The sequence below is a fragment of the Manacus candei genome, unplaced genomic scaffold (assembly GCF_025592945.1).
Source record: "Manacus candei isolate 608988 ecotype Guabito, Panama unplaced genomic scaffold, ASM2559294v1 h1tg000024l, whole genome shotgun sequence".
Lineage (NCBI taxonomy): Eukaryota > Metazoa > Chordata > Aves > Passeriformes > Pipridae > Manacus > Manacus candei.
In genome coordinates this window covers 8,331,586-8,605,916 of record NW_026138072.1, presented here as the reverse complement: position 1 = coordinate 8,605,916, position 274,331 = coordinate 8,331,586, and the positions used below count along the sequence as shown (strand labels likewise).

The 274,331-nt window shown below is 38.2% G+C and overlaps 4 protein-coding genes across 10 annotated transcripts; 3 read left to right on the top strand and 1 right to left on the bottom strand.

Moving 5' to 3' along the window:
- Window positions 1-86,879: 86,879 nt before the first annotated feature.
- Window positions 86,880-139,754, top strand: KIF2A (kinesin family member 2A). Of its 4 annotated transcripts, none has more exons than XM_051788288.1 (21): window positions 86,880-87,201; window positions 106,187-106,281; window positions 106,887-107,006; window positions 107,400-107,454; window positions 108,714-108,836; window positions 109,361-109,461; window positions 111,894-111,989; window positions 112,764-112,818; window positions 115,827-115,989; window positions 119,267-119,357; window positions 119,493-119,556; window positions 119,963-120,054; window positions 120,296-120,438; window positions 121,122-121,326; window positions 124,504-124,614; window positions 129,227-129,294; window positions 130,937-131,050; window positions 132,189-132,339; window positions 133,950-134,051; window positions 136,048-136,183; window positions 137,584-138,196. In XM_051788288.1, the coding sequence occupies exons 1-21, from the start codon at window positions 87,138-87,140 to the stop codon at window positions 137,598-137,600; spliced, it is 2,166 nt and encodes a 721-aa protein (XP_051644248.1). In that variant the 5' UTR covers window positions 86,880-87,137; the 3' UTR covers window positions 137,601-138,196. The 4 variants fall into 4 exon arrangements, with proteins under 4 accessions (XP_051644248.1, XP_051644247.1, XP_051644251.1 ...); XM_051788287.1 differs by having other exon boundaries at window positions 86,885-87,201; window positions 138,006-139,754; XM_051788291.1 differs by lacking the exon at window positions 130,937-131,050 and having other exon boundaries at window positions 86,894-87,201; window positions 108,714-108,779; window positions 138,006-139,754.
- A 1,721-nt stretch (window positions 139,755-141,475) lies between these two features.
- On the bottom strand, window positions 141,476-146,967 carry DIMT1 (DIM1 rRNA methyltransferase and ribosome maturation factor). Of its 2 annotated transcripts, XM_051788318.1 has the most exons (12): window positions 146,809-146,948; window positions 146,641-146,714; window positions 146,154-146,240; window positions 145,719-145,780; window positions 145,516-145,609; window positions 145,377-145,426; window positions 144,444-144,567; window positions 144,237-144,329; window positions 143,484-143,548; window positions 143,224-143,287; window positions 142,635-142,741; window positions 141,476-141,951 (listed from the first exon to the last, which is right to left on the bottom strand). In XM_051788318.1, exons 1-12 carry the CDS (start codon window positions 146,861-146,863, stop codon window positions 141,909-141,911), a joined length of 918 nt encoding a protein of 305 aa, XP_051644278.1. In that variant the 5' UTR covers window positions 146,864-146,948; the 3' UTR covers window positions 141,476-141,908. The 2 variants fall into 2 exon arrangements, with proteins under 2 accessions (XP_051644278.1, XP_051644277.1); XM_051788317.1 differs by lacking the exon at window positions 146,641-146,714 and having other exon boundaries at window positions 146,809-146,967.
- Window positions 146,968-148,708: 1,741 nt separating this feature from the next.
- On the top strand, window positions 148,709-235,013 carry IPO11 (importin 11). 2 transcript variants are annotated; one of them, XM_051788279.1, is made up of 32 exons: window positions 148,709-148,825; window positions 149,298-149,367; window positions 156,807-156,889; window positions 157,180-157,323; window positions 157,788-157,888; window positions 162,624-162,696; window positions 166,037-166,240; window positions 167,791-167,923; window positions 168,840-168,898; window positions 169,734-169,782; window positions 171,659-171,729; window positions 172,988-173,180; window positions 174,519-174,671; window positions 174,937-174,980; window positions 175,852-175,942; window positions 177,470-177,517; window positions 178,153-178,258; window positions 182,165-182,291; window positions 184,323-184,356; window positions 184,538-184,578; window positions 185,640-185,756; window positions 187,190-187,303; window positions 188,667-188,782; window positions 190,246-190,322; window positions 195,032-195,111; window positions 195,641-195,721; window positions 198,007-198,102; window positions 199,563-199,676; window positions 200,561-200,682; window positions 219,934-220,029; window positions 224,291-224,375; window positions 230,086-235,013. In XM_051788279.1, the coding sequence occupies exons 4-32, from the start codon at window positions 157,186-157,188 to the stop codon at window positions 230,248-230,250; spliced, it is 2,928 nt and encodes a 975-aa protein (XP_051644239.1). In that variant the 5' UTR covers window positions 148,709-148,825; window positions 149,298-149,367; window positions 156,807-156,889; window positions 157,180-157,185; the 3' UTR covers window positions 230,251-235,013. The 2 variants fall into 2 exon arrangements, with proteins under 2 accessions (XP_051644239.1, XP_051644240.1); XM_051788280.1 differs by lacking the exon at window positions 148,709-148,825 and adding an exon at window positions 148,995-149,083.
- On the top strand, window positions 202,390-213,492 carry LRRC70 (leucine rich repeat containing 70). Of its 2 annotated transcripts, XM_051788292.1 has the most exons (3): window positions 208,617-209,088; window positions 209,956-210,118; window positions 210,631-213,492. In XM_051788292.1, exons 2-3 carry the CDS (start codon window positions 210,007-210,009, stop codon window positions 212,562-212,564), a joined length of 2,046 nt encoding a protein of 681 aa, XP_051644252.1. In that variant the 5' UTR covers window positions 208,617-209,088; window positions 209,956-210,006; the 3' UTR covers window positions 212,565-213,492. The 2 variants fall into 2 exon arrangements, with proteins under 2 accessions (XP_051644253.1, XP_051644252.1); XM_051788293.1 differs by lacking the exons at window positions 208,617-209,088; window positions 209,956-210,118 and adding an exon at window positions 202,390-202,489.
- Window positions 235,014-274,331: the final 39,318 nt, after the last annotated feature.

The window sequence follows — 274,331 nt, the reverse complement described above, 5'->3', positions numbered from 1 at the left end:
TGGTTGAAAACTGAAGAGCTTTCTGCTTTACTACCATTTTTGTCATCTTAGGAATGTTACCTGATATTTGACTACATGACCTAAACACTTTCAATTTCTTTTTTTTTTTTTTTTAATATCTTCAGCTGAAAAGAGAATTAGTATGCAGCAAGCAGCTATCAGAGATGCCAATGTAACCATGAATTCAGACAGTGAGGCTTGTGTCACTGGAAGATTAAGAAGGAAAATGTCCGAATCTTTGTACAACTTGTCATGTAAAATATGAGTCTTTTACAAAGCCTTGCTAACAGCTGAGATGTCCTGACCTAATAGTACTATCATTCCATATCTTCTGTGACTTCAATTCCAAGTATTAAATTCTCATTACATTTTTGCTCTGTTATTTTGTCCTAGATGAATTATAGGCAGTGGCACAGTAAGGAAATATCACTCCATTGTGCAATAGGGTTTGCATGGTTGCTTTTTGTTGTTGGTGGTGGTAGTTTGGGTTTTTTTCATTTTACAAATAATTCAGTATTAAGGATATTGTGGATTATGTGGGTTGCAAAACTGAAGCCTATTTGAAGACCAGGCTTTAGAATTAAATACAGTCCTGGTGGTTGCCACCTGGTTTTGATGGGCACAGTGGCTTTTTCTTTCAGAACTGATAGAAGTTTATTTGGCTTGTTTTCATGACTGAGTAAAGTCTGTGCCTGCACTGGTGCTGCACAGTGCCGTTCACACCATGCTAAAAGCCCTCAAGGACTAACAGAGGCTTGGCCAATCTTTCTAGTAAACTTGTCTCAATATGTACTGCTTTTGGTTTGTGGAGGTAGGAGGAATCCAGGAATGGGATTCCACAAAAAAAAAAAAAAAAAAAAAAAACAACACAAAAAAACCCAAAAACAAAACCACAAAAAAACCCTGAGGGATCTTTTGGTGAAAACCAATCAAATATTTCTATAATTCCTGACAGTGCATATGAATTTGGAAGCATAAGGAATCCTAACCAGAATACGTCTCAAATTCTTTATCTTCTCTTTAGAGCCATATATTTGAGATACACAACTGAATACCTCTGCTGTCATTGCTTCCAAGTGTTTGAGTGGTTTTCAGCTTTAAATGAGAACTTCTTTTAAATCCAGGTTTGCTATTCACTAGTGATGGGATCTGAATATTATTATTGCATATCATAGGCTACCTTTCAGTCTTCATTCTTCTGGCGAGTCAAGTGAAGTCCTGAAGTAGATGATATCATTTCTGTATTATGAGACTGTCTTGCAGCCCAAGAAAGCGACTTTTACCCATAAGTTTGTTTTCAGGTATCCTTTACTGATTCTGTCAGAACAGAAACCAAAGAGATTTTCCTTACCTAAATTACCTTATCTTTGTTTAACTCTTTAGTATTTCAACTCTTCTTCGTTTCAGCTTCCATTTTCTTCCTGTGAGAGAGAACTGCATAGCTTTTCAGCATGAAAAAGAGAAGGGCACATATGGGAGTCTCACAAGGTGAAATCCAAAACCACTTCACCTGAAGTGCTTCATGTCTTATTCTCAAAATCCTTCATTTTTGTTACAGCAGTGGAGCTAAATCTGGATTGCGTGTACATGACAAGGAATTTTTTGAATTGTATGAGTGCAAGTAATATTTTGAGGCTGGGGCTGCAATGCAAGACTGGTACTATATTTCATTGTGGTTGTCCAGTAGAACAGATAGAAGTCTTTCAAGAATAGTGCATCTGCTAATAGGTGCAATGAGTGCTTTGAATGACTAATCGACAGCTCTCGCAGTACAATTGAAATTTTGGAGGACTGTTTTTACTATCAAAGGTAAATTTTGCTTCCTTGTATTTTTAAGGATAGAAGATATTGAGTACTTTGTATTATTTAATTTCTCTTCAATAGAAATCCATGTTCCTTCATTTTATTTGTATAGCCAAACGAAGTTTCTTGCTACAGGCTTTCAAAGGCCTGTGAAAGTCACTCTGTAATATTCTGTCCAATTAGTTTGAGCTTTTAATTTTCTTTAGTAGCAATTCAGATTTTCATATAACTGGGCGCAAGTAACAAGTGCAGCAAAACTGGGCTGCTGCTTACACAGAGGGGAAGTGTTGCTTTCTGAGGTGTAGTTAGAGTGAATTTACACTAAAATATATTTTTCTTACTGAGATGCCTTCAATTTGATTAAAATGTAGATTTTTTTACTGAAAAATCATACAGCCTTCTATTTCTGCTTTAAAAATGAAAGTCTTAGGAGTTCATCTAGTTTTAATGAAGGATATAATTTGGAAAAATGGCGATACCAAAAGCTGATACCTTTACAGAATTGGGAAGTTGTTACACTCTGGATTTTAAACCATTAACTGCCCAGAACAGTTACATTTTATTTAAGACTTTTTAAAATCCTTATAGTTCCTTATAACATCGAGTTAGCATCCGGAGAAGGAGTCACACACTCTTCTCTAAGAGGAATTCTTTTAATTTGGTGAGAAAAATAAGATATTTTGGGAAGAGGTTTTACAGGAGTAAAATACAACCAAGAAAAACTATTTCACTAAAACACTCTGCATAAAAACTCATTCCACAGAAAATACTCACTACAAACACTCAATATACTAATTTCAGTAAAACACAATTCATAGATTTTAAGTTACTCACAAGAGAAGGAAAAGAGTAAAAGAAGAAAACAGATTAAAGTGTGAAGAAAGAGAGAAGAAAGAGAGAAGGAGAGAGAGGAAAGGAAAAATGGTTACTGACAAGATCTGATGGTTCACATGGTGCAGATTGCAGGAGAGAGGAGAGAGAGCATTTACATGGAGTCTCATGAATTTATACAGTTCGGTTTTCCCTCCAAGGCAGGATGTCCAATCAGTGCCTTCCAGGCCAGAGTGAGCTGTGCTGTAGCAGTCACAGGCTCCAGGGGTGTGGTGTGGTCGGGCTACCAGGCAGGTCTGCTTTGACCAACAGCCCGGCTGCAGGGCCTTCAGCTCTGCCGTGTGCCCTGCATGGGCTGCAGGCCTTGCCTTCTGGCTCTGCCATGTGCCCTCAGGGGGACCGGACCTCTTAGCTGCAGGCTATGTGTTCTGAGCAAGCCTTAGGTAATAAGCATGCCCTTGTAACCTGCCATGTAACCTGCAGGTCTAGGCCCAGTCCTTCCCCACACACACACAGTCACAGTGAGTTGGTTCCGACCCATATCAATAATTCAGTGAGGTTCGGATCCAGTATCTCACAGAAGTATGATACCCTCAGGTATCCTCTTGCTCTGCAGTTTTGGTTAAAGTGTTCAGAGACAAACATTTTTCCATCCTTTTAAGTGTTTTCCCCCTTGAAAGTATGTATTTTTTGCAAGGATAAGTGAGGAAACTAGGAGCGCAAACCACAAAGTGTTTTGCTTGACCTTTGCCTTGCAACAGTGCAACAGGCAGACTACGCTGAATATGAAACAAAAAGTTTTGTAAGATTCTAATTGGAGAGATAGCAAAGTGTCAGAGATAGCTTTATTTCTGGGAAGAGGTTGGTATGATTTGCCTTCCATGCAGAAGTGTGCACTCTGTACTGCACAGGCTAAATGAGTCTTGCCTTCACCGACGCCCTGGGCAGTCGGCATCAAGTAGCATCCAATAGCATCCAATTGAAATGTTTTCCTTCCATCATTACAGGTAGTATCAGTATCCCTACAGTTAGTAAAAGCAGGGAATTGTATTCTCTGAGAAAAAGAACCTCTTTTAAAAAGAAAATTACTGCAGATGCTGATTTGCAGACAATTCCAAGGTCATAGGATGAAGCTATTAATATATATTGACTACAAAGCATAAGTTATTTCTAAAATCAACCCTGACTAATTCTTACAGCTCTTTGAGCTCTAAGTTATGACTAGGAGATACCAGAATCATGAACTGCCCCAGGAGACACCAAGTGAGTAATCTTTTACTGAGTTTTGTACCAAATGCATTTCATTGTTTTAACTTTCCTTTTCTTCCTCTTTAACCTTTGTCTTTTTGCATTTAAAGGGCTTTGTATTTGGAAAAATGTTTACCTGAAAGATGATGTTCTTTGGTCTGATGATGTAAAAAGTGCAGTGAAGCTGTTCTTGGTAACCATGGTCCACAGTGTTGGAAGTAGCTGTGGAGCAGTGAATGAGAACGGTGAGCTGTTCAGTCATGCTTACACCGGAGCTGGTGAGCTCAGTGAGACCTAAGGCAGCAGCCACAGCTGGCCTGCAAAAACAGCACTGTCTGCCTTTCCATCACTCTGACCTTGGAGTTGTTTGTCTGACCACCGAGAAGTCTTGGTTTGGCATCTCAGGCATCAAAGGCAAATCACTGTTCATATAAGGATTCTGGAAAGTCGAAAAATAAATGAGGGTGATTAAGGACAGAGTAAATGCTCCTCTGGTGAAGCTGCTGGAGTTACATCATGGCTAACCTTGGCAGACACTTTTGGGAAGCCTATTAGTTATAAGAACAACAGAGGCAAGAGAAGGACTGCCAAATTCTGCCTGGTAAATGGGCAGGAAAAATCATTTGGGGTTTGTGGCCTTCATTTCCAGATGATGTACATTGCATTAAACAGCACAATAACTATTTGTAATGCTCTTTATTGCTTGGCTTTTCCAATGCACAGGGAAGAGTCAGGCAGATTGTAACTCATTTCTTGTCAGAGGCATTGTTACAAATGGTATCCCTGAAGCCTCTATCCCCTCTGAAAATGCAGGGGGACAAAGCTTGGCCTTGCCTGGGCCATCTTGCCTACACAGAATCATAGAATCAGCTGGGTTGGAAAAGACCTCTTGAGATCATCAAGTCCAAGCCTTGATCCACTACCAGCGTGGTTACTAGACCATGGCACTAAGTGCCACATCCAGTCTCATCTTAAAAACCTTCAGAGACAGAGAATCCGCCATCCTAAGGAATTCTCAGCAGCACAACCAAACCAATTCAGAAGGCTAAGGCTGCAACAGGGAAAATTTCATTAAATGCTTTCCCAGCAAAATGCTATTTGTAAAACTTAACAGCCATTGGTCACTTAGATGAATGGAGATTGTGGTTTCTGAACAAAACATGATGTCTTTTCTGCCTCTAATTGACACTTTGAATGTGTTCAGTAGATCAGTAGGTTAATTAAAAATATCCCAAAATAAACACCAAAGTGGAAGACATGCTAACCTGTTGCTGAAAGGAGCAAATGTACTTGAAAAAGAATTTTTTCACAGTTATGCTCTACCTGCTGCACTGTGAAGATGGAGGTGTGAAAGGCAGCTCTTACTAACAGCATTGTGACAACCATCACCCCTCTCCAGCTGGTTTTGGTGGGAGAGAGGGTGAGGAGACGTTTTTGGATGATGTTTCTTGAGTTTTAAAAGCCTTTTTTCTCTAGCCACCTGATGACTGAGTTCCAGGTATGGTTTGAATGTAGCGTGGGAAGACAGCCTGGTTACTCAGGATGCTTTTGCTCCACCACCCCTGTGTCAATACAGATGTCTGACCCAGTGCACACCATATTCTCCAGCACCTTGCAATTTTTACCTCATTGAGGATGCTATCTCCAATTCTGTCATGCTTTCAGTTTTGAAAGATGTGCCTCTCCAACCATCCTCAAAAATCCAGATCTAATTTAAAAACATTATGTGCTAAAAGACCTTTGATGCTCTGTTGGGAGCAGTATAGCTTGACCACTACTTAGTCATTTAGGAGTTCTTTCCTGTTCTTTGACTAAATCATATAATGAGAAACTGAGAAGCCTAATAGGCATGTTGGAAAATTTTAGTGTGAGATGATACCAAAATACTGAAAAAAGAAACTTAAGCACTGCCTTATGGAGTGGCAATTGTAGAGGTAGACTATACTCCGAGAGTTTTCAGGCTACTCTGAATCTCTCAATCCTTTATGGGAAGGCTAGCCCAATTGAGAAAGACTTATTATTGCACAGTGGCTTTGATTTCACAGCCTGCTTTTTCCCAGCTATCACTGTATTCTCCAGCTGGAACTACCCATATGTCAGCAATTCTCTTTTTGCATTTTGCTACTTGCATGGTGTATATGGTGTTATACCATGTTCCTCATGCTGCACTGCATTACCTTAATGAACAAATAGAGTTTGTCCAGGTTGGGTTCAGTTTTGCTTTGTCTGGAAACTGTGGTAAGTTCCTGTCTCCCAGAGATAATTAGGGGCTACGGGTGCTGTTCTCAGTTAAGGAATAAGTGGCCACAGCTCGAGAAAGCAACACAGTTCTACTCCGACTTTGATGTCACTCATTTTATGAGCATTTTGACTTCCTTACAGAGCAAATGCAGGCCATAAAAGCCAGAAGCTAACAAGAAGCAACTTTTTTTTTTTTTGTAAAAGGCAACAATTTTCCAACATTTGATCTTACATCAGAAAGAATAAAATCAAGAAAACAGTAATTACTGACAAGATTTTTGAGTGCATCACTAAACATATACACTACCAAGGCACAAGTTCTCCACTCCTAGAAAAGTTCAGACAAACCAGATAGGATGATTTGATCTTTTAGTTGCTTAGTACCCAGATGGTCTGTGTATAGATTGGGTGTGTGTGAGGGAGATAAAACTGGATTCACTAAAATGGCACTGACTGTGTTTAGAGTATGAGAACACTAGTTTATGCACCTGTTCATCCTGCTGAAATGGAGAACAACAGGTATTTCTGCCACACTTGTCACGTTTGCAATCTCCCTGGGCTATCTCGTTGCTCATCCTGCATTACTTTATATTTAGGTTATCTGGTACCAGCAGCAGTCTCTGTTTACTGTTTTCTTGTTACCCATATCTCTGTCTCCTAGTGAAGGGAAATAAAATTGTGAGGAATATCTCTAATTAAAATTTCGGAGACGGCTAAATAAAGTGAAACAAAGAACTTTATTAACAGCGCGCCGAGTGTGATGGACTCGTGACCAGGTCCAGGCACACTCAGAATGGGAGGGACAAGCCTTTTTAAGGTCTCTTGGTTTACATAACCACTCCCTCGGTCCTCCCATGCCAGGCCTCTCTTTTCTTCTTTAAAAGGTGACCTTTGCCTTTTGGTGCAGTTCACTGGTTGTTCCCATCCACCTCTCAGATTGTTTCCCTACCCCGGCCGCATGGTCCCTTGCCACTGAGCCCAAATTGGTCTTACTGCCTTACATGCTTTCCAATCTGCCTCCACAAGCAGCAATAGGTAACATTAAGCAAAACAGCAAGAAGAGTAAGCAAAACAGTAAGCAGCAGTAGGTAACAGTGAACAGAACAGCGTGCAAACCCCCAGCTCCTGACCACAAAATGGTTCCTCAGTCTCTCCAAACAAAATGACCTCCAGGTATCTCAACATGAGGTAACCATGGAAATCCCTCCTTGTAATAAAACCACCTTATTTATTTCCCACAAAATGAATAATATTTCTAGCATTTAGACTGGTGCTTGAGAAGTGCAGCTGCACTGATAGCTCTGAGCAGAAACCTGAGCTTTAGCAACTCCTGAGTTCAAGACCTAAATTAGCCAGTAATTTCACAGTGTTTTTGTCTTTGCTGCCATCCAAGTGGGTGTTTACAGGGGAGCATGTTCATCAGGGGTAAATGTAGACTCAGCTCGTGAGTCTACAACCAGTAAACATATTTGTTTCTGTCCATAACTACATATACCCTGAAGAAATTGCTCGTTTCCCCTTTTTGTTAGTACTAAATGCTTCTCTACTGGATTAAGGCAGTAGGTTGAGCCCTTTGCAGGGCACGTGACTGAGATGGCAGATATTCCTTACAGCCTCTCTGTTTTGTGTCATCCCATCCCATCCATGAGCCTGAGCGACTGCTGCCTTTATGCCTTTGTTTGAAGTGAATGGTCTTTTGTGCAGCTGTTGGCTTTCTGCAGATGTTTCAAATTGCCAGCAATTCTGGTGATTTTCTGTATGTAAGAATTGTGAGGAATTAAACTGCATATTGAACTGCAACACCATGGATTTGTGATTAAAATCAGAAATTATATTTTTGGAATTTTTCTATAAAAAAATATTTCTCGGATAGTTCAGTGCATCCTTGATGTCTGGCTTTTCCAAACAATGATGATTTTCAGCTTGTTGTATTTATTTAACATTCAGCAGCATAGCTGAAGAGCCCTCTTTATGTTTCAGAAAGACACAGGTCTCTGGAAGCTGTAATTCCAAAAGATGTTTGGATTTGGGGGTTTTTTTCCTACAAATTCTTATCCTATATACTGAATGAGCAGCAGTTCCTATGGCAGATCTTACATATCCCTAATGTGAAGATGAGATGTAAGTCTGAACTGTCTTTTGATTTAGGTCTCTGGATCAGCAAGATATGGGATCAGACAGCTGAGTCTGTGTGTGTGAATAGTCACTGTGAGGTCAATGGTTAACTTCCATGAAGTACTTCACTAAAAAGAGGGTTTAGAAGCCCAGTGGAGTGCACAGTGTGCTCCTTCAGCAACTGGTGGCAGCTGGGTCATCTGTGCAAAGTGTATCATCCTATGGGACATCTGCCCAGAGCTGCTGAGGTGACTCCCCACTTCCACCCCTTGATGCAAAGCTCCTCCAACAGATCCTGTGAAGAACCTGTTCTACTCTGCCTAGAGGGATTCATGGGAGACACAGTCTTCTCAGAGATTCAGAAATGGACATGAAGGAATATGCTGTGGAAGCTGTAGAGGGAATTTCCAATCTTTCTTAAATGGAGAAGCTTTTAATCTAATTTCCTTTGTTGTCTTTTTAACAGCTTAAAATAAAAAGCAGAACAAGAGTGAAAAATAAAACTTAAATTGCTTCTTGGCAGCTCTGTTTCACTCACTGATGTTCTGCAAATTTGTCAAAGCTCTTTGCAGCCTAGCATTTAAAAAATCCTCCTATTTAATGACAGCTGTTTTAAGTGCCTGCTAAAGTAGGTTTTCGGACTGCTATTTGTTTACCGAGTGTCTCGTTACAGGCCTGCTGCAGAAACGTGTTTGGGGAGGATAAGAGAGTCTCTCTCCTTAGGTGAAGCTCTCTGGCAGTAACATAACCCTCAGAAGAAGTGGATATGGTCTCACAGTAATTGCTCCTAGGGTTTGTAAAACAAATTATGGCTCGCTACAACACGAGAGCAGTGAAAGCTATGATGTCAGAGGCTGAAGACAAATCATTCCTTTGATGTAGATAATTTTTGGCTACAGAATTGCATTCAAGACTAGGATGCCACCATTGCTTTTATATATGCGTTTGTGCATGCACACTTTTAAAGTCCTGGTATAGAAAGAGATTGTGGCTGTCCCTGCCGTATCTTTACAGCTGAGTTATAAAACACTTTAAAATAGGGGTTTATAATGGAAACACTGACCGATCCTTAAATATGTTTCTGCTAATAGGCACCACTATAATAAATCCCATAAAGGTTTTAAAACATACATGTTTTTTTTCTGGGAGAGGATAGACTGGCTGCTGCCTGAAGTGAAGCTTGTCATTTCTGTTCTTCAGACCATTTGAATCTTCAATGGCATCTAAGAAGTCCGGGGTTTTATTTAACACTTCAGATGGTGCTGGTATGTATCAAAACAATGTTTGATATCTAAAAGCTTTTAAAATTGCAATATAGGAATGACAGCTCTTTTCAGAGCGTGTAATTTTGCCTATGTATGTGTGATACAGTGCATAAAGTCTTTCCAGCTTCTTCATTAATTTTTTTTCCTGAAATAAATCCCAGTATGGAGCAACTGTTCTAGTTTTTTGTGTTCTAGGTACAATCACTACATCTGCTTTTGTTAAAATTGCTCCCATGATAAAACTACCTTCTTGTCATTATCTTTAGTCTTACTCATTTTCTTACAGATTTTAATAGGTTTCTGACTTTCCTATTGACAACAGTGGACAGAAGCACACTGCACCATTTAGCACTGGCTGTAGCTAAAAGTTCTCACCCAAGCTCTTGGGAGCACTTTTTGAGTGATCCTTCCTTTTGCTAGCAAGAGGCAGCCAACTTGAGATGGGAGCAGGGAAGCTGTGCAGCACAGCTGTGCAGCATCTCACAGTTGCTCTGGGGTGTTGAGTTTGTCTTTCACACTCAAGAAGGCAAAGCAGATTTGTAGTCTGAGTGCAGTGATATGGTTTGGACTTGAACTGTGGTCCCAGGGTGTGACATACTCGCTCTGGAAAGCAGCACAAAGAGCAAATAGCAGCATTAAACACAGGAGTGCTATTATTCTGTTAGACATTGCTGAGCCTTTCCTGGTGCTCACCACAGCAATCTTTCCTTTTTCTTGCCTAAGGTCTAGAAACAACATATTTTTTTCAGTGCTTGGTTGTTGCTGTTGTTGTGTTTCTTTTTTGTTCCCCACGGAACATATAGTTCCCTTGCACAGAGTCTCCTGGTATGTGCCAGCAGCCCACTGCAGCCTGGTGCCCCAAGTGAACCATGCAGGGGGAAAAATTGTGCAGTATGCCTGAGAAGGCTCAAAGACAAGGCAGGGAATGTTGCATGGGACTCTGGGACCACACCTTCACAAGGAAGTGAAAAGGGACGAGGTTGCTTTGTGGTGAAGTGCTCAACTGGCTGCTGGTAGGGAGATGCTGAAAAGATGCTTTCAAATCGAAAGAGAAATAGGTTTAGATAAGTTACTAGGAAAAAACTGTGAGAGTGGTCAGGCACTGGAGCAGGTTGTCCATGGAAGTTGTGGATGCACCATCCTTGGAAAAGTTCAAGGCCAGAGCACCTCTAGTTGAAGGTGTCCCTGCCCATTGCTGGGGGGTTGGAACTATGTGATCTTCAAGGTTCCCTTCCAAACCAAACCACTTAAAATAATAATAATTATAATTCCTGAGACAGAGAAAATGAGATGACTTGCATTGTTTGTGTCTTCTGAGCTGTGGTGTGACCAAAGCTTATTATAACTTGGCAGTAGTAAGTCTGATTGAAGTAGAAGATTGCTTTCTGCTCTGACAGATGCAGTATCACACAATTCCTTTCATATCTTAAACAAGTACCTCCTGTCAATCTCCAAGGATCTTCCTAATTTCCAGCATGCACAAGAAGGCTCAGGAAAGGTAGGTGCTGTGTCAGGTGATGGGCAGCAGAGTAGGGAGCAGAGCAGCCTTCAAAACCTCAGGCCAGAGACATGAACTGCAGGCTGGAATGGAACAGTGCAGGGTGACACAAACACAGGTGCCCTCAGCTCATGATGGTGTCAGCTCTGTCCTTTCAATAAGCTAGACAGGGGCTCAGCTGCAGTATTTCCAGTTATGATTTCACATCTATATGCATGAGGAATTCCTTGGTGCAAATATTAGATGAGAACATGTAGTCTGGGAGATAACCTAGACAGCCACTGCAAAGTCATCAGCTTCCTGAAAAGCTGCTGTTTGTGCATGGGCATCTAATATTGTGTGTTCTCCAAAAGAGTACCAGAACATGAAATTCAATATCCTGAAGCTCCATGATCTTATTTATTAGGGTTTTTTATTTTTCCCTCTAACCTGCCTTCCTTCTCCATCTGTCCAAGAAAGAGATGACTTTCTCAGTTTAGAGCCCTATTCTTCACTATAATGTGAGGTTCCCAAAGGGGACTCATAGCATGTGATTCAGGTGGCAACAAAAAGCAAAACCCGTGCAATGAATCTGCTCTTTACACGAGGCTGTACTTTTGTGAATGGTGGGAGTTTTCTTCTGTAAACTTCAGAACTGCAAATGACATTGAGAAACCTCCTGTTTGTGTCAGACTAATAAAAAATACAGCAGTGGTATATTACTTGAATAAATCACTCACTGTGAGCTGCTTTGTGGCTTCATGTGACAATTAATAATACCTGTACTGATGTTGTCAGGTAAATGTTTGTATTACGCTGGTATGTAAAAACCACAGCATGCGTCCAGGTCTCCTTGTGTCACCTGTGCCTCCAGAGTAGGCATGGGATTTGGCACAGTAAGAATCCTTCCATGCAAAGCTATGTGACACTTCCCTGGTGGCTGCTTTCCTTTCTGAGTCTGATACCTTTCCAAGAAAGGATAATGGCTGCTACTGTGCAGTATATTCTGGTTAGTCAATCTATGTCTCCATTGCTCAGATAGTATCAGTGTGGTAGCATATGAACCTAAGATAAAAATTGCAAAAAATATAATCTATGTAGTAGCTGGAAGGAAAATTGTTATGAGTTTGTAATAGTTGTGGGTTTCTTTACTGTCTTCCACAGAGCAGAAAAAAATTGGAGGGATCAGGAGCAGTAAGATGCTTAGCCTTCTGACACAGCTGGATAAAATCAGCTTTATCTGAACAGCATTTCTGTTAGCACTAGGTTTGTCATCCATGCATTTTGGTTCCCCAACCCTGGGACAATGGATGAGTTGGATGCTTTTATTAACTTGTCTCAAAGTACCATGTAAAATTAATAAGCATAGAGAAAGAGTGCTTTCAATTCTTGAGAGAATTAAAGGGTCAGAGACAACATGGACTTAAATATGTAATGGGAAGTAAGCTGCATTCAGGGATTTCTGTAATAAAGATAATGGAATCTAGAAATGCAAGAGGGTCAGTAAGCTTTTGTTTTCATGTTATCTGCTCTAATGATGATACAAAACATTGGTATTCTATCGTGTTTGCAACATGACTCAGGTATATTGATAGGAATGACCTCTGTCATGACCATATTCCCAGACTGTGTCCCTCTGAGATCTGTTGTTAAAATGCAGATTGGGAATTCAGTTTAAACACAGTCAGCTAAGTAAAACTAAGTGATACTTCTAATGAAGCTGTTCTGAGTGACTAGTTGGTCTTCTACACTGTTTCTAAGGGGGATCATATTAAAATCAATTGCCTCAAATATGGCTCATTTAGCTGAGGTAATTTCTTCAGCTGATCTTGACCAGTCTTTTCTCTCCTTACTGCCTTTCCAGAAAGACCAAGTTTAATCTCTTATTCCTAAACTATGGCAAGTTGTGTGGTCCTCTTGCCTCATACCAGAACTGACTATAAGCATTAACTGCTATTGAGCAGAATTTTCTGAAAATGATGGCAAAAAAGCACTATGGTTTGCTTGGTGGAGACTTTTAAATTAGCACAAGTTAATTGTTTATTTTTGATTTTTCATAGCAGCCATCTGTAATCTACACAGCAAAAGGCAGCTAGCCAGAGCAGTGACCTGTTCAGGTTTAAGCTTTGCGAATTTCCCTGGCTTGAGTGCCGCCAGGTGCCTTCCAAGTGGCAGTAAAATTGCGACATAAGAAAAGCACCTTGACATGGCTGCTAAAGAGCTTGTCTGGAAAGGAAATTTTCCCTCATCATAGGCTCTCTTGGAAAATATTTTACAGGTAAAGCTGGTTATATTCAGTACTAAATATAGCATTGTAAACAAGAAACCTAAGGGGAGCTGAGGAATCTTATCTGTACACTCAAAATATTTTGAAGTCTGTCATCCTGAAACATGTATTGTCATTCTGGATCCAAAAGTTTTCTGGTCAAGTCATGTGCAGAAGAAACTGTTCCCAGCAGTTATTGTCACAGGTGCCTCAACTCTTTCCCAAAGGGCAACACAAGGGTGATGCTACAAGTCTCTCCTCAGCAAGCAGAGGCTGCCTTTAGTGATGCCTACTGAACCAGGTAATGACAGATTGGAGGATTCCTACTGGTTATTTCATGCCTTTTTTTGCTGAAGTGAGTTCAGTTCTTAGGTGATCCCCCAGGAGTACTTTTTAAAATAGAGAACAGTCAGCCCAACATTCAGCTCATAAGAGTTTCTAGGATGGGACAGAGATGTGACTCTGTCACTCGCAGTTGTTATGCCCACTCCATACATGAAACAACAGGCAGGATTCTTACAGGGAAAGGAGGTTGATTTCACCCAAAAGATTTCCCTCACAGTAGGAAGTCAACAAAAGAGCCAGTTCCAAAGACCCCTCGGCTGTGTGACTGGAAGAACATGTAGCTGTGCTTATTACGCTAATTCATGAGTGATATAAATTGTGCCCAGAAAGACCAAAGTCAACACAGACTGCTGAAACTTGTATTTAGGACTGGGGAAGTCTAACTGGCTTCATAAGTCATTGTTGCATGATAGCCACCGATGAGTGCAAGAGAATGAATAGCTCCTCTCTTTGACTCTGTAGATATATGTCTGTTATGACCTGCCCCAGGAAAAAGGGGGGGGTAACCCAGGTTTTATCAATAATTCCCTTGGGGTGGATTACAGTGAAACGACACTAAATAATCGGTGTCTGAAAACATATATTGACAAGGTTTATTTTAACAATTTTGTATCAACAGGTATGCTAGCATTTTGAGTGCTGTCATATAACAAGGTGAACCTTTCGGGGTAGGAGAAAAATACATAGGGGAGAGAAAGACAGGGCAAGAAGTCAGGGAGAGCAAGAAAAAAGAAAAGATGAGAGTGGTAAAAACGTATATAGTCACCGCCCACTGGATCCACGATGTAAAAAGCAATGGTCTTGATCCGCAGGCGGTGGGGGGAGAAGAAGAAAAGATACCCCCCAAACCCCCAAAGTCACCAGTCAATATCTATATCCTTTGCACCTCCCCCAAGGTGGGGAGTTGTTTTCATAGGGTGGTGTCCCCCTCTTTGGCACGGAGTTCATGTGGAAGGCGTGGTAAACTCGGCTCTTCCCGCCTTTTCGGGGCTTGACATCTTCTGCACTGGAGGAGGGGGAATGGGCCCAGTTGCCCATCAGAAAGTAGAGGTCTCTTAGAATGCATAAATCATTAACCGTTTCAGTCTCTGACAATGTCTCCGGTTATTCCAGCCAGACATCCCTGCAAGCACCTCCTCCACTGATATTCTTTTGGAGAGTGAGCAAAAAATATTTCATTTATAGCTAGCACAAACATTGGTTGTAACTTTTTTGCATGTGTGATTGCAGCTTTTAAAAGTGTATTTGCAGTAGCTTTTTTTGGTTGGAGAGCAAGAGTGAAGTCATGCTCTTCAGCACAAACTACACAAAGTTGGCTTACTCTGTGCATGCTCACATGATTACTTTGGTGCCTAAGTTCAACAGAGTAATGAATAATTATTTCCATATAATGTTTCCTTTATTTTCACATATTTCTATATGATCAAATGGGAAGGAAGAAACACTAAATTCACACTTACAGTAAATGAGCTGAACACAATACCTACGTATGTGTAGCATTGAAAGAGAATGATCTTCATACATGAAATCTGAAAGATTTATCATCATTGTGCAGGACACATGCACAAAAGCAGATCAAATGCAACAGCTGGAGTCACTGGAGAGCTAGATAGGAATTTGGTCTGGGGAAAAAAAGTCAACAATGTGTATTATTCATCATTTGCCGTTTGCAGTTGAGGAAATGGAATACCCTCTGACACATCTGAAGAAATTTATGATTTATTGGAAGTAGTGAAAGAAGTATAAAGCCAAATAGTAATGACATCCCCTGGGGATGTCTTGCCACAGTCTTTTACATACCATTAGAGCCACTATAAATAGTTGTACTAAGATAAAAATCCCGGCAAATATTTGGCATTTAATGCTTGAGATATGAGACTATTCATTCTTTGAAGTCAAGAGATTTTAGTCTTGTCCAGCACCATAACACTAAAAACTACTACCTTTATTTAAAAATCATTCAAATTCTCTTTCACCTTATACCCAGTCTCTTTTTGCTGGAGGTGCCCCGGGGATGAATAGCATTAACCACATCACCTTGGCTTTGTGGACTTGTTTTGTAGCAGGAGAGCCCCGTTAATTTACAGTGAGCATTGTGTGGGATTTGCTTTTGACCTGGAAGAATATTGCTTTCATTCACTTTCAGTGGCCACTACAAACAAAACCATTTCATAGAAATTGGCCAGATGGAATGAAATACTCGCTTAAAATATACTGGTTAAAAAAACCCAGTTATTATGACTATATATGGAAAAGCCATTATGGAAATGTAGTGAGCCAATCTGAGTAGCTGTTTTCCAAATATTACCTACACATTTAATTTTTGCATGCTAGTGTTGCCGGTGTATTTTGGTGCTGAAAAAAATCTCGGGAGCAGTTAATTAGGGGTGAGATAAGAAAGGGTTTATTTGCCAAGGCAATAGGTGATATAGACGCGCGCCGGCCGTGCCTGAGAGGTTACATTTTATAACATTATCCATCCAATCCCAGATGTGTCCACCCTTTGGCCCTTCCCCTCGTCCGCCCCGGGGCCCTCCCCCTGAGAATTGGGTCTGGGGTCTTTTTGGGACCCCCTACTTCATCATCTTCAGCTTCATCAGAGTACAAAGGACACATAGCTACCCAATTTTTGACCGTATTCTGTGGTTTAGGCCCTGATATGCTGTTCTCCAAACAGTCTGGGCCTTTACCTTGACAAAAGACTAAACACTGCTACTGAATTCAGGGGTAGGTTTGATATGGGAGGCACAGAATGGGGTAAGAGGGTTAGGGAATGTGTAAACAAGGGAAAGGAACAAGGCAAGAAGGGGTTTCTGCTTCTAAAACCTACCTATAAAATTTACAAGTTTTACAAATATTAGAAAAATAAAAAATCATTAGGGGCTTAAGGCATCACTAGCCTAAATGAGAAATTGTGTAACTTCCTAAACTGGAAATGGCAAATGCTCCTGAGAGCATCGTTTTAACAAATGATAACTATGCAGCCATTCATGCCTGGACTTGTTCCTGCACAACCTGACATTTGTGGCATGAACACTCACTGGTTTCTTCCTGCTGTTGCATTGCAGGTTCCTTGCTTTGCTTTGTAAACCAGGAATTCCACGTGTTAGAGCATGGGTGAAAAAAAGAGGAAGAGGGTTTAGAGAACACTAAACCAAGAATTCACCTGCCATGGGTCTAAACCCCAGAAAGCACAAGCACTCAAACTATGTTTGCTATGGTCTATAAAATAGCACTCAAGACATTGGGGAATAGTTGGGCTCAGACAAAAATCAGTGGTATTGCAGAGGTAGTTTGGGTCTTGTGTTTTGTCCTTGGACAGTATTTTTGCTTTAAATTACCACAAATGAGAATGCTTGCAAATTGTCAAAAATTCATGCATAAAGGACATTTAAATTAGACTTTGTGCATGGTAACCAGGGGTCAAATGTAAAGCTGCTAAGTTACAAGTGCAAGTGAGTTCAGTCAAGAAACTGCATATAGCAAGTAATACAGAATAGTGCTCTAAAAAGAACAAGAACTACATGTCAGTGTGAAGTAGCTCCCTACAGTCGTAAAATGGTTGGGTCAAACAGACCAGAGATAAACTCAGCTTTTATGAGTTGAATTGTCATCCTCTCGCAGTTTAAACATGAAGTTCCTATATTTTTTAAATGCCTCTTTTCCAAATGTACAAGAACATGTACCTTATATTATTAATTAACATTAATATTATTAATATTAGACCTTACCATCACACCCCATCATTATTTTTTTCTCTATTCCATATGATTTTAGCAGCCATCTTCAAGAGTGAGGGTGCACACTTCAGCTGGCTTTAAAAACAAGGATTCCAAATTCCTGCACAGGACACAGTGCTGGGTTCCCATCATGGCAGTTTGGCCATAGCATTCATCAGCCATTTAAGCAAAGTTCAAATGCAGCTGGACAATGCTGCTTATAGCCCAGAGTAGGCACAGCTGAAGATCAGACATTCCTAGTTAGTTATTCCTAAGCATGCTGCAGGGCAGGCACCTCTGTGTTTTGAATATGTGCAGCTGACTAGCCGAAATGATTGAAAAATGCTCCTTTTTTACCCATTGCCACTGAAGTTTCCGCCACCTTCACATATGCCTCAAAACCTACTGACATCTCTGTCCTTTCAGAAGGGTATAACAAATTGGCATGTCTTGTCTACTCCCTTCTTTATTTTTTTCCTCCAAAAATTATAGGTACTTGTAATACACTGTGATGATTTCCCAGCTGCATGTCCCCTTTGCATAGTCTTGAAGTTATGTTGTCCATTATGTTCCTCATAGCCTTTCAACAGTTGAGATAACTTTCATTATGTGTTCCTGACAGCAGGATAACCCTTAATCTTCCTTGTAAAAGAGTTAATGTTTCTGAATGAGCCCAAGCTTCCATTTTCTTGCCCAGCTGGTTTTTCTGCTGTTGTACTGAGTTAGCAATTGCGATGAAGTTGCCTGTAGATTCCATTACCCCAGTCCCTTATGGGCTATATGCCACATACATTGTCATGTATGCTAAAGATTTTCTAGGACAGAAAAGCATTAGAAGGTTTCTGCAGAGACTGTAAGTGAAAACATAGATGAAAGTGTAAAAGCAAGGTTGAAAGCACTCATTTAATCTCATCAAAATAAACATTTACAGCTTTTCTGACCTTTTCCTATAGGTCACCTCCAGCCCTTCATCAAGGTCACTGTGATTTAAAATTTAGACCAACATTCCTTTTAGGCTGTTACATTAAAGTCCAGATGGGAGTGAATGTTCAGGTTCAATCTCAAATTTTCCACCAACTTCCAAATTCTTAAGCTGCAGACAATTGCAAGAAAGTTGGCTGCACATGACTATTTATGGATCCCATACAGGAACACTTTGTATGCAGTGGCTCTTGGTTACATAAGCTGTTAAATATTCAACAGGTGACAGGTATTTTACCTTAAAAGGTAATTTTTCGAACTCAGGAGGGGGTGTTACCCTCCCTCCTGACTGATTGATCACGTACCCCTCTGTACATGCACAAATGTACATGTACATTTCTGCAACAAAGGCCGGCCATGTGGCCAGGAGTATATTTTTCCATTTTTATATTTTTCCTACCTCGACCGCAACGTTTCCCCGGTGCCAGGCCGAGATGGGGCCTTTCACTTTACAGCCTCCACGAGGCACCTAAAGAAACTCTGGAATTAAATGAAAGAAAAGAAAATTCCACCCCCTTCTGTTTTCCACTAAATTCATTTTGCTTATAATAAAACCAGACTATTTATTTCTCATACTCAGGTCACAGAGTTTAGTGACCATCTTAGTCTGCGGTGAGCAGATCTTGCTGCTTGGAAGGTGTTTTCCAACCGTGCCAACGCTACCCTCTGCCACTGTCCTTTCTGTAGCTCAGAGGGTTTCTCCACAACAGGGCCTCGGGTCAAGTCTCCCACCAACCAGGCTACAAGCTTACAAAATCAGATTTTCTTGAGTTTTGGTTGTTTTGGTCATTTTGTTTCTTTGTTGTTGGGGGGGATGTTGATGTATTTTTGGTTTGTTTCTGTTTGGGCTGGTTTTTTGTGGTGTTGGGTTTCTTGGTTTTGTTTGTTTGTTTTGTTTGTTCCCTGCCTCCAACTTCAGGAAACCCATAATTCTGATCCGAAAGGGAAACTTTCAAACGGAAGGGAAGTCCTCCCTACCTGGAGGACTCACCTGGGGAAGGATGGACCCATAGGGGCTGCAGGGACTTGACTGCATGCCTTCAAGCTGAGAAGGAAGCTGAACAGAAATTTCCCATTTCCTATATAAGTAGTCTGCTGTCATAGGTTTACTTGTTGTAAAAAAAAAAAATCCTTGAAATTTTTTTTCCCATGCACTACTGTGAAAGTGAGCTGTTGAACGAGGGAGGGGGATGCTGGTTGTCTAGAGTGATTCACACACACAAAAGAACTGGCCGGCAGCCTCACACTGCAAGCTAATGGGCCTCAGAAAACTTGTCGGGGGGAGGTAAGTTGTTGGGGTTTTTTCTCCTCAGGAAACAGCATCCTTCCTCGCTTTACTTTTGCCCTGACTAAGGGAAGGGGTGTGTGTGGAGGGGCTCTGAGGTTCATTTTGTTTTCGGCCAGGCCATCAGGCTGCCTTTGACCCCAGTCTTCCTCTGTTCTCCTGTGCCCTATTCTGTCCATGGTCTGGACTCGCTCAGATTTCACAAGGGAAGCCAGGGCCATCTGCGGAGGAACCTTTGAGGGAAGAGGCCTCCCCTTCCCTCCTCCATTCCCATGTTGGCAGCAGCTTGTACCTATTGAAGAAGGGAGGGGAATCCCCGCTGTCAGAGCCAGCCACTGACAGCGTGAGTCCATAGGAAGAGCCCCCTTTTCCCCTTCGATCTTTCCCCTTCTGGCGGGGTGGGAATCTCCATTTCGGCTCCTCCCACGCTCCGGGGCCCTCATGGGGCAACTGCCAGAGCCCGACAGCGCCCCCTGCCGGCCACACAGAGCACTGCAGGTGCTGCTCCTCCAGTGACCCGACAGCGCCCCCTGCCGGCCAGCACAGAACTGCAGGCCCTGCTCCTCCAGTGACCCGACAGCGCCCCCTGCCGGCCACACAGAGCGCTGCAGGCGCTGCTCCTCCAGTGACCCAACAGCGCCCTCTCCTGAGCGTGGTTGGAACTGCGCCAAAAGGTGGAAAGTACGGAACTCTTTTTCTGGCGGGAACCTTGGGTGCAGGATTGTTGTTTGGGGTCTTCTTTTGGTGTTCTTTTGTTGTTCTGCCTACACACATATATCCTTCAATAAAGGGCTGTTATTTTTTCTTTCTCCATACTTCCTCGATTGGAGCCTCTTAATTTCGGATTTACAATTGCTTAGAGGGAGTAGCTTAGTCTTCCTCATAACTTGTTCCCTTTAGTGACCATTTCAGTCTCATTAAACTGAGACATCTACCCACTAGGCTAAGAGCTGATTTATTTATTCATCTACAATTGCGGGGTTTTTTCATTGATGGCAGATATGAACACACAAAATTTATTCTCTTAAGAGTGTGCAAAGGAATTGGAAATGTTAAGGGTATTGGTGAGAAAAGAATATGACTGATTATTCTGTTTTTTAAAACATGCAACTTGAAAATGCTTCTTGGTGTGGGGAGAAAATATTCTGTTTGACTTTGGTGACCAATCACATAGTGCAGCTAGTGAAAAAGCAATAGCTGTGGCACGGTGTTCTCAAGTAAGTACACAGTCTGCAAGATGTTCCCATGCATTATTCAGTGAATAACTCTAAATAATGAAAACACTGAAATCTCTGTGTAGATGTAATACGGGGGACCAAATTAAGTGCATCGTTCAATAGGAAAGCTGACTCAGCTCTAGTGAAGAACAGAACCAGCTGTTCAGAAACCTGTGGGTCTATGTAACATGAATTTGCTGTGTGCTAGGAAGAGTAATCCAAGCCCAGCAATCAGAAGTGGATGGCAGGTACCTTTCAAAATGACAAGGCCATTTCCAGAATACAGTCTTCACCCATAGGCTACACCTTCACTGTAAAGTCACCTTCTGAGTCACTTCCATTTTCCATGTTGGCTTCTTGGGAACTGACTGCGGTTGGCTGAGAACTATTGTCATGTACCCCCTTGGTGTCTGCAGCAGGCAGTGACCCCAGCTGTGGCTGCTGAGCTATGGGTACTCAGACTTTAACCTATTCCCCCTGCTTCATACCACCTTTGTGTGTAGACTAACCTTGATAATTCATAGCCTTGATAATGGCAACACACAGTTGCAACACAATCCTTACATGCACTACAGGTACTTGTTTGTATCAGTCTGGAGATGTTACAGATGGTTTTTGATGTTTTTATTCTGAGCTGTAGCACATATTCAAATACAGCAGAACAGTAACTCTTTCTTGCCTTAACGTACCCATCAAAGCAATCATAGGGATAAAAACCCTGAACAATTGAGATAAAAAATAACTCATGACCAATGCCTTCTTGGAATTTTATTTCCCATTTTATGATCTAGAGGAGAGGGACTAAAGCTCACAGGTGGTGTAGCAAATTTCCCTGTTGTTTTCAAAGCGTTCCTACTGGATGCAAGGCAAGACTTTACAAAAGTTACTGAAGGGCAGTGGGGAATAACAGCAGATTTATATTTAAAAAAGAAAAACTAGACTATGGTAAGATGTTTGCCAAGCTATGACTCATCATAAAGCCAAACAGAGGTAAGTGAATTGCAGTAAAAAGTTGCATATATTTTATTATTTTGATGCATTGCTAATTTTGTCCATGCAGCCAATGTGTTGCTGGCTTGCAGTGGATGAAAGAACAATAACAAGAAATTGAATCAATCCTTTGTTTGAAAGTAAGATAAAAACAACAGTATGGAGAGAAAAGAAGGAACTTATGAAAGACCTAGTTACTGTTTTATTTTCAACATTCAGCTACTTAACTTTAATAGAGCTTAAAATACCAGTCAAAAGTTGTGGCTGGGAAGGAAAATACACAAGGAAAATGTTTTCTGATGATTGAGAGGTTTATTCTAAAGGCACCATGGGAGAAGAATGTCTTGGGGCTTCAGCAAATGTGAAATGTTGTACAAGAACTCAGAAAGAAATTGATCTAAAACAAGCAGTAAATGTATTTATAAGTCTTATTGACTACCCTGGTGAGTTACTGCTTCTAAAAAGCTCTAAAGTGCAGGTCTGTAATACAGGTTTTCCATTCAGACACATGAATGCCACAATCTGCTGGGATTCAGCATAGATAGGGGTTTTGTTTTTACTGGAAAAGTGCATTGATGCAGTTTTCCTTTTCTCAGGTTTTAGTGATCTGAAATAAAAAGTGTCTTAAATAATCCATAGTTTCTTTGTGCAAACACAAACTTTTGGGATGTGGTGATGTAGCATGAATCACATTTTATTTCACTTCCATGTTACAGAGTTCCAAAATACTGTGGCAGCACAGCTGCTAGATTTTATTCAAAACACTTCAGAAATCTGGATAAGGTTGTGCTTGTACTAGAACTACAAATTTGGATGGGACAATATGGATGATTTTGCTTCATCCTCCTCAAACCTCTATCTTTTTCCTGCTGTGAGAGAGGATGGCTGTTATCTGCATATGTGTTGTCACAGGCTGCAATGTCATGCAGTCACCATGTGATCTTTTATGTCCATACTTGTAAATGACATGTCAAAATGAAGAATTGTCTGCCAGGTGGTTTGATGTCTGCCAGCTGTGTGTGTAAATTGTATTCCAATTTGGCATTGTAGAGTAGGTTGTGACCGTCACCTTGAGGTTTGCTACTGAAACTGTTCTGGTCAGTAATGCCTCATTTAAGGAGCTATAGCTGAGGGAAGGGAGTTTGGATTTTTATTGAGGGAGAAAGGGGTGAGAGTGGAATAGCTTGGCTTTTGGAAAAACCTATAATACTAAGGATACTGTTGTCACGGGATTTTAGGCCAGAGACCCCACGACCAGTTCTGGAAAGTTCTCAGCTGCTCTGTCACTAAAAATTTGAACAGTAGGTCCTCTTGGAAAATAAGGTATCCTGAGCAGCTCTAGCAGTTGGTCTTGCTTGGAGCAATTCGGTCTGGGACTTAACAGAAATAAAACAGCAAACTGAGGAAGCCACAGAAAAAGAGGAGCCATGAATCCACTAGAAAGGTGAAGAAAAATGTCCCATACCTCTACCCCCAAGGTTTGTTCCCTAACCAAACCCATTCCTTTGCAATGTCTCTCCATGGGAGAGATGAATAATTTTAAGGTTGAGAACAAAAAAATTAAAGTTATTCCAGTTTATTTATGGCAAATTATTAAGACATGGTCTATTGTTTCTTTGTACCTTCAGCATGGAGAGAGACTGGCAGAGTTCAAGGCATATCAGAATTTTGCGTGCATTTTAGCTTGTTGAAGGACAGCCATTATTAAAACTATGAAGGTCATTCTGCCATGGTTAACAACCACGGAAATGTGAGACTCGGTATGGAACCCTTAATATCAACCCTCTGAAAGTCTATTTTCATTTTTAAAAGCATGCTTTTTAATCAAACTGACAAGAAAACAAGATGTATAAAGAACATAGAAATGTCTGTTTTCTAAAAGGCAAAATTTGTGAAGAAAAATTTTCTCCCTTTTGTAGCTCTTTTCTATCTTCTTTTTCAAAATCACTTTGATATCTTGGAAAGAGAAAACAAGAGCAAAACTTCAAATAATGCAGTATCTCATTGTGGGGGTTTTAAGCTCTATTTTTCTTAGCACAGTTCTTTTTTCTCACCAGAAAATTACCACTGTCAAATTTGGAACAGGCTTGCTTCCTTCCTAAGGGTATCCTTCAGTGCATCTCAAGCTTTGATTATATCTGTGATGACTTTGAAAAATTTCCACTAAATTGGACAAAACAAGCAGAGTGACTGCAAACCCCATGAGCTCTAAGCAGATTAGCTGTGAACCTCACCCTTCACACAGGGCTTTCTGCCTGTTGAGCTTCATTTTGCTGTGACATCCCTCTGGCTGTACCCAGGGCAAACTGCTCTCAAACTGCCTTGCCCATATGTTGCTGCAGGAGCAGCCAGTCTCAGCAGTGATTGCAACAGTTAGGTCCCCACTTCTAAGCTAAGATCTTTCCAAATTAGGGCTGCAGTTTGGAGCGGGAAATCTGCAAAGCACTTACTGTAGAGTACTAGTTTCCAAAGATTTGTTATCAGCAGTGTGGGAACAACATCTTGAGCAAATTTAGATGGCGATTAGAAAAATATTTCCTTCCTATGAAAGTAGAATAATATACCAAAAGAGTGTGAGAAGCCCATAATTTAGTGTTTTTCATCTCCAAACTGTAAGGAACAGTCCTGTAATGTCAGGTAAGGATATAAGTTCTTTAAGTTGTTTATCTTAATCTCTGCTTTTTAAACTCTGTATTGTGTGTACAAGATACCAAATGATATGGTGGTGTTAATGTAACTCTGTACCTGAATAGATTGTGAAGGTGTGTGGGCTGATGCAAGCACACCTTGTTTTGAATTCTATACTATACCCTCACATGATGGCTCACGTGAGGTAAAAGGCTGGAGGCACACATCTTCAGCCAGAAAGAAACATCAGTACCTTCCCTTTCAGTCCCTTTCTCCCCAGTAACTGCATAGGCCTCATACGTTCCCAGTACTGTGCTTACCTTCCATGAATGTTTGAAACTGGGGGATTGTATACAGTCTCATACTGTGGAGTGCAGGGGGAAGGGTCAAGAGATAGGGAAGAAAAGGAGTAATTAAATCCCCTGTGGCACCAGGGCAAATCTTTCCCTGGAATATAGTCCTAGTAAAAAGTTCTTCTGGAGTAACTTTGGGCATGCAGATAGACCATGTCAGCTGTTCCTTGATTGCAGGCTGTGAGCATGCTATTGCCTACAGTCTATGTCGAGCAACTCTTTCCCTGGTAGGGAGACAGATTTTGGTGTATATCTGCCCTGCAGTAAGAGCACCCTCGTGGGTGGTTACCCAGAACAGCCAACAGCACCCTGTTTGAGCACATCTCACCCTGTGGTAAGTTCTGTGTGAGCTCTTCGTGAAGAACTCAGGAAGAAAACATCTTGCGTCTGAATTAAATATCAGCTTTCTTTTTCTAGAGGAAAGAGCATTTCCTGGTATATTTTAATTTGTAGTTTGTTCACAGATTGCATTGCAAGCACTGCAACAGGTGCCTGGGTCTAAACTTGAGCAGTCCTTTGCTACTGTTAGGCAGCGGACTCAGGAAATTTATGTGGACTTTTTGCATTGCTTGCAAAACACAATTGAGCAGCAAGTGGAATCTGAGGTGTCTAAACGTTTAATCTTACTGCAATTGGCAGTTGAGAATACAAATTCAGATTTTTCAAAGGGTTTTACATCCCTTACAATCTGCCAATCCATCCATAACTGACATGATTCAGGCGTCTCAGAAAGTTGGGACTGATACACATTGAGTGGATCTATTAGCTGCAGCTTTAACAAACAGATGGTGGTGGCTGCTGCACAATAGGCACCCTGTTACAATTGTGGTCAGAAGGGGCATTTTAAAAAAGACTGTAAAGATGGCAAAAAAGCCGGACCCTCTGTGAAACAGACAAAGCTGTGCCCTCGTTGCCAAAAGGATCTTCACCGAGTGCAAATCTAAGTTTCATAAAACGGCACCCCTCTTCCACCACTGCAGAGTGGGAAGAGGAGCGGGAAGCCGTCACCTCCAACAAGGAATACGACAATGATGCCAGAACAAATGCAGGAATTTCATGGCAACTGGCTTGCATCCTGCGACCAGCCACCTCAGAGAGCACCTCAGAGAGCACTGGAGTGGACCTGGCTGTCTCCTGGTCAGTCTTGTTAACCAATACATCTGTGCAGTTACTCCCCATGAGGGTCTGGGGACTGCTAGGGAATGGTTACAGTGTGTTCTTATTAGAATGCTCATCCTCAACACATGCAGGCTTTTTTGTGCTCCCTGGAATCATTGACGCTGATTATACTGGGGAGGTTCACATCGTAGCTGAGACACCTCACCCTCCTTGTCATGTTAAGGCTGGGGAAAAGGTTACGCAGCTTTTTTATTTTACTGCACAAGGTCCGAAGGAAAAGGGATGTCGTAATGAAAATTTTGGCAGTACAAACATATCATGTATTATGGGGGAACAGCAAATCTCTCACAATCACCCAATGCTGACTTGTTATATTAAAGGGCAACCATTTACGGGTTTGGTGGACACTGGTGCAGATGCTACTATCATATTGAACACTGGTTGGCCCACCAATTGGCCCCTAAAGACTCCTATTGCTGCAGTCCTGGGTATTGGTGGGACCCAGCTCCACAGACAAAGAGCACAGCCGCTTGAAGTTCCAGGATCAAAAGGACGAAAAGGCCAAATTACACTTCATGTGATAAGTGCTTCTTGTACATTATGAGGGAGAGATTTATTGAATCAATAGGGTGTTTTTATATAGACAAATTTATCCTAGGGGCCACTGTAATGCAACCCTACCTAAAACTCAACTGGAAGACAAATGTGCCAGTTTGAGTAGAACAGTGTTCCCTGAAACGGGAGTGGCTGCAAGAACTCCAAAAATTAGGGCGTAAACACTTACAGGCAAGATATCTTGTTTCTTCTGCTAGTCCGTGGAATACACCTGTGTTTGTTATTCCTAAGAAGAATGGTAAATGGAGACTTTTTACACAATTTGTGAGCAATTAACTCTCAGCCCTTTAGCCCGATCTTCCTTCACCCGCTATTTTACCTGACTCTTGGCCACTGATAGTTATTGACCTTAAAGACTGTTCTTCTACCATTCCTTTGCATCGAGAGGATATGCCACATTTTTCTCTTACAGTACCGGCAGTTAATAATCAGGAAGCTGTAGAATGTTATCATTCAACTGTTTTACTCCAGGAAATTATGAACGGTCCTATAATGTGTCAAATATTTTTTGCATAAATTCTTACACCTGTTCAAGTCTCTTTCCCACAGGTTTTGCTGTATCGTTATATGGATGACATTCCCGTCGCAGCACCAACAGACAAACTGCTCCGAGTGCTTTCTCTTCTACAGAGACAATTGCAGCAAGCAGGGCTGTGTATTGTTAAGGACAAAGTCCAAAACCATTCTCTGTGGAAATATTTGGGGTGGAAAATAACAGAAACAGGTATTTTCCCGCAGTCACTACATTTAGGCCTTGACATACAGACACTTAATGATTTGCAGAAACTGTAAGGCACAATCAATTGTGTGTGACCGCAATTAGGGATATTTACACAAGAATTGACCCCATTGTTTGAGTTGTTAAAAGGTAATCCTGACCTATCTTCACCTCATTCATTAACTAATGAAGCAAAACATGCTTTGTCGTGTGTGCTTCAAGCTATTCAGGATCAATACAGCTATCGCATAGTGTTAGAATTACTGTTTTTTTTAATTTTGATTTATAACACCCTTCAGGCTTATGCCCTCTTGTGCCAGTGAGATGTTGCTTATACTGACCCCTTATGGGTTCTGGACTGGGTTTTTTTACCTCATGCCTTTCCTAAAATGATAACCGTGGGTATTGAGATGTTAACTATGCTCATAACAGCGAGGTTGACATCGTTTGCAGCAGTTACTGGCATGTGATCCTGCAGGAATTTAGGTACCAGTTGCCAAACAAGATTTTGCTTTTTGTTTCAACAGCACATGCCACTACAAATTGCTTTAACAACATTTACTGGGGAAGTAAAATTTTCCCTTCTTCATCACAAGTTCTTACATGCGCCGCCAGCCTTGCCGTTGCACCTAAAGACTCACCTTTCTCATGCCCCCATCCCAAATGGTTTAACTGTTTTTATAGGCAGGTCTGGAGCAACAGGAAAAGCTGTGGTAACATGGAAGATGGACAATGATAAATGGGACTCAGACATTACATTTGTTACAGGTTCTACACAGATAGTAGAATTGGCAGCAGCTGTTCGTGCCTTTACTCTTTTTTCACAACATTCTTTTGACTTGCTTAGTAAGTATTCCTCTAGACCTACAGGAATTATTCACTCTTTGTAACCAATCACTGCATACACCATCTCCCTGCCAGAATCTTACGAGAAATGACACTTATGACCCTTGGGATGGGTGGTGGTCTCACGTAGGTCAGCCATGTACTAATCCCCCTCAAGAATTGGAGTTGTTAGGATCCCTGGGTGCACATAGATGCATAATATTTAGGAACAATTGTAACACCCCATGGAATGTCATCAGTACTGGACAATTTAGTAATACATCTCTATGGTGTTCACATGTAGATAATAGTACCCTATCCTTTTTGAGTCATATGACCTTGCCATCTTGTCTTTTCCTCTTTTGTGGAGATCAAGCCTGGGTTTTGGTACCAGCAAGAATCATCGGAGGGCCTCGTATGGTAGGGAAATTAACTTTGTTCACTCCTAATACAACAATGATCCTAAACCACCATAATAGATCCAGGAGACACGTACACACCTTTACTAGTGAGTGTAGGGATGACATAAAATTTTGGAATCAGGAGACAAGAATTGCTGCCTCTTTCCTAATAGGTGGAGTGGCAGCTGCAAAGGCTTTAAATACATTAAATAAATTAAGATATTGGTTAGTGAAAGAGACAAATGCTACTAGTCAGGCTATTGACTGATGTCCAATCAGTGAGACATGCTACTTTGCAAAACAGAGCTGCTATTGATTTTTTGCTTTTAGCACAGGGACATAGATGTGAAGAATTTGATGGAATCTGTTGTATGAATTTGAGTGACAAATCAACCTCCATTCATAAAAACTTACAACAGTTACAAAATCTAACGAAAAAGCTGACAGTGAACGACAGATAGAACCCTTTTGAAGGATGGGATTGCACTTTGGGATTAGGGCCATTGGTGAAAAAGATTCTAATGTGTGGCTTGGTTATAGTGTTAGGTTTATTGGGGATGACTCTGTTTACCATGCTTGATTGGAATTGTACCGTCTGTGATACAAAGGGCAATATATCAAGCCTTATGGTACAAGTCCAACAACTTGAAGTGCCCTAGAAAATAAAGACAGGGAGATGTAGGGAACCGGGACTATGTGACCTTCGGAGAAACTCAGAAAGGGAAGTCGGCAAGATAACAGCAGACATGGTGAAATGTGTCCTTGTGTGGGTGAGGCCGCAGGAGCGATATTCTAGTGAACAAAAAGTGCTTGACTAGCAATAGATGTAGAAGAAAGTTACTAACAGGAATTTACTACAAACGTAACAGGGTGTATAAACCATGATAGAACTGTAATAAATGATCTCATTATTCCACTTGGTGTCCATGCCCTCATATGCCACACCCTCCCTCTTTCTGCTCTGCTCTGAGCAGGCAGGATCATCCACTGACACAGGATGGATGAGAAATAGCACCCTTTCTAAGCAAAATCCTAACCTTGTCTTTTCCAGGACCAGTTCTTTCCTAGTGAGCTCATAAATTTTTGGGAACTTCACTTCCCATCTGAGTGTGCCTTCACATCTTTCTCCTATGAAGCAGAAAGAAAAATGCCAAAAATCTGTATCCAGCCTCTGTGCCTCTTCAGATTTATATTGCAAACATATATTTAGAAAAATAAAATGAAAAAAACATACCAACCTCCTCAAAAACAGGAAACTGGATCTCAAACTACCTTTTAGGGGAGAGGAGCCTAGAAGCAGATACTTTGGAAGTTTAGACAAAATTAGAAAAATTAGAAAACTAGAAAGTGCAAACAGTATTTCTCAAGCTCATCTCTATTTGATGTGGTTTAGAAAAGCTTTATTTGTCTTCAAAGGATTAGTAATTTGCTCCCTACTTTCTCATTAATGAGCCCTTTAGAAATGCAACATACTTCATGGTGACTCCACCACAGACATATCCTAAAACAGTGACCATACATCACTGCAGTGATTCCAAATGTATCAACCTCCCCCGTTGCTGTGCTGGTGGGCATGGGGATGGATTGAAGTCAGGCAGGACCCCAAGTTCATCAAGCATGTGGTGCTTCCCGCAGTATATCAGAGCCTTTCACCATCCACATGTGGCTGGTGCACTGAGCACATGGGTAGAGACCTTTACTTTGTTTCTTATCCTCAATATATACCTGTTTTCCTCCAGATTGCTAATGACCTCTTGAAGAGCAACCCTGTCTGCACAAAAGGCAACTTCAGGCAGTTACCGAAACCCGCCTGCCCACTCCACCCCCTGTTCCACTGTTTTCTTCTCCACCAATGTTCTTCTATTCCAAAGCAGGCATCCTCACATTTCAGTGTTTTCATCTCACAATTTCAGTGTCTTTCTTTATACTTTGTCTTATCTAGCAGTTCATCAAGCTCCACCTTGCAGAATGCAGTGATAAGGAAAGAATTAAGAGCCTGAAATTCACCTCTATGAGTTGATAAAAACCTCCCCCTCTGGTCTCTGGACATACTCAGGGACTGGGGAGCAAATTCCAGAGCATATATAGAAAAGGATTATGTAAAAATAAAACTGAAAAAATGAAAGGAAAATGTTTATTAAAAAGTCCCAGCATACCTTTTAACATAATAGTGTGAAGATATTTAATATCAGCAAACTATCAAAGCAAGCTGAGGTCTGGGAATCTATGGCTGTATTACTTCTCTCTGTGTTCTTGCCCAGCCTTCAAAGACTGTGTTCACAGCACAAGTGATAATCAGACCAGGCAAAATTAGAAAAGACACTAATCAGCCCAATGTACTGACTAGTGTGATGCCACTTTAGCCCACGGCTACAACAGAATTGGTGGGAGAGAGAGATAAAGGCTGACTTTTCTAAACTGTGACATGTATGTGAATGAGCAACAGAGTAAGAAGACGTGCAACTAGACACACAGAGTCTCCAGATGTGGGAAAAAACCTGTTGTCTCCATGCCCACTGTCTACACCTCCCATCTCTGTGGAGCCACCTGTGCAGACTTTGCCTTCTACCTCTTTCTAACAGGTGATACCAGAGTTCAGTGGTTACATCCTGAAAAATGCAAGAACATTACTGAAAAGGAACTGAAATTATCCACTCAGTATTTCAACTTCCCCAGCATAGTAATGCAGAGGGATATCTGTGTTGAAATGTCCTTTCAGTTCCTGACATAAACAGTCAGCCATGGTGTGTGATCACCGTATCAGATCTTTTGCCTGGTGAAGTTAATGAGCCTTTGTTAACTTAAACTTTAGAGCAGCTGCAGAAAAACAGGTTTTACTTGGTCTTGCATCCAGATCACTTCCATCACTTACCTGAAGAGAAGTTTAGAATTTGAGAGAACACCTTACTTCTTGCTTTAGCTATTTTTGAAGCATTTCAGATTTTGCTTTCATCCTCCTATGCCCATGAAAATCAAAATTAAAAACAACAAAGCAGGCACTAACAAATGAAAACTTTCATATGCAATTAGATGCACTATGCATGAGGTATTTTCTCCGTAGTAAGATTTTAAACAATGGAAGCTTGCCAAATTCCAGTGTGTATTGAAATATTTTCTCAAACTAGAAGGGTAATAACAAATTTTTGACAAACCATCAATGCAATACATAAATCTCAGGAAAGCTATAATTTATTTGTCTGTATAAATTTTTCTGCTATTAAAGTTGGAGCTGTTCTGATAACATAAGCACATAGGATTGAGAAATACTTGATGTGCCATCACATTCAGTTCTTTATGTGTGAAAGTAACTGTACCCTAAGTAGTACACTAACAATAGCTTAATCCTCTACTTTCACTTTTCTTCTTTTCCCTGTGCTGTTGGAAAGACATGGACTGTGGATTCACAAAAGATGTAGTGGGGTTAGATTTGTTAAGTACCTATTTCTTGCAGCCAATTTGAGAATACCTACTAAAGACTCAATGAAATGCTGCCTGGGCAAACACTGTTCTTAAGACAAGAGCAGTCTGAGGTTCTACTACTCAGAGATACAACCACCCTAAAATTGTGGTGCTTATGACGAGGTCCTAAATCATAGAGCCTTTATAACACTATTGAAGATAATGTACAGAATCATAGAATTATTTAAATTGGAAAAGATCTCCAAGATCTTTAATTTCAACCTTTGGCCTATCACCAGCCCAGACAACAGTAATAACTTCCACATCCAGTCACTTCTTGAACACTTCCAGGAACACTCCACCACCTTCTTGAGCAGCCTGTTCCCATACTTAACAATCCTTTCCATGAGTAAATTCCTGATGTCCAACCTGAACAACCCTTGGCAAAGCTTGAGGCTATTTCCCCTGGTCCTGTTACTAGTTGCCTGGGACAAGGGTTGATCATCACCTGGCTACAACCTCTTTTCAGAGAGTGATAAGGTCACCCCGAGCCTCTTTTTTCCCAGGCTAAAAAATCCCTCAGTTGCGGCTCACTCAGCTGCTCTTCATCTTGTTCTCCAGATCCTTCATTAACTCTGCTGCCCTTCTTTGGACACCCTCCAGCGCCTCAATGTCTTTCATGAAGTGAAAGTCCCAAAACTGAACACAGGACTAGAGGTGTGTCCTCACCAGTGCTGAGTATAGGGGAAGAATCACTGGCCTGGTCATGATGGCCACACTATTGCTGATACAAGCCAGGATGCCCTTGGTCTTCTTGGCCACCTGGGCACACTGCTGGCTCGTGTTCAGCTGCTGTGAAAAAGCACTCCCAGGTCCTTTTCCGCTGAGCAGTTTTCCAGCCACTCTTTCCCCAGCTCGTCAAGGACGAGTCAAGGAGAAAAAGAAGAGGAGGCTGTAACAAACACCAACCCATAATGGGAGACCTCCGATGTACACTGTGCAAGTGCATGGGGATTTCCACTTACATAACATGGGGGAGGGACTGGAGTCCTCTAGATAGGTCTGTTCTGGCCACATATATCCAAATAGATGTCAGAGACTGACTGCATGAAAGACAGACAGTTCCTGCTCCAGGCTGGGGTGTGGTAACAAAGAGGACTAAGCGTGTTAAGCCTACTGAAGTCCAGGAATGCAGTGGCTAGTCCTACTGGGAATTTTGAACATATTGGGGTTGTTATGTAGAGAAACTGTGTGAATAGCACAGAGTGAGTGGGAGTTGACCATGGACTTTGTTTTTCTTCTTTGGCTTCTCTTTTCAGTTGCTAATTTTTTGCAATAAGGAGTTGGTTTCTTGAATTTTATACAGTGTCATCGTTTCACCTCAGAATCCTCCTGGTAATACTCCTTATCTAGATCATTAAAAAAGTTATTAAACAGAACTATCCCTGGGGAACAGCACTGGTGATTGGCTGCCAACTAGATGTAACTGCATTCACAAGCACATTCTAAGCCTGTCTAGCCAGTCAGTTTTTAGCTCAGTGAAGACTTCACTTGTCCAAGCCGTGGGCTGCCAGATTTTCCAGAAGAATGCTGTGGAAGGTAGTATCAAAAGGTTTGCTAACACAGGTAGGCAACATGCACTGCCTATGAACGTGTTGACAGTGACTAACATACTTCCTCCTGGAGGGCTGTGTGCACAGGTGTTTAGTGTGATGAAAAGACAGACTGAGCCTAGGAGACAAAACATTTCTTGGTGCTTACAGAGCCGCAGGACCAAGCTCCACATCTTGCTCTTCTTTGCTCCTATCATACTACACCTTTCATAAGCTGAAGAGGTATATAACAGAGGTTAAATCCTTGTCTGAGAACCACAAAAAAGCACCATATCTTTTAGAGAAAGGACTCTCATTGAGAATGCAAACTTACAGGAAATGTCACGAAAGAGGAAGCAAATTTCCAAAATACCATGTCTACAAAGAATCCCTACCATTGGAGCATACTTGCTCCTGTCCGTTGCATCCCAACATCCTTGGTGATATTTGAGGCATTGTACTAACCTATATTTGATCATGTTGCAGACAAAAGAGGATTTTGCTCAAAATGTGTGGAAGTGTCAATGTTGACCTCAAAAGACAACAGAGTACCTCAGCTCTTTTCCTCTTCCTTCTTGTTTTTTCTCCTTCAGAGCACTCTGAACTCTGTATTCATTCAAAGGAAAAGGTGGGAACCGAAGCAGATAAAAACTCTGGGGGGCACTTGCAGATCTCTCAGCTCCATGACTATGCTGCTCAGGAGGGACCACCCAGGGCTACAAGACCCCCTAGCAGACCAGCACCTGCAAACAGAAATGTTACTACAGAACAAGTTATCTTTCTTACTGGGTTCATAGAAAATTTAAACAATACAAAAAATTACCACGGGGCCAGCCAAAATACAGTTAACAGTTCACACAGCAGGCTTGGGCTCCAACTTTTGGGCTTATCATGGCCAGTCTTTGCGAACGAAGATTTGGGGAAGGTCTTTTACCCTTCGGGCCTGCACAATGGATTTTCTAGGTGAGACACAGTGTGCGCTGAACTGAGCCCACCTTTAATCCTGAGGTTCATCTGCCGGGGCCGAGTGAGCTCGGACAGTGGCAGTGAGGTCCTCAGGACGTAGGTTTGTTTAGAGTGACCTTCTCTTAGATGGATGGCCTTACAGGGCTGACGAGCTCCATCTGCCCGGAGGAGTTCCCTGACCGGGAATCGAACCTGGGCCTTGGTGGTGAGAGGCCGCATCCTAATCACTAGACTACCAGGGGGTCCCTTTGGGCTTATACTGGTAATGGAAAGTGATAAATTTGGTTTTGTGGTTCTTTCAGTATGTTAAGTAAATGGTGGCTGGGAAATACGAGGTAGAGGTAAAAAAAACAGAACAAAACAAAACAAAACAAAACAACCTAATTTTTCTGATTAGTGAAATATGTAGATCTGTCTCTATTCACTAAAAAAAAAAAAAAACAAAAAAAAAAAAAAAAAACAAAAAAAACCCTCAAACTAAAACCAATAGATAGATGTTCATATGTTATTCCAGGGAGTTGTAAATTAGGGAATGGAGGAAAGGAAATATGTAAAGGTTTGGTGTCTTAATTCTTGAAAGTACCACAATTTCTCTTCAGTGTTCAGTGACTCTTCTCAGCTCCTTAGCTTATGATAAGGATAAATTCCAGACGTGGTATGTATTACAGCACAGAAGCAAATGGTAATTTTGAAGGAATATTTGTGTAAACTGTTGTGTTCTGGGGGGACTTAATATAAAGAAATATATTCAGTAGCTCAGTTTGCTATATTGGAAATGGGAATTGGGAGCATTGCTGAAAGGAGCTGCCTCTTATTCATTTGTCGGGTTTAATTTTATTAACCAATGCAAATTATTTGTTAAACATATATAAAATAAATTGAAAAGGAGAATGAACTCTGCATCATCACTGAGACCTTTAGTCTAAATATCCCAATAAAAATAACTACAAAACCCTGGGTACCAGGTGCTTTTTATCCTGAGTTTACACTACACTGTAGTGAAAGGCCTTGGAAGGGAATGGTTGAAGTTTCCCCCCTAAAACTGCAGCATTTTCCTATCAGTATCACATTTCCTTGAAGGCCAGGTTTAGACCTGTTTAAGATCTAATGTGTTTGGACAGCAAAAATGCTGTATGTTATAAGGTAGAATCCCTTTTATACAGAAGGAATTGGATCAATGTGACCCAAATTTTCTCTCTCTCCATTTTTTTGACGTGCTATTTCAAACCCTTGGCATTATCTTAAGGAAGGGGCTGATCAAACTGTAGGTCTGGCACTTGTCAGTTGTGGATAACTTTGGCTTCAGTCAGTCGTGTTCACACACAAATGAGTCGTGACAGAAATAGACTGGTGAATAGAAGAAGCAAGTTTACTGCGGGTAACTTTTATAAATGTAACAAATAATAAAGTCTGCTCAGTAGGAAAACAACCTGAAATAGTTAACAGATTTATATATTCTCTCTTTTGCTATCAGGAACTGCTCCTTTAAAAATAAGTACCTTGTGGGGAGAAACAACAAAAGGGCTATAATCATAAACTCTTCTTCTGCTCTGTAAAGTGAGATAATGAATGAGTGTCCTGCTCATGAACAGAAGACATTGCTATGTACAGAGAACAGCAGAAGTCTCATAGTGACATCAATTCTGCCTTAGGGAAAGGTGATGCATATCTTGAGTGAAACAGCAGAAATAGAAATCCCACTCCTCTCTGCTTTTTCAGGACTTTTTTTCTGCTTGTCTAGAATTCAGAAATCTAAATATATATATATTCCATTCAAGTCAGAGAGAGAAAAACAAAATTCTACTGCAGAGTCCCCTAACTGGAAAAGAAGTAAAACCAGTGTGGTCTTATTTTTATCCATGCGATGTCACTCTGCTATGTACAGTGTGGAAAGAAATTAAAAAGAGAAAGGCGGGACGAGGGGAAATAAGGAAGGGGTTTTTCCTAAAGCAAATACAACTCAAACACATTTTCAAAGCAATTTAACAAGCTGAGGTTCCTCTTGACAAACAAGACTAAATTATTCCCATAATATTCTCCTTATTGCAGAAAAGGAGATTTAAACTTAATAAAAATTATCCTCAATAAATTTAAAGCATTCTCATTGCAATTTTACAAGATAGAAATAGGTTTTTTATTTGGTTTATAATATATGGAGTTGTATAAAGTAGCCATTAATAAAATTTACATATTCATTTGTACTGCTTCTGTAGCCCTGGGTGCTTATTATTTAACTTTTGCTGTATTTATGAAAATAATTAATGGTCTGACCAGATAAGGGACTCCAATACTCACTAGAATGAGATAATTAAGGGCATAAATAACTTTTAAGTTTTGTATTTTGCTTTTTTAATTGATTATTTTTTTCTAGCTAAACCTCATAAAGAGGAAATCAGTTTACCTGGGGATTATAATGAGTTTGCATGAAGCAGTTTGACAATGCTAGAGTTGTCTGGGAGGCTGTGCCAGGAGCTGCTGGGCTCTGCCCAGTGGAGAGGGGTGCAGCACCAGAAATCCCAAGTGCGTCCATGCCATCAGGGCCAGTCTCTCCCCAGGGAGCCCAAATCCCACTCTCTTCCCTCCCATCTGTGCTGAGAGGGAAGCAGAGACAAGATTTCTCATTGCCCAAGAAAGCATCCCTGCCATGCAGACAAAGAGGAGGGAAGCACCAAGTTTGTCTGTAATGAGGATATTCGTAATGAAGGGATGTGGGAATCCCTCTGACACACAGTCTACTGGGCTCCCAGAGGACATGGGATTTTTTGAGCTGCAGTCCTTCTGCTATTCGATTTCCACAGACATGAAGAATTGAAACAGGTTGGCAGGCTGCACTTCATTTCATTTCTTCCTAGAGCTCCTTTCTTCCCCTGGTTCATTTTCATAAATGTATTTTTATATTTATAATTTATTCCAATTTCATTAACAAGGAATTTCCCATCATTCTACCTGCATGTTTCTTAAACAACATGTATAAACCATACAAAAATAACAGGAATGTTGTTATTTGATTGGGAAAGCAGAGCCACCCATTCATAGCACCCAGTTACTCTTTACTCCCACACATTCCCGAGCAGGGGCATAAGGGAGCAGCCTCAGGTGGCAGCAAGGACCTTGGGACAAAATACGCTTCTGAGAGGAGGAGGTGTGGATAAGATGGTCAGCATTCATTGTTGCATCTGAGAAATCAATCAAGTGATACTTCAGGGGAAAAAAATCCCATCATGGCCTGATAAATTGAAGTGACTGCACCTAGAGAAAATTTGCATACCTAAATAGCTTTTGAGATCAGATAATAATCACTAATTTTACTATCTATGAGGATAGTCCCTCTTTAGGTAAATAAAGGCCACCTTTCAGGGCTTTTTTGTCACCAGTGACCTGTGTAACATGACCCAGCAAAGCTAATCAATATGATTATCTTTTCATCAATATTTGACGAATACTGGAAGCAAATGGCTCTTTCTAACTGCAGACTCTCAGGACATAAAATGTAAAAGTATGTGGCAGGTTAAAATTAAAAGCCAATGACAGCCGTCTCTGTAAAAATTATTCAATGGCCTGTAATACTGAAGCATTTTTTCTGAGGTAAGTCAGCTTTGCCATGTACTCATTGAGGGCCTCCTCTTTCTTCTCCTCACTATTCCCTAGTGAAGATGGTGATGGCAGAGTGCTGTGCAGGTAGAGGTCAATCTTGACAGGACACTCCACTCAAAGGCCTTCTCCTGGCTTGATTTAAGAATTTAGTAATGAGTGCAGAATCTGGGCTAAAACCAGGTTAAATAAGTATGTCTCCTTGATTCCTACTATTAAATAAATCAAAACATATTATTCTTCAGATATGAAGAAAACACAGAAAAAGAGCAGTGAGAAAGAATAAGTCAGCCCTTTGCAGGATCTTTATGTCATAATGAATGCTTGCCAGCCCCCCCAGCTGCAGTAGAGGGCACATTGGTGGCTATGTAAATCAGACAAAGCACTCCACCTTCTGCATACCAGAGTGGAAGATTTCCATCCTCTCCATCTGGCTCATGGGGTCTCTGGAAAGACATTTCCCGTCACAGTTCGTCCCTCTATGAAGTTTGTGCCTTGCTATGGCAGCAAGGGAGCTTGAGGGACCTTCACCAGTCTGTAGTCCATTCCAAACCTTGAAGTTCAGTGCCAAAATTGTGGGTAAGAAACAGTTCAAGGATTTTGAACCCATTTCTCTATCCCCCTCTTTGTAAACCCATTTCTCTATCCCCCTCTTTGTAAAAAGGTGTGACAATCTCCTTTAGCCTTCATATGATAAGACATTGAGCACCTTTCTGCCATATTTCACAGAGGCACCTTGCTATGTTTAAATTCAACCTTTGCTTTTCTGATACCAAATAACCTTCCTTTTTTGCTGGTGTGTTGTTCCCTTCTATCCAAAATTCCTGTAATTGACATCTCAACAGATGACATTCTTTCTGACCACACATTTAATTCTAATTGTATAGCAATGATCCCCAAGATCCTGGTCCCCGCAGTGGTCCCAGGTTGCTTGGTCTGGCCAGCACAGGGAGGTCATGTCAGGACCATGGCAGGGGTACAAAGCCGTAAAGAAAGAAAAACCTCTTCACATTCTGACTTCTGTCATCTCCATCTGCGGATATGGCTTGAGAACCTCACTCCTCCATCACAAGCACGGTCATACAGGGACATGGGGCTGAACAGGATGACCCTAGATTGTTGGCTAATGCAGCTACAGCGATCAGCTCTTGGAGGGTAGAGTGCAGGGGTCTGGCAGCAAGGAGAGGACCCTGACTTTTGCACTAACCAGTGCAACACGCTGTTGCAAGACTCTGTAAACCAACATCAATTTTTAAGCAAATTCTAATTCTAGGACATGGTTCTAAAACCACCCATACACCTTTTTATCTCTCTGATATTTGTGTCCTGTGTTCCAATTTGTAGCCTGAAAAGAGGCTTGGGTATATGCACTTCTTTCTTCCTGCCTCTGCCCACCTTCTCTGCTGTTCCCACATGCCACGACAGCTCTCTGCAAATTCTTGCCTTCCCCTTGCATGTGAATTCCTGGAGTTCTGTTCTGCAGCCTAGGGAGCAACAAACAGAGATATCAAGGGGTAAAACCAGCACCCAGCCCTTCTCTGATTTCCCTGTCTCACCCTGTGACCTCCATCTCCTACAGCAGCTCTGAAGCCGGTAGAGCAGCAGGCTGATACTCAGGTCTGACTGGTAGGGCAGATCTCTTCAGCCTGAATGAGTGAGGGAAGCAGAAACGAGGACATTTGTAGGAGGTTTTGCTCAGAGTCAGCTTGAAGTTCATCTTTGTGCTTTCCTGGTTCTGCTGGCTGTGGGGGAGAGAGCCCGACTGGCATGAATCAGGCAGACGAGCTAGAGAAGACAGCGTATTCTAGTTTTTTCTCTGTCCTGGATCATGGCTAAAATGCCAACTCGTAACTACTGTTCAGAATTTTCCCTTTTGATGTTAATACCCGTGTTAATTACTAAAGATAACAACAATTAATTTAGCTGAGCCAAGATGGCCAGTCATTTTGGAAATAAAATATGCACACTCACTTTCTGTTTATACAGTTTGCATTCACTTGCACACTACTTTTATTGGGTCCTCTGCTTCTTAAAAATACCATTTCAGGAGAGAAGAAAATTTTGTTTAGCATATTACCCCTGTGAGTCACCCTTTAATAGGAAAAGCCAGGCATACATATACCTTTCTGGACTCCTCTGTTATGAGATGATGCATGAAATAATGCATTAACTAATTTGATCCAGCAACACAAAGGAGGTCATGAATTACTGTAACAACTATCATGGACAGGAAATTAATATTCTCATAGCTACACTGATCCTGTAAATGAAGTATCAGAGGTGATTAAAACCTCATTTTGACACGGCAAACTGTCTCAGAAAATCATGAGAATTTTATAAATATGCTGACAAACACAATTTGTCACAAACACACCACAGGTGTGAATGACCTGAGACCTTACAGCACAGTTTAACCTGCGGTCATTGGAAGCATCAGTGGGGGATTACAGAACCACCGTGTGAGCAGACTGCTTTATGTGTCACCAGCAACTTCCTGTTAGCTTTTAAGAGCCTCCTAAAATGTGATACTTCATAGCAGCACTTAATATTCTTTATCACTTCTGAGGGCAATGGTGAGGAGAAACTCTTCAAGTTAACAAGTGTGGAACCTCATTTCTGAAGTTAAACCCTAATCACAACAGACAGCATTTATATCAATTTTGACTTTATTTGACACTCAGAAAAAATACCAAAAAAGATGAAAAAACAAATTATATGTTTTCCCCTCAAAGATTCCAAAGTTAATTTTTTTAACTGGCTGTAATAGCGCTCAGTGACTTTTTTTTTTCCTAACTTCAAAACACTGGATGGGAGAGGGCAGTACCAGTCATCAAGGACAGCCTAATGCTATCACAGATAATCACATCACTGAATCCACTTCATTAACTCACAGAGAATACAAGAACAACATTTACTAGGAAGCTTTACTGGAGGGTGGCGAATGAAAAGATAATGAGGCCAAATTCATAATTCCCATATGTATAGTGGAACAGAAACAGACCAGCCTTTAGGATCATGATCTTGTCATGCAATGTGTGAGTCCAACAGGTCTATCAGGAATGCTGTGAAAATCTCCCAGCCATTTACACATTGCTGCCATAAAAGTAGGTTTATGGTGTATACAATAAACAGTGTCTTGAGAAAGTAGTTTTGAGAGCTCTGAAGTCAATCTTCACATGAAGCAGAAAGGTTAGGGTTAGATGGTCAATCAAATCTGACCATCCTGGTCATACTGGCACAGCAGGTCTGATAGTTCTGATTAAACCTAATTAGGATAAGTTGGTTTTGTGGACCAAGTGGCTTAGTTGGATGCCAAGCTGAGACCAGGATTGGGCTCTGTCAGCATGCTGAGTGACAGCATTCTGACTAGCAACATGGAACATCAAGGGCAATATTTTTGGTGGAAATGCACTTAATGGAAAAGATTTGAAGAAAAATGTAAAGTTCCTCTAGCTCATTAAAATTAAACTGATACTTCAGAAAAAAAATTCTAGAAGAGCTGGTCTAATTTTCACAGGTTTGCAGAAGAGGAAGTATTTGTCACCCTGAATAAGCTGTGAAAATAGTTTTAACTTGTTTAATTACAACTGGCATTCCTTTAGCACAGCCAAATGCTAGAGGTGGCCAGCTCTCTGAAAAATTACTGTTACAACAATAATGTTGCTGTGGGAGCCCTGTGGAGGAAACTGTAAGCCAGCTTCAAACTCTCTTTTTTCATTAAGCCATCTCTAAAACCTGAGCTATCTGCTTCTTTTCAAGTTGCTGAACATTAGGAATTTTACTCAAATCAGCACTATAAGCAGGAACCACTTGGTTTTTACTGTCAGACAGATTGGCTTTTCACTTAGTGATGAAGAACATGGATACCTTTAACATGAAGTGGTTATCACCATCAAGTTCCAGTTATAGATGCTCATTTACAAATTCTGCTTGTCTGATTTAGGCTGAGAAGAACTTCTTGTCTTCCAAACTCTTAGACTGATCTACTGGCAACAATTTTAATTCCTTTTCTCTTCATGGACTGTGCATGCTCTGTGGGGTGTTTAAGACTGTGTTGGTTTCATAAATTGACATGGAAATGGAGCTTTTTGGGATTCAACTCTATATGCATTATGATTCTAGGACCTCCCTCCCAACACCAACAAGCAAGTGTCAGAGTCTCTTTTGTCTTCATGTCTTCTTTGTCCTTATCATGGTGTTATTTTCCTCCCTCCTTTGGTGAAATATGATTCACAACAGAAATTAAGAAATTAAGAGCTGTGTATTACTATCCCAGGCAGAGATTCCTCAGCACATATAAGTGGGTCACTGTCACAATTGCAAGCCTGCTCAAAGGCTGGGAACTGTGCATATGTTCATGCATCATGGTGATGCTGTGTTTGGGTTAAGTCACTATGCTTGGCCAGAAGTTTCCTTTGTTGCTGTCAGAGGTGCAACTTGAGTCACGCTCTGCTGAATCAGAGGTGAAGTATCTTGAAGACTCTTGCCTAGATCTGTTCTCACTGGGGATGCCATGAAAGTGGAAGGAGGGTGTTGGGTATCTCTCACTGGAGAGTTAGGAAAACAGCTTACTGAACCCACTAAAAAACTGAACTTTTCCCTCTGCCAATCCTACATTTCAGTGGGGTGTAAGCCATCTGGTAGCCTACCCCAGGTAAAAGAATGTTAGCCCTATCTGCCACAAGCCATGGTGAATTTTTTTCCTTCAATCTGGGGCATTTCCTGGTGCCTGCAGTTTCATCAAAGTCTGTCTGGCAATCCCACTCACTTCCTCTTTCCCAGGCTTGGTGCTTTCTCTACTGGAATCCATCATTATAGACTTTAGATGGACTTAGTATTTTTTTGGCTTTTGCAAGATTGTAAAGCGTTAAAATTACCAAACATTTGACCACATTAATATTTCTTTAACATCTATTAATCCACTCCCTCTCTAAAAAGGGAACTATTACACTAAAATAACATGACCACATCAGTCATGATCTTGTAATACCTCTACAGCAGCTTTCATACCATACTTCTTTTCTACAGAAATGCTATCTGTCTTAGGCCCGGGGATAACAGAGAGAGGGAACAACCAGAGAAAAATAAGAAGGCATTTTCAAGGTCGGCAATGCACTGCTAACCCTTTCTGTGACTGCCCAACCTATCCCTGACACAGCCCCATCCCCAAGAATACACGTGCTATCTAGGGCACCCCTGTGGCCAGCTCTGGCAGCCCAAGGCACACTTAGAGTAGACAGAGATTTTCAGTATAGGCCTTTTTTCCCTAGGATACAAGGTGCTACCTCTGCTGAGCTGAGCTGCAATTGTGAGCCTGAGGCTTTTCTGGAACAGAATTTCATCATCGCAACTGGATGGGAAAATGTTTTAACAGAGCAAATATGCTTCATTTGGGCTTGGATGCTTCTTTGGTAGAAATTTTTCTGATATTCTCAGGAGTGTTGCCGGTGTATTTTGGTTCTGAAAAAATCTCCGGAGCAGTTAATTAGGGGTAAGATAAGAAAGGGTTTATTTGCCAAGGCAATAGGTGATATAGAAGCGCGCGCCGGCCGTGCCCGAGAGGTTACATTTTATAGCATTATGCATCCAATCCCAGATGTGTCCACCCTTTGGCCCTTCCTCTGGACCGCCCCGGGCCCTCCCCTGAGAATTGCGTCTGGGGTCTTTTTGGGACCACCTACTTCATCATCTTCAGCTTCATCAGAGTACAAAGGGTATATTGTCACCTAGTTTTTGACCGTACTCTGTGGTTTAGGCCCTGATACGCTGTTCTCCAAACAGTCTAGGCCTTTACCTTGACAAAAGACTAAACACTGCTACTGGATTCAGGGGTAGGTTGATATAGAAGGCATAGAATGGGGTAAAAGGGTTAGGGAATGCATAAACAAGGGAAAGGAACAAGGGACAGAGGGGTTTCTGCTTTTAAAACCTACCTATAAAAGTTACAAATCTTACAAATATTAGAAAAATAAAAAAAAAACATTAGGGCCTTAAGGCATCAGGAGGAATTGTGTGTCATCACTCAATTTACAAAGAACAAATGTCAGATGAAAACGTTGCTGAAGATGATCCTGTTTGAACTACAAACACAAGCTAACACACTACCTGTCTGGCAGTTCTGGACTCTGCAAAGGTTGCTGCACCCGGGCAGTACCTCCAACCATATGAGCCCATACATGAGCATAGGTGTTGGTATTGCTGCTTCTCCTTTTCTGCAGTATTCTGTTCAGCTGATTGTTAAGTATGGTTTGGTTTTTAGTAAACATTTAAAATTAAACCTAGATAATAGACTTCCTTGAATGTGACACTGATAGCAATTACGAGAAAACCAAATATCCCTTCAAACCATTTGTGAAGCTAATAGATCCTAAGAGAGGAGCAAAGCTTCCACTCAAAGTGAGAACTGTGAATGTTCAGTTAGTCAGGTTAAAAAAAAAATAAAACCTTGTCAATCTCTCTACCCTGTAGATTCATAGACAGGAAGAAAGCGGCAAAGCCTACCTTACTTCGTTAACTGAATCCATGTTCTGCACCGTGTTTGTACTGATACCAGCAACTCTTTTCTTTCAATATATGTGATTACGGTTGCCAAAATGCATTTTCACAAATAGACTGTTTGTCTGCAGTCTTACTTCCAATTGATATTTCATACCAAAATTTTCAAAGACAGTTCAATGCATAATTTTCATTTATATTTTACATATTTTTCCAAGTTATTATTGCTTATTTCAGTCTCTAAAAGCTCACTAGTTCTTTTTGAATTGCAAAAGTCTTGCCTAAAATGAACTCTGAGCGATCAATTAGTTGGATTACAGAATCAAACCTATATGCTAACTATTGTGTACTTTCATAGATTCCCTTATATTCTCTCTACTCATATTTTAATGAAGTTTTTTTTAGTGACAAGATCTTTCTCTATCTCCAGCTTTAATTTCAGCCCCAGATATTCCTGGAACACGAGGTGCAGTTTTCATAGAAAACTAGAAAGTCAGATATGTCTGTGTCTGCCAGATGTGCAAATGCAGTCATGTGGTGTGATTGACAAACCAGATCACGTTCCTCATCATTACAAAGCGGTGGAGTTGCCCAGTATTGCTGAAAAGACACTGGCATTTGGGAGAAAATTTTTTCAAAGTGTGTGACTCTGAATGTCTTTGGGCAGATGGGTCTCTCCTTGCAGGGTCCGACTGGTACACCTAATACGAGAGTTTTATTACAGGGCTTGTAATTAGCAACTAATAAAATCCCCCCCATCCTCAGCCTCCTTGTAGACCAGCAGCAGGTTCTCCTATTTTCAGACATATGCGAAAAATGTGCCAAATCACTTGGCATATCTCAGCAAGAAATGTGCCAAATTGCGTCACAGCTAAACTGCCTTTTTAAAAAAAAAATACAAATGCTGCCGCGGCTCGGTTTGTGTGGAATGAGATTACCCTCCCCTGGAGCCGGGATGTGATGGGGATCCCCCTGAGGACAGCTTCACCGCTCCTGCCAGCTTGCTTGCCTTGCTTCCATAAGTTAAATCTTTTCATTTTAAGTGCTTTTGGAAAACTCCACTTGAAGAAAAGCACCAAGATCAGTGTTTACAGAGCCATAGTGCTGTCTACTCTCTTATATGGATCCGAATCATGGTCACCTACCACCACCACCTGCGTCTCCTAGAACGCTTCCATCAACGCTGTCTCCGTACAATCCTAAACATCCACTGGTCAGATTATGTGACCAATGCATCTGTTCTAGAACAAGCAGCAGTCACAAGTATTGAGGCCATGTTGCTGAGAACACAGCTGCGATGGGCAGGGCACGTCTCCAGGATGAAGGACCACTGCCTCCCTAAGATCCTGCTTTATGGTGAACTTGCCACTGGCTGCCGCATGAGAGGAGCCCCGAAGAAAAGATACAAGGACTCCCTGAAAAAACATCTCAGCCTTGGCCATATTGATCACCATAACTGGTCTACTCTGGCCTCAGATCGGGAGGCCTGGAGACACACCATCTATAATGCAGCTGTGTCCTTTGAGAACACACGCAGGATCACTCTTGAGGAGAAAAGGCAACGCAGAAAGAACCGTGTCTTGCAGAATATACCATCTAAGGAGTCTTTCTGCTGTGCCTTTTGCAATCGGATATGTCTGTCACGTATTGGCCTCATAAGCCACCAGCGTGCCTGTAACAAATGTGGATAGAGCCTTCCCAAATCTTCATTCACGAAGCCTAGCCATGAAGTCCTTCTTCCATATTATGATAAGGATGTGCTCTCTGCTTCTCCAAAATCATTACCAGTAACCAGTTCCGCAGGTCCAGCTCTTAGAATCCCCACAGTGAAATAACAAAGCACAGCTCACCCAAATCTTTTGCAATTCCTCTGGTTCTAAATTAGGTTTTCTCTCCTTTTTCTGTCTTCTGTTGTCCCTCCTCCAATACTTAATGACAGATAAATTAAGAAAAGTTATAATTGTAACTCTGGTCCAGCACAAAAAACCCTATCTTTACATTTTCCTGAAGTTCTGGTCTGCTTGCAGGGGCCAGGTGATATTCTCAGGTTTCATGGAGTGATTTTAGAGTAGCTTAATCAACACCAGTGAATTTACAGTGTTGTGTTATAAAACATTATTAAAGTGAGAGACCAAGATTTGTCAAGCATCCTCTGCTGGATTTTATCCTCTTTCCATTTCCAATCAGTTCTGTCAATATTCTGTCTTATACATTTTATCCAGCTGGAAGTCATTCAACTGAACATGCAAGAGAAGAGAAGAAATAGATGAAAGAGAAGACAACATGGAAAAATTTGAAAAGTTTTCCAGAGAAAATGGAGAGGAGAGTTTCGAACATTATTTGATGCAACAGAATGTAGAGCCATGATTACAAAATAGCTGCAGTGGCTAAACCTCAGACTATCAACACTTTGTAAAGACAGTATAACTACTTTTTCCCCTGTGAATTTTTAAATCTAGTAATCAAAAAAAAGCAGTGGCAAACAAGCACTATTGGTGGCAATTTTGTATCTGCCCATTGGTACTCACCAGAATAATTTGAATATACTGGAATGCTAAACATTGAGTAGGGAGAGATGTACAGAATTTCACCTGAAAATCCTAAGAAAAAAAATTGCTTGATACTGTGGAAAATATTTTTTAATACTCTTGAGAATTCATAACCACATTTCAAGCCACATTTGAAGTGACTGAAACAAAAAAGAACTGAAAGCTTTTGTTTTAAAGAGCTGTAAAATAAATTGAAGCATAAGATATACACTCCTTTAGCTGGACTGAGTCTCCAGGCTGTAAAGCTATATTAAGGACTAGCAACTTTTATTGCGGTTGGAGCCATGTTCCGCTGAGGAATTCTCCGTGAACACACAGAGCCAGGCAGCACAACTCACTCCAGACAAGGTTCTGTGCCAGAGGAGTCAGCAACAGTTCACATCTGGCAAGAAAAGGATTTTGTGTCCTTTTTTTATATTTTTTTTTTTTTTTTTTAAGAATAATTGCAAGGGCTTCTTTTCTAGACAAGGAAAGCATGTTTGAGCAAAAGATTTTGAAGGTGGTGTTAAAAGGAGAAGAAAAATATTGACTTCTCCCTTTCTGGATTGTCCTTTCAAAGCATCTTCGTTATAGTTCTCAGTCAGCAAAGTAGCTACAGCACTAAAGCAAAGAATATTTTTTGTTGTAAAGAGAGCACAAATGAGACCACAGTATGTATTTATGACTTAGGATTCTTAGGATTTTTAGTTTTTCATATATTTTAAAGTAGCCACGCAGTAGATCTAGATTTTTGGTTTAGTGGTATAGTCTCTCACGCTATAGAATAGTAGCGAACACCAAACACGCTTCCCCACTTCATATCGAATTTTCTGAATACTTTAACTTGTTTAGACTCCAATCAAGGAAGGACTATAGCAAATACTTCTTGTGCAAAAACATATGCATTCGGGGCCCAAACAACAAGATACTGTCATAGTCAAAGCAACCTTCAAACCCGGCACCTTGGGGAAGCTGAAGAGAGATTACGTGCCATGAAAAAGAGGAAGATGAAGAAACATCTTGGGACCTTTGACTCAATTCCAGAGAGGCGGCTGGAAAGGCACCAGCTGCTGTGTATCTCTGAGCTTACATTGCAAGACCCTCCTGGCCCATCTCAGCTATTTGACTCAACTTTTATTAGCGTTCACAAACACAAAAAAACTATTCTGTTTTTGATAGAGTTGATCATCTCTTCACATCCAAAGAGGTAACTGGTATCATGGAGAGGGTAACAATGATAGAAAGTACAGCACTAATTCACATGTGTGGGAGAAATTGTCTAACACTGACAGCAGTAACATGTTCCGTCAGCTTGTACACCTTATGGAGAGAGTTTGCCCTCTGACTGGTGTTGTTTGTGTGCATGGCCTGTAGTTGTCCTCACTTGAAAAAGAAGTCATGGAATCTTATTCAGCAATTGAGTTAAAAATACCAGAAATTACAGGAAAGGAGTGGGGAACAAATTGCAGGAATTCAGGTAGTTGCCCAATATCTAAGGTGAAGGAAGAGGGGAAATTCTAAATGTAACTTTTTCTTGCATGTTCAGTGAAAAACTAATAGAATTATTTCACTTTCAAGTGATCTCTCTTTAAAGATACATGTGTTAATTTGGACTAATGAGGGGAAAACTTACTGGGAATTACAGAATCTGTAAATAACATGACAGCAAAAGAAACATGACAGCAAAAGAAACAAACAGATTTGGGTTGTCTTTTTTTTTTAGAACCTTAAACGCTAGAGAAAGATAATACTTATGTACCGTAATCTAACTGTGAAGGTGGGATTGTTCCTTACTGAAAGGATGATAGTAACAGACTAGTTTACACTGAGCTTCCAGTGTATCCTGATGCAGATTGCTGAGTAATGTTGCACATTTGTAAGTGCAGGGATATTTCTGACCATGCGAGTCCTAGCAATGTTAAATCTCTGTACTGCCTCTGGCTTTTGTAGATTGAGAAATATTGTTTCAATTAATTTCTTTATGTGTACAGTGTAGAGCCAAGGCCTTCACAGAAGGGAAGGATTACTTAATATATTTGATATTGTTCTGGTTTTATATATCCCACTGTGACGTTTGCTTTTTTACAGCATCATGACAGTCTTAATTTTTGTTTGTCCCACCCCTCCCCCAGCACTGCACTTCATTATCTTTGTCAGCGGGTACAGACTTCCACTTATCCTCATTGAATTGCAGGGTATTTATTTCAGTCCATTTACCTCTATTTATTGAGGTCCTTTCAAACACTAGTCCCATTATCTAAAACATTTGCAAGCCTTCCTGGCCTACACTTGTATGAAAATAGAACAGGCATCCTCTCTGATTTTTCAACCAGCAGTAGGTAACACATGATTGAAGCCCATACAATGCCATTTAATATATGTGACTAAACTCTAGGTGAACAGATGATTTCTGTTCCCCAAAGATGATTTTCTCAAGACATGTGGCATGTTTCTTTGTTGTTTCCCCTGGACCCTGTTGCACTAGTCTGCCTATGAACATGCCATGGGAGACAATGTAAAAAAACACTCTAATGCTTGGATATATTACATCTTCATCTTCTCTCCTTACCACAAGTCCACTTATGCTGCCATTGAAAGAAATTAGAGTGGTTTGATATGATCTATTTCTGGCTATCCATTTTAATTACCACTTCATGAACCTCTTGGCACTGTACTAGAATGCGTACATTAGCAATATGCTGATAGTACAGTTTGGCTGGATCTCAGCGGTAGTGAGTCAAGGGAGAACATCCAGCATAATTGTTTTTCCAACATTTGTCATGTCTATCAACATCATTACTCAAAAAACCCCTTTACTGCACCCCTTCTGTTTGAAGAGGAACAGAAAGAGTGATGTGACCAAAAATTTTAGTATGATTCCTAGTTTCTCTTGTCTGAATATGCTCACTCACACGAGGGCATTTGTACTGCTAAGGACATCAGTATTCTGTTTGGTGGGACCTTTGTGTGTCACTGCTTCAGAAAAATCACAGCCCACACACTGATGCTTTATAATATTAGTAGTTTCACTGACAATTTTATTTCACTTCATATAGGTTGGAATTGAACCAGATATACAAATTCTTCCCTGATATTCTAGAGATACAAATAGGAAAGAGAGAATATGAAAAGAAAGGACAGGGTAATAAAATGTTTAGGCACATAAATGTGACAGTGAAACACCTGGGTAATGTGCTTCATTAACAGAGATATCTCAAATGCCTTTGGAGGGCACAAGAGATGACAAAAATACACATATCTCCTCTTGAATCACAAAAGTGCAGTAACTGAACACAGCCATAATTCAATACTCATGTTCATTTCATTGTTAATCCAAAGAAGTTGGCTCCAAATGACTGGTCTTTATGTTTCTGAAGAGAAAAGAAAATATTCCAGGTGAATCCATGTGGTCTTGTGCTTTAACTCTAATGGTAGAGAAGTGAAAGTGGGTCTGGAAATGCCTTCTCCATTAAACAGAATTCTGGTACCAACAGAGGAAATGCCAAAAACAACAGCGTCTTCTCTTTATGCTGCAACCACTCAGTGAGAGACCATGGACACACTTGCTAGGTTGTGAGCTTCTCAGACACATCTTGTTTTCTTCCAACTAAGACATTGCAGGTACGAGCACACCAACAAGAATAAAACCAGCGTGAGTCCTCCCCGCTGTCATTACTCTCATAAAAATTTTGCACAGAGGTGGTATAAACATGATCCTACTCCCTTAAATTTTTGGGGGTTTTTTGTCTTTCCAATTCTCATCAATAAGCAGTAAATGATTAATGTGGCTTTTTCCACTAAACTGCTTCAGGAAATGTTGAACCTTACGGGTGGGAATCTTTTGAATAATTCAATCTCCTTGTTTTAATTAAAACTAAGTTCTGAATGTAGTACCTATTTTCCCTCGAGATATTCATCAAAATGTCAAGTGTTCCTTCTAGTGGAAAGGCAATCCCACAGTACAAACAAATGTATTTATCCACTGTTGCTTGCAAACAGGAGACCTTTGCCTCTATTTTTTGTCACTTCATTTTTTAACATGAGTAAATAGACCGTGAAATATTAAACAGTCTTTATGCACAGAATGACAGGCTATTATATATCAGAAGAGCTTGAAGAAAAAAACGAACTACCAGAGGTAAAAATAGTTAGAAGTCTTTTCTTGTATTTTACTAATTATTCAAGTGTGACTCTTAAAAATGCTTATTTAAAAATGGAACAGATATTATGAAACAAAATATTTCCTTCACCTAGCTTTCTCAAGGCGATGTTTTTGCCTTAGAGAAAAGCAGGGCTGGGGTGCCACCATCCGGTGAGCTGCAGCAATATCATTAGCAGATTGCAATTTTTGACAGTTGCTGGAACTAAATTTACAATTACATCTGTGTCTTGATCAACACTCCAGTTAAATTATGAAAAATCTTTTCAAGTTCCTTTTGAGAAATTACAGTAGTAGGAAGATGCGTTTTAAAAATCATACACATATATTCAGCACAAAAAATCCTGACAGAGTGCACTGTATGCCCAGCAGGTCAATGCATTCACATGCTCTCTCCTCTTGCATGGCTGAGACACTCTGAAAGTGGAGACTGGCCTTTTGCTGTAAAGCACAGCTCTGAGCCATGTTACTATAATAACGTGTTCTGAAATCAGGAAGTACATGGTGCTGTACCAGAGAGAATATAAGTTCACAGCCACATTACTTTGCACTATCAACCAGATTTTACAGAATGTATTTTAGATTCTTTGTCCCATTTTTATTTGTTCACCTTAATTTAAAGGAAAACCCAGGTAGACAGTATGGTAGGGTATGCTTTTAGAAAACTGAATACATTTCAGGTAAACTCCCCATTATATATGATGGACTGGCATCTATCCAGAATTAATTTTTTATTACAAATTATTATTTATAAATCATTAGTCTAAAATATAGTTATAAATTACTTATAATGGCTCTTATTAAATTTGGATGTACAGTAAAGTGTTAGTTAAAGGCAAGACAGTTGAAATCTGTCTTAAGAATCTGTTGTTCATTAGCTTCCTCCCACTAAATTTGTCATATATAAGTTCCTGAAGTTATAAGAAACAGTGTATATTTGTGCAATAGGCAAAATAAGTCCAAAGCTTAATATTGTTGCACCTAAGTTAGGCCATTTGGGAATCAGGCATCTAGTCTATCTAAGCTTGTCAGGTAAGATCATAGAAGTACTCACATAAGCCTAGAGGAAGCAATTTCTCCCTCATACATTGCTCAACAAAATCTAAGTGAATGAGATACAGCTTTCAGATACATCTTTGGAGGAAAACAGTTCTCTAACCAAATCTGTAAAATGTTGCCTTTATTCCCAGTCATGGAATTTACATACCTATGACATTAGTCGTAAATCCTGTGCACTTCCTGTAGTTAATCCTCCTGTTTATCACTTCATTTGCAGTGCTCCTATTATAATATGACCAGACACAAGGGGAATGACTGCGTCATTGGCAGTCCCAGTTCATAGTTTGCAAATATTTCAAATCTAGCACGTCAATGCCATACAAAGTTAGTTACTCTTACTAATCCTCTAGTGGAAGGCTATTGCTTGTGTTTATAGTGGAAAAACAAAATAAATTTCTTTTATTTTTTGGTCTTCCTTATCTAGCATGAATAGTCTTCAATCTGCTAAGAAAATTTGAAGCTGAATCTCCTTAAAACCTGAATGCTCTTACATGTATGTGCCTGTTACCTATTAAGTCTAAAAATCATAGCATTCATCAGTTGCCTATATACAGGCAGACAGGTATTAATGCAGCTGCCCAGTTGTCACAAAGATGGGTTTGGGAAGTTGTGCCACCAATACATGAACTTTCTGTGTTTTGGTAATGCCAAAATTGTCAAGGATCATTTTGCTGGGAATTTTTTACCCTTCATCAAGAAAATGAATTTCTCTAATTTTAATTGTTTAAGTAATCCTGAGGGTATCAGTCATGCATTGTTTTGATGTCCAAGTGCCTTTAGATGAGACTATCCTGAAGGGTGAATTACATGGATTCAAAAGTACCCCAAAAAATCCCTAAAGATGGTTCCCAAATCATGGTCATGTGCAGTGATTAGCTATTAGAGTCTCAACAGTGCTTCTGTTCTAGACCTGCCTGCACTCTCCTAGAGGTCTCTTCGAGCAAGTTCAGCAGTGCCTGATGCTACCCTGCTGAGACCCTCAACTGGTCCTGGCCCCTACACCTGCTTTGCATATCACTTCCCACCCAGAGTGTAGGAGGTGTCTTTAGCTGGCATGGTCCTTCAGGACCAATCAAGCCAACCTGACACCATAAGCAGATCACAAGTCAACAGCCCAAGCAGAGTCATCCTCTGAAGTACAGATTGAAGGGCAGGCTCTTAATAATCGATTGCTTTCACTATTCAGCTTCATAAGCAGGGTAATTCAAACATTGGATGGCGTTTTTTTTCATCTCTAGGATGAAGATTAGAGTATGTCCTACTTGGCTAATGTGGAGACCCAAGATGATATAAAGGTATATATCATGATTTTACCCCAGCCAAGCAACTAAATACCATGCAGTCACTCAATCCCCAGAAGTGGAATGGGGGAGAGAATCAGAAGAGAAAAAGCTAGAAAACATGTGGGCTGAGATAATGACACGTGTAGATGTGTTCAGCTGGGGAAGGATTCCTTTTCCCAAGGAGGAAGCCATGGTAGAAACAAGATGCGATAAACTGACCTTACCCATCTCCCTGTGCTACTGGTACGGAGGAGGTAGATGAATCTGATCTCTGTACTAGGGAACTAGCTATGAAGGGGAACAATTTAGTCTTTTTATCTTTCAGCAATTTGGCAATAGCTGCCAGGAATACTAATCTATAACAGGAAGGCTGAAATTCCCATGTCCTCCTTTCATATGAGTCTTAAATGTAGAAAAGCCCAATATAATAACAACACTGCCATCCAAATTCAGAAGGATGTCACAGAATGTGGTGATTTATCTGCGATGGGAAATAGTCTTTTTCAGTGGGTACGCATGGAAACATCATTCACCTGCAATAGTTACGCTGTTTTCTGAAGCAGAGAAAACCTACTTGTTTAAGATACACCTGCCACACTAATGCAAATTACGTCATCCTTTGGTCTGTGGTGGAGTTTGTAACAGCTGATTCTGCCTATTTTTTTTTTTACAGGACAGTACAAAAGTTGTTTAGACTTCTCAGTAAGTCGCACATACAGGCCTGCTCTATGAAAAAATAGGCTCAATTTGCAAAATTAATACCAAAAGATCAAGAGAGAGGACATACCACAAGAAACAATCATTAATTTAATAGATGGACAGCATATAAAGGACTCTTGGATGTTCTTAGAGATATTGCTGATATGTATTTATAATCACTGAATTTACAACATAAAATGAGGAATAATACAGAAACAGAAGGAGTTTTAATGAAAAAATGTTAAAGGTAAAAATTACTGCAGGAATTATGGCCAACATACATTTAGTTTTTGTAGTATTATCAACAAGTATGATGTAATAATGTACCTCAGAAATTACAGAGGGAAAGAGTCCTGACCTTTTAATTTCATGGAAAATAAAAAGAAGTATGAATATTTTTATTAGCAGCACTGAAATATATTTCATCTAGAATGAGGTGTACCTATTCAGTTTTATGCAAAATTAATTTTCATATTTTAAAATATGCTTAGTTGGCAGCTCTTGTTTTTTGTTTCTTTTCTTTTGTTTTGTTCTACTGGTATTTTAATTTCTAAACTTTTAATCTTCTGAGACTACTTAAAGGCCGATCTCACACTCTGTCATAATTAGCCACGCTGGGGAGCAGCAGGATGATGGCAGTGCTCTTGCTGTTGGGAAAGAGGAATGTCAGGATGGATATAACCCCATCCCTAGCCAGAGCAGGGAACTGGATTATCACAAAATCTGTACTGGTCAGTTAGAGATTCAATTTTTATAGACATTTCTTCACCATTTTGGCATTCTAGATTACACTGGTTAGAGGGAAGCAAACACTTTTACCTCAAAGAAGTTCACCCATGTAATATGAAATAGCATTGTAATTTTACAGCATTTTTTCCTCTGATATCTCTTCCTGACTGCTTTTTCCTTTCCCATCACAGCAATATCTGCCATGCTGTTTCCTCAGCCCCAACAGCTGCCTTGACTTATTGTTTGAGTATGGGAAACAAGTTCAGTATCCCCTGTCCAGAGGGTGCTAACTCAGCCTCCTCAAATCCTTCTCTCCACCCTGGCACTTGAACATTGCTTGGTCTGCCCAGACCTCTTCTTGCTCTCCTCCCCGCCCTTGGCTTCTTCCACCTGCTCTGAGTCACCAGCACAAATAGACTTTCACCTGCTCAGAGTCCAGAACAGATTTATATGGGAAGAGCAGGCAGCTAATGCCAAGCGGCTCGGTTCCTGCACCAAACACAGGCAGGGTTGCATACATGCTTTTTTTTTAAGTCAGTATTTGCCTTTATGTGCATTCAACAGTCTTCCTGTGCTGCCTTAGTCTCCAGGGAAGACTGCAGCCTTCCTGTGTTATTAAGTTCTGCCTAAGGGTGGTCGTACAGCTTTGGTTTGTGCAGAAAAAAAATTTATTGATGTTCCATATGGTATAAATCAGTGTTGAGATATCGTGGGGATGAATACCATGAAAAATTTGGCTTAATTTTTTTTTCTCATGACCTGTTGGAAACTCAAAGCTTAAATCTATTTATTCACTAAAGTAAGCCCCTGCAGCATGTTAAAATGCTGGTTTATTATAGCACTGCTCATGAGTGTTTATATTACAAACATTAAATTTTTTTAAAATTTATTTTACAAAACATTATGAAATTTGAAAAATTAGCCACTGAAAATTAAATTAATTTTGCAGAAATGCCTTCACATAAATAAAGGTTTGACTTTAATGAATTTAGTTTAACAGAGGCATATATTATTGGGTCATATATTGAGAAAAGAAAGATGAATTACTTAATTGGCCTCTAAAACTCAGTAAGTTGTAAGTAAAGTCCTGAAATACTTAAGTTCCCATTGTAATGCTTTTTTGAGATATAGCTAAACAAATGCTCAGAACTGTCTGTAATTCTAACCTTCTAGACATTGAATTCAGCTGTGAAAAATGGCTTATCCTAAAAGATTCTGAGATCTGAAATTGGTACTTCTCTCAGTTCCAGTATAGACTATCACACTCAAGCACATGCTTTCACAGCCACCTCTTTCCAAATACAAAGCTGAAGCAAGAGAGGTCTGACGCACGCTTTGACACAGGTGTGTACAAAGGTCTGTATGAAGCAGCTGATACCGCTCTGAAACACACCTATTTCCACTCACAGGAATTTTCACTGTTTTGTCACGGCTGTGCACCAGGATAACCAAAAATAGATCTTGTCCCCATTAAATCAATTTTGACTGCAAGTACCTGCTAGTAAGAGGAAACAACTTGAAGCACCTTTTGCTCTACTTTTGAAAAGATCATCAGATCTAGAGTTTAATTGGTGTCACTCAATGTCGCTATGGCCCTATATGTCTTTGGCTTAGAATTTTTATTGACTGGGAGGGGAAATGACCCAGTCATATAATGGTTTATACAACTAGTTCCTGGAAAATGTACTTGAAGAAATACAAAACTGCTTAACTTCTCAAGTTTGAACTTGCATGATAGGATTGAATTGTAAAGTAACACAGGCTTAAAAAACTGAAAAACGTTAATTTTTTAATATTTTCTTTTTAAAGATAAATAGGGATTATACTAATAAAAACTAATACATTCCATGAGAAAATTATTAACAGTGTTAAAAACAAGACATACAAGTAAATTCTGACAAATACATTTAGCTTGCACCAGATAATGTCTTACTCCTCACAAAGAGGAATCTACATGGTGGGTGACACTATAAACCTGGTGCCAGCAATTCTGACAGATCAAATTTATTAATTCATTCAAGAACATGAAAAAATTGACCATTTCTGGCCTACACCAAGAGACAGGGTTTCTCATCCCTGAGCTGCTGTGATCTTTGCAGAGCATGGGATGGCAGTAGAGCATGCCTGGCACAGCAACAGTCTGGGAGGCTTATATACTGAACGCTTAATAAGTAATGGTTTTTCTAAATCCCTTTCTAATCTGTCTCTGATACTGAGCAATAAAAATTCTAGCTTGACCTAGTCAGACTTATAGTTACTTTCTTAATGCTGAGCACAGAACATTCCTAACGAGTTTGCTCCTATGTCTTTTATTTAAGCAAATTCCTATAAACCCATTTCAGCTGACAACTGCAAAGTGAGTGATAAGTCTAATAATAAGTGACATTTCAATGATTTTTTTTGTTGTTGTTGTGATCACCAGATTATTTAAAAGAGTACTTCATTAGTGTTTTTCTGCTGGAAGGATCTTTCCTTGTTTATTGTAAATAAATAAATGCAAAGATTTTAAAATAAATGATTTCAGGATTTTTAAAGATCAGCAGTCTCTACTACAAGTCCTATTAAAATACCTTAAAAAACAACAAGAAAGATAGTTGTATTATCATCTCATTGAAATTATTAATGATTCCATGTGAAAATTAAAGCAATCACAGAATATTCTGAGTTGGAAGGGACCCACAAGGATCATCAAGTCCAACTGTTAAGGTGAGAGGGGCCCATATAGGAATCAAACCCACAACCACTACTGAGCTAATTTCAGGGTCAATACAAATCTAGTAACAGAGTCAATTATTTCCTGGTAGTAGGATTGTTCAAACACATTAGCCTGAAAGTATCACTGAAAGGAGATAGTGCTGCAGGAGTGATGGTCTCCTTCACAAGCTAGTTTTACACCACTGACTACAACTTTGCTCAAACAAAGCAACTTCTATATTGACCTAAACAGAGAAATAATCTCAGGTTCTAGGTTTTGCTAGACTTACACCCTTCGGATAAGTGATTTCCAATCTCTTCCAACTACGTAGAACTGCCAATACTCAACACTTCCCAAGAAGCTTAAAGATATTGAGGGGAGTCCTGCAAATTGAAATACAGTTGTAGTTTGTTTTCTATGGCCTCCTGCCTGTCACCCTGCAGCAACCAATTGAGCCTTGGTAGCTGTCACAGGAGTGGCCAAGAGGAGGGAATTTTCTTTCAAGCTAACCAAGGTGACATCAGTCTCTAAAGTGGTTTAAAAAGAACAAGGTACATGGGTAAACTAAAAGGCATTCTCATAAATGTATGAAAGGATAACATATGCTGGCTGAGTCCTGATGAGTTGAGATAACGTCTTCTGAAAAAACTTCTTGCTCTCATTGATGCACACACATCTGGGACTCATCTCAGAGAGAGTAGCACAATATTTCATTTATTTTTAAAAAATCAGTTTAATTACAAAAAAAAAAGCACATGGTTATGGATCTGTATCTCCCTCAGTGAGTGCATAGGTAAATGATGGGCACTTTTGAAAGCGATGAAGAGAAAACTGGGCTTGTAAGATTTTCCTGTTAGTCATGCATCTGTTTTTACCAATCCCTGATGTTTCCAGGTATTTGGATGAGTAATTTGCTTGGCCAAGTAACTTACTTGGCCATACAATGCTAAATATATGTCAAGTGACCCGATCATGCTTCTTCAAGGAATCTTGCTTGCAGAGCTGCAGTTCCTCATGCCTTGCTCCTGCTGCTGCTGCATGGGATTACAGAGAGCTCTTTATTATCCATGACTCACATCATGATGGGCTAATTGTACAAACGCAGCCACTGTATTTTGCAGCGCATGTGGATCCAGCTCCTTTTTTTTTGCGCTCACTGCCAGGGCTGTTGTCCCATCTTTTTGGTTGTCAGTGTGGCATACAAATACCTTGCTTTTTGCCACAAACTCTGCAGCTGAATTGCTAAATATGAGTGCTGAAACCTCAGTTCCTGACAAGAGGCTTTTGTGGGGCTTTTGTGACCACATTCAATGGTTCAGATGTTTCTGCACTGCTGGGTGCTTGTTCCCTCTCGGGCAATTGCTGCTGTTTGTCAGTTCTTGTTTTCTGGATGTATCAGTCTTCGTATTTTCTGTTGTTTTCACCTTACACATCATTTCTCTATTTCAAAGAGCTGCAAATTAGTCACTGAGACTTCAGGGCATTTGAGAGAATAGGAATGAATTCTTTCTAGCTGCAGAGCACCTGAGGGGCTTGGGAGGGGAAACATGGCCACAGGAAACAGGAATAGGTTTGATTTATTAATGGGTAATATGCTTTGTCCATAGCCTGGTGGCCTTTAACAGACTTTCTGGAGTCACAGACAGTCCTTGGAATAAGTTATTTTTCAGAAAGGCACAGTTTATTTTCAGTAAAGCTACAAAGTGTTGCTGTAGGGCCTCTTGAGTTCTTCTTTCCCAGTGACAGTACTCATCCTCTCTGGTAAAAGTGGGCAAATAGAGCACTTAAAATTCAAGCCCCTGAGTCTTGTTATTTTCAAATAAACCTTATGTTTTATATATAAAAAGCTGCAGCAACCCTCTGTGGATATTGACCTGTCCCCAGGCAGATACCCAAGGCCCACAGACAGGGTTACCCTTGTCCTGCCCAGCTCTTTGGCTGGGGAGTAGCAGTAAATGGTCAGAATTGTACAATGTCACTTCAAGACAGTGAAGAGCTGATGAGATTGGTTGAGAAAAGCATGATCTGTGCCCCTTGCACCTGGCTTGAGTGAGGACTATCAGCTGAATGATGTTTGAACTGAAGCTGAGGTTTCACAGCCTGGTGTTTCAGGGAGGCACAGAAGACCACCTATGACTCTGTATCAGCCAATAGCCACACGCCCTTTACCGTTAAATACAAACCTTGTTGTAAGTCTAGTTCATTAAGAAGAAAATGATAGGTGATGAGACTCTGATGAGACAAGCCTTTATTGCCACCTCAGTATGTGGAGGAGGCCAATGGTGTTTATACTACCTCTTTTGTCAACTATAAATCCTGACTGGAAGTAAATGAGTTGCTCATTAAGTCCCATTTACATATTAACTTCCATACCCCTCAGGATACAAATGAAGGAGACCATGGCATGTGTAATGACATTCATGACTAAGGTCACCAAATGCTACCTCTAACAGGGGATTGTTCCATTCCCTTGGGATAGGCCAAAATCTATAGTATAAAAAGGAAGTTTCAGGGTAGAAAGAGTTGGAGGGAGAAAATGCTTCTGGGGGATTTAAACATCTTTGCCTGCTTGGGATCTGTCAACATACTATGTCTCTCCTCCCCTCCTGAATGGACTCCTTTAGGTGAGCTTTTTGCCTTCAACTGTGTCCATGTAAACCCATGAATTTTCATTTATATATGTGTATATAAAGTGCTAACACACCTCTCTTACTATACTTTCTGTTGCAAAATGTGTTAACAGTCTTTACTTTTATCACCAGCAATCTTGAATCTGCTTTCCTCTTGCTTCGACTGTTCGTGAGCCTGGATTGTGCAAGTCCTTATTGAATGTGATCAGATCTACAGTAGTGAACTGGCTGATTGCATTATTTGTGCGTCTGTGCTCATGCAAGTTCTTCTTTTGAACTGAACCAGACTTAGAGTGCTAAGCTGGCTATAATCAGAAATCAACCCAGCCACACTCTCTGAAGACCAGTAGGAACACAAGGAGGTTTATTTTCTCCCCAATTCCTATACCCCTCCTATACAGGAGTGAGACAGCCCTGGCTGTGAGGTCCTGTCCTGCTGCCCAGGTAAATTCTCATGGTCCTTGCCCTTAGGAAGCTGTCCATCGTTAGCCCATGTCCAGCATCTCCACACAAGGTTTCTATCAGCTGAGGTATGAGGAGGCCCACATGCAGCTCAGTGAGGTCAAGCAAAGCACTCTAAAAGGAGGGGAGGACACCCTCCAAAACAGCCAATGTACAATACAAAACACCATGTTTCCAGCACTGTTGCTCACTCCTGAAGGGCGACTAGATCCCCACTAGATACATTTAGGAAATGGTCATGGGGAAAATGTCACTCAAGACATAGCAAAAGGGGTTGGAGTCACCTCCTGTCTGAGGCAGGAGGTGGCATGTACCCTTATATCAGTGGTGTCCAAACCCTCCCATGCATGCCTACCTCATTACCCACTCGAGGACAACAGCAGGATCCCAGACACAGGCCAGTGTCACACTTCAACAAGGATGGTTAAGGGTAGCCTACCCAAACTGGCTGAGCCATCCAGAGAAGTGCTACAGAGCCAGAGGATGAGGGGAAAACCCTTCGGCTCCAGCCAAATCTCAACATTATCACAGCACCCAGGGATAGCCCATGTTGGTATTTCTGCCATGGTTGATGATCTGCAATGGGTTATCTAGTGCCAGGTGGTATTTACAGATGAATTAAGAAATTTATGTACTAGTGAAATCCCCTTACTCAACTCTTCTCTTTCTCCTTTCATGTCTTAGAAAACAAGTGAACAGAAAAGACTTACTCTTTGTCCTTCATTATAGCTTATCTTTAGCAAAGTCTTTTGCAAGGGATTCAGAAGGATATTCACACATCTTTCAGATATAGGACTATTAAATAATACTGTCTAATTTAGTGACACGTTTTAAACCTTGATTTAAATGGCTGTAGCACTCTGACAAATTTTCTGTGAATGCCATAAAATGTGATTGTGTTAGTCAGCAAAATAAAATATTTAACATTCCTTTGCTTTTACTAACGAATGACAAGAAGGAAAACCCAAACATTCCACATGATAACTTACATTATCAAAGTTCTGACAAAAATAAACCTCCCTGAGGAAAATCTCAGAAAACTTAAAAAATATTCCACCTGGGGCATTAAAAATTCTGACAACATACTGGGACCCGCAGCGTACATTGTGTTTTTATGGACTGTCTGTGAAGCGGTGTTACCCAGCACACCAGTAAGGGCAGGGTTAGACATCAGTATGAAGGAATAAAAAGAGATTGATTCCAGTCACTGGTCCTCAAGACTTACACCTTACAATATGAAAATTATAAATTAGAGTATGACAAAGCAGCAGAGTCTCACTATGTCTTGTCACATGGAATCTACTCTGGGGAGTGATGCAGGGGAACAGCCTTCTCTCTCAACTCCTCATGGCAGTTCAAGGAAGATGGATGTGATCCTTCCTACAGCTGCTGAACTCTGGTGCTGACCAGTGGTGATCAAGGTATGGTCATGCTCTCACATCTTCCCTCATTAGGAAGTAGATATGTGAGATAATAAACAATCCTATTCTGCTCTTTCCTGTAGCTATTTTAGACCCTCACAAGAAAGCATAACCCAACAGGCAAAACTTTCCTCCTTATTTCCCCCCACCCAAAGACCACTTCAGTTAAGAAAGAAGATTTCTGCTGATTATAGGGAGTGCTGAATCACAGGGAGGTGTGCTCAGGCACTAGGACTTCACCTCTTCTGGCTAGGGCTGAAACTGGGAAAGGGAAGCTGGACACCAACCTTTTTAGTGACTGGTTCTCTCCCAATGAACATACAGAACCATGCAGCAGCCTTACATTGTTACTGTCAACAGAGGGAATACCTCAATGAACTGACAAATAAAGTATTAAATCTTTTTACCCACATAGGACTAAAAAGTCAATTGGCAAAGTCATAGGTTAATCTTCCCTCTACAGTAAGACCAGTCGGTCTGCAACAATTTTGGAGTCCTTTTACTTCTGTAATGAAAGAGCAGTTGTATTTTTTGGCATTTGCTAAAAAGGTATCGCTATGGTGTCATAGGTTTACTTGTTCTAAAAATCCAAGCAGAAATTTTCCTTTCCCCTGTTCCACTATAAGAGAAGGAGGTTGAAGGAGGAGGAGGAAGGGGTAATTGACTATACAAAAGAACTAGCTGGCAGACCTGCATTTCTGGCTAAAAAACTGCAGGAAGCGGGGAGGAGTTTTTCTCCTCCTCTCCTTACAAATGGGGGATACTTAACTTTCTGCCTTAACGGAGGCAAGGGGTGTGTGTGTTTTGGAAAAGTTTTGAGGCCGTTTTGCTCTCAACCTGGTCATCCGGCTGCTCTCTGGCCTCAGCTTGCCTGTGCACTGCCCTGTCTTCAGCTCGAATCTGCTCAGATTTCATCATAGCGTTTGTGCTCACCAACGAACAAGCGGGGAGTCCTGTCTACAGCCAGCCGCAGACTGTGTGAGTTTAGCGGGAAAGAAACCACCTTTCTTTCCCCTTTTTTCCCCTTCCCCTCCTCTGTGGGGGGCGGAAAATCTCCATTTTTTGGCTTCTCCTGTGATCCGGGGCCCCCACACGGCGACCCCCAGATCCCAACAGCTCCCCTGCTGACCAACACAGCACACTGCAGGCTCTGCTCCTCCAGTGACCCAACAGTGCTTCTGCCAAAAGTGATTAGAACCGTGCTAGAGGACAGAGAAGTAACAAACTGTTTCCTTTTTTTTGAAAGGGACTTCTGGGTACAGGATTATTGTTTAGTTGTTTTTGTGTTCTGTTGCTGGTTTTGCCAATATACATACATCCTTTAATAAAGGGTTGTTATTTCCTCCTTTTTCCATACTTCCTCGATTGAAGCCTCTTAATTTCAGATTTACAATTGCTGAGAGAGAAGAATTTGGTCTACCTCATAACTCATTCTCCTTAGCAAAATACTCCAGTCTCCTTAAATTGAGACATATGGTCTACCTTCTCTATAATGGTTTTAAGTATTAGGCCCACCAGGAAGGAAGGAAGGAAGTATTCCATCCTATTCCTTTATGTAACCCAAACATATAAATAGACGGAGAGAGAAGCCTCTTCCGCTCTTCCCTTCCAGTGAGGTTTGGAGACAGCAGACCCCTGCAGTCGGTCTCGCTTCTGTGGGGGAGCTGGGGCCTGGCTTGGCCTATGGAGCCTGTTGTTTTCTGATTCAGAGTCCAGTGGTGTGGCGGTGGAGTTTGGGCAATTGTGCTGTCCCGAGAAGAGTAGTGAGATATTCTTTTGCTAATTCCTTAGTTTACTAGATCCTGAGGTTTTTGATTGTGTATATATCTATTTTGTTTTTTGGGGTTTTGTTGGTTTTTTTTTCCCTTTCCCCTTCCCTTTCCCTTTTCCTTTTGGAATTGTGCATAGTATTTCAACTGTATGTAACTGTAATATACGTAAATACATTTATTTTAATATAGTTCAGCTAGTTTGGATTTTTCATAGTTTGTTTCTTAGCTCTCTGCTGGAGGTTTTTTTGTGTGCTGGGTCTGGGGACTTGGTGAGGAGCCAAGTAAAAACTTAGACAGTTTTATCTGGTGCGCTGGCCAGGAAAGCTGCCAAGAGCCATTTTGTTTTGTAAACATTGACCATTGTTTGGGGACACTACCGGGAGAGCTGCCAAGTACAATTTTGCTTATATAAACATACTTATTGTTTGGAAACAAAGAGAAAGAATGTACAAACATGGCCTTTTTATTCATTTTTTTACACGTTTTTATATGTTTCTGGATGTCCTGTGAGAAGTCACCCAGGAGGCATATACCAATTCCTACCTTTCCTTAATCGCGACATCAAGGGCCTAGGAACGGAGGTCCCTAGGATTAGAATTGGCCCCAATCCTTACCTAAACTGTTTAGCAACGGTGCTGTTATTGATAAAGGCCATGGAACTGTTATATAACATTGGAAAGGTGGTGTTGTACTGCTTTCCTTTTTGTAGAAAAGGCCAAACCTCGAGAGGATTCGCTGGAACTTTGGGAAGGGCCTTGAAAAAGCCAGTTTCTGGACGTCAAGGAATATGGGCGAACTTTGGCAAATTGGTAGGACATGTGACACCTCCCATTAGTTGGGACTTCATGCCAGAACAATTGTTTGATCCTGATGAGATGGCACGTCATTTAGCAGAAGGGTGTTTTTCTTATGAGGATTCACATATACAGTTTTTTGCTTTGTACTGGAGCCTGGCAAGTGCCTATAGAGATGCCGTTGACTACTCTTGGAAGGCTAAGGCTCAGGCAGAAACTCCACCTATGCCACCTAAGACCAGCGCCACCTCTACATCCACTGAAAGTGGGACTCAAACTACGCCACCTGAGATACCTCTTGCCCCTGTAGTGACAAGGAAGTCATGGATATTGAAGCCCAACAGCATAAGTCTATGACCAATGGGAGATCAAAGCAAGTCAGATGATAACGAGGAGGGGCCTGATACTGATAGCAGTGCCAGAACTCTACTAAACCCCCCGAAAATGGAAAGTGAAGTTTTGCAATCAATGACCCCAGCAGAACTCCAAGACTTGAGAAAAGACTACACTCGTCAGCCTGGTGAACAAATTCTATCGTGGCTGCTCCGATGCCGAGACACTGGGGCTAGAGCTCACATGTTAGTAGGTCATGAAGCACAACAACTAGGATCCATCACTAGAGATCACGAACTTGATCAATTACTTGCAGAAAGGAAACCTGAAATCAGTCTTTGGGTGCGGCTTGTCACAAGTGTGATCTAAAAGTATCCATTCAAAGAATATTTAACATGCCCCCTGAGAAAGTGGACTAAGGTAGAAGAAGCCACCCAGTACTTAAGAGAATTGACATTTTTGGAACTTATGTATGATGACTCTCAATACAATTGCATCGTTGATGAACCAGAGGGTGTCACCTGTACAATGCTTATGTAGAGAAAGGTAATTCAAGGTGCTCCTGCATCATATGTTCATGTCTTGGCAGCAGTGATGCTTCCAAACACAGAAGCAACCCTTGTGGGCACGCTGTGTACTGTGTTAGGACATATGGAAGAAACAGTAGAATCCAGGAATGCATTTTCTAGAGACAATTTTGATTCCAGTTACCAACGAACACCTGCGAGAGAGGGGCCTTATGAGCATTCTGAATATGAGGATGACTACAGATACTACAGAGACAGACACTACAGAAAGAGATCAGCAGAACAGTCTTGACCACAATCTCTATTTTGGTCCCGGTCCCACTTGTGATCTCCTTCTATCACACACAGAAAGAGAGAAAGTCCTAAACGTAGATCATGTAGTGAACTGTGGTCTTATTTGCATGCCCAGGGAGAAAACATGAGGAAGTGGGATTGTGAATCTACTTCCAAACTTGAAGCCAGAATGAGAGACCTAAGATGCAAGAACGCCGATAAGAAAGTCATCTGCATGGTAGATGCAGAGATGCAGAGGTCCTAGAAGGAGAACTGCAATCTCCAAGACTCAGGAAGACTGAGGTCCATTTCCGGGATGACAAGAAAGCCTCTGATAAGCCCAAGCAAAGATCTGATGGTGAATGCTCCAACCAGAACCAACAGAGGGGCCCTGCCTTCTGCCAGGAGAAGGAGAGGGATGAGAAAGATAACAGAGTTTACTGGGCTGCGTGGGTTCGATGGCCTGGCACATCGGATCCCCAGAGATACCAAGCTTTAATAGATACTGGTGTACAGTGTATGTTAATGCCCTCAGGACATGTGGGCACAGAGACTGTTTCCATTTCTGGGGTGACAGGAGGGTCTCAAGAACTACCAGTGTTAGAGGCCGAAATAAGCTTGATGGGAGACCAATGGGAAAAGCATCCCATTGTGATGGGGCCAGAAGCCCCTTGCATTCTTGGCAAAAGAAGTATCAGATGAGGATACTTCAAGGACCTGAAGGGGTACCAATGGGCTTTTGGTGTAGCCACGGTGACCAAAGAGGAATCCAAATGATTATCTGCCCTGCCTGGCCTCTCAGAAGATCCTTCTGTTGTAGGATTATTGTGAGTCGAAGACCAGGGAGTGCCGACAGCCACTATGACAGTGCATAGGCGACAGTACCAGACGAGTCAAAATGCTGTGATTCCCATCCATAAGATGATGGGGAAACTGGAAAGCCAAGGGGTGGTCAGTAGAACACACTTGCCCTTCAAAAGCCCCATTTGGTCTGTACGTAAATCTGATGGGAAATGCAGATTGACTGTGGACTATCATGGCTTAAATGAAGCCACTGAGTGCCACTGTGCCAGACATGCTGGAGCTCCAGTATGAGCTGGAGTCCAAGACAGTGAAGTGGTATGCCACTATTGACATTGCAAATGCGTTTTTCTCCATTCCCTTAACAGCAGAGTGCCGGCTGCAGTCTGCTTTCGCGTGGAGGGGCGTGCAGTACACATGGAACCGACTGCCCCAGGGGTGGAAGCACAGTCCCAGCATTTGCCATGGACTGATTCAAGCCACACTAGAGAATGGCAAGGCCCCAGAACACCTCCAGTACATTGATGACATCATTGTATGGGGGGACACAGTGGAAGAAATTTTCGAGAAAGGAGAGAAAATCATCCAGATTCTCCTCAAAGCCAGTTTTGCAATCAAGAAGAGTAAGATCAAGGGACCTGCCAGAGAGATCCAATTCCTAGGGGTGAAATGGCAAGATGGATGATGACAGATACCAACAGACATCATCAATAAGATTGTAGCCATGGCACTGCTGACCAACAAGAAAGAGACACAAACTTTCCTGGAGGCCATAGGCTTTTGGAGAATGCACATCCCTGAGTATAGCCAGATTGTGAGCCCTCTTTACTTCGTGACACGTAAAAAGAATAGCTTTCAATGGGGTCCTGAACAGCAGCAAGTGTTCAAACAGATCAAGCAAGAGATTGCACATGCTGTGGCTCTTGGACCAGTTTGGACGGGACCAGACGTGAAGAACGTACTTTATTCTGCAGCTGGAGATAAAGGTCCCTCCTGGAGCCTCTGGCAAAAAAGGCCTGGTGAGACATGAGGGCGACCACTTGGTTTCTGGAGCTGAAGCTACAGGGGTTCTGAAGCCAACTACACCCCTATGGAGAAGGAAATTCTGGCAGCCTATGAAGGCATACAAGCAGCCTCAGAGGTGGTTGGCACTGAAACACAGCTCTTCCTAGCACCCCAACTACCAGTCCTGAGTTGGATGTTCAAAGGGAAGGTGCCCCCTACCCATCATGCCACAGATGCTACGTGGAGCAAGTGGATTGCTTTGATTATGCAGCGTGTATGAATGGGAAGCTCGAATCGCCCTGGAATTCTGGAGATTATAACAAATTGGCCTGAAGGTGGGAACTTCAGTCTGGCAGACAAGGAAGAAGACGAAGAGCCAATGAGTTGAGCTGAAGAAGCTCCGCCATATAATCAGCTGCCAGACGAAAAGACGCGTTATGCCCTTTCCACTTGTGGTTCTTGCTGTATTGTAGGAAGGGACCGGAAGTGGAAAGCAACCGTTTGGAGTCTCACCCGATGAGTGGCAGAAGCTGCCGAAGGTAAAGGCGAATTGAGTCAGTTTGTGGAACTCAAAGCCGTCCAATTGGCCCTGGACATTGCTGAACAAGAAGGATGGCCAAGGCTCTACCTCTACACTGACTCATGGATGATAGCCAATGCTCTGTGGGGATGGTTAGATCGATGGAAGAAGATGAACTGGAGGTATAGAGGAAAACCCATCTGGGCTGCTGACTTGTGGCAGGACATCGCTGCCAGAGTGAAGAAACTGAGTGTGAGAGTCTGCCATGTAGATGCCCATGTACCCAAGAGTCGAGCTAATGAAGAACATGATAACAACATACAAGCAGACCGAGCTGCAGAGGTCAAAGTGTCACAAGTAGACGTAGACTGGCAGCAGAAGGGAGAATTGTTCCTAGCTTGATGGGCCCATGATGCTTCAGGCCATCAGGGCCGAGATGCCATCTATAGATGGGAACACGACTGAGGGGTGGATTTAACCATGGACATTATTTCTCAAATTATCCATGACTGTGAAACCTGTGCTGTTATTAAGCAGGTGAAAAGACTGAAGCCCCTGTGGTATGGTAGACACTGGGACAAGTATAAGTACGGGGAGGTATGGCAGGTTGACTATATAACATTGCCACAGACTCATCAAGGTAAATGTTATGTGCTTACCATGGTGGAAGCAACCACTGGATGGCTAGAGACTTATTCAGTGCCCCATGCAACGGCCCAAAATACCATTCTGGGCCTTGAAAAGCAAGTCCTATGGCGACATGGGACTCCAGAACGCATTGAGTTGGACAATGGGACTCATTTAAAAAATGATTTAGTTACTACTTGGGCAAGGGAACGTAGTATTGAATGGGTATACCACATTCCATATCCCAGCACCAGCTGCTGGGAAGGTTGAGAGGTGTAATGGACTGTTAAAAACTACTTTGAAAGCACTAGGTGGGGGAACTTTCAAGAATTGTGATCAAAACCTAGCAAAAGCCACATGGTTAGTGAACACTAGGGGTTCTGTCAATCAAGCTGGCCCTGCACAAGCAGAATCCCTCCACATTATAGATGGAGACAAAGTTCTATCGATCCACTTGAGAGGTATGCTAGGGAAAGCTGTTTGGGTTACCCCTGCCTCAGGCCAAAACAAACCCATTCGTGGGATTGTCTTTGCTCAAGGGCCAGGATATACCTGGTGGGTAGTGAGGAAGGATGGAGAGATCCAGTGTGTGCCTCAAGGAAATTTAACCTTGGGGAAAAACTAATTCTGTGCCTTGAGTTGTGTTTTACAGGAAGCCAGTCACCAGATGAGAAAGACCTGAACTAAGCTGATGTCAGTATCCAATGAGGAGACAGCCCAGAATGATGAACCAGCCCTAAAACCAGAACTGTGATTGTGACCGAGGAGGCCACAGATCCTAATTGAACTGATGCTGGTGTTGATTTTCAACGACAAGACAGCTGCTCCAAAAGACAAACAAGGACTATATATATATTTATATCTGTATATATATGCATGGGATATAGGTGAATGCAAGATACAGGTGTTAATAGTATGGAATAAGGGGTGGAGAATGTAATGGTTTTAAGTATTAGGCCTTCCTTCCTGGTCACCAGGAAGGAAGGAAGAAAGTATTCCATCCTGTTCCTTTACATAACCCAAACATATAAACAGACGGAGAGAGAAGCCTCTTCCGCTCTTCCCTTCCAGTGAGGTTTGGAGACAGCATATCCCCGCAGTCGGTCCCGCTTCTGTGGGGGAGCTGGGGCCTGGTTTGGCCTATGGGGCCTGTTGTTTTCTGCTGATTCGGAGTCCAGTGGTGTGGCGGTGGAGTTTGGGCAATTGTGCTGTCCCAAGGAGAGTAGTGAGATATTCTTTTGCTAATTCCTTAGTTTGCTAGATCCTGAGGTTTTTGATTGTGTGTATATCTATTTTATTTTTGGGTGGTTTTTTTTTCCCCCTTTCCCCTTCCCTTTCCCTTTTCCTTTTGGAATTGTACATAGTATTTCAACTGTATGTAACTGTAATATACATAAATACATTTATTTTAATATAGTTCAGCTAGTTTGGATTTTTCATAGTTTGTTTCTTAGCTCTCTGCTGTGTGCTGGGTCTGGGAACTTGGTGGGGAGCTAAGTGAAAAGTTAAGTCTCCATTTACCAAAAAAATTCTGACTCTCCCTGTGGTAGTAAATGGAGTTTCCTGCATCATTAATGTCTCCTGGCAGATTGCCTCAACTATCAGGTAACAGCTCAGGCCAAGAGAGGCAACAATAGTATACTCCACATACACATTAAGCACTGTAGATTTCTTCTTCATATGCCTATACTTATTCATGATTGTGGAGTTTTTCTGTATTAATCCGAAAGCTATATACATTTTCCTTCTAACTATGAAGGAAAGATACAGTGCACCAGAAAAAGAGAATGAAAGGCATAGGCAAATAATCAGACTCATTAAATATATTAAAAAATAGAACAGAGGCAAGTTGGAAATAAAATTGTGTGGCAAACAATGTTATTTTTAAAGTCCTATGAGAACAAAAACTGTTAATTTTTCAGCAAATTTCAATTGGTCTAAATAGTAAATAAGCTGTAGATAACACTAATTATGAAGATGCTTCAAATGCTACTGCTGCAGTTGCCAAAACATCTTCTATCACTTCATTCTATATGTTTTTATCAAGAAGGATAAATGATAAAAGGATCATCATTTCAACAGACTGAATTCCATGTTTACAAGGCTACATTTAAACAGATATTGTCAAGCTTCATTCCTACAGAAATTCAGGAATGCTACAGACCCAACAAAAAATCACTATCACAGCAGAAAATAAAGGCTTTTTAATTAGAAGCTTCTTGATCAATAAAAATGTACTGGTGTATGAGCACAGAGACATATTTTTGTAATTCTTAGCCTAAAGAACACCTGCCATGTTTAAATATTCTAACCGAATGAACGTGAAACAGAAAAGTCACTGCAAAAATCCATCTGGGTAAATGGGGCCAGTTCTATACTTCATCCGTCTCTTTATGCAGGTGCTTAACAGGAAACATGTGTGCAAATCTTATTCAGAATTTAGTGCCCCTTTAGTTAGTTGTTGAACACTAACAACTGTGGTTTATTCCAGTACTCTTTTTTCTTGCCTTGCACCAGTTGATTCAGAAATCACATGTATCAAGAAAGATGAAAGTGAAATCCAGGTTCTTCCTGACACAACAGTGTTTCAGCAGCTATAGGGAGGTCCTATTTCTTCTGTGCATGAGGTTTGAAGGTTTTATAGCTGATATTTTTGAATAATAAATTACGTTTTTCAAAGTTGAAAGGGATAAAGAAGTGTTTTTCAAAAAATGAATGAATTATCAAAAGTGATGCATTATGCATTACTGACATTACTCTGTCACTGTGACGTCTTTCACTTGTATCAAAACACACTGGAATAACTCAGTGGTGTCTACTATGTACTGTGTGGTTATAAGAGAACGCTCTCACCCTAAAAAGCTCTAGAATTCTGCAGTACTTCCATCTTTCTCCAGACACTTATCCCCGCACGTTTCAAAATCTATGGACCAACATTGTGTAATTCCTAAGCTGAAAAGGGTAAATATTAATTTTTTTTTCATATCCTACAAAAAGATTAGGTTTTGACTAATTGTAAAGGGAAAGTTCAGAAAGATGCTGAAACTGAAACCATAAACCGTTGAAAGCTCAACAAAACCCAGTATTTATTACCAAGAGGTGACCAACAAAACAAAAAAAAAACAAGAGAGAGGATGGAGGAGAAAAATAAGCCCTCAGTACGACTCCCCCACTCACCCAGAAGTTGCTTATGAATTTATCTTACCAACCCAGAATGCCTAGAATTCCCCATAGCAGAAGCTGCATTCTCGGAGAGTCGGCAGACTCACAAGATAGCGGGTGTCCCCGCAAAAAGCAACGTTGTCCTTTGATGTGAATCTTGCACCACCCAGCATGAGCTATCTGCTTTTTATACAATTAATTGGTGACGTCTACCTGGGCAGGTGTAGCCAGCACCACCCAGCTAGAGGCCTTCAGTCCCTCCCTCCATTATACAAGTGGTGCCCCTTATGTGCATGCATGTGTACTTTGGAATTCCCCCCGCGCTTGCGCGCTATACCTCAGGGGGTCTTTTCTAAATGAATCTGGGGGCGTACTTCATCACCCTCCTCTTCACTTTCTTCTTCTTCATGTGCCCTTGAAAGGCTGTCAACCAATAGAGAGGTACCAATTAAGTATGGTTTATACAAGATGCTCCCTTCAAGAATGAAGTTCTAGTTTAACAGTGCTTGTTTTCTCATAACTTGGGAGGAAAAGAATAAACTCTCACAGGTGGCTGGACCAACCACAGACCAAAGAATAGCGGCATCTAACTGAGCAGGAATACACTAATATTAGACCTATTGTAACACAGGAAATCCAACTCATTCACAGATACTTGGTTTGCGTACTTTTTCAATTGTTATGAAATTGTTGTGTCAACTGAGCTTTAGAAAAAGAAGGGATGGGGAAACTTTCAAAGTGTTCTTTTTCTGCTTTTATAGGCTCCTTGTTTAATTTTCTTTCTTTAATCTAAGCAAAGACAGTAATAGAAGCAAGCTTCTCAGAAAATTCTTTATTATGCCTCAATAAGCTATAATTTCTGATAAATAAATTTATGGTATATTGGGGAGATATTTATTTATCTGCAAGTATTTTTGCTTATTATTATGGGACATCTAACCAAGGGCAGAAAGCAGGAAATGTAACTTTCAAGGCTCTACTTTGAAGATTTTTCTCCTAATATTGTAGAAAACCAATTAGATTCATTCTAAGAGAAACAAAAATACACTCTTGACTGTAGCAACCTCATTGTGCTGTGTTTTTGGGGGAGTTTGTCAGCATCTGTCTGATCCACTCTGATCTTTATTCCCACTGTAAACATCAAAGACACTTTTTGTTGCTTCTCATAAAAATAAGCATCAGACTTCAACATGTGCTCTTTTGGTTGTTGTCTTCTGGGGACAACAAACTGCTAAAATTCAGTCTGCAGAAGTGGTAGAAGAGATCCAAACAATTTCTGCATTTCTGCTTTCCCTGTTTCAGCAACCTTTCATACCTCTCTTTTTTCTCTTATCAAAGTTGCACCATTTAGTCTTTTACACAAGCAACTTTATCTCAAAACCTGTATAGTGTCTTGAGCGCCAAACTTGAAATATTTGATATTAGGCACATCAACATCATTTACTTACAGTAAACCTGATCTTCAACAGAACCCAGCAATGCAATGGCTCTATGGATTTTGTGTCAGGTTCTGTACTTGGTTACACCGGTAAAGATCATGATGTTCATCTATCAATGCAACCAAGTAAGATCTGTTCTGATGAGATGAGAATATAATACTTTCCACAACAAAACACCACTTTTAGTATTTCTGAAGGCCCCATAGCTTCCTTGGACTTCTCTTCAGCAAAGAATAATCTATGCTTGATTTAGGCAATAGTGACAGCCCCTACAGTTGACGTGATTCCTCAGAGAAAGCAATTAGAAACCTACTTTAGCTACAGTAGAATTGTATCTCTGCTGAAAGGTTTATCTGCAAAAAAAATTGTCTAGGATGTGACATGCCTTCTTGCAGGCACCATGAAGACACCAAGGCCCATTACAGGGCTGTTAGAAAAACACATAATTTAGCAATAGAAAACCTGTCGGTATCACAGCACATCAAAAGCCTTTTTAAAACTTTAATGATAAGTGTACTCCAAGGGCCTGCTCCAAATCTGTTAAAAGTCAGTAAAAAGAAATTTAGAAAGGGAATACCTTTTTTTTAATGTACCCTTATGTGTAATCCATTTATTATTGTGACATAATTGTCACTTGATTTAAAGAATCACATTCTATGTTAAACAAATAAAACGTTTACTTAATCTATTATGCATTTTTATGCAACTTTGTTGGAAAAGTAGTGACTGGCCCTTGGCTGGTATTTGGTAAGTTGTGACAGTGACGTACAAATATGACTGCATTTTACACACACAGTGAATTTCCAAGTTTGTTTGTATTTTTATAAAACATATAAAAATAACATCCATTAGTGAATGGCATAGATTTCAGGTACTAGTGAGCATAAAGACCTTTAAAATAGATGGGATTCATACATAAAATGGACAGGCTAGTCAGTTCTGGTTTGCATGGATTAAAAGTGAATACACCTTTCTGTTACAGTGATCATTTTATTTAACAAGATTCTCATGACATCCCAAAAATGTAGATGTCCTGAGGAACTCTATGAAAAAGCTAGCCTTGATACCAATCTTGGCCTCCAGCAAGGGAGCAGTTTAAGCACACTCCCTCTGTCTCAGTGAGGGTGGCTATGAGCCAAGTTCACCACTAAACCCTGGAATAAAAGGGGTTTCTCTCTGGGGTACTCACCAAGGTGCTCTGCAGAGTGCCTGCCAGAAACACCACTGGCATAACCACCCAGCCCAGGAGGCTCCCTGCTCAGCATGAGCTGAAAACCTTATGTTGACTTTCTGGGGGAGGCAGGAAAAATGGGTGGCTGACACAGGATTCTAGGTGTCATTGTAGGGACAAGTCCCACAAAGACTGTTACAGCAATAATTAATTCCCAGATACAAATAATTATGTTTTGTATACACATACAATTCTGTAGAGAAGTAAACAAAACAAAGCCTGTGCAGCCCATTGTTAGGCAAAATACAAAGTGAAGAAAGGCATCTTTGCATGTACTTTTCATGGCATTTTTAAATTTTTTTTTATTGTTTCTGATGTTTAGAGTTCCAAAGTACTGCCAAAACTAGTCCAATTACATTGCATGAAGCTACTGCAGATACATTCATTATTTCTGATTATCAAAAAGAACAACTTTAATCTCAAAACATGTACCAAGTGTTGAGAAAAAATCTAGGGCACAAGAGTGAGTTTAAGCTATGAGGAAATGACAGTTTCTTCTCTATCTATGAAAGAGGATTTCTTTTCATGTATCTAAGATGATACCCTACTTTTCAGCTTTAAAACTCAACAGCTTTCTCTTATAAAAAAAGAATAAAACTCTCAAATACTTCTCTAATATATTAACTAGTAAGTGGACTGTCTTAAGGTTCTCTGAATCATCTGTTGGGAGGTGCCATGTCTTACAAAATTACACTGCTTCCAAATATTTTTGCTAAATGAAAGGAGAACTAGCATCCACACTTAGGAGTGGCATTTTGTCAAAATTTATCACATCAGTCATAAATGTTATCACTTCGGTCAAGTGAATATATTGCAATTTAAACATTTTAAACTTTTAAAATATTAAAGATCAATAATTTTTGAAGATCCTGAATTTTTATTTATTTCCTTAGACTACTTAGAAATACATTCTGTAAACTCTTTTTCTATGTCTCTCACCTGTTTATGCCTTTTATATTAGTCGTCACTATATCACCTCTCTATTAGACAAAATTATTGCCATAGACTGTATAACAAGGGCCCTACTTCTGCTGTACTTGCTGTGAATTATTTTTGTTCCTCTTCCAGCCCCTGTCACCATCCTTCCATGATTTTTGTCTGTTAGTGACAGAAAAATGGTATGTAACACAGAGATAAACTGTCCTCAATGACTGTGATTTCAGATTTTATAGTATTCTGAAGTCAAATCTAAACACTTCTTTCCAGAAAGAAAAAAACTGATGTTTTAAGGAATGTTTAATTATGAACATGTTACTGGTTTAAAGTGGGGAATGGCAACAATTCCTCCTTCATGCCTCTTTATGCATGGAATTCACTGTTGTTTTTAAACATGAAACTATTGGTATGGATTGAGGGTAACTCTATTCTGGAGTGAAAATATGCTATTCAGTTTGCCAAAATTCCTGTTTATTTTTATATTAAGAGATGCATGTTCTTTTTTTTTAATTCTGATAGTTGCTAGCTTTAATAGTTCTTAGAGGTTGCCTGCAAATACTATCGAATTCCTGAAAAGATGGAATTAGCACACTTCAAGGATTAAGTCTGAATTTAAATATTTAGCACTTCACATAAAAGTGACCCAGTTTCAAAAATATTATCAGGAAAATTCCACGTATGGCAGCAAATCTTGCATTGCTTTCTATGCATGCTTACTTATATTATGACTATTTTCCAATCTAATTCAAGAGAATTCATGAGAAATACCAGAAATACATCAGCACCTGCCTCTCCACTTCCTCTTGTGAGGAATTGTCATATGCTATTTTAAAGTTATTTTTTGTTTAAATACATAAGTCCAGGAAATGAGCTTATAAGGAAAATCCTATGTATGACAGTCACAATTAAAATAAAGTCAAAAAGTTAATAGCCCTGAAGTTAATTTAGTTTTGAGACTATTTCACAGAAAATATAAAGGAGGATGTAAAAATAAAGCTAGTTTCTTAAGGGCTGTTTTAGAATATTTCCTAGAAAAGGATACAGTTTGTTTTAGGAATAAACCAGGTGTATGTATAAAGAGAGAATAGTGGCAAAGATACCATTCTGGTAAGTCACTTATTTTTCATTGGGAAAAAAAAAATCCAGTTTGTGATTCTTTAATCTTCAGACAACAATAGCTCTTTCCATCATCTTCCCTGAAGTGCTTTTACATCATTTCCTCAGTGATTTTGAAAAATCTGTTCCTGAGCCAGTTGTGCAGACAAGTTACTGTCCTCTTCAGGTCACCTGTTTTGTTACTAACTGAGTTTTGGGCTAAAGGAGCTATGGCTAAGACCAGAGTTTCTTGGGAGGGAGAAATCCTATTATTTTTCTTTCTGGTAGAAATCTACATCTTCAGCAGAGAAGTGACATAATTTAAAAATGCATTCCTGTCAATGTACTCCAGAAGTGGTGAGAAAAATGAAATCCACAAAGAAAAAGCTCAGACGAGGATCAAGCTGAAGATTTATATCCACGAAAACTGAGAAAGAACGTCAGAAATAGCAATCTGACAGAAATACATTTTTTAGAGAAATCTTTGAAATGTTGGTAGAATTTCATTAAAAGGAAGGATCTTATCTTACCTCAGTTATATAATATGGCAATACTCAGTACCAACTGCTGAACTTTGTAAATGGCATAAAGAAAAGATAAAAATGTGGAAAACCTCACAGGTAATATATTACAGCCTTGGACCAACACAGGTACCATGTTTCTCCACTAGAATTAGTGAAATTCCTTGCGAAAGCCCTACACTATGATACATGAGTATTTTTGTCAGCAAACAGCACTGCACTGTAGTATTTCTGTTATTGACTGAGCAACAATACTAGCTTATATGGTCACTAGGATCATCAGTCTTTAATACACAGCTTTATATGTAACAACAATTCCACACCAAAAGACATATCGACTGGTAGATGAATTTCTATGGTTGTTCAATGTCACAGGTTTGAAAAGAGATGTTGGAATTTTTTCCCAAGGTCGCGCCCCCCTCCAGCTTTTTTTCCGGGACGGGGGTGGGGGCGGAGCGAAGCCGCACACGCTGGGCAGTGCGGGGAGGCCTGGCAGTCCTTTTTTTTCTTTTCCATAGTTCCACCTGAAGCCTCTTAATTTTCAAGTTGTAATCTTGTTAAACTAAGACATTCAGTCCTCGGGACAACCCCCCATAGAATACAGAATATGTGAAACACTGGCCTTCTGCATGTACTTGTATTTTTTTCTTATTTGAGGATTTAGATTGGAGAACTTATGCCTCAGGTTTCATGGGATACAAGAATTAAATTTGGACCACAGAAACAAATTCAATAATTTGTTTTGTTTTTCCAAATACTGATTTAGGCTAGAAAGGCGAGTTTTTTCTAGCAGAAATAGGGCAGCAGAGACAACACTAATGTTAATGGTCTTGCGTTTGTCTTCATGGAGGTCTGCTGAATGTTGATGGTTTAAGAGGGAACTCTGAACAGTCCTGATGTCCTAACACCACTGAGGGTGTCTAAAATCAACTTTATAGAGGATATTTTAATACTGAGAATATCTTAATATCGTATTTTAGCCATGCCTGGTGAACACACTGTTTCCACACAGCAATAATATTCAGGCTTATCTACCAGGCAGCTTCTTGGACATGGTGGTGCTGAGCCACCCTTTTGACAAAATTTTCTTCAATCTGTCATTTTGCTGCTTATTCAAAGTAAGCTTTTCCCATAGTCTTACATTGTCATTATCACAGTGTTCCTGTGTGGCATGTATTTTGCAGTGATGCAAGTTTTCTTTACAAATTATTCTAATGCGAGTACTTTACACTTGCATGTGCAGGGACAGGTCACTATAAATGATTATTACAATTAAAATAGATTTCTTTGAACACACTAAAACTTCGTTCAAAAAAAGCTGTTCATTGTTTACCAGGAGTCTGCTAAGTGCTGTGATCACAGAGTCATTCTGTTTGACTCTTGCTTGCTCAACACTGGAACATCGTGGGAAGATGGTTTAATAAATATGTGACAGTCTATCAGATATTAACACAATGAAGTTATGCTATGATCTTTTAACTCTGGGGCACACATATTGAATACACATTCTCAGAGTGACCACAGTTGCCTTCCTAAGACACACAAAATTAAATTCTTCGAAGATATTTACTTAAGTAATGACAGCTGAGAACAAAAAAATTACAATTCCTATAAGCTAACTACTGGGAATTAAACACCATTCTCTAAAATGTGTGGCAGCTTCACGAGTTGGATGTAGAATGAAAACCTGGATGTCCTCCATTTCATCATTTCTCAATGTGTTGGGTTATTTCACTAATTTATTTTACTCTGAGGATGAACAATTTGCGTAAATTCACTCTTTATGTAAACTTATTTTAGAAGGATGTTAATATAAAGAATTTGTTAAGTTATGAAGGCAGGAAAGTTACAGGATAGGGATCTTCTTTTCACTATAACTGGGTTCTGTTGCCTTTCTATTTGTTTTGGTTTTGATAATAGTTGACCTCTGAGCAAGAGAAAACAACTTGTCAGGACAGTTTCTGATATAGGGATACATGTGCTGCATATCCTAGAATTGTCTGGGTTTGCCTGATTTTCTCTGTTGTTTCTCATTTTCTTAAATGAGGTTATAACCTCAGAATTAGAAATGAAAAATGATAGTAACTGTAACAACCTCTAAGTAACTTCATTTCGATGCCCCTTAAAGGCACTTCAGTGGTTTTATACATAATTATTCAGAAAAAAAGCTTCCACCTCTTCTGCCAGCATATGGAAAGTCAGGGATTCTTTCTTCAGGTTCCTTTGTACAGGCATGCCCATGTAACCAGGAAAATCATTTAGGTGGTGGTTGAATACACAGCATTAAACTCATTGCTAAAACAGACATGAAGTTCAAATGAAATCTGTTAATCCAGGTGGGGGAGAAGGTTTAAGCAGGCAAAAACCGATTTGTCATGATTACAACAGAAATGTAAGGTAAAGATCTGAAAGAGGTCATCTAGCCCATCCTCTTGCTTGGAGACTGGGTGTATACCATCTCTAAGAGGTACTTAATCTCTTCTTGAATCACCTTCACTGGAGAATTATGACAAACACCCCATACAATCTGATCCAGGGCTTAACTGTGCTTAAACAGAAAGGTCTTTCTTTTTTCTACAGTGTACTCCAGCCTCTAGTGTACTCCAGCCTGAACCAACTGCTGCTTCTGCAATAGCAGTTTGACACGGCTTGTCTTAAGCATGGTTATTGTATAAATCAAAACACTATTGATTTCTCATTTGTGGATTTAACATTTTCATTTTCACATTTAGTCTTGTATATATAATAATTTTTGGGAATTGTAACTTTCTTCCACATGCCCACTATATCAACAGGCTGCTTGTGCTGGACCAGTGTGCCTGCCAGGCCAGCTTACACCATTTGCAAGCATATAAAAGTTGATAAATTTTTTCAAATTTATTTTTTTCTCTGACATTAATGAAGATAAAAACATACATGAATCCATTTGCACACAAATTTATTAATTTTTCCAATGAATCTGTTCTCAGCTCGGGTAAGAAGTTGTGTTTGACAAAGCTGCTCTTTGAGGTTCCTTTTTTGAGTTCATCACAATACTATCTACATTTGTATGACTCTCTGAATCATTTCCTCTTTTCTTACAGCATGTTAAGAAGAAGAAAAATGATTTCTTTTAAAATGAAACTTGGCAAAAAAATATCTCTTGGGTGGGCTCTTTTGGGAACTCTACACAGTACCATTGTCAGCAAGTCCAAGGGGGAAAAAAATGAAACTTGCTTATCTTTCATATGCCTTTCTGCCATATGCCTGAATTTCCATCAGTGCTGCACTAAAAAGGAGAAATTCAGTCATATTTTTGCCAGAGGAGATAAGAAAAATAAGAAATAGTCTTTCTTAGGGAAGATGCTGGGACTCAGATGATACTTTACAGCGTTCCACAGGTATAGATCCAGAAGTTTAGTAAGCAGAAATTAATATGAATACATTTCTTTAAGCTGGAAGAAGAGAACAGCTTCAAAACATTTCCTACCTACTTTCAGAGCAAAACATAAAAAAGTTTCTTCCCCAATATACTTTCACTATCTGTGTAGTACTTAGTACAAGTATAAAAAGCTTAAATGTATTTAAATCTATTCCAGTAGGTGGATCCAAAATATTCTAAGTATTTCTTCCTTCATGATTTTGATCTATTGAGCTTGAAAACATTTGAATTCAATTATGAACATTCAAGTGAAAAAACTTTACGCTAGATTCAGTGTATTGAATCATGCTGGTATTTCCAAATAACTCCACTCCTTTGCTCCACAGCAGCTGTCTGTGACCGTAGCCATGCCATGCCTTTCAGCCAGACACTTTATCTTCTTCAGAGGTGTCTCTGTCCACAACTCAGCATGACAGATTTTATGCCTCCAGTTCAGAGAGACCAGACTTCCTGCCACCTTCTCTGAACAGAAAAAGGCTTGCCCAATCACTGATGCCTGCCAGAGCCCTTCCACACCAAAGTGCAACCTCACCCCCTTTACACAGAGATGTCTATGCCACAGAATCTATTCCAGTACAGTTAATTTCTTAAAACTGTGTAGGATTTTTTATCCACGTCACTTGCCATAGAATGCCTGTGGTCTTTCAGTGATTTGCCCTCCTACACACTGAATGTAAAGGAATCCTTGCTTTCAAATAATCTCAAAGTAGCAGTTCAGCTGAAACTGAGCCAAGTTAACATCTTTGACTGGGAAGTTACTGCAGTAATTTCTTCCAAATGTAATACTTCGTTATTGTTGCTTTGGGAAACTAAGAAGCAGTAAGACATATTTCTAGGGACTGAAGACAGTAGGGTTGTTCAATTTTGTTTCACCATTTCTGAAACCCAGGAAAGAGAAACATAGTTTGACTATACCCCTTTAATACTGGAAAATACCATAATGGCTGTTTTACAAAAAAGGGGAATTAATAACTTTTAGCTTTTCTGGTTATTACAGTAAGTGGTTACAATGTCTAAAATTTATTTTTTTTTTACTTATGGACAAAAAATTATGTTTGTTATGCTTATAACTGATAAGAGCTCGCTAAACATAAATAGCCTTTGTTAAAATACCTTTAAAAATCTTCATTCTGATAAATACATGCAACTTAATTTGTCAAATGCACAACTGATCTGAATAGTCTGCATATATAATTTCTGTCTAGTTTCCAAGGTGAAAGAGTAGGAAATACAGTGAGATTTGCAAGCATATAAAAGTTGATAAATCTTTTCAAATTTATTTTTTTCTCTGACATTAATGAAGATAAAAACATACATGAATCCATTTGCACACAAATTTATTAATTTTTCCAATGAATCTGTCAAATTATTAGACAACAAATGTGTTTTAAGAAAATAATTTTATTTAGCAGTGATTTTTTAATAAAGGATCTTTTGCTTTATTAGATATCTAAATAGCTAAAAGAGATTTTTTTTTTCTAATATTTGATGCAAGTTTGTTCTATGGAAAAACATAGAAATAAAATGCACCTGACTGCACCAAATTCTGTCTTGTAGGAGGGTGGGGATCAACAGAACAGTTTTAATTATTTTGATTTAAAAAAAAAAAGTTGTCTCATGATTTTTAGTTCCAAAAAGTATTCATTGTTATAGTTACAAATGTGCTCCAGATGCACAATCAGGGTACTATCGGAAACATATCTACTGTCAGAAATCTGTGCTAGTCCTTAGAAGGAACCTTGGGATTGCTGTATCATCATACTCACTTCAGTGTTTTCTATTTGCCAGGATTTGTGCAACCAAATCCACTGCATGTCTTCCTTTAGAAGAAATATCCTTTTAGCTTGAATTCAAGTCCTGACTATCTCATGACTGAGGAACTGCAAGTAACTCTTTTTGTACTTTTTTCACCTCTGTGCTGTATGTTGAGGAACAGGCATATTCAGGACTGAGTTCCATGTCCTCTGGGCATATTATCAAGCCCAGTGTCTGTTTGGGTGTTGCCACAGTATTATGCAATGCAGTTCCAACTAGTTGTTCAAATGTTACACTGGATATATGAAAGGGGATTAAAAAGGGGTGAAACCACAAAACAAGCATGCTGACAATCTACATATATTCAAATTTCAACATAAAAATGTTCTGAAGAACTATGTATTTAGACAAAAATACTTCACATGTGAATACCTGGTTTTGCTAATACCGTGTGCTAGTAATGCAGACATCTACAGACAGCTATAGAATAACTTCTGTGTTCAAGTAAAGAAACCCTTCAGTTTTTACAAGGCAGAATAGGTCTACATGATTTGCTGCAGAAGCTTTAGTGGTGGTGCAAAAATTGGATGAAAATGTTAGATTAAGCTGTAAGGTAGATGCATTCATGCTAAAATTATTTTTACAGGTAATATGACACAGGATACTTCCTTCTGTCAGAAAAGTTACATTAGATAGCAGAAGGATGTAGGAAATGTGTGTTTATCACTCAGTCAAATTGCCTGACCAGAATGCTGTTTTTCCACAATTCCTCTGAGATTTTCTTTGAAGACTCAGAGAGGATTGAAAAGAGAGAACAGGAAGAAGGAAGAGAAGGATGAAGATTAAATATCCACAGTACAGTTGTTCTGGGCTTACCTGTACGCAGCAAGTGGCTTGGACAGAGCCACTTGGACAAGCCAAGCCAATCTTCTTTTCCTCATGTTTTTTTATGAAGCAGTTTGCTATTTAGCAGGAATTCTACATGTGTTTAATACGATCAGTTAGGGAACCATAATGAAATACAACCCCATAATGCCTTATGTGCCAGGGCCATAATGACAACACCTCTGTCTACTGCAATGAGCATATCTAGCTTTCCTATTCTTCACTGCTTCCTCTATTATTTTCAACTTTTGAACTAGTGTAGTTTTTTCTGGACTGTCATTTTAACTTTAAGAACATATTATAACTAATCCAGCTAAGGTGCACAAGCTGTGAATACAGGGAAAAGCAAAAGACGTTGCCACCACTACTGCAGATGCAGAGCTGGAGCGAAGGACATGGTAAGAGATGGAGGTGTGCTTTTCCCAAAAGCACTTTGTTTCTCTCATGTCACCTGCTTTGAAGAGATTGGAATACATTCACAATCTTCTCCACTTTTTGATTCAGATTTTTAGGAGTGCAGCTCAATCTGGAATAATAATGCAGTAAGCAAAATAACAATTTTATTTGTACAGTTGCATTTGCCTTAGGGACAACTTTGCTCAGTAATTGCTTTTCTCCACACTTTAGGCTGAACATTCAAACCAGTAGAAGTGTACCAAAACTGGCCTATGTGGAGTGATGGTTTTCTAAGTTATCAAGGAGGTAGAGTCATATTAATAACTCAATTTTTACATTGAAATACAGTAAATTAAAATTTTTAATTAATATGATTGTGTCTGTTTGAAATACAAGCAGATGACAGTATTTGTTGAAGACTGAAGAATCCCTTATAACAGCTGAAACATAACTGGTGCACAATAATTTTCCACTATTTTGGATTACTAATCCAACAGCAGCCAAAGTTTTGAACTGAATGCCAAAGCTTCAGAAATTGTATTATTTCTCTGTATTGCCAAAAGCAGCATGTATGGACACATAAAAAGTAGACACATACCACTCTGAGAACTTTGTAAACATTATTTTAGAAGCCATGAATATGCTTTCTGAAAATGATCAGAGAAAGTCTGTGTTGGGGGCCAATAAAATGGAATAGTCTATATAATAATATTTTCCTGTACTTCAGTTAAAAAATGTGTAACTTAATTTGGGAACTCAAAGCTTTCAATCTTCTATTTAAATGCTGGATTGAATATATATTATTAACAGAAATTGAGAAGAGACATATATTTAGAATACTAGGTCAGAAAGACCTGGTACTCAGGAGTACAGTTTTGGAAGCTTTTGCTTATAAAAAAAAAGCAACATGTGCTTAAAAAAACCCAACCAATTAGGGATCTTTATTTCGTAAGAAAGCTTCCTACAATGCTTTGTCGTATTTTAAAAATATTTTGGATTTATTTACTATTAACACTGTTCATTTTCCAGGCACACACAAGCAGTTTTCTGGACATCACTGATGTGCTCTATGAAAGCTTCCACATGTACTTTATGACAATAACAAAAAATCTCAGTTATCATAGAGCATACAGCAAACCAATTATATATTATAAGTCTTATTTTTGTAAGTCAGCTTAAAATTTGTGTTTAAAGTTTAGGACATTCTAAAATGATTTGCTGCACTAAGGCCAAAGTGTTTCAAAGATTTCAGGGTTAACTCCAGATTTATGTGTACTTAACACCTATTTTATTTTAGAGTAGAATCTTATTTTGTAAATGCTTATGGTTGTGTATATGTTTCTAAGAGACACCTTTGTTAGCTCAGTAGAATGATTTCATAATTTTCATTAATAATATATATAAAAGTAGTCATCTATTTCTGCAGTGACGGGAGTCAAATAATTTTCCAGAAAATTATACATAATTTACCTCTCAAATTTTTCAGTTTAACATTCATGGAATACACAGAGCAAATAACATGAAAAACAATTTATTGTTCCTTATTTAACTATTTCAAATGAGGTGCTTTTCAACTACTCTGCATCTAACCTGAGTATCTGAATGTTTTTGTTTTTACATTACATAAAAACATCAGGGAAGGTTTAATCAAACTGATAATAAATAAAACAGTCCAGAAGAGCTCAAAGGGCCACCGTGGATAGGGTTGCAAGAGAGTGGGCTTTAGTCATAGCAATTTTCCATCCTGGCCAAAATTCAGGCCTGTAACTTTCTCTGAAAGTTCAATAACAAAAATGTTGTTCCACTTGGGTTGTTACTCAGCAAGAAAAAAAAGTTTCCAAGACAACTGGTTAAAAACCAGGAGCTCATTAGACAACATAAGTTCCTGACAACAGACAGTGTTTCTGATAAGCTCAAGAGCAGCTTAGCACAACTGCTGTTTGTCAAGGCTTAACAAGCATTTCTGAGATCACAGTGTGGCCCAGGGTGGAAGTTGTACCACACCACAGCTATATGTATAAAGGCTGTAGGAATTGGGAGGCCTGATTTCTTGACTCTGACTTTCCAGGTGTCATACTGATTTCAATATGAAACTGACAGTGGGGAGGCAGGGAGAAGAGGTGACACAAGTACGGTGACAGGCTGGCTGGAAGGGCATAGCTCTCAGGGAGGTGGCACTGTGTCAACTGTCATTCCATATTACCTGCTGGTGTGTGGATTGGGGGATTATTTTTACTAGACTAGTTTTTGCTGGGCAAGTATTTAGGGAGTTTGATGTGATGCTGCTCAAGGTCACCAGAAGCTGTGCAGGAAGGACAATTTTAAACCAGGTAGCTTCATCATGCCAGGAACCATCCTTGGAGGAGAAACCCAAGGGGAGATGTGTAATGTGGTCTGGGGTACAGGAGTCAAGACAGTGAAATGTGGAACATGAACTGTGGTTTATTTTTATTTGAGCTGTATAAAGGCATGGGGCGGTGATGAGGCAAAGGTCATAGTATCATAGAATGTTAAGGGATTGGAATGCACCTTAAAGATCATCTAGTCCCAACCTGTCCTGCCATGGCAGGGACACCTCCCACTAGGCCAGGTTGCTCAAGGCCTTATCCAGCCTGGCTTTGAAGACTGCAAGGTTTGCGGCATCATCCACAACCTCCCTAGGCAACCTGTTCCAGTGTCTCATCACTCTCACAAAGAACTTATTTCTATTATTTAACCTGTATTTCCCCTTTTTCAATTTGCACGCATTACTCCTTGTCCTATCATTACAGTTCCTGATCAAGAGTCCCTCTCCATCTTCCCCATAGGCTCCCTAGATGGAAGGATGCTGTTGATGGGGTGGCCTTCACAGAATCACAAAACATTCTGAGTTGAAATGGTCCCACAAGGATCATCAAGTCCAACATTTAGCCCTGCACAGGACACCCCCAAGAGTCACACCACGTGCCTTTCTTGGACCCAAGCGCTGCTGGCGGGTTGGGGAGCAGGAACACTGCTCCTAAGCCGTTCTGCCCGGCGCATGGGCGGCGCATGAGCAGACAGCAGGGAGACAGAGCTATTACATTAATAGCTGTGTGCGTGTGTCCCTAAGCTGCAGGGACAGATGCCGGAGGTGGAGGCTGGCGCAGCGGCCAGTGGCTAGGCCGCGCAGGACAGGCGGGAACGGCGCTTCCCGGGGCTGGGGGCGGTGCGGGGAGCGCAGCGGGGGAGCAGTTGAGGAAGGAGGCCGCACCGCTCCCCCGCCCCCTCCCGCGGGCCGCAGCCGCCGTGACGCGGCGACGGCCGCGCAGGCGCAGCAGCGGCCGCAGCGCCTGTTGTATCCGGCCGGCGCCTTTTCTCTCCTCCCGCCTCCTCCTCCCGCCCGCCCGTCCCGCCCGCCCAGAGCCGCCGCCGCCCCTGCCCTGCGCGGCCTCTCCTCCCTCCCTTCCCTTCCCTCCCCTCCGTGTGCCCGGCCTGCAGCGGCTCTCATCTCCCCTCTTACGCCCCATGAAGCGATGGCAGCGGCCAACTTCGGCAAGATCCAGATAGGAATCTACGTGGAGATCAAGCGCAGTGATGGTGAGCGGGGCCGGGGCGGGGGTGGCGGCGGCCGCGGACCCCCCCTATCCCCTCCCCCCTCCTCCCACCCCCCCATCCCGTCCGGGCGGGGCCGCGCTCGGGGGCGCGCGGGGCGGGCGCGGCCGCGCGCGCTGGGGCCCATTGTGTACGCGGGGCTGGGGCGGGGCCGCGCTCGGCGCGCGCTGCGGTTGTCAAGGGAGCGCGGGCGGGGTTGGGGGGACACGAGGACGTGCGGGGGGCCGGGGGTGGGGGTGGGTGGTGTGGGGGGGGCGTTCGGAGCGTGGGTGGGTGGGAGGAGAGCCGAGGAGCTTTTGGCAGGGAGGTGGGAGGGCCTTCGGGGAAGGGATGAGGTGATGGAGGGAAGGAGGAAGGGAGGAAAGGAGGAAAGGCCTTGGGTGTGAAGAGGTAACTTCTTGTCTGCTCCCCGTGCTCTGAAAAATGACACAACGGTGATGCCCTGGCAGGAATGCCTTTGGACACTTTCATCGCTTGGCAGAAAGCATGATGTTATTATTTCAGATGTTCTTTGTGATTAAAATGTAAGAAGAGTGCTTGCTATTTATGCTGGTGAGTTGTCTCCGTTGGGGACCCAGTGTTCTTGCCCAGCATCTCCTGGCAGGAGGATGTGTGGTGCTGTCTGGAAAGACTCATGAATCAAGGAGGCGTGTGTGGCGGGTTTAGGGTGCTCAGTCTTCATAGTTGCCTCTCCAGACATTCAAAACCCACCTGCACGCATTCCTGTGTCACCTGCTCTCACTGGCCCTGACTTGGCAGCAGGGTTGGACTAGATCATCTCCAGAGGTCCCTTCCAACCCTAACAATTCTGTGATACTATGTGGTAGGAGAGCTGAAATGGGTGGCTGAGTCCACGGCAGGTCACTCATGACTTCAGCTCTTGGATTTGAGTGGGAATATGTCATCTATTCTCAGCCTCTGTGAGGTCTGTGAAGCCTGCTAGACTGGGGTGGGGTTCTGCTGCGATTTTCTGGAAGACTTCCCCCCCCCCCCCCCCTCGGGTCCAGGAGCTTGCTAAAGAATAAGCAGATGTTTCTAAGGGAAGAAAGATCTGAAGGTCAAAGGCCCTGAAGTTAGTATGGCTTTGTCATGAGGCAGGAAAAAAGCAGCCAACAAGCTTTATACAGCTTGTCTTTCTTGTGTCCCATGCTGCAGTTCAACCCTATGATGAAATAATGGTTGGTGTTGGCTGGACACTGTATTATACCCAACCCCTCAATTTCTGCCTCATGGCTTGTCTGTCACGTGAAGAATCTGATCAGTCTGGCAGTTGTTTGCATAACTCCTGAGGATCTCAGTTTTTGTTTTCAGAAAACCTCACAGTAGCAACTCATAAAACTGTTTTTGTGAGGTCTGTGTGAACTTCTAAGAAATGTTACTGTTTGGTTAGTATGCCTTTGGAAAATAAGGCATGAAAATGCTTTGCTGCTCTTGTTTTTTCCCCTCTGTGGGTTGCACATTTTTTAATGTCAGAAGTGAGTTTGGTAACTCTCGAATATAACAATACTTATTTTCATCACTCTTGGTGGTTTACATATTTTTGCCACATCACTTACACATGTGATGCAGCTCATTAAGTATATTACATATCAGTAATATATACTAGGGGGATGCTCTCATGCCAGTTGCTCAAACTGTAGGGTTTTGAGCATTTGTGTTAAGTTGGTCCTTGGGTGAGCAAGACTGCAGGTGATGGGTTCTGGTTACTGAGAGGTGTCCTTGTTTTTCGCTGGGGCTGGAGGAGATGCCCCATTCTGGCTTAGGCTACTGACACACTTAATGTGTCATCCTCTTCCCATTAAACTATAGGAGAAACTGTCCTAGGTATGTGGAAGGGAGTATTTTGCGAAAGATATGGAAAGACAGCCAGCACTAGATTGCATTGCCTTTCAGAGGGTAGTTTTCTAACCTCAGCTGTGGTTGCATAGGTGATTGAAATTGATCGTGCTGCTGCTAAACAAGAGGAGGGTCTTGCTGCCTGTGCCTCTGTCAGCTGTAGTGTTCCTGCAGACTCTCTCCTATCCAATGTGGCTAATGATTTTTTTCTGATGATGATATAATACATCGATTGATGATTTGATTCACTAAACACAGTGGAAAACTTTTGGATGTGCTAGTTTTCTGCACAATTAGTGTGTCCTAATAGCTCACAGAGAGGTCTATGACCACAACAGTATTAGTATGTAGAAAAGGCATGGCCAGGATGACACAGAAGTCTTCAGATATGATCTTCTGATTCAGTTACAGTGAGCCTTCTGTATCTACTCTATTCAGAACTGTATCCTAGGTAGAATCAGGGCTGTCTGTCATACCAGCTACCCTTGGCTGAGAAAGCACAATTAAAATGGTTTAAGAAACTTTTGGAAAGAGGGATGTGTTTGTATGGGCTTTTGTTTTACATGTTGTCTTATCTATAGGGAATCCTTTTTGAAAACTAAATATTATTTTGAGAGGTAGGTATAGTATTCTTTAAATGTTCTTTATTTACCTATTTGCTGCATCCAGAGAAGAATAAAGTTTTACTCTGTTAGTGGAGTCGATGAAAAAGTATGCATTTTTTTCTATCTACCAGTTGTGTTAAACACTTTTCTGAATACAGAGTTTTATTGATTCCAGATAACTGTTTTTCTTTAAGTAAAAAGGAAAGCTTAAAGAAACACACACTTTTGGTGAAACATGAATGTTACAAGTAAGACCAGAATATTCTGGAAAGAAAAGTCATTCTGTCATTTTGACAAGTTCTAATTAGCTTTAAGTGTTTCATGAGAGATTTATTCTAGGACTGAACAGAAAATATTGTTGTACAAAAGAAAGGCATTGTTAGAAGTCATGGCCAAAAACACATGAAAACCAGTGTTTGGATAAAACCCAACATTTTCAAGCACTGACGCTGCAGAGCTGCTTGCTGTGTATGTGTGTTTTTTCTCAGTGGGTAAACATTGATATAAATGTTGCCTAGAGTTACTGATAATATTTCCACTTATAATTGGAATAACTATTTATGTTCATGTATTGTAAGAGTGTATTGAGTGGTCAGCTAGTTTGGTTTTTTTTAATAACTTCTGATACTGAAATCTCAGTAGGTTGCTTGAAATATACGTTGGTAGTCTGTCTTGAAACCACAAAGAACTTCTTCAGCTTAGGTTGCAAATTGCTAAGAATGGACTGCATTTCCACGTTTTAAAAATGTATCTTATCATATGGAAGCTAGGGAGGTGGGAGGGAAGCCAGAAGGCACCCACCAGACCCACTGTAATGATCCTGTCCAGAAGATGCTCCTTGCTGAAGTCTAAATATGGGCATTTGTTGACGAATTCCCTTCACTCAAATAATAATACCCTGCTGGTTTGTGTGTGAACTTAGACCTGTATCCACACCTCTTGTGCTTTATCCCGTTAATGATTAATGATGACAAAGACCTATGTAATTACTTGGAGAAAAAATCTTTCACATTTTTTTACTCGTGAATTCAGTCTTTTGCTGAAATAAGATAAATCCCTTCTGCCCTGCAGCCCTTCAGCAGGCTGATTAATGTTTTGTCTTTACTTTTTCAGTCCTGCTTTGTTCTGTCCATTGCCTCCTCAGACTGTTCCTATTCTGTCTGTCTTTGCATATCTGAAATACTACTTAGAAAGACAGAAAATTAATTATATATTTGCTCATTTTGAAAGTGGGATGGGGGGAGAGAGGAGCAAATACAGTTCTGGTCTCACTGTTTCAGAAATAATGTACAGGCATGAGAAGAAGGGACATTCTTGTAATTGGAAGAGTGACTGAAGATTTGACTGAACTTTAAAGATAAAGGAAAAATGCTGTATTTTCAAGGATTAACCATCTAATGGTGTAACAAAGAAGTATCATGACTTTGTGCCCATGTTTTTCACAATACAAGAACAGGAGAGCTGCCAGTGTCTGAAGAGGAAATCTTAAAATTGTTAAAGGAGAAGAGATTAAGTATTTTCCCATGGAGCTTGTCACCAGAGGAGATTGAATCTAGAAGCATAACAGAATTTTAAGAAGAATGGTAGGACTATCGAGTTTTGCACTAAAAGCTAGAAAAGTATACACCAGCAACTGTAAACAATAATATCTGTTCTTCCTGAGTCTGTAGTTTAAATAACTTCTGATGTGAGGTAGGAAGAAATCTTGCCCATGGCTGTGTTATTTTTAATTGCCTGCTTAAGAATTTTCTTCATTTGTCTCTGAAGCAGCTGGAATTGGTCACGGTCAAGGATAATCCATCCAGTCCAAAAACCTACTGGCAGCTCCTCTCTCCTTCATCTTGCCAAAACATCATGGTAGCTGTTTTCACCTTCAAGCACAAATGAGACTACATTTTTGCAACAGTCAGAGCCGTAATTTCTTTCTTTAAAATCTGACTACTATGAAACTTGTGTTTCTCAGAGTTGAGAGGTCCACAGCATACTCTCTCTTCTGGATAATCCTGTATGATGTGATCTTCAGGTACAACTCCCAATAGCAAGAACAATTTTATAGCAGGATAGAAGGTTTAATGATGCTATAAAAATTCTGTTCAGATTTGGGTAATCACCCTATTTTACAAGCTTGTGGGGAGAGATTTTAATGGTAATGTGCTTTTACTCTTTCCTTTGGTGACATACATCTCTTTGTTCCCTGTGATTAATACTTTTCCATTACTGCATTTAAATCATTTAAGTCAATTGCCTAATCCCTATGTTAGCCATACAGAGGCAATGTGTCTTTGTGCTTCCATAGTAGCCAGAACACACCCAAGGTTTCAAGTCTGCTGTTCCTGGTCCAGCATTTAGGCTTACTTATCTGGTGTAGGTTCTGATTGTTACATCCAGAGTTTCTGGAGATTGTTCCCTCAGAAGAATTGACCAGGAGGATGTGTTAAATTTTCTGTGTCATATTTGAAGTCACTTTTTAGCATTCAGCTTTCATTAAGCAGTAAGTGAATTTTCACTGTAACTCACAGATTCTCAGATATTTTTGTAGGCCTTCTGTATTTTGTATAAATAGTTTTTTTGAATGACAAGAGTTGAGTCCTAATCTTCAGGGAATCTTCTCATTTTTGTTCCATAAATATGTTTAATACAGCATTACATACAGAGCTGTATGTGGCAACTGGAATCGCACAGCTTGTATTGCATGTTTTTCCCCACACTAATCATGTCGTGGGGGAATCTATCCTTTGTTTCAATTTAAAAGGTAAAATAATTGTTCTTTTCACCCCGTCTCTGTAATGACCTGTTGCGTTGAATTCTGTAGTAAGTGTTTAGCCATAAGATGGTGCTGAGTGTCTGATAACCTGGAAGTGTGCTTTGTTCATATCCCCAGAAGATACCATGATAAACAGTCAGTCGTGGCTTAGAACATCCATAAACCATTGATTTACTAGAAGTCAGTGAATTCATCTGCCATGTTAAATGCTTTGCTGAAGTGGAGCCCCCTTTGGAGGTAGAACAAAGGGCTTGATATTTGTCTCTTGTGCCACTCTTCACCTTTCCTGGTAATTTTTCCTGGGAAACGGTGCAGCCACAAGTAGTAGCTCTCAGGAAGAGTGTTACAAAGATGATATTGCCATTGTTAAAAAGTGTTCTGCGGAGCTAATATTGCTGTATTTGTATTTGGTCATTGCTAAATATGTTAAACTTAGATTTTACATCTGTTAGACAAAAGGCAATAGAACTGTGTGAAAAATGACATAAGATTTGCCTTTCCTGGAAAAGGGAATGAATTTTTTAAGCTGTGCTTATGTTTTTGTTTTTTTTTTTAATGTGTGTAGTGCACTTCATCTTTTACATGAGCAGTACATGCATAAAAGACTTCTGATAACTCTACTATTACTGCCTAAATTCAGTTGTTTCATGTTGCTAGAAACCAAAGTGAATTTTAGAATTGCTTAGTTTAAAGGAGTAGGTAGGAGTTCTTGAAGACAACTCTGTACGGTGTGTCTAACCAAGACTTTTGATGACCTTTTTCAAAAATGTGAGTTAGCAGTTAGATTTAGTAATTAAGCCACTTGATCAGTTTTTTCTTTTTTTTTTTAATTGGGTCTTGTTTGACAACATTGAGTCTGATACTATATTTTGACTCTTGAAAGATGAATGAGGAACTTTGTTGCTTAAAGGCTTCAGTGTAGTAGTAGAGTTTTTTATTTTGCTTTAGTCATATAAATATGCTTTCAGAGTAGCTTATTGTTTTTACTAGGAGCAGTTCCTGTTGCATCAGGCATAAGTGGCTTTTGGGTTTCCCAGGCTTGTAAAGGGAACTGTCTGTTGCATGCCCTGCTGCTGGTGTAACACCAGCAGACACCCTGCAAAGGTAATTGATCAATCCCAGTCAGTAAGAAAGTGACTTGCAGGTAACTTGCAGATAACAAAACAGTCTTTTACTTTGTTTTCATTTTTATGAGTGTAGTAATGCTTTTCAGATGGGGGAATGTTACTTGCTTTCAAGTTATCAGTAATCCGATTGAAGCTTTACCAAGTGCAAGTTTGATGTTCTCATGACTCCCATCAGGCACTCACAGCTCTTGTGTAATTCCAGATGTCAGAAACGTGAGTATTATCAGTTGCTTCTGTTAATTACAGGATTGTTCTGAGACTTGCCTTCAATGGATGAACACACTGTGTGAATGGAGGGAGACGAAGGGTGGTCTTTGTTTAACACTTAATCTTTAGAAGAAGGTGTATAGCATACTTGTGCCCTTGCAGGCTTTAGAAATTTTGTTGCACAGGGCTGCACATTTTGCAGTCACTGAAAAGCGTTACTTTTCTCAGATGACTGAACTACATATGGAGTTTGAGAAGTATTTCCGACTGATCTATAAAAGTGTTTGCTAGAGATGCAGGCATTGCATAGTGATGTCCTGATGAGGATCTCTGGCTCCAGGAAGATGGCACTAGAAATAAATTCAGTTTGAAAAGCACATGCACACTTAGATTTTTGAATACTCAAAACTTCTGATCCCAGTTTTGGTTGTGTTTGCTTTTACTTCTGTATTTTTATTATTTGAACTTCACAGTCGATTTTGACATTTTAGTATGATAGGAATTCAGGTGATGATGAGCGAGGTGAATATTAATCACAGCCAGGTGATTTTTAAGTTACAATTAGCTTTCATCAAACACAGAAGAATTAAAACATTGCTTAAAGTTTTCTTGTTCGTTTAAACTTTTAGAATTTTGTTAAGCTAAAGTACAAGTTTTAAATTTGCATGAGAATAAAGTTGTCTCAGTTTTGACCAGGAGCAACAGTTGGCAGCTCTGTAATGAATGGAGTTATGGCAAATGTTCTTACTAAATATAATATTTTTTTAAAAAGGGGGAAAAAAGCCCCAGCAAACAACAAACCATTACATGACATGTGGTTAATGAAAGGCAAATGGTAAAAGGATGAAATATCCCTGTGGCCAATTTGGGTCAGCTCTCCTGGCCATTCTTCCTCCCAGAACACAGAAAACTGAAAACTCCTTGATTTAGGGTAAGCACAGATTAGCAACAACCAAAACATCAGTGTGTTATCAACATTATTCTCTTACTAAATCCAAAACACAGCAGTGTACTGGCTACTTGGAAGAAAAATAACTATCCCAGCCAATACCATACAAGAACATACTTGGATTGAATCTAATTTTGCTCCTTGACATTATAAATGTATTAAAGTTTATACCGAACTCAGAGGACCTGGATCTGCAAAAATATTTAACAAAGTATTCTGGAGAGTAACTTTGAGAAGCAGTTTTAAAGATTTACAGAAGCTGCCTGCATAGTTCTCCTAAAGAACTCCATCATCATCATCATGGCTGGGCTTCACGAACGAAGATTTGGGAAAGGTCTCTGCCCACGTTTGTTGCAAGCGCGTTGGTGGCTGAAAAGGCCAATACGAGACAGGCATGTCCAGTTGCAGAAGGCACAGCAGAAGGACTCCTTAGGTGGTATATTCTGCAAGGCACGATTCTTTCTGCGTTGCCTTTTCTCCTCAAGGGTGATCCTGCGTGCTTTCTCAAAGGCATCAGCAACATTATAGATGGTGTGTCTCCAGACCTCCTGATTGGAGGTCAGAGTAGACCAGTTATGGTGATCAATATGGCCAAGGCTGAGATGTTGTTTCAGGGAGTCCTCGTATCTCCTCTTCGGGGCTCCTCTCATGTGGCAGCCGGTGGCAAGTTCACCATAAAGCAAGATCTTAGGGAGGCGGTGGTCCTTCATCCTGGAGACGTGCCCTGCCCATCGCAGCTGTGTTCTCAGCAACATGGCCTCAATACTTGTGACTGCTGCTTGTTCTAGAACAGATGTATTGGTCACATAATCTGACCAGTGGATGTTTAGGATTGAACGGAGACAGCGTTGATGGAAGCGTTCTAGGAGATGCAGGTGGTGGCGGTAGATGACCCATTATTCAGGTCCATATAAGAGAGTAGACAGTGCTATGGCTCTGTAAACGCTGATCTTTGTGCTTTTCTTCAAGTGTTTATTTTGCCAAAGTCTTTTATGAAGCTTTCCAAAAGTACTATATGCCTTTGCTAACCTGTTGTCTATCTCTCCATCAATCTTACTCCAAGGAACTGCAAAAAGATGTCAAATTATATTTAGTTTCACAAAACTCTAAAAAAATTTATACAAGGCATTGGAAGTATTCCTGAAATTAATTTACAAGTTGTGAACTCATGGGACAGTGGGAATGTCATTACCAGGAACTGAATGAAAACCTTCACTTATGCCAGTAAAAGAAAAATGTGATAGAGGACAGAAAATACAGTCGCGTTATACATTAATGTCTTGTTCCCATTTGAATAAAGTTTGCATCTCTCATTGCTTAAACTTTCTTAAATATGAGAACTGGAGGGGGTTCATGTGGGCTATGGAAGGGACCAGCGGGCATTAGAAAACCTTGCAGGAATTTTGAAAATGGGTAGATTATTGTTGTTTTCATTTGGGCTTTTTTTTACACTTTGGAAGGGATATTGCTATGTGAATAGATTAGATTAAGATTACTTTTTGAAAAGTGAATGAAAACGTTTTCCTTCTCTCCTTATAACGTTTCTACTGAAGCTGAAGAACCTTGTGGTTTTATAAACTTCGTGGAGTGTTTTTGTCTTTTTGGAGGTTCCTTACCACTTATAGTACTTAAAAATAAGCTCACCACTACTGTAAGAACTAGTAGTGGATCAGATGGATGGTTCATCTAATGCAGCAGCTGTTGAAGAGGCTATTTAGGGAAAGGAGGTCAGCCTTGCCACTGTCCAGTCTTTGTTTTCCTACACTATTCAAAATTATATCAAGGATATTATAAGTACAACTCTGTCTAGTCCTATTAAATAACCATTTATAGACCTATTGTATGTGAATTTATTGAATACCTTTGTTACCAAACTTACACTGCCTCTTGCAGAAACAAGACTGAGAGGTTCTTTGCTGCTTGCTGCATAGAAAAGTACATTACCACTTTTATCTGTGCCTTAAGAGACTTCTCCCAGCTTTAGTGTTGCAGGATGAGGTGAATAGCTGTTGTCCCTTATGGTTGTTAAGTGCAACCAGTTCCACCCCCAGTTTTTCCCTCAAAAGTGAGCAGTTACTTGCCTTAATATTGTAATTCTCTTTGTCTTCTTATTTGTCCTTCTCTTAGCTTCCTTTAATTTCACTGCATGTTTTTTGTGGTGTGAAGACTAGTGTCACAGTACTTGAGATGTGGGTGTACCTAAGATTTATTTATACTTTGAAAATAATACTTGCCTTTAAATATTACCAGCTTTTTTTGTCGTTACAGCTGCATGTTTAGTCAACGATGTTTTCAGAGAACTGTGTCAACTTACGGAGCTCTTGAGTTGTAACTTCTAGTTCCAGTTTCAGTGTCATGTACCCATAATTTAGATTTGTTTTCTCTCGGTATGTTACCGTGTCTTTGTCTATATTGAAGCTCATCTGCCATCTTTTTCTGTACTCCCTTATTTTTGGGAGGGCCTTTTGAAATCATGTCATCTGACTACTCAAAAAACTGTCTTGCCAAAGGATTAGATGGTGGATTTCAGAGTGTAGATGGTAATTCAGAGTGTAACTAAACACCAAGCTGGAAGATGATGTGTAAGTTTGCAGCTACAGTTTTGAAAGGCATATATAATAAAAGAAAACAGTGCTTCATTTTCCCAATGTCTCCTTTATTAGTACTTGTTTGCATGTAATCTTCTTGTATAGAGGATTAAAGTATTTTATGATTTGCGCTGTTCTGACTGTGGATTTATCTTGCACCTCATTTTAGTCTAGTGTCCTGGTAGCATGATCATTCTCAGTGCACATGTGCTAGTCACTTCCAGACTCACATCTGAGTGAACCAGATGACCTGCCTCCTACCAGTAGCCTGAACTTCTTTGACTAGTTCTCAAGAATAGACCTGAACTGCACCATTTGTCTATCACTATTTGAACAATCCTTCTGTATTTTAGTAAGCATCATACTTTTATATTCTTGTGCCTGTCCCTGGGCACACAGCACATGCTCCTATTCATGCTCCTAAAAGCATCATAATGGGAGGCTGCAATGCAGTTTTATCAATTTTGTGTAGGTCAAGGCAAATTAAGAGCTCTTGGTGCTCTAGGCATGCCATTTGGGACCACAGGGTTGCACTTGTAACAGAGATTTCAGTTTATGTGAAAAATGGGCTTTGGACATGTATTTTCTGATCATCTCTTACTTCCTCGTGCTGTTCTTTAGTTCACTGTGAAAGTAGCCATGGAGCACACCAAATTCCTTTTGTATGAAATGTAGCTGGAGGGTACACTCAAGATATGTATATGATGTCCTCTGAAAAAGGATGTTCACACTGTGGTGCTAGACCCTCCCAGTCCCCTCCAAAACACGTTATGAATATCTGATCCCCAGCACCACCTGCTTTGCTCTGCTCCTGTTGCAGCACTGTGCTACTCACTGCCATAGGCAGAGCTGGGGAGCCTGGGCTGAGCACTTAAAGCACTGCACATTCAATGTACCATGAATGATGCTGTCCCAGGGAAGTTGTGGGCATGAAGCAACCCCATACCAGTTGTCTTAGGGTTTCTGTCCATAGTGTGGTCTGAAAAAAAGGCACAGAGGTGATCTCTAGGACTTTCTGTTACAACCTCATACTGCCTGCTGCTTGATGAGGAGGTTGTTCATGGATTATGCCATGGCTCAGTAAGAGTGTGGCACAGTCTACCTTGACAGCAAGTCCTAGATCCTTGTAGGAGTTTCTTCCCTTCCCCATCACAAAGAGAAAGACCATTGTGGTACCCCAACAACAAAGCCAACAGAAGTGAATAAAAAGATTTTGTATCATGTCCATTTTGTGTCATGTCCATCACGTTGACATCCATTTCAGAAGTGATTACAGCTCATCCTGTTTTATTTTGCTCTGAAGCAAATGGAAAAATTACAAATCTAATCAAATCATTCTAGGAACGTACAAACGTTCTAGGAATGTGCCTTGACAAAAAGAAGTAGCAAACAGTGGAGGACAAATGCTAAAGTGCTTCTAGTCTCTGTGTCCCAAACTAGCGTGCTAGAGATGGAGTAGGTAAACATGATGTTGAATTCGGGAGCTGAGTATGGGGTGACATGACCAAAGCTTGGCCCTGCCAGGACCAGTATGGGAGGGGCTTTGTGCAACACTGTATCTCTGAATTTCAGTAAACTATTTAGTAGAGTATGAAAAATTATTTAGGTGAAGCTTAACATGAGAAAGGTAATGTGTTTAAGATGGGGACGATAACATACCTAGTAATTTTTAACTAACAGCATACCTTCTGGGATCAGTTTTGGGACTGTCTACCTGGTTTTTTCCATCTGTTAAAGTTATTAATTCCTGAGTGATTATCACCTCTGTGGAGATGTATGTCTTGAAGGAAGATAGGAAGTACGGAATGATACAGCTGAGGTAAAAAGTGACACAAAGTGAATGTGCTTTTGCTGTAGATTAGGACATCATAAACTGTAAATGGCAGGTGTAAAACTTTGATATTCTAGCTAATCACAAAGTAGGTGTGGACTACAGGGTGCAGTGCCAAGAGGAAAAGTGAGTGCCATTTCAGAATTATTGTAATTTGTCAGTGAGTGCTCCTGTGGAAAGTGATCTGGAACTTTTCTGGGATATTGCACCTCCTCCTTAACAGTTTTGGAAAAGCAGATACTTCTAAAAGACTGAAACAGGTAGAGTTAGTTCTTGTATAGGTTTGTTTGTACAAGCCATAAAGAAAAGCACAGAGTACTAAATGACCGCAAACACATGCAATCTGTAAAAATATTTGTGTATATTGACAACCAGGTGCTAGTGCAGCTTTTTGGGTGAATAGCAGAGGCACTACTTAATAATGTAAAAGTGGAATGTATTCAGTTTATTGAAAGTTTTCTAGGGGACTTATGGTATGTGTTAGATATGACCAGACAGGTACTTCCTTCCAAATACCTTTTTCTGTGGGTGAGTTAGTAAGTAAGTAGAGAACTTAAAAATGATAGGATGACTGGCTTGGTACAGCTGAGATAACTTGCTGGTAAATATCTACATATCAGTGCATCTGTTGGCCATCATGGTGTGACAGTTATGAATTCAGCTGCTTTAGAAACACGTCTCCTCTCTCTGACGCTGACACCTCCAGAGGCAATATGCAGGTGTAACTTTAACTTCTGAATGCTACAGTGGTGAGGTGCTATTGAAAACCCTTTGGGAAGCCAGTGGGATGAGTGCCATTGATTTAACTGGCAATTGAAGCTTCTGAAAGCAAAGAAAGGGAAGATGTTTTACGAGGAGCTCATTAATGTAAAATAATGCCCTTTGAAATGTGCTTAAAAGAGTATTAGGTCCCCACCCTTAAAAGAGACTGGACCTACCTTGAAGGGAAGTAAAAACCAAAGTGTTCCATTGAATGGGGAAACCACAGGAAACTTGTTTTGAATATAAAGGGAAATTTTAGAGATCAGTTTGCTAAATGAAACACTAGCAGAAAAAGCCAACAAATCACAGCATGAAAAGATTGAAAATTTTGCAATTTTCAGAGAAGCAAAAACCCATGGCAGCAACATGGGGATGCAGCTCTTGGTAATTTCAGAGAAGCTACTTCAGTATGGACATCTAACAAGTTCAGCTAGGCTGAGCATGGTGAATTTTAATTTAGTGGTTCAGAGTGGAGGGGCTTAAATGCAAAGGGAGCGAAAAAGTTGCTTGTGTCCTGTTTGCTGTATGGGGGACATTAGGTGTACTGTATTTTCAATCTAAATATCATACGCAGTTAGTTCAGTGACATGTCTGTGTGTTGCTTATTTCTTCCCTCCTCTTTCCTTAGTGGACTGTCAGTAAGATCTGTGAACTTGATTTTTCTAGAACACTGGTGTTTGATTGGTACTTGTACGTAAATTGCATACATATCTCAGCTTGGGATATTTCTGAGTTTGGTAGCTTTCTATGCAGAGGCAAGAGTACATTAAGTTGGATTTTAATTCAAAGCTGAAATATATAGGCAGAAGTGGGAAACTTGATTTGGGTAATACTGCTTTGTGTTATGTTCTCAAAATCCCTGTCTGTTGCTTTGTAGAGGTTTACAGAGATGATGTGTTTGTAACATGCATGTCATATGAAGGTCTTGTGTATTCCTGTGATAATTTAGATAATACAGCAAAACAAGTTGGTAGCAGCTAAGGATCATTCAGAAAAATTAATATTAAAATATGTATTTAATTAGAAGTATATTTTTTAAGAACTCACTTTAGAAATATTGTAGGTATTGTGCATATCTAATGGTTCTTTTGATAGTGTGATAACACTGTAACTATGGTAACAGACAAGACAATAAGGAAGGCTGGAAAACCCAAAATAAATCCCTATGATTAAACCAAAACTGGTGTAACTGTGGTAAATGCAAAGAAAATAAAAGGCTACTTGTTTGTGGATAAATGAAACTTTGAAATAAAATAAAATCAAATACTTTTAGTGTTGTGGAGAAAGTAATATCAGTCAGCAGTAACTGATGGTTTTTCCTTGGGGGATTAGCAGCAGGACTGTCTGTGCAATGCAGGGAAGACCAGGACAAGTGCTGATTGTCTGAATAGGGACATCCCCACAGTTGACACTGCTGGAGACAGCAAGCCTGAAATTCTCTTTTTCTTTCGGATTTTTATGTTAAGGTTTGCTAAAGGCATTATTTGGTGAGTAGAGGATTTTTTTTCACCTCTCTGAGCTCTATGAGAGCAGGAAAGCCCTTCCACCGTAGTTGCAAGGAATGCAGCCTGTAGCACAGAAGACAATTTTCTGGACCACAGTAATTCTGATGAGTGCTGCTTCTGGATTTGCAGCCTCATGTTTCTCATAAACGTTTTTTTTTTATATGTAACTTGGGGCTTATATTGCTTTTAAAAACGACTGAAGAAAATTGTACTTTTCACAATTTTAATTTTTGACTATCAAGTGACAGAGAGTGAAGGTCAGTCATGTCCAGGTGTCTCTAGATGAGGTAACATTCATATTAGTCCCTCATGAACTAGAATAGGAAAATCATGGCTATTTCAGGAATGTGTGTTATACTGTTTTAAGGGATGAATACCTTCTGTTGCAGTGGTCATCCTCGGCAAGACTGTAGCAGATATGAAGTTTTAGTATATTTTTACATTCACCAGCATGTACTGCTGATGCACTTAGGAAAGCTAAGTCTGATAGTCCACTGCCTGAGCTAATAGAACACATTTGTGCTCCTGAAGATGTGGCAAGTACAGGATTTCTTTTACTGAAGGTCTGTTAATGTTGCCATAATCTGGTTCTGCTAAAAATAGTTACCTGGGTGAGCTGACAAGGCTTAAACAACTGTATGATAATCATAATGTAATGCTGCTGGGTAGGGTCCTGCTACTGGTTTTGGGGGTGGAATGAGATGGTCATAGTGGAAATTATGAACCTCTCTTCTCCATAGCCCAATCCAGACCCTGAGTGTAAATTTTTAATTATTATGACTCAAAGGTATTTTTAAGACTTCACAAAACTTTTGCATGTAATGTGTGAATACAGTGCCTTTTGCGGCAGGCAGACTTCAATTATGTGGAAGCTTTATTTCTTGAGTCACTTGAGAGAGCAAAAAGGGGTTTCAGTCACATGTCAACCAGTGCTGTAGCCCAGTCTGTAACTTGGAAAACACCAACCCATATTTCGCACTGGTAACTTATGTTTCTGAGAGGTAGTGGGAAGATGAAAAGGCTGTGATTTTAGTATTGTCGTTGATTGCTGCCTCAAAATTTTGGTGATTTGGAGAAGTTTTGCAGGCAGAAAATGTTCAGTTTGCTTAGAGGTAAGGATCTGTGTACAGCTTGCTATTTGCAATCAGTTGGCACTGCTACCTAGGTTGGAGGTTAGTTAAAATGTTTGATTTTAACTGCCCTGGTAATTTGCTTTTGCTGCTCATCCTGAACATTTTTGTGCACCACTAGCTGCCTTAATAGCTCTTACAGAAGCGGATATTTATCTGATATGTCAGCAGGTCAAATCAATATGCTTGCTGCCTTCCGTTTGTCAAATGTTCATCAGAATGACTAGGAAGAAAGCGAAGGAAGAGTTATTTTTCACTTCTATCGATTAGAGTGAGAATATTGTAATATATGTGTATTTAAGGTAATTTTAAAGTGTTGGCTTCACACAGTTCTGTGTTGTATTGCTGTGTTGGCAGCAGTATTTTCTGCATGCTCTAGTTAGCAGGAGATAAGCCAGATGTCACATACTGTATGACAGAACATATTTACACAAATATTCTTTTTCAAATAACTTCTCCATTAGTTGTGAGCGCTATAGAATATGCTGAGTTAGAAGTGACCCGTCAGGATCATCGAGTCCAACTCCTGGCCCTGCACAGGACACCCTAAGAATCACACCAAATGCTTCTTGGACTCAGACGGACTTGGTGCTGCGACCACTTCTCTGGGGATCCCTATAGCAATGGAACAACTTCCCAGAAAAAAAGTTGCTTGTGATGTGAATTCCAATCATGTGAGGAGAGGCACTAGAAATTAATGGAATGCTGAGGGAATGGTTGTTGTATCAGCTTTACTTTCTTCTTTTGTTTCTGAGGTGTGTATGAAGATGAACTTCCTTGAATCACTGGTTACTTTTTCGGTTTGTCATCATGCATGTTCATTTTTACATGGACATGCTTGCATGTCACATTTTGTACCAGCTCTAGAAAGTGCACCAGAAATTAGGGACATTGTGTTGAACCACTCTGTGCAGATTGATTTGGCTCTTTTTTTGTAGCGTGGTCTTGCTTTATATGCTGGACGAGATTTATGCCAGCCTAATTGGTTGCTGGCATTCCTGAACTTCCAGCTGCTGTATTCGGCTGTGTACTAGAAAAATATAATGGAATACTGTTTGCAGAGAGCAAGAAGCAATTGTAAAGATGTAAATGTGCTATCTGGCACTTCCATAACATGTAAAATTTTAGTAACACAAAGAATTTTTAGGAACAAATTGTGTGAGTACATTGCCAATTTAAACATTGTAGTGAATATTTTCTGTTTAAGCTGAGAATATTTGGAAAATGGCCTTTTTTTTTTTTGTCAGTGTTGGGGTTTTTCGTAGTTTTTATTCAGTCCTGACTTTGTTGGTCAGGCAACGGGTGAAATCTGTCACAGAGATGGAAGATTTATTGTGATTTTCTTGTTACGACATGCTGGCTTACTGTGCTTTTGAGAGAGTGGGGTATTTTCTGTTAATTCATCAGTCTGCTTTGATCTCTTTTCACTTGTTATGGCAAAAATTAAACCTTTTTTAATTATTAATTGTTCTCTATCAAAAGTAACGGCACAGAAGCAGGTAGTAGGACTTAATGTGATGACTCTGTGACTAATACAGTGTCAAAGGTTTCAGCTGTGACTAGTAATTTTCTTCAAAATTTATAAAATTTAGTAACACTGAATATTATTGTAATATTGTATAGATTGTGTTTTGGTAAACTTATATTTTTCATATATCATTTTTCTCTTGATTCTGGATTGATAGCTGGGTCAAACCTTAAAACAGCAGCAGCATGTTATTCCAATGTAAGCTCAAGTTTCCACTTCGCAGAGTTTGTGTGTCCTGGTGGTCTGGTTGCAGCACGCTCCGCAGAAGAGGCAGAAGTGGCATTGCTACAGGAAGACAGCAGCTTCTGTTGCTGCTTTGCTGTTGGACCAGATAGCTCATGGAAACAGTTCTACAACAGAGTGTTCTTGCACAAAATTAAGTCCCTAGGGGTTATTAAATGCTGAAATACTAAGGGAGAGGTGTATTGAGGATGGCAAGAGCGGTGCTCAGGGAGCACAAATGGAGGGGTTTGTTCAGACAAAGTATGGCTCAGGGAAATAAAAAGTGAATGCCAGAGGACAGGAACCAAGTGAAGCAAAAGGGGAGGCTTTTTTCTTTTAATATTAAAAACTGCTTAACCTCCTTCAGTAGTGGAGCGAATGTTCTACTTTGGACAAGGAGAAGCATGGAGGTTTTAAATGCATATATGATGTATGTTGCTGTTGAGGTGAATGCCACAGATGTGAAGGCAGTGGTGCCCAGAGCTGCCAGCTGCTCTCTGAGTTCCCTGAGTGCTGTGCTTTGCCTGGATTGCTGTCAATCTCTTCCTCCACACATTGTGTTAGAGTACAGGGAGTTGCTTCCCCTTATTCTCTCTTCTTGCTGAATCTTAACTAGATGTGAATGTTTAAGCAGCCTTTGTAATTTAAAAAAATTAATGGAATACATTTGTTACTTGCACTGTTAGGTGAGATAATTTGGGATATCGCTCAAGGTTTTTCTTTCTTTCTGTCTGTCAGTGGGCCCTAGAAGGCTTAGGCTGTATAAAAACATTAATCTTTATGTTTTTGGAAAACTGATAAAATTGTGACTGAAGTGGCTAAAACAAAAGTTTGAAACAATCAGCGGAGGAAGAAACTGTGAACACACTGGAGCAGATGTGTATGGACTGTGCTATGTTTCACCCCAAGCAGGTGCCCAGCAGCGGCAGCAGCAACAGTATATGCACGACTGCTCCAGGTCAGTCACTCATGCTTGGAGAGCTGCCCCGGCCTTAGGGGGTGAAATGAGGAATTGCTTCTTCATACTCTACCTCATTAAAGGAGGGTGTGAGAGCAGCCATTGCATTGGACTTGTGTTCTTTAGAAACCTCAGTTCTTGGTACTCTTAGGGCAAAGCATGGATGCGAAATCAATGTGACACCTTGATCCTTTAGTGTCAGTGCATGGCTGTTCTGCTCTTCCAATTGCTCTTTCTCAACTGTGCATAGGAAATAGGACATAAAAAAATGGCAGTGCACTATATATTTTAGAAGAAAAATCCTTATTCCTACTGAAAATTTGCTGGGTTTTTTGTACTTTATGGGGGCTCACTACCTTTGTGTCTTTCACGGGAGAAGTCAAAGAAAAAGCACCTTAACTCAAGCTCAGGAGCCTGTGTAAGTAGCTCTTTCTAAAATAATAGTTTGCATTATTGTTCCAGGCAGTTTAATTTTAGTTGGACTACCAACTGATTGGATGCCCATAAAAAAGGGATATCAGAATACAATTTCAAAGGGCTTCAGTTCTGTGTTGAGATGTGTAATCTTGAAGCCTAGAAGGGGGACAAACCAGCCTTTGGGGAGTGCACCTCAGAGGACTTTAGCACCTGTGGGAGTCCTGTAGTATTCGACTTTTCTTCTCCAAGGAAAGAGAGTCTAAGTGGCATGGCTTTCATGTGGTGTTCTGCTTACGTACCACTCAGTCTTCTGTTCATCGCCCTTTTCACTTGAATGCTGACTCTCCCATTACAGCCTCCACTGGTGGATTAGGTCTGAGCCATTTCATAATGTGTGGCCTGGAATCACCTAACTGATCACCTAACTTTTTTCAGCCCTCTTCTTCCTACCTCTTTCTGCATGTCTCAGTGCAGGGATGAAAATAAGTTCTTGAAATTTTTTCCACTAGTCAGTAAATGATCATCTGTGTTTGCTTTCTAGGCCGAATTCACCAAGCTATGGTAACATCCCTAAATGAAGATAATGAAAGTGTAACTGTAGAATGGATTGAAAATGGAGATACTAAAGGGAAAGAAGTAAGCTTAATTTTTCAGAGCTTTTCTCTTTTAAAAAATGTGTAATCTACATGAATATTCTTTGAATCTGTACTGGATACAAAAATGATACATAAATCTTAATTTACTTGATGATTCTTTGGGGTTTTTTTGCACAGGAAGTGCTGAGCAAATTCTGGTTTCTCTTGTAGTAAATTTGACTTCCTGAGCTCAGTGTCATAGCTTTTAAGTTGTTCTTTTCATCTATTAGTTTAGAACCAGATTACAAAGACTGACCTTGTTATCCTCTTTTTACAAATAGAAAAATCAAATTTTTAAGAGGAAGAATGACACAGTAATACTAGCTACTTCTGTTTTAGTTTAATCACTTTACGAAATTACGACTATGTATTGGTCATTTTTGATTTGTCCCTTTTCTGACTGATATGTTTTCAAATAATACAAAGACCAAAGCTTAGTCTGTTTTTAGCAAACAAAAAACAGGATAATTCAGATCTTAGAATTAAAAAATTGCGGGCTAAACCCACTAAATATATTTAATGTTTTTTGTCAAATATAACAGGAGAAATAGAGAGGGTTTATTATGTTTTAAGTCTAATAGACATGTTTTGTGTTCTTTTACACAGATTGATTTAGAGAGCATATTTTCACTTAACCCAGATCTTGCACCTGATGAAGATATTGAACCTGGTCCAGAGACACTACCACCACCTGCTGCATCATCCAAAGTAAACAAAGTCGTGAAGGTTCGTAATATCTATGCAACATGTTCATGATAGCCATGCAGTAATTCTATATATGATGTCATGCTGAACTTTTTAACTTCTGTTTCTGTTGCGCTATTTGATACCAGTGTTCCTTTCTTTTTCTTATGGTGAATAGGGATTTCTAAAATCTTTTAAGAACAGGTTTGGCAAAGGGGCAGTTGGAAACTAATATTTATATAAATATATCCCAATGAAAAATATAGAAAAAGTTTTGGAGGTTGTTTTGAAACTGCACATATAGTTCAATCAATCTTCACCCCTTCACTTTTCAGGGAGGGATTTGGCAGTAATCACATCTGTATTGCTCATGTCATGTTATTTTCCTTAACTGGAAAAAGTCAGATCAAATAAGAGAGATTTCTTTCTTTATAGACTCGACGAACTGTGTTCCCTTCTAAGAATGACCCTCCTACCAGAGATAATAGAGGTAAATGTTATCTCTTTCCATTTCAAGGAAGTAAAAAATACGGGAACATTTTAACCTCCTGTTCATCTAGTATTCCGTAATGGTTTTACATTTCTCATTTGGTGTGTGTGCTTGTGACATGTAAAAGACGTGGTACATAATTCCTGGAATTATTTCTCTGTATGTCTAGGAGTTCATACTATACAAATAACATTTATATACAAGTTTAAGCAATACAGCATTATGAAAGTTAAGCCGAATGAACTGAAGGTGCAAAAATTTGAAGATAATTAATTATGCAACAGTAAATGAGGTGTGGACTTTTCATGTGAGGACTAAGCATCCTCAGCTTATTTGAATGTTTCAATACACACTAAGCAGTGCCCTTAAAATTCTTATGCTTTCAATTTTTTTACTTGGTTTTGTAGCAGCCTTTGTGTGAACAGTCATTCAAAGAATACTTAGGCCCTACAGGTTTTTTTCTCGCTCTACAATTAATAGTGAAAAATCACTTTTGTACTCTTCTGGCAGAGTCTGTTAGAAGTGTGTAAAGGAAGTGGGCCAGCTGAAGCAGAGCTGCTTGAAGCAACTATTTATAAAACAATTTAAAACATTCAACTCTATCAAAGAGGCTTGCATGCTCATCACTCCCACTGCATTCGCTGGGAGCAGACATCACAGCATCTTCAGAAACTGGCATCTTTAGCACGTTTAGAATCAAGTTTACACATATTGAATATATCTGTATCCCTTCTGGTACAGAGTCAAAAGGGTTTGTTTCTTCCACTCGCAGGTTGAGCTGCACTTTGCTGGCTTTCATTTCTATTGCTTTGTTCCTCCAGATATCGTAGGCTCAGTGGGGTTGGAGCATTTTGTAACATCTAGAGAATGTGAAACAGTGGGGCTTTTTTTCTTACTAGTTTTTGTGCATATAATCACAATATAAATGAAATTGCAACACTTTAAGCTTCAGGGCTGCATATCTCCCAATACTCTATTGTGTGCAGATAGTAAGTTGTACTAATTCTGCAGTATTAAAAAATATGCATGTACAGCATTGGTACTTAAAAATTATGTTGTGTTGGTGTATAGTGATAGGATAAAAAAGTCTACATCTTTATTAATAGACTTTCTATGAGTGTGGCTCCTCCTAACCCCAGTAAATTGTTGTGTCTGGAAAGGGGCCACATTTTATCTCATAACAAAGCATTTCAGAAGTGGGTGGAACTGCTACTGTTGCTCTTCCGTGTCCAGATGAGCTTAGTGCTTTTTCTTTACAGTGGTTGGTTCTGCACGTGCGCGACCTACTCAGCTTCCCGAGCAGTCTTCCTCCTCTCAACAGAATGGTACTGTTTCAGATATATCTCCAGTTCAAGCTGCAAAAAAGGAATTTGGACCCCCTTGTATGTAAACCGTGTAACAAGGACTCATTCATTCTGGGCATTAAATATACATTTTATTGGATTATGTTGTTGTCCATAAATGGTAAATGGTCTATATGCTCAGTTGTTGGTGAGCTTCCTTGAGAAGCTTTTTCAGAGAGCTGTGGCTAAACACGTTCACTTTTGTCATAATTGCACTACTATTTGGAATTTGTTTTTTCTTTATCTTCTTTTGACCATGGTGGTGTTGTTTTGCCTTTTTTTTGTTTTGTTTGATTTGTCTGGGCTTTCTTTTGATTCAAACTAAGAGATCACATGTGTCTGTCCAAATATTTTTGAGGATCATTGTCCATATATTTTTGATTGTGTAATTATTTTCCATTCCCATGTCTTTTTTCTAACAAATTTTATGAATTTTAGAAGCTAAAATGCTGCAATTATTTTTTATTAATAGTGATTTACTTGAAAATGTAGTTGTAATTATTGATAAATTAATGTAATTGAAATGTACACTGTAAATACTAAATTCATACTTTTTCTTTAAGCACGTAGAAAATCTAACTGTGTAAAAGAGGTTGAAAAATTGCAAGAGAAGCGTGAAAAAAGAAGGTTGCAGCAGCAGGAACTTAGAGAAAAAAGGGCTCAGGTTAGTACTTTTAGCTCAGATAGGAAACATATGTCAGCAAGAGAAGTTTACAAAATCGTTATGCTTTTTTCAGTCTTCAATAATTTTTATGAACTGTGATAATCTTGAAATATAATGTTGTCATCCTGTATACAAGTTTTATAAATATTTTGGTCTTTGGTAGCATTACTCTCATAACTACTACTTTAGATAGCTTTCCCCCTCTTTTTCTTCTTACAGAAATAATTACTTTCAATCACTGTCTTGCTGCATGTTCTTCAAAGAGTGACTACTGATGGTAGCTATTTCTTAGGGAAAATGTATTGTTGAAAATAATCAACCTTTTGACTTTTAGAAAGGTCTGTTATTCTACAGGAGGTAATCCAACATTATGATAAATTGTTCTTTATGATCTTTGATGCTTTATAGATCTGTTTGAGGCTCAAGTATGAACAGTGACTTTTCTTAAACTTTTAGACTAGTCTATGCTTTTACAATTTCATCATGTGAGCAGCTTGGCAGCAACTTGTTAAAAACTTGTGTGAAAGAAATGAAGTTGCTAATCCTTTGACAAAAATCTCGTAATATTAAATGACTTTCTGTCACAGTGGTGTAAAAGCTTTAGCAAAACTAGAAGAGTTATCTTGTTGGCAGCCCTGTGCATATGTGTTAGTCTCTAAAGAGATATTACCAATCCACTGCTGATGTAAGAGTTACTACCACCAAGTAAATAATTCAAACAGTTTACTTTTTGTGGTTTAATGATGTTTCCAAGTTGACCTAAAATCACCTATGTTAAATTTGTCTTCTCTATTTTATGGCCATTTACGCAAATACAAAACATTACTATGTCTTTGTGTGTGAGGAACAACCATTTTTGGCTTTATATATTAAAATACTTTGAGGTGGTGTTACTTCTGAAATTTTCTTTTTATTGCTTCTATTTGCGTCTGAGTCTTAAACTTTGGTATGAAGAAGTTGTTGTGAAATGCAGCAGTAATTGACCAAGCACTGACTTCTAATGTGCAAGACCTTTAAACAGGGCTTGCAGAATATTAGGCAAATGCTTTTTCCACAATAAGCAATACTTCTTTCTGAATGTTGAAAGGAAAAATTTCAGTAGGAATACATTTTGCGAGGATTTATTGTCAGCAGTTTTTAGTTCACTGTAATCAGAGTGGATGACATCAAAGTACATTCAGCTTCTGATTACCAGGACACAGTTTTGTCTTAGGTGAGGACTGGCTGTGTCACAGGTGCAAAGAATGAACTGGCTCCCTTTCAGCTTAGTAACTCCTATGCAGTGCTTTCTGAAAGTGCCTACACTATATCCCCAAACAGCTGATCCAGAAGGAGTTTTAAATCACGTGGGGGTAGCCATCAAAAACTTAGTAAGGTCTGAGCACAGACCTGGCTATGTATGGCATGAGCAGCATGTCTCAAAGTGGTGTAGAACCAGGGTTGCAGGGAGAAGTGACAGGAAGATTGTTTAATCAGTTCTGCAGAGAACCAGCTCATCTCACAGTAGGCTGAGGCTTAGCAAGGCTTGGTGGTGCTCCTTGCATGGGCTTTTAATGTGTCCATTCATTCTGGTACTGATGGCTCCAAGTTTAAGGAAGGGAGGTCTGAGCCTGTGTCATGGGTCAGCTGTCCTGGCTGTGTTGGCCTCCTTGCTGGTGGGGTGGGGTGAGGGACAGAAAAGGCCTTTGCTGTGTAAGCACTGCTCAGCAATAGGTAAAACATCTGAGTATTATCAACCTTGTTTTGAGCACAAATCCAAAACAGAGCTGCATACCACATTCTTCTATGGAGAAAATGAACTCTGTCCTGGCCAGAATCAGCACAGCCTGAATGTAGCCTACTGTGTATTCTTGGGATTGTGTCTGTCTTTTGGGGGGTTTGGGACCATTAGAAGTGTTTTTAATGCATCCGAATAGGAATTAACACAGGACCAGTACTAGGACCAAGCTCCTTTAATGGACTTGGATCCAGCAGGGTTGTATTTAGAGCAGTTGGGTTGCCTGCACTGTCTTCTGTGGTGTGTGTTCTACCTGTGTAGTGGAATGTATATGTGCATCTGTCAAAGTGCCATATCTCAGATTAAGAAATGTTGACTGTATGTTTCTTTTGTGTGAAGGTTCTGACATAGGTGGGAGTAATTCTCTTGAGAAATGAGTCCTCAATTTAAAAGTGTTTTCTATTGCATGCCAACCAAAAATGTGAAATAGGAAGCATGTAATTCCTTTGCTTTATGGTCAGTAAATTAGCTACACCAGAATGGAAAAAGGCATTAAATGTGCATTAAACTTGCTAGAGACATTTCTGGTGTTTTGGAGAAAAAATATTGTTTCAGTTAATGTGTATTTTTCTAATAGATAAATATAGAAGATACTGAACTTAGTCCATTTTAGAAAACAGAGTATAGTAGAAATTCTGTTCTTACTTTTCCCTAGGATGTTGATGCTACAAACCCAAATTATGAAATTATGTGTATGATAAGAGATTTCAGGGGAAGCTTGGATTATAGACCACTGACAACTGCAGATCCTGTAAGTACACCAGGAGCATGGAAATATTTTACCCTTCTGTGGCTTTGCTGTGTTTTTGTTTTTTTTTTTTATTTATACTTCTGTCTGTAAATTTGAAAAATAGGTACTTTAGTATATAATAGTATTCAATGTAACCTGGGTTTATTTTTCAGTAATTTGATGATATTGGAAATAGTAGGCTGAGAGTTCTAGGTTACTAAATTATTGTTAATTATGTTAGTTAAGTATCTTTTTGCTATTAAATAATGCCAATATGTACTAAATAGTCAGTCAGCCTTTGTATTGTAAATTTTCCTGGGATGCTAGAGAATGTGCACACAAAACCATTAAACTTCTCTGAAAAGCCCTGTTTAGCATAAAGATAAATATTTGATCTTTGAAGGTGATATAGGCCTTTGGTTTGCAGAGAAATCAGAGGAGCAGAATCCTTAAATGATGAAGATTGTCAGATGTCTGGGGAAATCAGAGATTGTGACAATTTCTGTCAATAGCATATATACCCTGCTAAAGCTAGATTCGCTTGCAATAGTCCAAGATGTATCTGGTACTCTGTAGGGTTAGATCACTGTCTGCAGGGAGTTTTGTTAGTGCATAGTTCTTCTTTTTGAGTTCTTGGCTATTGTGCAGACACAAGGGGCTTTTACATGTTCAGGTGACTCACTGTCTTGGAAATTTCTCTTTGTTTAAATGATTGGTTAATTAATTCAAGAATAGAAGTAAAATATCTTAAAAATGAAATAGTAGTATAGTTCACTGAAAAAGTTTCCTTTGCAGATCGATGAGCACAGGATTTGTGTTTGTGTACGAAAACGACCACTCAATAAAAAAGGTATGATTACTGAAGATTCTGCTGACTTATTTATCTGAAAAGCTGCTTCTGATAGTGATATTATTTGTGTTAAAGAGCTCTAGAAATACTGATCAAAGGCGAAACTGTTATGCTAGACAGTATGGGTGATAAACCTAGGAAATTCATAGGGGTGTCATAACCTGGATAGAAATGGGAAGAAAAATAGTTTGACTATCACAATTTTATGGATTGGGAGCTGAGGCACAGAGAGACTTCAGTTTTTTTCCAGGGACATCTAGAATGTATTTAGTTGATCTGGAAATTAGTTCTACTGTAATTTTTTCTGTATTCTTACAACTTGTTAGGATCATTGTTATTTTAATGTATCCTTCAAGTGATCTGAGTAGAGAGTTACACAGTGAAAACTTTCATACATGTTTTTGTACATGTATTTTTATACTTTCAAGTGGTCTTGAATCAGACATCAAGAGAGCTATTCAAATGCTGGTGTGTTATGAATGGTAGGTGCCCAGACATGTCCCAGACATCCTCACAAGGCTAGTGGATTACAGACAACAGGAGACTTGTATATCCTGTACCTGCTGCTCAGGGCTGGGCAAATATACCTTACAGCGTATCAAATACCACTAAAGAAAAGCTATTAGGTACTAAAATAACTCCCTAGTGGCCATTTTTTTGGTGCGGAATGAGTAGTACAACTATTTTTCTTACTGTTTTGTTATCATACTGGAGTCTATGTTCCAAAAAAAAACCCCAATAATCTGCTCAGGTTTCAACTCCAGTTAAATCTCAGTCTTCCTAGGAAGTTCTTTACTGTCAGTGGGAATTAAAGAACTCAAATGCTTCTGAATTGCAGCCTGTTGGAATCCAGTGCTAAAAGATGTTTCTTTCCTTCTCTGTCTCTCATATTCTGTTTAGCTGAAGGACTCAAAAGGGCATCGCTCTGATGCTGAAACAACATGGGATGCATTTACTATTTTTGTACTGTCAGAACTATGAAAAAAATGGGAGAATTGTTTTTCCTTTCTCATACATAAGTTGATACTCATATATAGTTAGGTTTTGTCTTACTTTTACCCTTCACATTGCTGCTTCTATTTTTTTTTCCATTTTTACTTTTACTTTTTTCTTGTACATTTGGGACAAATGTCACCTTCTACCTGTGTTAAAGGTACAAAGGGGTACAGTAAATGAGAACAAGTTGTCTTTAGATATGAGTTGGGATACAGAAGTAGGATTTGATTTTGGGATAGTTGCATTTCTTAGGTATTAGTGATTTGGAGCTATTAAAAAAGTAGATCAGAGGTGTTTGTAGAGAATGTCTAAGTGAAAATGAGGTTGGCATGAAAGCCATTTTGCATTTCTAAGAATAAACTACTGTAAAAAATGTGTTAATTAAATAATCAATATGCAGAGGATGATAATCTAGTACTCACATGATACAATCTTCTGAAAACACTTCATAAGAAACAGGATTTCTCATAGAATTGTAGAAAAGTGTGAAATAAGTAAAGATACTAGACTGTAACCTTATGAATAGAAAAAATAAAATAATTTGTTTTGTGAACTCACACAGAATTATCACCAAAAACTTTAGGTGTTCTCAGCACCAATTGTTCTGTGGATTGACTTTTCAGGAAGTAGGTGTTCAGAGTGACATTTCAAGATGTTATATCAGTGACATATATTTATAATTGCAAAATGTATGGTGGGTTTCAGAGACACTATTTCTAATTTTCATCAACAAGGAATACAGGTTCTCATACCAAATAGCTGGAAGCAGGTAACTGTCTTAATCCAAACAATTGTTTAAGAAAAATCATCTTTTGACTGGTTAAACTATAAAGTTTTTGCTACAAAGAATTGTCCATCATACATTTTTTTCATCACTGTTCCTTATTTTTCTCTTTTGTGATTGCTGCGGAATAATTGCATTTTACTTTATTGAAATGCAGTTGAAAAATTGTTTGTACAGTGACTGGAATGGATGTTTCTGTTGGTGTGTAATGTAATGCAATGGTAACCATTTTACTGTTTGATTAGGATGTTAACCCATGAAAGGGTTTCTATCTGATTGTATAAAGTCACATCAAATTCTTGAACTGCATGCCTTAAGAAATATTACATAGAAATGCAAATAGGACACATTATTGAATCCTGATGGTACACACAAATATTCTTTATTTTTGTGCACATTACGGATCACTAGGTTCTCTGTTTTGCTGACTCATACAACAATTAGCATTAAATTATAGTGCTGTATAGCAATTATAACCTGGGATGTCACTGTTGAAGTCACAGTGATAGGATCATTAGCATTTACAGCTTTTTCTGCTTACAAGGTAATTTTTAGAAGGGATTTTAATTTTAGAGAAATTATATATCAAAGGTGTGTGCTGTAGGTTCCAGAATGCACAAATTGTTTGTGCGTTCTGGACACAAACTGTCTGTGAGGAATGAAAGCAAAATTTTTCTTTTTGAAAGCTATGAACATATGACTGTAAGTTTCAGGATTTAGAGAAATTATAAAGATAATATTTTAAAGTAAAACAGATCATAAGGGTATTAATTTCTCTGTGTTTCCAAGTTTGACCATTTGAGCAGTATAGGACTTTTGGCATCTAGTTTCTCCACTGGGAATGTAGTCAAAGAGTATGGCAGTAAGCTGTAAAAGAGTATAAAATCTCTGAGGAAAAAGATCTCAAATCCATTAAAAGTGTTATAGAATACATAACAAGCTATAATGATAATGCCATAATTAACAATATAGTTTTTCTAATCAGTGTTGTACAACTTCTCTTTCATTTCTAGCAACTGGTAGACTAGATATAGACTAGATGATGACTAGACTTCCAGAATGAAATCTCTTACTTAGCAGATAACTATCAGGGCATCAGAAGCCCAAATCCATTGCAGTGTTGCTTCTTGGAGGAGCTGTGTTATCTGAGATAGGAATGTAAACAATGGAAAAATGTAAAAAATAATGACGTGTTGTTAGTTAAATATATATTTCACTTATTTTATAGAAACTTTAATGAAAGACCTTGATGTAATAACAATTCCTAGTAAAGATGTTGTGATGGTACATGAACCAAAACAAAAGGTGGATTTAACAAGGTACCTAGAAAACCAAACTTTTCGTTTTGATTATGCCTTTGATGACACGGCTCCTAATGAAATGGTTTACAGGTATGTGTATATGCTTTTTTTTGTGTGAATCTTTTTTCTCATGTTTTTTCCATGTTAATAATTGTTGCACTTACCTTGGTCATAGACTTTATTCTTATTCTCTGTGTTACCAGAGCGTTATATTGCTACTTCCATTATTTTGCCTGTTTACTTTTGTTTTAACTCTTTATCCCTAATTCTTCACCTGCAATGTCATCTCCACCTCTGTTGACCTCATTCCTGCTCCTATTCCTCCTCCAAGCCCTGCTGGTTTCCAGGCTCTGGAAGTATTGCCTTCCTCCTCAGCTGCTGATTACTTGAGCCATGAAATGAGCTCTCCGTTTGCCTCAGGGTTGTTGTCTTATGATTAGTATGTGTGCAGCACCTGAGGAACCTGAGTCACAGCTTTCAGTCTTCAGGAAACCTCGAAGAAAAGGACAGCCCTAGCACCAAAGAGTTTGCAGTTTGAATATAGGATAATTAAGATATGCAAACAAAATCAGTAGAGGGTGGGGAAAGAGTACAAAGAAAGTGAGAGAGTTTGTATTGGTGTATTGTCTGATACCTGAGAGCTAGTTTGTCTGCTGGAAGCAATCTGGCTTATGTAACATGGAAATGTGTAAGTTGCCTTGCTTGAAATGCCAAATCTTTCTGATTTAGAGAACAATGGCAACAAAGACACACATCCCCTTTCCGGTCCAAGGTAGTTGAATCTCTGTTTTTTTCTTTACTCTTCTGTTTCACTTCCACTGCTGATACAGAATAATTTGCCTTGTACAAGTCACTAAATGGAGTAGATACAGTAGCAGGCAAGGTTAGACACCACAACAGGTCATAATCTTGGTACAAAGTCTAAATACTGTGAAGCATTTTGCAGGGAATATTGATATTAAAAAGGAATTTGGTGAAGATATTTTTCCTTGTGCTTAGAAAGTGCTTCCCATAGCCTTAAAGAGTATTGACAGATGTGTGTCTTAATTCTTGTTTTTAATCCACAACTAGGAAGTGAAAATTAGGACCATGACCTGGTTGACAGTGTTATCCTGTCAGTGGATAACAGAAAATTAATAATAAAAGAATTCTTAAAAAACTGTGAAAATAAAAACTTCTCTCTTATGCTTGATATAATTAGAGAAGGATGGTGAAAGGAAAATCTCATAGTCTGTTAGTTTACACTAACAAAAGACTTCTAAACAGCAAAACTGTGTCCTTGGAGATTTCTGTCTCTGCTGGCTGAGTACTGGTAGCATCTTTCCTTTCCTTGGTGCTGAAGAGCTGTGGAAGAGCCAGCTGGCTGGTGATGTGTGAAATGATTCTCCTCCTTGACAATCCATTCTTACAATCTCCCTCCTTGCTGTTTGTTATCTGTATGAACAAAGTGTTTAAATGTGAGGGGTGGTTTCGGTATACAATGTTGTTGTATTTTTGTACTGAATTTTCTCCAGGCAGTTTTTATTAGTTATGTAATACATTAATGGCAATAGAGGAAAATATTTTAAGATTATTTTATTCATATTGAAACAGTAAATCTTTAATCTTTCTCCTTCTCCCTCATATGGCACAATAATGATCATAACTTGAAGGGCAATCTGCTTCAAGGTCTCCTCTAATAACAGAAGTAAGAGCAAGATAGGTATCATCATCTGCTCTCACCAGAACTTCAGAGTCACAGTGAGGAAAATAACATTGTGTGAAGTTGTGCCAGTTCTCTCCAATATGCTAAAATTACTCTATGTCTATACTGAAAAAATGTTCTCCAGTTTGAGAACATTATTATTATTATTACCACCATTATTACAATTTTCACCATTATTACTATTATTACTTTGCTTAATTTGTATTTTAAGTATTTTTTAATCCACAAACTGCAACACTGAGTTGCAAGTTTTTGTTAATATTAGAAAATACTCACCAGTTTGAATGTTTTAAAGGAGAAACACTTTACATTTCTGAAAGAACAAGATTGCAAGTAAAAGTTCTAGTAAAATTAAAATTGGACTGTTTTGACATAGTAGAATTTGGAGGTTTATGATGCTTTGTAAAAACTTTTCTAAATATGTTTGTGTTTTGCCTTACTTTAAAACAGATATAATTAAGTCCCTTTTTTTATAAATAAGGAAAATAAATAATTTCAAACTCAATCAAACAGAAGTAATGGAGTATGCATCTAAGGTGGATAGGCTTTTTGGAATTTTTTATTTTACATATAAAGACAACAAATGTCAAAATATGGGAATATCCTCTTGATAACACAGGAAGTAAATATTTAGAAGAAGCAAAAACAAAAGACTAAGGCTGATCAGGAATCATCTGGTATATTCTTGATAAAAATTCATAATTCTGTTAGACATAGATTTTTTTGCATAACCCTTGGTTACTGAATGGCTCAGTCTTGTCCATATTATTTTTGTAAGTGATCTTGTGTTTGAAAGCAGAATGAAAAAAGGATGTAACACCTCCTTGTTTCTGTAATCCATTTTTCCTTTTTCAGTCGCTTATAGGTAATTTATATGTAAACAACCGGAAAAAGTTTAGAGAGAGAGACTGTTGCAGAGAGACTCTTATCTCCATTTGTAACTCTCCATTACTTTACTCTTTGCTTTTGGAATTTTTAATGCAATAATGGTGATAAGCAGCTGAAGTAGGAACAATAACTCCATTTTTCTTAAAGTAAAACTTAATTCTCTAAAATAAGAAATGATAATTCAGATAATATTTTTGACACAGCAAAAAGTACCTCAGGAATTACTAGATTTTTTTCATTCAACTTGGCTATCCATTTTCATGAACCTTTTCTTGATGTATGCATGTTCTCAAAATACTAAGATGTGCAACGTTGTGGCCACTTGTCTTTCAAATTTAATCTTGGAAGTTGATTTGGGGAGAAAAAAAGCCCCTTCAGCTGAATTTTAGTATTGACAAAATTCATATCTGCCACACTGTCCTATTTCAATATCTTCTTATTCTGTCATCTTGAGGGAGTGCAAGACTCCATGAAGTAAATTGTGGTGCGTTGGATCATAAAACCAGGGAACTCTTTTTCCTTGGGGTTTAAAGGATGATAATATTGTTGTGATATAAATGAGAAAGACCTTGTAGCTTTTCATTGTTTGGGAAATTTTAATGCCTTAGAGCTGGTAGTCTTTTAGTTCAGAAATTAATGTATAAATGTCCTTTGACTTTTCAAACTACACGACCAATTTCTGTCACTTCTGGTCTTAACGTTTTTATTATCCTTTTGGTAGTGGCATCTTAAAGTACTCCAGTTTGTTAAGTACTGTTGTGTTTTGTGTTCAAGGTTTACTGCTCGACCTTTAGTGGAGACCATATTTGAAAGGGGAATGGCCACTTGTTTTGCATATGGACAAACAGGCAGTGGAAAAACCCATGTAAGTATTTCTTCTCCCTGTCAACAGTACAGTTCTTTTTACATATGGCAGACTTAGTTGAGTTCTAATAAGTAAGAAATATGTAAGTTACAGTTCTGTGATTTTTATGTGCTTTTTTATTTATTTTTAATTTAGACTATGGGTGGTGACTTTGCGGGAAAGAACCAAGATTGTTCTAAAGGCATATATGCGCTTGCAGGTAAGACTTTATTGATCAGTTGACTTTTGGCAGATTAGTTGGGATCGATACATTTTCTACTCCCTGTCATACAAACATAACAGTTTACATATTTTGCATTACAGTGGAGCTTTGGTAACATTAAAGGTATTTCCTAGATGTGGAGCCTTTATACAGTAGTGTAAATATAGACTGCTTCAAAAAATGCAATAACAGAGGATTTAAGTTTATGATTTTGGGGTCTTCTGCATCTTCCAGTGTAATGTGGTAGTTTAAACTGCATTGTTTTAGACCTAGTTACTGACCCTTTCTGTTATTCTTGCAAAATATGAGAGATGCTGTTAAATAGACCGTTACGCACGAATGAGTGTTCACTAAAAAAAAATAGATGACAAGATTTCTTTTTGTTCTGGAAATGTATTCACAGCTCGTGATGTCTTTTTAATGCTAAAGAAGCCAAACTATAAGAAGTTAGAACTTCAAGTATATGCAACATTTTTTGAGATCTACAGCGGTAAGGTAAGTACCTGGTCTTTCTCGAAGGAAGGAAGAATTTCTTATTCACAAACAAGATTTTGAGCTTGTCACATAAAATATTTTTTTCCTCTTTGTACTATCAGCTATATTTAAAATAGTTCTTTACACTTCCCTTGCAATTATGTTTTTCCATGGAATAATTTGAGTATTTTGATGCAGAATTTGAAACAGTAATGTCTTTTAAAGCTCCTCTTTAACTGTTCTGTTTTCCCCTTTCTGTAAGGTTTTTGACTTGTTGAACAGGAAGACAAAATTAAGAGTGTTAGAAGATGGTAAACAGCAAGTCCAGGTGGTGGGATTGCAGGAGCGGGAAGTCAAATGTGTTGAAGATGTCCTTAAGCTTATTGAAGTAGGCAACAGCTGCAGGTATCTTTGATATCTTACACCAGTTTTTCGCTGTACATAAAAAATCAGAACAAGATTTTTTTGGGATCTCTTCATAGTGATGCCTGCAAGTAAGGAATCTATCTACCTGTTAAATAAAGATATTTAGAGTTTCTCTGTCTCCTAAAAAGAAAAAACTGCTTTTTTGATGGAATGTGAATTGTATGCATTATGTAAGCAGCTTACTGACTTAAATTCACATGATTTAAAATCTAGAATGCTGCCAGATTCTTCATCTGTAAAAGGCCTTGATGCGTTCTGGCAGAGGTTAAGTGCGATATTTTTTCATTTTTTTTTAAGACTTGAGCTTCATTGTTTTTAAAATTAGCCTTGTGCATGGACTACTGCATGATCAGATAGAAGTGCCGTCAGCATTTTACGTCTAAGCTTTCCAATAATCTGAAATATTTGAAGATCTGATTAGTCTTGCTTTTAAAAGGGAGGTAAAATGCTACTGATCTTCCAGTAAAGAGATATAATTGCACTATGTATATCCAATTATTAGTGTTCTATCTCTAGTGTTCACAGGAGTGTTAAACATACTGTCAACATGTAGGAAAACACAGGAATCTGCCCTGAGAAAACTAGCATTGTGAGATTAGTGTTTTACTTGTGTGGTCCTGTGCCTATTCATATGTCCTTCTCTTTTCTTCCCTCGTTTAAAGGACATCTGGCCAGACATCTGCAAATGCACACTCATCTCGAAGCCATGCAGTATTTCAGATTATTCTCAGAAGGAAAGGAAAATTGCATGGTAAATTTTCTCTGATTGATTTGGCTGGCAATGAAAGAGGAGCAGATACTTCCAGTGCAGACAGACAGACCCGACTGGAAGGTGCAGAAATTAACAAGAGCCTTTTAGCACTCAAGGTAACTTACATGTTTCCATTGCCTTTGAGTAAGTGGAAGCCTACATATAATAGCAATAACTATTAAAATTAATGGTTTCGCAGGCTTCACTTGTCTACATTTTCTACTGATTTGACAGGTAAAATAATACATTGGTTTTTCCTCTAAATGCCTGAAGGAACACTTCATAATTCCCAAGTAGAAACAGTGCAGAAACATTGGCCTACCAAATTGCATCTAGTTTTTGTAAACGAAAAAAACCAACAAAAACCCAACCAAAAAACCATCTTGAACAGAAAGTCCCCAGTAGTTTAATTTTCAGACATGTCTGATATATATTTACAATGGGAAAGCAAGTGACTTACTTTGGTACTCAGGATATGAAATACTAATTGGAAATATGCTTACTGATCTGAGTATTTATTTCTTTTATTTTAATAAAAAATAAAATTACATTGACAACATATTTATTTACTGCTGTTAATATATTCACTAGAGCAAAACAACAGCAACATGTCCAGACAGAACTAACAAATGCATTAAAATAAACCTTGGAAGTTGAAATCCACAGCAAATTGTCTGATACTGTCACTACAGATTTTCATACATCAATCCAGGATGCATCAACAGAGCTATGAAATACCATGCACCAGCACTGTGGTTTTATCTAAAAAATCTGAACCCCTAAATTACTGTGCTTACTTTTTTATTCCCATTATATATTTAGGAGAAGACTGGTATCTAACTAAAGAGATCTCACAAAACACCACAAAATTTTGATGTATAGTATGTCATTACAAAATTGTGTGGCGTGTTGAAAAATTGGAAGCAGCAGTTCCAGAAGTGTAGCCTATTCTGATTTAGCATCAAACTAAACAATGCAGGGAACACGTTGGTGTTCCCTGTAATTGAATGAAGCTGTTTTGTTTTGTTATGTTTTGGGTTTTGTTGTTTTTGTTGTTTTGTTGTTTTTGGCAGGGGGGTGTTGGGTTTTTTTCAGTTTACTTCTTGATTTTGTGCTGGCTAGTGCTTAGACAACATATTTTGTTAGTTTTCCCACAAGTTGTCTTTTTAATTATAGCAAAAGTTTCTGCTGCTGCTGTACTAGTGATTTTGATCAAAATTATGTGAGGAAGAGGAAATAAAAATAAATTGGGGTTTTGCAGAGATCTAAAAGGTGGTGTAAGACGATAGAAGTTTTTCAATTTTATGTTAGTTTTCCATTTTCCATCTCTCCCCAAAAACATAACTCAGCTTTTTCTACTTGTATGCAGGACCCATGAAGTTATTGTCAAGTTCAAATTAAACTAGTATGTTCTGAGAAGTGGTCTTTGATGCTAATCCAGTGATGTTTGTATCTGGGTATCAGTCCTGTCTTAACCTGTTCAGATTTTTAGTATGGGAAGTTGTTTGTGTAATATCTCTACATGGAAGTAATGTTGTAATTTTGTTACCTGGTTTTCTGAGCTCTCATGGAAAGCAAAAAGCAGTTAAAAGCGCCATTAATTTAGAAGCTGGAGGTGTCCTTCTCTAATCTTTTACTAATAAGGAGATAGCCCGATTCTATCAGGAGTAAGCAAACTAAAAATCATTGTAGTAAATTAAAATATCTTAATTAAACTTGTTGATTGCCATATCAGTAATTCAACATACACATTTGTGATTTTTTACTTTGCAATGTCACCTGTTGAAAATCCGTTGCTCCTCTTCCTGTCTTACAAGCTTTTACCATTATGCAAGTGTAATATTAATGTATAAATTAAAAATACTCAAGGAATGCATTGCCTTGCTTACCTATAAGTATTGAGTCCTATTTTAGCACTTGTATGTGAAATTCACATGCAACAAGCTTCAGACTTTCTGTTTATCTGAGCTGTGCCCATTCTGAATTGTAAAATTCAGCTGGTCAGTTTTTTCAATAATCACTTTAGTTAAAGCCAGTTTGCCCTTGTGTTTGTTTCATCCTGTATAATGGAACTTTTATTCCAAGCCCATTTTTAGTTCTGTTTTATGCTGTTTCACAGCTGCCATACTTTCTCAGATTATCATCCAACAGTTTCTAGCCTGGCTTTTGGAAGAAGCTGTTTCTAGGAAATTTCAAAAGGCCACAAGGATATATCTTCAGCTGAAGGATTAGTTGAACTTCTGTAGAACTATTCATGTAACACAAAAGCCATTCCATCTGTTAGTGCAGCTAAAAGCAAAGCTCTAATTTAAAAAGCAGTTGAAGTATGGTTGGTTATAGAAGTTCTGTGTGTACATGTGTCAAAAGTGCACCAAGGAAACTTTGCGTCTGAAGAGGTGTCTGTAGGCAAAGTGTTAAGGCAAAGGCACAATCTGAATTAATGGTCAAAATATGATGACAAACCCACAAAAATTTAAAATGAAACTTTCTTTGCCTAGGAAGTAACTTATGATGTTAGAGCACTGAGTGGATAGAGCACTGAGTGGATAGAAGTGATGTTTAGAGTAACACTGTCTTGGTTTGCACTGTTGTACTTAGTTGCTGCTGTAACTTCTATAGTAATTTCATAATATTTACATCTGTAGAGTATTGTTCACTGGAACCCAACCAATTGCAAATATTAGTGTAGCTCCATGCCCCTGCAAATGAAAGAGGAGACCTTATCTCTGTTTTTTTCACTTAAATAGTATTTTAAAACAGAGAATGACTTAACATTTTTGAGTGTCTTCCGATGTTGAGTACATCAGTAAAAAGCCATGCATACTAGGTTTATGGCCTGTGGAAGCTTTCAGAGAGTTTACTTTCTTCTGAACTCTAAAGAAAGTCAGTGTTAAATTCAGAATCAAAGCTACTGGTATAGTTAACACATGTCCCTGTCCCTGCTGCTGCTGCTGGCAGATGATGTAGGTCATTCAGGCTTTTGTAGCTGATAATCAGGAATAATTGTTAGCCTGAACATTTAACATCAACAGTGTTTTGTTGTTGGATACAATAGATGTAAACATTTTGGATGACACTCAGTTTTTAAGCTTTTAAGTCCTTTTTAAGTTCCTTCCTCCCTGGTGAGCTTAAAGAAAGCTGGAAGCCTAACACTTACTGAATCCAAGCTTTAATGGTAAATTTTAATGATATTTTGGGGGAGAGCAACAAAATAAACATGTATTTTCTGATTCTGAATTACATTTTTGTTATATTTGCTTAACACATATTAAAGAACCTCTTTGTTCTTTCAGGAGTGCATTAGAGCCTTAGGCCGAAATAAACCTCATACACCCTTCAGAGCAAGTAAACTTACTCAGGTGCTAAGAGATTCATTCATTGGAGAAAACTCACGTACCTGTATGGTAAGTTGGTTTGGTTAACTTTTCTAACAATAGCAAAGAGAAAAGGCACTGTGAATTTAGGCTTTTATGTTTAAAATTGGTCGCTTGCTACTAGCAGTGTGTTGGACTTAAATTTCTCCACTAACTGACACTGTATGTGGAGGGGGATTTCAACACACATTTCTGAATGGTTGAGATTGAACATTAGGAGAAATTTCTTCGTCAAAGGAGTTGTCAAGCATTGAAACAGCCTGCCCAGGAAAGTGGTCAAGTCACCATCCATAGAGGTATCTAAAAGATATGTAGATGTATCACTTAAGGACAGTGGTGGTGGGCTTGGTTGGGTAAATGGTTGGATTCAATGATTTTAGAGGTCTTTTCCAACCCAAATGATTCTGTGATTTCAGATAACTTGCTCCTGTCTCACTTTTTATTGACCTTTCTTATTTCTTCCTTTAGTTTTCTAGCTAGGCAGGCAGCTATAAACACTTCAAGCTAGAATTTTGTCTGTTTGTTTTTAATAATGTCTTAGTTATAGAAGAGTCTTTTTTGTTGATGCAGAATTTTGGAAAAGTGGTGTAGACTGGAAATACTAAGATAAGTTATGATCTTTAAATGAGAAAGACTAAAAGTTGGTACCAGGGGCATCAGCATGTGCTTCAGGCTGTTGAGGGGGAAGTTACTGGGATAGATAGAATGAATAGCTGTAAATAAATATGTAAAAATATGTATATGTGTATAATATATAAAATAAAATATAAATCAAAATTATTGAAAATATTAATTATTATTAGCTATTATAGATATATAAATACATGATGATATATACATATATAAATAGTTGTTGAATTGTTGTAAATGTGCATTTCCATCAGTCTGAAAAACAGAATTATTCTGGCAGATGGAGGAAAGAACAGATAAAAGCACTGACATCAAGTTGTCTTATTATTCTTAATATTTCTCCTTATGAGAAAGCAAACTCTCTGCAGTGCACACCGATTACTAGGCTTCTTTGGTTACTTTTCACTGACTCCTTGGAATTACTTAGTCTGGAAGCCAGAAAGGTCTGCAGACCACAACATTAAAGCTGTGGTGTTAGGGCAGCCTAGTCTTCCCTTTAGCTGTTAGGTATGGCTATAAATGTGAAAATGGTGATAAGATAGCATTTATTAACCTACCTTTCTGCAGTTTTCTGGTGAAAAGACAGGATTGTTTTCTTTCCCGCTGAAACATACCTAGCTGAAGATGCCCCTGCTTACTGCAGAGGGGTTGAAATTAATGACCTTGAAGAGCGTTTTCCAAACCAAATCATTCTATTATTCTATAACTTCGTAAATCCAGGATCAGAAAGCTAAATCGTGCATCTCCAGTGAGTGTATCCACACTGCTGAAGGAAGTTCGAAAAGTTAGCCTGTTGGAAGTTACTCTCTGCACTTTGAATAACTAACATTTGTGAATATTTCATGGAAGATCTGCTTCCTTCAAAAGAAATCTAGAGACATATAGTCAGCATAAATAAGTTTTTTTTGAACTTTATTAGTCATTGCAGTTTTACTGTTCTTGTCCTTAAATTGTTTGAGAAACCATTTAGTAGGATAATTTATCACCATTTGAAAGTTGCAATGTGACTACATTTATTAACCAGTCCTGCTCCTTGACATGCTGCATCCTTGATGTGCTGCAGTCATTGCTGAAGTGCCAGACCCATCAACCCTCCAGGGTGGGAGTAGGAGCCTGCAGACTTCAGTGTCCCAGCAGGGCCATTGATCCCACTGTGATGGCTTATAAGCAATGTAGACACATGTGAAATAGAAAGAATGGTAATTTCAGGTCTTAAAGATATTCCTGTTTGTAAGTAGTGCAGCTTTTTCCATCCCCATTTGGAATTCAGAATGCGGAAGTGAGTGACAAAGAGGTCAGAGTCCTCCTCTCCTGCCTGGACTGGGCTTGTTGGGACATGAGGAGATGTCATATACCAAGAGTTGTGCATGGGTTCATGTGCCCTGAAAGGGGTATCCACATGGCTGACAGCACCTACAGAGGCACATCTCTATGTGCATTTAACTATATGTACTATAGCAGCTGTACTGCTCTTTATGCTCTTTATACTCTTTAAAATGTTGAAGCAGTCTCCTAGTATTGTAGCAATTTTGTAAATAGGTAAAGCAAAAGACACACACACAAGCAGAGGAAAACCCAGAATTCATTCACTTCCCATTGTCAGGCAGGTTCAGCTGTGCCCAGGAAAGCAGGGCTGTATCACATGTGATGATGCCTTGGGAAGACAAACACCATCACCCTAAACATCCCTGTCTCTGGCATGCTCTGAACATTGAGCTGATGGAAGAGATGCATGCATCTTTCACATTATATAAGTCAGGAAGGGTTTTAGGAATGGCTAACTTTTTGTTAATTAGAACCCAGAACAAGAGATGTGCAATTGTGTGATCTTCTTAAATCTATGCTTGTTGTTTTCATTGGTAACTGATGTGTGTTTTCATTAGTAACTGATATGTAAACTTAGCAGTTTAAACTCAAGTCTGTATGGTAGCAGGCTCTTCAGGTTTTCTAACCTGCTTCCACCACATATTTTTCCTTTCTCCCCAGAAGTTCCTCTTGGGGTGACAACTTCTGCTTTTGTACAGGAATGTCAGCAGCAGGATGTAAGAGAAGATTGGGATTATCTAATTCCCATCAATTTCAGTCTCCTAAGAGGCATCATTCTTGTGATGCCATGACAAATGTTATTGTGTAGAATCATAGAGGTGTTTGTCATGGGTAGAGCCTTTACTGCTCTCTTGAAAAGAGCACAGGTGGAAAAATTGGACTACTGAGAGAAACTAGGACAAATAGTGTTACCACTGTTGCCCAACCACAGTTTTTATTTTTGCTGAGTTCTGGAAAGAAGGTACTATCTTCAGAGTATCTTATTTAACTGGAAAAGGAACGACCTTTAGATTCCAAATATATCTGATAAAAAGTTTGCTGTTAAATATTGTTTACAGATAACTTCTGATTGAGGAAGAAGTATCATAGAATCATACCATAGAACCATAGAATCAACCAAGTTGGAAAAGACCTCAGAGATCGTCAAATCCAACCCTTGATCCAAGACCTGTGGTTACTACATACACCGTGGCACTAAGTGCCACATCTGGTGTCATCTTGAAAACCTCCAGGGACGGTGAATCCACCACCTCCCTGGGCAGCCCATTCCAGTGTCTGATTACTCTCTCTGTAAAAAATATTTTCCTAATATTCAACCTAAACCTCCCCTGGCACAGCTTAAGACCCTGCCCTCTTGTCCTACTGCTGATTGCCTGGGAGAAGAGACCGACACCCACCTGGCTACAGCCTCCTTTCAGAGAGTTGTAGAGAGTGATGAGGTCTCCCCTGAGCCTCCTCTTCTCCAGCCTCAACAACCCCAGCTCCCTCAGCCTCTCCTCATAGGACTTGTGCTCAAGTCCCTTCACCAGCCTTGTTGCTCTTCTCTGGACCTGCTCCAGCACCTCAGTATCCTTCCTGAACTGAGGGGCCCAGAACTGGACACAGTACTCCAGGTGTGGCCTCACCAGTGCTGAGTACAGGGGATGAATCACTTCCCTGGTCCTGCTGGCCACACTGTTCCTGATACAGGCCAGGATGCCATTGGCCTTCTTGGCCACCTGGGCACACTGCTGGCTCATGTTCAGCTTTCTGTCAATCCAGACTCCCAGGTCCCTCTCTGCCTGGCTGCTCTCCAGCCACTCTGTCCCCACCCTCTAGCGCTGCAGGGGGTTGTTATGGCCAAAGTGCAGGACGTGGCACTTGGCCTTGTTGAACCTCATCCCATTGGAATCAGAGCATCTCTCCAGCCTGTCCAGGTCCCTCTGAAGAGCCCTCTTGCCTTCCCAGCAGATCAGCATGCCCCCCCAATTTGGTGTCATCTGCAAATTTGCTAATGGTACACTTGATCCCCTCATCCAGATCATCAGTAAAGATATTAAACAGAACTGGGCCCAACACCGATCCCTGGGGGACACCACTAGTGACCGGCTGCCAACTGGATGCAGCCCCGTTCACCACCACTCTCTGGGCCCAGCCATCCAGCCAGTTCTTAACCCATCAGAGAGTGCACCTGTCCAACCTGTAGATGTCTTTACTTAGGAAAATAGTTAACTCATCTTTAATACTGTTAAGTATGATTTTTGACTATGGCCAAAATCATCATAGAGTCTCCTTGAACAGAGAACAGCCTACAGAGATATATGAAAAATAATCTAGTGACTGTTTGGAGGATACATTAGTTTTACACTCTGTTGAGTTGCATATTTCCCATTTTGAGGAGTCTTTTATTTTTTAGTTAGAGTTTTGCATTTACATATTATGTTACCAAGGTGGTGAAGTTGGAGAAATTGATTGAATTTCTGTGAATTCTTGATGTTCCTTTTATGGTTAAAGAAAATTGAAGCTTTGACTGGACATCTGTGTCCCTGAGATGCTGCTGTATAAGGACAACTGTACATAGCAGACATTTTTTGTAGAAGATTGCAAATGAAACTAGAGATTAAAAAAATGTATGAAGTTAATTTGAGTTCATCTACCCTTTCATGTGTACAAAGCGATTTATTAACATGTGGCTTGTCTTCTCCAGATTGCTACAATTTCTCCGGGGATGGCATCATGTGAAAACACTCTAAATACATTGAGATATGCAAACAGGTATAAAAAATATTATTTCTTATAGCTGTACCAGCTGTTGATGACTGACATTTGAAATAGTTGTTCCATGATGTATAATTATTTTAGCTACTTGAATAATTTGATCATAGTTGCATTTCTTAATAAGATCCAAATTACTGATCCAGGCTCACATTTAATTTAAGTTGTCACTATAGAAATTGCATTTACACCATTATCCAGAAATGCAGAGAGGGATGATGTGGATTGCAAGATATGTGGGAGATGTCACTATTAGTTTTGCCCCTGCTCTGGAGGAACCATCTCCTGCATTAGTGTTTGTGATGATTCCCTGGGACGTTAGCTACAAGTTCTGTGATGTTATTTTTTTTTTCATCCCCATGGTGGGATTGTGTACAGTTACCAGTCTCTATCATACGTTCATATGAAATTTCATGCTTCCCAAATACAGGCAAATATCTGAGACCCCTAAACAAAAAGGCAGTAAATCTGACAGACTTTTTGATCACTGTGGATAAATTAGCACCTCCAGAGGCAAATGCTGATGCTCTGAGACCTGTACTGCTCTAAGAAAGTGTTCAGCTCTCCCCAGTGAGTTTGAAAGAAGCCCTCACCTGCTGCAGTTCTCCCACATTTAATAGAAATCAGGTCCTGTGTGTCCCTGCAGTCAGACCTTGACCCAGAGACTCCCCATGTTTTGCTGCAAAGCACAAAGGCTGCAGACAGGGGCCATCAGGTACCCTGGTTTTGCCATTTTTTACCATGTGGTGGCCTGCTTGCCCCAGTGAAAGATGGCAGAATCACGACAGCTCCTGCTTGGCTGGGCACCACAGCCAGTTGCTGGCTGGGCACAAAGGCCTGCCAGGAAGGCTTACCACCAGCTCCTCTCAATATCCAAATGTCCCTGTGTCTGAGTCAAGGGAGCCAGTAGTAAACCTGCCTGGCTTGGACCAGTCTGTGTGATTTCCTTCCTGGAGAGAAGGAGGCTTCTCCTCACCTCCTTACAGTAACATAACAAAGGACTGTCCACATTCAAGACTTGTTGGAACTTTTACCCCCTTACAGAACTTGTGTTGCTGAAGTGACTCTACAAAGACTCACTACAAAGCTAATTAAACACCTGTTTCTAGTGTACTAATTAGTTGTACTGAAACTGTTTCCTCCCCTTGGTGTTAAAATTGTATGTACCTGTCCCTGTAATGTTCCTTCATGTGTTTGTATAGTTTTTTTATTTTTTTCTAACAATACATCATTTTCACAGTTTTTAGGTGCTGGGCACTACTGTGTGTGCAGTGAAGAAAGGAGGCAGAATAGAATTTAAAGTTTTGTAGCTGTAGTGGTTTGATATTGTAAAAGGAGCCATTTAGTGGAATATTGAATGTAGACCAAATCTTGTTAACTATACAAATGCAAATCTGGAACTACTCTTCTGAAAACACTGCTATTATGGTCCCCTGCAAATTAGAAGCACTGGTTTTGTTCAGTTTTGTTAGTAATCTGAACTGCTTGCAGAAAGTTTAAATATGTTGGCACACATGTGTTTTAGTATAAAAATAATTTTGTAGTTAAATATTAAAGAAGTATGCTAAACAAAGAGTTGTCATTTTAACTGTGTTTATGAGAACATTTTCTTTTCATTTGCCACTGTATTTTGCTGCTGCAGAGTAAAGGAATTTGGAATTAGTCCTTCGGACATTCCCTTCTCACAGGGTAGTGGCAGTCGCTCTGATCTCTCTCCTTCCTATGAGTATGACGACTTTTCTCCTTCAAACACCAGGTCTACTTCATTCTATACATGGAATCTTTAAGTTTTCTTTTTGGCTATGTAATTTTACAGATCAGCCTTTCATTAGTCGCCTTGCCATGAGTCACACATACGTTGTTTTTATTTTGGTTTGGCAGGTGATGGTTCTGCATGATCTGCAATCATCTTCCCAATATTTTGTTTATGCTCCTTAAACATCCACATTCTGTATCCAGACTTGCTAGTTTCTTTCATACATTAAAAAAAAATGGTGATGTCACCTTCGTATATTTAGTGGACCAAATCTAACAATTCCGTGTTTAGGGTAACTTAAATATCTCTGAAAAGTTTTGTAAATAATTCTGTTATTAAAACTTTTCATCACCCTGAAGTTAAATGAAAAATATTTTCCATTGTAGTAAGTAAGTGCTAGTTGAAAAAAACATTTTTCCCATTAAAGAAATGAAGAATATGTTCTAAAACTTGCTATACTTTCAGACTATGTTCTAAAACTTGCTATACTTTCAGACTTTTATCCATCTTTCATAAACTTGCTTTTAAATGGGATTTTTTTGACAGAAGCATTACTAATCTTTGAGCTACTTTCATGCTGCAAGAGCCTAACATTTTTTAAAATATTTTCAACTTTGAAATGAATTAAAGGATCTATTTATTCTCTGAAATACTTGGTCGCAAGTTACTATTTTCTTCAGAATTTCTTGGCTGTTTTGCTTATAACAGCTAATGGGGTGCTGATCAACTAAATTTTTAAAACACAATTGTGTATTCAGAAAAAGAAAGGTGGTCAGGTTTAGGGTGCTGAATGAACTTTCCTTTCAAATATCACTCATTGTTAAGGAGTTACTGTTGAGGGGTTTGAGATTTTTGCCCTCCTGTTAGATAGTAGTAAGATTTTAATGAGAAAATGCCTCTTGCTAGAAGATTGGTTGTAATCCACATGCAAGTAGTAAAACTGCAATGGTCCATCCTTTTTACAAATCAGACTAACACCTTTTTGTCACTAAAAGTACATTAAATCTGTGAAGCTGACATCATCATCTTCCTTATTAAATTAATTAATTATGCATAAACATATAGAGCTTTATTTTTGATTGTGACTCTTTTGCACAGGAGGTTACTAATTTACAACTGGAACATTTTCTGTTTGTAGGGTGAAGGAGCTGACAGTCGATCCTAGTACCTCAGGGGACATCCGTTCCATTATACACCATACTCCCAATCAGATGGATGACTTGGAGACACAGTGGGGTGTGGGAAGCTCTCCTCAGAGAGATGATCTCAAACTGCTTTGTGAACAAAACGTGAGTAGTTTACAGTATTACATGGAAAGAGATAATGAAATACAGTGGCAGAACAAATCCAGATTAATGTGTATTTGTAGCCTGTTAGCAAGATCTTCAGGTAAATAGATCATGCCTCTTCACTTTTTCACTTTTTTGTTCATTTGCATACAAAAGAAAAACCAAACCCAAAAACATTTCTTGAAGTTTTTTTTTTAATCTTCCTTTCTGATTAGGGATTTTAATATCTCGGCAGGGTCTGCTCTAGGCTCTGGCAATCTGTACGTGTGCATTTTTTTCCAGTATAGCTTCACATTTTTTTCAGCAGTTAGCAGTATCTGGGACATTTGTCTTTTTTATTTAACACTCTTTGTGGTCTTGAGCATTACTTTCCCTGCATGCAAACCCCATTTCAAGTGAGTTTGCCTTTCTCTGCATGTAGAAATCTGGCTACCCATCATTCTTCCTCCTGGCATCCTGATTTTCCTGAGGTAAAACCCCAGTGCACTGTTTGGGAAGAGAACCACGTGATGGTCCCAATATGTCTTCCTGTGCTGCAGGAGGGGGGAGCTGAGAGGCATCTTCCAAAGGGCATTTTCCCTCATTGCTGATTATCAGCTCTAGTCACGGTTCCTTAAATATTCAGTAGGGATTAAAACTCGATTTGTGAAAATGCTGATGAAAAATAGAAAGGAAAAGTCCTTAGTATCCTAACTTTTTTCACAAAACTCTGTTTCTCAGAGTTTTTCTCTTCACCACTTTGTTGTGTCTGCAGTATTTCTCACTTTGATAACTACCTTTTCTTCCAGTACTCTGTTTTATAAGAACATGCTAGTGATTTCTATAGCTTTCCACCAGACAGTCCTTCCAGCCAGATACCCTTTCATATCACACTTGTTTATTACTCATATGGAATGAAATTAAGCTTTAAAAAATATTTCAAAAGCATTGTATTATGAACTGTACTGTCTTGCTAAAACATTAATTAAAGCCTACCTAGCACTTTCTTCTTTTACTGTTAACGATTCATTTCTAAACAAGCCCTGTTTGCCCCAGTTTGTACATCCATGAGTGCATTCTTCTAATGTATGAATCACTATGTACATTTTAGATTTCTCACTTCACATTTAACTTTTTTTCCCGAAGGATTAATTTAATTTTGATTTCCTGAAATGTATTGAATGTAATTGCTGTTCTCTTTTTTTGAAAACTGTTGCCTGTCTGTTGCAGCATGCAGAACAAAAAGCACTGACAGAAAAACAGAGTTTTTTGTAGGCATTAAAACCTGCTAGAAATTATAATTCTTCCCTTGTGGTTTCTTCTTCCCATTCTTTCAGCTTGTTATTTTTATGTGGAATACCCTATTTTCCAGTATTTGCTAAGATTAGTGACTGAAAATTTTAGTGAATATTAACTGAATTGAAATCTGTAAATATTTTTAATATGTTTTGAATTTATTGCCCCTTTGCTCATTTGTGGAGATTTTCTTGTTAGAAGTATTAAATTCTATTTTTGACAGGTTTTACCTTCTGCGTATTTCTTTCCATGTTCAGTGATGAAATGGATCACATTCAATATGTTTCTGTAGCCACAGTTCTTTCTAGACTAACAAGACTAACTATTGTTTTTAGGAAGAGGAAGTTTCTCCACAGTTGTTTACTTTCCATGAAGCTGTGTCACAAATGGTAGAAATGGAAGAGCAAGTAGTAGAAGACCACAGGACTGTCTTCCAGGTAAAAGATGGAGCTCTACTTTTTTTTATCCTAATCTAGGAATTCAGTTTTTCCCAATGAAAGTGCATACTCTTGAAGATGTAGGATGTCATCTGGCTGTTCTGATCTGTCAAAAGATTTCTAAATTGATCTGTTATTGTAAGCCTACAGATTCTATGACCACTAACCTTTGTCCTCATGATGAAATAGAAGCATATCATCCCAGAAATTTAGTAAAGTTTTCCTTTGCCAGGGCTGGCAATTAATAGTAACGTCTCTATCAGCTCCATTTCTGTTTGGTCGTCTCCCTCTAAGATACTGCAATACTCCATCCAAGTATTGTATCTGAGTACCCTTTTGTGACACCTTCCTCTGAGATCCAGATGAGACACATACATTTCAAACTGTCTGTTTGCTTCCATTTTACAGCTACGTAAAGGTTTTCATTCGCTATTTGTCAGGGTTTGTGAAAGGAATACTGCCCATGCAGTGTAGTGCTGGTCAGTGTTACGGAGTCTTTTACACTCACAAAATGAATTGTGGCAATGAGTTACTAGTTTTGAGAGGGAAATGTGAGTTGCTTCTGTTCATAACCTAAAGGGCCTTTAGGCAGGCTGGCTGTTTGCCAGAGAACAGCAGACCATTAAACCCGTATTAAACCTCAATTTATGTATCTAGCTTAGCGGAACGTTGATGAGTGTTCATAATATAGTAGGATGCTGAATAACACATTTTACAACAGATGCAGAGATTGTTATTGTGAAACATTAGCCCTGAAGTAAAACATACAGAAGTGTGAAAGTCATATGCCATATGCTGTGGCTGTGTCCTAATGCTTGTGACTTCTGGAGAGACAAACTGCATTAGTTAAAGATGTTATTGCCTCTGTGTGACCATCTGGCCTTCTGCTCTAGACTACTGCTCCTTCCAGTGGTCAGTGGAAGGAAACATGTCTGAGCCTCAGGTTCCTTTGTTCGCAGCATGGCTTGTTAGTTTATGCTGTGCGAGTGGCTGGGCTGCTCCGATCACAATCTACCAGCTGTACCAGTCATCCTCTGTCAGCTTTTTCCTGGAAGCAACTGATACAAAACATCCTTTCCTAATAAAAATGGCTAAACTATACCAACACAAGGAAACGTGCTCTAAAGGTTTTGGGTTTTCTCTGTTTTGGATGTACAAGATTATGTTAGATGAGATGAGTCTTACCCCAATGTAAGCTCCTTCTGTCCTGAAAGCCAAAAAACAATTTTCAATTTTGCTTAGGTTACTGAGCACAGAAGGAAAGACTTTATTTTAGTGTGTCAGGCCCAGCATGCCTAGAACTGTCAGCTGCTTTCTTTTTTTAAATCAAAGCATTTCTGATGGGATCAGTTGTGATCACAGCTTTGCATAGTTCTGTAAGATTTAAGCTTCTCTTTCAATTCTTCTTTGCTGCAATCCTTTTTTTTCCTCTTTTTTTTTGATGATATTCAGAGTGCAAAGATGCCTGAGAAAGAGCCTTTACTGTAGTCCTGAGTGGAGTTTGATCATGCAATTACTGAGTTTAAAATAGATCTTCTGTACAGCTTTTCTCAAAACTAGACAAAATTATCTTGGCTTCTTGTCTGTAGTAATGACTCTAGGACTATAGTCAGTGGTAACCAGCTGATACTTAAAATTGAAGCTTGACTTCAAAGTTTGAAACTTGCCTAAGGGGACACAACCATGACATAAAGTTCTGCTCGCTGAGTTTCTTAGCTTTAGAACCACTTAATGTTTTGAATTTGAAGAGTACTGGCGTAGCTGGGGTTTACCTGTTGCTGGTATGACCACTGGAATTAAAACATAAGGTAGAAAAGATGCAGTTTTGCTGAATTAGGAATAAGATTTCATTTTAGTATTTAAATCTGTTATATTGAGGTGACTAGACAGTAAACATATGGTAATTTTGATAAAAAGTCTAAATCGGCTCTTTGTCTTGACACTTGTCTTGAAACTTTGCTGATGTATTTTTTGATTTTTTTAAACTTTTATCTAGGAATCTATTAGATGGTTGGAAGTTGAAAAACTACTTCTTGACATGACAGAAGAAGTAGACTATGATGTGGATTCTTATGCTACCCAACTTGAAGCAATTCTAGAGCAAAAAATTGATATTCTGACCGAACTTAGAGGTAAAATGCTTTTAATCACTTTTCTGTACATTATTAGCATATGCCATGGCGACTTGCAGTAATAATGAGGAGGAAAAAAAGAGTGTGAATATATTCAAGGGTCTTTTTTACCCACTTGTGCTGCTCTGCAGTGATCTTTGGAAGGAACATTTATTCTGCTGCCTGAGAACAGGTTCACATCTGTGCTCAGATCATCCTAACATAAAGGAAGAGTCTATGCTTTACCTCCAGGAAGTATAAACTCAATCCTGCGATTTTTTTTTTCCTTTTTTTTCAAAACACTGAAGGAAGGTAAGAAAATCTAAACCAACTGTATGAAAAAACCCAGAAGGCAATGCAATGAGGAAAAAGTAGTAGGAGCTCCCAGTTCCGACTCTGTTGCATTCTGTAGTGTAGCAGGGAGCCTGCTGTCATTTTTTTAACACTGTGCTTACATGTGGCATCAAGCTCTTGAGTATCTTGGTTGGTAGTTTACCTTTTTTTTTTTCAACAGCCTTTCTGTTAGAATTTTGTCAGCTTATCTATGTTGAAAGACAAATTGCAGATTTGTTACTTTACTTGGTGCCCAAAATTTACTCTTCCACTTATCTTCTAAAATCAGCTTGTCATCTTGGTACCTCATGGAGATGAGTTTTTCGTTTCCTTTTTTTGGTAACTATTTGGACTCTAGGAGAAATGCTATACTGGTAAAAGCTTAAGGGTGGGGTTTGGGGCTGAGGGAGGGGTTTTTTGATGTGGTAGAAAACTGTAAGTTAAAATCTTACTTTTTATTCAGTCTATCTGCTGTAAATTAGAAGAGTGCATCAAGCGAATCAGATGTGACCTGTTTGCCTCGTAAGCATGCCAGTTATGCTTTAGCTAGGGATTGGGGGTTCCTTTTCTTTTTATGGATGATGGCTTCCTTTTCAGAAGACAGTTTGAGACACCAGAAGTGAAAAAACAGTTTAGGTGACTTCCTGTTTTTCAAAAACTTATTAGATATTGTTTTTGAAACAAGGTACTGGAGGTAAAATGCTATCTAAGAGATCCTTGCATCTTTACAGGAAGCATGATGTATGTGTAGTTTTACAGGAGGGAACATCTGTTAAGTCAAAAATTCTGTCTTGGCATCTTCTATGTTCTGCTCATGGCACATAATGATCACTGAATTGTTTGGCTTTTACTTCTGTCGCTGTGGGACTGACATCTTTATGTTGTCCTTTTGGTTTCCTTCTTCCCACTCTTGGGCTTATTACTGGGGAATGGAAGGGAACAGGAATAGAAGTATGAGGATGCCACACTTCCTTTCTCAGGTTTCTCCCATTCTTATTAGTTATGATGAAACAAATGAATGATGTATTTAACTGTTTACAGTTGAATAAGTTCCAAAATTTATTCACAAATGCTTTTCACATTTATAGGAAAACAGGGGGACTAGAAATTAAATGTGCAGAAGAGGCTGATTGTACGCTGAATAAGATTTTGTATGCCTCCAAGGTTGGTTTGGAAGGTGCTGGGAAGGAAAAGTAAACATGTAGTATCTCCTTACATTCTCTAAGATAGAAGGAGGATGTAAATGTGGATTCTGGGCATGCAGTTGTGCAGTTTACAAACCTACCCTGCCTAAAGACAGGGGTAGCATCCAAGAAGGGACTAAGTTGCTAAGCAACTTGTTTGTATGGTGAGTATTGAATTTAAGTTTGTAATTTGTAGCATCAGCTATTTTTGTGAAGGAATGTTCTTTGTTGTGCACGAGGGCTGGGATGTAGAGAATCAGGGTTTAGTTTCCAGATCTGTTCAGCATAGGCACATCAGTATTCATTCTCTTCTGTTTTCATTAAAGACAAAGTGAAATCGTTCCGGGCAGCTCTTCAAGAGGAGGAACAGGCCAGTAAACAGATCAACCCGAAAAGACCACGTGCCCTTTGAAATGGGCCTTTGCTGCTAGAGGAATCCATGAACCTGTACTGCTGTAGCACACATTTGTTACAAAACCCAGTGGCCAGGGGAACTCAACTACTTGAAAGTGTAAAAGCGTTAGAAATGTCTGTGGAAATGTCCTGTTTCTTATTCACCTGAATGACATTTTCAGTTTTATGTGAAATGCTCCTATGATGTCTACAAAATGCTTCTAGACCAGACAGCACATCCATGCAGGGTTCAGATCTGTGAAGCACTTTGTTTTTAATATTTCATTTATTCAAATAGTGAAATTTGTTTGGAGATACTTGCCATGTTTTTCATAATGAAGTAAAACTGTGGCCATTAAAGTCACAGCACTTCCTTCTGACCATGTTGTCTTATTACAAAGTCTAGCTGTGCAGTTCTAAAATTGTGGCATGCATGCACACACTAGTGGTTTTATATAACTTCTCTTCTACAGACAGCTGTGCTTACCTCTTCCCATTCTGTGCCTTGATGAAGGCTACTTAACCCTAGACATCCTTTCTGAAGCACAGCCTTAAAAAACTACATTCCTTATTCGTCAATATAAATTACTTCAGTGTGTGTACATTTTTGATGTTTTAATACTTATTTTTTGGTGGCTAGTTTCATTTCACAGGATGTGCCATATCATTTGAACAGGAACTGCAAGCTGTTAGGAGTGGACAAACAGCTGGACATTCCATTTTCCTTGTACAAATCTGGAATCTTGATTTATTTGAATACCATAAAGAATGGTTATATAATTTTAACATTTTATCTGTAATAATAAAAAAACCAACAAAAAAAACAACAAACCAACAAAACCCCACAAAAATATAAATTAGTTGATGTGTAATAAAGGCTAATGTTTAAGTACTAAGGAGAGTTGTACCTTAGGATAATGCAGATATATGGTATGTGGTGATAATGCTGTGTATGGATAGTTTAACTGTCAAACTTTGGGGATAAATACATCCATACTGGCCTTTCACATACTGTTTTAAAAACTTGGCTTTTGATGCATGACAAACTTACATGTACATTAACCGTAGTCTGCAGGTAGTTTGAGTAGTTCTGTTGCTTTAAGAAGTAGCTAATACCTATTTTTCCCTTTGTACAGTGCCAGCAGCTGAAAAGTGGGGTGAAATTGCATCATTTGATGATTTTGCACAATACCTCTACCTAGCGCTAATAGAAATCCTGCAAGTACCTGAATTCTCACAAATGGCGCCATGTATATCAGCACTTTTTAGATGGTGGCACTCCAGTTATTTTTGCAAGTCAGTATCCAAAAAACATTGACCTTTCATGTAAGAACTTCTTGTCAAATGAAGAACTGTAGATCTCTCTAGGAGTTCTCCCTGTTTCCAAGAGTTCCTATCAGCAGACTTTCCCTTGGAACTGTTTAAGAATTACTTTTGGAATACAAGCCTGTTTGTTTGTGCCAGGCGTGAGGGGAAATAAAGGGAAGGCAATGAAAAGAGAGTTAAATGAGCCAGAATTTCTTGTAGTGTTTAATGTTTGTATCTCCCATAGAAAGGTAGGCTATGGGGAAGCTCTTGTTGCATCATGGTTAAAAATAAAAAGTTCTCCTGTGTGTAAACATTAAAACTGAAACAATGTAGATTTTACATAATGTGTTTAATAAATTAAGCTATTAAATGAATTACATCTGAGAATTTTTGTTATTGTTTCAGAAGGGTTTAAATTTGTCAGCACATTGGTTACATTTTTGAAAAGAATACTTACTCTGAATTCAGAGTGAGTATTTACTTCTGCAGCCAACTCTTCTTCACAGGTTCGTCATATAGGAAGAAGTTCCCCAGAGCACTGTCCTAACTTTAGTTTTGCATCAGGTCTTAAAAGAAGCATCACACCTTTCTCAACATTTAAGAACGTCATCCATCACAGTTAAAAGAAAAGAAACCACAAAAAGGCAGGTAGTAGCTTTTGTTAGCAGGCAGGTTATTGTGTAATACCAGAGGGTTCCTTTGAAACTGCTCCTACAGAATTCTACAAAGCCTCTGAAGATTGAGACATCCTGCATGAGTAACAGTGGCTTCCATACTATTCATCCATAGAGCCACAACCAGGCTGTGGCTTCCTGCTGGTACCAAAGGGGACAGGAAGGACCGAATTCACTTTCAGCAGCTTTTTACTAAGCTGCGTAATTACATGTGTCCTGTCAGGCAGCACATGCAAGTGGAAACTGTGTCTACAGCCAGTCTTTGTGCCAGAGCCTTATGTGTGATCTATACAGATACTGAAGCACTGAGAATTGAGATAACCTGATACGGCTGGCTGGGCACCTGACTTCCTGTAGCCCATAGCCACGATGGACTGGAATTACTTTTAAAAGGACTTAAGCAAGCTTATCCTTAATTCCTGTCCTGTAAAATGAAACCATTTATGAAGTGTGACACAAGCCTCCAGCATTTGTTCCTTCTGTATTAGTCTGAGCATATTCCTTGTGGCTACTTACCTGACTCACAGTTTGGTTCTGCATGCAGTGAAGCAGCATGAGAATTACTGAATTATTAAACTGTGAAATAAATGAGCAACTCAGTCTTTAAAGTCAACAGCTCAGGATGCCTGCAAATTCAAGTCTGTTTCTGAATCAGTGACTTCTAAAGAACTGAGAGGGGATGTCAATAGTGGAGCTAGTTGGACTCAAGAGATCTTTTCTATCCCTAATGATTCAGTGATGTGTATAAATGAAGTTTATCTTACGGGTTTTGCTAATTTGCCTCTTTTCCATTTAAGTGTTGTCTTACGGAAAGATATACTACACTATACCTGAAAAAATAACATGGTATTTGATACACAGGGTGATGCTTTCACCCCTGCATCCCGCTACAGTTAATAGTTGATGTTTTTGACAGCTGTGCTGCAGAGTTTATGCAAACTTCCTTGGAAAAGCTCTGCCTTGTCCTTAACAACTCACATATATATATATATATATATATAACCCAAACTGTATTAAAGACACTTCAGTACCTTTCTGTGAGGACACAGGGATGCATTTCAGTCTCACTGAAAGCTCTGATCTGTGCTAAAACTCCTCCTTGCCTTGAAAGGTGAAATAGTTAACCTTACAAAAATAACTACTTGAATTTACACTTGGCCAAAAAAACCCTTCTTCTGTGCTTATGAGATGTGGCCTTTCTGTAGTTTTCTTTTAGTTACTACAGTGGGGGATGAGAGGGTAAAGGTGATTACACTGGTGGTTTCAGGTACCTCAGTAAAGTTTCTTTAAGTGATACCAAGTCCACAAGATAAATGCTCTTGTTTCTGAGAAACAGTTACTGGGAATTCTCAAAGAGAGGCAGATTACTAACAGACTTGGAATACGGGTAGTTACCAGAGGACAACTGGAAGAGACAGGCATTTCAAATCAAAAGAGTTTAAATACATGTTAAAACAAACAAACAAACAAACAAACACACAAACAAACAAAGGGAATGATCACAACTCCACTTTTGTTGTCCAGACCCGGGTTGTACTGCCGAGTATTATGCAAGAATATACTGAGATGAAGTCCACAATCAGAGAACACAGATTTCAATTGTGGCAGCCTCAATCCAGTTTTGGGTATATTTAGAAATGCACTGTCATGAGGAAGTCCAGCACCTTGCTTCAGTTGTGAAAGAATGCACTGCTTTTAAAATACAGGCAGCACAGCTTGCCTGCTGTCTGTGATAAAATCGCATCTAACATTTTAATAAGAGCCCAAGCGTAAGAGCTTGTCCCATTGCAGTCGCTCTGGCTTAGGTAAGACTTTGGTGACAAAAAGCAACACCTGTCATTCTTCTAGTAGGATCTATGAGAAATGGATGCCTTCTGAATTGAAGCCATGCAGCAATCTGAAAGAGTGAAACACTTATGTTACAATGCTACAAATTTATACTTCAGCTTAAGGCATTTTTAAGATGTGCTGGCTGACAAAGAAAACAGTACAAAAGCAGCCATCACTGATCAACTGGAATAAAAAATTGCTACAAACTACAGTTATGTTAGATCATACCAGGTTTACTATGACTCTTTAAAAGCAGTAGCAGTCTTAATTATTACACTGAGAAACAGCTATGAACTTTTATCTCTAATTAGGAGAGGAGTCATGGTGCCACTTAAATTAACTGTCCAGAAGTAAAAGCAGCATATAGCAGTTAATTATTCATATTTCAAATTATGCTACAGACTATGGCCTAATCCTCAAGGCAAAAAAAGGCTGTGTAAGACTCCAGGAAAATTCTAATAACAGTTACATTACTAAAGCCATTTTTGAAGGAGCTATAGAAGGGTCTAGTACACAAACACCAGAAATCAGGTTCTTCAGCTAACTGCTTCTCAATGTTGTAACTGGCATTTAAAATATATATAGGGTTTAAGTGTTCATATTCAGGACTGGAAGCCAAGACCATCTGGTACTGAGACAGAAACTACTGTTCCTGTGCAACTCAACACTAATTTGAGCTACACAGGTACAGGTGCAGATAGAATTTAAAGCAGCTTAAAAGGAAGGTATAAAGAGGAAAAAAAAGGATACCGAATGAAATCATCTATATCCATTGAACGGGCTCGTTTTTCAGAGTAACCTGTATCTTTTAGGACTGTCTGTATTTTCTCAGAAATTTTGAAGTTTTCGGGTATTTCCTGTCAATGGAAAACAGGATAAAAATTATATTCTATTCATAGCACAAAAAAGGTTCATTTAAATTACCTATGTTTTCCTGCTCTTAGAATAATTCTTCTTTCAAGTGATAAAAAGTTGTATTTTTTCTTGTATGAATTATTGTATTATTCTATTGTATCTGAATTTTTATATCTCAGCTCATTCATTATAAATGAATCACAACAGTATTGCAAGACACAAAAAGTTTTATTAGATTAGTAAAAGACCTTGAGACATATACAGAAAATATTTTAATGGCATACTCGATTTTAAGCTTTTTCACTATTAATTAGTGACCCTTTTAGATTTTTCACTAAGAAAAGAGGTAAGTTCCTGCCTCCCTCAAACTCTCTTGGAAAAACTTTTAACACATTACGCTTTTCAATATTAATTTTTTACTCTTCTAAAAGACAGTATGTAGGTCACAGTACACAGAAATAGAATATATTAAAAAGGAACCTACTGTATTATGTAAGGAACAATGAATTCGGTAATTATGATCCAGCAACTGCTCTACAGCACTTGACCTAAAAGAAATACAAGTTTAGAATGGAAACTAAACTATAACTACATTTTTATATGAATGTGTAATTTTTTACTATAAAAAATTGTAACAACTACACAGAGCTGTTCTTTTTAAACAGCTGCCTAGTTTTCCTCTAAAAGAAATGGTTAACTGGATGGGTTCTCAAATTTTGAAAAGATTTGACAGAAGTTACTTACTTAAAAGCTGCAGAAAGTGTCTTGTTTTTCCTAACAAAGGCTATCCTTACCAGACCATCCCACTCCTGAAATTAAAAATTTCAGAATTTACAGAAAAGAACATATAGCTACTACCAACAAGAATAGTCACTACTGACAACTTCAAAACCATACTGAAAATCCTTCATGAAAATGAATTTCTAAGCAATACAACACCATTCCTGTCTTGGACAAAGCAATACAAATGGAGGAGAAAATACTTCACCCACAAAAACCTCTGAACTGTACTTTTTTGTGCCTAGGCACTATTAGTCAGATCCTATTTGCTGATAAAGCAGATATTTGAAGAAAATCTGGCTAACCTTGGGCAAGGCTGAAGTGGCCTTCAAGTGTTTCAAAAATTAAGAATGCTATCCTGTAACATCTGTCTTCTGAGATTACACACACTCGTCTGAACATAAGACTTCTCATAGATACTCCTTTGACCAAAACCTACAAAGTCATCAGCTGTAAGGGTCTCTGGGAGATATTATCTATGATGAAAGGGACATTATCTGCAGTACTCCAACTGATCTTGATTTTACCAGAATTATTGTACACAAAGCTGTACCCAAATTGATGGCTGCACGTTCTGTTAATGTCCTAACACAAGCCTAAACAATACACTATGTATTTTAGAAACTCCAGCAAACAGCTGGTACTTCATAGTAAAATCAGCACATAGAACTGAGTAGTATTATCTCTATTATGTTATGTTGAATATACAATGGTCACCTGGAAGTTGATAGGTGGTGGTGGGTTCTTTGGCTCTATTCTTACAACACTGGATTCAACTTTGGGAGGAGGCCTGAAGTTGTTCTTTCCAACCTGTTGGTCAAGAGCAGTGAGGCAGCTGTGTGAATAAGCAGCAAATCCTCACATCCCTTGAAACACTCTTCTTCTGTCTTTGACAGCTCTGTTACCTAATGCAGAATAACATACCTTCATCAGGTGGTCCACTCGAGCTAATAACTGAGTATTAATGGAGAGTCTGCAGTACAGTTTAGTTCCTGGTTTTGCAACCAAACGAAGTGCAAATTCCCTTTGAAACATAAGTATTGCACACCTGAGAATAACAGGTATCAGAAAATTAATTCTAAATAATTAATTTTTATGTCAAAAGACAACTAACACACTTGGAAAACACACAGTTTGCCTCAGCACTTACAAGTAGTAAAAGTTTATCATAAACAAACACTGCTCTAATTTGTCAAAGTGCTTTAAAAAACCCCAAGTCATCAGAAAACTTGGTGAAGCCATCTAAGTCTCCTCAAAGATGTAACAGAATTTAATATTAACAGTGCTAAATGGATCAGGATCAAAGACATAGGTTGGTCTCAGAGTTGCTTGCCTGTAACAAATCATTTTGAATAACTCCTTGGTTATTCAAACTCTCCAAAAATTGACCAGTAATGTCACCAACATTAGTGCTTTAGTGACTGAAATCAAGAACTGCAGACATACTGAATAACACACAGAAATACATGGGCAATTAGACTTTTAGACCAGACAACAGGCAGTAACTTGGATTTGATCCAACCCTTTCCACACTACCTTTTTTAGGTAGGAAGGCATTTGAAATGCTACGATGCCCTGCTTATCCCTGGAATGATAACTAGGTATAATATTAAAGAGGTGTAACTTCTGTTTTCATCAAGCTGGACTAGATGCCAAGACTAAATCTCCTCCTTATCTTAATATATCGAAATAAACTAATTTCCAGGCACTATCAGGTTTATATTACAGAAGAATTTTGGTGTGGCTCTGATCCATCAAACTGCTATTTTAAGAACCAAAAAAAAATTTGATCTAAAAATATTTTTAAAACTATTTTTTTTCCTAAGAGGCAATACAGAGCTCCACTCTTCCACATACCTGAAAAAAGGTCTATGAAGCAATAACTTGAAAACAAAAGGTGAAGATATCTGAGGAAAAGAGTAATAGAGTTAGTATAATTTCTGGGAAATTATAATTTAAAAAGAAAAAAAGTTCTACCATATTGTTTAGCCCATACCTGGTAAGGCAAGTTAGCCACACACGCATTAAAGAATGGTAAGTCTGTTTTCAAGACATCTCCAACCTTGATTTCAAGTTTGTTTGCCAGACACCTGTGGGAAAAAATACATTGTGATTATCCTCAGAGAAGCATGTTGCCAAGGTTTTGTCAAAGCAGCTCCACCGCTTCAAGTGCTCACTATTTCCACAGCTGATACTTACGTGCCCTGGACTCTCTTCTGAAGTTCACCAACAAGTCTAGGGTCAATTTCACATGCAATAACCTGAAAAAAGCGTATATTTGCAACTTTATGCAACGTCTCCTAATTGGGATTAAAATTTTAATCATAAAAACCCCCAGCCCTGTATCTATTGCCGTAGGTTTAAATAATTCTTAAAAATTCCCTATTAGCCTATGCACCTTCCTCCCTCTCCGAATACGTGCAAACTTTATGGCATAAATGGATAACAGCAATGTAGTTTGATAAAACAACAAAAGATTTACACAGGCAACTAAAACCTCATTGGGATTATGCAAATGTTAAGAAAAATATCCAGGGAGTGATTCTACTGATTGGAATCCAGTGTATAAAGACCACAGTCTAAGCCACAATGTCAGTGGTAAGATGGAGTGCATGGGGGGGAATTCCCACTTACTTTTTTTACTTTCTCCAACATCTTTACTGTCAGGTTGCCGGTTCCCGGGCCCACTTCCAGAACGACATCCGTGCGGCGCAGAGCAGCCTAAGGACAAACAGCATTTCGAGTACTTGCCTAGAATGGATTCCGTGCAACCATTTGACTTCAGAACAAAAGATAAGTGCTTTTTACGTAGCAAAAAGCTTAAACTGGGTATCAGGAGAGCGTGAGAGTCGTTTAAAAAAGAAGGAGCGGAAATTAGGGAGAACAGGAATGTCCCAACGCTGACTTATGCTGGCCAGGCTCAGAAAAGCCAGCGAGCAGCCACGTTAAAAAAAAAAAAATAAAAATCACACACACAAAGAGGTAGCGTGATGGCAATAACCGCGGTTCAGCGGTAATGGTCGCGGATCAGCGGAGCCCGGGAAGGGCCGGAGCCAGGACCGCGCGTTCCCGGAGATCCTGGCCAGGCCCGGCTCCCGGGCCAGCCGCCGCCGCCTCCCACCTTCTCGATGATGCTGTTGACGACGAGGGGGTTCTTCAGGATGTGCTGCCCGGCCCCGGTGTTGAAGAGGATGCCTAGGGCAGAGACCGCTGTGTTACCGCAGGTGCTCGCCCTCCCCGCTCCCGGCACCCCGCCGGCCCGGCCCGGCCCGGCCCGGCCCGCACTCACCGCCGGCGCGGCTCTCCTGGCGGTCCGAGCGCTTCCCGGCCCGCGCCTTGGGCATGTCGGCAGCTCCACTGGGATCCCTCGGGAAGCGCCGGGCTCGGCTCCAACCGCCCCGGGACCGCGCTCCACGTGCCGCCGCCGCCCCCGACGGGCCTCGCGTGCGCCCGCCGCGCCGGACAGCGCCCCCTGGCGGCCCGGCGGACCCCCCTCCATCCTCCCGCGAAAAGAGGCTCCTGCCACGTGTGATGTCCCACCCCTAAGGGGAAAGGGAGCACCCGAAATTCGTAAATGCTCGTGGTGAGAGGGAAAAGTCAGAACGTTCGCAAAAGCTTGCGAAGTTTTGTAAGTGAGCTACACACGGCATGGAAATCAGTGTGTTAAGTCCCTTACTATCTAAGCACACAAGAGTGGGATTTGGATAAAGGGGTAGAATGAAAAAGGAAGAAAGAAAAGATGAATTAAAGAGGGACAGGGAGAGAGAGAGAAAGGGAGGAGGGAAGGGAAGGGAAGGGAAGGGAAGGGAAGGGAAGGGAAGGGAAGGGAAGGGAAGGGAAGGGAAGGGAAGGGAAGGGAAGGGAAGGGAAGGGAAGGGAAGGGAAGGGAAGGGAAGGGAAGGGAAGGGAAGGGAAGGGAAGGGAAGGGAAGGGAAGAAAAGAAAAGAGCACAGTCCGTTCTTTCAGACTTTTTGGAAATGGGTCAGAGGGATTTGAGGAGATGGTCTTGTCTCCCCTGCTAATCGACCTTTGGGCAATAGTGCATGGCCGCTTCTGTGCTGGTGCTTTTGTTTGTTGTGTCTCCGTGGACTAGACCAAGGATGTTTGTCCCAGAAAAGTGCTGCTGCTTTACCCCTGCATGGCGCCTTCTCCAGCCAGAGTTCGTTCTTTCTCAAGGCATGTTATTACCAACAGCCCTTGGTTGGCTCCACAGCTGCCTGTCTATCGGTGTTTGGGACAAACACATTAGCCCCATATCCTCCTGGATCCTACATCCTGGCGGGAGGCAGGGCCCGCGCACGGGACAGACCCAGCTGGGGCAGCTCCTGGGGGGAGCCCCAGTGTGACACGAAATGGTATGTGTGTTGAATGAATGCCCGGTTTCTCGGCAGTCCTGCCTGGCATAGCTGGACTGCCGAGAGCAAAGGGATGAGGGAAAGGGAGGTAATCCAAGGAGAGACATGCTGCGGGCTGCTGTGGGTGCGCAGAGGGCAGGGAAGGCTGCGGGAGGACAGAGAGTAAAGGGAACCTGCAGAACGAAACACTGTTTTTCAGAGAGTATCTCCTGCAGCATTACGTTGTTCCGTAGGAACAGCTGGAATGGTTCCTTCTGTCACCATCCAGCACCTGCTGCCCAGTGCAAACCTTGGGAAGAAGGATTTTGCAGGGCCACCCTCGCCGATTTCTGCCGACAAGACAACGGGGCACTTCAAGCCCCGGCCTTTGCTGGCACAAAGCGCCTGTGCGGCGCTGCAGGGGTTTGAAGCCACTGGAACACCGAGGGCACGGACGGGCCCGTGGCTGTGGTACCGGGGCTTAGGGCTTGCTGCTCCCCGAAGCAAACAAAAATCGGGTCACTTCAAGTCAGACCCGCTAGCATGAAATACACTTTATTTTTCATATTTTTTAATATTTTTAAATGTTTTGTACATATTTTTGTAGCTCTGTGCATTGGCATTAATATCACGCATTTCCGCCCTCACGCCCTCCCCCGCGCCGCTGCAGCCGCCCAAGAACGCCCACAAAGCACGTCTGCGAAGCGATTCTAAGCTCCCGGAATCCCTCGGTTTATCCAGCTACGTGTCCAACCTCCGGAAAGCGCTCGCCACCCAGGAACGCTCCCGGGCGCATGACGGCTCGTGACGTCACTAGCGCCACAGCCCCCGCCCCCTCCGCATGAGGCCCCGCCCCGCCCTTCCCGCCGTGTGACGGCGCAGTGCGGGCAGGGCCTGCCCCGCGTCGCCGGGTAGTGACGTCAGGGCGGCGCGCCGGGGCGGGCGGCGGTGGCGCGGCCGTGGAGGTTCTGGGTTCGTGCGAGGCCGGGAAGGGACCAGTAGAGAGGGAAAAGGGGTTCGGCTTCCAGCATGGAGCCGCGGCTGTTTCGCAGCGGGCGGTACTGCTCCTCCGCACCAGCCCCGGCTTCTGCTCCCGCGGCCTCCCATTGGCACTGCCCGAGCCGTCGCGGCTCCGGCGCAGAGTGTCCGCCGCGGTGCCCGCTCCGCTGCACTGCCCCCGGGGATGGGCAGCGCGGACTTCCTTACCATCTGTGCTGGCACTGGCAAAGGGTCTGCTCGGAGCTGGGAAGAAATAACTGTTACCTAATTCCAGGGAACTCTTTCCCGCTTTCTGCTTGAAACAGTTTTCGGTCGGGGTAGAATTAACGAGAAGGCATCGAAGGGATATGAGCATTAAACTGCGTAGTTTACTGTCAGAACTTGTTTTTTTGCGGGAAAGAGCATGTATTGGCCTTTATTAAAAGTGGTTGTTTTCCTGTTGCAGGCTAAAACCCAGCAGGTTTTGTGCAGAGCAGAGTCTTCTCTTAATCAGATGCAGGCTGAGTTCAGCAGTGGTGAGTTGTTTCTCCAGTTTGTTACCTTAGGAGACATCAGTGTGTGTAAAATACATGAACGTGGCCCTAAATGCAGTACTGATGCTGCTTCCCACTTATGTTTCTGTGAGCTTTGCTTCCCATGTCTCAGATAAAGTCAAGTCTGTAATGTGTCTGACGTGGCTTTCAAATTAGCATCCACAATGTATTAGAACTACTCAAGTTTTTACCATGTGCCCTCTGGATTTTGGTTTCCTGAAACTTCATTGCAACAATTTTTTCATTGCTCTGTTTTTCTTGTCTCATTCTTTCCTTGTACTCTTCTGCAGAGGAGCATTTACTATCATATGTATAAATGACATAGTAAAGGTTTTTGCCACCCATGCTTTACGTATAAAATTTTGCAACTGTATCATCAGAAGTAGAATTTAACTGTAGTTAAACTGGAGTGTCTTAAACCCATTCCAGAGCATGAGGCAGACTGAAACTTGTATTTCCATCTCAGTTATTGTGCTCTAGTTTGTTCTAAGTGTTCTACAGTGTCCTTTTGAAAGTCTGTTAAAACGAGGTGAATTAGGAAGAAGTCACCAGAATGAGATTGACCTTGTTATATTGGTCATCCTATAAACTTACTTTAAAACGTTAAAAATATTCTTCTGTTGTCTCTGTATCTCTTTGGCTTTTTTTATGTCATCAATACGGAACCCTGTGACAGTCTCTTCTGATTTAGTCCTTGAAATTATCCCACTCGTTTGTTTACTGCCTGGTTTTTCTGTTGGGTGTTTTTGGTCACTTTGGTGACTGTTTAACCTGAAAGGCCATTCTTCTCCTCAGAATTTTTAATATGAACTGACTTGCTTCCCTTAACATTGTTGTCAGCCTTGCTCACTGCTGTCCTTTATTCCTGTGTTCCTTGTTGTTCTTTTATTTTTTGTGTCTTCTGCGTGCTTTTTTCAGGCTTAAATTTTAATTTCAGTGTTAAATTTCTGTAAAAATGAAGTTTTGGAAGTTCTATTCCTCTATTTCTATCAGTAGCAGTATGGGAAAAAAAACACCTCTAACTCTTTCCTGCTGAGACGTTTTTAATTTGTTTTCTTTACTGTGATTTAAATTGGGCAAATTAAAGGTAGCCTTGTTCATTTACATAAATAAAAATCAATATGTTGGGTTTGGAAAATCGTGGTAATGCCTAACGTTAGTCATTGTGGTGATTTTGGTGATTACTGTAGTTGTTAGTGGCTTTAAGTAGTACCTTTAATAATCAAGATGCTACTAGTTCTTTTGGGTTCACTGTTCAGTAGAAGTATAACATGGCATGATTGATACAGATACTGCAATGTTAGAAAAGAGATTCATGGAAGAGTTGGTAGAAGGCTGGAGAGATCAGTGTAACTACCAGCTTTTCCTGAAGCTGTCAGTATTCTAGCTAATGTGTTGTATCAGTATCATTGTGAACTCCAGCATTCCTATTACTTGTTTCAGAAGGTGTTCTTGTGGCTTTTCAGCACAAGAACTTTGTTTTTCCTGTTTTTCTCAAAACAAATATGCTGTAAAAGACAGTAGTAAGTTTCTAATTGAACCTTCCAAGTGCAGTATGTAGCTATATTGTTGTTTATTAGTTGTGTAATCTGCTGACAAGATGCAGAATGTCATCTCGGTAAGTGCCTTTCTAGTTTTAAGTGTCTATGAAGTCTTCCCTTAGCTTCCACTTCATTAAAAAAGTCCTCAGCCTCTCCTCATAGTTAATTGGCTTTAGATCCCAGGCAGTAGCTCTGGCCTTTCCCCAGTTTCTTCCTACTCGAACTGATGAAAGGGAGAACTATGAGGAACCAACTGGAGACTGTTCTAGAAGCAGTCTCAGACACTGACTAAAAGAGGATAACAACATCTCTAGAATCACTTGTGCTCTTAAAGTATCCCAGAAAATGTTTGTACTATGATTGGTGAGAACATGCTGTGTTTTATGTGATACATTTGCTGCTTTGTCTCCTTCTGATTTCATGAAATCATAACTGAATACATTCTTGTGCCTTATTACAGTGTGAGAGACTTGATTAAATTCCTAACAAATGAGAACAAAAAGTACACAGAATTGTTTGGTTATGAGTGAGTTGTTATACTGCATTCTCTGAAGTCCAAAGAAAGTGAAATAGGGAGGTATTTAATGATTAAATTCTTCATTTTGTTCCTTTAGAGATGTATAACAGTCCTTGATTTCTTCTCACAACTGATGTGATTTTAAAATTAGGATGTGTTTTAGCATGATGGGAAAAGTACCTGGATACTCTTTTGCCTGTATCAAAAGCATTGACTGCTCAGGAAAAAACAGTAAACTAGCCTAGCTAGTATAAAACTAGGAAATTTAAGAGACTTGGAAAATTCTCGAAAGCAATCTACATTTGCAGATACTTCCTTAGAATGGGAATCAAAGAATGAAGAGTAGAACAGAAGTCTGTCTTGGATTTTTGCCAGTAAAAGGAATTGTAGTTTAGAAGTAAGAATGGAAGTGCGGGACATTGGGTGGTAAGGATGAGGAACTGGTACTGGTGCCTGTGGTTTCTGAAGACACTAGCTCATTGTGCTGAGGGGTGGCATTTGATGTGTCTTGCTTATGTTCTAGGTGTAACTGAGTTTGTTTTTTTTCCCGTTAACTGAGACTTGAGAGTATGTTGTTGTCTAGTTCAGTATTACCATATTCAGTGGGATCTTGGAGAGCTGCTTTTTCTTATTGTGTGTGATTAGTCTCTTTTTCCTCAGACAAGAACAAATTCTAACACAGCAAGAGTCATGCTTGGTTTGCAGGTGACATTATTGCACACTTTCTAGTGGAAGGGATTTCCTTTCCTTCCACCCCAACCCTATATGTGCAATTGGGTTGTTGTAGCAATGGGTGTGAACCACAGAAGAGCAGCAGAAAGCAATCAACATTCCTGAAACTGCTCCATGTTTATTGTGAAGACATGGTCTGACATTAGTAAGTAAAGATGAGAGGCACTACCCTTACCCTGGAATTCTGGGTGTTGTGGCACGAAGTGCAGATCCTACCTACCTTCTGAGAATGTGTTCCTTATAAGATTGGCAGACTCTGCATTTCTATGCATTTCTATGCATGCCTCATGGCTCTGAAGGCATCCAAAAGATAATGGCTATTTAATACTCACCTCCTCAGTTTCATCTCTAGGGCAGTCTTGTAGAAACAGCTCAACAGTGACTGAAGTTGTAGAATTCCCCAGCAAGCTGTGGAGAAAGTCCATGTCCCTGTGAATTAACCGATCTATGGTGTACCCCATGTCCTTTTGCCTTTTCTGTGCAATAGCGAAGTCTGATTTGTAAGAGGTGAAGATTGTCTCTATCCCATAATGTTAAAGACAATATTCATGGGCCTTTGCCATTCTGTGGGGTCTGAGGGCATCTGTATAAATTATGTCTGTATAAATTATGGTCTGGAGAGGCCCTGATGCATCAGTTAAAAAAAAAAAGAGGGTCACAACAAATTAAGCTTGGAGAGATCTGGGTTTAAACTCTTGAAGCACATCTGTGTCTGTCTGCAGAAAAAGATTTCACGCATCTATAAGTATAAGTATGGCCAGTCTTCACGAACGAAGATTTGGGAAAGGTCTTTACCCTTCGAGCCTGCGCAGTGGATTTTTTAGGTGAGACACAGTGTGCGCTGAACTGAGCCCACCCTTTAATCCTGAGGTTCATCTGCCAGGGCCGAGCGAGCTCGGACAGTGGCAGCGAGGTCCTCAGGACGTAGGTTTGTTTAGAGTGACCTTCTCTTAGATGGATGGCCTTACAGGGCTGACGAGCTCCATCTGCCCGGGGAAATTCCCTGACCGGGAATTGTACCCCTGGCTGCGGCTGTGAGAGCACCACATCCTAACCACTAGACCACCAGGGGGCCCCCACATGTATCTGTACACGGCTGTAATTAGAACTGTGTTTTGGGAGGATCCCATTAACACAAGGTGTGAGCTGATGCCCTCATTGAGTCAATAATTTTTGCAGAGGGCATGCAGATAATAAGTTTCCAATAGAAATCCTACTATTGGGAAGCTAAAGCAAGGAGGGACTTTGTCAGAGTTGAAATTGCATGCTGGGACCTGACCCTGTAATGGCTTGACATTGTTGGAAGTCACATACTCCTCCCTCCTCCCATAATGTCCTCTGGTGTTTGTTTGTGGAACACTCTGCTCAGATGTCTTAACTTTTTGGCTTTGGGTTTTTTTGTTGTGTGTGCCCCTCTGCCTTTTGTGGGTAATTATGGCTCAGTCATAATGTGTAAGTTTGCTTTAAGTTTAATTCACTTAGGAGAAGGAGAGTGAAATAAAAGCTATGTGTATCTGTTCTGCCTGCTTTCTTATACCTAGCACATTAGCCTGTCAGGCAATGTGGTGTGAAAATGATTGAATCATTTTGCTTGACCCAAACCAAAACTGCATTTTTTCATTCCTTCCAGCTTCAGGTATTTAAGGGATGCAGGAAGAAGCAGAGTCATACTATTTATTTTGGTGACCATACTTCTTTGTATTAGCATAACTTTGTAGCTAGATTAAACAGCAAATTTGAGTTTGGTAAGTAAAGTTAAGTTCAGTAAGGATTGATTCCAAATAGTTTTTTTTAGATTTTTAATTTTTTTTTTAAAGAAAATAATTGTACAAATAAGACTAGTGACTTACTAGAAGAAAACAAACTGTTTAGGGGAATCTTTGAGGTGTAATGGCCATGGACAGCTCTTTGTTCTGATGATAGGTTTGCAATCAACTTTGCAAAATCCCAGCTGTAGTGAATCATTGTTGCCATTTGTGCATCTTGCCTTTTGTATTTTCTGCATATTCATTCATGTTTTTCCAGTTAATTTTTTGCCATCCAAATCATACAGAATATATCACTTCCTTAAATATATTACAGTATTTATAAACCTTATCTAAAAGGTCCCCCACTTCAGGGGGTTCTTCCTTTTTTAATTTGATTTTGCACGTGACACCCTCATCCAATGTTATATGAGGACTGTTGTTTGTATGGCCAAAAAGCAACTGGGCAAATTCATGGAAACCTAATCTCTTGAGTGCTAATAAATTGTCTGCCTCTTACTAGGAAATCCTTGAACCAGGGTTTTCTGGATGATGAGAGAGCATTATGTAGAAATGTCCTGACCTGGGTATCTCTTATGGTTTTGACAGAGAAAGAACATGGGGTTGGTTAAGTGAATTTTCGTTCTGACCCACTAAGCTTATCTTGGTTTTTCTTTAGTTTTTTTTTTGAGCAGCAGTAGCTGCAGATACAAACCTTTTCGAGAATGAGAAGCATTAATAAAAAAAGAAGCTTTGCAAATATTTCTCTTTGATTTTTGTTGTTATTGTTTGTTATTTACAACTGCCAGCTAAGCATTTTGAAATAAGAAAATGGAAAAAAGCCTCCTGTTTTTTGTGTTCACACTTTACTAACTTCAATAAGTATGTCCTCTGGTGAGAACTGTTCTAGATGAAGTGTATAAATTTTTAGTAGAAGCAAAAGCCTTTAAGTTTTTCTCCCCCTTCTTAAATACATTATCCCAGAGGTGTACTGTCACTATTGCTGATGGGCTCAGTCTTGGCCAGCAGTGCATCCATCTTGGAGCCAGCTGGCATTGGCTCTGTGAGGCATGGGGGAAGCTTCTTGCAGCTTCTCACAGAAGCCACCCCTGTAGCCCCCCCCCCCCACCAAAACCTGGCCACAAGTAGTTAAAGCAGAAAGATTAAAAGACTCATCACATGCGAAGTATAAAGCAGAGAGGGAATCACTTGTTCTGTTCAATTATTGCTGTAGAGAGAGATGTGATTTTGTGGTTCATTGGTTGGAAAGTATACTTTCTTTAACCTTAGGACCCTCAATTTTTAGCCAGTTTTTGTTGAGCATGATTGGAGACTTACACATTGAGAATTCTTAAAGTTTTTTAGTTTTTTTTAATTGTGCAGGACTGTTGCTGGTATAAAAGGCCTTTAATATTGTTGCTAGTTTTTGTTAAGATGATTTTCTCAAAAGATGAAAGTTTTAAACCAGTATCAGAATAAAATTTGATTTCTCGAACTTTTTTACCGTTGCTGTAACAATTTTAATCTCTTTCCTGAAGATGGAAAAATAAACTTTTTTTCACGTTAAACAAAAGCCAGTCAGAGAGTCATTAAGGTTGGAAAAGACCTCAAAGATTGAGTCCAACCTTTGACTGATCATCACCTTGTCAACTAGACCATAGCGAGTGCCACATCTAGTTGTTTCTTGAACAGCTCCTGGGTGGTGACTCCCCCACTTCCCTAAGCAGCCCATTCCAATGCTTAACAACCCTTTCTGTGAAAAATTCTTCCCAATGTCCAACCTGAACCTCCTCTGGCACAACTTGAGGCCATTTCCTCTTGTCCTGTTTGAAGAGAAACTGTTCTTGGTTGTTGATTTAGAATGTTGCCTAAAATTTACTCTTAAAAGAAACCTCTGGACTCAATTTGTGAGTTTTAGCAGCCAGACATTCTTTAATACAATGCGGTCACAGCATGCTGGGTGCCCTGGGAATCAGCTCCCAAAATGCACACAGGGGTATCTGCACTACAGCTCTTATGTCCACATTACATGATTATTCACTTTTCCTAAATAATTACGTATTCATGACATTTCCCAACAATTATTAGCATATATACATATCCATATAAGGTCTCTGAGAGGCTTCACTGAGGGTCTCTGGTGGTTGTATGTGTCTGGAACCCCCCTCCAAAGTTCTAAGGGGACTACCTGTGAACTTCTTTAAGACAATACACCTGGTTATAGAGTAACTTGGTATTACTTGGCAGGCTGCCTCAGTTCCCTTCTTCATTGTTTCTTTGCTTTGGTTGGTTAGTACTTTTAAATCACTTGGCTCAGCTACATGTAGTTTCTAGGATACATTCTACTGCCAAAACCATTAGTTCTTGTTATATCTGAAAACTCAGATAGCATGAATATTTAGCATGTATCTGTGTTACAAAAGTTTAGGTAGGTTGTAAACAGATGTCTTTTATGGACAGAAAACAAGTTTTATTTGGCAGAGTCCATAGTTAATATGTTAGTTAAATATGTGTCTTTTTTTTTCTTTGTTGTTTCTGTGGTCATTATAAATGTAATCTCTGTCATTTGGAGAACACTGTTTTGCTTTGTCTTCATAGAGTACAAGGATGTATGAGGACGTATTTATATTGAAAGTTAGGCAATAGGCATTCATAGTTCAGTTGATTAGCATTTTTATGCTAAATACATAAGGAAGTCAAATATATTAAGGAAAATTCAGTTTCATTTAGGACTAATTGTGAAGCTTAATTCTTTATTTTTTAATTGATAGGAATTGTTTTGATGAATTTGAGTTATCATAGTATTTATCTGAAGTGGATCATTTTATCTCCTGAAGGAAAAAGAAAATACAAAAGTGTTAATAATCTGCATCTTTGCTCTTTCAGACAACCCCATGGTTTACTCTGCCTACAGCTGAAGTCATCTCTAGTTGTGGTTTTGCTCTCCGTTGCTGTGCTTCACAGGAGAGGTAACTGTTTTAAAATCAAAATATTTCCTGTAATTCCTCAAATCTAGTAAATGTGCTTGTAATGATAGATTTAATGCTTGCTATTTCTGCTGAGAGATTTTTGAAAGCAAAATAGTTTAATCACTGTACCTTGAAACTGCTTCTGAGTGGGTGTAATGCTATCTTTACACAGTGTAGTCTAATGAAAAGTTAGTGTGGGGTGTTTAGAAAATATGAATGGAAGATGCCTGTCTATATTTGGCTACCTTTTTTTCCTTAAGTGTTTTTCCTCTCTTTTTGAACATTCTCAGATTTTCATGGATCTCAACAGTGCTAGCACTGTTGTTTTACGAGTCTTGACCCAAGCTACTAGCCAAGATACTGCAGTGTTGAAGCCAGCTGAGGAACAACTGAAGCAGTGGGAGACACAGCCAGGTTTTTATTCAGTCTTGTTGGTAAGATACAGTGGAAAAGTGCTATTAAGTAAACTTTAAATAATGACAATAATGGAGAAGTCACCTGAAGGCTGGGTTCTGACTAGAATAAGAAATTACCTTGTATTGTGCAGTGCGACAGACTTCTGAGAGCTGTGTCATTAAAGAGTATAATAATTGTCTGATTCTGTTGATTATTACTCTTTTATTCCCTGCTCAGCCAGACAAGATTAGCAGCACATTTGCCTTACGTGTTGTTTTTTTAATAAATTAAGTACTAGGGCTAGTGATAAACATATTTTTAATCTCTAAAAATTAATGTTTAAAACAGCATTTCACTTACCTGTCTAATACATTTCGTTTATGTACACCCATACATATAGAGATATGTGTACTTATATATGTACCAGGGCATTTGTTGATACAATTTCTGTCCTGTTTGTGGTGTGTTGTGCAGTTTTTAACTTAATTTTTTTTTTCAACAGAATATCTTTACAAATCATAGCTTGGATGTGAATGTAAGGTGGTTAGCTGTGCTGTACTTTAAAAATGGAATTGATCGCTATTGGAGACGGGTGGCACCACAGTAAGTTCTGTGTTTCTCCTTTTAACCTTCTACAGCTGGCTATGTAATGGTTGCTAAACTGGAAAACAGCAGATCCTTAGTTCATAGAAGTTACTTTAGAATTTACAGTGAAACTGATAAAATGTTTCAACTTTAGGACTTGCTAATAAACCATTTTGTCTTTGTATTGCTTCTTTTGGTTTTTCATGACTTACTTTTGAAAACTGAGTTATAAGGCTCTTTCATAGATAGCAGGTTTGAAGTGATGCATTAGGTGTTACAATGTTAACACCTGACTTTCTGATAGCAGCTAATATGAAACATAGTAAATCTCTTGGAGAATGACAGAGACATTTTGTTTCACTTAAGCTGATTCATATTGCAGATGTCCATGGGAAAGAAGCAGTAGCTGTGATGGTAGCAATTTCTGGTCTTCATGTTTTTGTTGTTCTGATATGTGGGTTCTGATAAAGCATGATGAAAAATTCTCCAAAGAAGATCAGAAATACAAGCAGTATTCATGAGCACCACATCATTTACTTAAAAATTACAGAAAGTGCCATTTTAATATGCAATACCTACAGAATTAGGTACTTCTCAGTGTTTTGTCTGTACTTCTTTTTTTCTTTTAAAAATAAGTGTAATTTCAAGAAGAGTTTCAGTTCCAGAACTCATAAAGACCTGCAGGTGTTCACTCTCTGAAGTGTTCAGTGTCTCTTAAATGCTGGTAATATAGATGGGACATCACTGTCAGGTTCAGGGTATTGAATTGGAATTCTCTGTCCTGTTTTTATAGATCATGAATTTAAGCTAGTGCACAAAGTGTGGCACAAAGTATAATTTTCAGTTCTTTGCTTGAAATAGTTTAATGTATTTTGTAAGCTCTTCTAAAGATCTACCAAAAGAGAGAAAAGTTATAAAATTCTGTATCCACGGCATACTTTAAATAGTGTAGTACTCCTTCATTATTATGTAAAACACTAGAGTATTTGTATGCGTGGATTAGTATACAATTGAAAATCACCTGCAGGCATTTGGATTCTCTTTTATGTGAAAGGAAAATACCATCTTTTGCATGGAAGATGGCATATATCTTTGACGTTTCTGACTAATGAGGTACTGGTTACAATACTGGTACTTAGTAAGCATTATCCCAAGAAAATAATTATTGTTTCAATTTGTTAATATTTTTAGATACTAGTAGCATTTCTGGTGAAAAAAATCATGATTTATTTCCAGCAGAAGTAATGACTACAATTTTACTGTTTGAACTGAGGTAAAAATTAAGTAACAATCTTTCAATGTAGTTTTCCTGCAGTTTTAAGTTAAATGTAATTTAAAAAATAAAAAAAATTACTGTATATTATTAAAGATTCCATGTAGTGAATCTATATTGAATTTACAATGCAATCCTATTTTATTCCTGTTTCCAATTTTTCCGCCACTTTTTTGCATTTTTTAAATGCAATTAAAGTATAAAATAAATTTAAGAAATTATTGGCTGCAGTTAAAGATTCCATGAGGTAAATACATACTAAATTTTCACTCTGTGTTCAACAGTTTCTCCATTTCCAATTTTCTTTTTAAATTTCTTTTATGTGACATCCTGTCAGCACTCACCCAGATGACTTTCTCATAGCAGAGTATGTTGAGGGTATTTTGAGAAATGCCAGTTTAAGCTGTAACTTCTCAGTTGATTGTTTTGTGATCGAATCATATTTTGGATGTCATGAAGGATTCATTGCATTCTTGTTGTCCTTGCAAATTCAGGTCTTTCATCTTGTGTCTCTCATCAGCAGCTGTCCCCTTTCCATCGGTAGTAGTACATCAAAGCATGTTTTGATCTACAGATCAGACTTAAAACAGCATTTTCCAGTGGGAGTGATTCTGGAGATGAGCTTGTGAACTTTTTCCCTCCTGTTTTTTCAGGCAGCTTTACAGATAGCCATGAGCCTAGGCTTATCATAGCCTCTTTTCAGGCACAGTTTGGCCTCTTTTTTGAAACTTGTCGTCAGCCTCCTCAAAAGATTGTATCACTTGATGATTTTGTATGTGTTTTTATTTTCTTCAGAAATGGCTTTTCTTGAATTCAAATGTTGAACACGTTTTCGATATTACAGATAATTGCTTTTAAATCCTGTTTCTTGTGGACCTTGTTCTTTTATTTGAGTACCATGTTAGCAACTTCAGTAATACTTTTCAAATCCATTTTTTTTTTTGAGTGGTAACTATAAATAACTCCTCGTAAGCCAGAAATACAAAATAACTTTTTAAATATTTGGATACCTGTTTGCCCGTACCACAAACACAGAAGAAGATCAGTGAAACTTTGAAATTGCAAACTGTGAAGGACTATGGCATAAATACTTAGAAGTTCATGTCTAGATGAACTTGTTTTAATTTTTGGGCTGGTGTAATTCAGTGTTGAAGGGAAATAACTCGCTGAGTGATACACATTCCTCCTAACTGCTCGCCTGCCGAAAACTTTTATGTATGGAATTGTGGGACTGTCTTGCAATGGGAGGATGAGGACAATGGTGCCAGTGGCGATGACTGTGATTCCTGCAGGGGCTGAGGGTGCCGCTGGGGCGGTTGGGAGTGTCCCTGTTCTCCGGCAGGTGTCACTGTTGTGTTTAGACAGTAAATTCCTCCAGCCACGGTCCGAGAAGCCTTAGAGATCCCGTCACACAGTGCCGTGTACCACTTGCATCAGCACCTGATTTCTAAAATTTTTTTTTCATTACTGTTTTCCAACTTTACTTATCACAAGCGTCTGTATTTGAGGCATTCATCCTCATTAATCTATTTCTTTTCCTACCTTTGTTTTGTTTGCCATGGCAAAAGCCTAATTACAGCATTTTTATTTACAGTAAATAGTGAACTGAATTCTGCTGCTCTTAGACTATGCATATGATAAGTTCAATGTAATTATAATTATGAAAAAGTAATTAAGGCAAGGGGTCTCATGAGCTCACAAAGAAGGTATCTGAAATAATGCAGTAGAACAGGGTTTTTTTTTCTTTATAAACCAGGTTTTATGTGCTTTCTGTTGTTTCTGAAAGGGAGGTATTGTACAAGCTACATTTAATTGAGAATAGAATTCTTAATTGTATTAATAAGAGATTTAAGTTTTAGAAAGGACTTAGAGTATGTCTGTATGTGTGGAAATTATATACTGCATTTTCATATTATAAAAAAGGACCACAAAAATTTATTTTCATGAAATGTAATCTAGTGGGTTTAGATTAATAAATTGAAGAGTTACCTGCAGAAAAACTTATTGTTGCAGAAATCCTTGTAAATTTTACCCAAAATGTTTTTAGGTATAATTTAATTTTATTGAGAAAAATCTTAAAAACCTAAGTCTTGATTAAAAAAAAATTAAATTTAAATGTGGTTCCTGAATGCTGTAAATTACCTGTGACAATAAGACTTAATGTCCAGTTCTGAGTCACTAGTGAAACAATGACTTCCCCCCCTTGTCTACTGTGCTTTGAATGATAAGTCTTTGATCTAGGAAATAGAGAGTACTTGTGTAATGTGCAGGGCCTGGGGCGGGAAGAGAAAACTGTAATATTTTTGCAAACATTTGACCCCATGATAAATCCTACTTCTGGTTTTTTTTTATTATTTTGAGATTAATATCTAGTATTTGGCTAGATTAGTGTAAAAGCTATGCTTTAGGGAGCTTTAGGCATCATTTTATATCTCAATATGTAAAACTAGTAGGTTTGTATTTGTGCCTGAGGTCAGAAAACAGGAAGTGGTTGTGTTGGTACGTTTAATCTTCTTAATTTCCAACCATTAGTCTTCACTGAGATGTGATGTTTGCATTCGTGCTTCTGAATCATTGCAATATTAGATGGAACTGTTTCATTTAAACAAGCTTGGGTGATAGCTTAAAGGCTTTTTATGAAGAAGAAACAGCACTATAGATGCTATCACTGAATTAAAACATGTTGGGGTTTTCTTGTTCTTTTTTTTTTTCCTGCTAGTATAATCTAGAAATACTAATAAAGCATTTTCAAAACCACTGTGTTGCGTTTTCTACCTAGAAATTATAAGAAAATTGCATGAGTCATGAAGTCTGAATGATATGATACTGTAACTTGTAGTCTTAAACTGAAAGAGGTCACTTAAAATGAAGTATTAAGATGCCACAAAGTTGTACTTGAATGTAAATTAACCTTTACAGCTTAGAATTTGTCTTTCTTACTGTTTTCTCCTGCATTTTTTGGAGAATGTATCAACATACTTTTCACCCAAAGCTATAATTTTCAAAGGGTCCATACTTTTAAGTATAAATATATAACTTGTTTGTAATAGAAAAGAACTATTGCTTTTGCAAGAAGAGCTTTCATCTGATAAAGTGATTGTCTTATTCTGGGCATTTCTTGGTTATGGTCCATTAGTATACATGGACAAATTCATGCTCAAATTATCAGTACTGGCAGTAATAACTGTATAATAATTGTCAAATAGCAATCAGTTTGTAATTTGTACAGTTTTATATTTTTCTGTTATATGTCTGTGTATCTTACTCTGTCAGCTTTCTCTTTTGCCATCTGTCTTTACAAAGGTTACCTCAGGTCTCAAAACCTGAGGTTAAAAGGCATCATAAGTATTTGTTTCACTGTTCCCTCTCTTTTAAAGATACTTGAGATAGTGGAAAAACAATGAATGTTCTTTTGATAGTTTTGATACTATTTTCACTAGTTACATATGAATTAATATTCTGATAAATATATCCTGACAGTGCTCTCTCTGAAGAAGAAAAAACTACATTGCGTGCTGGACTTATCACCAACTTTAATGAGCCAGTGAATCAGGTTAGTGGTGAATGTTTACAACTCTCCCAGCAAATGGTTTTATTGGTATATGGCTTGGTTTCTTCCTTTATAAAGTGTTTAATTATAATAATAAAGTTGCAGTTATCATATTGTCTTTCAAACAGATCTTTATGTTGAAGTGATATTCTTTTTCCATATGTCATAATTCATAAAATTATAGAATTACTTTGGTTGGAAACATGTTTTGTCTTTTTGGTGGTTTTTTTTTTGTTGTTGCAGTGACAGTTTATGTTGTCTCTAACCTTAACCCTAAACAGCAAGGTTTATGCAACCGTTTTGATGAAATGGTTCCGGGAATGGATGTAGCTCAAAAATAACCTTTCCTTGAATGATTTTTTGTTTTTTTCAGCTGTATCTGTTCTCTGACCTGGCTTCCAGTATGGCCATACAAGGAAGTGTGGTGGTTGTGGTGGTGTAGCAGGAATGAGCTGTTGAGATTGCTGCAGGATAAACCCACCTAAGCAGTATTGCTGTTACATGTCTAGTTACAACATTAATCCATTTAAATAAGCATAATAAAGTTTCAGTATGGTAGTTTCTTGTCTTACATAAAGTGACTAATTATAAGCTTCTATTTTGATTAGAATAAGAATTTATTATTATATTGAGTCTAGAACTAATGTTAGGGTCTCAGAATATGCCTATACTAGATGAATCCATCTTCCTTCTGCTAACTTTTTCTTTATTGTGTAAGTATGAGATTCTACAAGGAAGTATTTGCTAGTATTTTGAGCTAGATCTTAAAGAACTTTTTCAAGAAAATACAGAAATGATTGATGTAAGCTAAAGGTTAAAAAGAACATAAACTTCTGCTCTGCAGGTGGTTCAATTTTAACTTTTCAGGATTCCTTGATGAGATTAATGTAATTTCTAGGATTAGAGCAATTTATCAAAATTAGGGTAATTTAGACTTTGTAGAAGACCCTTGTGCAATGATAATTTTGACTAGAATTAAAAGTTTTAATAGTAAATGTGTTTTTTTAAAAAAGAAGGTATATAGAAAATATTTTAAAATTTGTAGTCTAGGTATAGTTTCAATGTAAAAAGTATGACCAAATATTTTTTGTTTCTTTATTTCAACCAAAAAGAACTATGAAACATGTCAAGTCAGACCACGGAGTGTGTATTTGTGCTTCTACTAAGTTGTATATAACTTAACAAATGTTTAATTTTTAAGAGATTGCATGTCTTTTACAGATGTGAATAGGTAAATTAGGTATAAAAAAGTAGTATTAACTACATTGTTCATAAAACAATTCAAACTTTTTATCACTTTTTCCATACCTTTATTAATCTTTAATCAATTTACCTGCTAAGACAATAGGATATTTTGTAGTTATAAATTCCACTGCTGCTGAGCAGTTCTGCAGTTCTGAGACTATAGTTGCAGCTAAGATTAGAACCTTTTTAAATGACATTTTAAAGACTAGTGGCTTCATGTTTTTGTTTGTGTGTTCTTTATGATATTTTTTGGGATGTCATTCTTTAAGGTGTGGAGGATTTTGTTTTATGCCAGCAGCCTAAAAAATTACCCAAACAATGTGTGCAATATTACAGAGTCCATCTCCCCCTCTTTCTTCTAGTTCCCCAATCTATAGATATCCTGGGGTTTCCTTTCAGATGAACCTTTCATTTAGTCCCCAACCTACTTGATGTGTCTTGAGTTTTGATATCCTGTGTTCCTGATGAGTGCTCTTTTCCAGTTGCGGATAGTTCATAGCATGGTTGCTCTCGGCTTGTGCTTTTTGCATCACTGAAGGCAGAGAAATTATGACTCTTGCATGTATACAGAGAAGAACAACACAAAAATGTGAGAAATAGACATAGTATTGAGATGTGATGATACAAGTTGACTTCCAGGAGAGGTGGAGAACATACCATATGTTGAGAGCCTAATTTCCATGCCCTCTGAATATATTTACCATTTGGAGACAACAGAAGAGCAAAATAGTCCTTCAAATGTACAACAGCAGAATCTTTTTTTTCTTTTTTTTTTTTTAACTTAAAAATCCAATCCTCAAGGAAAAAGTACTCTTGGCCTCCCTGGAGAGGTTGCTTCTTGTATGACATACGGAGAGGAGTTTATTTGCTCCCCATTGCCAATTGAAATCATTTGTTCTGACAATCAGTAAGACTCCCAGCTCTTTCTTGTGAGTGTTGATGTCATTTTCCTGAGGCAATCCTCTGTAAGCGGGTTGGTAGGAATGAATATAGTAGAAAGCTTTGTGAGGTGATGAGGCTCTGGATTAAACAGATGAGGAAGCAGTAGAGGAGGGCACAGCTATTCCCCCTTAGATCTGTAAATTGCTTGGATTCCTTCAGGTAGCTTAAGAAGGTGACTTCTTCACCAGGCTGGAAGTGTGATGGTATAGTAATGGTGTGTTGAAGGTGAGAGCATCTGCTTCACTAATCCAGTCAAGGATCCTTTCAGTAGAAATGGGATAAGAATAGGGAAAACAAGATTGTGAAATTTCTGGATATTTGAAGTGAGGTTTTGAGGGACCATACAAAATTTAGTGAGGAGTGTTTAGGGGAAGGGAGTTGCAGAAGCAACAAAGTGTGGAATAGACAAAAAGAGGGCATAAGATGGGCTAGTCAGGTGTAAAACATGGGTGGTCTTTATCTGTGTCTGAACAAACCCTGTGCCTCATCATCACTGCCTGTCCTGTCTTCTGATTGCATCCACTACCTGTCTCGCTGTGTAATCTCACTGTGTTCATCACGTGTGTGGACTGCAAGGATGAGGTGCCAGCTACTGGCAGAACTGATGTGAATGGGATTTTGGGCCAGCAGCCAAAGTCAGATGGTGGGAGTGGTGCAGGTGCCCCTGGTGTGTGATGTGAGGATCTGGAGCAAGAGAGTCTCAGCTTCAGCTAGTGGGATGGGACCATGGTTTACCATGCCTGGTGGTGGGAATGGCTTTGTCTAAAACCTAAACTCAGGTAGAGCAGAATTAGGGGTAATGAGTGTTTAGCAGTCTGTGTTCACAGAATGTGATAGAAAAGATCGCTAAGTAAAAAGTGGTTCCCAAATTTCTGTTTCTTTGTTTATGTGATTTCTAGAACAAATAAATTTACTGATCTTTATATAAAATTTAAACAAGGTATCAAGTTTAGCATTTTATGTAAATAAAATAAAATACTTTTAGTCCACATTTATTTACATTCATCAAACTTAAAAATAGGTTGAGGAAACGCACATAAAAATCCATGCTACTTTTTTGATTCAGGTTTTAATTTTCTGTTAGTTTCTGCATTGTGCATTTCTTAAATGCTCTTTGACTTTGTGTTATCTGTTTTTTTGTTTTGCTCTTTTGCAGATAGCTACTCAGATCTCTGTACTGATTGCTAAAGTTGCCAGGGTGGACTGCCCAAGGCAATGGCCGGAACTTATACCCACTCTTGTAGAATCCGTGAAGGTGCAGGATGATCTTCAACAGCACAGAGCACTACTTACCTTTTATCATGTTACAAAGACCCTGTCATCCAAACGGCTTGCTGCAGATAGAAAACTTTTCTATGATGTAAATAATCCTTGCCTCCTCCTGGGCTTAGCTAGCAGGGCATTTATGGCATGTTAGTGGGCTTGAATGTCTACCCTTGAAACAGAAATGCTGGTTGTATTATGAAATAACTGAAAGTCAGTTTCTAGGTGAAATGTTTTTGGAATATTTATTAATTTTTCATGCAGCTGGAGTGTTCTTATCTTGATTTGTGTAAAGAAGCAGAGTTTCATCTACAGAACAATATCTGTGTATCAGCCTTATCATGCCATACAACAGATCTTACTTTATGTGAATTTATGGTGTTTTTTGGAAGTCTGCTCTGGATTTATAATTCATTATAGTCTTTGAAAAATACTGGGTTGTAGACTTCCATGCTACTGTATTTTTGGTTTTATCATCAGTGGGAATATGTTTGCGTTTTTTTCCAGACCAACTCTCTGGGTTAATCAAAAGGCAAGATGGCAATGCAAATCTTGTCTCGTGCAGTTTACATTCTCCCTTGTAAGAATCCGGTGATTAAAACACAGATTTAACTTCTGTTGTAGGCTATGCATCTCCAAACCCATTTGGAGTTAGGTAACAATGTAGTACAGTTAACTGAATTTAGTGAGTTAAACATCTTTTCCAAACACGTTACCTTTGCATTTTCAAAATTTTATTTTATTCCTCCATTTTAAAGAGTTTCTAAAGCACAAAAAATTAAGACTATTTATGGAGGTTTACCTGTTTATCCATATAGAAAAAGTTCTGTCTGTGTGATCATGAAGGTGAAATTTTAATTGCCAGGAGTCCAAGGCATTGAGGACTGACTCTCGTAAATAGGACCTTTACTAACTTTTACTCAGCCAAAAGAATCAAATAAACAGGTCATGTGCTTTTTATTCCATTGATGGGATATAGCAGAATGAGTGCAGACTTTCTTAATTATGAAACTGTCAAGTGCTGCCATAACTGAGTGAAATTCTTTATCTTCTGTTTATAATTCAGATATCTTTATCAGGCAAGCACTGTTTAGGAACTGTAACATAAATTAAGTTTGAGATTTATTTTCAACAAAATAAAGTTAGTTTTTTTGTAGGCGTTGTTCAAGACTGTTTTTATTAGAGAGAGGTGTGTAACTGCTGTGTCCCAGAGTAAGCTGATTCAGATATTAACTATGCTGTAAGACAGACAGTTTAAGTCTTATGGGAGAAGAGGTGAGGAGGAAAGCAGCTTGTTTTTTGAACCTTCATACCATATTATACACCAGCAGTTGTATTTAATGAAAACCGGATAAGAAAGTAGCCTTAAAAAGTTATCTTTAACGTTACAGTCATAGACCCAAGTACTCAGGGAAACCACTGGGTCTTTCAAAACATCTTGAAATTAGGACAAGGTATTTTTCTGGAAAACATTTTTGGATCAGTACAACTCAGTAAACAAAGCAGCAAATTAAACATTGTGGCCTGTGATATAGAAGAAGGTGGATTAAATAATTTAACAGTAGGCATTGGCCTTTAAAATTTAGGGATTTATTTTGCTATGACAAAGTTCAGGAAATATATTCTTGATCTTTCTTCCTTTTGCAGCTTACATCAAGTATCTATAGCTTTGCATGTTCCTTGTGGAATCATCATACAGATACATTCCTACAGCAGATTTGTGCGGGGAATGAAGCCGCAGCTGCAAATTCACTAGAAAGGACCTTGTTGTCATTGAAAGGTAATAATATAGAATGATATTAAATATAAAGAATCAAATAACTTTCTTCACAGTGAATGAATAGGAGTTCTTTGGTCAATAGTTCACATTCTCTACAAAGCCAAGCCCATTGGGAAAACCAGTAATCTTGGTTTATTTTACCTGTACCTTTAGCAAGGCAGAAGGAGGATTTCTCATATGGAAGGGGAAGGCAGTAGTCTTGTATGCACCACTTCTCAGTATGCACCCTTCCAATGTACTTGTTGTAAGAAGTCAAAGTCTAGGAGGTGAGAAAGTGGAGGGCGTAACAGGATGCTTTTTTACATGTGTTGTAATTTGGGCTTGCATGTCTTTAAGCACTTATTTGGTGAAACGAGTTTAATTCCATTAAGTTCACCTTGTGTCCCGTGAAGAGCTAACCTTAGAAGTTTATCTTTAGGTTGATACTCAAATGCTTATCTGTGGAGTAAATACATATCCTGACTATACTTTGTGGCTTTGAAGAATTGAGATGTCCATGTGCCTTGCTTGCAATGTCGACAATACCTGTCTTGAATCGTTTCACAAAGTGCAGCATGCAGCTTTTCTATATTGCTGGCAATACAGAACTGAGAGAATTATAAGATGGCTTGCTTGACTGTACTTGGCCCTTTTCCTACTCTAGAATCATTCGGAGATTGAATACTTACAGTTTTTACAGAATTCTTCTTGATTCAGTAATTCTTGGAGTTCTCTTCATTGTTTTACACAATATACTGAATTTTAAAGTAATTTCAACAAGGTTAATGTTAGTTATGGATGAGGCACCCAGGGACCTAAAATTAAGTGTAATTTTTAAAATGTAGACTTGGAAGAAAGTCACAGCAACTGGAATTGTAATGTGGTCTATTGAAACAAGAGCTGATAAATAGCTATGAAAGTAATTTTTTTTTCCTAGTGCTTCGGAAACTAACAGTTCATGGCTTTGTAGAACCTCATTGGAATGCAGAGGTGATGGTAAGTGACATGTATATATTTCTAGTTCTAGATTAGAAATCTTTTGTGATGATTTCAGATGTTAGAGCTATGTTTGAAAATTGTTGAAAGACACACATTTTTGTTGTGTAAAGGAAGATCAAGCAATGTGCTCTCAAAGTTGTCCTTAGTCAAAGCTGTCAGATCTTAGGTAGATCCTAAACACTGTGACACTAGTGGCATGATGTTTAAAAGAAAAAAGGTACCCCTTCCAATTTACACATCACATGATGTGACACCACTGTTTCTCACTGAAAGGTGTCTTACATATACTCTCCCCCCCACCTCATGTAAAAGCATATTTTCATTTAGTGGTGAATGTGATGCCGTATTTGTTCTATCACATCCATCTGTTGATGGAAATTTTTTGATTGAGATAAAAGCCTGTGGTACGCAACCCATGGAGAGGGGAGGGTCAGAGAAAGAAACTCAGGCACCTTCCTTAACCCTGTTCTGCTGGATGAATTGAGTACCTGCGTCCTATGTCCTCAGCTAGGACGTTGAGAACAGGATAGGACTGGATAAGCGTATTTTAAAGCATATGTCTATGGTTACCTATCCCTTCTTCTACTGGAGATGCTGTTTGTGTAGAATTAATAAGGTCAGTTTGGATCATCTATGAAGTCTGCTTCCTAGGTAATTATTAATTTCACGAGGAAATTGTTTGTCCAAAATAATGAAATAGGTTAAAAGTGATGAGGTTGAGTCTGAGCTGGTACCATAACTGAACTTACTTCAGTTTGACACAACTTTGTTTTTGTAATCTAGTGCAAACCAAGCTTCATCCTTAAAAGACATGTATACTTTCATTTTTCAGGGTTTTCTACATGCTGTATTTGAACGGCTGAAACAGTTTCTGGAGTGTAGTAAGTATCTGGATATTTTTTTGTTGTATTTGTTGTTAAACATTGGAAGCTGGATAAAAACAATGCAGTTTAGAGCACTATCAATAGAGCATTTAGGTGCAAGATATGTTTTTATAAGTGCAAAGCTATTACTTTAAATCTTGCTGAAACTATCACAGAAGAATTCAGTAAAAGTGTCTTTTGTTATAAACAGACTAAAATCCCACCAAAATTATATTTAGTGTCATAATGCTAATGACACCTTCCCATAATGCTAATGAACCTTCCCATTTCCACTTTTCTAAGCAATAAGTTGTTTTGCAAAAGCAGGTACAACTACCTTACAGGATTAGTGTTTACATTTATTATACCATGGGTTTTGCCTGTATGACTTCATTATGGCACTTTCTGTTTTTTTCTTTTTCCCTAAAATCTTTATCTATGGGAGAAAAATCTTAAGTCATGGATTGACAAGGTATCTATATTAAAATATGGAGCTGCTACTAAAACCCAGATCATCTTGGGTTTTCCTCTTTGGGAGAGTTCTATGTTGTTTCTTTTTCCAGTAGTTATATATTTTGGTATATGTCAAATGGGAAATAAAAACCATATTCAAATCTTAGTTGTTTGTAACTGAAAAAGTAGTACTCTGAGACAGGCAACCACAGGTTAACACAGTTGACAGAATCAGAAGCGTAATTGGCAGGTGTTAGTGCTTTTGCAGGGAAGTTACCTGAAGCAAGCAAAAAGGAGATGTTTGACAGTGTTACATCTGAACTCACTCCACCTTCCTTGTGTGTACACTTGTAATAGATCTGATGTGAGCCATTCAGTCCTTTGAAACCTGCCAAACCATTATTTTAGGATTGAACAATGCTTTTTCCAAGAACAAATGTCTAAACTGAGTAGAAAGAATTTTTTTGATATAAGTTATGTATAATTTTAATATTTTCAATTTTGATGAGGTTCCTTGGCTTAGGAGCCTGTACTTAGGTAAGAGGGGCCGATCTGGACTTAGAGCCTCATTTCTAGAAGAGATGGAAACAACCACTGTTTGCCCCTTTTGCTATACTGTAATCAGGTTCTTTCTGGCCCTTCCTTCATTTTTTACAAGATAGGTGCCTAGTTTGAGTCGACTGAATTGAAGACCATCCCGTCCTGAAGTTTGGTGGTTATTGTAGTCCCCTAGAGTATGAGGACCCATGGGGTTTGAGTGTCCTAAGGCAAGAACTGAACTGAACCTTCCCATTTCCACTTTTCTAAGCAATAAGTTGTTTTGCAAAAGCAGGTACAACTACCTTACAGGATTAGTGTTTACATTTATTATACCATGGGTTTTGCCTGTATGACTTCATTATGGCACTTTCTGTTTTTTTTCTTTTTCCCTAAAATCTTTATCTATTTTTTTGTTTTGTTCATTTTTGTCTTTTAATTTACAGTGTTTTCTAGTGTCTATAATAAATTATTCTTTTAAGTGGAGTTTTTACAAAAATGCATGATGTTATGCAATAAGGATACAGAATAGTTTTATTAAAAGGACATTTTCATATTTTTAGTACTGATTTACTTTTTTCCTGTACTAGCATTTACTTCATTGCATTCATTGCTATCATTAAATATTCTGTAATGATGTCCTGATTGTTGTAGCCTCATCAAGTACAGTGAATTTCACTGCAGCTGAGAGAAATGGTTAAAGTTTATTTTTTTTTTTCCTGGTGCTCATTACCTTGAATTTGACTTTGAATATATTCTACCATAGAATTTTTTTCTGGCTGACATAATGCCTGAACTACAGTAAAAATAAGTTCTTTTCCAGTGTTAATTTTCTAAAACTTAGCTACCCAGAAAGAAAAGGAAAGTCTGAAAAATGATAGTTGTTAAATGTCTGATTTACCAGGTAGAAGTATAAGAGCAGAAAACATATGCAGGGATCGTCTAGAAAAGACTATAATTCTGTTCACTAAAGTGGTAAGTAAATTCTCCTTTCAGTTACTGAATATTTTATAGTTCTGGAGGAGCAGTCCCCATCGAGATATATATGTGCCTTGAAGTGAATACATTTCAGATCTTTTAAAGAAATGGAAGGTGCTGCAACTTAAAACTTCTTCGTTATGAAATGTATTTTTGAAGAAAAGGGTGCCTGTTTACTCATGCTGATGTAGATTGCGGCTGTGAAGAATACATTTCCTTAGCTCAAACAAAATTAAGTGCATTCCATAAGTAAATTATTTAGCTAGGATTTTGCTCAAAGAAGCATTCTGGAAGTTTTGCTAAAACAATGGTAAGGGTACTGAGGAATAAAGAAGAGAAACTGGCCACTCTTAATTTTATCAAAAGAAACTTAACAAAAAACTCTCTTACTCCTCTGCGACTTTTGTAGTGCGTAATACATTTGGAGTTGTCAGCTAACTCTGTGTTCATTAAATGCATATATTATTGGAAGTCAATTTTAGCATTGTCACTTGCTCTGTTTTTTGTTTTGAAGTTAAAAACCTACAGGGTTCCCATTGTTTTCAGATTCTATTTAGGGGCCATGGATGTATTTTAAATATTCAGCCTAATTATCAGAAGGGGAAGGCACCCATCAGCTTCACCAAAATTGAACTGAAGATGCTATGATCCAATATTTTTGGTCTTTGTCATAGTACTTACATTGCAAAAGTGCATCTTTTTTTGCAGACCTGAAGAGAAAATACACTTGATTAATAGATACTCTACCGTGTAGAAATTTGGATGCAAGAATTTTTGCAATAGTAGAGGAGATTAAAGCAATCCACCAGTGCATTTTAAATGGGGAGTTGGAAAAGCTAAGTTGAGAAAGCTTGTACTGCAGTGAAGGAGGAGGAAAAAAAAAGTCTTATTCCACATGCCTCTTTTACTTAAAAGAGTTCTAATAAGGATGAATTATCTGCTGAAATGTTCACCATTTCAAGTATGCCTAATGTATTTTATTTACTTCTAGCAATCTGGTCTAGTTGAAAATGAGTTTGTTCCTCAAACTTAAGAAAGAAGTGATTTTGAACTGAAGTCAAGAATCTTGGTGTTAAATAATGCTTCATTAACCATTGATACTGATCTCTTTCTAGTCTCCTGTCTGTGTTCAGTTTTCTATAATTTTATATAAGTTGACACTTGTTTTTGATAACTAGTTTACTAAAGCATTTAATAAAACTTACACAGAAAGTGTTTTGATTTCTCTTTCTTGCTTTTCTACTTCTTTTTTTAGCTTTTGGACTTCCTAGATCAACATCCTTTTTCGTTCACTGCTTTGATTCAGAGATCATTGGAGTTCTCTGTGAGCTATGTTTTCACAGAAGCTGGTGAAGGAATTGTATTTGAGCAGTTTATTGTACAATGCATGAATCTCATTAAGATGATTGTAAAAAATTATGCATATAAGCCATCCAAAAATATTGAAGGTACTGCTGCTATTTCCTAAAACCACTTTTTGTGTCTTGAGAAACATTTTACTAGCTATTCCCAACAGTATAACTCCTTTATGAATGTCTTAATAATTAGTAAGGCTTCGGTCTCTTTTGAAGTATTAATTTATATAGATGGTGACTTGCCAAAGAAAATTTAAATACAAAAGGATCATGAATATCTTTTCTTTTTTGATTGTTTTAGTTTTCATTGAACTAATTTTAAAAAGTATTGAGGTATAGAATTTGGTTTATTTTCATCAACTAGTTTGTTGCATCTTTCCTTTGGGATATGTTTGATAAAATTGTGTATTTGCTGTAGTTAACTAATACCAGCACTCTGAAATACAGAAACACAGTGGATTTGAGATGCAGTTGAATATAAAACAGTTTATATATTCTGTTTTGTAGGACTGTGTTTCATTTTGAAAATTCATACACTACTGAATGTTCAAATTAAAAAACCACCACAATCTTCCACATGAACTTGACATGTCGCAATGACTTGATAAAAATTAGCATTCTCTTTCTAAATCTGAAACAAAAAGGTTCCATGAGCATATCAGAAGAGATTACACAAATCCAGTGTTTAAAATTCTTCAAAATATTGATGTATTTCAGAGTTACTCCATAGTTTTACAATACCCTAAGTCTATTATTAACAGTAATTTCTGCTTGCAAAAGTACATAGTGAGCTTTGAGTTTCAAAATGTAGTCACTTGAAACAAGAGGAATATAGCAAATTTTAGTGAAAATTTGACTTTTTGAGAATGGTGTGATTACAAAAAAATGTAAAACAGAAAATTTATTTTTCTTAATTTGGCTGACATATAGTGTTGGTTGTGCAGCATGCAGTATTTGTCTTTATTACTGGTTTCTTTATCCAGTATTAACTCCTAAAAATCCCAAGTGATTTCTAAGATTGTACTTGGATAAACTTTCTGAATAGGTATAAATGGAACTTTCTTAGAGTTCTGTGTGCTTTTAAATTCAGTAATGCTAAAAAAAAAAATGTAAGTCCCCCAGGCAGGAGGTAAACTGTTTTTCTTCTCATCTACCTAGTAGCCGAAAAGCATAAATACCGTGTGAAGTCCTGACAACCCTTCAGTCTAATTGTGCTGTCAGAGAACTCTCTTAAAAGTAGATTAATTTGGGAGTTCAACTTGATTCTAAAAAAGTACCACCCGAAAGTGTGTTAAAGTCTGTCATGAAAATAATTTTTTTTCCTCAGAGGATAAAAATGTTTTATTTATTGATTTCTTTCTAGTTTTACTAGACTAGTGTTTGATCATTAAGCCACTTAATTGTAATTTGGAGTTTTCTGTTTTATTTCAGACAGCAGTCCTGAAACTCTTGAAGCGCATAAGATAAAGACAGCTTTTTTCACATACCCAACACTAATGGAAATATGTCGGAGATTAGTCACTCACTATTTCTTGCTGACGAAGGAAGAATTGACTATGTGGGAAGAGGATCCAGAAAGCTTCAGTAAGAAACATGGTGTATTGTTGGTTGCAGTTTTATTAGATATTGGTATAAATGTTTCATATCAGCATTGTCTCTACAAATTGCCTTCTGCAAATATTGAGCATTTTACTCCTGCAGTCTTCTTATATGGGCAAACATTCCCTCTAGAGATTTCTTTCATAACAACAGATTTATCAGTACTCTATGATACCCTCATATACAAACACCAAACTTTATTTGAACCATAGTTGAAATAATACTTTTTTCTTTCTTTGTGAAATAATAGCTGTAGAAGAGACAGGAGGAGATTCTTGGAAGTACAGTCTCAGAGTAAGTGTTTCAGTTTGAAAGAAAACCATTAAACATTCCTGAATGCATTTCTTGATAGTCTTGTAAGCAAGAGAGGTGATACCTGCTCAAAAGATGGTGCTTTTTAAAAAAAATCTTAAGGAAATTTCTTTAGAATTAGTAAAAATTAACTTTGCTCCTTTATCACTGTTCAAACATGCTGAAATACACTGGAAACTATGCACTTGATATTTTAGGAGGGAGAGCTTTAGCATTTGTATTATGTAGTATCTGATGGTGGTTAAAGCCAGTAGACGTTGTCTCGTCTTTGAACTGATGTTATCACTTATGACTTTATTAATAGACATGATGAATGAAGACGGTTTAAGATGATATATATTTAAATATATTTAATTATATTTAATTATATTAGTTAATTAGTTATTAGTTAATTTAGTTCAGATCAGAAGTATGTTGTTATAATGAATCTCCCAATTATCACTGCTGTGATTTGCTTTGCAGAGTGATCTCAAAGTTTATTTGCTGGATTACTTTAATTTTAAAACTAAAAATCCCAACCTTGTGCATCTAATGTGTTCCAGCTGTAAATGGGTATTTAGTCCAAATCACTCAAAGTGACATACCAACAATATGATCACTGGCTACTCAACACCAGCTGTGTCACTCCACAGATTCATTGTTCTTCTGCTACAGAATTGGCTGATACAGATGCAACCATCAAACTCTTCATAGAGTTAAACATAATGTATAGTAGGAAGAATGGTGTTTTGTAGAGTGCTAATCATGTTTTTAATTATGACCTTTAGTGCAAGATATTCAGCACTTGAAATTTTAGCATAAAATGTTTTTGAGTTGCCTTTAATAGATTCTAAACCACATTTTAATTTTTCAGCCATGCACAGAAGTTCTTTTTATTGATATTTTCCATGAATATAATCAGATCCTTACCCCAGTACTTTTAGAAATGGTTCACAGTCTACAAGGTAAGTTCTTTAAAAAATAAAGAAAGTGTAAAATGTAGAATTCTTTACATTTACTTTTGTGAACAGTTAAACAATTCTACCTTGTAATATCTAATTTTATATAGTGCGTTCACTCTGTATTTTTGAAAGGATATGTTAATATTTTAGAATTATTTCTAAACCTACAATAAGGAAAATGCAGTGTGTGTCTAGGAGGAGGAAATCTTAAGGACTTTTTACTTTTCATCGTAACTATTTTAGATGACTGACAAAGACTAGGACATTTCTTCTTTCGTGAGGCTCCAGGCTTTCTTGAGAGTGGTCCATGAGCTTAATGAATTCTGTAGGTTGTTTTTTGTCAGGAACTTCCTGTTCAGATGTTGCAAGACAGTTCATGCTGTGTCTCTGCCAAAATCCTGGGGGGAAAAGAAACTTTTAAAGAAAAAGTTTGTTATGCTGTTATTTTGGAAAGTCTAGAGGACTTTCAAATCTGAAGAATCTGCTTTAAGTATTTGTTTTCTGTATGAAGACTGAAGTATTTATAGCTGAGGAACGTTTCACATTTTCTTTCTGTTTTACTGTATGATTCTTTGCCCCCAAATTAAGTTTTGTAATGGCTAGGAAAGATAATAAGTGGGAATAGCTTTTTTTTCCCCCAGTAATTTCAGCTTAGGTTATTTCCCCATGTTGTATCTTAGCTGACTTACAATATTTTGTATTTGATCTGACCAGGATGGATCATTACATTCTATTTAAATAAATAACCATTTTCTGAGGATGGTTTCTGACTTCACAAAATCTCTTCATAAAATACTTTGTATAGATAGGTTTTGAGATGGCTTGCTGTGCTGTGATACTGGGAATAGTAAAAAGTTCCTTACAACAGAGTTGACAGTTAATGTGTTTTCCAAAAATTACAAGCATATCAATAGTATTAATACTACCATGCTAAAAGGTACACCTCTTTTTTTTTATTCTTCTAAGGCCCCTATTAGCCACTTCTGCATGTTTTCAACTTGAGATTAGCTGTTGAAGTACTAGATGATAAGTATTCATTAATTCTTAAAATTTTGGAAAATCTTAACTTACATGCTGTACATTTACATGCACATATATATACACATATATACACATATATATACATATATATATATATATACACACACACACACAGAGATATATATGAAATACATGGAACTACATCTAGGACCCTGTTGGAAATATTACTATGTAGTTGACAGTCATCTGCAATTTGCAGGTTTTGAATCTGTTTGTTTTAAATACATGCTTCTGACTTTAAATGTATGTTGGTACTAGAAAGGTTAATTTCCAAAGTAGTAAGTCAAAAATAGGGTGTGAAAGCAGAGATTTGATTCTAGTATATTAACTAAAGCAAGCATCAAAACTGAAATGACTGAAATTGTAAATGAAAGAAAAGCAGCAAAACAGTCTTAATTCATGGCTTACTTACATAGAGCATATAAGTGCAAAGTTGCTTGCCTTCCTTGTTTTAGTGACTTTTTTCTTTATTTTAACTTTGGCTTGTAGGATCTACCAACATAGAAGATACCAATGCTATACTGATCAAAGATGCTGGTAAATTTTCTTTATCTTTGAAGTAACAGAGCCACTTTTGTGTATATGTTTGAGTTCTTAAAAATTGCATGAAGAATTTGCAAGATTTTTTAAAAACATTTGGAAAGTGAGACATAAATCCTGATTCTCCTTTCAGTTGATGCCAGTCTGCACTTTTCAAAATGCTTATGCAAAGATATGATGCTCTTTGGCTTTTTTGTGGAAAAAACCCTTAGACAATCTCTTTACTGTCCTGTCCTTTCTACTCTGCAACTAAATAACCTTCAGTGCCTCCGTGGAGATACTCTGTTCATTTTACAAGTAAGAAGATTTTATGGCAAAAGAACAAAATTGTTTCTGATGGAATCTAACATCCTTGGTGTTAAAATAAGATTCTCATTGTTCTTTCAACTTCTGACTATTTTCAAAACTCTGAGCTTTCTTCTGTAATGTCTTTCTTGTACTGAAATTTCCTCCAGAGTTCCCTTCACTGTGGTCTGATAAAGCTTTCTAAAGAAAAATAGGCTTTAGTTTTGGTTTTTTTATTATGCTCGGGTTATCAAAAATGCGATTTGACTCTCAAATTAATCTGATTATTTAGTATTAAAAAACGAACATTTAAGCAAACAATAAGCATAACTATTGTTTTTCCCCAGTGTATAATGCGGTTGGACTCGCTGCTTATGAACTATTTGATAGTGTGGATTTTGATCAGTGGTTTAAAAATCAACTATTAGCAGAACTACAAGTTTCTCATGACAGGTAAACATCTTGGGGTTTTATGCCTTAATCATTTAAATACGAACTTTTGATACAAATCTGATAATATATAATGTCTAATAATTGCAGAGTTGAAAAATATTCAACCTTTAAACATATCCACTAAATGAGCAGAGGTATGAAAATACATACAGATAACTGTTACAGTCATTGAAGTGACATAGTTCTTAACACTTTATGTTTAAATTACTATATGGTGGATACTTCCAGGTTCTGGAGAAGTACATTAAGTCTGTCCTCTTGCATATATTTGACTTGACTAAACCTTCTCAGGACAACCACTTACTCATTTAAACAAAGATATTTAGGTCTTTGGAGAGTTCTTCAGGCAACAAAGTCCAACTGAAATCTGTGGAAATAATCTCTGTAAAACTATAGTTTAGACAAAATAGTGATTTTCTTCTTTTGTTATTTTAAATACAAGCCTTCTGTAACTCACTTCAGTTAATTTTGCCAACAATAAAGAGGGGAAGTAAGGATTTGGGTTATGTTGTGAAGTATGAATAACTACAGGCTGGTTCTACATGAAGATTTTTATACAGTCCATCTGCTGTGGTTTTTCTTTCTAACCAGGGTCCCCTTCACTTGGATGGCCTTCACATGAGGACTTTTTTAGTTTAGTGGATGTCATAGGGTATTTTGAAAGATCAGTGTTGGCATCTCAGTACAGGCTGAACTGGCCCTCTTTAAAACTGTCTAGAAGACAGAGTTCCTCCTGTTCCTCAAACTGTCACTCTTTCCCCAGGGGAAAGGACAGTGACCACTACTGTTCAGTGCTAATTCACCCTTTGAATAAGTATGTCCTGTTTTTCTTAACAGAGTCATTAACAGTGACCCTAATGTCCTTTGAAGACTGTTACTATGTTTTCTTCTACATTTGCAATTCATCTTACCAGACATAATTTTTATCTGAAACATCAACTAATTTGTTTCTTTATACACTTAGGAGCTACTATAAATTGTAAATGATTTCTACAGTGAGTTGCTAATCAGCTTTTTTATTTCCAAATGCCAGTTATAAAAACTTTATTTACAGATAGAGTTCAGTTTCATGTAAAATGGAAGATCCTGTTAAATTTACAGATATTAAAATGCTTTTCGTAACAATATACTTTAAAAAAATTTAACTACTTACTTTTGGATGTATAACCTTATGCCTGTGTCACAGAATAATTGCCACAGTTGTTTACCTTCTGTCTCCTGATGTTTTTATTTTTTTTCTCATTAGACTATTTTTTTAACTAAGATTTCAGCCTCACCTGGCTATCTCCAATTGGTCAAGTATTCTAATGTTTGGGCTAAATGTCAGAAGAGCAGGAAAAAATGAGAGATCTTTTGTATAAGAATGATCATTTGCTGCTATGCCCCACCATCAGCAATCTCCAAATAAAGCTGCCATGGTATTTGTAATACATGCTGGCTTTGGCATTTTTATGTTATTCACTCATAAAGCATAAGTAAAACTAACTGACCAAAGTGTTCTGTTGTTGATACAATTGTATTGCTGTCAGAAGACACCCATTTGGTTGGCATTTGTTGTATCCCAGGATGAAATTCCTGTGGAGACAGAAGCTTGCAGTAGAAATTGTCCAGAAGTTTGAAGCCTTGTTTGCTTGAACTGCTTATATTACTTTCAATATTGGAGACCACCATGACAATAAGGAAGACAGCGTTAGTGGTTTGAATGGAGTTCTGCTTTAATAGCCGCTTCAGGAATACATGTGCAGTTCAGATAAAGTAGGTTGGAGGGTATGATCTGCTCTCCCTCAGGGGTTAGCATGGTTGCTCACAAATTGGTTGATGTTTGGGAACAAAAATTTTTGTGTTGTCAGCATTGAGCATGGAGTGTGTGGTGTTTTGTTTTCATCGAATTTTCCATTATCTGTTGATAGTGAACCTGCCAACCATGACCATATCGGTAGAAGAAATATGGGATGAATATAAAAGTATCCTTAAGGATTTTTAGAAACATTGCATTGCCAAATTTGTCACTTGCAGTGATACTTAGTTTTGTACTGATTAAGGAGATACTTTTCCATAGTATGAAAGTAGTTTACTGCATACAATTTTTTTTGCAACAATTCACTTGTAAAACAATATCTCCTGCTGAGAGAGAAAGTATCGGTGACACTTAGTAATTTAGTATCAAGCAAAATACTTTTGACTTGAATATCTGATGCTGTCCAGACTCCTTAAAGATACTGTTCTATGGCTATTGCAACAGGAGCTGCCTTATTTTGGAATATGATTACTTTTCCCATGTGAGCTTTAGGTCTACCAGGCTCAGTAGCAGACCTATGTTTAGCCAGTGTATGTGCTCTTCTTCTAAAAACTAATGTTCTAAGAGGTGAGCTTTTCCCAGAAGTAGTGAACGTAGAAAAAGTAGAACCTCAAAATTGAGCATGTATGAGCAGAAGAATTTTTAGGAACTTCAGTAATTACAAAAACCCAAACCCCAAAAGAACCCACAAAAAAGTAAACCAAACCAAAAACCCCAAACCAAATAAAACCAAAACACCCACCCCCCGCCACACAAAAAAATGAAAAGCATGCTGTCTTTACTAGGGAGAGAGAGAAAGAATATAGAGATGCAAGGAAGGTGTACAGATTGAACAATAGATAACACCAAAGCTGAAAACCCTTGCTGGCAGCAGACAGTTACGTACTTACATCATTTAAAACTTTTCTTTATATGATTGTGTTTTCAAAACCATCCAACTCAAGTCTCAAGAAAAGTACTTAGGGTTTTTTTTAATATTCTGATTTTTACAAGGTTAAGTGTAAAAAGTACCATTCTAAAAGTAGCAAAAATTGTATCATCAGATTCTTGAACAAATAGAAGGTGTTAGTAAGGCAATGTCTTGTGTGAGTTATGCTTCACCATGCATTATTCATGCTTCATTGCCACTCAGTAAATATCGAGCAGCACTGGACTGTTACTCCTCATTAGTTTTGTGTTCCAGTCTAATGAACTGCTATGTACATTCTGCTTCCATAACTTTCAGGTTCTCTGAAGATGGTCTTTGTTTATAATCTCGTGGCTATGGGAATTTTTAATAAAACACATTTATTAAATGTAGAGAAGCCTCAGTAACTCCCAGTTTAAATTGCTTCTTGATGGCTTACAAGGTAGAAGGTCATAAAATGAAAAATATGTTTCTGATAACAATAATTGGTCAGTTAAAATCCTCTGAATAGGGTTCATCTTCCCTAACTTTATACATCTGCAAGTTAAACATATAAATCTGAGTTACGTGGTCACCGGAGAAAAATAGCAGCTCTGTAAAATGCTTTTCTCAATCACTGTTGTTCTGGTTTGTTCTTACCATTGACTCTAAAGCTGTTTGATTTGCCCCCTTGTTGTGGCAGTAGTGCAAGATTAGGTAATGTCAGTTCTTAGAGTAGTTTTAGTCTGGTGACATGAACTACTTTGACAGTTGCTGTAATACAGTCCTTAAGTTTGCATTTTTAAATTGCATTGACCTATAATTTTTGAGCATAGAAAGAATGCCAAAGAAATTGCTGGAAGCTGTGGTCAAAGCAGTAGATGCCATGATGGCAGTAATAAATGTAATATTTTTTTCTTTTCTTTTTTTAACTGGTGTGCTATGTGCAGAATAAACTGTGTCTCTAGTGAGACATTCAAGATTTAGTCATTTAGGATGAAAATTAACCTTTTCAGGCTAAGCTGGTGTCTCCTGTGCCTCCTTATGAAGAACTTTGGTGAAAAAGATTTCTGCACTAACAGATCTTGACAAACTGAATCTCTTAATTGTTTTGGATAATAACATTTTCATCATAATCCTTGGATTTCTTTTTCATCAGAGTATTCTGTAGCATCAAGTGTAATGAGATAACAAATGCGATTTTTTTCTCCTACTTTTACAGGTATAAACCAATACGCCGACGAGTAATATGGCTGATTGGACAGTGGATTTCTGTAAAATTCAAATCAGACTTGAGACCTGTTTTATATGAAGCAATTCGTAACTTACTTCAAGACCGTGACTTAGTGGTAAGTATAAATAACTGTTTTGGATAAAACATTTGTTGTGTAAAACATAAATACCATACCTTGTGTAAACTTGATTGAAAATTTCGTAACATCATGTTAAAGTCTGTTGTGTCTTTCAAAAGATAAACCATTGGGAAGATTTGGTGATGTTTAATTGTGGAGATGTTGAACAGTAATGTCAAAAACATTAAACAAGTGCTGAAGATGTTCAGTAAGTGATGACTTTGGTGGGAAAATGAATTGCAAGAGTAGTAGTCTCTTTCTTTAAAAAGAAAGTTGTGAAATGTCCTTTAATAATTTATAAACAAATGGGGACTTTGTGTAGATAAACCAGGGTTATTCTGCGACTAGTCCTTGCAGTATACAGTACTGTTTGAGTGCACCCTCAACAAGTTCACAGATGACACCAAGCTGGGCAGGCCTGTTGGTCAGCTGGAGGGTAGGAAGGCTCTGCAGAGGATCTGGACAGGCTAGATCAATGGGCTGAGGCCAATGGTATGAGGTTCAACGAGACCAAGTGCTGAGTTCTGCATTTGGGTCACAATAACCCCAGGCAGCACTACAGGCTGGGGGAGGAGTGGCTGGAAAGCTGCCCAGCAGAAAAGGACCTGGGGATGCCAGTCAACAACAGCTGAATGTGAACAAGCAGTGTGCCCAGGTGACCAAGAAGGCCAGTGGCCTTGGCTTGGATAAAAAATACTGTGGCCAGCAGGACCAGGGCAAAGACTGTCCCTCTGTACTGGGCACTGGTGAGGCTGCACCTTGAGTCCTTTGTCCAGTTCTGGGCCCCTCACTACAACAAAGACATTGAAGTGCTGAAGCATGTCCGGAGAAGGACAAGGAAACTGGTGAAGGATGTAGAGAGTAAGTCATCTGAGAAGTGACTGAGGGAGCTGGGCTTGTTTATCCAGGAAAAAAATGAGGCTCAGGGGAGACTTTATCAGATAGTTCTTTACAACTATGTGAAAGGAGGTTGTAGCCAGGTGAGGGTTGACCTCTTCTCCCAGGCAACTAGTAGTGTCGGGAGAAGAGAAAATATGCCTCAAGCTGCAGCAGGGGAGGTTCAGGTTGGACAGCAAGAAAAATTTCTTCACAGAAAGGGTTCTCAGGCATTGGAACAGGTAGAGTCACCATGCCTGGAAACGTTCAAGTGATGTGTGGATATGGCAGTTAGGGACATGGTTTAATGATAATGGTGCTAGTTTGATGATTGGACTAGATGATCTTGGAGGTCTTCTTCATATGTAATTATTCTGTGATTCTGTGATTCTATGGATATTTAAGCATTAAAGTTATCTGCTAGCAGGGTATGATAAATGGCATTGGTTGCTATCCTGCTTGAGTACAACTCTGTTGGTTTAAGCTACAACTTCAGTTTACCAGCAGCTGAGATTGAGTTGAGAAGCTTGTTTTGCTGTTGTTTATTTTTTTATTTTTAAACAAACAGAGCTAGCAGCTCACAAAAAAAAAACACCAAATAATCTTAGCTAGTTTAGTAGGTACATATCAGTTGGTAATTGGCAGTCATAACAGTTATTTCTGTGATTCCAGACAGCTTTAGCAGAGCAGGATGTGTTTCTGTGTCAACTGTTTTTAGTTAATGCATTTTAAGCATCTGAACATCTACCAGGAAGAACAATCTAACTTGTTGAGTTTATTTGATTCTGTGCTTCTTTGTTTACAACAAGCCATGAGATAATTCCAAGTTAAACTCCTCCTCTGTTGCTAGAGTTTTTATTACAGGTTGGATTGAATTAAACAAGAACATATCTTACTTGTCCTTCATGAACGTTTTGCCTGAGTGGTTTCTCCAATTTCTACCACTTTAGCAATGCCAAATAAAATGTAAAGTGTACTAAAATGAAAGCAAAAGAAAATGAGTTTAACTAACTGCATTTCTTAGAGGATGACAGAACACAGAGAATTATTCAACTGCCAAAACATCAACTGATTTGGTATTGTCAGGTATTGGGTCAATAATCAAAATGTTTAATGGACATATGCATTACGCTTTCGACTTTTGCCTTTCAGGTCCGTATCGAGACAGCAACAACACTGAAGTTAAATATCCTTTTATTTGCAAAGAGTTTGATTAGTTCTTAATTCAGAGTTACTAGAAAATAAGCAATTTTAAACTTATTACCAAATTCTTCACATTATAATTTTTGTGTATCCGTGAAATATTTGCTTATTTGAGTTTTGTATCCATCTGCAATCTGTATTATTTTTCCTTAATGATTGTTCACCTGTAGATGACTTTGAATTCAGAACTGAACAGTTCTTACCGGTAAGAGCATTTATATATTCTGGAGAGTAGATAAATCCATAGAGAAAAGCAGGAAAAAATATTTTCCAATTTCATTTTAAACTACATTATTTAGTAATTGGGAGTGTGTGTGGGGAGGATGTATATGTATGTATTATTTTTTCAGTCTTTATAGACCAAAATTTTAACTTATACTGCTGCTGTTAAAGTTGTTATGTGCAATACAATGACATACAATTCAGAACATTTTAGTATTACAGCAATCACAACTTCATAGCAGTGTGTTTAATACTGTATGTACTATGTGTTAACAGACAGTAAGTTTCTTTTTGCTAAGAGAGTATTAATACTGTATCTAACAAATATGTCTCCACACCAATGTGGCTTTCCTGTGTGCCTGTTTCATGCTACTTTCCAACCTGCTATTTCATAAAAATACTAATTACAAATGTTTGGTTAAAATAGTGCCCAAAAACCACAGACTTTCTCATTCTCCTATATTTGTGTTCTATGCAGTGGTCATTACTGTTCTCATGAAGTAAATAATTATAAGTACAGCAAAGATTTACTTTGAACACTCAAATTTAGCAGGTGTTTCTCATTTGATTATGATTTCCGTGTAGATTTCAACTCTCTTGAGAACAAATAAAACAAAAATGCAGAGTGCATTTAGACTGTAAATATTGGAATTGTTTTAAGATGTCTTTTTCAGCTCAATATTTAAATTTATCTACTGACCTAAAGCTTTGCTTTGACATTAACAAAGTGCTCCTTCTGGAGAGACAGCCTGTTTTACCTGTGAAGTCATGTTTACAGTTACCAAAGTGTGAAAATGGTGTATAGTCAAACTGATCATGTTTGAACTGTTATGTAAGAGTATATCTGAATTTTTTTACCTTGCTTAGGCAATGATTGCCTAATGTGCATTTTTCAAAATAAGAGTAACATTTTGCACACATTCAAAGTGTTTTTCAAAGTCTATGGATGTCTTAGAGTTGTAAGCATACATTGGAAAATTACCAATTCATGTCACTAATTGTATTTTTGATGGTCTAATCTGTAGTTCTTTATTTTTCTTTTAGTACCTGGAATCCATGTTTATGCTGCTCTTTCAGCTACTACAGGAAGTAACACAATGTGACACTAAAATGCATGTTCTTCATGTTCTTTCTTGCGTGATTGAAAGAGTCAATATGCAGGTATTTTTTTTATATACTTCAGTGTTAGCTTTGTCGTAAGAACACAGGGGAAGACTTGGTGTGAAAGAAAATGGAAAAAAAGTTAATAGACTCGTTATTGTTGTCATAGCTGCCTGCATTGTTTGCATTCCTCTTTTCTCTTTTCAATTCTCATTTACCTTTTGGGTTAAATGTTCTGCTCAGTTACTACTTTTCTTTATTTACTATGTATTTTTTGTATTGACTCGTCTTTTTTAGTACAGAAGGGTTTTAGCAGCTTGTCTTATGGTCTTTCTTGCAATTTTGGTTTTTTATTTGTGATTTAATCTAATTGTCTCATCATAGATCTGTATTTGTGATTTATTCTAATTGTCTCATCATAGATCTGAACTAATATTTTATTTAATCTTATGTGTTAAAGGAGACATTTGGGGAACAAAATGCTTTGCGCTCCTAGGCACGGTGCAGTTAAATTTGTAGTTTCTCATTGGTACTGATATGGGTCACAGTTGCCTATACACCACTCTCCTTAACTTCCTGAAAAGTTTCAAATTCACATTATGTTAATGTTAAAGTATGTTCTTCAGCTTATACATAAAGAAATCGAAGATGGTTTTGCAGAATTAAAGAATCAGTAGTTGATTGCTTTTGTCTCAGGTTTTGTTGCGGTTTTTTTTCCCCAATATTAAGAAGAGAGATAATGTGTGTTTTTGAGCTTATCTCCTCATTCTACAAATAGTCCTGTCGAAGAGCCAAATGAAGCTTTCGTAATTGTCCCTTGTAGAAGAAGTCAACATGACAGTAGGTTTCCCAGATTTCTCTGCATTTCAGATCAGCTAGAGATGCAGCATCAAAAAGAAGTTGAGAAAGAACCCTTGAATCTGTTTAGGTTAATTCATAATTAAATACTTTAGAAGACAAATAGATTAACCCTTTAGTATTGAAGAGCATAATAGAAAAAAATAGAAATAGTAGAAAATAATAGAAAAAATGTACATTAGGACAGATCTCTGGAAGTTATGAAGTCTAACCCTTGCTCAAAGGACAGATGACTTCAGAGGTTATTCAGCTTTTTTTTTCGAGACTGTTTCTGGTCTTAGAAAATTCTGTTGTTTAGGAATCCTATCTCAGTGAAGAATATATTACTATGAAAATATCACTGGTTATCAAATTGTAAGTATTTTTTGTGTTCCATTTACTACTGAAGCCTGGTTGCTGTGCACAAATATCACTGTAAGTAATTTGTTCTTTTTGAACTACTCTGCAGTCAGAAGTTACTTCAGTCACAGAGTAAAGAATATGGTGTTTTAGAAAGAGGAAAGAGGAGTAAATTAGAGCAAACGGTATTTTTACTGTGACAAAAGCAGCTATTATATTTTTTGAGAAACTATGCTGAGGATAAATTAATAGACTCGTTTACACATTAAGAAACCAATTTGTGTTCTGAACTTCAGATACGACCATATGTAGGATGTTTGGTTCAGTATTTACCACTCCTTTGGAAGCAGAGTGAGGAACACAACATGCTACGATGTGCCATTCTAACCACCCTAATCCATCTCGTCCAGGTAAGGAATCAGTCATGTCAATGTTGTCAGTATCTCCTACAGTTCTTTCTTAATAATAAAACAATATGTGGTTACCGCAAAATCCATGCTGTTAACTACTTCTTTACCACAGACTGTATGCCATCCTGTCTTCTCCAACCCTTCCTGCATCTCAAGAAAGTTACAGTAGGACTAGTAAAGATCAAGAGAAGTGCTCTGAGGATGTAGGACAGTGTCCATACAGGAACGGAATTAATATGCAGGCAGTCTTGAACTTGGGGAAATGCATGACTAAGAGGATGGTATCATACAAGTTAACAGTGGCGAGGAAGTGGAAAGGGAATGACTAAACATTACAGTGAGAGGAGAAATAAGGGTTTCTTTAGAAGTGGAGTAAGTTTAAACAAGAGGAAATATATTTTTACCATAAACAAATTGTAGAAATTCTTGGGTTTGGCTCCTGTGGAGCGTAAAAGTATAGGTATTTTTGTATACAAAAGGTATTTCTCTTTGTATTAGACAAATTTATGGAAGATTCTTTTAAGGTAAATTTGTTTAAATAAGTAAATGGAGAAAGAAGCCTTAACTTAGAAATATCAAATAATTTTAAATTAACCATTTTCAAAATATAGGAATTATGCAAATTCATGCAAATTCATCAGTTCTTCTTAAGTAGTAATATTACAATATGTTGTAATGTTGTTCAATAATTGGCAGTTCCCAGTTTAAGAATTCTGTTCCTTTTAGGATTAGTTCTACTTTATTATTAGTTTGACAGTAGTTCTATTTAGCTTATTTTTAAAAATTGAGTTTTCTTTTTAAGTGATTGCTAAGAAATTCTTTACATTCTTGGGAAGAAATCTTTACATATGACTCATGGATCGTTTAAAAAATAAATCACTGTCATCGATCTGTGAATCTTTGTGTAGCTAAGAAAACAAACCCTTCTCTTGATTCTTAGAATATGTCAAATGATTTCATGTGTGGTAAGGGCAAAGAGTAGTTCTTTTCTTGATCTGTAAAACATTCAGCATTTAGTCATGTAATATTTGTTAGACTTGTGACTCTTCCAAGAAAGAGAATGGACCAGTGAATGTTTTAGGAATGTATATTGTTTCTCTTAGAGACAAACAATATGCAGATTATTGATAAGAGAATTGTTTTCAAAAAGCATATAGTTTTCTCAAAACGTGTTGAGAGAAAGCTTACGAGTATCAGAGTATTTTGTTATTTGTTGTATGAGATGAATGCGAGTTCAACCTTTGTTTTCTTGAATGCACGTTTACTTGTGAACATAACAGCATTGCCGATCTTTTCCAGTGCTATTCTTTGTACTTGGTTTGAGGTTTTTGACATATTTTACATTTCTTATTTATTTTCATAGGGACTGGGAGCAGACAGCAAAAATCTCTATCCTTTCCTACTTCCAGTTATTCAGCTAAGTACAGATGTTTCTCAGCCTCCACATGTCTATCTTCTGGAAGATGGTTTAGAGCTGTGGTAAGAATTTTTTCTATCAGTTTGTAATTTTAAAACAATTGTTTTTGTATCCACAGAAGAAAAAATTGTAAAAAACTTTGAATGTTAAAATTTATATGTTCTTGTTACCTTACCTTGACTTCATTTATATTACACTTTTTCTCAGAAGACATGAGAGTAGGAAGTTAATAAAAGAAACACAGTTAAATAGCTGAGTACGTAATTAATTTTCAGACATTTGATAGTGAAGATACAGTTCTGTAATGATAATGAACAGGAAAACAAAAAGTCTAGACTCACTGCAATGTACATGCTAAACTAACAATTTGATATGCTTGACTTCAGGAGAACAGTGACCCAGTGGTTCTCAAAGGTGGTTGCAGGAAGAGATGTCAAGTTTACAAGGATAAAGTGTAGAAGTTGCCTTTTAGATCTCAGGCTGTTTGGTGACTGAACATAAAACAAGAAGTGATGTTCTGATCAGTTTACTGTGAGCCTGATTTATTTGTTTCTGGTGCAGCTGATGCTGTAGGAGGAGGAAACTCTTAGCCAGACTGAATTCAGCACCTACCTGAAGAATAGGAATACATAGTTTGTCTTAAAATAGTAAGGGATTCCTTTGATCTAAATTGTTGATGAACATTTGAATGATAAATACTTAAGCTGCAGATGATCTGTTCTACGTGCAGCAAAACTGAGATTTTTAGTGCTGGTGGCAGCAAGTCAAAGTGCAAGAGCTTCTCAAAATTTAGGACAGAGGCTTTTTTAGTGTATGAGTTCAGAACTTTTATATCTTCTTAATAATACTGATCTTGAGGTTACTATTCTGATGTCTGTGCAGAAGAATGATATTTTAAGATGTCCTAGAGCATCAGAGGAATTTGCGTGGAGCTGGCAGAGACAGCTGGGACTCTAATGGCTTCTTGAATAAAAAGAAGGAGAGCAGCTAAGATATTTTACCTAATCACACATGTTATTTAAATACAGTAATCCCACGCCTAAGATCTAGGAACAAAATAGAATTTGCTTCTGTGGCTTTAAATGCAAGTTTAATTTGTTGCTACCATTTTCAAACCTCAGGAGTTTTAAACAGCCACCACAGCTTCTCCTTTGATGTGTAGAGCACTACACATGTTGTCCTTGCACTGTAGATATTCCTCTCTACCCACCTTCTCTGAATTCCCAGGCTGGGTACTGAGACATTCTCACTGCTGCATTTCAGACCTTATATTGTCATTATAAAAAGACAGTAACATGTTTTTCTTTGTTTTCCTGTCTTGGCAAGAACCATGCCTATACTGATGGGTGTGTTGTAAGCACTATTGCTGTGCTTGAAGTATATGCTTGAAGTATGCTTCCAGTAATTGTTACATGTTGTTGATCGTATAGATGGTTACTGGAAGTCGGTGTGTTTACATCTGTCAAAATGATTGCTCAATGTTTTTCATAAATAATCTAAAATATTTTGCTTAATCTATTCTTAGGTTAGTGACACTGGAGAATAGTCCATGTCTTACACCAGAGCTCCTGAGAATATTTCAGAACATGTCTTCCCTCCTTGGTAAGTCTTTTACTAATAGAATTTTCAGGGGGTTTTTTGCTATTGCTTGTTTGTACATTAAGTAATGCTGATGTGGCTGCAAGTACTAAGGGAGCTTGCAAAATTGTAATTATCAAAAATTGAGGAGCAGGTTTTATTATCTGACTTTGTCATCTTCTTTGATACTTATTGTCTCTTTACTCTCTTTCTCTATTTTTAATAAATTAAAGGTGCTTGTACCCAAAAGATAAGACAAATTTCAGTTTATAATTTCAGTTTATAATTTCAGTTTATAATTTCAGTTTATAATTTCAGTTTATAATTTCAGTTTATAATTTCAGTTTATAATTTCAGTTTATAATTTCAGTTTATAATTTCAGTTTATAATTTCAGTTTATAATTTCAGTTTATAATTTCAGTTTATAATTTCAGTTTATAATTTCAGTTTATAATTTCAGTTTATAATTTCAGTTTATAATTTCAGTTTATAATTTCAGTTTATAATTTCAGTTTATAATTTCAGTTTATAATTTCAGTTTATAATTTCAGTTTATAATTTCAGTTTATAATTTCAGAGATTATTCTAAGAAGTTCACCAAATGTGCTTAGTTTTATTAATATTGACTATATCGAACACTTACCTGTTCTGCCTAAAACCAGAATGCAGTTACTAGCTTTCCATAATTCAGTTAATAGCAATGTGGGATGTTTTCAAACTATCTTAATATGTCTATAAGCATTTTGGTCAAGCAGTACTGAAATAAAAAACAGTAGTTTTGCCTGAGTTGTTGACAAACTGTAAATTTAGTAATGAGAATTAGGACTGTGCTTAGGAAATACTGATATTTCAGGTGCTTTTGCTTCGTAATTAAAGGGAGTATGAAAATTTTGTTCTTTAATTTTATTGTGTTAATATGTTTGTGTTTAATTAATCTTTAACTGTGCTTTTATAGGTTGTGTAGCTAATATAGCAAATGAATTAATTTCTTCAGAGCAATGTGTTCACAGAATTACGGAAGTTACCTTTTGATAGTTGTTTTCAGGTTATACTTTATTCTAACTAAAGGTCAATAGACTGTGATAGGTAGGTGTAAGATGATGTCTTCTGTTATTTCTCTTTGTATACAAGATCTCTAATGATAAAACTGCTCTGTTTAGTGGTGGTTTTAGTATTTAACTCCAGAGCTACCTGTTAGAATCTGTAGCAGCAATACTTTCCAGGGCAGAGATAAGTAGGAATGGAAACCTTGGCATACTCTTCTCACAAAAGGGGGAGGTATTTGGGAATATTCTATGCTTGTAATGATTTTCTTATTTCATGAATGAATCCTGGAGAAAAGTGATGCTTTCTTTTGAAAAAAATACATCCTCAAGAGAATGTTACTTGTTTTGAAAACTGAAAGCTGTTGTATGATGCTGGTAGAGCAAGTAGTAGTTAAGCTAGGTAGGATTTCATTAGGGTGATGCTTCAACCATTCTTATGTCAGACATTCTTTTTTCTTCAGGGATGAGGATGAGTGGCAAAAATACAGCAGCTGATGTGTAATTATAGAAGGATTTTTATGGATTTCATCATATAGACTTCCAGTACTAATTTAGTTCCTGAGCATTTTTCTGAGAAACTTGTTTTCTGAGTGTTGTGTTTGTCAAAAATTTTGATTGCTGTTAGCCAAAATGATGCACATTTTGCCAGAAATTGGAAACCATTCTGGTTTCCGATTTCTCTCAGCCTGCAAATTCTATATGTTTACATCAGGAGAATCTGACTGGACAGCCTTGACAGGACACAGCCATAGTATTGTGATGCTTTAAATAGAGCTGGAGTTTTGGATTAGTACTAACCTTGTTTTAAAACATGGTAGTTACAAAAACAGTACAGTACTGCTGTCCACTACCCTGCAAGCAGCTACTTTATTCATTCATTACACTCGAAAATGAGGTTCTTCACTTATATCAAGTGTAACAGCACAGTTAAAAGTGCAGCATCTTGCAAAAGAAAATGTATTGATCAATGATGGTCAGCTGTGCTAGTAATTTAAATAAGTGTTCAGTCTTAGTTCTTTAGCAGTTTCTCCAGCATACAAGTAGCACTGTTCACCTGAAGCTTCCAGCACTTAGGGTCTGGCTCTTCCTGTCCTTCTTAGTACGATGATGTAGCTGTCAGGACAAAGTGTTTCAACTGGGAAGTCAAAATTGCCGAGTCTTGTGTGCCTTAACTGTCTGAGATAAGGCAAAAAAAATAAACTGGTTCTCAATTCAGTCTGCAGTTACCCAAGTGAAAGCCAAAGGACAGGTAAGGTGAAGGGAATTTCGGAATAGATAACTGCCTTGCTTATGTCTGGGGCAGGGTGGAGAACTAGCAAAGTGCTCCAGAAAATCATTTTCTTGAAATTACAGTGTTAGGAATATGAACCTCCTGACCTTTACTTTCTGAAATTATTTTTACTGAATGGAGTTACGCTAACATACAGGTTATGTAACTATTTTTCTGGTATGTTTCAGCATGTAAGTAATTTAGAAAAGGTGTCAGATGTCAACATGGTTGAACTAGAAAAATCTGGAAGTCAGGGAGAGAAATAGTTCCTACATGAGATTTTTGAACTGAAAGAGGAAAAATATAGAAATGTTTTTAATTTTACTTTTTTAACTAGTCTGAAAACAACAGGTAGTTGTTCCATTCCAGATATAGTTGTCCTTCTGAAAAGAGCTTTTCACACCCATTTCAGGATACTACTGCTGTTGGAACTGAACATCAGAGGAATTATACAAGTCAATTAGATTTGCCTTCAGGAGCAGAACGTTGCATTTCCACGAAGGCTTGATTTCACTTAACCTTCAAAGATTATGGTGCTATCACTGATATACAAGGATAGTTCACAGCATAATTGTCATATTTGGTTTTCATATCAGCAGTGCTGCTACTGTTTAAATTCTATTGAAATACAATTGCCCTACAGAGGAGTTGCAGAGGCTCTTTAGTCCATGTCTTGCAATAAATTGCATGATGTGGAATGGAAAAATACATTAGTTCTCTGAGGATTGGATGCATTTCTGCACTGAGGATGCTTAAAATGAATCTGATACAATTTCAGGTTGGAAATATGGTCAAAGTCTAAACATACCTGTTTCAAGAAGCATCAGGTTTAATGTACCTGTGCTGTATTTGTAAAGGTAGTGGCAAAAAGCAGATTACTGGACCTGGACGAAGTCCTCTGATCCCTAACAAAAGGAGCACATTAATTAAGAAAAATATGTGTTTAATTCAGGAAAACCTGGCAAGAGAATTGATGCACAATTAGCTTTTAAGTATAATCAGTTGAACATGATACCTTTCTAGAAAAATGCTTTTACTAAACATTGAGCTTTATGCACAGGTGAATGGCTGAAATTCTGTCATTTCCATTACATGAGTCTTACCTGGTTTTGCCCTCTGATCTGAAATATGATTTTTGCTACGCATACTTTCTACCTTTATATCAGTTATCAAAGAATCACAGAATGGAAAGTTATGGAAAACTTAATAGCACTTCATGTTTATGTGTCCATTTACTTAGAATTTGAATATTTGGATCAGTGTCTGAAACTTTAAATGTCCAGTAAGAAAAAACCTCACAAACTGCAGACCTCTAAGGAGGTCTACCATGTATAATGCTAATAATTTGATACTAAAGCTAATTCATAGATGTATTGGAATCTTTTGAAGAGGATATTGGATGGATAGATGAAAAATAAAACCTTTTCAAGTCAAGATAGGTAAATATTCAAAATAAGTGATAACAAGACATACCCTATCCATGCACTGACATATGAAAGTAGTCACAAATGCAAAGCTGTCCCGTGGCCATGTCAAATAGAGGAACATTAATATTCTATTTAATGGGTGGAAAAAAAAACAAACTGCTGAAACTCCCTAGAACTTTACAGATGGTTTTAAGACAAACCCTTTGAGATTTTTTTGGTCCTTTGTCTTGTTTTTAGGTAATGATGGCTATGGACTTTCTGCACTGGTATCAACGTCCATGTGAAACTTTGAAACCTTTTGTTTTGCCATGAGTTCTGCACATAGATGTTCTGGCGTGATTTTTTTTTTTTTTTTAAACAGTCATAAAGATAGTACCTGAAGACATGTCTTTTTTCTCTCTTCAAACTGCTGTTCTGTATCTTCTCTTCTGTGTATCTGTCTCTTAAATGGGTATGCTTTCCTTACTGAAAGGTGTGCCTTACACTCAAGGTGTGCCCTAAAGGTCAGTAGGTTTCAGCTCAGTGCCGTTTGACGGGGCATCTGGCTCAGAAGAGCAGAACTGCAATATTTGTTTCATTCCTTCTGCTCAGCATTTACTGACTCAAATGTGAGAGAGATTATTTATCAGTAATTGTAGGTCTCTTAAATATGTGTTTCATTTGTGCTCTCTTTAATATCTTCTTAACCCACTATCACATCCAAAACTTGACCTTTTCTTTTATAATTTTTTTATTAATAGTGGCTTTTGAGGTCACAGGATTTCTTTTGCTTCCATTTGAGTACATGAGAGCTGTTGTCATCCCACTTCTGTATTGTCTCTGGTGGGGAGAGAGAACCTGATTGGTACTGGATCTAAGATAACTTTTTTCTACTTGTTGGAGTCTGGCACTGTAAGCTGTGAGAAGAAAGAGACTTTTAGAAGCGAATCACTTTGGTTGTACTTCAGTTTGGTGATCAGGTTGTGAATTGTGATTTCTATTTTTTCCAGAGCTGAGTTCAGAAAACCTCAAAAATTGCTTTAAGATCATCAATGCTTATATTTTCTTATCATCATCTGAATTTTTACAGGTATGTTATCATTATGTAAAAATTCATATTATCTTCTCAGTTCCCTACTGACAAACTGTTTTTTCTCTCATCTTGGAAAATATCATACACACATTTATACACTTACTCATGTATATAAAAACATATTACTGTTCTATTGTTAGGTCTTTATGGTGCATGGTGGACACTCAAATCAGATTTGAGAAAGAAGATTATTTAGAATTAATGCTTTATGGATTGATTTAGTGCTTTGGTATCTGAAAAGTGGGGTAGTAACAGTTACTCTAAGTATCCTACTAGATTAAAATTATGATCATAAATTCTAACAAGAGTTGAACTAGAAATATTATACCTTGTTCTCATACTTTCTTCATTAGAAAATTCTTTGAGATTTAAAAAATCCTGCAATGTTAAAAAACCAACAAAATACTTAGATTAGATTTTAATTAGTTCAGGAATGATGAGCATTTTAGCAGATAGGATCTTTGAAGAGAAGCTGAGTCTTCATAAAACGTGTTTGCATAATACCTTCTTCTTCATTTTATTTCAGATGTATGCTACTGACTTATGCCGGTCATTTTGTGAACTTTTGAAGGATATAACTACTGAAGGTCAAGTTCAAGTTTTAAAGGTGCAGTATAATAAAAATAATACCCTGATACTCAGCTCTGTACATGTAATATTTTCAAGTAGGATGAATGTAGAACATGTAGGAGAAAACAACATATTTGGCAAACTTTGATACTGGAGTCATTGGTGGTTTAAGCTACTTACTTAAAGTCTGTGCATGTGTAATAGGTCTTAGAGCAAGCTTTCCTGTCTATATTGAATGTTGTACGTATGTGATCTCAGTGGAATTCCTTTGTATAGCATACTTGCATATGTACCATGACATAGTGTTCAAACAGTCTTTGCCTTTGGCATGAGTGGCAATTGTAATGGTCAGAATAGAGTTGCTAGAGGTTTTTCAAAGTACTTAAAACCCCTTATATTCACACAAACTTCAAATGGTATTATAAAAGAAATGTGGAATTTATAAACTTTACAAAGATTAAGAATGATACTTTGAATGTGTCTTTTGAAGAATTTCAGGAAGTAAATTTGGAATATGGAGTGAAAGATAGTTTCACTGCAAGATTAGTAGCAGTAATGTATTACTACTTATGTTTCCAGTGGGTGCATGACAGGGGGCTCTGTGTTGCTTATAAAAACTTGGACTTAAATTCAGATAATTGTAAATGCAGTGGAGGGAATAAATTGGATCCCATCTGCCTCTTTGGTGGGTCATACAACTGCTTGCAGGATCCTACGACAGAAAATAACAGAAGTTGATAGACCTCCCTGTTTGTATTTTCTACTGTGAGGAGCTTAAGGACTTTAGTTCTGAAATTTAAAATGTCAACTTCAGTCTATCAGTAATATTTAGAGTCTATAGCTGGGCAAATGTTTTATGCAGGAGCTTTTAGTCAGATTTCTAAAATGGAATGGTGGAATCATTTATTCACTTGAGTCCCAGAGTGGCGTTGCATTATCTGCAAAGTTTGTGTAGTATACTTGGAACATCTTCCTACTATGCCGTGTTGATTCCAGAGGGATAACTGAGCTATACTCCTTGCAAATATTTTTACAAAAAGTAGAACATTTTATCAGGCTTCACTATGCTGACTTGTTACATAAAAAACCTCTAAGACAAATATTGGGAACAGAAACACCCAGGGCTGTTCTCTGAAATAGTTCCCTACAAGCAGCTTTGGCTGGATTGAAAATAGACTTTAGAAATATAAATCAATAAGGTTGAAAAATACTAATTTGGACTGATAAGACAATTTATTGCAAGATTACTGAGGCTTGATGTGACTTGGTTTTTTAATTATCTGAGATGGACAGTATAAAGTTTGAAAAGACTGTGCAAGGAACAAATGAGTTAGCCAAAACTTCCAGTACCCAGAAAGATGAGTGATGGAAAAGTTATGTTTGCCTCTGTATATAATATACCTCTTTTATACTTCTGTATATTGAAGGTCTACAAAATTGAGAGCCACTGTAAAAGGTCAGATGCTTAATATCTCTCTCAAGGCAAGAAATAGAGGGTATTAAATGAAGCTAGTAGGAACAAAGTTCAAAAAGCAAAAAAAATATTTAGGGGGGATTGGACAAGAGCATGGAAGAGTAGTTCCTTGTGGAAGTTCCTCTGAGATAGAAGTAAGTGGAGACTAGGAGTGTTTGAGGGAGGTACCTTTATTGTACCTTTATATGCTTTATACACATCAGTGTGTGTATATATGTGTGTGGTCTCTGTCTTTATTAGAAGTGGGTGTGAGCAGCTATCAACCCCTTATTCTCACAGCCTCTTCTCTTCTTCATCTTACTACAAGGGGAGAGCCCAAACATCTGGGCAAAATTAAAACTGAAGAACACAAGATTAAAAATTACTTTAGGGAACAGCTCAGTGGGGGGTGGAGGTGGAAGTTAAGAGTACCCCAGGGTACCCAGAATAGCACCTCTGAGAGCACATCTGCAAAGAGATGGTAGGTCCTTATCAGTGGTTCTTCAAAAAAGCAATGAGACAAATGTATGGAAATGAGCCTTCAACCTGCTGCTTTTCCTGGAACCTTAACAAGGACCTTCCTTCCAGCTACCTCATCAGCTTTGCCAGGGCTGTGGGGAGGCTCGCAAGGTGCTTAGAAGGGTGGATTTCATTGTCATCTCAATTTTCATCAGGTCCATTTATGCAGATTCAGGTTTGCAGAGTACTTTACTAGAATATACCTTCAGCAGTCCTAGGGTTTGCTGGTATTTAATAACAAACATCCTGCTAGCACTTTATATATGTACACCAGTATACGTGGCACTAAAGCTTCAGTTAAGATTTATGAATGTACTTTACTAATTGTCTAATTTGCTTTTGTCCTTAAGGTTGTAGAAAATGTCCTAAAAGTAAACCCTGTATTGGGTCCCCAAATGTTTCAACCCCTTCTGCCATCAGTATTCAGGGGGATTATAGATGGGGAGGTAAGAATAACTACTCTCTACTTTTCCTTTTTGAACGTGAAAGGCCATTATCTCGGTCAGTTTTTTCATATTGATATTGTATTTTCTCTTGTTTTAAGAGCATATGATAGATTTTTGACAACTATATTAAAAGTCTGTAAAAGTAACATAGTAGCACAAGATATAAACCAACATATCCATCACTTGTTTTGTCATGTAGTGTTTGTTTTAATAAAATAGAACAAATTTTATTCTGTGGTTCTACTGTTCCTTCACTATTAACACTTAAAAGCTGCTGTAACTCTTATGCCTAGTTTAATCCCTTGAAGGTGTTGGAGTTTTTGTTGGGGTTTTTTTAAAGACACACACTACTCCTTCTTAAATGTGCCTGAACCAGAGAAAAACAAACTGGACAAGGAGAAGATTGAGTTGACCTTCTTTTTCTAATTGACATATCTAATATGAAGAGCTGAAGAATGTGTAAGACAGAAGATTTTTTAAGATTTTGTTATCTTAGGTGTCTTTATTTCTCCATTTTCTCTCTTTGTCTTCAACAAACTGCCATGTTGGATGAAAAAGAGAAGAATCCAATATGCTTTAACTGTGTTGAATTTTGCAGTAGTAGCAGGAGAAAAATTGAAGTATTTTAATCAGCAGAATCAGTGGGTAGAATTCTTCATGCTTTTTGACTTTTTTAATCAAAACCTTTGCTTTTTTCCAGAATTGAAGACTTTCAAATATCAATATTTGGCTCCCATTATTATTGAGTTAAATAAGATTCCCAAATTTAAGCCAAGTAATACTATGTAGCAGTGTACTTTTTGCTGTACCAAGCACAAAGATAGAGAGTGGATTATTAAAATGTCTTCTGATTTAAGAGTAATAAATTCATTGTACCCCATTGAAAATATTTTAATTTGAGTTAGCTGTTATATTGCTATAGTTATGTAACAATACAGTTATATTGTTACAAGCTGAATTTAGTACAAAACTCTGTAACTTCCTTTAAAAGTAATAACAAAAGATAATTAATGAACTTATTAATTTATCCAGTTAATTTTGAAACACCTGAAAATTATATGCAAATGTATTATAGCTTTTCTCTGAAATAAGTAACAACTTCAGAAATACTAAGCATTTCCTAATGCTACTGAAATTGTAAGCAGTAATTTTGAACCGTAATCAACTTCAAAAGTAATTTTTTAGCAGTATAATACACTGTTTGTTCCTTAAGATACAGGTTTTTAAATTTAAAGTAAAATCACTTTGCAAGCTGACTCGGCTGTTTGGAATTGAGAAATCCTGGTAAAGATTGTTTACTTAGTCTTCTGAGGAGCTCTTAAATTACAATTTATAATTTAAAATTTAATAATAGATATAAGGGATGCATACAAGTATATTCCATGTATTGCTGCTTTGTGTCAAATATTTTTTTTTTGGTTAAACTAAGCACCCTTTCTTTTGGTTTATTTTTGTTGCAGAGATACCCAGTGGTGATGTCTACTTATCTGGGGATCATGGGTAGAGTTCTGCTACAAAATGCGAGGTTTTTTTCATTACTTCTGAGCCAGATGGCATGTGAATTGGGTCAGGAGGTAAGGTTTATTGTCCTTTTGGGGTTTTTGTGTCTTGGTATTTGAGCTGTATTGCATCAGGAAGCCTTGCTTTCTTTTGATTGAAAGGAGCTTTTCCTTCTGTCTTCCGTGGTTGTTCCTCCACACTTCACCTTGAAAAGGGGCCCTTGCCCCTTCTTTACTCCTTTCCCTGAACATCCCGTAACAATTTTTACATATTCCCACAATTACCTTAAAGCATCCCACACTTATTCATGTAGACCCCTTTAGTTTGCATGCTCTTGGGGGGCAAGAGTTTCTCTTTGTGCTGTCTTGATGGGTCTTGCACCATGGATAATGGTTTAACCATTCTCCCCTGAGTTTTTGGGTTGTCAGGTTCAATGTGCTACAGTTTCACTGATGAGATTACAGAGGTTCTTTTGCTATGAGTGTTCTGTGTCTTTAAGTGGAATTTTAGTAATTTTCTTATCCTTGAGTATAATACAGTTTTCAAAAGGTAAAAACAAGTTGGTTTGTTTTTTTTTTTTTAAATTTATCACCAGTGTAGGTAAAACAGAGTAAGTACACATGCTTTGTATGTATTAAACTGTTAGGGGAAAACTGTTTGAGTAATTCACGACTCTGAATCAGTGCCCTGTCCGTGAATTAAGTGCATTTCTAACTTGTAGGTTACAATTAATGTATGGGGGTTCAGGGCCTGGAAGCAATGTCATAGAAAATTTAAAAAATAACTGTTGTTTGCTATTTCTGTCAGCTATACATAGCTGTGTGGTGTATTATGTATACAAAACTGTATTCCAAGACTGAACAATGTATTCAGTTGGTAGAAAAATTACAAGGAAATATTTTCTTAATAGCCTGACACACTCCATAAATAAAAAGAAATGTTCTGTTTCCCATTGCAGTTGGACCAAATTCTTGGTAACATGATTGAAATGTGGGTTGATCGGATGGATAACATCACTCAGCCAGAAAGAAGAAAACTTTCTGCTTTGGCATTGCTTTCTCTTCTGCCGTCATTGAATGGGTAAGCAAATATATAGTGTGTTAAATAAGAATGCTTCAAAGGCCCTTGAGATAGTTTTTAAACTATTTCAAAATTCTGCAGCTATATATTCCAATATAAGGAGTTTTATTTACTCTTTTTTTCCCCAAGATAAACTTAAAAAGAATTTCCATGCTACATTATGTTACCCTTTTATTTGACTTCATAGCATTATAGTAACCTTTCTTCTATGTCATGGAAGGTGTGCTTTAGTAAAAGGGAGAAACCAACACTGCAGATTTTATTGTCCATTCTCATACTAACATTGAACTATCTGCTTCTCTCCTCTGTGGTTAAGTAGTTGATTTAGTTGGCATGTTAGTATTTGGGTGTCCCTTACAGAGAGCAATAGTCAGTTTTCTTTCCTGTTGTAGGTGACCTGAACTTTCATCCTGGTTTTCCCCTTTTTAACATTAAATGGAAGAGTTGCTGTGAAAGACTGTGAAATAGTTTTTGCGCTATAGATTTCTATAGCAAGAAGCTTTTATGATTGTTCTTTCAGTACCCATCGTCATTGCTGAATATACATACAAAATGAAAGTTTTAAATGAAAATGCTGAATAGTGTTACACTGATTCCTAACTTGTCACTACTAGAATTCATGTATAACATGTTTAGGTGAGAGTTCAGTCCACAGTTACCTTCAGATTACTCTTATCTATTTGACACTCAGGAAGACAAGACTGCATGAGTTTACACTTAGTCTACTGGATTTCCTGAAAAGTCTCAAGTATTGTCTACTGGGAATTTAGGTGTTGCTCACAAGTCCTAAAGCTATGTTAGTATCTATAAAGCTGTATAATTTGTAGTCTCTACCTAAAAAAAAATCAGGGAACTCTTAATGTGTAAAACTTAATGTGTAAAACTTAAAAGCTTAATTGTTTTTAATATGCACAGACACTTCCCTTTTTTGTCCTAGATCACCAGGATAACCATGTAGCTAAAGCTGAATCAAACAGCTGCTTTATAAGAAAGGAGCTTTTTTCCCAGCAAATGTAACAATGTTATGTTGCTTATGAGTATATTGGAAATGTCTTTAAAGAGGTTTTAGCTAAAATTTAAGATGCTGAACTACGTCTGTCTTCCTGTGAAGTTTCTTTTAAAGGGAGGAAGGAAAAAAGGAATTTCTTTAGATAACCATGTTATTTTGAACTACTTTCAACTGCTCCAGATTTCCTGCTGCAAAAGCCAATTGTTTCTGACAGTCCTTAACATAATAAAACTTTTTGCGCATGACAGCTTTATTTTTCAGACACTGAAATCATTTAAGCAAGCTGCTTCTCAAATAAAAAGCCTCTCTTTAGTGGACATGTTTATGTCAAAACTATGAAAATTTCACTTATGCAGTTGATAGACTGCTAAACATACCTTCAGACAATGTGTGAAACTGATTCTGTCAAGTGATTGTTTCTTTTACTAGAACAATGTGAGTCACTCAGGTTTTGCCGCATCACAGAGATTATATTACACATGCTTGCTGCATCCTACATCTGAAACTTCTGTTAAAAGCAAGTTTTGAAAAGCAAGCTTCTTCTGTAAGTCCATTTGCAGAGTTAAAGCAAAAACATTCTAAATATAATATCGTATTTAAACAAAATGTTTTGTTTAATATAAACAATGTTTTCAAAAAAACTAAAGCAATTTTTTTCTTTTGGAATGCCTCAGTAACCAGGTTCCTGATTAGATATTGCTTTGGATAGCCAAAGTCATTTCAAGATTTCTCAGCTGCAGAGACAGAACAGAATTTTGTCTTCTGAGAATGGCTGATAGGCTGTCTCGGAAGGCCAAGGTGAGGGTGAGATTCTTGCTTCATCTTGCTGCTGTATGATGGTCAGGGTTGGTACCAGTAGTAAGCTCAGATTTTCAAGATTCTGCTGTAAGGGAAACAGGCATCTGCACTGTGTCTAGCACTGTTTGAGGATTTTTTTCCTTTTGCCAGTTTCTTCCTCTAACTTATAGGCGAAGCATCAGTTTATTTTAGAGGAATGGGAGGGAGTAGACAAAAGTACTGGGGGAAAAATGAAGATAACATGTATTGTCATCCTTCCATCTGAGTTGTTTTATGGATAAAATGTTGTGGAAAATATTAAACAGTGACCTTTTTTATTCTCCCTCTAAACTCTATAGTATTACTTCATTGCTTTTAGGTACTTCTCTAATTAATGATCATGTTTATAATTATACATATGTGGACTTAGAACTTTCTGCATTTTAGGGGAAGATAAAACTTCCATCTTTATTCACTTAAAAGCAGTATAACAAATAATTTCCTATTTCAAACACAGCACCTTTGACAGTATCATGAGTGGAGGATTTTAGAGCAGACAAGATGGGATTCACTGCACAGCAGTTGTTCACAGTGGTTCTTGGGCCATTTAGTTGGACTAAGCAGGTGACAATTTATTAGCTGTAATGTAACTTTCTTGTCTAGGTGATATAATCCGGAGATACAGAGATACATGTTTTTGTTATCAACAGTGTTGCATTTTAGTCTGGTGTGTGTATTATCCTTCCATCTAGCATCCTGTTTATCCTCCTACAGCTGCACATCATGTTAGTGTTTAGAAGTTCATATTAAAAAAAGAACAATGCTGCTTTCCTGATTAGTTCTTGCAGCACCTTTTCACATAGCAGTAATTTCCTGGTATTACTTAGGGATTTTGCATAAATTTAAACACTATATAATTATCTGCATTTGCTATCCAAGTCTACTCAATCAATGTTAGCAATTTTTGTGTCTGATAGATACATGCATCAGCATTATTTTCCATGCTTTGTCTTCTTGCCTTCTGTCACTCATATCTGTCCACATGTATTTTAATTAATTTATTAAAAGCTCTTCATAAAATAAGTTTAAGACCTTTGTCTTTAACCTGCTGTATATAACAGTAGAGTCCAGTAACAAAATTTAGGCAGTAAGGACTTAGGATGCACTTGTGGAGTTGCAGTGTCTCTCAAGTTCAGTTTTATGGAGGACAGTTTTATCTGAGCTACAGTGATGAGCTACATGAGAGATGACAGCAACCCGGGTGAGTAAAATAACAAATGTCATGATTTCCTGTCTAGTTCAGTCATATTCCAGCTTGTCTACAGTCTGAATGGCTTGTTTGTGAACCTACAGTTTCAAGAGTACTCTTCAAGATATAGTTGAGTTTTATTAGATATTCCTGTGATTCCTAAAGTAGTGCCCAGTGAACATAATCAGGAGTAGTAGTCTACTTCTTATTTAGGCCATTGTGGAAAAGGTGTGGGCCCCCACCATTATGTAGGGTTCTGCATTTTGACATACACATCTTCAACATTCTTTGAATTTCCTGAGACCAAACTGGCTAAAATTGTACTGTGTCCCTTTCTCGTATGGATAGATACATATGGAAGTAATCAACTTGGTTGCTGCATTTCTGTCACTTTGTATAATGTCAACATTACAGTGTTTTGGAATGTCATTCCTTGTGCTATTGAAAGCTTTTAATGATTTATTTAGCAAAGTAGTTTTCTTTTTTATTCCTATAATTGTTCTCTGTGTATTTTAGTAGAACATGAACCATACTGAAAGATGCTTAAGAGTGATAGGAATATTTATTCTCTAATATGGAAATGGAAACAGAATATGGAAAGATTATAATGTCAGTGATTAGCAGAGTTTGGCATGGTACCTAACCATAACACAGGTAGCATTTGACACCATGTTGAAAGCTAAGCACTCTCCTTTTACAAGTAAGTGTTATTTGTGCTATGTCTGTCATTCTTGAATGGGAGGCTGCCGACTTTGCTTTTACTCCAAGTAAGTGCTTTCCAAAACAGTCCACTAATTTTGGTCTTTGAGGACAGGCTCATTTTTGGTGGTCTTACCACTGTAGAGTGGAACCTCTAGTGGAGCCACTCTACAGTAGAGGAGACTTCGCTGAACTTGAAATATGAACTATTTTAATTTCTCTTCTTTCTTCATTTTGATTTGTAGTACATGAGTAGTGGCAGTTTTAATTTTGTCCCCATAAGTCAAATATGCTTATCTATTGTGAGGAAAGGGTTAAGAGGTTTTCCAGGTTTCTCTGCTCATTTCTAATCATTGTGTAAATGAATGTCTGCTTTTTCTCACTGTGCATCAAGTCTGAAATGTCAACCAGAATGAGTTCTGCCAGTTAGATAATTGGCATTTTGTGAGTATAAGTACTTACAGTATGCAATTATAAATCTTCATTAGGTTATTATAGAAGTTTTGCTTCTGTCATTTGTTAAAATTACTTACAAATTTTAATTTTCCTCTCAAGAAGTTATCTATATGTAATGTTAGGAAATTACAAGAAAGTGCCTAATAAAATGTCATGTTCTCCTCAGGGTAGTTATGCCCTCATTTATAAAGTCAAAATTCCTTACATAACTACTTGTACATCCTCCTTTCTTTATAGAAATGATACTCAGGAACCATTTCCCTATTTTCCCCTCCATTTTTTTTAATCCCTCTAGTCAAAGGTGTGCTCACCCACACCTTTAATAGACTATTAGCATTTAAAAGAGCTCTTTAAATTATGGTTTTGCGGTTGTCATCAGTGTTTGGCCTTGGATTTGTTTAGCTTGCCTGACAGGTAACAGTGCAGTTTTAATGATAAGTGTGAAAAATGTGACTTTGGTCTTAGTTTAACTATCAGAGACTGCATAATTCAGAAGGTTACATGGCGTACTGCCACTTCCTTAATTGCATGTCCCGTTACAGCATTGGCAAAAGGATGCACTCATTAAACTTTTCTTGTTCTCAGTATCTGTTAATTTTTCTCCTGCACCTGATTGCTAGTATGGACTGGTCAGGTACATATTATCTTTTCCCCTAAGACCCGTAAGCCTTGATTTCAAGGAAAAATATACCAAGTGACGGCAAGGAATTATGTCACTAATTGAGCTGAACTGCTGCAGAGAACAAACTGCAGTCATAAGGGTTTGGTTGCTGCTGATGTTTTGTTTGTGACCTATATAAAGAATTTCAGAAATCTTTCCTAAAACTCTTCTAAATATGAAGAGTTACCTTAAAATTGACCATTTTCATTATATAAAAGACAGTAATAGTTGATAACAGATTGACTAGCTTTCTTCAAACTCTTTGTAATGTGAGCTTTACATGTTTGCAAATTGGTTATTGAATAAGTAGTGACTGCAGTATAGCATGTTATTAAAAATGTATAAAAATCGCAAGATTTTAACAAAGTTTAAAAAAAAGATTTGCAGCTGGTTTTGCAGCTGAACTTGTTTTGAACTGTTTTGGTACATCTGCTTATCATTCTGCCCTGTACTCTGTGAAATTTGAGACTGCTGTAGAGTAGCTGAGATTTTTGTGACTTTTTTTAGCAGAACCAGACTATTATGGTAAGATACCAAAAGTGATTAATACCACAACTCATGTCACTACAAGAGCTTCTGCACATAAGTAGTGTCTTGAAAAATAATGTTTCATATTCATACAATTTAGGGAGAAAGTAAAAGTTTAAAACAGAACATCAGGTTTTGATATTACAAAAAGTGCCTAAGTGTAAAGAATGTTTGTATTTTTAAAGCAAAGCTTTTGTATTTTGTGTGTGGTTATTATCTGTAGTAGTTCTTAGGAACTGTTGAAGTTTTCTCTTTTTGTTAAATATTTGGAAGCTATCAGCTGCTAATGCCAAGTGTATGCCCATCAAGTCTCCTAAACTAGCAGGCAGAGTATTACTTTGCAATTGGATTTAGTTTTGAATCAATTTCTAGAAGGTGAATTATTTATTCTGGTTGAAATTTGGGAAAGTGCTTTGTGTTCTTTAAGCCCTTTGGTTTGAATTAAATTCATATTGAGTACATTTCTTATTGCTCTGATAGTTTAAACTGAATTTACAAAATATTGCAGTGAATAGCAAAGGCTAAAGTGATAACTATAGTTATTGTCAGCATATCACATCTGTGGACTTCATTGATGGCCAATGTTTTTATATTACTGTTTTGTTCGTTTACCTACTGGTTGCTCCATAGAAGACTTTATTTTCTGAATGAAGAAAAGAAATTCATTCAAACACTTTCTCAAAGTGAGCTCTTAGTTTCACAAAACCTTTCTGTCATATTATTTTATTAGAGTCTAAAGTCAAATAAGAATTATAGAATGGAAACTTGTTTTCTTTTTCTCAGTGGGAAAAATAATTCTGTATTTTTCACTCCGTGGAACAGAGAAATTTTCAGTAACTGAAGCAGCAAATCAAGATTTTTACTTAAATAAATATAATGTAGTAGAGGGAATCTGCAATATTTGAGACAATCAGAAATGTTTAGATGAACTAGATGATAAATAGAAAAAAAAAGAATTTTGGGATCTGAGAAGTTAGTAAGGTGTCCACAGTTTACCTGCTTACTGGCTGTTAGTTAAATGTTGATGTGTATGCTACCCAAGCAGTAGGTTAGTACCTGAATTACTTTGATTTTTGGTCATATCTGGAGAAAATGTGGGCAGAAGGAAGTAGGTATTTGAAAACAAAACAAGAAGTTTTATAATAGCATACCTGTGGAGAATAAAGGTAGAAGGAAGGAAGACCTGCAAGAGGAGGTCTTCCTCTGCTAAATTACGCAGTGGGAGGGCAACAGATAGTTTCACTGTTAAAAGCTTAAAGGAGTAATTACAGTGCTAAAAATTGGTTGTCCTTGTTTGTGAACTTTAACGTAATTTTCTAGTGCTTTTGAGAATGAAAGCCCTCTTCAAAAGTTGACTTTAGACTCTGTTTTTGAACTTGTTGCATATTTTCTGCTATACATAAAAGGGATTCACATGACTGTTTTATGGTAGTTTATATGCTAACATAAATTACATTGACTTTAATCTAACATTTGGAAAGGCTGAACTGGGTGCAGTGCTTGTATTTTCTTTCAATTACTTTAACCTGTTGTTTTATGCACAGTTTGACAAATTGCTGTTACTCAGACTTCATGCTTGTAGTGACAAGGGGTCCTTGTTGAACTAGGTTTTAATGTTAAAAAGCAATGACATTAGTAACTTTATCAATGTTAGCATATTAAGTTAAAATTCACTTGAGGATTCAAAAATAATTTTCTCTGCTGTCACGTAAAGCTGTATTCAGGTACAAACCTAGTATGTCTCTCACTAGAGAACAAAATTTGCAATGAATAAAATATATCACTATGAGAGCTGCCTAAGTTTGTTGGAAATAAATGCTTGGGGCTTTCTGCTTTATTTCTTTAGTTTTCAATTAGTAATGAATTTTACTGTTTAAGTACAAGCCAGTTTGAGAAACACTGATCCAAGTTACCTGTGTATCCCTGTCTTTTTTATGGTTTTGCCCAAAATGGTGTCATTTATCTGGCCACTACTCTACTGATTTCTCTAAATTTTCATGCTATCTGATACCCTGTAGAGCTTCATCAATTCCCTTAGTCTTTCAACATATGTTACTTCTGACATTTTGCAAAAAGTGAGATCTATTAAGATTTGCCCTGTAAAACTTTTTTTTTTTAAATTTGGCTTACTTCCTTGAGCCTTAAGGGGATGTTTCACACAGCACATCTTGGAAGAAGTATTTTTTTTCCAGGATATAAGTATCAACATAAATAAGCTATAGGTAGTGAAGCCTCCCTACCTATCTTAGGTAGAAGATAATTTGCTCTTTGAAGTCACTTTTCATTTTTGGTCAATCTGTGACTTTCCCCCTCATGTGGCTCTATTTGATCTAGTTAATCTTTTTCAATTACTCCTAGTGTTCTGTCTTCCATATCCAGGATAATTCACCAGTTTTCCTGTGAACAGTCAAAACTATGTAGTGCTTTCCCTTTAAGCAGATGACATGCCATTTTATTTTACTTTTCTTTAAATGGTCATGGCTGGGCTTCACGAACAAAGATTTGGGATTTCAGCAGGGTCAGCTTGGAGAGTCTTTAAATCAACAATCATGTTAAATACTGTGAAAAAATTAAAGTGTGAAAATAAATAGTTAAATCTAAAGAACAATTAGTTTCCCTATTTATTTATTGTTCGCAGGGAAAAAAGAGCCAAATGCAGATCTAATTCTGTGTTGTAACCGATACAGGCTTTGTCTAAAATGGCCCATGGACCGATTTTACTGGTCGTACCGGTTTCTTATTTTAGATAAGATGTTTGGAAGAAAGCTTCCAAAAGCACGTTCTTGTCTGTTCAGTTTCCTTTTTTCATGTGTTTCGTGCATTTCAGCTTGGATTATATAGCCAAAGACATTTGGGTTATATTTCACCCTTTAGGTCTACTCATGATTCCTGTGTGAGATCATTGTAGCTGAAGTGACTTTATTCTCCTGCTGTTGTGCTTCTTCCTAGGCTGTGGCTACTAATGGGCTTTGTCCTCTTTGTTTTGCTGAACAGAAGATCTTGTTGCAGTAAATTCGTGGATTTACAGTTACGTTGCTATTTGTGGGCTTAATCTCTGCTTTCCTGCTTTGATGATGTGACTGGACTTCACAAGTATTTTAATGCCGTGATGGATAAACTGAGGATGTAATCTCCAGTCCTTAGGCAAGGGGGATATTTATGGCCCATGTTTGCACTAAGTGTTTATCTGCACAAGGGACACTGCAGGAAACAAAAGTTGTGGACCAAAGGCGTGGCTCTCAGAACCATAGTCCTCTGCGGATAAATTGCTTCAAAAATGGTGACCCAAAATGAGATTTAACAAAATGCTTGGGTCAAGTCTGAAATACATAGCAGTTTTTAGCACCACATCATGTGGTTTCCATCTCTTAAGATTTCCTGGTTTCCTGGAACTGCTGGCAGGCTGTGCCTTGCCAGAGTGGGGGTGCACTGGGGCTGTTCCCTCCGGACTGTCGACTTCTCCCTCTTGGCTGGGCCACTGGAATGTGTGTGCATGTGCGTGATGGATGTAATTTGGCTCTGTAGAGAGAGAGAGAACAGTGGAACAGTGTAAGTGTTGCTGTTGATTTAAAAAAAAACATTTCAGATTTTGGCTAAAAGATAAAAAAGTTACAGGTAATGCAATAGTGCTGTTAACAAATAATTATGCTTTATTCTGGAAGTTACACCTGACTAAGATAAAACTCTTTTGAGCTCTCCTAGTTAAATCAGTAGATTAAAAATTAGTACAAAACAAAAAGCAGCAGTTACATACTAAGATAGTTCTTGGTTTTCTAGAAAAAAAATCATTGAGATTTCCTTTCCAACAATACTTCTGAAGCACAGATAAAATGGCTTCCTGTCCCATGGTTTCCTGTATCCATGACAACCTGACTTTAAGCACTTCTTTCTTAGTTTCCTGAGCAAACTGTTGCAAGTCCTGGGTCAAAATGTGAGTGATACAGTATGCAGCAATACTGCCTTTACGAAGGTTTCACAGATGAGTATAGTCAATCAACTTATACTACAATGAACTGCAAACGGCAAAATAATGGAAGTAATGAATTTCAGATTTGGGGTAAGGAATTGTTTATATCTGTTTTGACTGTAACTGAGCTTTATAAAGATAAAATTTAAATTATAAATGAGCCGCCAGTGAAAGGAAACTTGTTTACAGTCAGCGTTTCTGTTTGACTGCTTTTAAAACATTTCTTAATAATTTCTGATTATAAAAAGTAGTTAATAAATAGTATTTTTAATTTAATAGAAGCTCTTATTTTGGCAACCTAGATGCTTTTATGCTGCAATCAATTAAATGTTTTCTGGCTAGGTTGGCAGTACATTTATTTAATTGTTCATTTACTTCGAAATTTTTTTCAGTGTAGTGAATTTTTTTTCAGACTTAGTAAGTTTAAGTTTTAAACTGCTTGTTTGTCATGAAAGGAGAATGTGTAAAATACCAGTCTTGAGAGCAATGCTAATATTTTAAAGACTGTACACATAGATTTAATTACTTAATAATAATTAATATTTATACAGTTAATATATTTGAATTAATGATATTCACGTACTTTTTTTTATCTCTACTAGCGAAGTCAGAGATGAGTAAGAAGGCCAATGACAGGGATATGTGTGTTCTGCAAAGTTCTCCACCCTGCGCGGGAGCATTCCTGTATATACTTAATTGTTTTTTTTTGTTGCTGCTTCAGAAGGAGGCTTTTGGCTGTCCATCTGCTTGTCAGCTCTGCACAGGGAGACAAGTTAGCTGTTGTAATGCAGGGCTTTCGAACATCCCTTGGAACTTACCAAAAACGACAGTTCTTGTGTACCTCAGTGGAAATAATATACCACGTGTCACTCCAAATGAACTAAGAGGGCTTCAGAAGCTTGCTGCACTCCACATGGATAACTCCAGTATTCTGTATGTACACCCAAAAGCTTTTGTGGAGCTCCCCAAACTGTGCTACTTGCATCTCAATAACAATAATATTAAACGCCTGGATCCAGGAGTCTTTGAAGGCCTTTCCAATCTTCATTATTTATACCTTCAGAATAATCAAATAGCTTTTCTTCCCAGAGGATTATTTAGTGATCTTTTTTCTATTAGATATTTATCGCTTCAAAGAAATCGTCTCAGTGTCCTTGGAAGTGGGACTTTCTTGGGTATGATGAGTCTCCAAACACTAAACCTAGCCAATAATAAGATTTCATGGATATCAGATTCAGCATTTCATCATCTTGAAAACCTTGCATATTTGTTTCTTGAAGGTAACAGCTTAAAACTTGTGCCATCGAATGCTATTGGAAAGCTCAAAAATCTAGAAAGACTTTCATTGTCTCACAATCCTATTGGATCAATACAGTCTTTTGCGTTTAAAGGACTTAATAAGCTTAGATATCTGTCTTTGAAAAATGTCAGGCTAAAATGTATTGCTGTAAATGGATTTTTTGGATTAAACAACCTTAGCCAGTTAATCTTAAGTTATAATGATTTAGAAAATATAAATTCCAGCACTTTTACTGTATTAAACAATTTAATGTATCTGCAACTAGACAGAAATAAAATAGCCAGTATTGGTGATGGTACCTTTGAAAAAATGGGACAGTCACTTAAAATACTCAGTTTAGCATTTAATAATATTACAGAGTTACAACCTGAAGTGCTCAAGCCTTTAGTATCTCTAACTCACCTGCAGGTAAATTCTAATCCTTGGAACTGCAGCTGCAAAATGCTTCGGTTACTTAATTGGCTGGCATTGTCTCCTGTTTCTGTAAGAATTCATTGTCAGAATCCACAGAGTATGCGTGGTAGACCTTTGCATTACATTAAGGGGACTCGGTTTTCAAACTGCATTAGTCCTACTGCCAGCCCAGAGACTGCTTGGAGTCTGGGATCTGTGGGTGTCCATCGCAGCGCTACCATGTTGCTGATGGCGTGGCAAAAAGGAAAGAGTCGGAAACTTGAGCAGTTTGTCAATGCAGAAACTAAATATGTTGCTTTCTGGGAAGGAACTACAGCTACATTAGCTACCCCTTTGCCCTATGAAGGAAATGCTGTTGAAATTCCATCACAGGCAACTACGGTATTATCAACATTGCCAGTGCAAGTACCAACACAGATTATATCTACTAACAGAACTGTAGAAGAACAAGATTTACTTCCGAAAGATGTTGCTCCTGTGTCATTAAAAACATCCCTGATTTGTGCACAAAAGGTTGAAAAGCTGAATCAGGCTTTTGACATTTTATTAGCCTTTTTCATTCTGGCTTGTGCTGTAATCCTGTTCTTAACCTGTAAAATTATTCAGTTTAGGCAGAAACTAAAGGTGCTGGAAAATTCAGGGGAAAAGAGAATAGAATATTATGGCTTTTATCAGCCTGGCAGATATAACATAACTGACCCAGTGCAGTCTCTAACTCAGAAGTCAGTGGTACATTCAGAACTGGACCAAATTAGGCTGCTCAAACGAACAGCATCAGAAAGTCAGGCACAGGTAATACTGTTCGAACATTCATCATTGTAATTTATCTCAATTTATTTGGTGTTAACTTTACTGTGATATGAAAGGTCAAGAAATCAAGAACTCGATTTTCTAAAAATACCTTCACTGATTAAAAGCAACTGCTTAATATGATTGTGGAAAATGGCACAATTTGAGTTCTGCATTTTTTTTTGCTTCCTGAATGTTTTGAAGTTTATTATTTTATTATGTGTCATTTAAATCTGACACAGATAAGTTTATTATCCTCTGTCCCTGCTTTTAGGAATCTTTCACCTAAAGGTGAAGTATACATGCAGTATAAAGTACATTTTTATTTAATTTAATTTGCAATACTTAGTATGTTCCTACAGAAATTCCATAGCTAACTTGAAGCTTGAAGTAAGCAAAACATCAGTTCTTAGTAGGATCACAAAGCTAAAGAGTCTTGGGGAATGAGAAAATAAACAGTGCTTTATGTATTTAATGCAGTTTTTACCCTGCCTCCTATTAATAAGCACAGTGGGAAAAAAAGTGAGCATATTTACTGCTGGAATGTTCCAACTCTCGAGGAAGAGAACAATTTAAAACTAGACAAATTTTATTAATACCTATAACATATTTTAACATACAAAGTTGTGTATTCAGTCTGTGTAATAAATATATTAAAGTGACTTTTTTATTAGTGTGTATCTGTATTATTTTATTAAATACCCCAAACTGGAGTTAAGGGAACCCAAATTTCTGTTGAATTGAAAAATTGAACAAGTTTATTATGTCTAAGGTAATAGAGCTGGTTAATTACTTTCAATAAAAGATACTTTGTCATCTATGTAGTAATAGTTTGAGGGACTTTTTGGCTAGATAAGAGGTACAAATTGAAGAAATATGCTACACTGTAAATACATGATGCTAAATTAATTGCTAATTTATTTACAGTTTTGAAAGTGTCAGGTCAAAATACATGTTCCTAGTGAAGGCTTCATCTTAAAAATATGGATATTTTCCTATTTAATTTTCACTGATTTTAACACTTTATTTCTATTTCAAATATTGATGTTCTGATGTTGTCAGGTTATGTCTACTGTATGGTAGCTTTATTTTCAACTAATAGGACTTGCTTTTGTAGATACTGTTTGTCTTCTACAGGCCTATGCCTTGGAGAGTTCAACTATGTGGCTTTTAAGTTACACAGTTTACAGTTAAATCACTTCATTCAAGGAAAAGTGGGGAACAGTGCTTTGATAGTCTCTCCTCCATGGTGTCGATAGAAATTGTGTAGAGGTATGTTACTGTTCTAGGCTCCAACCTGGAGACTCTGGCATTTTAGATGAGCTAGAACTGCCCTCAGGGTTCTTCTTCTATCCCGCCTGCTTCCTGCTGGTGTAACTCATGTGCTTGGCTGGGTTGTGCAGCTTCCTGTTATTGTGTTTGTCCGTCTGCAGTTCTTTTCCAGGAGTGAAAATACAGAAAGTATATAAACCTTGACTGAACTGAGAGGGTGTGAATGTGCAGATGTGTCTTCACTGTTGCTTGTTATGTGTCTCAATTGAATGTAATGAAATACCAGTTTAGTATATTGTAATACTGTATTTTACTGTAATTTACTGTACCAGATCAAATTTACTGTAAGAGATCAAATACTCATAAGGAACACTCAATTCAGCTACTTGAATGAAAGCTTAAACTGTTTTCGGTTGCTTAAGTAGAAAAACTAATTTTCTAGTTGTAGATCAGATGTTAAGTGTAATGGGCAAACGCTTTTAAGGAGGGAAAACACTGGCTCTAATTTATGTTGTTTTTTTTTTTCAGGGACTAATCCTCTTCAGTCCCTTCCTTTTTAATCCATTTTTGTTACGTTCTGTCTCTCCTATATAATTCCTTGTGATAAATTTGTTTTCATTTAGGAACAGCTGCACAACTGGTGAGTAGTAGGTTCACAGTTGCACAGTCATAAATTCAGCAGTTTTTTGTCCTATATTTCTAAATTTTCAATTTTATATAGATGTCTTCAGAAATAATGGACTTGAAATTTGGTGGAAACTAGTTAGGTTTTCCTTGCTAGAAATGCTTCTCTGCCTTGGTTACAGAGGAGTTTTGGGAGCGGGAAAAGGTTGAGACTGATCATACCTAATTCTCAAGGAAATCTGGCAGGGAGCAGCGCTGTTATTTTAGGCTCTGTTGTCCACAGCTGCTCTCTGCAGAAAATCACCAGAGATTGCCTCTGAAGGTGCATCCTTTTCACTGATGTGAAAAGGAGTTGTTTGCCAGATATGAGTCTCACCATCTGTAGCGATGGAGCATGAAAGGAAACCAGTGCTGTCACAGCTGTTTGTGCAAGCAGGGAGTTGGAGCGGTTGGAAGCCACTCTTTCTAGTGGAGATATCCTCTAAAATCCAGCTTGGCAACATAGGGATTAGACTAACAAGGAACTGAGAAATTCATTATGCAATTGTGAGGGAAATGCCTTTCTTTTGCAGTTAGTATCTTTTGTATTTAAATGTTCACACCGGGAAACAGATCCTTTCATGTACACATGTGGTTCATATGTCTGTTAAAATCATTAGAGAATACATTAGAAGACTTAGTTGAGCTATATTAGGTGAGTCTGCACCCATGGAACAAAATGGTGTTTCATGGAGATCATGTTAGTGAGTCATAGGGCTCCCCTGGAAATGTTGTCTTAGCTGCTACTTTATTGCTGTAGGAGCTCCCTAGTACTGTGCAGCTCCTAAGAGGGGGTGGTGGTGTACTAATCATTTATGTCGCTCACAGTATGTGCAAAGTAATCTCCGTTTGTTCCTCTCTACTTCTTTCCTTAGCTAATGAGATAAGAATAAAGAATTAATTATCTTTCTCAAATCCATACACTAGTAAAGATATGAAATCAAACTGTTTATTGCTTCCCCTGGTGAATATAGAAAAGCAGAAATTATGTTGTTTTTCTTTTAATCTCTAAAAAAGTATGTTTTTCCCATACAGATTCTTTTTTTCCTTTCTGAGGGAGATGCATAGGAGACATGGGGTCCATTTCATTTAAGCACCACTAAAAATTCATCATGACATATGTTTTAAGCTGATGATAAAGCTTTATCTACAGTATTTATCTGTGTAATTGAAAGAAAAATTGTGAATTTTTACAGAAAACCTCAGAATAATAAAAAAGTTGAATACAGAGCTAAGCATATTAGAAATTATAAACAGAATGAGAAAAAATGGATACTTTTTTCCAGAACAGATGTGGTCTGGTTTTTCCTTTGCAAAGCTTTTATCCTTTTATCTGAAAAGGTAAAATAAAAGGTTTGAGATTATTCAGGTAGACACTGCCCGAAATGCTAAGTTTTATTTTCATTATAGGCAAGGTGCATTATATTAACAGGCAGCATAAAATATCCTTTCTGTAATTAAAAAAATAATGTATTCATTATATCTTTGAAACTGGGTTCTGGAGTGTTTTAGATCCTGATTGTGGGCCATTTATTTTTGCTGCATACCAAATGAGGTTTTGTCCTAATTACTTAGGAAGACTAGGTAGATATAAAACCAATTATAACTTGACGATGATGTTGTTTCATTGATGATCTCAATTATATGCAATTCAAGGGGGAAACTGCTTAAACGGTGCCATCCTTAAGGTATAAGATTTTAGTATGGACAGTATTAACTGCTCTGTTTTGAAATTTCATCTAAAAACAGTGTCTCTGTCTTTTCTGTAATCTACTCATATGACTTTTTAATGCATTTCTTGAAACAAGCAGGCTAATTTTAGTCTCTTTAAAAAGGTACTACACTGAGTTGCTTGGCTTGCTTTGTCATCTATGAAAATAAGGCCTGATGCATTTTATATTGCCACTGAACTTTAACTGAGGTTTGTTTTTTTAAGCATTAGTCTTTGCTATCTTTATTTTTCACCAGCATGTATCTTGTATTCTAAAAATAGTTCCATTGTTTAATGGTTCCATACCAGGTAAACATTTCAGTGAATCTTTGGTAGAAAGAAAATGCATGCCCCATTTAAAGGAAAAAAAGAAGGAAGGGGAGAAAAGAGAAGGTGTTATCTTTACTTATAGCTGCAGGCAAGTTACCTCATTTTGAAAGGTCTTGTACATTCTTTAGCTTTGTTTTCCTCAAAAAAGAAAAATTCTCATGAACCTTTACTAAAATAAGAAGTAAAGTATAATTTCTCATGTATGCCATTTCTTTACTTTCCAAGTAAAGAAATCAGTGATTTCTTTATGTACTTTCAAGGCCAGTTATCAGTGTTTTGGGTCTTCAACCACTATACTCTATTTCTTCTGGAACTTTTCATAGATCCTTGGAAACACAGTTTACTGAAATGGGCTTCCCTGTGTGCTCCTTCTGCCAATCTGCAAGCATGGAAAAAACTCATGGAGTTAGTGACCACTATGCCTACAGTATTTATTTACACGTTGGATAATTAAAGTAACCTCCCTGAATATGTTGACCATAATTAGCCCTGCAGCTGATCAAAAGGCTATGCCTTCATTGAGTTAAAAACCTTTTTTTTCTTCTCCCAGTACAAAATTTTCTTGGCAGCTAGGGATTCTTCATCAAGTTGGTTGAAGAAGGATTGAGAGTAGCCCTGCAGAGAAGGACTTGGGGGTAAAGGTTGATGAAAAACTCAACATGAGCAGGAAGGGTGTGGTCGCAGCACAGAAAGCCAACAAAATCCTGGCCTGCATCAAAAGCTGTGTGGCCAGCAGGTCAAGGGAGGTGATTCTCCCTCTACTCTGATCTCATGAGACCCCACCCAACCATAAGAAGGATATGGAACTGTTGGAGCAAGTCCAGAGCAGGGCCATGAAGTTGGTAAGAAAACTGGAGCAGCTTTACTACGAAGACGGGCTGAGAAAGTTGGGGCTGTTCAGCCTGGAGAAGTGAAGGTTGCATGGACACCTCATAGCAACCTTTCAGTATCTGAAGGGGGCCTACAGGGAAACCAGAGAGGGACTCTTATTAGGAACTGTACTAATAGAACAAAGGAGAATGGTTTCAAACTGAGAGTAGGTTTAGATTAGATGTTAGGAAGAAATTCTTTACTGTGAGGGTGGGGAGACACTGGCACAGGTTGCTCAGAGCAGTTGTGGATGCCCCATCCCTGGAATTGTTCAAGACCAGGTTGGATGGGGCTTTGAGCAACTTCGTCTAGTGGAAGGTGAGTTGGAACTAGATGATCTTTAAGGTCCCTTCCAACCCAAACCATTCTATGATTCACGAAGCTTGGAAGGAAGAAGTAATAGAGGTAGTGTACAGCAACCTGTATTATAACTTAAATAGTGTGTATGAACAGGGCATAGTTTACTTTTCCAGGGTGCAAAGCGTTCACAGTTGTCTTCAGTTGAATGCCCTTTGTCCTCTATTGTCATAAATCTGACGATAGCTGTTACCCTTTTCATGTTGGAAAATGTTAATCACATTAATGGCATTTTCCTAGAGATGCATTTCAAACAACAGGATGAGGCAGAAGAGTTTTAATGGGAGGTGTGTAGGTAGGAAGGAACCTTTTACTCTGTGAGGAAATCTGCTTTGTCTCTGAGGGCTCGTTATGCAGGCTGCTGAGTAGGCAGCGTTCACTTTTTCAGTAGTGCTGTGAGGTGGGTAGGCTGTTTGTTTGCTGTTTGCTTGCTGTCTGCAGAACATCACAGAGAATTCTCACGTATAGTGCTTTGCTGTTCTGAATGTGATGAGGAAGCTTTTGGGCAAGGAAGAAAGTATCTTTTTAAAATACATAGCTGACAATCAAATAATGAAAATTGTGTCAGTTTTCATTTTGTGGAATTCAGGAGTTTCAAGTTTGATTATACAAAATACAGTTCAGATCCTGGCATTTGGCAGTAGCTGAATAAAAAAAAGTGAACAAAAATAATTCATTGGAAACAAAATGATCATGAGTTGAATCGTAATTTTATCAAAACAAATATAAAAGAGATATTTTCTGTGCTTAGTATTCTAACTTGATAAACTTTTTTTCAAAGCATCTATTGCTGTATAAACTCAGTTATATATGTAAAATTTTGTTGTATGTCTGATAAGAAGTTTTTCAAATGCAGTAACTAATGTACTAGGGGCTACAATTTATCTGTGTCTTCAGTTTTCATCCCAAATAAGAAAAGGAAATGAAAAAATATTAAGAAATAGATTCATCTGTGATCAGCTACAATCAAACTACAATACATGAACTTAGTATTCAGTGCTCGTAAGTAAATGGAATGTGTCTGCTTCTGCTTATTGGGCGGTGGCAGCAGCAGCATCTTTTGGGGATAATTAAGCCTGAAATTGCAAATAGGAAGCAATAAAGTGCTTCAGTCAATGGCAGTCCCAGGAAGAGAGTTATAGTTTACCATAACCAGTTAGGCCCTTTCTCTTTTTTTGTTGTATGTAGGTGTAAGTTTTTCAGTTTTCCCAGGATGAACATCTTTTCACTTGCAATGTTTCTCAACTCCTTCACAGAGTAGGAATCCAAGCACCAAGATCCCACAATCCCAGATCTCTGACATTAGATCCACAGTAGCAGTAAATTGAGCAGAAGCAGAAGTTGGCTACTTTCCATTAATTAGGAGTTGGTGGCACCTGCTTTATCCATCCTGGGAAGATCATGTTTTGATGCCCCTACCCTACAGACACATCAATTCTCAAGGCAGGGGCAAGTGCAGACGTGTTTAGTGTAATTTTGGGCATTATGGGAGTATCTAATCTGGCCTTCAGGTCATGCTGGGTAAAGGTGCTCAAGTGCTGAGTAATATCTACCAGCCCTTTGCAGTTGTCTTAAATATTCTGGTATTTCAAATGGCAGGAAGCACCCATGTTTGGGCAGAGAAATCCTACCACACCTTTCTCTACAGTCAGGGAAGTGACATTCACACAGAACTGGGTGCAGGGATTTTACACTCTTTCTGGGGAGTCAGCTGCTTAGTAGGGTGAAGAAACACACGTAAGTAAGGGAATATACCATTTTTACAAGCTACCACTGCTCAAGGATTTGTGTGTAGGTTTATGCATTGAATAGTGATGCCAGAAATGGTGTTGGGAGTAGAAGCCAGTACTCCTGATCTTCCTGATAGCAGGGGCATGCCCTTCTCACTCAATTCTTGACTCCTGTGCTAATGTGTATTTTCTTTTATTAATTTACAATTATTTCTAAGTTTTCAACAGTGGCACATCAGGTTTTATTATATTTAAGAGTAATGTTTCTTACATATTTTGAAGCCGTTTTGTAATTATAAAAATACTGAATTAATTGTGTGATAGCATGCTCAGCTAAACAGTAAGCAGGGAAAATACCTCTTGGTAAATGTGTTTTACAGTTGAGCAAATTTCACGTGTAGTTCCTTTAGCTAAGTCATTTTCCTGTTCTTTTCCAATGTTATTCAAGATAAATTTTGGTCTTTTACAGTGTTATCCAAGATAAATTTTGTGGTATCATCAACATTTCAGTGGAAGGACTACATGATGTTATGACTGAAGATTCTGAAACAGGAACATACAAAGAGTAAGTGGAAAATCTAATTTTTTTAACAGTGGCAGTACTGTTTTATATGAAGTGTTTTGATTTGAAAAAATCTGTAGGCAGTTAAGACATGCTTGTAATAGTTCTATTTTCTCAAGAGTGAGTGTTTTAGTAAGACAGGAAATTTTTGGTCTTGAGAGAAGATAATTGCAGTGGGGGAAGGAGGGCTTAAAATGACGGTATAATTTCGTATTGTTCACTAAGTTATCTAATAAATGATGTCTTAAAATGTTCATATGCTTAGATTTGCTTTTTGCTTACTTGACTGTTATATCTAAAATTGCAATACAACAAGTTTGTGTGTTGATAGGGTGGTAGCTCAGAGTTTCTTTGAGTGTGACATCAGCCTCATATGAGTGTACCTAGTATGCAGTACTTCACAGCTTAGAGAACTTGAAAACCTATCCCACCAAGAGAGTTCTCTCCCTTTAGTTGTTCCACTTAACACATGGCTGCTACAGGACATCTCTCAAAAGATAGTTTCCAGAGCTGGGAGCAAGGGTTTGCTTGGCAGGAAGGTGGGTGTTGGGGGTGCCTAGAGTGCACTTCAACCCAGCACCACTCATTCATCTCCTAATGACTCCCAGATTACCTATGGTAGGCAATCAAAGCTAAAAAAATAAAAAAAGCCAGTGAATAGTAAGATATTTTTTGGACTGAGATCTTAATGTTGTTTTTTCTCTGTAATGATTACAGAGTTTTAGATTGATTGAGAGTTGTAAGACATTAAAAGAGGTGCTCTGCAGGATGTTCTTACAGATACTGTATGCTAATAACAGTATTTACTGGATGTTCTGGTGCTAAGAATCAGAACATTTTCTAACTCTCAGATAATTACCAGGTCATAGAACAGACTGAATCTGAACTAACTAATTGATTGCTTAAGGGGGTGTTGGTTGGCGCTGAACCCAGGTGCCACAGAGCAGCCAGATGCAATCTATTAAGTTTTTCTCTGCATAACACAGGTGGTATGTACACAAGTGTGCATGAGACTGGTCCACACTCATGCCGAGCCTGAACTGTGCCCAAGAATTGCTTGCTAAAGTACTTCCCACTGAACTCAGTACAGATGTAACTCCAAAGTCTGGCAATGTGTTTTGTTTATTGTTGGAGACAATATTACAGAGTCCCTTGTATTTCTAAACATATTGCTTTGCCAGCACTTGTTGAAAAGAGTTCTGTCGCTGGGTATCTGTCGAAGGGGTCCCGGTCCAAGGGGGGAAGAAGACGCACAACACACACGAGGATGGTGAGACAAAGGGATGTCTGCCTGAGAGCAGCAGGCAGCCTTTTACTAGATTTTCCTACCTCTGCTTTCTCACACACATAACACAAACATCTTTCTACAAAAATACTAAGGAATGTGCACCTGCACACAGCTCAAGGCTGTGTCCATGGGGATTATCTGGTTGGCTTCACTGCTCCCATGAAAGACGGCCTAACACTCCACAATACTCCAAAGTCCTCAGACTTCAGCTGTGGGGCTGTGACTTCCCCCCACATCGTGCCGTCCAACTTTCAGGACCACTTCCATGGGAATATGCAGCCACCTCCACCTTTCTCAGGGGAACGGTCTTACTCCCCTCAATGCCTCCAGCTCTTCCGCTTCCAGGGGGCCCAGGGGTTCCATGGGCCTGCCATCTCCCACCACAGAGTTCTCATAGAGAAATAAATAAAACCATGTCCTAATTAATTTTGTATTTTAAACCTGAAGGCTTGTAGAACTTGTCACTACTCTTCTAAACTCTGGGCATTTTTTTTACTTTATAAAATATAGCTGCACTGAACCAAGGACATACTTATATTGACAGGTACTGAATGAGCTGTTTGAAAGATTCTGACACTTGTGTATTGTATTTTGACATCATCTGAAAGTCAAGTGATAGCACACATCTGAAATTGTGTCTGCTGTTGTGGCTCTCCAGGTTAAAGAAGCATGATTTAAGCCAGAACTGGTTCAGAAAAAAATGTGTACTCCACTGATTATCATATTAGCCAATTACTGTAGTGCAGAAAGTAAAACAATGTGCATGTTTAGCATAGGGAAAATCAAGGCCAAAGCAATACAAAACTGCATCCACTAGAGGATGAAGAGGAAAATTTTCCACAGGGAAATTGTGCAGATTAAGTGACAGTGGTGGTTTAAACATCTTAACCTGGCCAGGAATTCTGAAGAAACTGTTGTAGTTAGAGCAATAAGATTTTGGAAGAGATAAAGATCTCACCACTTTTTAGATTGAATTTTATTTGGGTTATGAAAAAGTTTACACAGTGCCCTGGCTTACAATACAGAGTTTTCCTAGCACTCATGTTTTGCATTGTAGTGATAATTGTAAGAAAGCTTTACAGACCTCGGATTATCTGGGAAGAGGAGCATTCCCTTGCTCTAGTCTTGTCTCACCAACGCTCACATTTTCCCCGATTTTATCATCATCTCTTCTTTTATTCTCCCTCTTCTTGTGTTTTGAATTACTCTTTGTGGTACCTAAAATTTATCAAGGTCTGAAAAAGCTAATTGAATTTTGTATGTTTTGGCAGTTGCAATTTTTGTCTCCTTCTTCTTTAATAAACTGAGTTGAAAGAGGCCATATGTAAGCAGAGGAGACATGCAATTTGCTGTATTATTTTGAAATAACTAATTCCTTTATTAGAAATGGCTTCTGTGTTAGCATCACTCTCTACAACTACTTGAAAGGAGGTTGTACCCAGGTGGGGGTTGTTCTCTTTTCCCAGGCAACTATCAGCAAGACAAGAGGGCATGGTCTCAAGTTGTGCCAGGGGAGGTTTAGGTTAGATATTAGAAAGAATTTCTTTACAGAGAGGGTGATCAGACATTGGAATGGGCTGCCCAGGGAAGCAGTGGATTCTCCATCCCTGGAGGTTTTTAAGAAGAGACTGGATGTGGCACTTGGTGCCATGGTCTAGCAGCCTCAGTGGTAGTGGATCAAGGGTTGGACTTGATGATCTCGGAGGTCCCTTCCAACCCAGCTGATTCTATGATTCTGTGATTTGACCCTGCTTGCCATGCTGTTTAGCAAGTGTTTCATACAGCTCTAAACACGTGTTAATAGAAAACTATATATATAAACATAATAAATATGAATATTTTTATATAAAATCATATAAGAATCACATAAAATCACATTTTTTCATTTTAGTAACTTTAAAATACATTATTAATCCTAGCTGAAGGGGCATTTTACCTGCTAGTGAAATGTAGCAATTAAAAACACACAGTAGTGCAGGATTGAAAGTGAGCAATAATGTGCATCTGTCTTGGTGCTTTGTAGTGTGTGAATTCTGTGTCCTTCATGTATTAAAACATCCCTAATACACAGTGGCAAGTTGTCACCTGAGTGGGTTTTTAAATCCTTTTGGTTTTTAAGGCAGATTTTCTGGGAAAAAATTTGGTAAAATGGTGGAATATTTGTGAATTTTTTCAGTGTGGAGCATGTGAAGAGAATGGAAGACATGCTTGTTATAGGATAACTTTCATCAATGTCTTTGTAAAAGAGCATTCAAACTATTTTAAGAGACAGAAAAACCTCTGACATTTAAACTATTTTTTTCTCCATATTTTCTGGTTCTACACTTACTACAAAAATCATAGTTAAAATAAGGTGGTTGCTTTTGTATATTGCTAGTTGAGCATGAAGCAAAACAAAAAGTAAATTTAAAGCCTTTGCTTTACCTACCTAGAAACAGTAAATGCCTGCAGAAGCTAGTTAATTTCTGTTCAGTGTCTTCTAGATTTTAGTGTAGAACCAATAACAGTGCCCTTATTAGTTTTCAGGTCTTCATATTAAAGATCTCACTGAAAACCATGAATGCTATGAGAAATCTTTGCTAGCTTTGTATATGTGCCACTTTGACTTTCATGCTGATAGGATAGAGTGCTTGTATAGCACTTCCTTGAAAAGAATGGAAAATTCTGGTTAGGAGCAGTAGGTTTTTCTGTATTAATTCTTTTTCAAAACCATGTAGTTTGTTTTCTATATACAGAAATGCATTTTAGAACCACATCTTAAGCTAAAATGTGGAAAATAGCTGAGATTGTTACATGGATTGAGGTAACAGAGAACATGCATTCAGGCTTCATCAGATTCACTGTTTTCAGAAAAAATTACTTGTTAACAGATCATCTGACTTTCAGCAAATTCATATCTATTTTGTGTTTTTAGAAGAGCTTTAAAGTAATTTTTAATGGTAATGCATGTTAAAACTGCTCTTACTCCCTTCTTAGCTGCATGTTAATGTCTCATTTTGAAGAGCCCAAAGCTACAGATGATGAGGAACCTCCTACAGAACAAGACAAAAGGAAAAAAATGGTAAGTTTTCAATTTTTTTATTCAGTTATAGACCTGATTATGTGCTTCACTAAATTCTTTTTGGCTTTCTTTGGTTCATCTGTTGTTCTTGGAAAATTCATCTCTTGAATCAAAAGAGGATACTTTGATGACAAACCTTGCAGCCACAACACTTATGCTTCTGCTTTCCTTTTGCATCTTGGAGACTGTTGTCAAAATAAACATTGTTCACAAAATCTGGACATTACAATACTCAGACAATATAAAAAGAATTTATTGAAAAAAAAAAGAACTAAACCTTACTGAAATGTCATGGCAGGCGGAATTTCTCATATTTAATACAATTCATGTGCTTGCATAGAACCTTTTTCTAGTGTAAAGAACTCTTACTCAGAAGACATAGTTTCTTAGTAAGCTTTTCTTTTAAATACTAGTATATAAGGAATATATTTACAAAAGCAATATAATATATTCCTTAAAAAAATTACACAAAACCAAGCAAACTCTAGTTGTTATGAATGTCTGTAATAAATTCTTTCTGAATCCCAACTGTAGCTCAGTATATGGCTTTGCAGATGGTGCAGAAATTGAGACTTGACACTTGGCTATTTATTTCAAAATTTATACAGGTCATTTGGGTAGGTCACTAGTAGCAGAAGTGTCAAATAATAATCATGGCTTTGAAAGCACAGCTAGCATTTGATTTGAAAAACTAGATTTAAAAAAAAATATTAGCAGCTTGTATCTGGGCTTAGAGATTAAATCTCATAAAACAGGAATCATGAAAGATGAATGGGATTCTCCCCTTCAAAATAATAATGTTTTTCAACTTTAAGGCCATTAATATGAGGAAAAGAGATCAACTTGCATGGTTCATGCTAAATATCACTTTCTGATGTTTGCACAGGATCTAGATACTTTGATCTATCTCTTTGTCCTGCCCTTGGTACCTTGCTTTATTATTACACATAGTTAATATATTACTAGAAAGTTTTTGCTGGAACAGTACTTCATAAGTTTATAATAATTTTATGTGATTGACATTTCCAAATACTGCTATGTTTTTGTCTCATTGCAAACATATTGAGGAACATGTAAATAGGTAGAGAGTGATTCGTGTCCTTACATCACGCATGATGTGTTGGCCTAAGGTGACTTATTTTTACATGCCCTTAATGTATGTTTTTAAGTACTTCGGTATCATTGTTAAAATAAGGGAGTTAAACTTTTTCAACACCCTGTTTGAAACTATGGACAGGAAAAATGAAGTAAAGTATCCTCCCATAAAGATCTATCTTATTTGAACTTGAAGAATTTGTGCAGATTCATGTTTCAGATGATGCTTATATGTAAGCACAGAAGGCTTGGGAGGTTTTTTTTGCTTTACCTTCATATCGGAAGAAACTAGATGAATTGTGCTTTTACATCTTCAGGAAAATAAATAAATTATTTATAATGTAATAAGTTAAATGGTCAAGTTTTATGTGATAACATGGTTTACTAAAGTAATACTTTTTACTCCATTGTTTGGAGTATAATTTCTCCTTAGACATTTAATCTACAAATTACCAACAGATTTAATGTGAGTCTCCTGACTGACATCTCCTAAAAACTTGGATAGTAAAGAATACATTCCCTTCTTAAATTATTTTCTAGTCTTTCCTAGAGCATCACAGTTACGAGATAGTAACCATCATCACAAATATGTATGATTTTTGCCCAGCATTCTGGTTGCCTCTTTAGTATTAAAGTATTCATACTTAAACTGAAGAGAATCTCTCAAATTCTGGAAATCTTTTCAACAATTAATTCATATATCACCAACACACTTTTTAAAGTTTTATTAGACTTTCATTACCTGTTCTTCCATGTTAATGCCATTCCATTTACTTGTGTTATCACTTGTGGTAATTGGATCACTGTTCCAGTACAAAGTAGTGTATAACTGCTTGTTGGAAATGGTGTGATTTTTGACTGTAGTTTTGTCTAAAGATGTTGAGGAACGAGATCCACTTAACAAATACCTGTTCAAACAACTGTTAATTCCGCAGAATGCTGTTTGATGCTGGCAAGCAGAGCTTGGAGAGATGGGATATGGTTTTTCTGTAAAACCTCAGAACTGTTTGTCTGCTTCAGACCTCTGTTTACAAGCACTGAGGTGGAAGATTAATTTCTTCAGTACAGCCCCAAGGTGGTCACCCACATCCAGTTTCAAGATCAATTTGTAAAGTAACTAGGTCCAAAAACTAGTCAAACTCAGGTTTTCATTGTGCAGAATAAAGCACATTTCAGTAATGTGTAGCTACTGGCCAAACTTCTGTTTCCTATCTGTAGCTGTTTTGACTAAGAAGCTGTGGGAATTTACTAGGATTTTTTTTAAACTGGAAAACAGATATGTTTTGCTCTTATCAGAATCAGGCACATTTGAATTAAAAAAAAAGCACACATGTAGGAACTCAGCATACATACTTATGTTGACACATATAGTCCCTGACCAACTATGCTTAATATTTTTCCAAACTTATGCTTTTGTTTGCTTATTCAGTGAAGACGGCAGTTGGCAGTCTAATATTGTTGACAAACTCATTATATCAAACTATTTCATTTATTTTGTTAGCTCTGAATACAAGTTCAAGAAAAGTAGAATGAAAGAAAATCGAGTTAATTGTTGTTGCAGGAAACTCTTTAATTTATTTGATATACTTTTGATGTGACTATCTGAATGAAAACAAATTAATGTATTAACTCCTTAATTAAGTCTGAAGACTCTTAAGTCCCATTTGGCTTACAGATGCTAGATGATGCTTCTAGGAGCAAACATTAATCATACTACCGAAGTCCCTACTGGCTTAGAGTGCTGCTGCTTTAAATGGTGGGGGATGGATTTATGTTTGTTGCAGTAAACTAAGCAGGATTTTTGCATTGGACTTTCATGGCCAGATTTTGGTATCAGGGGGACCACGTTTATGTGCAGTTTCTCAGTTGTCCTGGAAAAGAGATGTTGATAAATACGCAGCAGAAGTGTTTTGGTCATGTTTCTTTTCATGGGAAGGCTACATACAAAGTTGACTAAGTTCTCTGAAGTTTTATGGAAAAGAAAATGTGGAATTATAATATTTATTTGAATAGCATATTCCTGAACTCCCAACACTGTGCAGGTCTGGCAGCTCCATTAGGAATAAAAGATATTAACTTTGAATTATGTAATGTATTAAGTTTAGTCATCTTCTTCACTTAGATTGTTTTTTCAAGATTAATTACTTTTCCATATTATTGCTGAGATGATTCAGAGTATTGTTTGGAAACCCATCATCACCAGCCATGAGGCGTCCTGGGGAGTTGGGACATCTAAGAAATACTAGAGAGCATCTCTATAATAAGAGATGCTACAGAAAACTCAGACTTGACATTCCAGCAAATTTCGCAAATAAGCAAGAATTCAACCCCTTTGTTTTCAAAACAATACAGCACTTTTGTTCAGACTTTGAAGATCACCACTGGGGTGCTAGAAGAGCATTACACACATACTTGCATTCTAGTAGCTTTTTAAAATTGGAAAAAAATTTGGACTTGAGGCTCATTAGTGAACATTGACATATGAGAAGGCAGAAGTTTACTTACTGTTGACTTAAGTCTGGAGTTTTTTTCTTTTCATTCTTTTTTTTTTTTTTAAGATATCTGGAGAATAAACTTTGTAATATGAAATTGCTGACTAAATCAATTTTTCTTAGCAGAAGAGAAAGAAAACTCAAAGTTGATATTTTAAGGCAATTTGTTCTGGCTTCCTATTCTGAGTACTTTAAGTTAAACAAGAATTTATGGTAGGGTTGCACAAGTCATACAGTTAACTAAATGCTTAGATTAATCGGTTTGTAGGTTAAGAGGCTTTTTGGCCTCACTTCCAAGGCAACTTTGTCATTCATTTAGTTGCTGCTGTGTCAGGCTTACAAGGATGAGAACACTTGTATATGGCAATTTTAATACCTGTTTTTCTGTGCAAAATTCCCTGGAGTTATTTTATACATGACTATTCAGAGCTATGAACTTAATGAAACTAACTAATTATAAATGCATTATATGTCCCAAATTGCAATTGTTGGTGAACAAATGCAAATTGTTCAGAAACTGGTAGATTCTTTGCTTGGTAAGACAGTCTTTTTTTTTCCCTGTAGACTGTGTTAGTGCTATTATAACAAGGATGTCCCTAACATTGTCAAATCTTGATTAGAGTAGCTGTGATTTAGAAATTTCATTAGAAAAGTCTTTTATATTTTAGAGATTCAAATTACATGTACTGAAAAAAACCCTACAGAATACTAAACTATTACTACAATTACTTCCCTTTTCAAAATACTGTAATGTTAAGAATAGGTGATAAAATGATCATATCTTACCTTTGAAATGTGAAATAGCTGTATAGTACAAAATGGTGAAGGATTGAAGGCTGAAAAACCAATATTAGGAATACTGAGGGAATGTTTAAGAGGCTTAAAATATCAAAGGTGCAGTGACCATAATAAGAAAGAAGAACTTGTAAGCAGTGATAGAAGAGGCCAAAAACCAGCCTGCTTTTTTACTGGAGTTGTTTGTAAGAAATAAACTTCTCTTTTGTAGTAATTACAGTGGTTTTGGAAGTTTTAATCTGTTTTATATTTATGTGGCCGCTTCACTCAGTATCTTCCCATTTTAGGTGTAATGTTAAGTAAGTAATCTTATGGTTTAATTTTTTCTACTCCATATTAACACTCAAATATTTATTTTTTTTAATCATGCCAAAAGAGCTGTTGTGCAATATGCCTTATTTCTTTAGAAATAACACTGTAGCAAGGTATTAGAGGCTCATAAGTCTCCTATTTCAGTGGACTTTGAGATCTGGCATTATATTTTGTTTCCTGACCTTCCAGCACAAACAATAGTGTTGTTTGGTTTTGACACTTGAGATGAACAGATCATAGGTCTGCATTAATTAGCCATTGATTTTAACATCCTACTTCTTTTGGATGTATCAAGCTCCAGGTGTCCCCATCTCCCACCCCCTGGTGGACTGAGGGACAAATGCTGCCACACATCCTGCTGGCACTGAAAGTAACAATACATCCTCTGTCAATATAACCCCTTATTTTACCTTTTTGCTTTCATTAAGAGGCAGTTCACATGTGGAAAAGAGTGACAAATACTCTGTCCCTCTCTGCCCAAAAGAAAATTGTATAATCTGATGAGGACTGATGAGGTTTATAGGGTACTACCACTGAAGTGTGTCTATTCTTTATGTATATGGACAGTTTATTTTAACTGTTGTTAAACTAGTCTAAACTAGTTTGAGTTCTTCTGTGTTCTGTTTTCTTACTAGTAAAATAAAACTGACTGTAGTTCATGCCATCACAAAAGTGCTTGTTGTGGTAATATCTGATGTGATTTTTAGGAGTTACAGAAAACTCATTCAGTAACTAATAAAGCAGCTTTGAATTGTTTTGTCTTATAGAAGCATGAAATCTTAGAGCAAAGTATAAGACTCTCATGATTTGACACTGCTTCAAATAGTTTTAAACTGATATTTGCCTTGATAATAATTAATTTGATCATTTTTCAGAAGTTTTTTGTTTCTCAGTTAAGTACAAAGAAAAAAAAAAGCAGATTTCTTTCCTGAGCTGAAGTTATTACAGAAATTAGTAAGTCACAGAATAATTTTTAATGCATTATTATGTATTTTTCTCTTACATGTTTTCCACAGCTTGCACTGAAGGACCCTGTACACACTGTGTCATTGCAGCAGTTCATCTATGAGAAGCTAAAGGCACAGCAGGAATTAGTGGGAGAACAAGGTTTTCAGGCCCTTATGGAAACTGTGGATACAGAAATAGTTGCCCAGCTACAAGAATTTTTACAAGGCTTCTAAACAAGCAGGAAAAAAGATTTTGTATGTCCAATTTTTCTTTCAAAAAAAAAATACAGAACTTCCATCTTGTATGGAAGAGCCTAATGGAAGGTGAAAATTACTTGTGTTAAAAAATAAAAATAAGTTTCTGCTGTTGCTATTAAACCATGCTCCTTTGTTATTCTTTTTAATAATATACTAAGGGTTTTATCATTAAACTAACATTTCTATGACTCCTAACATGGTCCATGCTGTCCTAGGTAGTACCTTTTTTTTTTGGTACCATTACTGACCTTTTTGTTCACAAAGCTATGTCATAAAGGCAGAGATCTGCAGGAACTTACTAATGTGTATTAGTGGGAAGAGTCTCTTAATTCAGCACTATAATTCAGTATCAGGAGCTGCTTCTTTTCATATTGTATACCTATAACTTTCTCCCCTTTCTGTTAGTCTTTCTTGACTGTATGTTCAACCATACAAGCAGAAGGAGTTATGAAAACAGTAAGACTGTGAGCAGAAATATTCCTTTTTGAGAGAAAGATAATTCCCATTTGAGTTGTCTCAGAGAAAAAGAAACTTAGATTGTATTTGATGAGTTGCTAGAGAACATCAGTGTATATTGCTCTCTGAAGATGTGGCTTTTCATTTTTGTTACCAAATACTTTATTTTTCTTAAGAAAAAATTTCTTCAGTTCCTTCTATTTCAGTTCTAGCTATCATAACACAGAGAAGCTCACCATAGGTAGATGAATAATTAATTCCAATTAATTTGTGGCTGTACCTGGACTACTTAAAGTTGCCATGTTCAATATCTCTATTATCTGCATGTTTTCATCAGAGGCATGTCATCAGGATACTTCAGAATTGTTGCTGAAAAGTTTAGGCCCCAATGGTCACAGTTGAAATAATTATTTGCAAACATAAGGCTTACTTTTAATTATTTATTAGTTACCTGCAGCAATCACAGGGTAAAGCTGCTCCTTTCTGTATGCCTCTGTCTTTTGTACCTTACAGATGGAAGAGGGAAGAGAAGGCTCATTTCCGTTTTCAGAATTTTTCCTTTTAAGGACTGATCTTCCACCTTCAAAGCTGAAATGAACTTTGTTTGCTTTACTAAGAGATGATTCAGCTATTAAGTCAGATTTTTTTTTCCAGGGGGTTTAGCTGTTTAAAAAGACCTACAAGCTTTGACAATCTTACCAGATAACCAGATGCTTTTAAAAATCTGACCCTTTGGGGAGTAATCATTTTCCAAACCTTTCCTCTGATTGCAGAGGAAGCCTGGCCTTTCTCTCCTCTTTTGGCATTAGTGTCAGAGGCTGGTGAGGCTCTCACATTTCTGAATGCAAAACCTCCCCTATTCCCTGCTGCCAGCATCTGCCAGCAGAAGTTGTGTGGTAACTCTTTGTTTTCTGCTTTTTACTTTGGCATAGGGAGGTTTGCTAGAAGAATTATTAGAATTTGTCTGTATGTGATCTGCATGTCATTTCCTCAATCATCCACCAACACCAAGTCTGATAATTAAGAGTTTTATCTGGTTACGCTTGGTACTTGCAAGGGAAGGGACTCAATGTGCTGATGGTCTCTTTCAGATGTGAACCACAGTTACCAGAACCTGGGGCATTTCACTAAATTTGCATTTGTTGCACAGTTAATCTGCAGAGCCCCTGAGCTTCTGGATCAGTGTAAAACTAGTGGTGATCTGGTAGGCCTCTCATAGCATGACTGCGTGGCGTACATAAAAACATCATGTCAGGGAGCAGTACTTTTCTGTCACCACTCAGCAAAGTCACTTGCTTGGTGCTGAATAGTGGTTCCTGATGTCTCAGAGAAAGGCAGGTACTCCCTGCTGTAGTCCAGCCCTGGCCTAAAGGCTGCTCTCTACTGTGTGGCCAGGCCAGCAAGCTGCCTGTGCTGCCTCCTGCAGGCAACTGAGCCAGATCCGCCTGCCTGTGTCATTCTCTGGGCAATTCCAGTCCTCATTACCTCATGTGGTGGAGTGTTAACTGCAGTTTATTTTAGTGCATGGTAACTAATGTTGGTAGAGACCCTGTCAAGAATGATGGGCATACTTTGGCTAATAACAGCATGATAACATTGTAACTAACTTTCTGAGTAGTCTCTGAGTAACTGCATATGTTCATTTCATATGCATTAGAGAACAAGTTAAATTTGTTACTAAGTGTTTAGCTTTTCATCTCGGGAGATTTTACTCCAAGGCTTGGACTATAAATGAAAACGTCATCATCATAACTGTTTATATGACAACCACTGTCAATGAACACACTGCAAAACAAGTGGCCATCTGCACTCAGCAGCTATCTAGTAGTCAAAGTGGAGAAATTTCATCTTGAAATAGCAGAAAACCTCTATATACTATCCTTATATATTAAATCCTTATATATAGGGTTAAAGTTTCACTGGAAGATTGTGGAGTAGGACTGCAGCAAGCTATAGCCTTTTATGATGATGTTGAAATTTCTAACTTTAGTCTCCAGGGGAAGAAGCAAAACCAAATACAACAAATGGTCTGACATTGAAACAGTAAAATACAGTTTCTGAAATTCTTATGAAGGAGGATCTTTGGTTGTGTTGCCCTTTAGGCTTTGATTTTCAAGACAAAAAGTAATTTAAATTGGGAATTTTTTTTTTTCCTGTAACACAATTAAACTCCTGAGGGTTACGGATGTTATCAGTTTAGCTTGGCAATGACTAAGATGAAGGCAAATGTCTTCTGTCACTCATAAGAGTTAAACAAGAGGACTAATTCTCCTGCCTCCATCTTCAAAAGATAGCTTTGCTGTATCAATGATGGCCATTTTTAGGCCTTTGGCATAACGGAAGTGTTAATAATCCATGTGATCTCATTGCATTCTGTTAAATTTTTTTCAGCTTTAAAAAGTAGATTTATCCATGCTATAACTTATTCCTATTAGGTAGTTCAGTGTTTGTCCCATACAAAATACAACTGGAATAACTTTACTTCTACAAGTCAGATAATGTGTTGGCAGGGCAGTGACCTTATGTTTTCACAGTGCTCTCTGCCTTGCCTGGAGGGAACCATGACCTCCTGCCTTCCCTTCAGTGAAGTGACGGAGGGGTTTGTGTCATTTGCGAGCAAGTCCAAGGGCCAGGCTGTTTGGTGAAAATCTCAGCCCCTGCCATGGCCCAGGAGGGTGCAGAGGGAGTGCAGGGTTCAGTGAGTGCCTGTAGGTGCTGCCGCACCAAATGCAGTCCTGACAGGCCTCGTGGGTGGGGCTGCTGGAGAGAACCCCACTTCTTGCCAGGAAAGTGAGTGCTTGTGGCACTGCTGATGGATTGGCAGGAGTTGTTCTGCCCACTGTGCTTTGACTGAGAAGGGGTTCCACGATTCCAGGGAAACAGACACCATGCAGGCCATTCATTTTTAGTTCTTTCTCCTCAGGGTCTTTGCAGAAGCAAATAACCCATATGCTTTTTCCAATGTATTTCCCCTAAGTTACTGAGACTATTTTAGATAGGGCTCTGAGCACTCTTGTCTAGTGGACAGTGTCTCTACCTATGCCAGAGGGGTTGGAACTATGGTGGTCTTTAAGGTCCCTTCCAAGCCAAACCATTCTGTGATTCCATGATTCTAAGCCTAGGAGAATATGCAGGAGGGAAACTCAGTTCCTGTTGGCCCAAACGGGTGTTCAGACATTTTCTCGCAGGATACCAGGAGTGACAGCCAAAGTCCAAAGTGGACTCTCAGCTTGTAACTGCAAATTGTGACAGATGGACTCATTTCTCTGATGGTTCAACAATGATAAAATCACTTCTTTAGATCATATTAACACTCATACAAGGTTTACAGTTAATATCATTCAATAATGTTTAGTATGCTTAACTTTTTTTCTGTTTGTTCCAAACCATTGTAATGCTCTAAATTGCACTTCATGGTGTTTGAACTGCTGAACATGCCACATCTTCATTTAGCAAAAACAGCAGCTTTGTAACTAAGGTGCACATTTTGAAGGCTCTCCAAACTCATTCACTTGTCTTGCTTCGACGCTGATTATTCAAAAAATAAATGATTACTAATTTTAAAATGTTCGCCATTTCCATCTCACTGCTAGCTGTGATTATTAATGATGACTAATTCTCAGTTAAATAGATTTGATTACTTCTGTAGAAACATTTCATAAAGTGCAATAACTTGTTCATACCAGACTTTGATGACTCTGGGGAAAATGAAATCAAATTAAGTGGAACCAACCCCATCTAAAATTTTATTGTGTATTCATAAGGAGTGCTTAAAAATGTTACATTCTCTGTTCCCCACACTGGCTAGGCAGTATTTTGTTAGGCTGAGTGTATGCTAGTGCACTGACTAGTTTATATACTGTATGCTTAAAAATACTGATCATGAAGGAGTTGTTTTCAATTTTACACTGAATGGATGACCAGCTCTGGTCTAAAATGAATTGGAAAGAAGCAAAAGTGAAGTTGCTGCAAACAAGCAAATTCTGCCAGCAATACATAAATGTAACTAGAGCATGCCTCTTAGAAGTTGGTTATACAGAATAAAACCACATCCCACATGAAGGTATGTGTCATTTCTGAAGTAAGCAGTGGATGTCAGCAGGTGGCAAAGCATCTCACCTGAGCTGGAGTTGTGCAAGTAGTTGACTTTTTCATTCTCTTTCTGAAGAAGGGAAATTGGTGGGTTGACAGAAGGTTTAATTGACCTAAGGTGCAATGCTGTATTTCTCTCTTTAGATTTCTTAACGTGCTTTTAATAAAATAAAAACCAATTTTGAAGTCAAGCTGTCATGTCTAAACCTGTGTAAAGCCTAGAATATTCACAATGAATATTCCTAAGTAAATCAAGTCGCCGAACTTGCACATTGTTTCAGGTAAGAAGCTAGTTGTCAATTTTTAGATTAACCTCTGGAAAGCTTATCAAATTCTATAATGTAGTGTAGTGCTAATAAAGAGACATGATGTTTGAAATGACGACAAAATTTAGTCATAGTTGACTGTGATTGCAGGTTGTCATTCCTTCCCACTGGAATTTTAACTACTCCCTAGCAAGAAAGATTATTAAAGCAGCATTTAAAAACAGACAAAAAAATGTTTAAATGAAGCAAATGTTTAACCCAACAGTTACACTTGTTTTTCCAATATTCGTACCAGTAAAATCTTTGGTGTTAATCAGGGAAAGTAACAGAACGCTGTGGGGCCTCTTTGGTGGTTGTGGTTTAAACTAAGAATAAATTATTTAGGAAACCCACTGAATCCATCATGACAGCATAGACAAATATCCATTAACTTACCACGCTGTGAAAATTTAAATTACTGATAGGTAAATCCTGAACAGAAAAAGTGCAAAGCTGGATGTTTTGTGCATTGCAGTGTTTAAAAAATAAACCATGAGTCATTTCCAAAGTTGTTTCAAGTATTTTAAACCAAGTTGTCTTTATTTTAATGGGGAAAATAAAGCTATTTATTTATTTTTATAATTATTTTTTTAAGTAAATTGACAAAAGTATCTTGCAGATATTTTTATAGGATACTGAGAAAAACTAGAAATTCTCGTAAATCTGGATTGTAGGAATGACTCCAGACTCACTATCTGAGCTTGCAAGGGAATAGAGACCTAAAAACATTTTGATGCTTCACGAACCCAACTTTAAACATTAGGCACGTGTAGAAGGAAGGTTACAGACATAAACAACATGAAGCAAAACATTTTCATCTTTGTCAGCGCTGAAATGCTCTGTCCTGTATTTTCCCACACTCTCTACTACAAGGAGTTGCTTTTTGTTTTACTGCATCTGCCTGCTGGTGAAGTCCTAGGTGACTGGAAAAAGGCAAACATGGTACATATCTTTAGAAAGGGTGGAAAGGAGGGCCCTGAGAAATACCAACCTGCCAGCCTCCCCTCTGTGCCTGGGAAGATCACGGAACAGATCCTCCTAGAAGTTCTGCTAAGGCACATGCAGGACAGGGAGCTGATTCAAGGCAGTCAGTACAGCTTCACCAGGGGGTGAAAAGGTCTCTGCACAGCTTGGAGCAGGACAATTTTAACTGCCTGCTTACAGAAAGCAGGTGAGTACAAGATACCCCTGGTAGGAGTTGAAGGGAAAACGACTGCCTTAGGAAGGAAGAGGACAGAAAAAGTGTGTTCAGGAGAAAAAATATAATTGAAAAGAAAAAGAGAAAGGTGATGAGAGTTGACATGGTAACAGGGACAAGAAATGAATGATACCAAACCATAAAAATAATAAATATAAATGGATGAAACCAGGAAAAACATAGGCAACAGTGTCAGACTGAAGTTCTATTTGGCGTGCATGCAGTCACTTGTGTTTCTGTGACTGTTACCAGGATTACTATTTTTTTCAGAGCTCCCCACTGAAGCACTTGAAGCTTGCATCTGAATACATTCAAGTTTGCCAGAATTTCTCCTGTTTTGGAGAAATAAGCTATTTGGTGCTTACAGTCATATTTTTACAGCAGCAATAGAAATCATGGCATATTGAGGTACCATTTGGCAGAGTTGGTATGCTGTTGGTGTAAGTTTCTTCCTGTTTTAAATAGGAAGTGCAATGCATTTACTTAAACCACTATGAACTCACACTAAAGGTGGACAGAACCAAACTTCAGAGCTTAACAGCAGTAAGTCAGTGGTAACTCACCAAGTGACAATAACAGAATTGTTTTTGATCATTTTTGCATCCCCCGAATATAGATGTAAAGCCTTAGTGCAGGCATCACCAGTGAAAAATGTGCCTTCAAAGTTTTGATTTAAAAAAACAAACCAGCAGACTCAAAAAAGATATTTGCCTCCCCTTCAGAGAGTGGGGTTTTTTGTGTAATCTTCTCTCTGCAGTTGTCAATCTACCAAATACTAAATTCACTCAAAGTTACTTTAACACTTCTTTCAATGAAAATTATATTGAAATCTATATTACTTCCCATTGCCCACAGTTATGTTTCCACTTCAAAATCAATAAAATCTTACTGCAATAAAATCCTAAGCAATCTTAAGTTCAGGCAAGTACAAGGGACTTTGTGTGCAGCTTCAGGTTAAATTGAAGTTCTAACTCAACTTCATTTTGTTGTAAATTTGGATAAAGTAACTAACACAAGCCACAGTGCCCATAAATAGGACACAGTCAAGCCTCTAGAGACACAATCTGAAGTGAAAAGGCTGTGACAGTAATAAGCTAACATACACTCTTACTGTGAGAAACTGTTAGGAACTGTAGCAGAGGCAAATGATACCTAACCCAGGGCATCCATTCCTCTCCAGTCTTTTATGATGTGAAATGACAAAGCATGGGTCAGGAATGAACAAATTATGTGTGCTTGGGGTAAGAGATGGGAGGATTTGATTTTTCCCCCCATTGAGTATTTTAGGGGTCACATATAGTAGAATAATTGTAGTTTACTGCCTGGATATTTTCACTATTAGAGAACATACTGAGAAATGGTACAGAGATGTTGGTTATACCAAGTAGAGCTTTAGCATGGTTTTAAGGCTGCAAATCAAAGCTGGCTGTCCTTCCTTCTGCAGAGGTGCTTAGTGTGCTGTGCTTCCAGGACTTGATTTCTGGGGTTCTGCTACCTCTGTGCCAATGTTGGACACAATCTGCTGCTTTGTGCTTTCTCAGAAACTGGCTTATGTGAACAGACTCTGCAAGAGTCAACTCAGCTCTAGTGAAGTCCATGCTGAGCCAAAACTGATGATCTTCGTTGCACCAGAGCTGGGTTTGCTACAGATATCCTTGTTATTGCATCTAGCATTCCCAAGTTAAGCAAAGTGACCAGAAACAACATGTTCTGCATGTGTAGGTTCAAACAGGGCCTGTTAGCAAGGACTCCTCATAATAGCGATGCAGCAGTCATGCTTATCTGTCTGAATTAGCCTGTAATTTATATTTTATGCTCATATTAGTTCATTTTTGTGCTAATAAACATTGTCAGACCAAGTTCAATCAACAGCATGGCAATCATTAAGGTTGGGAAAAGCCTCTAAGTTCATCAAGTCCAAACATCAACCTAGTATCACCATCATGTCACTACTAACCCATGTCCCCAGGTGCCACAGTCACATGTTTTTTGAACACTTCCAGGGACACTAACACCACCACTTCCCCAGGCAGCCTGTTGCAGTGCTTGACCAAACTTTCTGTGATGAAATTTTTCCTAATACCTAATCTAAACCTCCCCTGGTGCAACTTGAGGACGTTTCCTCTTGTCCTACCACTTGTTTTCTGGGAGAAGAGACTGACACCCACCTCACTACAGCCTCCATCAGGTAGTTGTAGGGGGCGATAAGGTCTCCTCGAGCCTCCTCTTCTCCAGACTAAACAATTCCAGCTCCATCAGCCACCTCATCAGATTTTTGCTTTATATCACATTAAACTGACAAGCAAAAATGAACTCAGGTGTGCTAACTCAAGAGTTATTAAATGATGTGTCACTAACAGTCTCTACCAAAAACACCAGAAGCACTAAGGCACATTCCTCTCTTGGTTAGGTTGCTATAATTTGGAGAAGAATGTAAATTACAAGCAGTGTGTCTGAGTTAGGGGTTGGCATATGCATTTGTCCTGGATTTAGCTAGGTGCCGTACAATTTGCTTGAAGTATATGTTTATCTAGTGACACCATAGGCATAGAACCTCTGCATAGGCAGAGAACAACCTCTCTTGTGGCAGGAGAGCCTCACTTGAATAAAATTTCCTGCACAGGAACCTGGAGAAAGGAAGAACAAAAGCAATATAAATGAGATAATGGCAATTTTAGTTGGTTTTTAGTGGTAGGAGGAGGAGGTATGATCTTGTATTGAGGATAATTACAACAGATGATAGCACAGTCCTCACCCCGTGATAAAGTTTTGTATCCGTGTAACTGATGAATGAAAAGACACAACCAGCGTCTTCAGTTACATGGATACAAAGACACAAGCTCTCTTTTGGGGTGGAATGTTTCTGAATACAACATAACAATTTTACCTGAGAGGTTATGGCATTGGATGTTGAGGAAGGAGGAAAGGAAAATAAAATCTTGCTTGCATTAGCAGGCTTTACCAGAACTTGTTATTTAACTCCACAGCTGAATATGGTCAATTCCATTAACCCAAAGAATTACCAATCCATCGTATCATGTGTTCCACTGCACTACTGCTGTGGCGCTTCTGTAGTAATATATAGCCTGTTGGAAGAGCTGAAGTTTTGCTAAACAGGCACACATCACCAGTCCCTGGAAAACAGCAACAGGGAGGAAATGGAACAATAACCCTTATTTGCATCTTAATTTCAATTGTTTTGAATGGATAAAGTTGAGAGGGCATCTGCTAACTTTTTTCTTCTATCCTACCCTCTCCTATGACTTGTAGTCTGCCTTGAAAGACAATGAGTTTAATTTAAAGACAGTAAGAGACATTCACTGGTGACTAGGCGGTAGTAAGTGTTTGCTGCTAACTCTTCTCTGGAGTTACTACCCTGTGGCTGAGGGTGCTTGTGCGCTTCTATGAGCTGATCCAGTCTGTTGTCTAATTTTACCTATCCATTAAAGCATCTGGGCAACCAAGGGCACTTCTGGTAGAGATAGCTACCACTAGGTTAATCAGCACTAACTGTCACAACTCTAAAACCCTGGATATTTGATTTAAACCTTGTTCAATGCAAATAGAAATTCTCCTACCTGGGTGACTGCTGCTTCTCTGTGTGCAAATATTTATCTTTGAAAGTTCCACTTATTCTATTCATTCTTTCAGACAAAGGCAATACCTTATTTAGGTCTTGTGAAAAACCATGTTTGGTTCCAATGAAAGCTTTTTCAGATATTTAAACTTCACAGGACTGCAACCCATGATAAAAGCCAGCTGGAAAATGAGATAATTAAATAAATATTTAGAAGTCTACTAGAATGTGAGAAAATGGCCATGAGAAACTTCAGATTCTGTCATAGATGAGTGATACATAATTTATGGTTTTAACAAAAATATAAATTCTCATATTATATCTTAAAAGGGCAGACTGGCATTTTCAGGTCTGATTAAGTAAGAACATTTTGAAGAGGGTTTTAAAAGTAGAGAGATAGAAGTGGCAGATGGGGTTTCTAAAACAGGGAATTACTTGGTTTAAAGTCTGGAAGAGGTACATGAGGGTAAAAAATGTAAATTAGTTTACTAAGTTTATAGAATAGCCTTCTATAGTAATGTTATGGCAGATGACATGTACAAACTAGTTATCTAAGAAGCCCAGTAAGAGCTCAATATTATCTTTAGTTCAGCTTATACAAAAACTTACATTTATGGTACGAAAAAAAGTCAGGTAAGAAAGAAAGTTATAAACTCCTGAAGCATTGAAAGGCTTGTTTTCACATGAAAGTTGTCAAATCCACAGAATTACAGAATGGTTTGGGTTGAAAAGGACTTTAAAGATTATCTAGTTCCAGCTACCCTGCCATGGCAAGGAACCTTCCACTAGACAACATTGCTCAAAGCTCCATCCAACCTGGCCTTGAACACTTCCAGGGATGGGGCATCCACAACTTCTCTGGGTAACCTGTTCCAGTGCCTCACCACTCTCACAGTAAAGAGTTTCTTATGTCTAATCAGAAGCTACCCTCTTTCATCTTAAGGATGGCCTTCAGGCCATTGCTCCTCATCCTATCACTTGCCCCTGTGCTCTTGTGAAAAGTCGCTTTCCAGCATTCTTGTAGGTGCCCTTTAGGTATTGGTTGCTGGCTGTCTCGGATTCCCTCCTCATCTTGCATGTACCGTGGGTGCTTTCTTTCCTAAAAAGCACTGTTTCCATTAAGAATCCAAAGTTAACCTTTGTTACAGTCTGCTCAGGGACTGCAGTGTGGTTCTTTTAGACGATTACTTCGAAGGAGAGATTAAGGCACTCAAGTCCAAATGTTAAGTCTCAGACAACTTGCTTTATTTGTAACAATAAGTAAAAGGGGAAAAGGGAGGGGGGGTGTTGGGAGGAGAAGAAGGAGAGGGAGAGGTAAGGAGAAGGAAAGACTACAGAAGTAAAGTACAAAAAGGTTACCACCACCAGTGAGGGAGGCAGGTGGGACAGGCAGGACGGAGACAGGCAGGACAGCACAGGGAGTGGGGCCAGCAGCCAGAACGGACCCCTGGGCAACACCGACTGGACTGGACCGTCAGACAACGCTGGACGCTGCCTTAAATACCCCCTGGTGGGTGCTCATTCAGCTTGGCTCTGGGCGGATCTTTCCACGGTGTCGATCAGTTAAACTGCTGGTACCCAGGCAGGCTGGCTCTGCCAAGGTGGGAAAATGTAACAACTTTCTGTTGGAGACTCTCCAGAGGTTCCAGCAGGCAGTCCAGAATGTCCCCCTAGGTCGATGAAGAGCCCTGCAAGGAGCTGAAGTCGGTGTCCGCCATTTTGTTTAGTGGCTGGACTCTGGAGAGGGGGCTCCTCCAGGCCTGCGAAACTTCACGTACCTTCGCTGATGGAAAAAGCTCCGTTAGAGTAAAGCGATTAATCGCTGCTTATGCAACTTTAAATGGCTTCGAAGAAGCCTTGCCCAAGGCGCTTAATTGCAGCATTAACACCTCTGGGGCCTCTGGTAGAGCCTAATTACCAATTGTTTATTGCACCGGTCAAAGTAAAAACAAAGTAGCAAGTTAGAGATGGAACAATCCCTTTCAACCTTTTAAAGGGAATGCAATTAAAGCAGTGTAAATTAACATTTCACTTTTAAGCTAAGAAAGTGTGGCATTATCTTTCTAAATTAGAAATTAAACTCTGCAATAGTTGCTGTTAAGCAGCTATGCAGTGGCAGTGGACAAATATTTGAGAATTCATCTGATTCCTGAAAGAATTCCCCCTGGTTAATCCAGGATATAAATGTTTTAAAATACCTATTTCTCTGCTGAATACTCATGGTTTGAAATTTATTATACTACAATGCTTTAATTCTCTTTGGCTGTGTTTAACAACCAAGGTAAGCAACAAAGAAATCAACCAAACAAGAATAAAATCCTTTGTAATTACTAGTGAGAGGATTCCTGTATATGCATTACACCAGTTCTGTGATGGGACTCCTAATTCAGCAGACATTAAACACTTAAATGATTTTGCAACAGTACAGAACCCTGTGCAATATTCAAAATAATTATTGCATTAGAGAAGTGCTCAGATACAATGAGAGTGAGTTATTTAGAAGTGCAAAGGAGAAAATACACAGTATCTGCAGAGCTTTTTTTCCCATAACATTGTATGCACGCTGGTATTATCCTAGTACAAACACCAGAGGAACAGTAAAAGCATCACACCGACTCTGCACTTTATAGGGTGACCTTTAATGCTATTTATGGCAGCCTAGAGAAGGGGAGTTGTGATGGCGATGGTTTAACACAATGTCAATTGAGTACAGCAGTATTGCTGGCATTGCTCCCCAAAAAATCTTCTAAACTACGGACTTAGATGATGGACAGGAAGTAAAACAGGGGAGGATACAGCTCACTGCCATGTATTCAAACAACAACAGGATGAAAATCCTCTTTTGATGCCCTGGTGAGCAGACGCGATGTCCATGGTGGCCCAGAGGTAGCCTTTAGCATCAGCTCCCTTCTACTACAGTTCCTGATGGTCTCCAGTACTGGTGCCTGCTGGCTCCTTTCTCTGTACAATGCACAGGACACTTGCCTCGCAATTAACACATACTTTGTACTGAAGCTCTGAGTGTTGTGAGTGATGACGTTAGGAGAGGAATTTTTTGTCATATTTTACAATCCTGTCACTTCATGATCCACCTTTGCATCCTGTCACTTGCCACATACAGCTCTGAAGAAACAAAGCACTCTTTTTCACATGCCAATTAATTTACTTGATCCCATGGATCTCTGCATGCAGCAGGGATTGTGGTGGATAATATTTTCCAGGTTGCATACATTAATGGGGAACAGGAAAGAAGATCAGCCTTTCTAGAAACTTTAATTTTTCTGACTTCTCAAGGATTTTCAGAATAGGAGACTGAAAAGCTGGAGATTTCTGGCTGTATTAATAATTACAGGCACACAAACCTCTTTGGTCCCTTGCAATGGCATTGGCCTTGAGGCTGCTCCTGGCAGTGTTACTTACTGCTGTGAGCTGTTTATCACTACAGGGTGCAGTAGCAGATATAAAGAGTCCTCTTCAGGTGAAGTCACACAGTAAAAGGATGGTTGTTCTCAAGGAGCTGAGGTGTAACTGAGTGTTATGAGTTCCAGAAAGCAAGTTTTTTTTTCTGGTTTTGAATAAAGAGGGTGGTTTTTGTAGAGAATAGAGATGCACAGTAACATGCAAATTCAACTTTAAGTAGAGAGTGCTTTTAATCATTGCAGGCACTTTTATATATTGCTTAATCCTTTTTATTTTTCTTAGAATTTGTGTGTGACAAGAGTAAAAACTATGAAGTTATCTGCTGAGTAGTGCTACAGATAAATAGCATACCATATATGTAAGATATTACTTGAAAACCACATTGCATTACTGTTGTGTTTCTGCAAAAGCAGTGCTTGGGGAGAAAACCAACTAAAATGAATGCTGGTCTGTGCTCTAAGCTGCGCCTGTGCATGTATTGGGATGGTGTGGTTTTATGGGTTGGAATGATGTACTAAAAAAGATGTGTTTTGATTTTACTGCTGCTGTGAAGTTCTCTGTCTTGGTACCCTAATGTAATAGAAATAGAAGTCTTCAATATTTTCCACAAGGAAATTGAAGATACAGAATCTGGGAGCAAGGTGGTTTTATTTCTAAGATGAAACTATCTTTTTGTCACTATAGAAACCAAAAGCTTCATGACTTAAACTAATCATCAGATCGGGTCAGGAAGATATTGTTTTCTTTTATGGTACAGCATCCTCCTCTGGAGAGGGATGTAGAAGTATCCTGCCTTCTACTGAAGCACCTGACATAAGTCACTCCAGGGGAAAAAAGTGTGTGAGGAAGTCTTAGGTGACCTATTCTACAAGAAAGGCTTAAAAAGTATATTCTATCAACAAAAATGCCATTTCAGCTTTAAGGAGTAAACCTTTTAAATACTTGAGGAGAATCTTGTAATTTTACAACAGTATATTCAGAGAAAATGTTTTATTGACAGTACTGAAGATCAATCCTGATGGGAAATTAAAGACTCTATTATGTTTTCATCAAAGACTATAAAATTTTATTTAGTTTCTATAAGAACAGGTCTAGGTTTTAACTGCTTTTACACTGACGATTACAGAACTTGTTAGCCATATGTTAGCTCTTCAAATCTGAGCTAAACTGCCTGCTTCAACTGTAGAAATAATTGGTGTATCTAAGTTGCACTAGGATTGAGATTATTTAACATTTACCAATACTCTTCTAACTTTTCTAAGTTAAAATATTTCTAGCAAGATATCTTTTATGTGCTCATCTGGTTTTACTGTATAATTACAAAATGGAGGGAGTAATGAGTCACCAGCCTGAGGCATACTTGTTTTTCAACCTTAAACGGGTCTTTCTTTTGTATGCAGAGGTGACTTATCAATAAACAAGTACTTTGTCAGAGGCAAGGTTCCCTATAAGCCTTTCTAATTTGAAAACCTATGACTGGCAAGCTCCTAGTAGATACTATGCTCTTTGCCTCATTAGTGAAATTACATGCTATTCAAACTTAGAGACCTGTTTATGGAACAGAAGGGAATACACCTTCTAACCTTGTCTTTTATATTGAAGTAAATGGTGGGGAATCTAATCTTCAGGAGATGACACACTGTGAAAGTTAAAATAGATAATTAGATTTCCACTTCCCTTTTTGCCACTGACTTACTGGGTCACTTGGGCAAACTTTGTCTAACATGTTAAGTGACTGCTGAAAGTAATGCTACATGAATCTAACTTACTGTGTGCTTGTTTACATGCCTTGCTCTTTCCTTAGAGGTATTTTCCAAGTCTACTGAGTAAATATTAGGTGTCCATATAGAAGCATTTCCTGTATGTTTTGCACAAACAGTGCTAGTGGGCTATTTTGCTAAGGCTTGCCTTACAACAAAAGACCTTTAGCTGCTGCACAGAAGGGCTACTGCAGGTCCTGAATCTTGTTGGGATGTCATGCAGAGAAATGCTAGTGAGGGTGTGTCTCTACTGTGCATTGCATCTTTTTTGTGTACTGGAGAAAGTATGTGAGAGTACTTTGTGCTGAAGGACTCTTGAGTTTCTTAACTATCTTCATACCTGGCAACAGAAGGATTCTCAGGTAACTTCAATGTCAAGATGTATTGAGTATGTGAATATTTCTACAGAGTAATGGTATGGATTTTCTCATAGATAGATCCCTGATAAAGTTCTGCTGTTTTCATTGAAGGCTGTAAGTCTTCAGAGAGAAGGCATTAAAAAAGGTATTTCTCCTCCATTTTGATCTGAATGCTATATATTTTTTTCTTCACTTTGATATAAAGCAATGGGATGATATCTCCTTCTGCACTGACCCACTCCTATTTTCATTGTGATATAGGGTGGGAGCAGACCCACACTGAAAATAGCAGTGGATCAGTGCAGAAGGAGACATCATCCCATAGCAACAGGAGTTAATCTCTAGCCTAGAACAAGTGGGTTGTTCTTTTCCCTAAAGAGACACATGCTTCTATGGCTGGAACACATTGTGAGATCAAAAAAAAAAATAAAACCTACATAAAGAAATCTCGTGGACTGAAAGAAAGATCTGTTCCTGCAATTGGGAACTGTGAAACATGAGCACCTTCCGAGGTCATGCAGCCAAGGATAAATTGCTTAAAATAGCTAACAAGGAAGCAAAACCCACAGTAAAAATCTTCAGTTTACTTCCTCTTCCTGGGTTGAGATGAATCTTCATTTTCCTCTGATTGAGAAACTTTTATGGATTACAGTCACTTGGGCACTGTTGGGTGCCCAAGCTGTATATGTAATATTTCAGAAATATTTGCTGCATATTTTCCCTTTTATCTCCTGTAACTCTGTTGCAAAAGACTGATAGAAGAGATCAACTTGCTCATTCACTGCAGAGCATTTAAAATGTGCCAGAGTTTCTTCACAAAAGGATTGAGCAACCAAGACTACCAATGAGGAAAATAATGCTGATTGTGAAACTGTGAAAAACAGCTGGCTGATATGCCTATCAGAAGCATATTTTTTCAGACAAATTACAAACATTTCTTTAGTCTCCTTTATCATGGAAAAAAATACTCAGAAGCTTTTCCTGAATATTTACATTCACACAGAGGGTACTGGAATCTGATATCCTGAAGTGGAGATCTGTTTTATTTAATTTTCCTCTTTTTATTGTGGGAAAGGTTTCTCTGGTATCTGTGATGCTATAGCAGCATTGCCTACCTCCACTCGGGCTGGCTGACACTGCAGGGTGTGTTCCTGTCTGTAGGTACTCTCCATCATGTTCCTGATGCAGGAGCTGTAACAGCACTTGCTGTACCCACCAGCCCCTCTGGATGTGTTGCAGTCAGTCACATGTGCCCCACTGATGAATCCCTATGGCTGCTGTACCATTTTTTTATCATCTTACTGTCTGCTTTCTGACCTCCCCATGATTTTCCACCATAAGGTACAGATGTATGCATCGTTTTCTTGTACTGTTCCAGAAGCCTTCATTCATTTCTTGGCCCCTGTTTCACCTAGGTCGTTTTATGCAGTGTTTGTATGATATTGGCAAAATGCCACTCTGTCTGCAGGGCAGGGGTTTTCTGCCATACTTAGAAATAATTTTGGGAGGCAGAAAAAGACATCTAAGATTTCAAGTTTAATTTAAATGTCTTTCTAGCTAATAAAACAGTGACTTGAAGGTACTGGTCCTGATCTCTGTGAGTACTTCTAACTCATAGGCTCATTTGTCCTTTATTCCACTACTGGAGTAACTTACAAATGGTTTCACCATTTTGGTTTTCTCATGTAAATCACATTGCACAAGAACCTGTAGGCAGGCTACACAGGTCTTTGCTACAGGCAAAACCAGTTGTACTTCAAAATCAGGAACACTGCTACTCATAGCCTAACTACTATTTGAAAGCCTAAAGGACCCTAAACGATTTAATTCCAGGCTCACTGGATGGCAGAGTGAGAAAACAATTTCTCTAGAGCATTACCTCTCCTACTTTTTAAGTTAAACTTATTATATATATTATGTATACGATATACATACATATTTAACCCCTTGGAGGGAAACAAGATGGAGAAAACGGAGTCAGTTTGTAGCATCGTACCTTTTCGACATTTATTACAGGCATCACTTGCCTGATCTTAAGAGCTGCTGTTGCCATGTTTATAGTCTTGAAGTGTTTCTGTCATGATTTTATGTTATGCTCTAACTTAATAATGAATGATATTTTTCGCTTAAGATTAGCAATGAATGTGTTCTTACCAGTTACCTAATAACCAGCTGTACTCTTCTAATGTGTCTCTCTGCTGATGAACATGATTTATGAAAAACAGAATCTAACTTTGTGCCCGTTTAAAATTTTCTAAGCTTTTCTATGTCCTACAGTCAGCCTTTGTTTGCCAGTGTGGCCTTTTTTTCCTATTGGTGATTTTTTTTTAATAATGATTAATCATTTGATTAAATTGAAGATTATTATTTTATTTTCTTCCTAAGATTTTAGCTAATCAGATAGGCTGTAACTTCTGGCTTTTATGCCTAATTAAAGATCTTTACTTTGAAAGACTTTAAACTGCCATGCATGACTGCTTCCCATTCTCTTCTTAATCATGTCATCATGGCTAGGCTTTGCGAATGAAGATTTGGGAAGGACTCTAACCACATTTGGTACAAGTGTGCTGGTGGCTAAAAAGGTCAATGCGAGATAGACAGGTCCGGTTGCAAAAGGCACAGCAAAAAGACTCCTTAGATGGTATCGGCAAGACATGATTCTTTTTGTGTTGTCTTTTCTCCTCGAGAGTGATCCTACATGCACTCTCGTGCAGCAGCATTATAGATAGTGTGTCTCCAGACCCCCTGATTGGAGGCCAGAGTAGACCAGTGGTGATGATCAATATGACCAAGGCTGAGATGTTGTTTCAGGGAGTCCTTGTATCTTTTCTTCGGGGCTCCTCTCTTGCGGCAGCCAGTGGCAAGTTCACCATAAAGCAAGATCTTAGGGAGGCGGTGGTCCTTCATCCTGGAGATGTGCCCTGCCCAACACAGCTGTGTTCTCAGCAATATGGCCTCAATACTCGTAACTGCTGCCTGTTCTAGAACAGATGTATTGGTCACATAATCTGACCAGGGGATGTTTAGGATTGTACGGAGACAGCCTTGATTGAAGAGTTCTAAGAGTCGCAGTTGGTGGCGGTAAATGACTCATGATCTCTTCCTAATAATCCCTTTATAATACTCAATAAGGTTCATTTCAGCTCATAGTCTTCATCATTGCTTTAGACTTAAAGTCAAGCATGTGCATGTATCTGAAGAATAAGAATTGCAATGCAACACATAACAAGCAGCACCCTGTTAAAGGGCCGCTCCAGCTGTGCCCCATTTTTCACAGCAGTTGCAATCCCAAGGTCATCCATAGGGAATGAGTCTAACACAAAGATAAGGCTAAAGAGTAAGTTTGATTCTCCAGCTACTGTCTTTACTGAAACTGGCTGCGTTGAACACAGAGTGTGAAGCATAAGGCTAGCTATGTAGTTTTTATGCTCTGCTCTGTGTGCTGCAATAGCACCAGACTGAAATAATTTGGCATAAAGAACTCCAGAATGCAACATTTCTCCTTAGAAAAAAATCAAGAGGAACAGGAATAATTTTCAGTATAGATTCCAGGAGACGGGCATAACTGACCATGAGCCAGATGACACACAGATTATAGATGTCTTTGAAATGCTGCTGCACTATTCTGCATACCTTTCCCAGTCTGGTGTTCTGAAGTGCATTATTTTTATTTTCTACTTTCTGGTTTTCAGAGATAAAAAGTGTAGCAATTACTGCTGTTACAAATAAAAAAAAATATTTTGTGCATCTATGTGCTCCACTTGTGCTCCACTTGTGCTGCATTGCTCCTGAAGAAGCATAATTGCCTCTGAATAAGGTCTTATGTGGTGATTTTTTTCCACACACATTCAGGATTCAACCATGCACAAAATTACTCAAAGTGGTCATATGATTTACAGCTTTTATCTGCCTCCACAAAATGATGATGCCTCATACTAAGTTATTATCCTTTGTGTTGTGGAGAGAGTGATGCACTTTATCCATAAGAGAGAAGCAACAGTATTGATCAATATCGATCTAAAGTAGTGAGTTAACAGAGTACAATGGCAAATGTGACAGTGGGTTAACAAGATTTGGTGGCAAGGTATGCTTGATTATTTACTGCATAGAGGACAGGGTCAGACAGAGCTGTGAGGGAGATCCTCCTGTTGGGTCATGGTGTCTAGAAAATTTCCTCCTGCATACCAAATATCTTCTCAGAGAGGAGTTTAGGTGTGGCTAGATCCAGATGTAGTCTCAAACTCGGTCAACAGTTTATGTCCTAAAAGATTATATGTGCACAATCAATCCTTTGTATCACTCACCTGAGCTTTCAAAGGTTAGCATATGGTTAATCACTTACTGAGAATTTGCTGCCACAGGGAATCTCTCAGCCACGAGCAATAATCCTGAGAGATGTTCCTTCACAAGGGAGATCCTGGCTTTCAGCCAGCTGTGTGCAGGAGAGCTCAGCAGGCCTATGTGGAGGTCTCTGAAAAGTACATTGAATGTTAGACTCCGACTAATGTAGGAATTTACTAACATAGCACTAACATAACTTCTCTGAGTTTTGCCAGAAAGACTTGCATTTGCAATTTATACTATGAGGTTTCATTGTATACCAAGTTCAACTAGTTCCAGTTGTGCATCTTCAATGAATACTTTTTGCATGTGTCTGTGAAAGAGCTCACCAGTTGTTAGATCTCTCAGAGGATGATCTTTGAAGAAATTCAGGGGAGACTTGTCAGGGCTAATGCTCCCTTTTCTGTAAGATTCACTCACATTCAGGCAGTTTTACATTGTAGTCTTTGAAACTTCTAATCTCTCTCAGTTCAATAGATTCTCCGTATAGCATTGTACAAAATGCCAGAGTTGAGTCCTTGGACAGATAAATAAAAAATTATAGTATTGCAAACCTCTTAACATTAATAGAATTGAGAAATATGCTTCAGTGAACCACAGAGGCACACAGATATTATACCTAATTATCACAATATCACTCTGAATTCCTATTTTGCAGTGCAAAGTGACTGGTGAATAACATATTTTGCATTTTTTTAATACCTAAACAGATCCTTTTTAGTCAAATGGTAAAATACAAAACTAGTAATAGTAGAAACCAGGAGGTTTTTTTCTTTTATGTAAAGAAGGAATTTAGCCAAACAACTTTAATTTTCCAGTTATAGTGAATCTATAATTTTTTTATATTGCAAAAGGAAGTGTTTATATGGGACTCCAAGACTCCTTTGCAAGAGTGCATTTTTCTTTTTGGTGAATGCAGAGTACTATGAAGTTCTAATAAAATGTGTTTCTAATAAACACCACATATTCCTTTAACAAAATATCATGATAGTTAAAGTTAGTTGTGCATGGTCTGCTTAGTTTCTTAAGAAAAACAGGATGTCATTTCATTACAGAGAAAGAATTTTATGAGCACTCAATGATCACTGCAGTTACATATTTGACAGAAAGTCCAATTCTGTTGTTCTCACATGAAAATCATCATTTTGATCTCAGTAATGAGATGGAGCAGTCTGCTATTGTGGGTCTTTCTGAAATTGTTCCTCTGCTGCTCCTAGGGTGTAGAAACTCTAAATACTTGGTATTAAAATTATCTGGATAGGTCAGGGAATAGTTTATTTGTCAGTATTTGTCTAACTTCTGAATAAAGTTGCAAATCTTGCTGCTAACTCTTGTTGATGCTCAATGTTAGTTTCTTGTACTGTGCTGAAGTTGCAAAGACACTGTTTTAAAGCATGTTTTGAAGTTCCATGTAGAGGTATACGGTCCAATAAAAGGACATGTTATTTCAGGCAACAAAAAAGGGACCTTCTTCCCTTTTGGTGGGAATGATTTCACAAAAGCAGAATCTGGAAGGATTTTTCTGGTGATATTGTTACATAAGAAGACATTTCCCTGGGCAAGAATAGTCTCTAGAAATTTTTCCATGTTTTCTTGATACCCTCCTAGGTAAATGTAAATTTATGGATGCTGTTGCTTATGAACTTGCTCCCCCATTGTTTTAAATCAGCTAATCACATTTGTATCATACTTTGCTTATCCAGTTACAATGGGTCATTGTGGAAGGTCTCCAGTGCTTAATACTGAGAGCTAGATTGTCAGACCCCGAGTCCAGTGGAGGCAGGGTAAGTTAAGTACCTGAAAGGCCACCCTGTCAATCTTTCCTTGAGATATTCAGGTGGGTTTTGTGACACTGTCAAACAAACATGAGCTTTCGGTAGGGGAAAATAATTTTTTGTCTTTGATGTCCCATTATGTAAAAGATAAATAATTTACAGTAAGGAAAAAAATAACCTTAACAAGTCTGGTTCATTCTCTCTGGTTTGGTTCATTTGGTTGGTTTTTTTGTTTGGTTGTTTTTGTCTTTTTTTCCAACAGGAAAAAAAAGCGTTTGCCAGTACCTATTTACACACAGCTTTTGGAAGCCAAGAAATAATTTATCTGTTTGTACCTCATTCACTCTTATTTAAGAGTTCTTATTCTAAAGAACTCACAATAGAAAGATAAGAGAAGACAGAGAGGTTGGACTGATTTGCTGGGAATGAAGCATGCAGCAGAATTAGAGTAACTTTTTCATATCAGTATTCATACTGCAGGGGTAAGCATGGTAAATGGTTACCTGTTATTAATAAATGCAGAAGTTGCACGATCAATATGTTCATGTCACAGAAAAAGAATGCATTTATATTGAAAATTAAAAATATTTGCATACATGGAGGATCATTTAATATAAATACATTTAATATTTATGCAAATACACTTCAAATGCTGTTGGTGATATGTGATAAATAACTTTAGTACAAAAACCCTTTTTGTTTTGTAGCCACTCTAAGGAAAAAAAAACCTTTCACCATTTTTTATGTTTCTTCTAAGATTATAGAATGATGACTATGTTAATAAACCAAGAGCAAACAAAATTAAATGTTTGTCAAAAAAATCCTTTTAGAGAAGATTGTGTACTGTAGCCAAATTCAGACCTTCAGTTTCTGCCTCATGGCAACAAAAAAGGGACAACAGTTTCACGCCTGTGGCTCCTAGAGGAACCTATATTCTTTTCTGCTGGGTAGTCAGGTTCTTTTTTTTCTTTTTTTTTTTTTCTTTTTCCCCTATAGTTTCCAGAGGCCAGAGGGTAAACATAAAAATAAAGAATAAAGCAGACTGAAAACTCACTTCTAAGTTAAATAAAAAAGGAGAATTTCAAACTAGAATAGTTGAGGGGAGCTAAAAATATGAAATATCTGTAAAAGAGCAAGCCAGAGGGCAAAGACCAAGGATAACCATGCTACGTGGGCATGGAGTAGTGTGTAACCAAGAGATGGATTTTCAAACTGCTCCCATCTCACCAAACTGGGAGGAGAAGATTACTGTTCTGTATTTTAATCCTAGAGGTGTTACACCAGTGAAGGCTACCCTGAGTGAAGGGATGGATCCTGGAACGAAATTCTGTCCTTCTCAGTTGTATGTGCTTGGAAAAACAACAGAAATGACTGCCCTTCTAGATGCTGTTTCTCTGTTGCTCCTTTTATAGCGTGCGTAAACTCAAGATGCCAATGAGAGCGTCAGTAATGAAAATTGCACATTTCTTGTGACTATATGAATGAAGTAATGACAAAAGCTGCAAGGAAAGAGGAAGGAGAGAAGATAATGGAGTGGAAAGGAGGGAGAAATAAAATAGTGTTCTTGACTACTAAGTGTTTGCACACTGGTGGAAAGCTAGGACCACATGCTACCTATGTGGTCCTTACCACATGCTACCTATGTGGTCCTTGCTTTTCATTTCTCATGACTGGCAAGAATGGATATTTGGTTAAGTTTGCATTTCTATGAACTCTTTCTTTCTTTAGAAAAAAGTTGATGAAGCCAAGTGGACTGTAATTTCTTGCCATTATATGATTTTTATTATGGTTAAAGTAATAATACTGCCTTGTGCTGTGCTTACAGAATAATGAAGCTCTTTCATTACACATATTTTTGTAAAGAAAGAGAAACACGAGTTACTTTTAGTACACTTTACACTAACGCATAAGACTAGCTCACTCTAGCTCTGTAAATACTTTTTTTTTTTTAGTAAGTACTACTGTGAACAAACCTGGATGCATCACCATAAAACTACTTTTGTCCTCATGACTGGGAACCTTTTCTTGTCATTATTTTTGCCATTTAGTGCCATTAACAGAGCAGAGACTTTTGGCAAACTGTGATGTTCAGCAGAGATGCATTGGCTTGTGGAAACTCTTTGTACTTTATAAAGATTTTAGTGTTATAGTATTTGAACTAGGAAAAATTTTACCCGTGAGAACTGTTCTGAGTCACACTCCTCACCATGAAAGGAAATGAAAAAATATCTTACTGTTATTGATTTCAGACACTGTTGTTCTCTTGCTGCTAGAATGAGGCATAATTGTCTTGGAATTCGCTGATTTTGTTGGTCAGCCCTGAATTTGTATGAGTGCTGTCAGCAGCAAAACAGTTTTGTTTGGGCTTTTTTCTCTGCTGCTTGTTTCGGATGCATGTGGACTTTGCACTAGAAGCCTGTAGTGCCTTATAGTGTGTGTAAGGCTGAAATGATGCTCCCATTTCAAACAATTTATGATAAAAGCGCTTATAGAATTCCAGGAGAAAACACAGGTCCATGTGAATGTACTGAATATACTCAACAGATATGTGATACAAAATCACATAAATCACTATGTTCTAAACTTCATGCCATGTGTCTCAAGGGGAGAAACATTAAAAAAATTTCTTGTGAGCCAAACAGAAGAATCACTGAACTGGAAAGCTGTTGGTCGTCCAAGTTTCCTGAGTGTATGATCTTCTCTGTTTAGCATGGAAGTGTGTCCTGAAAATAGCTGGCTCAGACCACTGCCCCGTGAAATCGCTGGCATCACCTTTGTATCCTGACAGATAGCCTTTGCAATATACTCCTCTTTGCTACAGGGCCTCCCCAGTTCTGCTGTCCGTGGGTTGTACACAGCAGTATGGATGCACTTTTTTGCAGTCATTATGTCAACTCTGTAACATAGTCTAAATAATATTTAACAAACACAGTAACTCTGTTGCAGAAGAATGTTAGATGTGGCTTTTTTTTTTTAACTTTTTTTTTTGGTCTTTTTTTTTTTTTGAGTCTGTGTCCAGTGGCCTGTGTGATTTGTGATAGAAACTTTGATCAGAGTAGGAAAGCATGGCAGTTCACTTGGAGATACAGCCTACTGAAAACACATTTCCTCTGCTGGATTTCTGTGGTTTTGATATATTTACACCCTTTGGGGTTTTACATGCTCTGCTTGTGTATTTTTAGAAGTTCTTTGAATCAGTGTACAGCTCTTCAAAAAAATAATGAGAATAATTTGCCTTTTGGTACCTAGTCAGAATAAAAAGAGTGGTGAAGAAATAAGTATTAAAAGCTAAATTTAGACATATATTCCCTACTTAGCTCCACAAAGGTGAATGTTTTCCCTTCAGTTGCTATGAAATTTTGGCCAAGTTTACACTGAGCAGAAACTGAACAATTGCATTCATAGAAAAATGGAACAATTCTTTGGGGTCATAAACAACACAAGAAATTTTTTGTTTGGTTGTTTTTTTCCGGTCAAGATTTATTTTCTCTGTGCAGTCTCAGTGCAGTCTAACAAGTGAAAAAGCACAGATCATCCGTATGTTGAAATGTTCAGGTACCTTGAGCATTACCTCTAAGCGTAACTCTGCCCCTGCTCTGCAGCTGTTACCTTCTGCTGTAGTTGAGTCTCATTTGAGCACATCTGCACAATTTTCAATCATCAGTACATTCATCCAAAATGAAAGACATAAGGAACACAACACAAAGCATAGATTTTACAGGAGGTCAAATTCTGCAGTCTTTGTGATTCAGTAAGGTAGGTTCCTGTATCACCTAGAGAACTCTTTCAGAGTTAATTATCTTATGACAGTTATGCCTATATACAGCAACTTTCATCTGTTTTTATGTTTAATGAAATGATTGAAAGCAATACCTGAGGAGGGGACTAAAGATGTTTCTTTTGCTCTTCTTTTGTACTTATAAGGAATTCACAAGCAAAAAAGCAATATACTTTAACATGTGTCTGCATTTATGCAGTACTTACACTCAGAATACCTTTATTTGTCTGGGAAATATTTGTAGAAGCAACTGTAATTATGGAGTGGAGAGAAAATATTAATACAATCAGACTACTAGTCTTGTGGCTCCATCATGTCCATAATCCTTGTATCATGTTGGTATTGAGACCAATGAGAGTTAGGCATGGGAAATGGCATGGAGAGCCCTCTCTTGCAAGGTGAGGTTCATTATACCAGCCGTCCCAACCCTGTGCTTTTGCCCTCACTTTTGCTTGTGGTTAGGGATTCAGAAATGTATGAGGTTTCAATATATAAAGGAAATGTTTGACCTGTGTATTTGTGCAGAAAACATATTAACAGAAGAAAAGGAATGATCTATAAAAAAATTGTAGCAGTTTGGAAAGAGACCATAGCAAATGACACTTAGGGGAGGAAAGAAACAGACAAGCCATGGTGTAAACAAATCATAATATTCAGTCACATCCAAAGAAAGTAAATTGGAAAGAAAGATTTTTTTTTTTTCTAATATGGATGGACCTTATAGTATTAAATGAAGTGTGAAAACTCCAGGGTTCATTGAAACAGAGAAAACCTTATGGCTGCACATTAGGGATTCAAATCCTTTCTGGTGTGGAGAGCAGCACAGGTAAGGCACATGGTGACTGAAGATGTAGCACAGGGGTGTAATCAGGAGATGTAGTGATATATAATGTGGAACAGGCATAAGTAATGGTAAGAAGAAGAAATAAGCAGCTGTAATAAACACGAGGGTCCATTGGATGTCTCCGTTGTTCTGTTTCAATGAAACAGATTCTCTGTCTCACAGATTCAGCATGGTAATTCCAGGATATGGATTTAGGGTGTTCAGAGTTCTCAGCAAATAACTTATTTTATGGGGCAATGCCAGTGAACACTACGCTGAAAACTGTCCAAATGGCTGCTATAGGATTTTCAGTTTTGGTCAGTGAGATGTTAGGATCCTGGATGCCCATCAGACCTCAATGATTCTGGTTAATAAGTATAATAATAACATTAGAATTTAATTAAAACTGAAGGTTGGTAATTTTCTAAAGAAATGTTATCTTGTAGTGAAAAAAAAATTTGATAAAAAAAGGGTCTCAGCTGTTTAACTAATTTGAAATATTTGTTCTCAAGAGTCTGGCTTCCAGTGAATAAGTTGTTTATGCAAAAAAAAAAAAAAATTGTTTGGTCAGTTCCCCAAATACAGAACTCCAGAGGGATTTTCTAGTGTGTTTCAGGGAAGTATTTGAGAGAAAATCAAAAATTCATCTGCCATAGGGTTTAGCTGATGCTTCTGCCAGAAATACCAGTGAATAATTTTTTCTTTTACCTTAGTACTATGAAGAGGATACATCTTTGATAATGTACTAGTGAGGTGGACTGCTCTGGCTGAGGGAAGAACAGCCACTGCTGCGTGTATCTTTGCTGCAGAAAAGGCAAGAGGAGAAGGGAGTAAAAATCAAGTTTAATTTATCTAGGCTATGTTAGAAATTGGATCTTCAGTTTGTAATCCTATGTCGTTGCTTATTTTTATAGTTTCACTGATATATTTTCTATTCTAAGTGCAGTTCGTAGTAGTCTCTGCTCTTGTATGTTTTAGAAGGAAGCATCAGAACTGTTTCAAATAGGAACTTGCTGTAAACCCTTGGGACTTATTTCAGAAAGACTCTCTTGCTGTGTGAGGTGGGAACAGTTGGAATTTGGGAGTCACTCATTTGGAAGTTACACCTGTGCCTTTGGGATGCGCTCTAACCCTTCCTTTGATTTGTCCCCCTCCTAGATTTATTTTTCATCCTCAAGACACATTGAAATACTACAGGTACAAACAAGCATTTGAGAACCTGCAAAGATGAGAGAAAGAGAAAAATTCTCATAATATGTGTGAGAGCAGTGCAAGTTGGGTTGCACTTTATTTTATAGAAGAACACTGTATTTTTAATGAAATTTAAATGTCCCAGAGCTTAAAATAGGTGTCTGATCAATTACAGTAAAATAAAATCAGTAATCCTTTTGAAAGACTTGCATCTAAATTGCAATTTGCTTCATCTGTAGCTCTTCCTTCCATTTCTTTTCTTTTAAACAAGAGTTCCATTTGTTTTTTTAAACAAAAGACTTTTTTCCACATATGGGGGGAACTAAAAAATTAAAGAGAGAACCGAGCAATTCTAATCCCCTTTTGTCCATTTGTTCTCATTATAGAGAGGGAACTGCTTTTGAACCTCATAAAATGTTTATCCAGTAGCTTTACAATTGATGCAAATGATGTGCTTGGAACCTGAAATCATTAGCCTGGCCTGGGTAAGCAACACTGTGGTAAGCATGTATATTTGAACAACACTGAATTACAGAAACATCAACAACAAAACAATTAAAAGCTTGTGGGTGGCAATTTATTGAAAGCAAATTTAACTGTAATTTCTGTAGCAAAAAGCATATAAGGAATATTTTGCAGCACTTCTATTACTCTCACATCCATGGCAGCCTGTTTAAAGAGACTTGGGGGATTTGAATCCTATTGAAATTAAAGAGGACTTGTCAGTTTAAGTCTACTTGAAAATCTCAGTATTCTTTAACAGATACCAAAATCCAGAAGGAAATTACTAGAGGGAAAATGCTTACCTTTTTTGAGAAAGAGGAGAGTTTGCAGAAGACACTGCTCTAAATAATTAATCTGTCTCTCCTCTTTGTAATTTCTTCCGTAAGAAATGTCAACTTTGTTAACTAAGTGGGAGTTCTTGTTAAGTAGCTGATAGTTTTAAAATATAAAGAGGGTTCATAACAGTGTTCAGCATGTCAGCCCTGTGCTGTATAGGTAACTACTGACAGTGCCAACTCCAGAGGACGGAATTTGTTCAGGCAGTGGCTTCGTGTAACCTCTAGAAAAAACTACAAGTTCTTCTGAAATCCCTGATCTTTTAATTATAAAAATGTCTCTGTACAGGTGGAGTGCTTAGCTATAAATCAAAATAACTTTAAAAACCCAACCGAACTCCAAAAAACCACCAAAAGTAGACTACAAAAAAAATTATAGATTGTAAATATAGCAATAGATTTGCATTTACAGATTGTAAATTAAGGTGGCTAGGCTCTTGAAGCCATCCACTGTATGGTTTTGATAGAGAAATAAAAGGTAGGTTATATTCTACTTGCAAACCATTCACTGTTTTTTCAAAAACTTGTAAAGAAAGGGTAGGACTGCCATGCTTCCATTAAGAAATCTGGGCAGAAAAGTAAGTGTAAGCCACTGTACATTCAAGAGTCTAAGTCAAATGCATCCTGAACCTTCCTAGAAATGAGCAGTAGGTGTGTGACCTTGTACTGTGTCCTTTTTTCTTTCTCACAGACTTTCTGTTAGGAAGGTTCTTATGCCCGATTTTACTCCAGTAGAAACCAGAGAAATGTAAATGCATAGTGCCTTCTGCAGTAGCCTCTGTTGTCAGGCTTTATGCAGCTCACAGCACAGGGAGGTATCTGGAGGAACCAAAATGAGAAATAAACCAGGCTCTCAATTTAAACATTAAGATGATGTATCAGTGGGCACTACTACCACCCTCCCAACCTCCCAGTCAAGCAGTTTTTGATGTATTTTCCTTTCACCTTTTATTGCTCATATTTTTGATCATGTGAACTAAATGACTCCAAGTCCGGACAGATTGCAGTCACTTAAAGTGTTTCCAACAATTAACATAGATTTTGTGGGATTTAAGTTAATTTCCTGTGCTTAAAATCGTTCACACTAACAGAGCCTTGGAAGAGCTTTATAAGAACCTTTTAAGAGCACTCGATATACTGTTGCCTGTTTGTCTCTGTACATCTCTTCTAACAACTAAATACATTTCTATAACCCTCTGAGAAATAGAAAACTGCTTTTACTGAAATTCTGAGGGCAAGTAGAGATAAAACAACACCCAGTTTTCTTGTCTTATCTGGATATAAGTCTTTAGCAACACAGGATAGAATAGTTTGCGCTTCCAATTATTTCTGTGGATGAAGTTAGACTTTTGTCTATAAAGTACTACACAGTTGCCATAACAGGAAAGCACTAATTATAAAGGTAATATACATTTCAAAGGAAGTATGGATTACAGCCGGTTGTCTTAACAAGCACAGAGAGAAAGAAAATCCTCTAATGCTGAAACAACACTGCTGATTCAATACTGAATAAAGAAGAGATGAATAGGAAATTTGCATATGAACTCTATTTGAGAAGGTAGATGAACAAATTTCTACTTTACATTGCAAATAATTTTTTAATAAAATAAAGAAGTAGTGGATTTCATAATGCATATGAACTCTGCCAAAATGTCATTGTAACATGGAGAAATAAGTGAATGATGCTGAGAGAGAAGATGAAAGAGAAATATTACCATAACTTATTGCCTAAATAATGATTTTTAATCTTCCCCTTCAAAGCCATCAGAACTTCTCATAAGGACCCAGAGGGCATGTTGTCTTCATTTCCAAGCTGCCATCAAATCTATGTCTTTCTCTCAGTGTCTTTCTTCCAGATATTTCAGGGAATATATCTGATATATCAGATATATCAGAAAAATAAATTATTTCTTTCTAGCTGTTTGGGTGGTTTTTTTGGTTTTGTTTTTTTGGTCCGAGGTGAAATCAATCACTTTGTTTAGTCTGTGGAACTTCACTGATGGCAGACCAGGTCTGTGCCTTTGCTTCCAAATATGAACCTTGTATTGCTTGGCTGTGGTGGTTACCATGGAAATAGTGTTATGCAACATCTCCTTTTCTTCCCACTGGCAGAGAGTTAAAACCCAGGTTTCTGGAGTTCAGAAAGAGAACAAAATTGACATAGAATAGTTGGATAATAGGTGGATAACTGTGTTAAGTAGCTGGGGGTTTATTCTGCCAGAGGTTTGGGGTTTTTTTCAACAGAAAACAACTCATTTCTCCGGGAACTGGAGTTATTCATCTTGAAAATTAAAACTATGATTTGCTGCCATATGGCCTGAAGTCTTACAGCAGTAAGAAGTGACACTTTCAGGCGTGTCAGTGGAGTTTATCTCAGTACTATGTATCACTGAAGAGTCTTAAGTTTTATCTGTTTGCTAGAGGTTTTTGTTAGGCCATGGAGGGTACCGTGCTGCAGCCAGACTGTGTGGTTTCCAGGAACTCGTCTTTCATCCTGCTCAGAGGTCAAGTAGAACAATGCTTCCCTGTACACACAATCCACTATACACTTCTACAAATAAATCTATATTTATGTATCTACAAGGTAAACCCTAGTATTTCCAAGTAGAATAGACTAACTTAACAATGTGAGGGTAAATGCTGTCCGTAGTGGAACCTGTAAGGTTATTTGGTCATTTAAGGTTTGAGCATACATATGATGTCTCTAGAGTACTCTGGCTGGATGAATTTCCCCAGTTTCAGAAAAACATTTTTCTTTCTTTCTTTCTTTCTTTCTTTCTTTCTTTCTTTCTTTCTTTCTTTCTTTCTTTCTTTCTTTCTTTCTTTCTTTCTTTCTTTCTTTCTTTCTTTCTTTCTTTCTTTCTTTCTTTCTTTCTTTCTTTCTTTCTTTCTTTCTTTCTTTCTTTCTTTCTTTCTTTCTTTCTTTCTTTCTTTCTTTCTTTCTTTCTTTCTTTCTTTCTTTCTTTCTTTCTTTCTTTCTTTCTTTCTTTCTTTCTTTCTTTCTTTCTTTCTTTCTTTCTTTCTTTCTTTCTTTCTTTCTTTCTTTCTTTCTTTCTTTCTTTCTTTCTTTCTTTCTTTCTTTCTTTCTTTCTTTCTTTCTTTCTTTCTTTCTTTCTTTCTTTCTTTCTTTCTCTCTCTTTCTTTCTCTCTCTTTCTTTCTCTCTTTCTTTCTTCCTTCCCTCCTTTCTTCCTTTTTCTTTCTTTTTTCTTTCTTTCTTTATCTCTTTCTTTCCTTCCTTCTTTCTCTCTTTCTTTCTCTTTGTTTCTTTCTTTCTCTCTCTCTTTCTTTCTTTCTCTTTCTTTTGTTCTTTCTTTCTTCCTTCCTTCCCTCCCTCCTTCCTTCTTTTCTTCCTGCCCTCCTTCCTTCCTTTTTTTCTTCCTTCCTTTTTCTTTCTTTCTTTCTCTCCCTCTCTTTTTCCTTCTTTCTTTCTCTCTTTCTCTTTCTTTCTGTTTCTTTCTCTCTTTCTCTTTCTGTTTCTTTCTTTCTCTCTTTCTTCCTTTCTTTTTTATTCCTTTCTTTCTTCCTTTCTTTCTTCCTTTCTTTCTTCCTTCCTTTCTTCCTTCCTTCCCTCCTTCCTTTTTTCTCACTTTCTTTCCCTGTCTCTGTTGAATAATGTTTGTTTATTTACCTGTTTTCATACTAATTCTCCCTTCAGTTATAATCTCTGTTGCAGATTTTATATTAAACTCCACTGTTAGAAGCAAAATGAGAGGAAATTGGATGATTTTTGCCTTTTTCACCCTTGTTTTGCAGCAGTACGTTTCTTTTGCCCATGTCCAAAATCAGCCAGCTGCTCCTGATGCACCAGCTAAGTCATCTCTGAAATTATGGTGGTGTGGTTTGAACCGTATCACTTACTCTCCTAGTTGCTTCAAGACATGCCAAATGACAAGAGGCTGGAGTCTGAGACTCTATAGCTGAGGAAAATGATTTTCTAAATAAGTATACATTTTCATTATTGTTGGGAAAAAAGAGATCTGGAAAGTAAGGAAGACAGTGCTCCACAAGGTAGGATGCAGGAGACTGAACCATCTATGTCTGCCTTAACTTGAGTTAAGTAGGAAGGGAGAGGGATGATTTTTAGTGCTCTGGCCATGCTAGCTTGAACGATATTTTTTCATTGACACGTGAATAACACTGCTATCTAAGGTGCTTGGAAATACAGTTGTGGTGACACTTTCTGAAGGCCTAGGAGAAAAATGGGAACTAGACATGGAGTTTTCTGTACATTTAAAAAACCCAAACTATTCTTATTATGATTCAGTTGATCTCTAGATCTTATCTTGATTATGCAGTCAAAATACTGAGTTTGCAATGCATGAACACAATCTAAAATACGCAAATGCCAAAATTCTGAATAGATCTGTTCTGCTATGCTGGATGACCCCATATAGCAATAAACATTCTGTGCATTTTGTTCAAACGTTCATAATGGTTACTTGGGAAAGCAAATGTTTCTTCTTCTCCCCCAACTTTATATGCTGAGCACAATGCCATAGAGGATGGAATATTCTTGTGGTCAGTTGGTGCCAGTTGTCTCAGCGGTGTCCCCTCCCAACTCCTTCTGCCCCTCAGCATCCTCGCTGGTGGGGTGGGGAGCAGAAAAGGCCTTGACCCTGTATAAGCACTGCTCAGAAACAACTAAAACATCCCTGTATTATCAATGCTGTTTTGGTCACAAATCCAAAATAGAATGCCATAAAAACTACTGTGAAGAAAAAGAACTCTATCCCAGGCCAAATTCATGCAGCCAGATAAGCCAGACTCTCTGGTTTCAGATGCTCAGAACTAAAACTGAAACCATCTGTCAGAGACTGAAATGGTTAATGATTTATACATTCCAGGAGTTTGCAGGCTTTGACTTTTGCATTATACCTCAGATGGGCAGTTGGGCTCATCCCTCCCTCCAGTGCTAAGCCCTAAAAAGGCAAGAAGACACCTCAGATGGGCAGTTGGGCCCATCTCTCCAGTGCTAAGCCCTAAAAAGGCAAGAAGATACCTCAGGTGGGCAGTTGGGCCCAATCCCTCCCTCCAGTGCTAAGCCCTAAAAAGGTAAACAACTCCTTGTCCCAGGGAGGTGCAAAAGCATGCCGAGGGTGTATAAACTGACTGGTGACTTTGGGATTTCGGGTTCTCCTTCTCCCCCACCGCCTTTGAATCATGACCATCGCTCTCAAGCATCACTGGATCCAGTGGAGAGTGACTATATCCATTTCTTTTGCACTCTCAGCTTCTCTTTTCCCTTACTCTCATCCTGTTTTTTCTCTCCCCTAAGCAGTTTCTCCCCCCACCAAAGGTTATCTCTATGTTGCATTGTTATATGACAACACCCAAAACGCTAGCCTATCTGTTGATACAAAATTGTTAAAATAAACTTTGTTTTCAGACACCGATTATTTAGTGTCATTTCACTTTAATCCACCCCAAGGGAATTATTGATAAAAACCTGAGTTACCCCTCCCTCCCCTTTTCCTGGGGCGGGTCGTAACACCATCCCTACAAGTGACTGATTTAGACCTTAATGGCAGCGCTATTACAAAGCAAATTTAAAGCTAATGAAATTGCAGCACTAAGGAGCAGAAAATCATTAAATTAACAAGAGCTCCAAAAAATCTAAATTTTTATGGCTACTAAAAAAAAATAGACAAAAAAAAATCAGTCCTTGAATGACCCAGGGCTCAGTATTTCTTCAAGAGAAGAGCATCATATCTTTATAGAACAATGTGCTTTTGAAGAACTCAGAAACAGGTCTTCTTTATCATAAAAACATAATGTGCAAATACTTAGATCACTCTAGTTAGTATTCATTTCTAAGACACATTCCCATGCATTTCTGTATTAAGGCAAAAAATAATCTTAATATCATCTAGCAAATGTTTTGTTGCAATATTCAAGTATACCTTAGAAATACAGAAAAAAAATTATGAAGCAGGTTTAATTTAAAAAAAAGAAGAGGAAGAAGAAAGAATACTATATGCAATAGAACTGCAGATTCCTAAGAACCTGACCTTCTTGGAAATAAAGAAATGATTCCTTAAATAGGAACACTTTGATGAAATCTCTGAAAGAAACAGTTGCATGATAAAAGCATCCTCTGTTTGTGTTTACCTCTGTCCTTGGGTCTGATTTTTAGAACTATCGAATACCTCTAGTGAAATCTGGTAGGTGCAGTTCAATTTACTTGAACTTGCAGATGATCTGAGAATTTAGAACTGCAGGGTATAGTTGTTCCTGTTGACTATGATTTGAAAAAAAAGAGAATAGCTTAAAGTTTCACAGAGTGATATAGATTTGCTGTAGAACTAAAAGAGTGGAAAACTCTAAAAGGATTTAGTAGATACCAGTATTACCCAAGACCTTTAACTCCTTAGGTTATTCTTTTTCTATTTCTTTCCAATTCAGATTTTGCTATTAGGTAAACTAGATTTTCAGGAATTACATAATAACTCTTCAATTTCAGTTGTAAAAAGGCTCATTGATTTTTACAAACTCAGTCTGAGTCTTGATTTTTATTCAAAGGATAAGAATTATCAAGAGTCTTGGTGTGATTTCTTTGCTCCCTTGCAAAGCTGTGGACTTACAAAAAATAATGTATTTCAACTAAATTATTCATGAAGTCAATATCTCTCTTCAATGCACCAATCACTAACTTTCTGACAAGGGGCTAGTTGTCACCAAAGAACTATTAAAAACCAAACAATCAGGCCTTGTGGTAAAAAGGTTTTTGTTACATTATCTGATGTTTGGTTGACATATCTGGACAAAATTGTGGCATCTCAGGAGTTTATCTTTTAATCTGCAGTTGGCATACCTTCTTTGTTCTGTTTGATGCTAATATCTGTGACCATGGCATAGCTTTTTCATTGATTCTTAGGGAATTTTTTGGCCTATTGTAATAATAAAGTATTGACAGTCATGAATTTTAATTCTAACCAAAGACTCATCATCGTGGCTGGGCTTCATGAACGAAGATTTGGGGAGGACTCTACTCACGTTTGTTACAAGCGCACTGGTGGCCAATATGAGATAGGCGTGTTCAGCTGCAAAAGGCACAGCAGAAGGACTCCTTAGGTGGTAAATTCTGCAAGACACGATTCTTTCTGCATTGCCTTTTCTCCTCCAGAATGATCCTGTGTGCTTTCTCAAAGGAAGCAGCAGCGTTATAGATGATGTGTCTCCAGACCTCCTGATTGGAGGCCAGAGTAGACCAGTTATGTTGATCAATACAGCCAAGGCTGAGATGTTGTTTCAGGGAGTCCTTGTATCTTTTCTTCGGGGCTCCTTTCTTGCCGGTGGCAAGTTCACCATAAAGCAAGATCTTAGGGAGGCGGTGGTCCTTCATCCTTGAGATGTGGCCTGCCCAGAGCAGCTGTGTTCTCAATAAAATGGCCTCAATACTTGTGGCAGCTGCTTGTTCTAGAACAGATGTATTAGTCACGTAATCTGTCCAGTGGATGTTTAGGATTGTACGGAGACAGCGTTGATGGAAGCGTTCTAGGAGATGCAGGTGGTGGCGGTAGATGACCCATGATTCAGATCCATATAAGAGAGTAGACAGCACAATGGCTCTGTAAACACTGATCTTTGTACTTTTCCTCAAGTTTGGCTTATTTTGCCAAACTCTTTTATGAAGCTTTCTGAAGGCACTATATGCCTTTGCTAACCTGTCGTCTATCTCTCCGTCAATCTTACCATCCAAGGAGATGAGGCTACCTAGGTAGTTAAACTGTTGGACTGATTTGAGCTCTGATTTGCCAGTGGTGATATGGGGATGATGGAAGACTTCCTGAGGTGCAGGTTGATAGAGAACTTCTGTCTTCTTTATGCTGACTTCCAGCCCAAAGAGCTCAGCAGCATCTGCGAAGCAGTTTTCTCAACATCAAGAGAGTGATTTCTTCCGTCACAGGCAAAGCCTGCCCCACTTTTAGTGTGGTAATTCACTGACTGCCTCTGTAGATGAACAAAACTTGCCTTACCACTTGGAATACCAAGTACCATGAGTGAGCATGGAACCTTTTGGAGGAACTTTTGAAACTGTGTTTAATTTGCTGTATTTCTATACATTTCTACATCAGAAGACACCAGTAGGTTAACAATTCTCAGTGTCCTTACCCTTGAGAAGCGATGACTTTGCCTTATGTCATCTGTTCCATTTCCTTTCTCTGAAGTATGCTCTAAATACTATTCCTAATCTCTTAAATGTCTAATATATCTTATATGTCCTATATGTCTTACATGTCTTATCCAAAATCCCCTTGAAACCAGTAGCTTTCACATGGCACTATTAAATGAATTTGTTTAGTCATGCTTCAAAAGGACTGTGTTCTTGAAAATTGTTGAAATCAATCAGGGTCACATGTTGACATAATTAAGCTCCTACATCTAAGGACATTGAAATATCTTTTATGTCTAAATGAAATTTCAGGCCATGCATCACTTAGATCCTTTTGATAGTGATGACGAAGAAGTTTTCCTGAGTTTTTCAGGTTTTGCTGTCAACTAACCAGAAAAGTGAATAGTAAACTGTTTCAGAATGCATCATTATTTTTCTGCTCTACCCTTTTTTTTTTTTTTACTTATTCTTCGCACATTATTCATACATAGCCTAATGTCTTGTTTCCTCCTTCAGTTGGCATGAATATTTCCACATCATTAAGGATCTTATAACTGCATCACGCAGGGATATGTGAAGAAAATAGAAATGAGATTGAATATAAATTGTTTCTGCAACTGTCACAGAGCAGAATGTGAAGAAACTGGCCTGATATGATTGTGAATTTGAGGCAGGAATAGAACAAACTAAACTTACAGAGTCACAGAGTCGCAGAATATTCTAAGTTGGAAGGGACTCACAAGGATCATTGTGTCTAACTCAACTTACTTAGTAACCTTGCTGAAGTATGTCTATGCAGAGGTAAATTATACTCAGTATCCCATCTGGATAATACTGGATATAAACTATCCAGAAATATGACTCCAGATTTTAATTTTTAGCCATAATCCATTTTTTAGCCATATTCCATTTAAAGTATATTTTTATCCAAAATATATTCTTGAAAATTCACTATAAGGCTGCAACCCCACGTTTCCTACTCATTTGTATCTATGATCATTTCCCTTTTGCAGTCATTTCATTTCTCTCTGGCACCAAAATATATGGAACAATTTTCAGAATGCCAGTTTTGCCCTTTCAAGGGAGGAGACAAAAAAGCTCAGTAAAATTTCCTCAGAGCTTCTTTGTCTAGTCATTCAGTTCCTAGACTGTGTTAAATATTGCCTTGCAGTAACTACTCATGTTTGTAACTCAAGTCGTGACAGTATGTGCTCCTGAACATTTTTCATTTGGTTTGAATCTTTTAAAGATATTTTGTGATTGTATTCCTTCTCTGCACAAGAGGAACAAAACCCATTTGCTTTGCATTTCTTTATGCATGCTTCTGAACTTTGGAAATGTCTATTTCAGGACTCCATAGAAGTGCATTTTTAATTGCTTCTTGTGCTTTACCTTCATATTACCATTTTAATTTTTCTGATCTTAGAGATTTTTAGGCGTTCAGACTTATGGAGAAAAATAAAGACCTATTGAGATAGCCCTAAAGTACATATTTCCCAATACTTTTCTGATAAAATGGATCACAGTCAAATTTAACTTTTGAAATAGAATAACTGATAGCTTGTTTCTAGGAAATTGCTTGGTTTTAGATGCAAGTGTAACGCCAACTGACAATGTATGTTCCAAACAAAACCATTTCAGACCTCCAAATTTAGCAGTTAATATCTGCCAAGACAGAGAAAATTAAGACTATGTTTTATGTACCACGATTTTTTTTATTTGCTTTTAAATGTATTCGATATGCACTTAATCCCTATTATTAAATCAGTTGCACACCTCAAAAAAACCTGTTGATTTTTTCAGGTCTTCACCTGAAATCCTGTGAGCTTCAGGTTTTCTTTTCTGGATTCTTTTAGATTGATTAAACTTTTCCATGGAGTTGAAGATATAGTGCTCTATACCAGATGAAAACATTTTGAACATATTAGCAATACTCATGCAAATCGGTTTTGCTTTCTTTTTACCTTGAGTAAATGCATTGCTGCTGCCCATATCCATGGCAGCAGCTGGTCTCAAATATTTTTTTCTTGAACCCAAGGGAAAATATAAGCATTCCTTTAATAACAAAATCTGGCCCTTGGTATTTAACTGAGATCACCTGTGGATCTGTGAAGGACCAGTTGTGCTCTTCTGCTGCAGACACAGAAGTACATGAGTTAGAGTCTCACTGCAGACCCCATTAGTTATGTGATACTGAAGAATGTGCTAGATCATCTGGCAAATCCTATGAAAATGAGCTCCAGTCCAGGCAAATACTCCAATAAACAGCCTTCTGTTCTCTTCAGAACAGAGGCAAAGTATTAGACACTCTCAATAACCAATCTGCATGCTTTTATATGACAGTCAGCAAGCCATCATTTAAAGCTTTACTAGAAATATATATATATTTATGTGGGATATACAGCACTCTTGCATAAAGCTCCATATTACACATTAAGAAATGTGATCTGCATTCAACAATAGTAAGAAAACAGCATTGGACTTTTCATTACAATAAGACTGGAAATCTGGTAAATACATTTTAGACCCAGGCTTAGCTAGGAGTCTAGGAAAAAGATGCTGTTTGAATTAGTTGATGGTGAAAAGTAAAAAGAATCTCAAAAGATTGTTTATTTCTATGTTTGAAATTAAAACATGTGAAGAAAGTAAAAAGAATATAGCTCCTTGATGGCTCATTCTGTGGCTGAGAAAAAATCAAACCAAATCTTAAAGCACCTCCCCCTATGCCTTCCTTTATTCCTTGGCTCAAGTTCACCCCCAGTTTCTTTGTCTCCTCCCTCATAGTGGCACCATGGTATGGGCAATGGGGGCTGTGGTCAGTTCGTCACATGTTTTCTTTGCTGCTCCTTCCTCCTCACATGCTTTCCCTGCTTCTACATGGAGTACCTCCTATGGAAGACAGGTCTCCACATAATTCTCTAACATGAGACCTTCCCACGGCCTGCAGTTCTCCATGAACTGCTCCAGTTTGGGTATCTTACATGGAGTGCAGTCCTTCAGTCGCAGGCTGCTTCAGTGTGGGTCCTCCCCAGAGTCACAAGTCCTGCCAGCAAACCTGCTCCAGCATGGGTTCCTCTCTCCATGGGGGCGTGGATCTAGCCAGGATCCTGCTGCAACATGGACTTTCCACAGGGTCACAGCCTCCTTCAGGCATCCCCCTGCTCCAGTGTGGGGTCATCCATAGGCTGCAGGTGGATCTCTGCTCCACCATGGACGTCTATTGGCTGCATGAGGACAACCTTCTTTGCCATGACCTTCACCAGAGTTTGCAGTGCCTGGAGCAGCTCCTCCTCTTCCTTCTTCACTGGCTTTAGTGACTGCAGAGTCGTTGCTCTCACATATTCTCAATCCCCTCTCAAGGCTGCAGTTGCAGGTTCTTTTCCCACCCTTCTTAAAAATGGCATCCCAGAGGCAGTGCCACTGTCACTGATGGGCTCAGCCTTGGCCATCTGCAGGAACCGGTTGGAACTCACTCCATCCAACATGGGATCAGCTTCTGGAATCTTCTCACAGAAGTCACTGCCGTAGTCCTTTTGCTACCAAAGGCTTGCCACATAAATCCAATATAATATGTTTATGTACCCTTCAGAGATAAAGAAAAAGAAATATCCTGTTTCTGTGGTGCTTTTTTTAACTGTTGTTATATGCAAGAGTTACAACCATATCTAATGTTGAAGGGATAAAGTGGTATCCTGTAGCCTGGTATTCAGGCTTAGTCACCCAGTTGTACCAAGGAATTACTCAGATGAAGCACACAGATGCAGAGATGGTATTTCAGAAGGAATTTATTAAATTCAGGAGAAGGTTTCATAGGAGTGAAGCATATCATTTGATCTTTTATTGAAGCTGAAGTCACTGAGCTGTAGATGAACAAAAGAGAGAGATAATAGTGTTTAATGGGAGACTTGAAATGGTTTGCAAATTAACTCTTTAAATTATGTTTTGATTTGTAGATTATAGTTACATTATAATTTAAATACTTGTAATATAATGATCATGGCAGAAGGTGATCCAGTTGCACATGTTTTCTGACAACCCACAAAACCAACCTGTTTTCAGACAGTGGCATTAAAACCTGGAACTTCTCCTCCTATTCTCCATCACTTCTCACTTGTTTATCAGGATAGTTTGCTTTGAATCAGAAGTGAACACTGAGATAAAATGATGTGCTTAGGAGTACTTTTTAGTCAGCTTCAGGTAGTTCAAAACCACTAATGAAAAAAAAAAGAGCAGTCTAGAAAAAAATACACATAGCTTCCACATGAAAGAAGAACAGATTGCTTGATTTAGGCTCTATTTCATTCTGTTTGTAAAGCAACTGGAAAGTAATCAGTGAAATGGGAGACAAATTTCAGTCCCCCAAGGTCTGCTATTCAACCAGAAAGCAAACACAGGCATGTATGTATTGTGCAATTTTGGTACTCTTTCTTCTGTGTGATCATATTTATGTATTTACTGCCAATCACAAAAACTTCCATTTGCAAGGAGGTTCCTGAAGGAGTGCGTTGTGCTTCATATTATGTAAAATAATATCTGTTGTCATCAGTGAGCATTTTTTTGATTAATCTCAGCAACTCTTCCTGAAACGTATAATTATAGTAAAATAAAACACATCAGATGATAATATAATACAATGTGCTACATTATTACAAACTATTCCTGCAAATTTACTGTCTGTGTTGACATGAGATCAAACATGACTTTTTTCCTGTCTTTTTAATAATGCGGATTATTTGAAAATCTGTGAATCCTGTACATTGCAAATCTAATACCCTGAATTTTTGTACAGTTATTGAGGGTGAGGGTGGCCTATTTTTCAAATTAAGTTCTTTACTGCTGAAATATTTGCCCCCCTCCCCAAAAGTAATGCATTATTATAACAATTTCATTTGATGTTTCACTATCTTATCCATCTTGAAGGAGAACTTCTGAGTTTAAAGGAATACTTTTCAGGAAAATATCTTACCACTAAAAATAGCTCTGCTATCAAAAGAAACTGGTATTAAATTCACTAAATAAAATTAGCAAGGCCCCAGGACCTTTCAGAGAAATGACTCAAGATAAAATACTCTTATGTGAACAGTCATCAGCAACACAGAGAGAAAAATAAATTTAGAATTCATCATGACTGATGTGCTGTACCCTGTCTGCATTGAAAAAAAATCCCAATTTGGCAGCAGCAGCAGCATGTTTTCTGAATAATATGGGATGTACTGGTGTTGCCTGGTAGTGCAGAATGGCAGAAAAGGACCCTACTAATACATGACTGTAATGTAGCATATTATTTTGTGTCCTGCTGCAGCTGTACTGCAGGTTATTTTCTGTATGTACCTAGAGATTATTCTGTTGATCCTATAAAGCTGCAAAATGGGAGGATGGATTAATAATGTGGTGGAGATTTGATAGAAGTGCACCTCTTGTTTCTTAGAGTACTTCTTAGGAATGCTTATTCTAAATACCTAATTTTACTCATAAATTATAATTTCACCCATAAATAAATTTCCTTATTTCACATAAATATAATTACTACTGCAGAATGATCTTCACTGGATGACTTCAGAAAGGGCAGGAAATTTCAGCAATGGATAGCTCAAGCTCTAAACTTCTGTTTTGCGCAGACATCCTACCACTGAAGTAGACTTTCACGTTAAGAGAAATACTGCTCTTGAACTCAGTACTTGATTTCTTTTAGTTTCTCTTTAGTGGCTATGTGCCTATGGTGGCTATGGTTTAGTATCCACTCAGGACTCTCTCCAGTGTCCTTATCAGGGAAATTCAGGCACAGATATGTACTAGTATTCTGCTGCAAGTCGTATAGATCTGGACCATGTTTGTTGGTTGCACAGTCTGGAGCTCAGCTTGGTCCAGTCAGATCTCTGCTAGCTGGAGTAATTTCTGAAAGGAAGCTAAAAAAAAACAAACACACAAACTAAAACCAGATCAGAAAAATACTACTTTTTAGCAATTAATTCCACATGGTGTTCATACTGCAGTAATTCAGGAACAACAAAAATACGATAGTTCACATCTATAGTAAAATCACTGACTTATCCCTGATTACATTCTGAAATGTAAAAATATAAATAGTAATATTTAGAAGTGTGTTAATGAATAAATTTTAAGATATTTTAAGTATGCTCTTTGGTACAATCAAACTTTTGTCCATTTTTCTGGCAATGCATTTATTTTTTTACAGTCATTGCAATAATTAGTCTAATTTGGGTGTCATTGAAGAAAAAGATAAATATTCCCATTAAACGTATTATCATTACAGGTGGACTTTTGTCCAACAAATTTAAAAAGTGGGTTGCAGGTGTAAACATGAGGTTATATTAAGAGAAGCAATTAAATTTTTCAAATGTGCAAAGTTTAATAAAACTGACACCAGATAGTAGTGTAACTAAAATTATTCAACAGGTCTGAAAATTTTATTCCCAATATTTTCTGCTCGTGTAGAGATAAATATCGCAATGAACGCTTGCAGCAATTTTTTTCCCAAGTTATCCAGCTGTGTTATTTCGGTGTAGCCTAATAGAGATACACAAGAGGCTTGTAATGTTTATTGATGGTAAATGGATTCCTGCTGCTCACTCTATGTATTTGGACTTTCACTGCTGGTCTGCAAAGGTTCAAGGCACGGTTTGTGAACTTGAGTGTATGTGATGCTATAAACTTGTGGAGGAAATTCTGTTGGAGGTATCTAGCAAAAGCCATGCTCCAAAGAGGGTGAAATTCAGCCTTACTAGGTAGCTCAGGCTGGTGGTGGCTCAGTCTCCTTAAGCATAGCAGCCTTGTGAATGAACAGATGGAAACCACATCTTTTGAGGGAACAGTAACATTAGCCTAAACCAGATTTCCATGAATAAACGTTTTCCTCTGTGTTGATGGAGTCCCGTAGATTGTAGCAGTTCTTTCCATGCCTAAACGGCAGATCAACAGGTGGATATTCTCTCTCAGAGCTAAATGTAGATAATGAGACAGCATTGCAGAGAGCCCAGTGTCTTCAGGCATGCAGATATGAGCAGAGCAGACGTTGCCCATATTGATAAGAAAAGAAGAAAGTCCTAATATTTGCTACAAAACTCATTGAAATCTCCTTAATGATTTGAGGATAAATCTCCTAAAAAAGAATGTTTTTAACTGAGATAGAATCATATCCAAAACAAGAAGATCAAGTAAGCTCTCTTATCAGATAGGAAAAAATAAATTACTTTTCACATATTGAAGGCTTTGATACTTCAGTGATGTTTTTATTTGAAAATTACTTCTCTCATTTTGCGTAGAACACAATTTTCATCACAGTAGCTTGTAAAATTGCTGGAAAATTATCATTTTCCCTTTTAAGTTGTCACTTTTCCCAAAAGAGTTTAATTAGCTGTTTGATCCAGTCATTCATTCTCACCTCTAGTGTGTCAATTCAAAACTCTTAATCTATCTTTATATCAACTATAAGCTCTGGGAAGTAAGAAATACATGTCAATATATGAAGTTGTTTTGGCAGTGCAGGCAGAGTAAGCACTAGTCCTTGAATTTTGCAGAGAAAAAGGAACTTCATGTGTGATAAGAAAGAGTAATGTTCTGTGTAGTCTGGTAATGCACAATTCTGAACTATTTTCTCCCGGCTCACTAGTTGTGCAGATTTGTTCCTAGCTTCAACTAGATAAGGGTTTAATAAAATTTATCCAGCATAACCATGTCTAAGAAAAAAGAGTGTGCTTTTGTGCGATAGTTCACTATATTGTTAAGTAAAAATGCCTGTTCTGAAACAGAGAACTCAAAGACTGCCTGGAAAGCCTGCATCCCTAGGGAATAGAGGGGAAAACTAACCTTTCTGATTCTGAGCACACTCAGCTTCCAGGGGTGATCTGGGTATGAAGAGCACACTCAGACCTCCTCAGCCTCATCCAGAGTTATGTGAGATTCTTCAGAACTATGCACTGATATGGGAACCTGCCTGCTTGTGTTAGTAGATGCTCTGCTTTCCAAACTTATCAAGTAAAAGGGTCAACAGTTCATCTCCTTGTGTCTT

Coding starts and splice junctions, on each gene's coding strand:
- KIF2A (XM_051788287.1), top strand. CDS start 87,138: ATGGCAGCGGCCAACTTCGGCAAGATCCAGATAGGAATCTACGTGGAG. Junction 119,358..119,492: donor CAGGCAGTGGAAAAACCCAT/GTAAGTATTTCT, acceptor TTTTTAATTTAG/ACTATGGGTGGTGACTTTGC. Junction 120,439..121,121: donor GAAGTAGGCAACAGCTGCAG/GTATCTTTGATA, acceptor CCTCGTTTAAAG/GACATCTGGCCAGACATCTG.
- DIMT1 (XM_051788318.1), bottom strand. CDS start 146,863: ATGCCCAAGGCGCGGGCCGGGAAGCGCTCGGACCGCCAGGAGAGCCGC. Junction 144,568..145,376: donor CTTCATAGACCTTTTTTCAG/GTATGTGGAAGA, acceptor TGTTATTCTCAG/GTGTGCAATACTTATGTTTC. Junction 141,952..142,634: donor GATATAGATGATTTCATTCG/GTATCCTTTTTT, acceptor TCACTCTTTCAG/ATTGCTGCATGGCTTCAATT.
- IPO11 (XM_051788279.1), top strand. CDS start 157,186: ATGGATCTCAACAGTGCTAGCACTGTTGTTTTACGAGTCTTGACCCAA. Junction 174,981..175,851: donor CTTGGAAGTACAGTCTCAGA/GTAAGTGTTTCA, acceptor TTAATTTTTCAG/CCATGCACAGAAGTTCTTTT. Junction 184,579..185,639: donor GAACTGAACAGTTCTTACCG/GTAAGAGCATTT, acceptor TTTTTCTTTTAG/TACCTGGAATCCATGTTTAT.
- LRRC70 (XM_051788292.1), top strand. CDS start 210,007: ATGCAGCAATACTGCCTTTACGAAGGTTTCACAGATGAGTATAGTCAA. Junction 210,119..210,630: donor TAATGAATTTCAGATTTGGG/GTAAGGAATTGT, acceptor TATCTCTACTAG/CGAAGTCAGAGATGAGTAAG.